Raw genomic sequence first — 288,358 nt, 5'->3', positions numbered from 1 at the left:
TGCCTTTAGATCTCTGCCACTTTAATCACTGGTTCCTATTAAAGAAAAAAAAAAAAAAGAAACACTCGCCAGTCGAGCAGTCAGCTCCTGTCATCCGTGCCCCCACAACGAACCCTCTTTTCAAAGTCACTTTGATCTTTTCGTGTTGCCATCTTGACACAAAATCTGAATAAAACTTTGCCTGCCAAGCATTTTTATATATGGCATGGCGCATGATTGGATCTTAATTGCTTAGTTGTACCATGTACAACTAAGTATATACCATTATGTTTCGGTAAGGCCTCTACAGGACGCAATTGACCTGTAATTAACCCTGTTAAAATCACTCATTTCAGCCATTGTTTAAATTCTCCATTTATGTAAAGATGGGTCGAAAAATAATACTTTTCTTTTTGTGCTAACATTTTATAGTATGGCTTATGTGCATACATTTGATTTTCAGATTAGATTTTATCACCACCTCTAAAATTCCCTATATGCATTTAGTGAGAAAGATGTCATGTCACCAGCTGCACACACTTGAACGCCGCATCAAATCACACTGAAAAGGCACAAGTGACCCTTCCACAATGAGCTCCCGCTCCTCCGTGCTGGTGGTATATACAGCTGCTTTCATGCTACAGCAGCTAGTTTATCCTTAAGTGAATATCCGCACAGTTTCAGGCCCAGTACTTTGGTGCATTCCAGCATGATGGGCATCAGCTACAATGGCTGAGCACACACGCCCATTCAGGGCTGATGAGCACTGGCTCTCTGGAGACAGCTTGGTGTGAACAGCGAGGTGGAATATTCATGCCACTGAGCAAGGGGCTTGGAATCACTTGAAAAGCAGTGAGTGGTGTTGTCAAGTCATAATGGTAACAATTACCAAACGGAGGAGGCACCGCTTCTGAAATAAGGTCTGCCTCGCCATCCAATTAACGCTAGGATGCTCTCACCAAATTCCCAGTGTTAGCACGGCTGAAAGGTTATCCGTGCAGTTAGGCCAGATGCCCATGCAATATCTAATGCTACTGCCACTTTCGGGAGCCTGCTCATTCGCCGACGCCGAGGCGGATCTCGATGCAAGCCAGATGAAATGCGCGTTATGCAGAGGGAGCCGTTTCTGAATGGAGATTGGATTACCCAGGAGCCCTTATATGAGGGTTCATTACAGCCGGGCTATCCAAGATTTCCTGATTCATGGCTCTCTCGCTCTCTTTTGCCTGAGTGTTAGTGCATGTGTGTGCGCGCCGGTGATGCTACCATTAGCAGGCTGATGCAGTAAACAATGCTGATGGGCAGCAATGGGTGCAATCAGGGGCAGACACCCTCGTGAGTCATGTTAGGTCTGATTAGATTATTGGACACATACAGGTAAGATATCCACCAGATATCCACATATTGCATGCAATAGCACATTTCTTTAAAGGGATATTGCCCCTGTTACACATGTATCTGTTTTTCTTTGTGTGCTTTTAAGCAGATATAGGGTATTGGCTATTTCTATGTAACACATCAACATATCAGAAAACACAACAACATATCACAAAACACATCGTCATTACCTCGGTTGCTGTGTGTATGCAGTGATAAACGCTTACACTCTAACATTATTTCAGTGATGAGCACTTGCAAAGTACCAATATTAAATCACTCAGTCCTCCCTTGCAGACCAAATCGATTACATCACATGGCAAACGTGGGTAAGACACTGATGTATGGGAGGCCATCGCAGGTCCGGACTCTCGATGTTGTGGAGTGCTGACTCCAGAGCCATCAGGGCACCCCTTGACTGAACGCCACAACATGCTAGCGTGGTCCTCCTCCAAACCAACCCATGCCATTAACCTCTCGCTCTATCAGTGCTATTTATAGTGGCCTAACCTTTTGCCCGTGTCCAAGCGCTCCCTCTCTCCGGCTCTGTCACCGAGTGGCCTCAGGATCTCCGCGTCCCTTCTAGTCTGGAATTGGGCGCGATAATTATGCCGACTCTTCACTTCAGAATCCCCATCGTTAACCCTCTGGGGGCGATGTTCTCATTTTCAGGTGGCCAATGAAGATGACTGCCAAAATCCCAGCTTCAGGAGTGAATTACATTTCATCACACTGTGTTTCATGCTTAGCTAGGCCTAAAAGGACCTTTTATGACAGCACCTGCAGTCATGCAGTGGGAAATGGTGCATCGTTCTACGGTGCATGAGCACCTTTCCTGGAGTTTGTCTAAAAATGTCAAGCTATATGCTACAATATTAATTTGATAATTACCCTTTTTTCTGAATTGATGGACTTTTTGAATATTTTGCCTTTACAGAGCAACATGTTACACAACCAGGATTTTTGACAAACACTCAATCACTCTGCAGTGATTAATGATGTTCCCAGAAAACGTAAGTTACTGAGCTTGGGGCATTACAGAGATCTTTAGAGTCTAACATGGAGATTAGCCAGAAACCATTTGTGATGCACTGAGCGAAACACAGTCAGGTGGATCCTCCCGCTGCAAAGTCCTGGTGATGCAGCAATTTTTCCCTGGCTCGCTCCGAGTCCAGATGCCTTTTGCCTCATGACAGCTGCACTAGTGGATGATCCATTTAACTAATAGAGCAGTATTTAAATGCATCTGCTCAGAGGAGACAGTCGTGTTCCAAACAGGCACATTGTGAGCTGCTGACATTTTCTCTGGGAAGAGAAAGCGATGTAAAAAGGAAAAAAAAGAAAAAGAAAATAGATGCTTGACGTTCATTGAACCACCTGCAGATGCACACAGAGGACGGCTGACATTTTAAAAACTATGTTTCGTACAGATGTTATTTTATTTTTTGTCATTGGGAAATCTAATAACTGTACTTTATCGTACCACGGATGCAGAGGGCCACAGTTGTTGTTGCCTGTGTTTGATTTAAGGTCAGTCAGGGTGCACTGGAGTGTGCTTGCCCATCCCTGAACCCCCACTGTGCACACATTGTATGTGAAGACTCCATTAGAAGAACAAAGTTATTGTGACTAGTTAGGGCCAGCTAATTGACACATACATATTTCAAAGCCTCGCTACACAGAGGAGAGTAGTAAAACCTATGGAGAATGTCAGATGGTCCTGCTGCTACTCATAGAACTGGATTTTGATGCATAACCTCCAGTTAGCATAAAAAGTACAATGTGTAACCAATTGCAGAGGTGGAATATAATGTTCATAGTTATGTCTTTACGGGTATATAATCACCTGTAACTAGGAATCACTGTGGATTAGAACAAGCATTTTATATCTGCAGAGGGAGCAGGTCCTTGTCCATGGAGTATTTTTCTATAGTAGTCAAGAACAGACAAACCAAACACTGGCTTCAGAACGCTTTTCTTGTTTTTAGTGGCCACCGTGGCACAGGATGAGGGGTATTTAGTTGGTTGCAATCTGGAACATCAGTTTTTTACACTGCTCTGGTCATTGAATCTGTTGGTTATGACACACAACAGTTATGTAGACACTAAAAACAGGTCCTACTGAGCAACAAACAAGCAATCAGACAATGAGAAGTGTCGCAAACAGGTCAGCCAGATCTATTTGGAAGGAAAAAAGAAAGTGAATGATGGGTTTAGCGGAACCGAGAGAAGGAACCCTGGGACGTGCATAAAGTCGCGTCCTTCAGAATGTCGCAAAAAGGTCTAATACCAGTCCTTTGCAAGGAAGTCGACAGTCCGGCAGCATTTAACGACTTGTACGGGGAACCAAGAGAGATGGGGAAGATGTCATTTTTCACGTCACGTTACGATTGGAGACAGTTTTCTAACTCTAAGTGGTTTTTGTGTATCTGCAACATACAATTAAAATGTCGAGGTTGATGAGTACAATGTTATCATAAGTGATGGCCAGTGAAATGAAAATATATCCCAGGTTCTCCTTAAACTGTAGTTATTTTTCAGCCACACACTTTAGAATTAGCATATGCAATTACAGCCGTAACACAAGAATGTACAGGAGAACAACATGTACACAAGGACCGAATGTGTCTCAGCATGCGCTGTCGGCTCACACAAATGCACACACAAACACACACACCTATCTGCTGTCCAGACTGATGCCACATTGGCTCGATTGCATTCAGCATCAGCAGATTTCCTTTTTTTTTTGTTGCTCGAGTGCTACTTCTGTGTTATGATTACGGTATTTTTGGTATTTGCTACCCATCATCCACTTCATCACCTCTCCGCCATTTCTAAGTGCTGTGTTCTACCACACTTATTACCATTTTTTGGAGGGGGTAAGGGAGGGGAAAAAGAACAGCAGCAGAGTGAGAGGGAGCGTAGCCAATACAACAAATCAGCATTACTTGGTATGCATGGGTCGGCCAAGGCTATCGGGTTATAAATTGGCATGTGGCAGCAGGCCAACTGTGCATTGCATTAGTCAGATGCCCTCAATATAATAAAATGCAGTAGAAGGGAAAAAAAAAAGAGCCAAGGCATTTTTCTGTAGATTGAGATCTTATAAAGGGGAGCTGCTGAACAATAAATCGGAGAAAGAAGCTCAGACCAGCTGAGAAGATCATATCGGCTCGCAGGATTATTCTGGACTAAATGAGATGACATTCACTTTGACAAATAATTTCCTTATTTCAGACCTGCATTTGTCGAGCTGCACGAGAAAACTTAAAGCCACAATCAGTCCCTTTTGTGCAACCTTCTACAGCTGTGTAGAGAGCAATATCTAGGTCTCCCCAGGATGTAAAAGCTTATTTCCCGCAATGCAGAAAATGACTGATATAAAGTGAACAGAATGTATTTCATTTTATAATTTTATGTGAGGGTACAGCTAAGGACTGCACAGGTTGAGTCATATAAAAACACATATATACACAGAGAGATAGATAGATAGATAGATAGACTCTATCATAGTAATGATATGTATTAAAATACTCTTAGCATATATTTTGCATGTTTTCTTAGGATATATATATTTTGAAATTTAGTGCTTGTATTTTTTACAATTTATGAAAAACAGCAATAATTAGTATATTTGACAATAAATGGAAAACATCTTCACATGTATTGAAATATGTACTTCATGTACGTCTATTTGATACATTAAATTATATATGACACTCATTTCAAACATAAGCCTGTGTCAACCATTCATATCAGTGTTAAACTGAGTATACGGATATGTAGGTACAAGGTAAAAATATTGTCGTAACACTGTTTAATTCAGAAATAATGAAAAAGAACATTGAGAATGTTGATGTGTTGGATCTACCATATCGACAACGGTTTGCCATTTTCCTCTGACGTCCCCCTCAGTCCTGTGATAATGTTGTGACGCAGCATTTCAGGTTAAAAGTCATGCAAACGTAGGGAATCCAATTTTCTTTTCTTTTCAACATTTCACCAGTTTCTGATTTACCAGCAACTGAGAGGTGATGGATACAAAAAATCTCAAGATAAAGCTGCATATCTGACTCCCAGGTTTAACGTGTTAAAATTTTAGAATAAATTGACATAATGCCTATTGTGTTGCGTTGCGTAAACATTCATGTAACGGAATGTAATGGATGTGGTCGAAGGGTAACATGAGCTGTCTATCGGAAGCTTGTCAAACACCTTGTTGGACCTTGAAAAATGGCCCTCTGGATTTTCACTGTCCACTGTCTTTCATGTCACTGATCAATCAGGTATCCATGTAATTATACAACCTGGAACACAACGGTAAGCTACCACTTTTGAGCTTCCCACCTCCTTTGGGCCGGAAAGGAACATGTCATTAAACCAAGCACTAACAATGCTAGTTAATTGGCATTGCTGGCACAAACTAGCATGCTGAGGAACATCAAAACCATAGTTCATAGATAGCGATGACATCAAACACTGCTTTTTTCCTTTAAAATGATGCCATCTTTGCATTAGCAAGACACATGGTTTCTATCTGTTGTATCCACAAATACAAATGATGTGTTGAACCCTCTGCTGATGCTGCGCCATTATGTAGATTACACTGGTAGGAGATGGAAAAAAGGCGTGATGGTGCACAGGATGATTTTTATGGAGATAAGAGCATATGAATTATGATAATATAAGGAACCCAGTTGGAAGTGTAAAGTTCAAAATAATATTGTATGTGTTCAATCTCCAGGTAATAATCATCAGTGGAGCAGCTCCGGGCTGTATGTCAGCGAGAAAATCACTGATTAGACATGTGGTTCCTGCTCTTCGGCTTTAGGAAGAAGGATGTTCATAAATAACTGACTATAGGACTGAATTAGTCCATTAAAATTATCATATTCTGATTTAGTACGAGAAGGAATTTCCCTGAGTAGACGGTAGGACGTGCGGATGGCGATGTGTATAGCAAGCAGTTCTCGTCCACTCGCTCGTTTAGAGTCCTCGGTTGAGCCATGAAAAGCCGAGCTAAGAGGCCAGCGAGGTAGCGTTAAATACTATATTGCCTTTGACTTTTTGAGCCCTTGTAAAGTTAGGGAGCATTTAATTCATATTGCGTAAAATACGTTACTTCATGAGTGGCTACCCTCACAATAAATTATTACACTTTACCTATTTGAAGGTCTCCAGTCGGGAGTTGCGTCTCTTACATTCGCAAGGTATTGTTTCATGAATAGACCGTTCAATTAAGATCTTATTTTAAAAAAGACATGCGGTTCCTCGTCTCGTTCCTTCTTTTGTGTAAGCGCCACAAGTGTATTATGCAGCAGACTGCGGGTGTCTCATTTAAAAAAAAAAAAAAAAAGAGTTCATTTAAATACATTATGCACACGATTGTTGAAATAATACACTGCTAGTGTAAGAAACTCCCAACTTTGGTAGCTGAATAATTTTTCAATCTGCGTAGTAAGTGTCTCGGAAAGGTAAGTATATTCCTGCAGCATTTCATTAGCAAATCATTTTGTGGCCACAAATGATTGCTTTTCTTTATATTTAGTGCCTCCACTGGCGCCGCTCAATGTATGCTGAAGGATGATTGGAAACATCTGAGAGAAAAAGAGCTGCATTATACCTAAAGGCAGTTATTTTTTTCCTCTGGCTGGATGTTCAATGGGATATCAAAACAAAATACACTTAATGATGTGTCTGATTATTTTGAAAGTCGTTCAAAATGTTTGTTTTGTTCTGTTTTTTTAACACTTTTTTAATTATTCTTTCAAACGAGTTTACTTTTTTCCCTTTTAAAGAACATTGTACACAAGCTAAGTGCTTGTTTTTATTGCATCTGGAAATTAAAACAGATTTCTCGACCGGTGGCAAATAAAAAAAGTAATCAACTTCAGCGCTGGCAATGAGCATAACTCAGCCGTGGGAAGCATTGCAATCAATAAGTCCCAGCGTTCTCAGGATTTCTTTATATCAATATAAAATTAAGTGCACAATGTTTTTCTATGTGTTATCTGGCTTATCAACAGATAAGGCCTCTGCTGCTGTTAAACCAGTCTGTAGGATTTTGTGGACACAAGTTTGGAGATTGCAACCAACTGATCATCCCTCACTCATTCATCCCATTATACCAATGATTTCTCAGAAAGCTTCAACCTTTTAACGCCAATTAAAACCTTGCATTTAAAGGGTTGCTACACCAATTTTAGACATCAAAGTTTGTTTACAGGCCCTGGGGAGCCCTTCTGCATATGTGAACAAGGTAGTCTGAAGTCTTTTGTGGCTCCAGAGAAAGCTGATGGGTGCATGGAACGGATGGGTATTGTGGGTAATGTGGACGCCAAGTTTTGATAAGAAAGAAGAATATGTGGACTAAAACAGGCTGTTTCTCTGGTTCTGCTTTATTAACTTGGATCAATTGTTTTTAAAAGTGTCCATAATGAGTCCAACGTTGTTAATTGAGTGCCTTCATTACCCACAATGCAACATAGCCTGGAGGCAGTTCGTCAAATTGCATGCAGCTTCCTTCGTTGCCAACAAATACTTTTTATTACCTTAAAAAAAGACCTAGAAACACACTTTGATGTGTAAATTTGATGGCCTTTAAGTTTTTGGTGTCTGGTAATGTACAAGAGAAATGTCATTTTTACCTATTTCATACGTAATTTCCAGGTGCTTGTATTTTTTTTCCAACACACATACAACCCCTTATTTCTCCTCCCGCCCTGTAGCTATAACAATATTTTCCTTTTATCTTTCATACGGTCACTTTTCAACTTGTGCCATGATTCATCCCAGAAAAATGGGTTAATGTACTTTATTCACTTTGTTGGTGGTTTCCATACTGATCCTGATCATACTAATAGAAGTCAGTTTTGTCTGTATTAACTGGTTCTCAAATTCATCTTTAACTCTCCACTTCATGTACTGTATGAAATGAAGCCGGTATATTAGTAGAAGTCCAGGTACTCTGGTGAGTAATTATGCATTTCAGGACACATTAACAAGTGTGTTCAGCCATTTGTTTTGGTGATATATTCTGAATTTTACAATGAGGGCATAACATGTAGCACTGCTTACATTTTGCTATTAAAAATACTTGAATTTACTCCTAATTAGAATTTCAAATATACAGTTAATGTTGGTAAAAAAGATGAGATTTTGAGATGAGGTCAAACAAAGTTTAATGCAAACAGAAGCTTCATCATTAATGACTTGAAAAACCTTAAATATAGCTCTCTAATAAAATGTAATCTAATCAGACTTGACTTGTACTGTGGGCTATATTTTGTCCAGCTCAGTGCTGATGATTTAGTTTTGTACCACTTAATCTCGCCAAGTTGATTAGAAATAGGAAAAGCCATGTGTGAATGTGCAATGTGTGTGACATAATAAATGAAAGTTATTACTAATTGGCTTCATTTAGTTTGGAGATTTCTTTCTTTTCTTTTTTTTTACTGGCAGTTTAATGCACAGCCCTCACGGGTCCACATTCGTTCTCAAAAATTGCTGCTGGATCAGCAACTCTAAAAAGCTTTCACTTTGGTCCAGCCTCACTGCTGTGATTGCACGGCTCCTGATGTACCTGGATATTGTGCAAGCTAAGCAGGCTCCGCAAACTTCTGACTCTCCTGAGGAATCCGGGTGAATGCAGCCTAATTCTGATACCTGTCACTTTGTATTTTGTGTTTCCAGCCCATCAACTGGAATGTCTCTATTTAATGAATGAGGAAATACAGTTCCACGCAACAAACCTTCAGCTCTTGCCCTGGTGGGACTGCTGGCCTTGCTCCCTGTCAGCATTGATTTGTAAAACCAAAGGTTCTGGTGTCAGATTGGTAACTGTCAAGATCTTAAACTATTTGGAAAATGTAATCTAACCTGAAAAATGCAGTGCATAATTGTGATGTGATGTGATTGCAAATAGAAAAGTAAAGTTGTCTCCCGATGATTTTTTTTTTCTTTCGACAAAGCAATCGGAAATGTGATGAGAAATAACTTGAGTTGTCACAGCCTGAGCTCACGCAGACACCTTAGATGAACTCGATAAACACATTTCTTTGTGATGACAATTGCAAAAAGCATCAGGGTCAGTATGAATAAGTCTTTGTGCTCAGTATATGTGTTAACATAGGAAAATAGAGTCTACAGACTGCTAGTGGCTCTTTGAGGTGATGGGCATGACAGTGATTGGAGTGGAACGCTCATCTCCGCATGCTAACACAATGACTGTTGATATTTAGCAGGTATAATGTTGTTAACTTTATCCCTGCTAAATTGTTTTGAAAAGCGTGTGTTTACCATTAGCTAATGATGATTAACACTACCCACAAGGTACAGCAGAGACTGATGGGAATGTCATTTGTTTTGTTGGTATATGGTCATAAATTAAAACCCTGGGCGAAAAAAAATAAGATGAAAAGCAGGCAATTACGAAAGTCAGCACAATTAATCACGGAAGTCCATCCAACAGTTGTCAGTAACTTCATAAGAGATGAGCTTCGATGAACCGCTGATGTTTTGACAAACTTTTGGAATGTATTTCTGCACAGAATGGTGGATTTTGTCCACCAACACATACAAATGGGAAGAATGATTAAAACTGTTTCTGGGACCAGACTATTGTTTCTGTCTTATTGAAAGACAAACCTTGGCAAACACAATGGACCATATTAGCAGTTATTATTATTATTGTTAAGAAAAAAACTCACATGCTTCAAGCATACAAACTGGAGCTAGTAGCTACTGTGAAAGACACACTGGCACTACGCTGCCTCCTGTTTGTTCGGAGTGACCTTCAACAGGTGGCGTATTCTTATGTGTTGCACCTTTAAATCAGACTCGGATTACTGTGACAGTCTCAGAAAGCTTCAGAGACAAACAAACACACACACACACACATGCCTTCACGCTTGCTGAAAAACACGCACTTGTTTACCCGATGACCATTATTGCAGAGGCATTAGATTGGCCGTGCTGTCTGCTCCACAGTTATGGATTTATGCTTCATCACCGTGGCATCTCTTTTAGCGTTGATTATAATTCCCAGAAGCCCTTAATTAAACCCTGCACAGCAAAGGCTTTTTGTTTTTTTGCTTTTTTTTCTCCACATAATTATTCATCTCGGAATGAGAGCGAAGCCCCATCAGATTTACTGACCAAGTCCCCTCTGTGCAGCGGAGAGCCCCAACAGGCCAAGCACCCCATAAATTGCTCAACCTCCGCCAAACAATTTGCTCTAACTGAAGTCTGCTTATGAGGCGCATTTTCTCCTCGCTTGGTGTTTTGACTTAATCGCCTCGCCTGCTTAATCACGGCGCGAGGGGGCCGTATATTCACAAGAGCGTGTTGACTTTGATGACTTTCTTTGGTATTTCGGTAGGGCCGCTGCTATGCTTAGCCTTTTCAGAAGGAAGTTTGAGCCCCCCCACACCACCCCCAGAGTGCAACAGCCCGGTTGACATTCAGCTGATGTAATCTGGCTCTGAAAATATCGAGGAAGCGTGTTGTTTTAATTACACTACATTCATTAGTGAATTGTCAACTTGGGTGTTTAAATGGCCATAAAATAACAAGGTACACTGGTATTCGGGACAAACAACTTAGTGTACAGTAAAAATGCCATTACAACTTCAACTTTGCTTTTTCGGTTGTTTGTTTAATGTTGGAAACATACCTTTGTTAGCTTTGGGTAAATTTGTGAGAAGAAGAAAAAAAAATGAAATCAACTGTGGAGATGAGCCATGCTGAGCTTTTGGATTTTCAGTCACACAGTATCATTTTGAAGCTTGATATTTCACCTAATCTGGTAGCTATTGATTCAGCAAATAATGTGAGCAGTGCTGCGTCTCACTCTGCTGACTGCTGCGACCACACTCCCTGACTTGCTGGAACAGTGTGCACTCTTTGCTTTCCAGTATGTGTTCAAAATCAACCCCCGCGAGGGCGCGATTGCGGCCGCTAATTTGGTGCCACGGGTCCATGATTGTAAACGTGCACTCCGTCTGCTAGTTTTCCAGAGTCGATGCGGAAGATGAGCTAAGATACATTCATCCTCCTTACAAATATATTTATATATGTAAAACCCCAAAACTGTAAAACTTTTTTGCACACCAAGGACTTCACCACAAGCAGAGATGTACACAGAGATTGGCGATCACAGTTTAATATGATAAAGCAGAAGCCTCAGCCGGTGCAGGAGACAGTAAAACCAAATACGGGTTTTTTCATTCAGCTTAATTCAACTGAGTTTGCATTTATAGCTCTACCTTAATTGTTTTACCAGTCAGCTAACAGCACTGCATCAGCACCCCCCTGGCCTTTTAGTATTTTACTGATAATGCTTTCAACATTTGACGCATAATGCTGCAGAGGGCTGCGAGTGGAGAGTGTGCCGGAAAAAAAAAAAAAAAATAGAGCCTAACCTTTCCATTAAATTACTTAGGAAGTTTGGAGTGATTGAGCCCCATTAACTGCAGACATGCTGCAATAGATCGAACCTGAGCCACTGATATCAGCACACTATGATCCTCAGTGACGACTGTGTGTACTCCCATCTATAGTGTATTGATCGGATTTCTCGTACAGGGCTGTGTTTCCTCTTTGACAGTTTTCCTTTATATTTCCCAAATGGATATAATGGATAAGGTGAAGGTCACTTACACATCTTCAAAGCCCTTTTATCATACTCTAATGTATATTTTAATATCAATTTTGATGGCATGGTGTTGAGGTGATAGAAAAATAGTTCTGCTACCCATGTAATTGTTTACATTTCGATGTAAATGTGAAGAATCTGCAGTGTGGGACTAAGATGGAGCTTCAATCTTCTTTCATGCCGAGCGTGACATTGCACCAGTGGCCCTTGTTTTCGGCGCAGCTGATCCACAGTAGCATTCGCTAACCCGATTTTCCACGTTTTGCAGCCAAAGATGCTACCTGATTCGAACCGTTAACCCCAAATGCTCTGACCTGCATGTCCATTAGCATTTCAAGTTCAACGTGTTAGTTGTGACAGCGTCAGTTTCACTGCAGGGAAACACGAAGGAGAAGTTAATTTTCTGCATTATGAATTCCTGGAGTTATGTGCTCGCCGAGCCTACAGGGACTTGGCTAACAAATCACCAGCACAGCAGAAAATATCAAAGTGGATAGGGATAGCAGGTCATAACACTGTGCTTGTTTACATTCTGGTGCAGTCTGGTTAGCACACTAGCTGCTTTGCAGACTTTGTCATACACTGTGCCATTTTTGGACGACTAGGGACAGCATGTTTTTCCGATGTATAAGCTGATCAATAGAGTTGGTGAACTTTAATGTCAACAAATACTGTTTTAAAAAAGTCAAGTCAATGCTGCATAATCTGATGCTTACATGGCTCAACATCCAACTTGAATGCCAACAGCTTAGCCCGAGATTTGGGTGTGTTATGCTAGTAGAGGCTAATGTAGACTCGGTCAGCGAGATAAGTGTGACCTAAAGGTGTGACTGGTAACAGTCAGCCATTCAATGATACATTACTATTTCCCCTTCCATGTAAGAAGCATCTGCCCCCTACTGGATGTGAGTTTGTTGTGCTAGCTAAATATTGCTAACACTAGCTAGCAAACGCTGTTAATGGTTGCTAGCAAACATTGACATTGGTAATGCTAACTAGCCAACTTTCTGTTGCGAACACTAACCAAAGACTGGGCCTTTACTGTAGAACTCTGCCACTTTAACATATTTTTTTTCCACAAACTGGCAATGTCATTGATGCTTGGTTCTCAAACACAGTCAGGCTGATGATGGCTGGTGTTCACCTGATGACAAACTTCTTATATGAAAGTGCCGATCACATTATCACCATCTTGTTGCTGTTTACATTCACCCTGACGTGCATTCAAACAATGCGCTACATGTCTATGTTGATGTGAATGTCATTAACTGTGGATGTGTTCTATGATCGTGTAGCACTGCCCCTTTAAAGGGCCACCTTTATTGAGGCGCAAAACGTTGATTAATTTCATGCCTAATATCTCTATCAACAAGAATCCAGCTAAGTTTCCGCTGCTTGGGTTTATTGCTTGCCATTTTTCAAAAAGCTACACATGTCAGAAAGAAGCGCCAATAAACAGTAACTGCAGGTACACTTCATTCCTTGTATTGAGTGTAGCTAAACTGAGCTAACAACTTAAATTACTTGCCAGCGACTCAACTCAAGATTTATAGCTACTGCGGATCAAATTGTTGTCTTAATGATGCTGAACTCTGTGCTCTCTCATAACTAGAATAATATACCAAAAACAAACCATGTACTCTATACTGCTAAACCTATTCTAAAGTCACCCCCTTAAATAGAACATCCAGCCATATGACAATCTCCTCTCAGCTGCTGCGTTTACAGGTAGGTTGATATCGTCACTATATTTCACTTATCAGTGTGTACATCTTGGCATCATTGTGGTGATATCATTCATGAGACACAAGCACAAAACCCAGTAATTATAATATTTGCAACTTGTGCTTCATGCTTGTTATTGTCTCATCACAGAGGCAAACATCAGACGCCGATATGATGGATCAATTTATTTGCGGTATTGTGCAGTCAACAGAACACAAGCGGACGCAGGTGCAGCGACAAATGGAGAGCTGTTATTATGTATACATCAACAGAAATTATAACAAGAATCCAGGACCGATTTAAGCCCTGATCTAACAGCTTGAATTGAGACTAGCAACGTGAATGTTTAGGCAACGCCAATGTAAACACAGAAACTGATTATGGGCATCATCCCCAGAAGCAAACAAACAAGACAGGCATGTTTATGTTAAATCGTACAAACAGGCTCCGAATGCTATAAATCTCGATGGTTAATTAGCATAAATCAAAAAAGGGAGTGCACCCTTTCTTCCCGTGATATCTCTGTTATGTCCTCCTGATATCACAGGACATCACGAGGAGGGGAACCTTTACATTACATGCTGCTTACAAATGGTAACACCATGCAGTACATGATAACACTGGGCCAGGTGTCAGATTACATCCATGTAAAGCAGATTGTGCCGGCGAAGCTGTTCCGTTGTCGCACAGATCTCTCAAACAACACATCCAAGCCACTGTGATGACAATCAGCCAGAAAGAACAAGAACCCAAAATGAATTCATGCCGGAGCCAATGTTTTGAAAATGATTTCATTTTACAATTTACGAGCATGGGAACTCTGGTATGGCTTGGTCATGGTAATTTTGTGGTCATGACGAATTAAGCATGTTAAGGTCAACTATTCTCATTCTCATCTCGTCAACAATGGGAGCTTTTGTCATTTGCCCTTACAAGTATGACCCTGTAAGTGCCCCTCTAGCATTATTTTTGCCAGGAAGGGCTCCTCACTGGAGTTTCAATGGGGTTTAATGTTCTTATTCGGATAACCTTAAAATGTGTTTGGGAGGAAGGTTTACTGGGGACAGACTTAAACTAAACTTTGCAACCGAGGGTGATATTCTTTATCTTTTTTTTTTTTTGTTAGAATATGGATGAACTTACCTAACCCTAACATGCAAGCCACTGGAATAATCAGAAGCTGTTGTAAAACACCTCTATCTTTTTAAAGAAGATTTTGAAATTGTAAATGACAGCTGTCCAAGACAATCCAGATGACATAGCATTCGATGGAATGGTGACCTTAAAATTGGAAGTCACATTGAATAGTTGATTTGGAGAATCTTGACACCCCTAATTAATATTCATGGTACAGTTAGACTTTTAAAGAAAAAGTATCTGACAACATTTTAACATTTAATCCCACATTTAAAGTTTGGACCGTCAACTTTGACAAACAGCAGCTGATCGGTTAGGTTTAGGCAGCTAAACTACTTTAGACAGCAAAACTGGTTTGGTTTAAAGTTAGTATGTAAATTATATTATATAAGTTAAGAACAAGTTAACTTTGACGTTTTGTTGGACACAGGACTCAAACTCAGGTCTCCTGGGAGTAAGTCCTCTAGTTGACTCTATTGACCACCCCAACATCCTTCTGATACCGACTTACTCCTGTATTCCTAGTTTCAAATGTCGGGCCACTGACTAAGCCTCTATATTTAAAGCAAACAGGCTGTTAAATTATGGATGAAGCAAGGCAAAAATTGGTAAAGGAGAGGTGTGGTTAGACTGAGAGGAAAAAGTTACTAAAAGGCAGATTTGGAGGATGACAAAAAAAATCACTCAGATGTGCTACATGCTAGCTCTTGCATTAGCACTGTATATGTGTTGCAGAGTTGTCCAATATGACTCTGTGCTGCCTTAGTGGGCAACCATTGGATCAGTTAACTGAAGTCCAATGGCTGCTGAAGATGTCCTAAATTTCCTGATAGATTGTTCAAGTCAACAGAACAATATACCCTTGAGGTTCATTAAATTCCCACCAGTATTTGAAGAGTAGACCAATGTCCAGTTGGATTAGGCTGGTGAAGTTAAATAAAAAATAGTGCAGTTTTCCCATTTGTCCATATTGCAAATGGCCTGTCACTTACAATCAGAGGGACTTGTTAAACATCCAGGGCTTGTACATTGGAGGAATCCTCTGATACTTTTGAGTGACTGTGCGAGTGATTGGAGTCCCACTGATGGTGAGGAAGAAATGTAATGTGAGATGGGAATCTTCCCCAACTGGGGCAATCTAGAAGGTAATCTGATTGAGAGTGAATGCAGTGGAGCTATGTAAGATCGAGAAGAGCAAAGGCTGCATGCAGGGATGTGTTTACATTAGAGTCAGCATGGAGGGTAGACAATTCATATTTGCTAAAAATATAATCATGTAGGCTTTCCCTGTTGATGTAAGGAGAACTTTCTGGCTATTTTAGCGACTTGAGTCTATGAATCGTTAAGTATGTTGGTTTGTTTGTCACTCCACCACTGTGTTTTGTTACCATCTAAAAAACCTTTGGATGGACCGCCAGGAAAGTCTTTATGAACATTCACGGTGCCAAAAGATGAATCCTAATGACCTTGATCCTCTGCATCTAGCGCCAACATGAGGTTTTGGAGTGAAATATCTCTACAACTACTGATTCGAGTTCCATGACATTTGGTACAGTCATCAATTTCCCCCTTAAGAAAAAATGTTCATACATTTTGTGATGCCTTCACTTTCCATTTAATGCCTTCATTCAGTGGTACTATTTAATACTTTAATTTATGACTAAATAGTTACAAAACATATACTTTGTGTTTAGTGCTAATTAGCAAATGTTAGCATGACAGGCTAACCTGAGTGGTGTTACGACCAGGGCCTAGGGGAAACCCTGGTGCAACAAGAGAATGAGACTCCCCTCTTCCCATCCTCCAAACACCACCAGCAGCAAGCATTTTTAACATAGTTTATTCAAAACAAACACATTTTTCACAATCATGCATTGCTGGCAGTCTGGGACAGCAGAGGAGAGTTCCACAGGAACTGGGAGGAGCCGGCCTTTAAACTCTTGTCGTCAGGCAGGAACCAATCAGCTCCCAGGGACAACCTACAATCACAGACACACCTGCAACCAATCACACAAACATACTCTCACTCACACAGGTAAAACAGGGATATTTAAAACAGACAAACATTTATGACCACTAGGGTCGTAACAGTGGTTGAACATGGTCAATACTAAACTTGCTTACCATCAGAATGTTAGCATAGTCAGTTAACGCATGTTAGCATCCTATCTGGCCATTAGTGGAACAAACAGGTTGGCCTGCTAAAAAGTTTGATTTGGCCTGCCAGATGTTTCTAGCAAAAACACTTTTTACCTTTTCTTGAGTCATAAGAATGTGTTTTTCTCATTTGCCTATCAGGGCTTCCATCCAATACCATTTTGTAATTTGAGAATGCAATAGGTGCTTGCTCATTGCCCATGGTCCACCATATCAGTTTTGTTGTGTTTCTTTTAATTGACTTACTTTAATTTATTAATGCAGGCTTGTTGAATTGGGTCACAACCTGGCATCCCAAAAGTGCCCTTTATAATGGCATTTAGAACAGATTTGTAATGATCCTGCAATGATAAATAATGTATTAAGACTACCCACCCGTAAACAAAGCCTTGTCATTCTGCTTTTCTTGAATGACTCCCTAACTTGAAAAAAAAAATGCCCCCAAGCTCATTTCCTATCATCCCACCACAAATGTATAATCCAAAAGTGGCAAACGGCTCAACAAACTTTACCGACAATACTTTACCTTTTAGCACACGTAAGCAATACATCTGAAAAATGAGTCCGGAAATGGACTTGTCGAAGCTGTCACAGAAAACACCCTTTTGTCAAAATAAATAGGATTCAGGGGAATGGGCCTGTGCAATTTTGTGTCGTTATGTGTGTGTGAACCTTTGTCTGAATTCATGTATACGTGTGTGTGTGTGTGTGTGTGTGTGTTTGTGTGACCTCCAAAGTGAGTTCATACCGGGCAGTCTTCAAACTAAATTTACCATTGCCCTGGTGGAGGTTAATGTTGGTCCTCCCATCTGCTGTTTTCTAATCATCCCCTGTTATCTATGAAAAAGGAGAGTGGAGGAATATGGTCGTAGCGTGCAACAGCCATCTTTTTCCATTTACCCCTTCACTCTCCTGGCCATTTCACCATCATTTGTGAAATCAGCTGTAGCAGCGGGAGGAGAGTTTGTACAAAATGTACTTCCTGGAGTGTCTATTTCATGCCGAGAGGAGAGGAGACGGCGGCAGCAGCTGAGGAGAATAAGCGAGAGAGGGAAGGGTAATGAATAGAACAGTTGGAGCTAGCTGGAGATGGCCCCTGAACATTTGTCACTCCAATAGGAATTGTCTATGTTGTGAGATTGGATTTTAGTTCATCATTGTTGTTTTGCAAAAAAAAGAAAAAAAAAAGGGGGGGTGTTACGTCATGCCTGGACGCCAGCAGAGCTTCACATGTAAGTGTCGAGGTGCAGTTATTCTTGACGGGAAAAAAGAAGCTGCGTCCTCACCTCACACTGTATCCAGTGGGATTACCAACAATAATATGCTTTTCCTGCCCTTTGCCTCCCCTCATGCATGAGCACAGAACAAAAGCAATCTAATCCGCGAGCCCATTCCGTGGTGGTGGTGAGGGTGGGGCACGGTGCAGTCACGCTACCTTATTGTTCCTCTGGGGACAGAAATAGGCAAGTGGTGGTTGTCGGCACATCAAGTCACAGCACTTCAATGCATTGTGACTGGCCTCGCTAATACAGAAAACCAACACAAACAGCATCCAACGATCACACTGAAAAAACACCACACCAGCTCTCCTAGGAAATTACGTTTGCATAATACTGAATTGTTTTCATAATTCTATTGTGGTTTTGCTGACTACATTATTGTAACACCCGAATAAGACTTGTGCTTAGGTTTAGGTTTCGCAAAAGTACTTTGGTTAGGGTCAGGGCTAGGGTTAGGAAAGATCATGCATAAAGAGTTAGCATTGACTGAAGACATAATATAGTGTGTTAGCACTTAAAATAGCACAATCCTTTCCTGACTTGAACTAAATGCTGGCAGTTCCTAGACATTACCCTAAAAAGATTTCCTTAACTAGCGGAATGCAAAACAAATATGTTGTCATGGAACACCTGTCGACATTTTGGGACTTGCAAGGTAAGTTAATTGAAATCGCTGTATGTATTTGATGATATCTTGGGGTAGCATTGGATGATGGGAACTATTTTCTTATGATGCAAAATCTATCTGTCGTGATTCAAGGCAGAAGTTTTCACAGACGAGGCGATGTATCGACATCAGTGTTGCGACTTATCATCTTCCGTTTTTCTTGCAAGTTACAGCAACAAGTGAACAAATGAAATGCACTGTTACTGAGTGAAATAAAGTCTGAACATCATTGGAAATATTACATAACTCAGTGTAGTTGATTTTGGATGTTATATTGTGGAAATGTTGCGTGTCATTATCACTTCCTCATTGTGAACCCAGTCGCAATACGTTTCCCTCTAAATGTATTTGCTGTTGCACATCAGCCCTAAATAAATATGATTTCTAGGGGATAGAGTTGGCCAACAGGAGTCCAGTTCTATGTCAAGTTTCTGTTCTGTAGCAGTCCCACTGTTTAAGATCTTGCTATCTTTCTTTGTTTTGGGCTTATTTTCCAAATCCCTCTGGACTAATTGCAGGGAATTCAGATCACCTGTGCACAGGGTGGTGGAGCCTTCTGATTGAGGAGTGGAAGCAACTGGGCGGCATTCCCCTCCAAGCCAATCATGGTGTGACAACGCCTTTTTTGTGAAGGCTTTAAAGAGGTGGGGGATGGTACCTGGGTGGCCCTTGCGATGAATCTGTCCCTGACTCACTGAGAACTTTATCCCCCTAGAAACTCTGGTCTGTTTAGGCCCTATAGTGTTTTCTCGGCTGCCCCACGTCGTTCTATTGAGGAAACTGTGTTTATCTTTGAACCCCTTGAAACCCATGCCCCTAGACACCTTAAAGCTGTAGTCTGTAACTATTTTTTGTTATATTTGGAAAATTGTCAATATGATCTGACAGTAGAATATGATACAGGTCAGCTGTGTAAAAATCCACAGTCTGTGGCTCCACCCAGTGGCTGTAATTTGATTTGCAAGAATCCACCGCCCCAGGCTCAATACAATCAATCAGAGCCAAGGTGAGTGCCTGAGAGGCGTCAATAGCTCCATTCGCACTGCCGTTTGCATGCGGGGATCCTGCGCCAATTCTCCGCACCCTCCTCTGTGTGAAAGTTTCAGATGCAGAGAGGGGGGAAATTTCGCTCCGGCGCCTATCCGCCTCTGGAGGTAGCGTCAGGGCGGCATTATTGGTGAGCCGTCCCAGTGTGAACGGATAATCCAGAGGCGCGGAGCAGGGGGGTGTCAGTTTGACTAGTCTGATAACTACACAGGTCCTTCACTCAACTAAATGCAGAGAAATGTACCACAAAGCAACGTTACAGGACCAAACAACAGTAACATTGTAACTGTAACTGTCTTTGGCAACTTATGAGGAAAAAAAACACAGCTGTACGTGGAGAAATGTCATCCTCCCGCCTGTCCTACCGACTCTTCCTCACATTTCTGCCCGAAAAACAGCATTTGTCACCGGCAAAAACTTTAACTCAGCAAGTGTTTGTGATGAAAATAAATCACCGCGACCGCCAGTCCTCCAGACCGAGACTTCAGTGAACTGACCTCCAGAAAACAGCCTCCCCGCGAGTGAGGGAGTCAGACAGTGTCCTGTTTACTGATGATGATTATGTAATTATGTAATTTTGCGCGAAAGTGTAACTCAGTCACTTTCCAGGATGTTTGGTGGGTTAGTATCTCAATCACAACACATTATAACAACATCCACATGGTTATAAACTGTCCGGACAGGGGGAACACCTGGGAAACACCGACGTCATCAACGTGACGTGTACCGCCACGCCCCTTTAGGAGTCGCAGTGCCGGCTTTCTGTGTGAATTACAGGCGGTAAGGCGGAGATGCTTCGCTCTGTGTGAATCACCATCGGCGGAGAATTGGCGAACGACCGCTCCGGAGAAAATGTGGAGACGCTGTGTAAAAAGGGCTAATCACTCTCCTGCCTACACTGCTGGTACTCCCCCTCCCTCACGCAGCGCGTACTGGGCAGTGCCCCTCCCCCGCACAGGCACAGTGCCTGCTCCTACCTTGTCAGGTACGTTCAAGCTCAAGTCCAAACTGTAAACAATGGCGGAGAACAGACAACAACAACAGAGCCACCAATGCCCATGTCAAAGAGAAGACTAATGAAGAAAAGCAGTGTAAAAAGAAAGAACTGGACCGAGCCAGAGGGAAAACAAGGATAAATATTGGAGCGTCATTTCAGAGGTGGAGAGAGCTGCGGGATTTGTAAGAACTCAAGAACTACACAGAGTTGGCTGCTTTTCTGCTGGACAAGTAAGGACCCCTGCTTGATATATGTTTAATCCTATGTTTTAATCATAAGGCTATGATGGCGGTGGTTACATAATACTCGCAATAGCACATATTGCCATATGATGTTGCAGTCAAGGTATGTAGCTTGTTGGTGAATCAAGCTTGTTAGCCTGTATGCTAACTCCGGTGTTTAGCTTTGTCTTTATGGCTACTGGTTAGCAAAAGTGTCTTTCAAGTGACCGGGCAGTTATAATGTCAGTTTGTGTTCAGTACGCTTTGAAGTGGTCGAATTGGTTTAGAGAGATAACGTTACTCACGCCTCAGAAAGGTAGCATGGTGATGATGATTACCCGAATGATTACCTGATAACTCTGTCTACCGCCATGTGGGGAATATTGTTTGTTACTCGGGATATCTACAGTGATATAGGCAGCTTTAAATTTGACTTTTTTTAAAAATTATTATTTCACTGGGGCTTATAGGAACACATTTGATTATTGGTTTGTTGTCCCAGTAGTGGACATTGAGCATCCCCTCTAGATTTACATGTTTTTTTGGTTATATTGTTATGTAGGTTGGGCTTGCCTGTAAGAATTTTACTGCCAGTACTGCCACAGTTTATGTAGTTTGATACATTTCTTCTTTTTTTTTTTTTTTTTTTTTGATGTGCTCCTGAACTGTTTTGCCAACCTCAACACCATCCTTTTTAGGTTACATCACTTTTAATGAAAATGTCCTCACACTTACTCAGGAAGAAATCTGGCCTCATTTTATTTTAAGAGAAATTAGTTCCTCTACTTAATTCAGATAATTATCTAATAAGTCTACCACTTCTGCATATATCCCTCCGATGCATCTTCCTCCCCGCAGCGCACTTTTTTAATCACTCCCTCTATTTTGCCTTCTGTCTTTTTCTCCCTCCGCCCTCGCTCTCTGACTTCCCCTGTTTCCTCCTGTCCTCCCCTCTCGCTCTCTCTCACTCTCTGGAGGAGCCCTTGGCTTGAAGCACTCTTGAGAAAATGAAGGGGGCAAATATACATGTGTGATGTTCAGAACTGGATAATGGTGCACTTGTTCAATGTAATTGGCCTGGAAAAGCACTGTAATTTGTGACTGGAGAACCCTGACTTGACTTGAGAAAAATGTAAATGTGCAGCAGAGGAGCCCCTTGGTTAATCAGTTCTCACAAAGAGAATACTTTAAGTTCATTAGTGTTCCATTTGCATATTCGCCCTCATAAAGGAAGAGTTAATCCCAAATGAAATTGCAAGTTTCTATCATGAAAATGGGCTTGCTTCATATTTCTCCCTATTGCCCCAACCCGAATGTTTGTGTGTGTGATCATAGTAAAATGTGGTGCCTGTACATTAATAGTCAATCAGCCTTTCATTTAATGCTCTAGTTTTATGCAGCTGTAGTATGATTTAATTTAACGTCATTATACCACACATACAGTGATAGGCCTGCTCGATGGTAGTCGCAGAGTATTTAGGCCTTCTTTTGAACATTTGAAAACATGGACATTTTTTGTGCAAGGCCACATCCACAACTCCCACAGTAGCACAGTAGAGAGAATTATGTCAAGGCAGCAGCTCTTGGCAAAAATAATGCAAGAGTAAACTGCACAAAATGACCCGAGTCTAAATTTGAGGGGAACAAAAGCAAGCGTATCTGCGAGGATTAACGCCGAACAAAAAAAGGGCTAATTTGCCAACCAATGATGGCCATCGACTTGCTGGAATAAAGGGAGTTGAAGGCGATGGGCAGGAAAGCTTTGGATAAAAGGGGTTTGGAAATAATAGAGAAATAAAAAAAACAGTGAATAGGCGAGGTTGCGTTCTGTAACTCCAGTTCTATGAGCCCAAGCTCTGTGGGCTTACCATCTTACTACTTCAGAGCAGTACACTTGAATGGGCGTATTCCAGCTAATCAAGATAGACAGTCCCGCCCCTTCCAGTTTACCCTAAAGGGCATCCATTCAGTCAGGAAACTCAACAACCAGCTGGTGACCACCAAGTATTTCTTAACTTTTTAGTACGATGACGATGCCATTTTGGTTTTATGTGAGCCTGTGACATTTATGTAGAAATAACATTATTTTTACACACAGTTAAACTTAAAAAAAAGTACAAAAAACACATCCATCTGTGTGATCGGGGATTTTTGCACTGCAGTATCACTTGCATGGGTATCCAATGACTAAAGTTGGTTAACTTTGGCTGTGTTAAGGGACATTACTGATTCAACTTGCAGCGTGAAGGAAAAGAACGGCAAAAAATAAACACAGCCAAGTTGCCTAATGATTCATTAAAGCTCCTGACTAAAGAGAATAGAAAATTCAATGTGCAATTAGTCCATAATTACCACCTACGGACACACTGAATAAAAAATCCTCCTTTGGGCAACTTTCTAAAGAAATTAAGATATAACTGATTTCAGAGTGATTTTATTCAAAAAGTTTAATTTCACAAATCTCTCAACATGGATCGAATCATGGAGAGAGCGAGGCAAGATAGAGACTCAACAGGGCTGGTGCTCGGAAGTTTTATGGAGACACGTTAGCGTTATGAGGCTGTAAAATGATGGAGACCTTAAATAACTGATGCATTTATTCAATCTATAAACATACTTTAACAGATTTTTATGACCACTTGGGGCAACAACAGCAAACACAACATTGACAGTTTACAACTTTGTAGAGCTGATATAGTGAACATGATAGCAAAAGGTTGTCTTTTAATGAATCAAGCCAATACAGAGCAACATTATCATTCAATTGGACTTCTTTTTTTTTGTGCGTATGATTGACCAATGTCCCGTATAACTATCCTTTTGTTATTGATCTCATCATTACCCAAGGAAAACATCTGACTCTGTAGCTGCAACATTTCCATTAGCCATTTGCTAACTTGGCCTGTTTCCTATTTGGAGCTTTGTGGCTAGCATAAGTTGTGTTTTGTTTTGTTTTTTTTACTAAAAACAACTGTTTGCTGCATCGGAGGTCTTAACAACAGTGACCCATAACACTCTTAAATAGTCAAGTTATCCGGTGTTACTTTACAGATATTAGTTACAACCAGTTTAAAGGTGCAGTCCATAGGATTCAGGGGAATAAGAAGTCTATATTGGTAGAAATGCAAAATAATACTCAGAACTATGTTTTCATTATTGTTTAATCACTGGAAAATAAGAATCATGGGTTTGTTGTTGCCTCAGAAGTAGCCTTTTATTTCTGCAGAGAGAGATAGTCCTCTTCCATGGCAGACTCAGCCATTTGGCACTGCCATGTTTGTACAGTAGCCTAGAGTGGACAAACCAAATGCAGGCCTTTTTGAGGAGGATGAGGGGATTGGTTTGCTGTTGGTTACAATCTGCAGCCTCATTAAATCCTACACACTGGACCTTTTTTAGTATCCTAATATCCTACCTAATACTCAGTAAAAGAAATATTTCGGATGCATCATTTAAATCAGAATCCTTGAACTTCATCTAAAACTCAAAACTCAAAACTTGCAGCTTCATCCATCCACTCACCATCCACTCATAGTATTCTTTTTTTTTCAACTGATCAGGGCCAGTGTGAGGTTGGTCATTTTGGCTTGACAGCGCTGGCTCCCACCCAAAACATCTCTTTGGGCTTGTGAGCCCTGGATTCCTGGATGTTACCCACACTGCAGGAGGAAGTGATGTGATGGTGGGGGTGGGGGGCTAGAAAAAAAAGCGGGTTGAGAGAGTTGAAAACAAAGCCATCAATGTGATTGGTTGTCTGGACGGAGGCCAAAGCGAGGACAGAAGGAAGGAGGAGAGGAAGAACAGAAAGAGAGGAAGGGGGGCGGGGATGGGGGATTGCCTTCGCGCCTTTTAAGCGCCCTCTGGAGGGGGTCATGAGGATGCCAGATCTGCGGGGCGTCTCGGTGCTGACTCGCAGCATGTGTGTGTGAGTATCCTTCTGTATACCTGTCCGTGCCGATGTGTGTTCATTTGTCCACTACGCTGTACATGTGTGTTTTGGGGGAAGTGCATAATTGCCCCCATGGGTATGAATGCGTGTTGCCCTTCCATGTGTCACGTGTGGTGTTTTCAAAATGTGATGGCTCTTGATCTTGTCTGCCGGCGTGAGCAGCCAGTGAGAGGTTGATTTTGGATAACACTTTTTAGCCGGAAATTCAATTATGTCATTGAGAGTATGAAGAGCTCCATTACTATTTTCGCTCTCCACTTTATTTACCGTCTCTCCGGCCAAATGGATATGGAGAGGGCTAGACGGGCAGCCAGTGTGACCTTCGGTGCCCCGATTTGTTTAGCTTTTTTTTTTTTTTTTAAAGTCTGTCCAACAAGGGAAACCTGAATAGACTAATATCACCACCGAGGTAGTGAAACACAAGAGTGAACTCCCGCTCATGTGTAGGGTCAGTTCTCCTTTAACTTCAATCAAACTGAAGCATGAAATGAAAGCCATTCATTTAGTTTTCATTACTGACATTATTCATCGTGCACATTTTCATTTAAGATGAGTCGTAACGACCTTTTCAGGAGAGCATTTTTTTATTAAAAAATCCTCGAAATGAATTGTTTAATCCGGTGTCAATTGACACCAAGCATGCTTCACCTTACAGCACTTATCCTAGCGGAGATCACATTTCATCCGGCGGAGTTGGCTCTGCACACGGATCCCTTCAATCAAATTCACCGATATTAAATCAAATAGAAAGATTGCAAATTCATTCATAAAGCTTTGGCAGTCTCACACCACTCTATTAAAGACATTTGTAAAATGTGTGAATTTTTGAAAACAGAATATCTTGAGGATATTTTTTGCATCGGTACATGCTGGCTCATGCTGCGCTCTTGCATCTGACACCAAGAGATTAGCTTAACATCTGGGGTGTGAAAGGCGCTAAAAGAAGAGTCTAAAGCCAGGCTAGTGGATCTGCATGGCTATGCTATTGGCCCAGCCACGCATTAATGACACATGCTGAGCTTAAACAGCTGAAACGTTTATCACATTCTCCATTCGACAATGCATGTTAGCATGCTGATGGGCGCAACATTAACAAATGAATAAAAAGGCGCCTCGAACTAATGGGATTCTGTCGTAAATCAGTGTTGGACAAATTAAAACATTTAAACTGCTGATGATTGAAAGTTATTTTTCGTTCTGAAGGAGACATAGATGTCTGAACCCAATTGCAATCCATCCAAAGGGCTAGCTGTTGAGGCCATAAATGTCAATCTTACAGTCAGGGAACCACTAAAAGTCTGCAGGCTTCATCATCTGGCGAACTTTAATATCTGTACCCACGGTCATACCAATCCATCTAAAAGTTGTTGATATATTTCAGGCTGAAACAAAGTACTGGACTGACCAAGAGGTAGACGTTGATACCTCGAAAAAAGCCCCGCTGCTAAAATTGTAGCACACACACAGCGCATATCCAGTGGCATTGTTGAGATTGTTGAGTATGACCACACTGAGCCACTATTGACTACTACAACTAATATATATCAACATATATTTTCCTTAAAGCAGCCACATGGAACTTCCCTTTTGTTGATTCTGGTGGCCCCTGTGGACAAAAGCGGGCATGAGCTCCACTGCCTTTTTCTGAATATCTTGATCAGGCTCTCAATCTTGCTCAAATACAGTTTATTTTGTGAAAACAGGTATTTGAAGGATGCACAGCAATGAGAAGATGTATCCTTGGCTCTCTGTATGAATAAATTATGTAATGTATTTGTGCCTTACCGTACCACCAGATTACTGACCAGTGTCTTTCTTTACACCTCAGTTCATCCTCAGCACTCCGCTGACAAAATTATTTAAATCCTATATCTTATCCAACCTATGTGAATCGGAATCTGACCCAGTGAAAGTTGCAATGAATAACTATAACATAATCTATATAATCTTCTTACCAATGGTCTCGTTTGATTATGCAGATCATCTTAGATGGCATTAAATTGAGACCATTTCAAAACCATTTTTAAAAGGTCCTTGTAGTAAGCTTAAGAAATGTACAAATTAACTATGGCACTCACTAGAAGGCATACTTCTGCGAAGGCCTAACAGTTCCCCTTTCATTCAATCAAAACTGAATCCAATGTCGGATTCAAAAGCCTTGTAACACTCTACATGTTAAACCTCTCACAACTGCTGCACCGTGATTTCGAATCCACATCAAATTGTACTCAATCATATACTTCCATTTTTTTTTTCTTACTTTCATACATAGTTCCCTGAGAAATGAGTGAGAAAAAGACATCTCGCAGTGTTAAAGAATGGATCTATTCTGGGCCGACCCATCCTCCCAGCCAAGTTTTTTGGAAATCCATTTGGTAGTTGTGGTTGTTGTTGGCTTTTTTGTAAGCCTGCTAAAAAGAGACAAACAGGCATTGGTGAAAACATAAACATGTGAGAAACAACAAAAAACTATTTCAATCTAGAAAATGGGCATGGAAAGTAACCGAGATTACAAACATTTTTACTTTTGTATGATGTAATGACGCGTTTAATTCACTGCAAAACGCATTTTCAGAAGAAATCTACTTTCAGAACTAAACTGAAACTAGAGTAACTATCCTAAATTATCCTCCAATGATTAGACGACACATTCAGTAAGTCACAGTATACGCACTATCCAGTTTGGCTTTGCCTATCCGCACTAACTTTCTCTTTAATTATTTTTCTTTCCGTGCAGTCACATCATGATACTTGGCACGCCGCAGCAGCCAGTCCATATGTGCCGTTTCGCCACCGAGCTCTGATATCTCCTGTCATAAGGTTTGTCACCACAAAACCCCATCATGCTACTGTCCCCGCCTGATGCCATGCCAAACAGAAAGCGGGCCATTCACAGCCAAAATGGATTTTGTGCTCACACTATGGCATGTCCTTTCTGCCATTTTCACCTCCTCTAGTGTTTTTTCCGCTCTCACTCCTTCTGTCTGGCCCTTCTGCCGGTCGCTTTTTCTTCCTTCCTCGTCGGACTTCCTTTTCTTGCTTTTTCGAAACTTCTTCAATTTATTTTTTTTTTCTTATGCATCCTGGATACTCCCCAGGATAATGCGATTGACCACGGTGAACGTTTTTGAAACACTGCTACGGGTGATGGGAGTCAATGCAATCCATTCTACTCCAATCAGAATTCATTACATCGCATTAGGCAAGAGGCACTGTTCAGCTATCCATTTGTCATTTTCTGAGAAATTACCACAATAGGCAAAAAAAAAGAGGGGGAAAAAAAAAAATCAGTATTCACACCAAATTAGTTTAGCTACAGTGAATAATGGCTGTTTCCATCAAGAGTATTGTAATGAAGAAATGGTTATGAGGTGGCAATGATTCAGAGGTGTTTCTCAGCAAGACGGGCCGGAAGACGAGGAAGGAGCAAAAAGAATGGACGCGCACACTCCGTACACGCAAACATGAGCGAGACAGATGTGGGCTGCCACGCGCGGCCTCCAACTGTTCATAATGAAGGGCATTCACCGTTCTGTTCCGGCTCTCCCACTGTCAACACGATTCTTTCACACGGGGCCTCCTTCCCTCCCCCCTTGCGCCCTCCCTTTCTATCTATCCCTCTCTTCCACTTTTCTTCCTCAATCCAGTTTGGGGCAAAGGAGGATGAGAAGAGAGAGAGCGAGAGAGAGATAAAAAGTGAATCGAGAGAGCGGCAGAGGGAGCAGATCTGCGCAGCTTGCGGACCAGCGTGGGGCCGTGCTTGTCACTTCTCCTTCCACCCAACCCGTCGACTGGCAGGGGCTTGTGTGCACAAGAGCGCTTACTGTACCTGGGCATCTGCGGAGCTCCACTGGGTGGGTGGGTGTAGGGGAGGGGGTGGGGGGGCTGCGCCACAGGCCTCAGCACCTCTTTAGCAGCCAGGCAATCTGCTCCGCGAGCCCCGGCCCTGCCTGTTGTACTGTGGAGGACACACAGTAAAACGCGCCCGGCCACCCGCCGTGGAGCACGGTCAGAGCCGAGGCAAGATGGTCGATGAGGCACAACAAACACATGCGCACATGGCGCCCAATACTCACTGATGTACTCATATACCAGTGTGTAAGGGGGGATTACTTCTGCAGTTGCAAGGGGGTCTTTTGGAGTAGCTCAACTGAAATTGTATTATATCATATTTGTTACTTAGAAGTAAAAAAATAAACCGTCAGAAAAAAATGGGAGTGATGCTGATCCTTTGCACTTAATTTGACACAGCAACCGGTGAGCTAACAGCTACAATTCTGAAGGTAGACTCCGCAGCTATGCTCCTGACACCAACATGAGACGGTTGAAGGCCATTTTGTTTTTAACCAACAAGACTGCATGCCAAATGTCATGATTAAACACTTTAAATGATTAGTCTCCTTTAAAAGACAAGTTAGATAGTTAGCTAAATGGCTTAACAGCTTTTATTAATAATAGGTGAACAGTAAAACATTTATAAATAATCATATCAAAGTAAACTAAGTTTTTACTTCAAGGTTATGGGCCTTTAACTTAAAGTTAAAGGGTTAGCTAAAAGTCATAAATAAAAAAAAACTAGTTGAAACAGTTAACATTGAAATGGAAGGCTTAAAGTAATGGATAAACTGTTAATAGTTAGCTTAGACTAAAACATTAAAGGTTTAGCTATTAGTAGCTTATGTATGGATGTAGGATTACATAGCCTTGTTAGCTCAAAGTAATGGTTTAATAGTTGAAAAGGAAAGCTGAAGGTAAAATAACTAGGTACAGCATTGGTAAGAGTAATGAATTAGCTTGCTAGCTAACAGTAGGTATAAGCAGTTAGCCTATGAATGTAACAAGCCTATGAAACATTCAAAATAGAAAGGTAAAAGTAATAGTTAAACAGTTAAAAGACATTAGCATTACAAACAATGATTGAAAGGTCTAGCTCATAGCCGAGGCTACCCCTCGACAGGGTAGTAAGACTCTAAACTCACCCTAACCAACCTTAATATTAGCAATTCAAATACATGGGGATGAAAATATCAGCAACATCTTCTCTTTAAGTACTTGAAGCCTGCTTAAATAGAAAAGAACATATGTGGATGATGGGTGGCATTGATAATGGGTGGTACATCACTGTAGGAGTACATAATGTTCTGGCAGCAAAACACATTAAACACATCTTGCATAAATAAACATCCTGCAAATTAACAATTCAGTGCGGGAGCAACATGGATAGTTTTTTTGTTGTTGTTTTTTTCCCTTCGTGCTCTAAAAGACAGTAGCAACAGCTGTTCTGGCCAGAGCAATTTGTATGAGAGTCAGAAACAAAACAGCCCAAAATGTGTAGCTAACTAGCAGTTGACATCCTCGTATCCCTTGAGGTCACTTCCTCCCGTGCCTCCAGAATGCATTCTCCAGATAGACACAACCCCCCCCCCCCCCCCCCCCCCCCCCCCAACCCAACCCCACCTACCCCCCACTTCCCATTCCTCAGTGGAAGTGCTCAGGGCGTCTGGAGTAAGGAGTGAACAGCTGTTTGAATTAAATCTGCAAGAGTGAGTCTAGACGGGGCCAGGTTTATTGAAGCGATGTCGACTGTCAGATTGATGGAAGACAAGGGGGAGATGGCTCGGCTTGTTACAGGCAAAGCCAAACTGGATTCTCTGCCTGTAAGCTGCTGTAAATCTTGTCTGTTTGATGGGGAGATTAGTTGTAATTCTGAGGACATAAATACAGCATTAGCTTGGAAGTGAAGCTGGCCGGAAAACATGAACATAAGGATATAGAGTTAGCCCAAGTACATACTCGGTTTGCTTGAACACAAAGTCCCTGTTTTAAAAGGTTTTTTTTTTTTCTTTTAAAAACAACCCTGATGTCCAGTTGCCTCAAACTCAAAAACACAGCCTATAGCTTTTCATAAGTGCAGATAACTTATTTTCATTCCAGCTAGAAACCAAATCTGTTAATAGATGTCGAATATCCAAACCAGTCTATTAAAAAAGGTGATGTTTATGCCAAGGGAATATTTCATGCAGTTAACCCTGTCAAAGGCCATTTGTAGCATTTAATCCCAATTCACTGGAAGCTTTTCAGTCATCACTGAAAAGGAGGCGAGATATTAAAGTAAGTATCCAGTTGACTATCAATACATGAGTTGGATCAATTAAGCCATTGATTGAAGCCAGGAGTAAATCAGTGCATTCCTTCTCTTCCAAGGTTTAAAATATTTAGAAATGCATTTGTATGTTTAGGCTCTTTTATGCTCCCTTTACATACAAAAAAATCAAGTCAAAATCAGGCTCGCACAGACCTCGACTTTTCCTTCACCACCTTCCACATTTAATTCCCGTCCATCTCTGCAAAAGCAGCAATTCCTCAAAAAGTTTATAATTTCAATTTCTAAAACTTCTGCCTCTTGTCCTGTTGGTCATGTCTCGCTTAAACCATTGGCTACTCCACTACACTGCCACCGGACTACCAGCGGAGAGGGCGCCAGCTGTTCCCGTATCTAACATTGAGCTTAAATGAGAATTTAGAGTCTTTCTTTGAATCAAGCTATTGTTTTCAATATGTAAGAGTTCATCTGACCCCCTTCGCCAATGACGATGGGAGACAGTTTTATCAGCTGGGTCAGATTGTTGGAGGTTGCCCTCAGAGCAGCGGGGGGAAGCATTGGTGACCACAGCCATGAGATAATGAGCAACTCGACTGCCTTTAGGCAACTCAGTGGACGCACCCTTCCTCAAATTTAGAAACTTATGGTTAAGTCATCATCCATCACGATGATTCACATCGTCATATGTGGTATATTTCGATATATTCTGCACAGCCCTAATGTATCATACCACAAACATTATTTAAATTCCTATATTAATGTAGAGAAATAGATGCAATTTTGTCCAGGTCAAAAATGAACAAGAAAAAAACATGGTCCTGAAAGTATTATGGAAAAGTACAACAAAACTGGCTCAGTTGAGGACTTTACAACGGTGTAAGACAATGTAAACTCATACAACCTAAGGGCAGCCAATTTCATGCAGTTTACAAGAACTACTGAACAATTAAGCCTTTTGGAAAACACTCGCACATTTATAACGATGTTGAACAATGTCAGTTCGACTTGTTGACTCTCCGTCATAGCTTTGACATGTGTCATAAGTGGCGTTAAATATTTAAACATGGAAAAAAGATTGTTTAGCCCACAAACCATAGTTTGCACATTTCCCTGCAAACAACACGATGACGTTGTCTGCCGAAAGACAATGTCGGCTTGTCCGTGTGCATCTTAATTGGGTTCCACCAGCTTCCCCCCCGCGTTTGGGTGCTTGCATCTGCAGCAGTGTGTACAGTGTATGTGTGTGTGTGGGTGCGTGCGAGTGTGTACGTGTAAGAGGTGTGGACGTCGTGTCTCACCAACTCTTTTGAAAGTGACTCTGACAGTTTGGATAACAGTGCTACCCTGCTTTCCTCACTGCCCACACACATAAAGAGACAGAGACACACCGCCGCAGTCACATTGCCTTCAGATGGCGGGCTCCTCCGACGCCAAGTGTTAGGGGCCAGCTTATAATTAACTTGCCTGCCAAGTGGCATTATATATCATCAAGGCCTCGACATTGGCCTCGAGGAAGTCCAAAAAAGTGGAAGTGCCTTTGTTCACCGCCTAATAAGGTCAACGCAGTGGCATGGTAAATTACAGTTATTCCTACCATCGAGACAACAAATGTGGTCAGGCGTCAGCTCCTGCTTCTCACATGGACGTTTCTGCGCCCCTGGAGGAGGAAGCGACCGGGTCCTATTTGCCGAGCAGAAGTCAGCAAGGGTTGAGTGTGTGTCACGGCAAAATACGGTTCAATTATGAGTTTCTCAAGGGAGAGACAGAAATACATGAAGATAAGAGAGGGGAGATGGAGTGCTGGTGACTTTCAAGCCAAATGATGGCAATTAATGTTGTTGTTTATCAGCTGGAGGCGGATTTTTCTTCTTCTTCAATTAGCTCAGTGTGAGCACACTCATGTGGTTTGATGAGTGCCTTATCCATCTAAGTGGACACACTTGCACTGCACCGTCCCCGTCTCCCCCTGCTTATGTCTATCCCTCCCTGCAGTGTCTATGTATCAAGTCCATGTCATATACTATCACTATGAGGTACTGTATGTAATACAAGATAGTGATCCAAGTTAGTTGCCTAGTTTAAAATTTGGGATAATCAACTAGAGATTTTAATCTAAAAATTGTGTACAACGTAACAAGAAACTATGCTGCAACAGAAACTGTACACAATGTTGACCGTTTTCAAATGTGCCAAGTTGCAAAAAGGCGAGAAACATCAGATACAGACAAAAAAAAGGCTTATTTAGAAGTATTTTATGATAAAATCAAGCCTCAGGTCCCTGCTCATGTGTGTCCTGTTTTTGTTTTCTGACCTGGTGGTTCCACACCTGTCCACCAGAGGCCCTCACTGAGCCAGCTCTTTACATCACCTGAGTGTTTGTGTCACCTGGTCCCAACAACCCAAATTGTTGAGAGTCAAAGATCAACACTTTGGACAAATGTGCTTGTTTGATTACTTGACAAGAGTTAGATGGGAAGAATCGACGTTAGAACATGTTCTAGTCTCTGCTCAACTATTTAACAAAGGTCTAAGCTCCCTTTTCAATCAAGCCTTCCATTTCCTCACTAAATCCCAGCTGCCAGCTTCTTACCTCAGGCCATGTCCACTCGTACATGGGCATTTCTGAAACACACCTGCAAACGCATAACCTGGACTCTGTGGTCAGTTGCTTTAACGTTACCTACTTACTTGCTTTAAGATTCAATGCAGGTAACCAGGGACGATATTTTTCCTGAAAACAGGACACAAATGATAAGGCTCAGAACTGTAATTGCACTTCACAGCATCCTCCAACTGTTAACAGCCCTTTTGTCTTTCTCTTCAATGCATTTGTGTCTCTCTATTATAGATAGTACATACATCTACAAGTGCAAACACTACAAAATATACTACTCTCAATAATACAATTCTGCTATAATTCTGACCACAAAGTCTCACACTGTCTTTGCCCAGGGTGGAGTTTTCTGTGACCTAAAATGTCTTTAACATTTGTTCGAAAGACTAAAATGCACGATAATGTCTGGACAGGGCCTGCAGTTCGCTTTTAGGTTTGGGTTCTACCCAGACACCCCAAAGCCGTCTCCACAATCTACGCAAAAACAATCATGCCGAAGCTTGTTTGGCCTCTCTTCGTGCATCCCCCGAAACAGGTGAATGCACAACCAACAGCGCCGTCCATTCAGTTTCAGACACGGCAAAAGGGGCCATGCTTTATATCATCACACCAGCATTTATAGTAGCATTTGGCTGTAGATTCAGAGATGGCAAACTTGTGTCTGCATTGTTTCAAAAGATATATAAAGGTTGGTGTGATTTGCGGGAGTTGCTGTATCGGACTTCATTTTTGAGATCAGCGGTGTCACTTCCTCGCCAACCGATGGCAAGGATGCCGCAATAAGTTGAATGACGATGAATGCGAGATATTCTAAGAGGCACTAAGCTGTGTAAAGTCGTTCAGAAGGAGGCTACAGTTGTCCTCCCTGCCTCCCTTCTGTCTCTCTCTTCATTTGTGGTGTAATAGGGTTGCGGCGATTGATTGATTCCCAGGGACAGATGGCATGCACCCAAGACGGGCATTTCTGCCTCGATCCAATAACGTGGCGAGTTTTCCTTCCCTATTGCATTATATTACAATTTTGAATGTGTTGTCCCTGTTATAGCCAAGGTTTTTTTGTGTGTGTGTTTTATTAAAGGAATAGGCAAAGTCGCGTGTGTGTGTGTGTGTGTGTGTGTGTGTGTGTGTGTGTGTGTGTGTGTGTGTGTGTGTGTGTAGCTGTATGCATGCATGTACAACCAGCCTTTTCCATCCAGGTGGTACGTGTATTCCATCTGGAGTCCTTACCTTTTTTTTTTTCTAATCTTGGAAATTAGGACATTAAGGGTAATAGAGATCTAAATTACATTCATCTGATATTACCACTGCCTGTCATAATTGCACGCTATGGATTAAACGAATCATTTCAGTTGCGAGTTGAATGTCACCTCAGCAGGTGCCACTCCCGTAAAGTCCAGCATTGATTGAAAAGGTTTATTATCTCCACTAGGCATATGGGCCCACTACGCCTATTGATACACACCTTCTGTGAGACGGATGACTCAAGGCACACTTAAGTTGTAATGATCTTTATACGTTCAAGAGGTCGACACTTGGCCAATTGGAGGGAAATGAGCAGAGGGGGTATTGAAGATTCTAACCTTGGCTCCCCCTCAATTAGGCCCGTGCACACAAAATTCTCCGTCTCAGTCGCGGTTTTGTCCTCCTATAACTATCCCCCCGCATTACTCTGTTCTACAATTACAATAAACTAATTCCTGCCTGCTTCGCACAGACTGTGAATAATGGGAGTGACAAAAAGGGTCGCTCGGCAGCAATAGTTGTACAGGCTCTAAGCACTGTTTTGTTAGGCTTGACTAGATTTTGTAATTATGTTTTTTTTTTCCCCCTGCAACCTCCCCTGACCATGTATCGCCCCGAACTGCAGAATTCAACTCACTGAAGTATAAAACGCATTCCGCTTTGCAATATAATCACAAGCGAGTCTATTTAAACGGTGGGAGACTTTGTTTCATTTCATGCACAGACTGTTTAAGTAAGTGAAAACTGGTTGTTTTCATCAACTACTGTCAGCGCATCGCTCGCATTGCACCAATGAGAACCTTTTAATCTGACCGGCTTGCCGACGTGACGCCGTGTCGAAGGAAATGGCGACTTACGCTGGGGGACTTATCGCACTCCTAAGTGCGCTTTTGTTAAACGTGCTGTATTAGTTTCCAGTCATGCTATATTCTCATCCTTAGGTTCAAGCGTATTAATTTGCTTTGGATACTTTCGAAAAAAAAAACTGTAATTACAAATTCTCTCATTGTCCAACAAAATAGGCCGCTCCTTTCATGCTATTGAAGCAGAGATACCACTTGGCTTAGAAGTCTCTAGGCTAGCTGTTGAACATCTTCTTAGCATAGGGCTTTGTGTTTTGCACCGTGGCTCAATTATCGTTAATGCTTATTTCACAACGGTGGCGTCTCCAGAAAAAAAAAAAGTCACCGAATCGCGATAAAGTTATCTCCCAGGCCCTAATTACCTCGGCTTAATGAGTTACTATCAACACATCTTGCCAGCGATCTCCCAGTAGCATCCAAGAACCCGTTTGGTTCAGGGGTTGGAGGTGGGGGAGCGCTGTTCCTTAATGAAACCCAGCATGGAGCCCACCAAAAAGCAGAGCACAGTGATTAGAGGCTTACACAAACACAGAAAAGGCTCCAAACAGTGATTAGTATGTAATTGTAATCCTGTAAAGGAAAAGGGGATCTCTGTCATTGAATCAGTAGAAGAAGGGGTGAATTAAGAAGGGGGGGGGGGGTTGCAACCATCGTAGAAAAGAACAAGAAATATTTAATATTCATTCTACTCATTTTGGGTTGCTGGGAAATAATTGCCACGTTCTAACTTTGCAGATTAGGCTTTGAAATTGACTGAGCCACAATAATGGAATAACTTTCTGTTTACAATGGCTCAGCTAACTACTCGCAACTGACTGTTTATAGGCACTTTCCCCCGCCTGAATATCAATAAAAGGAAGAACAAAAAGCCAGTGAAAAAGGATCGCCTTGAACAAATAATGTCATTCAGATTGTCTTCCAAGCTCCCTGCTCTCGCTTGCTCTCTCTCTCCCCATCTTCATCATCCAAGGCCATCACGGGGTCAACAGATTCTCTCTGCATGTGGTCAATTAGGGTCCGGCGCCGCTGACAGGGTTAGCGCTGGAGCTCTTGACCTCTAATAGGCAGAGCCTGCCCGCTCTCGAGCCTCATTGGCCGGCCCGCCTCATCCCCCCCGTCCGTCAAACGTAAGGGCGGGGTCGAGGAGGAAGCGGTCCGAGCAGTTTTCCCACAGGGTCTTCTAATGATGACAGGGGCTTCCTCTGAGGCTCATTAAGAATATCATCCGGAGGAGACTCCCTTAAAAGCACATAAAAGACACTGTCTGGACGTACAAGCATGTGAAGCGTGTTCTCACCGGGATTACCGGCCAATTTAGCGAGTGTGAACTAGAGCAGCTCATGCGCAGGCCCTTGGATCCTGAACCCCGGCGCATCACACAGTTGTTTCAAGAACTGAAGGCTTTAGATAGACTCTACCCACTGATACAAGAACAAAATGTTGGAGTTTCATGCAAATGGGGCGCTCGGAGTGTCGTGACTTTGGCGATCCTGTCAGCATAACAAGACTGTCGCCCCTGACCCTCAACACGCCCGCTAGCTTCCTCTGTCTTCCTCTCTCACTCCCCCTCTCCTTCTGCTCTTGTCGGCTGAGAGTCAAAGTTCTCCCTTAATCAGCACAATGCTCTCGGTGGCAGGTGTTAGTGAGCTTTTTTTTCCTGGCATCTTGATCACCCCTGAGGGAGCGCGCTGGCCTCCGATGCTGGGCGCACAGCAGGAGATGTCACCGGGCGGAGAGCCACCCACGGCGGCGACAGAATCAGGCAAATTGCTCTCTCCACAGCGAGAGGGAAAGGTTAGGGCCACGGGACTAATCCAAGCTGCAAATCAGCGCACAGAATTACAGTGGGAGGTTAGCATGACGCGCGTAGCTCGCCGGTGGCAGCTTGCATAAATATGACTGTGCGATAATAATCTGGCCACAAAGATCAGTCTCTCAGGGTGACCACAAATTTTGAACCTAGCTGATTGGAATCCATCCTCATTGGTGGGAAGTACATTTAGATTTAGGAAATCTTCTTAACATCAATTTTGTATTTCCACTTTATGCTGCTTCATAAAAGAAAACATTTGCTTAAAACTTCGACTTTAAGTATTTCAATGAAATGTACATTTTCCATCCAATTATTAAAAAAAATTAAAATCGGGCAGACTTCTATATAAAGTGTTTACCAGTGTTCACTGTATATAAAAGTACAACTGGATAGAAAATGTACTTGTAACTAAAACATTAAAAGTCTAAATAAGACAGTTACCTATGTTTGTTTATTAATTCCCCCTTGTCCCCCCCCCCAAAAAATGTTTTGTCTATGCCCGACCCCTAGTTTGGGAACCTGTGGCCTATACTACAGTACTGTTAGACAGGCTAACATTTTTGCTTCAGTATTTACAATGTAATAATCAGTCACAGGGCTAAAATTGCTTTACTTTCAATACTCAATACTTCTAAGGTGCACTATGTAAGAATGTTAGTATATTTTTTTCTAAAAAATACTCATTGTCAACAGAATGCAAATAATTAACAGTGTGAATTGTGTTGCAGAGATATCTACTGAGATTAGCACGCTAACCAGCTAGCACCGGGTCTGAAAAACGGTTTCTCCCAGCGGTGCAAGGCTCCTGTGGTAGTAGTGTAATCACCAACAATCCTCTGGACTGGCTAGCTTCACGGCTAATTGAGCTAACAAGCTAAGAGAAGCTACAATAATGGCTATATAAACAGAATGCAGTTAGCAGCAGTTACTCTAGTGATATGCTGCCTCTATTTGTTGGGAGTGTCCAGTTCTTACATAGTGCATCTTTAAGTATTTTCACATTAATTTATTGGTTCTTTTACTGAAGGAAAGGAATTCAATACTTGAAGGATCTTCCGCCGCTGACAGGAAACAAAAAAGTGTCTTCAAACAAATTTGAGAAATTGATGAGCACAAATGCAGATGACTTTTTTAGGAAAATAATCCAGTCTCAGTTTCAAACCCTCCAAATAATGGTATTGCGCTTAGGATTGATTGTAGGTAACATTGATCTGACAACACAGGCCGGTGTCTCCAGGGAAATCAGCTAAACAATGTTTCAGTACCACATGTATAGATTGAATGTCTATTCAAGTGAAGAATGACTATTAAAGCAATCTTCCGTGTTGTAACAATGCGTCTTGAGCGGGATGAGCTGGGACGGGGTGTCACGCCAGTCATTTTCGACTCGCGCAGACACACCTCACTTCACACATCCACGTCTGTTTCACTTCGATCGCAACTTTCCACCACGTCAGCGTACACGTTTGCACTTCTGAATTCGGCTCCAATTTTCTTGACTGAACCCAGGTGTGGGCGCCTCTGCTAATTGGATGACTGCTTCATACATATTGTATGTAAGAAAAAGCTTTAAGACTGTTTTTCACCTGAGTAGCTCCCCTAATGACTATTTCAACAAATTAAAGTTGGAAAATTACATTACAGAGGTGGTCTTAATTCCCTCAAATATATTCTTAACTTTTTTGCAGTTAATTTCACAATGCTGACCACCGGTGATTGGCTCGAGGAAATTGGCTGTCGCAGCAGATCCTAGGAGTAGGTACTTGGCGTTGGTCATATTTTTGACTATATTGCGGCGACATTCACTGGTCTTTCAAATCGCTGACACAGCCGTAGACATTTTTATGTTATGTGTACCTTCACTTTCCCTCTTCACTAGCTGAGGATTTTGAGGCGATACACCCCCCCCTCTTGGGATCAGCTCAGATTTGTCACATTACTTGCTGCCATGCCGCCCAGAGGGGGGTTAGTTTCAAGTTAATGGAATATTAGATTTTGGAGCCAACTCCTCGAAAGTGAAGAGAAAGCACGTCACACCAAATTTACTTTTGCACCAACAGTCACACGGGGAGATTTTTGTCACTGACATGAGAGGATGATATTCAGACTGCATGGTGGCTCCGCACCAACATGACTCAGCTGTGTGCCCGGGGGCCAGTCCCCCGGTACAGGGGAGCACAGTTTGAGGCAAATGGCTCAGTTTTACCGATCGCTGACAAGAGGTCAGCCTAAAATATGATGGACCCAGGATCTCTCTGATTTTATGACGCTGCGGTGCAGGCCCTGCAGGACGCACATGCGCAGTGCCGTTCTGCTTACAAGGTAAATTGTCGAGCTTTCACAAGTGATACAGGGGGAGAGGAGCTGATTTGGTGAGCTGCTCAACAGTGCACTCTCTTTCCTGCAGCTTCTGCCGGCGAGCGCTCTGTCACATTCAACTATCAAAGTGTATGCGTCAGCAATCTCTGCTCGTCACGAGGGCTTTGGGGAGAGATTGGCTTCTAACATCCTCTCCCTGAAATATTTCCAACAAGGCGGAAAAATGCGCTGCGATGCACGGCCCGTGGTTTTGTCAAAGGCCCTTTTTTTAAAGGGGCCGTTGGGCAGATCTCGCTCAGGTTGTTGTCAATTAAGACGGCGTCGTGCAAGCTTTCTGTCCACTTGAGCCGCAGCGTTACCGCGAGAGACCTTAGACGTGCCACGCTTGCAACTGGCCTGCCATCTGGACAACATCTCAGCTTGAGGAATTCAATCCTCATCCCACGGGGGAGAAAGCAAAGAGATCCATCTTGTCTTCTGTGTGTTGACATGCTTTGACATGTTATTGTGAGGCTCATAGCTGCAGTACACAAAGCAGTTTGATGTCTGCTATGTGGAGCCCTATAGGCTCAGCCACTCCTGAGTGATGGCATGCGACAGTCTTATGTGTGCAGGGAGGTCACCAGCCTTTGTTGCTAATGCTGAGTACAAGCAAGCAAAGTGTATATGAAGTATTAAGGAGATTTGTGTAGAGGTGTCATGGTTGGAAACCCCGACCATTCAACAGGTTTTTCTCTCCTCCACAGCAAGGATGTATTGTGAGTGACGACTGATGACTCATTGTAAACCAGTTATGCTGTTCTCGTGTCGTCTCTGAGTTCATTACTAGTTCTTAGAAAGGTCTGTGAGCAAGACAAAGGAGAGAATGGACTGACTGCATACCCCATCTCTCATCTCACACACACACTTCGACTGACGTGATGATTTTCTCATTGTCGTACCTGTAAAGTCACATACTTGAGTCTGTATCTCTCTCTCCCTGTCAACTGCTTGACCCTGAGGTGCGAGGCGCTGATCATACAGTACACAGTGCCAGTGTGCACTCCCAATCTACATTTGTTGGCTCTTCCTGCTTATCGGGGAGGACAGATGGGAATCACAGATGCTTCTGGCAGGCTTGTTTACAATGATGTGATCACAGGAGCTGCGTTTTTTAAGGTTTTGCCCCGTAAACCTACAGAGTTTGCTTCGAGCTTCTGTTAAATGAAACAACGGTTATGTGTTGTGTGACTCTGGCTTTGTGATCAAAAGTGGGGGTTTTCACTTGTTCCTGAAGACTTAAAGGTTAGGAAACGGTTATTTATGAGATTTTAATACACCTGGGTTGTGCTACATAAAGAAAAACAACTTAACAAGCTATTTCATAGAGTGGATTGCTGAAGATGAATCACAGAGTCTTACAGCCTAAGGATATGAGCTGCTCTGTAGTTTGGTGGTACGGCAGAGGATACTTCTGTATCTTTTGCCAGATGGCAGCAAGGTGATCAGAACCGTAGCCGGGGTGAGTGTCGTATTTCAGTATCCTGCAGCTGTTGCAATCTTGGCAGTGCCTGACTCCTTATTAATCCTTAAACTAATCCAAAAATCCAGAGACATGGCGTGGTGGAGTTGAGACAGGCTAAATTAAGCTGGGGAAAAATCTGGCGGCTAGCTCTTACTTAAAGCAGCCATGCATGCCTAGCATAACTTCAAGTGTTAATTTCATTCAAACGAGAGAGTTGTATAAAAGGTATCCCCCTAACAGTTATCACAAACAGGAAAATTGGCTCAAGAAACCAAAACAGTTTTTTGTACCACGCTGTAAAATGTTTATTAGCCTACTGCTGTAAAGTTTGGCATTTCGGGGATCAATACGGTTTAACTCGGTCTTGGAGCCAGCTTCAAGTGACTATTTATCGAGCTTGGTTTTATCGATAGGTTTGAACAGAAAGCTTTTGGTTAGTTAGCACTGCCATGCTAGCAGCCCTGTGAGGATATTCTTTGACATAGAAGTGCTTTGAGATAAATATTGATATGTGATATGTGAAAAATACTTATCACGACAAATGATACAGTGCTTATTATTAACGGGTAGAATACTCATCATTGATCACAATCTTAGCTTAGTGTGTTAGCGTGCAAATATTTGCAGTTTAGCACTTACGATGAAGTAGAGTTGAGACAGATGTCAGAAACTAAAAGTTTTGGACCAACAAAAAATGCTGATGATTGGCACCAGGTCGAATGCCACAAAGGTGAATGTGTGTCCAAACAATCCAAATGGTGAAACCCATGGTGATGGCAACAGGAAGTCAGGGGACCACCAGCGATAGTCCAGGCACCATGACTTTACGATGAGACTCTGTGATGAGCAAGGGCGTGCCTCGAAATTGTGGGGCACAGATGTAAAACGCAGATGTAACTGTGAGATTGTGAACATGGATATTTAGGGTATACTGTGATAGGATTGGTAATGTCAGAGGGGCCTTAGTTGTTTTCCAGACGTTTTGGTTTGACTGCACTTCAGAGCTGAGGAGGGGCATGACACAGCTTTGGTAGGACAACATCAAAAATGGCAAAAAGAGTTGAAATCCTTTCCGATAGTCAATGACTGAACCATTTACCAAACATCAAAGCACGAGACAGGGGCAGACCTATACTCTTTACCCACTCCTCTCTCTCTCTCTCTCTCATCTGCTGCCTTGTAGCCTCGTGCGAAGCCTCTGAGATATTTTCGAGTGGATTTAAAGAAAAAAAAAATGTGGGTCGTTTATTATCGGCCAAAAAAGAAATCTGGAGCTCTATCTTGGGTCTTCCTCTCTCTGCCCTCGCTCCTTTCCCCTCATCTGCTCCCTCTTTCTAATTAGCTTCTACAGCGAGCGCAGACTGGACAGGGGCCTATAATGGAGCCAGATGTTCGAGGAGATTTCACCCCACAGGGGAATGTTTTGTTTACTACAAGATGAAAACAACTCTCTCTTGCCCTTACTTTCCTTTTGGGGTTGTTTATGTGCAAAAAAACACATTTTCCCTCCTGCCTAAGTCGAGATTCAGCTGCTAAGAACCAGTTAAAATGCACATTTTACTTTTTTCACAATACCAGGTTGTTATTCAGTTGATTGAAAGTGTTTTTCACTTTAAAACCTAAAAAAAAAATTAAATGAAATTGCTTGCCATATTCTACAGGGGACAATCCATACCATTTAGATCCATATTGGTTGCATCAGCAAGAAAAGTCGTTCCTTTACCCTCACTGTTTTCCTCCCTCATCCAACATAGCGTGACAACCATTATCCAGTTCAACACTTATCACAACAAAATTGACATGTAACCCATTTCTGGGATGATTAATTTAGCTGTGGTGTGGCCCGCTGGAGGATCAGTCTTAATCAGCAGAGAGAGAGAGAGAGAGAGAGAGAGAGAGAGAGAGAGAGAGAGAGAGAGAGAGAGACTCAGTCTATACATCACCCACTGCGGGGAAAAAAAAAAATCAAATGAAGACGCTCGGAATCAACTCCATCTGCATCTCCGACGGATTCTTGGAGCGGGATTAGGATGGCGAGCGGGTCGATGAGTTTCCGAAGTGGAGTGGTGGTGGTGTGTGATCAGACAGTGATGCCGTCACACTCGTCAGCATCTTAAGATCCACTGGGGTTGTAATTGGGTAGTGCTCGGGACTCGAACAACTGATAAGGTTGATTAGTCCAATAGCATCGCAGGGCAGTGGTGGGATTTATAAGAAATCAGGCAGAGACGAGATTTACTCCGCAAAGGGGATCAGGAGGAAAAAAAACACTGACTGTGAATGTTTGCAAACAGTCACAAAAAAATACGCATTCTGTACAACCCCAACCCTGCCTAAGAATAAACTAGATGATAATCATAAATAGGCACGGCTGAGGGTTATATGGGATTAATTTGCCGTCTTTTTGCGTCTAAGAATAAGATGGATGAAGGCAACGGCACATAAAATAGGATTATCATTACTTGAACAACGTCTTTCTACGCATTAAACTAGAAGTAGAGCGAGTGAGTAGGTTGGTCTGTGGTTCAGTCTATGTGCGACTCAGGCAAGCTTCTTTTGAAATGGTTTGAAGAGACACTCGTGATGACAAACGCACACACACACACAAGGAAAAAAAAAGCCCAAACCAAAAGACTGGCAAGTGTTTTGAAAAGTAAGCACATCTGTCTTCAAGAGAAAAAAAAGGAAAACCCTCCTTTTTAACTCTTGTCGGCACAAACCGCACGCTTTGCCTCCTTTCGAAATCTGCACCCACCTCATTCTGGTCTCTGAGCATAGAGAGATGGAGGGAGAAAAAAGGCACAATCACATTAGCATGAAGTCAAATCTGCCTTTTGTGAAATGCCAATCCAATTAGCACGTTCTCGTTTAGCTCCCTTTTCCTAAATGGAGGTTTTTGCATCTTTTACAAGGATGATGTGCAGTAAAAGGCACATTTAGTAAACAGCGCGGCCCTCGGGCCTTCCTCTGGGACTATTCGAGCTAGGTGGCTAATGAAACTGATCCATAAAAGCAGCAGGGGGGCCGTGAGGGTGGCCATGTGGAACACAGTAGCATGGGGTCTCCTGGGAAGGGGAACAGAGAGAAAAGAGAGGATGATCCTTGTCAGCGGGGATAGGTGGTGCTTTAAAGGTCCAATAGTATTGATTGTTGATAATTGCCCTCATGATTGGTACTGAAATGGAGACACCCCAAGATGAAAAAAACTACTCTTATTAACAAGAAAACTGACTCGCGTTCCTTTTTGGCTGTATGTGTGCAGCTAAAGAGTGGATTTGTTTGATATTAAATGGGATTAAGGCATCTAAATCATAAAGCCTGAGGTCCCAGGATGATTTAGAGATTATAAAATTAACATGGGAAGGTGATTTGTTGGTGTCATCAGACAAATCCAGATGCTTAAGTTACATTTCCTTCCATAAAAACTGCGATGTTATAGATCTGGCATCATTTCTTTTGGTTTCGATGACATTACATTTACAGTTCGGATCAGGCAACACAGAGACCACAAAGTCTGTCAAGGTTGGAAACAGGAAGTAGGATTGGTCTGTAACAAGCTAATGGGTTAGCCGAAAGTTAATTCGAAGGAAAAATCAAAAGTCAGCTCAAATGAACTTCAGTGCATCACTCTGATGATTGGTTTATGACAGACAGTTTGAGGATGAGTTTGCCGTTAGCCTTTTACTTTCTCTTCCAACATTTTTCTTTTTGGCCAGCCTCAGAGTTGACTGAAAACCGTTCAAGTTTCTTGCTGTTTTACTCTCAACATAACCCCAATTCTAATGTTAGCAATTAAAGGGCTACTTTTTTTGAAATTACTTGTATTAAAGGACAGTCATTATTTCTCCCTTGTGCCAAATGGAAACTTAGGTTTCATCATCCACATAAGATTTACGGAACTTCACAGCAAAACAGCATTGCAGCATTCTCCGAAACAACTGAATAAGATTGAGTAAGATAACTGAAATAAAACATGAAATGGCTTCATATAGAAGCCCTGGGATGCCAGATTGATTTGAAAAAGACATTATTTATACCCTGATTACACGGTTGAGCTTGTGTACCCACTTCAGACAGGGGCGTACACTAACGCTTTAGCTGAGCAGCCAGTGAAGCGAATATTCTGGCTCTAGAAAAGGTGCAAATAGCATCTTTTTAAACACATTTTGGGGATTTGAATCAAGCCAGACAAGCTGTATGGAGCCATTTTATGTGCACTTTAATTTGTTTCTTTACATTTTGAAACAAGTCCCCATCTACTTCAGCTGTTCAGGAGAATGCTGCAATGCTTTTTTTTTTCCTGTAAATCTTTGTAAATGTTTTGTTGAATACAAAAAAAAACTTTCCATCAGCATGACTGTGAGTAGATAATGACTGATATTTCATTTTTGAGTAAACTTATCCTTTAAATTGGACTTTTAAGAGCCAGATCATTCAAAGGAAAGTCCAAATCAAAGGAGTAGTAGCCAATATCTCCCAACTATGAGTCCCTTGTATGGCTAAAGCTCCAAAAACACTGGATCCTACATTTCCCAACATGCAACCTGATAGAATCGTTCATTAGCCCCTTCCTACCTGGTAAACTGATGTCTTCTAAACTCCACAAACCCCTCAAGTGAGTGGAACTCCATGTGTAAGATTTGGTGGAGAACTCTTTTTAACATTGTTCTTACTGATAGAAGCGGTGACCAAACCAGAAAGCGGTCATTAATTTAACCAAAAGAAATTCGACTTATCTTGGAATCAGTGGGAGCGCCGTGTAGAAACTGCAGGTATTTAATATTCCACACATTTTTAATCGTATTAAATGTGTATGTGGTATGTGTTTGGCATGAAAAACCTTTCCGCTAATGAGAAGCTTTACCGTGCCCGGCTCTTGCTAAAGGCTCCTGGTCATTCGTGTTGAACTTTGAGTTTTTTTTTTTTTTTTTTAACCACAACGTTTCTGGAGTGTATATGGCTGGGAGGAAACCCAGCAGACCTCAAATTATCCTCCTCCTTTTTCCAGGGTCTTTTCATCATTTCAGCTCTCTTGCACACCATTCCTTTACTCTTGGACATTTTACCCACAGTTATATCTGTTCTCGCTTGCACATTATTTTCTTGCTTTCTTCTTCTTCTCCTTGCTCCGGTCCCTGCTTCTGCCAATTTCATGCCAGGCCAGTCCTTGGAGAATCACCAAGGGCATTGGAAACAATCAGACGACTCCCGCCCCCCCCCCCCCCCCCCCCCCCCCCAAAAAAAAACAGACCTCAGCTTGTAATAATCAACCACCATTTAGTTTCCTCTCTGTCGCAATTAAAAAAAAACCAAAAAAAAACAAGATGGAAATTATTTTTAGACATGGCTCTCGTTTCCTATTTCGCATTTCACAGTTCAAGATTATTTATCTAAACACAGCACTGTGCAAGTGTGCATTCTGTGGCCCGCAGCTATTTTCCACATGGGCAACCGTGAAGTCATATTGACACTAAACATATGGTTGGCCCTGTTTTTGAGATACACTTGCAGACTCCCAACGTTTCACTTGTCTTAATGAATAATACCATGGTGGATTCCGGCGTCTGGAATCAGTGGAATTTTTCAACAGCACCAACAGTGCTTTCATGCATGAATTAACGCCGTGCATTTCCATTTTTCCATGGTGCTGGGGAACACAACGGTTTGTAATTTCATTTGCAATATTAAGAGGGAGGGTCTGAAGAAGAGAGACCCATCCTTTGCTTGTGATAAGTGGCCCATTTTTATGTTGATTCCCATTCCAGTTCAGCCGAGTACATCCCCGCACGGTAAAAAAGATTGAAGCATTTGAGCAAAATCAATGATATTTTACGGTACTAAACCACCAATCCTCAGTGATATATCCCTTTGTTATTGAAATGCATTTTCTTTCAGAAGGACCCTGGCTTCATATCAAGACTGGAGCTATTCCTGTGTGCACTGAACGGAAGAAACCTAATACTAAGTGACAGGATAGGAAATGAAAATAATGAGATCTCATAAATATAGTTTGGAAGACAAACCGTCCACTGCTGCTCAGACAAAAGGAGATATTTCTGTCCACGGGCCTAATTTCGGTGACCTCTGAGGTGTAGAAGGAGCTACAGAGAGACGGGCCGACAGGATCTGTGCGTTTGTGCATGAGAGGGAAGGAGGAAAAAAAGTGTATATCCTTTTATGTTTATCTTTTTGAAGGTCATATTGAGAAGCAGAATTGCGTGGTTGCTCCCATCCCAAGCTGTGGCTCTAAAAAAAAACCCCTCCCAACAGCCAAACAGGAAATATCACTAAAAAAGATGAGATGAGCTCACAGTGTAGTGCTTTCTAATGAGGGGAACATCAACAACATTGGACTGAGCAGAAAAACAAGACTAATGGTGCCAGTGTACACTGTCAGTACTGCTTGTCACATGTGTATAACCAAGAGAAACACTATAAATACCTTTTCAGTAGAGGCTGCCTGAAAATGTGCTCCGTTATCCCAATATTTATATGGTATCATGTCTTCCTCCTTCTGTATGAAGGCCAGCTTTTCACTCTGTCTTTCAGTGAAGATAAACACTTTTGCCTTCTGATGTGGTCGGACAGCACATTGGACTATATAGTGCTTTTCTGACCGTGTGCAGCAATATAGGGACTGGCCGCGATGTCGATGTTTATGCGTTGGGCAGATAATGCAAACTATGAATGTACAAATAAAGTATGTGGGAAATTAATATATTGTCCTGATGACGGCTTCAGTTGGAAATAAAGTGGTATGACCAAAGTTGTTAGAATTGTGTGCACGAAATGTCCAGTTTTACCAAGTAGTCAGGTTGAAGCTAGAAACCAACTGAATACCCCTCACCTTCCCTTCGAAGGCAATGAATGTTTAACACAAACACACTCATGCACATGCAAACGATATTGGAGAGGCTGCACTAGTGTCAGTATTTGTTTTGTCCGTCCTGGGCCACTGTGGAAACACGGCAGGCGACGTGGAAGAAGACTCACTTCCTCTGTAGATATCAAAGGCTAATTTTAATGTAACCTAAACATGATTTCTATTTTCATGTGAAAACAAAAACACCATTTTGAATATTACATTCCATTTCTGCCAGTAGATCCCCTGAAATCGTGCACTGCGTACCTTTAGAACCACAAATTGATTGTCAAAGTTACTCCTCATAATGGCTCTCTGTCAGTCAGAACACATCAGAAGGGAGAAACAATGGTATCAAATTTGGTGAGACTGTATTCCTGGAGGACAGGATGATTGTCATTGTCATGGTGGCATTAGATGAAAAGTCAGGGGGTCATTGAAACTTGAGTATATTGGTTGGCAAAAAAAAAACTGGTTCAGTAAACATTTTCGACCCACTGGTGGCATTCAATAAAACGACAGGATCACCAAAGTCATGAGGATTTAACCCACCACACCAAATGTCATGGCAATTGTGAAACGGTTCTTGATGATTCATGAGAAACCTTAAACGGGCCAGAGCAGGGCTGACCACCGAAGTTGACCTGCCATAAAGCTTACATTGACCCTCTAGATGTTTCTTATGAAAAAAGATTCAAAAGTTATTAAAATAATTATGTTGCTGTTTTGCTTTTTGTGAGGTGAAAATTAAATATGCAGGATCCTTTGAAACTTTGCACAGGAATTCAGCCAATTATTGGATTCTTTGGATCCTTGTACCGGTTTGCATCTAAACAATATAAGCAACATTTGCTTTTTGCCCCTGGCCCACCATTAAGTTTTAGTTTTGGTCATCAAAGGGAAAAGATTTGTGCTGGCAGGGTGACCATGTATGTCCTGATGACCATGAGTGTACACAATGCAACAGTGGTTAGTGTAATAGTTGTAGGGATTTTTTTCTCTGGACCATAGTGACTGACTGACCAACTGACTGATGGATCAATACTGCAATCTATAAAGCCATGACACTAGCATGGCTGGGAGGATAAACCTGTTTTGTTTCGACATACTGTTGAGCAAATAATTCTCTGTTTATATTAAATTAAAGACCTGCTGTAAATACAAAATAATAGCAACAGCCTTTTTTTTTATGTGCCAGAGTGAATGTTTGATATCTGGTGGGAGGTAAATTATACATTCATGCAAATGTTTTTGTTTTCACTCAACAATGCCTTGCTGAATGTTCAGACACTCCACAAACATGTTGACAGGCTTCATCAAATGTAGTGAAATTAGCACCTAATTTAGTGTTGGCAGTTTCAGCCAAGCTTGTAGGTGACATTTGTCTAAACAATAGAGGTTGTCATCGTTTTTTCTTTTCCCCTTCCAAATTTCAATACATTTAACAAACACCTGCCTCCTTGATGACTTTTCGGTGTTCAATGACTGTTCCCAAAGTTTTCTCCAAGCCTGCCCACCCGAAGAAATTTGATGATGTCAGTGGATTGTGTTTTTTTTCCCCGCAATCGTGACGACTCATAACTCCGAAACCTTATTAAGGTTGATTAGCAGTTTGTTGAGCTCGTACTTTTGTGTGCGTTTCTGTCACGCATAAATCTTGACAAATGGCCTCTGGGCTCGCCCACAGTGTGCATGATGTACTAGACACACATTTCACAGCTCAGAGCTGGCTGATTAACATTGCCATGTCTGACTTTGGTAAACTTGAATGTTTCCTGAGCGGCTCATAAGACAGAGCAGAAAAGCAAGAGCCAGAGATATTAATCAATGAAATGAAGAACTACAGTGCAACGAGCGAGAAAAATGATATTATTTATGTCATGTCTGAGGAAAAATGCTTGTATTCATTCCCCGAATTGCCTCCGTGTTTGCAGAATCCAATCACCGACACCAATTGGTTATAAATACCGCACTATCCTTATTCCCAATTCATAACAAGCACAACAACAGTGCAAAAGTCAGGGCATGCGGCTGACATTTTCATTTAGATTTCACACCAGTATTTAATTGTCCAACGGGAGAGATGTGGTTTGCAGGTTTTGGAAATTAAAACTAGATTTAACAGATACACGGAACATAAACCAAAGTAATGAGCATCAACTGATGCAGGCACGAAATAGTACATCTTCTGATATTAGTCCAGGAACTTACCTATCTGACTCCAGACTCCAACTCAGAATGCAGAAGGCATCGGCTCAAGTTGCCCTCCATAAGTAAACAAACCCAAAGACTTTAGAATGGCATCAGCCTTGTTTCGCCATATGCTTCTCGAAAGTTTCCCGCCAGTCGTACCTGGCCCCATAACTCCGAAACGCCAACCACAACTCCATCCTGAAATCTTCTCTGCTAATTAAGAGTGGGACGACAGTGTCGGAACAGTAAAGGTTTGCGGGACAAGGAGCAAACATAAAGGTGCAGGTTAAGTGACAGGCCAGATGGTCCGAGTTTGGAACCAAAGTCACTTTAGATAGTGGCACTCTTTTCACCCTCCCCAGCCTATACTGTACTGCAGCTGCTGAATAGGCAAAGAAAGCATCATCTGATCAGAGAAGAAAATTATGGGTTGTGCACTTTTTGAGGTCAGTTTTAGTTGGGATGGGTGTGAAAATGATATTGTTGAGGGTTCTGAAAATTTTTTTCCTGTATGTTAAAGCTAAATTTAACAGCTTTAGAGCAGCGCGTCTTCACCAAGATGAGCTACATTTGCATTGATGGAAGAAGTACTCAAGTTCTAAAGTACCACTGAGGCAATGTAAAAAATACTCCAGCACAATTTAAGGTCCTTCGTTAAAAATTCAACTTGAAGTGAAAGTACAGAAGTATTATTAGTTGAAGTACTTGTTCTGCAGAGAAAGGGCCGCTGTGAGTATAAAACATTATTATATCGTTAAACTAATGCATCAGTGTTAGTTACAATATTTCTAACTACTTACAACTTGAGGGTGCCTCGAAAGGGTCTCATTAGAAGTCTGTGGGTTATGAAAAGATGTGGCTGGAGAGAAGAAAATACAAATGTTCTGCTCCTTAATTTTGTATTTATAGACTTTTAAATTGGATAATCTGACCTTTTGACACATACTCTAGTAAGACCTTTTCAGATAATTTTATATCAAATCAAGCCCATCCTCATCAGTAAAGACAGCTGTATTTTTTGACTGAGTATTGAGCTCATTATAAAACATACTTACGATCACAGTCAGGTGACGTTGTAGGATTACAAGTGACGACATCTGCATATGGAGGAGGTGGGGTGGATGAGTGGGTCAAACACAGACAGGCCATCACCAAGGAGACAGCCGTTCACGCCCCTTGTGAAACGTAAAACATACTTTAGTTAGTTAATTACGTAAAATAATGTATATATTAACCCGAACCATAAACCAAACCAGGTAGGTTAACTTAAACTTTTACCTAAACTTAACCAAAATGCAAGCTTTTCACAACCTTAACCACAATTTATTCTCACTACCAACTTGTCAACCACAGCAGCTTCAATCAGTGGCCTTAAGCTTCAAACTATGACGCTCTAGTAACCCTCTTGGCTAGGTTTAGGCACAATTACAACATGGTTAGGTTTATGCACAATAACTACCTGGCTAGGTTTAGGTACTTAAACCGCTTGGTTAGGTTTAGTCAGAGAAAGCACTTGGTTAGGTTTAGGTACAAACATTACTTGGTTAGTTTTAGGAACCAAAGGGTTTTACTTAAAAATAACATTCATGACATGTCACTTACTTAACTTACTTTACGCAATTTACGTACGTTAACTTATACGCGCAACACACACATATAAAAGCTAACTAGTTACAGTGACACTTGCTCACACAAAGGACATGAACCCCAGTTTCCTGGGACTACCTGGCCACCCCCTAACATCTCTGTTTGTTTATATTGTGTATATTGTGTGTATATATAATAGTCACTGATTGTTTATTAATAATAATGAATTGGATTTGTATGGCCCTTGTCTAGGTACTCAAAGCACCTCACAGGGTTCCAGGTTCCATTTATTCACACACAGTCATACTGGTAGTGGTAATCTACAAAGTAGCCACAGCCTGGGGCAGACTGATGGAGGCGTGCCTGCCATTCAGCGCCAACAGCCCCTCCGACCACCACATCAAACATACAGCAGTCATACACATTCACACGAGGCAAGCTGGGTTAAGTGTCTTGCCCAAGGACACAACGACCATGGCACAGTTGGCAGGGGCAGGGAATGAACCGCCGACCCACCAAACATAGGCCGACCCGCTCTACCTCCTTAGTCACGGTCGCCCCAATTGTCACAATGCATGCACCTTGTTCACCAAGACAAATTCCTCGCTGGTGTAAAAACCCTTCTTGGCAAAATATCTGTTTCTGATTCTGATTTCGATAAATCTCACTTCCCTTGCTTCTTATACAACCACACTACAGGTGTACTACTGCATGAAGTTTAGAAGCGTAGGGCAACTCTGCAGTGTTTGATGTGCTGGTAGTGAGAATCGCATGACAATGAAGGTCCAATATCCCTAACTTGGTACATTCCACCAGTCACACACAGTATGGTAGGCTATGTCATTATGGGAACGGTCATCTATAGTGTTTTGGGGGTCATTGAAAACATGTTGGTTAAAAATTACTGTACACAATTACAGCGGGGCCTTTTATTACAAGCCTAAATGTTTCAAAATGAAGCTATTTCCCAGCATAACTGTTCAATTTGTTAACATTTATCAAATCTCCCAAGTTTAAGACACAAACATTAAGATAATAACTGGAGCCTAAACCCCCCGCAGGTTTCATCAGCAGTGAAGCCACTGATTATGAATCAGGGCTGCTTAGAACATCATAACACCATCCTGTCCTCCAGGAATACTGTCTCACCGAATTTGATACCATTGTTTCTCCCTTCTGATGTGTTCTGACTGATGGCTGGGAGAGCCATTATGAGGAGCAACTTTGACAAAAAATAATGAAAGGCTTTTGCGCCTGGCGTGATGAATTACCCGAACTTAACTTGATTAAGTTTTCTGGAAGTTTAGCGCTAGTACAGTGTGTTTTTTCGTTACTGTTGAGAGACTTCTTGGCTGGGAAAACACAGCGCAAGGGAAAATGTACAGACACCCACTGGCGATAGCGCAGAGTAGGACGGTCTAGACAAGTTGCGAAAACCCATAATCATGTCGGCAAGGTGCTTAGGACGCAGTAATTGGGAGGGCAGGGTCTTTAAAGCGAGCGGTCACACTGAAAACGCACTGTGCATATCAGTATCGAACAGTCTCGCCCTCGCCCAAACAAGCTGAGTGCATTTTACTAGCAGTTTGCTTTAAAGATGAAACCATTCCACTGTGTTCCTGTGCACTGCAAGCACTTCACGATCTGCCTCCCAAGTGATGCATCTGACAAAATCCACGCACACACATACACACCGTCCTGCATGTAGGCCACAGCACAGATGGATATTGATGACAGTGCAATACCAATTGGTGTAATTAATGCCCAGGTTATATTGGAAGGACATGGGCAGCGATGTGGGCCATTTATCACCGGTGGGCTTGCTTATTCTCGCCCCATTGAGCCATTGGAGTAGGCTGGCTGAGCAGAATCTTAATTGCAGGCTCAACCCTAAACCCCCACCCCACCCCCCCACCCATGCCTGAAGACAGGGGGGACAAGACGGGAAAGTCAAATAGTCAGCCAACCCTCTCTCCGCCTCCCTTTCGCTCTCCGTCGTCATCGCTTCACCTCTGCACAGCGTGCAACGAGGGAGAGGAGGAGAAATGCATGTGTGACGGCAAGAGAGGGGCACGCACACACACACACACACACACACACACATATTGGCTGCTGGATAAGCGAGTGAAAACGGAGGGAGGGTGGAGGGTGGGAGGTGGGGGGAGTCCGTCACGCACACGGCGGGACACGGAGTAGATTACAGAACTCCTGAGGAAATATTTCTTAGCCCTCAAACTGTCAGTGGAAGAGGATTGACCACTGCAGAGCCCCCAGAACAAACATTTACACTTCTCCCGCAATACACAACGTTGCGTAAAGAGACAGAAAGCGCAGAGCAGATCAAGCCTGCACCATGAAAAAACAGAAATGCCAAATAGGAAATCGACAGGGAGCTCGCGCTCTGTATTTACCCCAATTGGTGCGACTGTCAGAGTCATTTTGTGGAAGATGTGCCATTTAATATGTTTTTCGGCAGGATAGATCCACACCGCTCCAAATGCACAGCATCTGCTGCCAACATCACCTGGCTGTTTCTCACAGCATTCTGGGAAAAAAAAAAAAAAAAAAAAATCCCACAGGGTTTTTTCATTAATGTATGTAGTTTTTTCTTCTTTTTTTTAATGCCGGGGTTAAGGTGGAGGGGGCTCAGGGCTCGTCAGAGGGGTGCCTAATTGAAAACATAAATGTCAGAGAGGAAGCAAGGCAGAGTGTGGTAGCATGGTGGAGGAGCAGGCGCCCTGGGAATACCAACGAGCGCTCATTATCATCACTGTGCTTTACTGTGTCGAGGCTCGGGAGAAGGGTAGAGGAGACGAGGGAGGAAGGAGAGGTAAGAGAAGGGAGATGAGGAAGGGAGCCAGACCGTAGACGTTGGTGATGTGCATTTCTGCAAACCACAGGTACTGAATGCTGCAACTTTACCTTTCTTGGTTGTGACGATGCTGTGCTTATGCTCTGGTGGAGTTTAGGCACACGAGGTTCATTAGATTCTGTAGGGCGATCTTGAAAAGTGGCCAGCATTCCACCAGCATGAAACTAAGCTCCATCATGCAATCTGACTGTGATATAGCACAAATATTAGAAATAACCTGAAATACAGTATGTGTGACACGTGCACACTTCAACATATCAGTGGTGTGCAGAAACCAAAAATGCCAGCATTTTTACTCGACTGGCAAATGGAAAGAAGCAAAACATAGTTGACAGGTGGGTGCAGAGAGACGCGTAGAGACAGATGTTCACTCAGGATAAAATGTTGGCAGTTAATGTGTCTGAAAACCACTGATACATTCACATCTGTACGTGTCACAGTCTATGTACCATACTGACATTTCTGCAAAGCCTGTCACGTCACAGTGTTTACAATAGATTTCACAAACTGACTTTCAGGTGAGGAGTTGCAGGGGTTAGGGTTCAACTGGCAAGCCATTGACTGCAGTTCAAGCCTGTGTTTTAACATTTGCGAGGGTGAAACCACTTGATCTTGTTGAGGCGAGTTCAGGACATTTTCCAGCCGTATTTGTGGCAAGGAAAAACTGATATTTTTGACGGGTAGCTGAGACATCTCCAGTTGTCTTTGTGACGACCAAAACAGGGATTTTAAGCCAAAATACTCCAATCAAGAGATTTATGTGCTAACGAGAGCCTAAAATAGAAAATCAAACCTCTAGAAATGCCAAGTTGCAACGTAAAGAAACAGAAAGTTCCAACATATCCATTGTTTGCAGAAGCTTACATTGCCAACATTTAGCCTGGCGCTTGAGTTAGTTCACAAATGGTTGTGGAATTCTTCCAGGGAGCCGTTCCTCTGTGCATCAGCGTGTATCTCTGCAAACACAGAAGCACGAGGATTTTAGCCAAATGCATTTTAAAGCCAGGGAGACAAACAAGAACAGACTTAGCGCGCCTCTCCGCACCCTTGGTCCCCTCCTCCTCGCCATTGTTTTCGCACATCATCGAATCTCTCTGTGTTGTTTTACCATTAGTCCATATCTCCAGCGACTAACTGTCCGCTTCGCCGGTGCCGAGTTGAAAAATGCAAATACTTCGACTGCACTCCATTATGAGATGCATTGCAAACAAGACACGACCCCCCCCCCCTTCCCTTTTCCAAACCACTTGTGTCAATACAGGGGAGGGGAGAAATATAATGTAATATGATAGAGTGCCGACCTTTCTCAATGATCAGAGGTGTCAATGGGATGACAAATAAACTCTTAAGTCAGGCGAGAACGCTGACGGAGAGCAATACAGAAGCCCCGGAGTTTGCTGTCTTGCCTCAATCACTCATGCTGGAAGAAGTTCATTTCAAATACATACTTGTGTGGTCATACAGTACATGAACACACAGAGAGAGAGGTCATTGATGCATGTTTAACGTTCTTTACTTCATAAATGTCCAGTCGGTAGTTTGGTGTTTGCTGCAGACCTGTGGCCATCAGTAGAAAAGAGAGAATGTTAATTTACAACTTTGCGTTTGCTCTAATCCCACATTTATATTAATATGAAGCTCAAGCCAGCAGTCAAGTAGCTTAGCTTAGCATACGGACTGGTAGCAGGGGTAAACAGCTAGCTTGGTGCTGTCCAAAGATGTTTTATACGTACACAAATATATATTCAGCAAGTTATTGAAGTGACTAGTCCGGCTATGCAATATTATTTGATGAAACACATTAATGCTTCCAGTCTTTATGCCACGCTAAGCAATTAGTACATCTGTTCCACCTAATTGCCTGCTGGCTCTAGCTTCATAAGTAAGGGGCCGACATGAGTGTGGTATCAATCTTCTCATCAAAATGTTGGTAAGAAAGTGAATGGGCACACTTCTTAAAATGTTAAATTGTCCCTTCAAGCAAAGAATGTGCCAGGAATGGCCAAACAATGGGCTTTTACCTCAGGAAGAACACATGGAAGAACATTTGGTGTAAAGTTAACCTAATCAAACCTGTTTCTGAATTGTTTGTCATGACTCAGACCTCATCTCAGTTCTAGTTATAACTGATTATGAATTAAGAAATGAGTTCTGTTCATTTTTTGAAAAGAATTCAAAACTGCTCTTCTAAGACTACGTGGACATTTTGATGTGAGTGGATTCATGTTGCTATGTTAAACTGTCACCTCTCCCATGAACTTTTTCTTCAAGCTCATATTGATACATTTTTTAAAAAATATAATACAACTAGAGAGCCTGTGTAAATGTGCAGAATAAAAAATAAAATCTCCTTTCTCTAAAAATCATTATTTCGACTGTGAATAAACATTTTTTGAAAATTATGTTGGGTACACGTGGATTGTTTTGTTCCACGTAAGTATTCTGACAATTGTTTTTCTGCTTCTAACAAGGATTGTGCACCAATAGTATAACACCGTTGGTATCTGTGTTTCATTAGCGATCAACAGTCTTGGTAGTTGCCAGTTTGTGGGGGGGAAAAAATCATAAAAAATGGCTTATTTTTAAAGTATGCCCAGTATACTGTGCTGCCCAAACTAGCTATTGTCAGCGACATAAAGATTTGCTAGAATTACCAATGTAAATATTAGCTAGTGTTAGCAATGTAAACATTAGCTAGTATCAGCTATGTAAATATTAGCGAGTGTCAGCAACATAAATATTAGCTAGTGTTAGCAGCATAATGTTAACTAGTGTTATAAAACGTTAATGTTAGCTGGTTAGAATTAGCTACCTTACTTTTTGCTAGATAGCGTTAGCAATGCTGGCGAGTGAAACAACATAGGGCAATCTGCATAAGCCGCAGACCTCTTCTTGAAAATGTATTTCAAATTCAAGTTAATTTCCTGTCCATAGATATAAAAACACTATAAAAGCAGAGCTCTTTTATCATAATTAATTTTACATATAAAATAGATAAAATGTGGATCAACTGCAACTTTTTGTTATTCTGAATGCACATACTGGTGCTCTGAATCCGTCATCTTCATGTTTTCCGCACACATCCTGACTGACGGTGTGTAAAAGAAAGGGAAAAAGTTCTCTTACAGCGCAGCAGATGGGTGGATGAGACATCTGCAGTGTGCACTGTGTGTACAATACATCTCTCTCACGTTCTCACTGCCTCCCCCCCCGCGTCTATCCCCTCAACCCTCGGGCTAAACACACTCCATTGTATTCCTCGTGTTGACTCCCGAGAAAAACTGTCACCGGCACTACGGTCCCGTGCCATCATCTGGCTCCCTCAGAGGGGAGTGGTGGCTATATGCATGTCTGCGTGGTGTTTGCACGTGTGTCCGTGGGTGGGCTGCCATCCCCTTCCGTCTCCGTTGAACTGATTGGCATGGCAGCGGCGCTAGCAGACACTAATCTCATGTGCCAGGTTGGAGGCATCACACAGGCTGCTATCACTTCCACGGATAAACAAGTTACCCCTCGCAGAAGTAAATGCTGCTGCAGTAAGTCAGTCGACTCAATAAATGACACAGAGGGGACTGAGGTTTTTATGCAGGGGCCGTGCACGGAGGTGACAGCGGTCTGACAGACGACGAGGATGTCCGGGGGGGTCACAAGTTCAGCGGCGAGTGAAGGGAAGAGTTTCGTTCTGAAGCAAAAGTAGCACAGTACCACTGTGAATAACATCCATTTTGGACGTCTCTGCGGTATGAACATTAGCCAACTGGTCTCCTAAAAAATGATGGCCATATACTACCAGAGGACTTTACCAAATATGTTTTGGAAGAAAAATAACTGCTGCCGGAAATATGTTCAGTGGCAATGGTTTTCCCGGTCCAGATAGGATTAAATCAGCAGAAATCCCAGAGAAGAGGCAGGAGTGGATGGTACAGAACAATAAACTTGAATCCTGAGTCCTGCGCTCGGTTAGGGTTAGACAACTTACGTTGAGAAAGACTATAGTTTTGGTCAAATATTGAGAAAAGAAGCACATGTTTATCACCTGACCGTGTGGGGAGGTGGAAGGGATGGTAGTGGTGTCACAATTGAGAGCGCTACCAAGCCAGTGACCACTGTTCAAGATTGCGTTTCAAGATCCGTAAACCTCGAACCAAAGGATATTTTTAAAGAGACTTGGGAACAATTTCCAGCCGTGTCTGGCCCTGACCTGTGTTCTTGCAGTTGGGTTAGCCTTTGAATGTTTAACCACGACTACAATCCGTCCCTGATCTTGAGGGCTTTAAATCAGCCATTATAAATAATATTATGAAAACAATTAATCATATTAAAATATTACAAATCGTATATAAAATAATACGCCAAATCCGCAGCTCCCCTCAATTACAGTGAGCTCAGCTCATTGTATAGCTTTCCCACCCACAACTTTAGTGTTTTAGTTCTCTCTGACCACTCTCATCGTGTCGATTTTGGCCGCAGCAGGCAGCTGTTTTAAGTGTGAATAGCTCTAAAATCCCCCTGGACTTTCAGTACTTTATTGCCATCTCAACACGGCTGACAGGAGTTTGCCTCAGTGCAGCTCTTAAAAGGCAGACAGTCGAGAACATACATGGAAGCAGATGAAAAAGATAAACAGTTATACATTCATACATATGTTATGGGTTTAGTCAAAAAGGGCATAGTGCTGCTATTCTGTATTATGATATATATTTATACAGCCAATGCCTCCTCTGCTGCTACAAGTGCAGACAGCCTCAGGATATGAGCTGTTCCCTGAGGCGCGACTTCCGGCTGGACACTGCTCAGCACCAAACGCGAGACAGACAGAATTAGAGACTATGTGGTGAACATACTGGGAGTGTGAGCAGCTAAAATGCCACACATTTTGCTTGGTTGTCAGTGGAGACCAAAAACAGAGTGAAAAAGAGAGTGAATATTGGACTCAAAGGACAATTTCAAATCAAAATTCACGTTTACTTCCCATGGGATGTCAGGTGGGGGGGTTTTATTCAAAACATAAAAATGAACAAAATAAAGAAAACCATAAGATCTTCCAACATTAATTTGAAAAGACTTGTAGCTGCTAAGACAAATGCGTGAGCAAATCCCGTGAGAGGGGGCTGCGCAATCTTGACCAGGCATCAAGGATGAAAGCTAATGTTGCTCCGTGACTGCCGGACATTTGGATTAGCAACTGTTTTCCGACTCTTCTCAGTGGATCAGAAATCAGTAATTGCAGGTTTCCGGAAGAATTGTCAAAGTGAGTGTTTTAACTTTTCTAGACAAAAACACCTCATGATGGATGTGGCGTATATGAAGGGGAAAAAGTCACTAGAGACGGCCTTCGCAGATACGTTTTAGTATGAACATCTCGTCGTCTGTTGCAAATTAGTTTTAAATATCTTCTGAGGGTTGGCATAGGAGTTCGTCTCCGGCTGAGCAACCCGACCACTTGCACATATTAATGGTACCAAAGTATACACACATTAATATGCCTTCCCGATACTTTTTTGAAAAAGTTTTTGTTTGCTCTCTACTTGGCACAAATGATGAATAATGCATGGGGTAATTCTGAAGTGTTTGTGATACTCAGAAAAATGCACAGGCTCTTCTGTTGTAATTATTGTGAAACAGTCTTTTTTTCGGGGCCCCGACTGTCGAGACGGGGCTGGATTAAACGGATGGATTAGACCAAACGGACTGTAAGCGTCGGGAACACGCCTTACCATTACAATTGTATGATGTTTGGTAAACAAACAAAACTGGCTTAACTGTGGCATGATTACCATTATGCTCATTATTTTCTTCGTATATATTTTAGCTTAATTAAATGTATTTACAGAGGAGGTATAACCCTGTCTTCTAAATTTAATTTGTGTCTTTACTTATTCCGATGTAGATGTTTTCCCCATCTTTTAATGAGCTGAAACTACTGAAATAGTTTTTACACGCACATTAATCCTAATGTCGTGTCTGTTTAAAATGAATGAGTAAAGACATTAAAATTGATATGTTTTAGATTAGGGATAATTATTCATGTATATGTTTTTAAATATTTTGAATATACGTTAAATGTGTTCTTCTCCCCTCTGACTGGGCCCCCTAGTGGCGAAGAGGCCCTAAAATACCTGTGCCAGCCCAGACTGTGCTCACAAGGGTAGATTGTGCCCTACCTACACCTGACGGGGGGTTGGAGGTTGGAGGTTTGCATCTCATCCCATCACATTTAACATTTTACTTTTATAGACTGTTATCCAGTCTTTCCCGTACCCCTGAACTGCAGGGTTGCCATTCAGATCACTTTCCAGGACATTTTCAGCTCTTTCAGTCACTACCATAACCTAATATTTTCCTTATTAATTTATGACCCCAATCCCTTTTTCCTGTGTGAATCATATTATCCATTGATGCCTGAACATCAATAACTGAATAGCTTTAGGGGTTTCAGCCATTTAAGTTGTAATGTTACGCTAATGTCGTCCAGCCTGCAGGTGCTGCTGTGTGAGGTGACTTTGGGGGATGTGTTTGCAGCAGGCAGCCTGTTCAAAATACTCTTGTGCATGAACATAGATTACCATTTGCTACCATAAATGTACCATCTAAATGTTAGCATCATCCTTGACATGACTTAGCCCTTTCAGGTGACAATGCCATCCATTTTGGGGAGCAAGATTTCCCGGGATGTTATGCTTTTACCTTAATTTTTCATGTTTTCCCTGACTGGAATATTGGTAAACTGTCCATGATTTCCAGATTATGTAGGGACCCGACTTTATCCTTAAAACATCAACAATACATTTGAAACCGGGGGGGGGGGTTTCTTCATCGTCCAGTTTCACCGCATTTCTAGCTGGTAATAGTCTGCGTCAACACGCTGCTGCCGTTGGTTTTCCCCCTTGCGGAAAACACAGCGTGCACTCGTATCGCCTGGTAATATGGCAGTCACACTCCACATCCTAGAAGGGGCCCGGTGATTTTCTGAGTTGCAAAAAAAAAATCGAGACATGAATTAAACATCTCCCCCTCCGCTATTTTCAGTGCTACCACAGCACTTTGGTATTAACAGCCACCAGTTCTTAAAGTCAATGCAGTCTCAGTCAACCAAATCATGCATACGGCGCGCGCTCCATCCTCCCTCGGAATCATTTAGAAAAGCACTCTATAAGACACTTGTTTTTTATACATGAGCGCCTTGTGGAGTTATATATTCTTTTTTTGTTTTTCAGCGCTGCCATGCTTCAAATTCAGTTACACTCGCTCCAACTCTAGCGCACTTTTATAGTCCTGGCAATCAGGCACCAGAGGTGGGTGGGGGAGGGTTAAAGGTCTTGCTGAAGGGCACGCTGGCAGCAGCTGTCGGAGAAGTCGTAGATCCCCTTGCTACATGGATGGGCAATGAGACGATGAAGCCCGATGGCATAAATCCTGGACATCCCAGCGGTGACACAGGTGGTTTTATCACACATTTTATCACACATGCCTCAATAACACGGATAGAAAACGTTAAATCAAAACAGGAACTGTAGCCAGGAGAACGAGGTGATTAATAAAGAGGATGGGGAGCGTGGGTGCTGACATTAAGGTGACATTGTGCACACAAACATCTGTTTTGTTTTGTCAAGACAGGCTGCTCCCAGGGGGTTCCCGCTCCTTAGCGTCATCAAATCCGTGCGGATTCATCGCACGTGCGCGCACGCTCGTACGTGTGTGTGCTGCATTATCATACATGCAAGAATGAATTTGTGTGCTTGTCGAGGACTCGTGTGTGTGTGTGTGTGTGTGTGTGTGTATCTGCGTGCGGTTGTGCAATCGGCTAATTAACTGTAGCTAATGCACACCACACACACACACACACACACACACCCACACACACACACATACAGGCACAGTTTCTCCTTGAGGGACGTGTTTTAAGCAAAGGGTCCAGAAACACACCACAGCCTCTCCTGGGACACACACTGTAGCTCCCAACCCCCCTGCCCCCACTTTTGCTCTCCCATCGGGTGCAGCACGAGAGGGAGAGGCAGGAAGTAAACAAGGTGGCCATAGGGACCACAAGGTTCACACTCGGCTCGTGTCTGTGTATGAGAAAGAGAGAGGGAGACAGAGACAGGATGCAAAGTCAGATCTAGGGGGAGGAAGATGCTTGTTATTCAAATCAAACCTAAAATTAGCAACGACGTCATGAGGCCTCATTCAGAACGAATCGGGCGAAAACAGCAGTCCTTCTATTCATTTTGGACGAGGGTGATGTGGGAGGGCTGCAGCGGTGTGAGGACTGCAGGGGTTGCCGATATGAAAATGCAGTGGCCGCCGCGGCAAAGTGTTAGAACAGGATCAACTTTTGGTTGACTCAAAAGTGTTCTGCAATCCTGTCCTGCATGTTTTACATGTTCGCCTGCCCAGACGCACCTGATTCATATGATCAGCTCGTCATCGAGCTCTGCTGAAGTCAGATAAGGATCTGCCCATTGGAGTGTGTTTTTTATCAGTGTAACGTTACTTTTGACATGGATGTCTAGGAAATCTGGAAGGATACATGTAGCTCTAAGCTAAGCAAACAGCAGTGGCAAAAGACAAGAAAACCCAAATACATTATATAGGTTCTCTGGGCATGCAGAGGACCAAGATGTGAGTGGATTCAGAATGGAATAACTGTAACTGGTCTGTAAAGATTCAATGCAGCGATTGCTCGACTATGCTAGCTAGCATATTAACATTAGCATTTTACGCAGCGACTTGAAATGTGGCGGATGACCAAGTTTTTCTTTTGCTATACCTAAATCATCCATACCGGCTATTGTCTTAAACAATGCGTTATTTGTAAAAATCTGAATAACGTCAACTGTCAAGATCACCATCCATATAAGGAACCTTCATCCGTGGCTGGAGACCACTGTCTAATGCCGTCAGTCTGGCATGCAGAAGCAAACACTTGGTCGCTAGTCCTTGCCACTGCAGAAATGTCAAGTGCACGAGTGTCGGTACGTTGCTCGGCGCCTCAAACACCACCGCCATGCCAGTGATTGCACGTTCACAGGAGAAGATTTGCTCTTCAGACTTGTTGCAGATGGGAAAAACCTCTTTGAACGAGTTTTTGCTCCCAAGTCCAGGGCAGGAAATGGTGATACTTTGGCAGTTGCATCCTCCCACGCGGCTTCACGACAACAAGATAGATCCGTCTTGATACAGCCTAGGAGTGAGCTTGAGTTCACAATGCAGAAAATAAGCATGTGCGGCGTCACATTTCCAATGCATAGTCCTGCAACCCCAATGCATCAATCAAGAACAGCTAGGCGAGCAGCGATCGTCACATACTGAGGTCCTTTGATGTCGCGCATGCAAATACTGATACTGATACTGATGCTTTCCTTCTCAAGCGCAGCGCCTAACCTAAATACTTCCAACAAGAAAAAAAAAAAAGCCACCCCCTCCATAGAGCCATCACATTTATGCTAATAAGTAAATAAAACGTGTATGCGTACATGCTTGACTGATTGTGGGTTTTTTTTTTTTTTTTTTCCTTTCTCAACTTTGCAGTGTCTTAGCAGAATCAGATATGTGGGATAATTATGCAAAGGCATGCATGCAAAATGTGCATACAAGAAAACCTTGTGTACCATAAAACATCAAAGACAAAGCGGCGTCCTTGTCAGAGTAATGCATGCATAAACAGATATTTTATATACATCACAAAGGGGGATGCACTAAGCGGAGTAAGCAGCGAGCAAGAGGTCGCACTCCTCTGAGAATTAGCCGGCAGATCTTGGCTTCTTCTCCCGACCCCCTTTCGGCGAATTGTATTGGCCCACATGTATAGCCGAATACATTGATCCAGGCAGGGGCTGAAATTAGTTAATTAATTAGTGTAGGGTGGCAGACTGATGCAAAAGTCATCCACAAAACAAAGTCCACTCCTGAAGTCGCTCCCCTGCTCTTGGAGGCTCCAGGTTGAGGCTGTGCCTTATGTAAATACACCTCCGATGAATTATTCATGGGCGAGTGTCATGGGCAGTGTTACTTTGGTATGCTAATGAGGTATGTAAATAGACGTGCAGAGTGTTGGACCAGCGGCTGGTTTAAGAGATCACTGAGAGATCAATAGTCGAAAAAGGGTTTGAATGCATTTGCGCTTGTCCACATGTCCACGTCAGATAGTGTGCCCGTGAGCACGCAGGGAGTGGCGTGGACCTGGGCGGAAGCAGAAACTAGTGTCTGGACTGTTGACGGGAAGGCACACAGACAGAATGAAAATAATGTTTTGACTAAACGTGTTATTAAGAATAATTTGGTTCCCAGCTGAGGCCATTATGAATCATTTCTCCTCAATTGCAGGTGCTTCTTAGAAGAAAAAAAAAACGTGTCCTTTCATTGTTGAATGAATTGTTGTTAAACCAGTCGCCGTTTCATTTCTGGTTCCTGGAGATGAATGATGTGCCGGGGCTGAGGCGGCTCTTCACACCCACACAGAGGTTTTCACTTGTTGCCTAATTAGTTCTCCTCTCAGGACAGGGTGGGCGTGCACAAACTGGGCTTGATTGACGTCTCTGAGACTTGCCTGTTGGCACCTGTTTGGCTGGAAATAGCTTTACACTGTTACCAGTCATATGTGTCCACGGATTACTGGACTAATCGGACGGATATGGAAACACCTGGTCGTGAAGTCATCCTGAAAAAGAATTGCACATATTTTATCTTTTACCTCTAATGGACAGAAACAGACATAATGTTGGGGCTATTTGCCAAGGTTTGGACATTTTCTCCTCTGAAACGTCTGCCTCCATTTGGAAACAATTGAGTTGAATGGAATGGTACCCAGCCAGGAGCGAACTGGGAGAGAACACAGGCCAATGCAACTACTTCACAGGGAAGAAATACTCCCTAAAAACTGCTGACCGTGTGTTTTCATGAATAACATCTGGAAAGGGATGTTGCCGTGTCATTATTACTGCGAACCGTCATGAAACTAATCCCGTTTGCCTTTAAAACGGGTGGTGGCGGACACCTAAAGGACAAGAAATCTCAAAACCTGTGGCAAGTAACCCGTAGCACTTTATTTAATTCAAATCTGTCGCTTTATACTAAATCACCTGACTTCCTCCTTTTGCTCCCATAAGAACTATGGCCACTAGAGGTCGCCACCTAACAAGCTGCATAAATATGGGTGGTAATAAGTTGATTTCAGCTGCCTTTTGACTTTTTTTTTCTGTTGAGGACAGGCTGTTTGGTTCTTCCCTGAGTTCATGTATAGGAAAAAAGAAGTTAGGTAGGCCAGACATAGTTTGTCCATTGGTCTTGGAATGGTGGATTTTTGTAGCACTTTCAGGGTCGAACTCCAAACACTTACCTTTTGACTTTGTGTTACTAAAAGCACATCTTAGTGTGTTTTAAAATGCCTGATGCACAACTAACCTGTCACATACTGTATGGGCTTTTTCGGGGACTTTCGGAACCAGTGAATCCAGGACATACAGTCTCGTTTCCACAATCCTTAGCGCCTACTTGGTGATTTCCTTTGCTCCAACGGTAATGAGAAGTGCAGCAGAGTGGCAGAGCTCGCGGGGCACAGTGGGATGGAAATGGCTCGGTGTCTATCAAAGTGTCAAAATGGAATATAGCTGTGCTGCACTCTGGCCTTGAGCCACAGGGTGAGTCAGGGACTCAACACACACACACGCACCCGTGACACACACCTACGCTGTAAGGTCAGTACAATCACTGCTGGGTCAAACCCTTCTATTCATGATTGAGTGTTTTTTTACAAAGGAGTTTCGTGGGAGATACAAACAGTCAGACGTCAACGTGAGAGAAAAGGGTTAATTATTGGGCTGGAGGGGCTCTTAAGACACACAAGAGTGCATCCGCCATGTGTGAGTGTGTGTGTGTGTGTGTGTGTGTTCATTCTGGCCCTAACACGCAGCTGCTCTGTGCATTATACATCCATCCACATGGGAAATAATGAGATCACTGAGATCGTTCTCTCAGAGAGAGAAAAAAAAAAGGAATCCGTTGCATTTTCATGGCCGGTGTCCTGTGCATGTTAACAGCGTGAGCCGAGGAGCTAAACCAACTCTCTCTACACGCGCCTCCCTCTTTTCTGTCCTCTCCCTCTCACTCCATCTCTCCCGTGTTTCGCTTAATGCAAACAAGAAAAAAAAAAAATTGAGCATGTGTAGAAAATGCATGAGAAGCCCACAGACGGGGAACAGGGGAAGGAAAACAGCGCGGTTGTGAGCGACGGCGGGGTCAGTCCGGGGGATGAGGCGGATTTGCAGTAGTCAAGTTCAGCTAATGTCTCCACAGGCCCGAAAAAGGAGCTACTGTACACAATGGCAATGCACGAATCCTTAACTCGAACGCAGCGCCGTGGATGTGTGTGGGAAAAGGGCAGAGATGAGATATGACTCCCGCTGCCAGAGTGTAAGGAGCGAAACATTACCACCCAGCCCACTTTTGCACGATATCACACCCGTGATTCATATGTCAGCGATGATCCTCCTCCTCACCGTGTCTGGCACAAATGAGAAATCCTATGCGGTGGCCTTTTTCCCCAGACTAATGAGCTGGACCAGTTTGTGATCGATTTTCAAAGTGTGACAATCGTGTAAGCATGTTTTATGAATGCCGTTTTGACAAAAGGTCCTTTTTTTTTGCGTTTCGACGGGGAGCAAAGGGGGGTTCTTCCACACGACTGAGCAGGAGAACACAAAGCTGATCGTATCTGGATGGACACACTTCGACAGAGAAGGTACATTAAAGGGGCACTATGGTGTTCTGGAGTAACAATACGAACTCAGAAATATTTATTTTTGCCACAACTGAATAAACGAGCTGTTCGCAGAGGAAAATAAGGTCCCCAGAACCAGCGGTGTAGTCTAGTTTATTGTAGTGGCTATACTGTGATGATTCCTCCCAGCCTTGTACACACCCGTACCGGACCGGCACCCTCTAAGCACCACCACACTCACCAACGCATACATACAATATGTATTAATGTAAAATCAAAGAGATGCTGCTGGGTGCCAAAGAACTTACACAAGTAAATAATAAATTCTTCGATCCTGTTTGTGGGTGCTACTCGTGCACTAACATTGTTTTTTTTTATTTCTTATATCTGCTGATAAATGCTGATGTTAAGCTTGCTAAAACTTTACTTGTTTTTCATTCATAAGTTGTTGTTTTATTTTTTTTTACAAAGTTTAGTTTTTTGATGACCTGTGGACGTTTATTTAGTTGATACATTTTTTTATTTAAAATAAGTGCACTGCGGATGGAGTGAGATCTACGCAAACATCTAAGCAAACAGAGACAATGCAGACAATAACATTAGTGTTCGTGTTAAATTTAGCAATTTTGGGTCTTGGGGTGTGTTATCAGATGCAAAAAAAAACCAACATGATATCGGCATCGACATGGGCCATTGAAAAACCCATATCAGCCGACCACTACCCTTTAAGATGACTGTGAATTAACTACTGTCATTTGCATATAGTAATTGACTTAATGTGCTCTTTCTTACTGTTTACCTCAAATCTGTTGTCAGTTACGGAGGAGTGTTTTTATTTTTTGTTGCTGCAAAACATTAAACCAGGTTTCCATTGCTCCTTCCGAGAAATCTCATCATAAACAAGGCCAAAGAAATTATGCGGGACCCCTCCGGACTGGACTTTGCTCTGCCTAATTAAAAACACTGGGACCAACGAAAGCGTTTTCTAGAATGAATTCAATCTGAATGTAATTATGTCAGCAGAGTGCTGTGTGTGTGTGTGTGTATGCGCGTGTTTTTGTGTGTGAGGTTTTTTCTCGTTATATTTGTGTGTACGTACAATGTGATTCCTGCTCTTTTTGTGTTTCGCAAAGGTTGTGACAAATGACATAAGTGGCTGAACCGCTAGAACATCAATTAAAAAGGTGGGGGGACTCGAATGAAATAAATAAATAAAGCGGAATTGCAGGAAAACAGAACAGACGTTAGTCAGCAGCACTTAATATTTAGTAAACTCTGTGTACACAAACGATGTTCTCAATGCTTGTGTTCATGTGTAGAGACCCTGGTGATACTATGAGCAAAGTTTCATGTTGTGATGAGCCTTCTTAATGTTTCAAAAATAGTGATTTTGATGCTATCGTAAAGTGCTTATAGTACTCCCATTGAAAATGGTTATTAGTTTGACCCAAAAACAAAAATATGGTAAATCCTAAAAGTGCCTCTTTCGTCGTAATTATGCTTTTACACGAAGGTTTGACTTGGGTACATTCACAAAAAAAAGCCTAGGTTGCATTTTGGCGAGAGTTTCGCTTTAATGTTCACACATCAGTGTCCTCATACTGTTCAGCGCTGCAGCTCTGTATTCCCCCTCTGTCTGAACCGCTCTGGTTTCGCTCCCGTCCTCCCCCCTCCCCGAATATCCAGTCTCGTCTGACTGGTCGGCTCACACGCGCCTGAGCCGGCACCACTCAACATGTCTCAATGCCCACTCCCTCTTGTTTTGGTGTTTGATGCACGGGCCTCGCTAGGAGTGCAAAACATCCAGGGCTCCCCACAGACCGTGTCGCCTCAGCTACCTTATAAAAGTAATCTGATTACTGATTACTCCTTCAAAAAGTACAGCCAGCACAAAGTGTATAATGAATCTTAATATTCTCGTCTTTAGCTGACACAAACTCAAAATCATGACTTTATTTCCAGCTAAGAAAACGTGCATCTCTCTCCTTACTCCGTTGTTGTTTGTGTTTGTGTCGCTGCATGTGAGTTGTCCTCGTGCTGAAAACGTGACTTGTCGCATACGTGACATCACTCCCTGAAACGCAAGAAGAAAGCAAAAATATATATTTTTTAACTGAGGAAAATGACAAAAATAATAGTAACGCACAGTGACTTAAATAAGTAACTTTAATCTGATTACTGGTTTGGAAATATTAACGCGGTAGATCACTCGTTACTGAAAAAAGTGGTGAGAACGCATTACCGGCATCACTGCCCGCAGATAGTCTTTTTTTAACGGGGGTCTGGGAAATTTTTTTAATTGGGCTGTTAAAGATGCAAATTCAACGTTGTTTGAGAAGGAAAGGAAGCCCAATCGTTGGGGTTCTCATTGTCATATTTTAATCAAAAATGAAACTAATTTTCCCTCTCTATAGGCCTACTAAGTAATTTTTTACGTTTAAGATATTATAGCCTGTAATAAGACCTGTGCTGTGTGCATAGGCTATTAGAGCAGGTAGAACATTCCCTATTATAATTACTTCACTTCATTGTCTATCTGCATTAGGCCTACAGGAGGCTTTGTAGGGTATTAAGAGAAAAAATTGTCATTTAACAGAGACGACACACCCAGGCTACACCCGCGACCACAATTAAATTTTTCACGAACCTGAGCTGAATGAAGTATTATCAGGGGTTGGGGGAGATGATGTCTCACTCTCCACATCTTCTTGCTCTGGCTGCGACTTTAATACTACTATAATACTACTGGTCATATCAGTGACGCACAGAGGGGGAAAGAATAACGCTGATGTTGAATTTGCAAGTCATTATTTTGACTCTGCCCATGTATGGGCATAAGCCAGGTCAGCTTCTGCGCAATTTACGCTGGTGACAATATTGCATTCGTGGCTGCTGGCCATTCGATATGCAAGCACATAAAAACCTCTGGGGCTATTTTCATCAGTAGGTAATTATATAATATGTGTGTGTATATATATATATGTATATATATATATATGTATATATATGTATGTATGTATGTATGTATGTATGTATATATACATATATATATATATATGTGTATATGTATATATATATATATATATATATATATATATGTATATGTGTATATGTATATATATATATATATATATATATATATATATATATATATATATATATATATATATATATATATATATAATTCATATGTATTTTTTATTTTTTTTAGGGCACAGAGATCCGGCGCTATTCCCAAAACATCCATGGCAATAGCCAGGAATGTCCAGGTCTAGCGACGAGCCTGGTGTGATGTCATGAAGTAATCAATGGCTAGACTACTGACGATGTGTTTCAGGAGCAGTATTGTCTGTGGGAAAGATGAGTTCCCGCAGGCTTTTTTTTTTTTTTTTACTTACAAGACCTTTTACATGCACAAAACACTGAAGGCAAGGGAAAAATCAAAAACTAAAAAGCATAGTAGGTCCCCTTGAAAATGATCTTTTCAACTTTTTTAATTTTTTTTATGAAGGAAATGCATTCAGCATGTTTGCTAGGCCTCAAGGATATGCACATAGTGTATGTTTTAGTGGGTAAAACACTGAATTTGAACCCTTTGTTTAGAGGAACACTCTGCAGGATACCTTTTGATGTTTTGTTATTACGGTATTTAATGTATTAAATGTTAATGGCCGTATATATTACCGTGGCTTTAAATCAGATTGCATGGCACACAGGGAAGTCCTTGGGTTGAATGAGAGGAGGTCTTCATCTGCAGCAACCTACTGTAACTACACATAAGAGCAAAATAAACTTGTGAAATTATTAAATATGCAAAATGAAATGAACAAGTACATTCATTAAATAATATCGGAACAGCGCTTCAATGGCACCTGCGTAATTATCCACGTTGTCCCGTCAATGTTTCAGTGTAGTAGTCAGATTTCACCACAGCTCTATTCAGGTTTCGCTCTCAAGTTCAGGTTATTAAAGATAAGACCAGCAGTCTCAAAGGGTTTGTCCTCATGTGTCACAATTTTACTGAATATCTTTTTTCGGCTGGTTGTCATATTGACTGTATTCATTATCACATAAATGCTCAGGATTTTTCAATAAAGAGCCTCAATCTGTGAATGTAATCCTATCAGTTCCCTGTCAAAGGTGAAGGTATGCTACTTGGTTTTTTTTTTTGTTTTTTTTGTCAGACTCTGCACCTTTTGCGTCGTAGAACTGTGTTTAAACTCACAGGTTATTTCTTTGGATGTAAATTTGGGGGAATCTTGGCTTTTTCTTTTCCACAACCATCTGGGGGGGGGGGAAGCAAAGATTTTCAAGTGGGAGTTGGATAAATAAATGTATGAGTCATTTGTCGTGGCTCAACTTTTTTTAGAACACAGAGTGCGGATGTGGGGTGTTGGGGGGGGGGGGACAGTCAATCAAGTACTCCCCTTTTTCTCAATCTCTTTCCGCCCCACAGTCTGCCGCCATCTATTTGTCATTTCTCCGCCCTCCTCAAGCTCCGTCTCCCCCCTTTTTTCTTTCTCACCCCGCTCACTTTCTCTTACGTAAGTAGTCCTCATTAATCACGGACCCCGGCTTCGACTACTAAGGCTTGTATGGATTTTTGTCAAATTGCTTCTGCCACATAAATCTAGCACATATAAATTTGCGCGTGCTCAACTCACAACTGATGTGTGATTAATGGGTGTCAGCGCATTTGCCTGCTCCGGTGCAGATTCTGGCCTCACAACAAGTAGCTAAGCGTCCTTACCCCGTGTTCGCGTCGGGAGATCGCGTGATCGGCTGAAGGTTGTCGCGGGAAATCTATCATGTGACGGCAGGGGTCGCGCAGAGTCTTGCGGGTAATAACTAGTGACCCGCACACACGGGAAAGATATCACTCACATCTCCTCTCTGCCAGTCTCGGCCTGCCTGCTCTGTGTCCTAGTTTTTCAGGTGAGAACTGTTTGTCACGTTCAAAACCGGAGGGACGGGAGGCGAAAACATTGAAGGATGGAGCTTGAAAACTGCTGAGACAGCCCGTCCTCACCAGAAAAACGGCCATGTAGCTTGTCAGTGCTTGTCAAGGAGTTTATCATATGACCCACATTTGGGTTTATAGTACAGTCATGACCTCTGACAGGAGCAAAGGAGGAAGTTTTGTGACGTAGTGTAAAGAGCGACGAATTCGGCACGGGGAGGAGGTCAGGATGGATGGACGGGTCAAACACACCCAGATGGTGTTCATGTCCCATGTGAAACCAAAAGTCAACCGTGGACTAATGAAGTAGACAAAGTGACTTCAAGTATGAGTATTAAAATGAATAGAACCTTTAACGAAGTGATGACAAAGGTCGTTGGTACTCTCCAACAGCCATACTGTAGGCTATGTTGGGAAGTGTCAGGAAATTGTCATTTTTGAGGGTTTTATTCACACTTTGCAAAAGCAAAACAATTGAACTGGTTCTAAAAATGAGTCATAACCTGTATCTGACTCTCTGACATGCTTTTTTGTGCCATAGAAATGTCTCATTTCAGCTAAAATAACATGTTTTAGTATCCATAAATGGAGTTATTATAACTAAGGTTCAGGAACAGGACCACGTCAATCCACTCGCTGACCTGCCACCCAGGTTCAGCCAATCAAACCACCCGCATCATCAACCTAACCACCTGCGTCTCATCAATCTAACCACCTGCGCCCAATCAACTCAACCACCTCCACCACCCGATCTCATCACCCGTGAAGCCTACATAAGGTAAGCCACACCATCTCCCTCCCTTTTGTCGCAAGTTCTGATAGCCCTCCCCCCCAGACACCATCCCTTCTCACAGGACCACTGGCGGCCCAGCCTTCGACATCACCACTCCACAGCAAGAAGATACCAGAGCGGGGACCCGGGCCATCCAGCACACGAGCCAAACTTGCCGTGGTCTTGTTAGTCAAAATGGGCCTAAAAACCATGCCAACACTGAAGTAAGAGGGTTATATCAAGAGACAGCTAGCTAGATAGCCCCTCAGTAGCTTTAGCTAGTGCTAAGACTAAGTTTAGTTTAGTTTTCCCCTAGCACTTACCTTTAAATGAAAACAATCATTTGTATTTGGTTCAGTGATTTATTCAAGTTACCTAAATAAAGCAACAACTGTTTTTCCTTTTCCACAATAAAATGACAAAAATTGTAGAGCTGGCTTGCATGACTTTTAGCTGCTAGAAAGTCTTTTTAATCGAGTGTATTTAATGTCATTTGGTGGTTATGCGTCCTTCCTGCCTCACAAACTTGAATAAAGTAATGTTTTACATATATTGCTTTTACAAATATTAGTAGTTGCTTGGCTACTCGGACGGACAGTGATGATTTTTAATTTTTTAATACGAAAAAAATGATTTCGTATATGCTGATGTTTCTGTGATCTTTTAATTGTATTTTAAGGGTTATAGATGATTGCGGTATAGGCTAATGGAGCAACGGGGTATATAAAAAGACACAAACTGAAAGCATAACAGCTTTTGTATCTGTTTCAAAGGTTCAGAGTTGTCCAGTCTATAAACTTTAATCCTATTTTTCTCAACTTTACTGCTTCTGTAGGCAATAAAAAGATAAGTCTCTCCCATAATTGAAATTAAAACAATACAAAGCAACTGCACCAAATTCCCTCAAATGGGAATATTTGATCAGAAAACATTGACTTGAGTGGATTAAGTGTGATCATAGGGCGAGGCAGCAACTGCAGTCCCTGTGTATGTCCGTCTCCGCTGTGAGAGCAATGAAATTAACTGTAATGACATCATCCTCGGGGGTGTGATGGCCGGCAAAATAAAAGCTGATAGAATTTATGTGATCACAATTAAATCTAAGTTATTGCAGGAGTTTCCTTATGAACTTGTTGAGCTGTTCCATCCACAACACATAAAAAAGAACTTCGCCCCCCAGTCCCTCGGCGCGTTCGTAAAATAAATATGAAATAGAAATCAATTCAACAAAGCCCTAACTGCTATTCCTCGGATGCCATTTCCCGCGGTTGCGCTCGAAAAATAAAATTCAAAGACAATAAAAAAGTCATAAATTGTGGATATCAAATAGCTTCCTCCGAGGTTTATGGTCGAATTCCCCTCGCTGATGTGATTTTGAGTCGTTATTTCGCACCAGTGAGCATAAACGGGAATGGAATTTATATTGAAATGGCATACCTCATGTTCGATGTGGGAGAAGTGATCAATGATTTCATTAATTGGCCTTACATATTTGAGCTCGGGGAATAGTACCTTTAATATGCTCCCTATCTCTCTTGCCCCACAGCACACAGGGGCCGTTAGCTTTCCTCTCCTCCAGGTGCGTCGCAGTTTTATCAGCCTGTCTGTCCCACACTATCTTCCCCCATAGGCTGGTTGAACACGACACCTCGGCAGAACGGACCTTTTGACTCAGGTGAATGCTCGATTATTATCGAGGCCTTCACCTGCATCTCCTTCGGGGCTCGTACTCCCACGGTGAGACCTGTGTGGGAGGTCAGTGCGAGGCCAGAACTTTGTGGAGCCTGTTTGCAACTTAGCGTGGAGACGGTTGATAGCGGGGCAGTGTCGGCTCTGATCGCAGGCCATAGCTGCCAGAGGGCGTTTGTTGCTGCCAATGTAAAAGTATCAGGTGCCGGTGAACCTGCTGCGCAGCGCTTTGTTGTGATACAATCAGGAGAAACACTTGCGCCTACGCAACATGACCATTTTAACCGACCTGATGAGACCTCACAATTAGCACCAGCAAATGCATATTTCTAAGAATAAGCTGTGCATAACCTATATTGTTATTGACGCCTTCCATCCAGTCTACCTACTCCTTTTTGCGCAGAGGCTCTGGTTCTTATTTATGGTATTCACAGTATTCCCTCAATGTTTTATTCATTATAAAAATTGATGTGCCTTGCCTAAACATTAATTACATTCAAATTCATCCTAATTTGTCTTAATTTCCCCCTCGCTAAAATAGCGCTACCTGCTGATTATTCCATGCCAGGCTATTCAGAGAGGACAAGAAAATGAGTGAGGCCATTTGCATATCAACACGATTCAAACCTAGTATTTCTTAGAAGTGGCATCTTTTAAAGACAAACATGCAGGGGAGAAAAAGAAATGGTGACAATTTTGATTTTCCTATTGAAATTGTGGGTAAACAAAACTTGCCAGCCTCGTGGAGAAACAATGTTTTTGCTGATAATGATTTGTAGCAGCGCTGCTGTTGTGCCGTGTTCTTACCGTAGCTCCCTCCAACATCCGCCCGGTTGAGGGGAATAATTTCTCCAAATTATTGAACTTTGGAGATGTAATTTTATAGTGCATTGTAGTTTTCTATTAAGACTCCATTAGCGGTTTGAGGGTGTTAGAGAGGCTGCGGTGCCCTGTTAATCAGAGCGCAGGGAAAGGAGTGGAATGGATCTCTAATCACCTAGACTGTAATCACCTCATACATCACCCAGGCGTACTGGCAAAATAGGACACCCACACACACACACACACAACCACGCACACACACATGTGTGAACATGCACATATGTTAGCAAATGCACATAAACACTTGTGTACATATTGTATAAATGCTCACAGCTGCCATGGACACGCTTAATTCCATTTGTGGCATAACATTTATATTCCTCTTCTCTGAAGGGTATAATCACCATAATTTAAGTTTTACACATATTGTACATCATTCAACTGGCAACATAAAGCTGCACTTATCAATATTTTTTTTACAATGCCATTCGATTAAATTACCATAAGTTGTGTGAAAGTGTTGCTCGTAGTGACAAACCCACACTTATTTGTACTTCTCCTCCGCTCTGCAGAGCTTTTTAGTCTTTTTCAGTCCATAGACCATATTCACACGGCAGCCATTTTCCTGTGATGTGCAAACTCAAAATGGGAAGGACAAAGTTATGCTGGTCATATAAACATAAGGAAGTTGACAGATTATCTTTTCATTGCTTCTCCAATGATCAGCCACTGAGAAAATGGACATGATGGTGTCAAATTTCCATGTAAAACAACATATTCCATAACCCGTTAGCTAACCTTAGCATGCAGAAACTTTCTAGTTTGATTTGTAGTGGGTTTCACTTCCAGATTTGGGTTTGATGTTTCAAAGATGTGTTTAATGTTTTAGAATTAATTCATGCCTTTTCTTTACCATTGTGGAACATGTATCAAACTGCTGAGTTAGCCAGGAAATGGTTGAATGCTAACATTAACTTTTGTTTAACATTAGCTACTGTAAAAGTTATCAAATATGTTGTTGTAGCTTATAATATGACCCTTTGTCCTTCTGGCTTTTCACTGTTCGTTGTGTTTTCAGTTGCAGATCAATCAGTAAATGGTGAAATGATAACTATTCTTCGGATTTCCTACATTTCTAGGATGTGGAACCTAGATAACAACAGTCCCATATGTCACATGAAAATGGCTGCCTTAAGAATATGGTCAATTGTTTTTATTCTCCTGCCCACAAAGTCCTCTCCTATCATACAACCACAGCAGGCACGGAGCGCAAAAGCTATGATAACACCCACTGTATGCCTCTCCAAGAATAGCAATGTGTGCAGCTAGCTTGTGAACACAGTGAACATTTAGAAGCTAAAATGTCCGACATCTTTCACAGGAATTGGTAGAGACCAACACACTGCTGAAAAGGGAGCAAATACTGGACTTACATTCACCAGTGCGGCAGAAACATGACATTAATGATTAGTAATGTTGCTGATCAATGTCTGCTATGTGTACTGTACACAGGGAGCTAACACGTTAGCCAAAACAACCTCTTAAAACCCATGATTCGTCAGGTTTTTAGCTTGCCCCCTCGGCCAAAAAACAATTAATATAACTTTGTCATATTTTATTGGAGAATATTTTTATTTATCTGTTGTCTGTTTCTTTATTTTACAGGGATAGCACAGTTAGCTATAATCTAATCTACTGTGGTCCGAAGGTAGGAGAGAGAGATAACACAACTGTTAAAACACGATGCAAGTGTTTTTGAAAAAATTAATACCACATTATGAGACAGTTTGAAGAAAAACACTGAAATTACTGTGCAACAATATAAACAACAATGCTGAGTTAAGAAAGACGAGAGGTGAATTCCCATCAATTACTTTAATAAATAAAATAATGAGTAATTTACATCACTCATCACACATCAAGGGGGCGTTATCGTGAGATGATGTTGCTCTTTTAGCAATCAAAATTAATTCACATTTTGATTTGAAAAGACAAACACACGCATATAAACAATGAAACCAGAGACGACACTTTGTTTTACCATGTTATATTTTAATTTCTGCAGAGACAAAAATGACAAGCAATTTATTTACACAAACCTGTACAAAAGCAAATTAAATTATGTAAAATATCTCATAAATAGAAGTGGACTTGCGTTCAATACACTTTGCCATGTTCAGCTAAGCTGCGTGCATAGTGACTCATATTAAACGATGATAAGTTTGTTCCTCAATTTCTATATCAACATCCAAGTCGCAGGACAAATAGTAATGGTTAATATTACAAATCTCATTACACACTGTGAAGGCTATATGAATAGAGGAGAGCGCGAGCGGGACACACACCTCGGACAGCGGGGTGCAGACATTTTAATCGGCAGGTGCTGACGTAACTCCGCCTGCCGTGGTCCAGACAACTCGGTGAATATCAGATAAAAAAACGTAAGTGAGTCTATCGGAAATGTGCGCCGTAGTCAGGTGTATCCTTTTCGTCTGAGGTTCACACTACAGCGCCTTTCATCTGATCTCGGAAAAAATTCAAAGCATCACCTCGCAATATCATCGCAAACAATCACACCGCCGCTTATTCGCCGTGCAGGGTTTTCATCACCCCCTGATATGCATATACTGTAAATCCATGTGTGAGTGTTGTGTTGCTCGGCACGTCCCGAGGTGTGTGTTCTGTCGGCTGCTCTCCCTTGCAGCTTTTTTCTTTTTTTTTTTTCCCCAACCCCCTCCCCCTTGCTTCCACTCCTCCTAGTAAACCGTCGCATTAGCATTTTTATCTCCGGGCTCCCTCAACTCTTAGCAGTCAAATGTCTCCAAGCAAGTTTTTTTTTTTTTCTTTCTTTCTTTTTTTTTCTATCCCCACGCTTTACCTTTCTCTGCTTCTATATTCAGTCCTAGGGCTTGTTTCATGCACAAAGTAGGTTACTTGACCTCTGATGTCATACATGTACATGAGTGGAACACGACAAAAAAATCCATTATATCATTATTATTACTACCAACAAGCAACTTTTTGAATGTACCTGTACTCATTCGGGTAATGCACTATGCTAGGAATGGATATTTCGACAAGATAATTGAACCCAGTGAACAATAGCCACTTGCGAGTCGTACGAAGGCTCGCTGACATTTGACCGGCCCAGTCTTCCGAGAAGCCTTTGACATCATGGGGATTTCATCTAAGATATGCAAATGTAGTTCAGTCCGCTCTTAAATGCCACCCCAATCTACTTTTTGTAAGCAACGTAATTGTTTATGCACCATTCCGAACCAACATTGAATCATACCAATTGGTATAAAAAGGCACAATTGCATATTTGCATTCACTCTAGTATTTTTTTTTTCTTTTTTTAAAGTTTTTTTTGTTTGTTTTTTGTCTTTTTTTCAGAAGCACTCTAAATATACAAAGTGGCACCAGATAAAGAAAAAAAGAAAAAAAAAAAAGGAAAACACGCAGTACATTGTCATGATCGTTTTCGACCGTTGTGGTGTAAGAAAATCGATGCACGGGATTACAAAGTAAAATACAAGATGGAGATAAAAAAGTTGAAAATGTCGCCGATACAAAGTCGGTGTAAAACGAAACGTGAAGGTTTCGGTTTTGTGTGGCGATAAGAGGAGACACTTGATGAAAAGTATGAAAACGTTAAAAAGGAAATACATGGTCCTTACTGATGTACTAAGTTGTACTACATGTTTCTTCAGGTATAACAAAAGCAAGCAACAAGGTGGATTTCCATGTTTACAGGGAAAACACTTTTTTTTTTGTACATTTTGTTTTACAGTTTTTTTTCTTCTTCCTTCTCAGTAAGTGAAGTAAGTTCCCATTTAAACGTGCAGTAAAAAGTAAATATTCATGTATACAGTTTGATAAGTATAGGAGCACTTTCCTTTTCGAACAACGAGTAGTACTTACAGACTATTAGATGGCCCCGGAGTGCAGAGAAAAAAAAAAAAAAGCAGCTCCGGTCCAAACCAAAGGGGTTCTGCTAACATACAAAAAAAGTTCCATTGCATCTGATATTCTTTTGCTTTATTACAGTCATGAGATTTTGCGCCTCTGCAGCTGCGAAAAAAAAAGAAAAGAAAAGTAACATCACTGTAGACAGGGAGGCACAACATCTCAACATTGTCATGTGTCTGTGTGTGAGTGGCCATTAAGCGTCAGCACTGAGAATGGAATGGATGCTTGTATTTTTTGTTGTTGTTGGCCGAGACATCACATTCTTATCGCTCAGTCTCAATCCTTCATGTAATGCGTACGTAAAGCATTGTTCTCCCGGGAAAGCTATTTTGTGTGTGTGATGGAGGGGGAGGTTGGTGGGTGGGATGCTTCATCCAGTTTGCGAAGCTTTGGTTTCACTTTGACACCGTAATCCAAAAAAAATCGCTCCCTGCTCTCCGCGACGTCACTTTCTGATTGTTCTCCATTGAGCTGATTCTTACATTCGTGCTCAAAGATGCCCGTCGCCACATACTTGTATGGAAAGCGACATCTGCTAGTGCTAAGAGGACACGCTCTCGCTCGCTCTCTTGCTCGGAAAGCCACGTGTGGCCGGTTGACGTCACCTTGAAGGCTTGAGAAGAAGTGAAAAAGAAGTGGATGCTTGTTGGTCACGTGTACATTATGGTATTTATTGCTCAGTCTATCACACAAAATCAAAGAAATAACAGTAGAAAGCTGTCCTCCGCAGCTGTTATCAGGAGCAGCTCGGCCATGTTTGCGCCCTCCTATGCCTATTATCGGTGTACATCGACAGTATACACTAAATATAGCCAAAAAAACACACATTATATACTGCATATCTGGCCTGTACACTCATACACTTTCAATTGCACCTCCATAATTTGACTCGGCATGCCGCACACCGTGCTTGCCCAGGCCTCATTTACATGGATCTGTTTTTTTCTGCTCCTGCATATACGTGTGATTGAGAAAGAAAACGGGGCACGTATTACAAAGAGATCTGAATATGCACAACCTTGTACACACATGCTTTTCCAGCCGACGCGGTGATATGTCATGGCTCTACTGTAATTTTGCATTTCGTAAAAAAGGATTGGGGGGGGGGGGGGGTTTGGTCTCGACCTCGGCAATCAAAGACAAAGAACGAAGAGACTGAGGAAGGGTCGCAAGACGAAGAGGGGAATGAGAGCGGTTAGCGTTGTCGCTGTGGTTCCGATGCATATGTACAATGAGTGACACCTGTGAAGAGCGCACACACACTGGTTGGGTATCGATCAGTCATCATGTGTTCATCGCCAGTGTTGTCGTAGTCTGAAGCAAAGGTGGCATTGCAGCAAAAATTCCGTCGAGTCCTATTTCGGTCCACAACTCACACAAGTGTCCCTCTGGGCTGAGTATTTAAAGCTTAGTCTTTCCCGTCCGTTATAGGATTGCAGTATGATCAAGTTTTGGTCTGCTGTTTAGCAGCTTTTATTAGAAACAGTCAAGGTGAAGGAATCCACGGACAGCTCAATAAGCTAAAGACCATAATGTCTGTATATGAGACATCGCGGCCCGAGTGTTGCACTCCTCCGAAAAAAAAAAAGGCATAACCAGACTCACTCTGAAGTCAAAAAAAGTTCACATGTACAAGTTTTCTAGAAAAAAACAGAAAAAGAAAGGGTCTGTCTTTGTACAGTGTCATCTTCAGGGAATGGGGCCTCCATGGGGGAGCAGTGGGGGGGGTAATGCATGCATGTACTGTATATGTAAAATGAGCTGAATATTGTACAGATTGACTGTCAGGCAGCAGATCATGTCCCAAGAGCCCGACTCGCCAGTAGAACAGCCTCGTCCCAAGTCCCATCACTGCCCTCAACAGTTTTTCCTCCTCCTCCTTTTCTTCCAGGTCATGGCCGGAGTTAGCACTTTAAAAAATGGTACTATGTTTATATATCCACTTAGAGTTTTCATTAAGGAGCTGTCGTAAAAGTCTTTGGAGAGAGTTTAGTCCTACCTTGCGCAGAACAAGGGCGGCTAAGAAGCTTCTAGAGCTCTAACGGTGGCGGGTAAGCAGCTATGCTTAGTTTTGAATGCGTCAAACCCTCCCAGCTCACAGGTACACCTCCCTTCGCGTCAGAGTGCCACAGGACGTGGGCTTGTACTCCCCGGTAGGTGCCAGTGGGATCTCCTCAGTGGGGTGGCCCAGCGTCTCCTCCCCACTTCCTGGCGAGCCGTAGGAAGGCGAGCCGAAGGCCTCGTAGGATGAGGAGGAGGAGGCCATCTTCTTGTTGAGAAGGTTGCGATTGCGGTCGCCCATCATGTGAGCGGAAGTGGGGTCTCCGTTGGCCATGGCGGCCATGGCGAGGGTCTCTTGGCTGCCGGGCTGCTCCGCGCTGCTGCTGCCGCTTCCGCTGCCGCTCATGAAAGTGGAAAGCTTTGGTTGTTGTGGGGTGGTGGTTGACTTGGATGGCCGTCGCTCAGGCGACGTGCGCACAGGCATCCAGCAGGAGTCCGAGTGGCCGTACTCGTCGCATTCCCGGGTGCACTTGCCAGTCATGGCTACGTCAGGCAAAGGCCGGGCGTCTAGAGGAAGAAGAAGGAGAGAAAAAGTAAGCAATGCTGTTCGTTTCACTAAAGTGGGATATTTAATGAGAAACTACCTTTTTTTTTTGGCTAACTTGCACTAAGTGTTTGGTGTGATATGTCGGTTGGCTTTTTTTATGAGTTTTCTTAAATTAGATGCGTGAATCTGCATTTTCTCCCTAATGAGGTCATCAGCGCATCTGAATGTTAATGGAGAAGGTGGGAAAACAATCAAAACTGGTCACGATTGGTCACCAGGAGCCCTGCTGCTGACAGCTGATGTGACGTTCTGAATTGTATCACTCTGTTGAACACAAGTCAGCTCGTACGGATAAGGTTTGCATGTTTTTCATGCAGGAGCCCCCATACCACATGACAGAAACAGCAACAGAAAACAACAATGAAACGAGGAGAAAAAAAAAGAGTCCACTGGCTACGACAACAGCCTCAAACTAAAAAACAGTGGCGTGAATCAGAGTTGAAATAATGTCATGCTTCAAAACGTGTTTGTGCTGAGAGGGGGAGGGAAGGGGAGGGGAGGGGAGGCAGAGATGGAGGGAGGAGGGAGGAGGTCAGTTTGTGTTTTTTCAGCTCGCCTTGGTCTAGAAATTAAGATGCAAAAATTAGGCCCGCTCTGTGTCTGCGGTGTGTGTGTGTGTGGGTGAGGATGTGTGTGCGCCAACAACACCCTATTTTTCTTATCTGGTGATTGACAGACGGCAATCACATTCTGATCTAAGTAGCTTAATAGCTTTGTGTGGCTAAAGCGCCCTGATATCCTCTTAAATCCACTAAATAGGGGTCTTAACCAATTACCTAGCTAGGAGCCGGCCTCAGATTAACTGCGTCTAATGTATTATTGTGGAAAGCAAATTATGTGCTTACGATGCTACGCCAGGACAACAGGTTTGACAGAAACCCCACTGCCAGTGACTACTGTCAGACAGTGCAATAGTTTATTCCAGTATGCAGTGTGTGAGAGATAATTATCCCAAATGCAGCAAACCAAAGCTGAGTAGCTGGCTCAATATGAGACGGAAAAACTGTGAGGCGGGGAAGGAAGGAGGAAGGAGTCTACTCCAAGAAGCCCTGACCGAATGCTCAGACATATAACACAGTGCCAGAGTTAATAAGAGTGCCAATGTTATAGAGATGCTATGTTAGATGTAATTTATTCATGACCTGATGCGAAAGTATGGAGAAAAACCAAAAATCAAGCAGAAGCGAGGGTGAGTGCAAACCAAGCCAAGCATGCCTTTTGCACATAGTAGAAAGTAAAAAAGCAAGAGTTTGGACCATGGCTTACTTTTAATGCTCTTTTTCTCCTGTAAAAGAAACAAAATAGAACAGAAATCACTCTTTATGTTTTTGCACTTGTGCGATAGTATATATATTGAATGTATAAGAAACCCCTTTGAGCAGCATTGAAACTGGAACTAAAAAAAAAACCAAAACAGTGTTATGCAGAGCAGACACATGACTGACGACACAATGCAGCCGAGACAAGGACAGCAAAGAAAGAGGAGGAAAAACAGACAATGAGAGTCCTCGGCAGTCCTACTGATCAACACATGAATTCACTACGGATATGCCTTTCAGCCAAACGTTACTCCAAGAGTGCCATTCCTGCCCTGCCAGAAATCTTATTTCTACTAAATACCTATTAGAAATCCATTTTCGTGTCACAAATTACCTTTGTCAAGCATCAACTGATGATTGCCAGTCAATATACTGTATAGCCAATGCCTCAGGGGAGCAACTGCCGCTTGATGGAAAAATCAAATAACTTTTTGTCATTAGCGAGCCCCGACAGCTGAGCAGTTGTGTTTAATGAAATGTAAATTGCAAAATAAATGAGGAGAAATGCAAGAAAATAAAGCAAAACAGAGCGATGCAATGGCAATCAAAAACAGTTAAAGGAGACTTATGATACTTTTTTGTTTTTATAGGTTGAAAGTTAAAAACTGCACAGACAGAAGCTCCTCTCTCCCACTGAAAACACGGCTTCTTAAACGCCTCGTCAGTAGTCCCTGCCTTTTTGTGACTTTATGATATCACACTTCGCATAATGTATGCCTCAGAATGGATTTAGCAGAGCTGCTCTGTTGGGTACCGGCGCAGGCGTGTGTGAGCTGACCAATCAGAGCGGAGCGTTCAGGAGGGGGGGGCCTTAAAGAGACAGGACGCTAAAACAGAGCGTTTCAGACAGGGTGACAAAACTGACGTGTTTTCTGAGCATTAAAACACGGAAACCTGTTCTGTTAGTAACCTGAAACAAGACTGTGAACCTGAAAATGAGCAGAATCTGTCTCCTTTAACATTCCAGCTGCATGTGAAAGTGATAACAGCGGCTGTGGAACACGGCAAGAAAGAAAGAAGAGACGTCTCCATCTCCCTCGCTCTCCTTCGCTGCTGGAAAAACACAGCTGTCAAAGAGACAAGCGGACACCAGGTACCGATCGTCTCGCTCATTTACAGCAACGATTGAGCCATCAGGCTACCCACAATGCACGGCGTTTCTCACGAGAGCCCCCTCCGGCGCCCTGCCCCAGTATGCTCATCCAACCCTCTGCATCATCGTACCAGCCGCCCCGCACGGTGAGCTGCTGAGGTAGTTAGCCGGAGCTCTTGTGTGCTGCGCGCGCTGAAAGGAGGCTGATTATTTCCTAGCCACGGTCCATTGACTCTGCAGGGCTGCTAAAAATGAAGACGTTTCCCACTGAGCTAATGAATTGGGCTGCTATATCAAAGCAAAGAAATGCTTTCCTCCTTCAAACACGTGTCACCCCATTTAAACTTTGAAACCACTTAAATCTATCCGTCCTGTGGCTCTGGACAAATAAATACGCAAGAGTCGAGTTCAGCCTCAGCTAGTATTTGAACCTGTTGGCTTAAGAATAGCTGTAGGGTGCGCTAAAGTCATTTTTAAACCCTCCCGCCAAAGACTTGTATTTATTCATTTATTAATTGATTTAAAGAATCTTCTCTCGCAGAATGAAAGCAAACGCATCGAAACGTTGCTGGGAAATAATCAATTGTAATAGTTTCGAGTGTTTTCTGCAGAGAAGACACGCAACGTCGCTCCCAAACATATCCATAGGCCCTTTCGAGACCCAATTCAGAAATCAGGACGTAGAAAATATCTTCAAAGAAAAAAGCCCTCAGAGCGCACACAGCACTGTAGCAGGCTTTTGTTATATATTCACAAACATCCCGCAAGCCCACACTATCAACCGCGGAATAACACAATACAAGTGGGTCACTCTGCTGTGTTAAAAAGCCTCCCTGCAACGCTGAGAGCTGCTCGAGGAGGCCCCCTCCGTCCCAGGTTGCGGTCCCGAGGGTTGAGGCCTTGTTGTTGCCAGAAAACAGAGGCTCGGTCAGGGTCCTGCAGGCAAGGCTATCTCCATTGCTGCGAGAGAGGAGAGCTTTTTAGCCAAGCAGAGCGGGGAGGGGAGCGGACGGGAGCTCATAATACCCCACAAGCCATTAGCCCTCTTTTACATTTTACTCAAAGGAGGCTTCCGGAGGGGAGAGGTGAGTGAAGGGAGTGATTGGCAGATGAGTTAGAGGGGCACGACGGAAGAGAGAGGATGTAATTCCACGCGCTCAGGCCGAAGTGATGATTACCCAGCGGTGCTCGGGGATATTTGCGCCTCACACTGTGTCTGTAGTGGAGACTTTCTTCATTTGTGCGAGGCTGAAAGTGGGCCACTGGCTGCACTGGTTGAGCAGCGGCTTTTCTTAGCTGGGCTTTAGTCAGCCACCCTATCAGCTGACTGGCTTACACTGTGGGATATTTCAAAAGAGCCTCCGATGCCGGGGTACAGTAGCAATTCGATGCGCCGTCTTTAGATGTTGCAGTGGTAGGAAGGAGAGAGAGAAAGGCGGAGGGGTTAGACTGTCATCGCTTCTGGGCATATGCGCACTAATGTCTGTTGCGTGGGCCTTTCTGGGCAATTACAGTTCAGCATGTTTGTTTGTGTCGTAGTACAGTACACTGTGTTTGCACAGTGGCATGTCAGCAAAGTCACTTGCCAGTCCAGATCCGTCCACGTCACAGGCGCTCTCGCGTTTGAGCCTCGCCATCCCCCGCACCATCCTCTCCACATTACCGCTATGAAACACTTCTGCACAGACTGAAGCTCCCTGACCTTCTGCCCTCTTTTTTTCCGGCCGGCAGACTCAACCCAAACAGCTGAGGCGCTGGGAGGAAGGGCGGGAGGGAGGGAGAGAGGGAGAGGGAGGAGGACAAAACAGAGGTGACGTGCCCGCGTGCATTTCTTTTTTCTTTTTTGTTGCGTCCACGCTGTGTCTTTGACAGACATTACGGTCGCCCCGGACAGCAGATAGGGGTCAGGAGCGGCGGGGGAGGGATGGATGGCGAGAGAATGAAGGAGAGAGTCAAGGAGGGAGAGAGTGTGTGCTGAGTATAGCAGGGTCAGGGCCTGGGAGAAGGGAAACGGCAGATTGAGTGGAGAAGACAGCATGGCTGCCTCTGGGCCGTCACAGGCCAAACACACTGCCAAAGAGAGCAGCGGAGAGGAGAGGAGAGTCGGGGAGACAAGAAGAGGGAGGAGGAAGAATTGAGGACATTAGCAAAGACAGGAGGAGGACAGAAGGGGAACGCGGGAGGAGAAAGAGTGATGGCGAAGGGAAGTTTGAAAAACAGAGGCTGCACTGTCCTGTAAATAAGTCCATGTGCTCCCAGGTGCTCTCGCGCATTAGCTTAACAAGCCAAAGAGCTTGATTTAGCCTCAAATCATCTCCCCGACAATGAAGCCCTGTGTGCAAGGCGATGCTTATCTCGCCATTTAACTTAATCCAATGTACTTCCATCACAGGGAAGCTTAAAAAAGAAACCTCCAAATGCCATCGACAACTCGTCCGCATGGTTCCAATTTCAAGCCAAAATGGGACATCTTCTCGATCAAGACGGGGAAAGAAGAAGAGTCTTATTTTTTTTTGGATGGGTGGGAAAAGGCGCGAGAGGGCGCCTGTGTGAGAACGGCGAGTCTGGCTTTTTGGAAATGGGCTCGTGATTGCCTCGTGCCCCTCATCAAAGGCCTCCCTGTACGGACAGATCTATTCGGCGCGGAGGCAGAGCAATCAGCGCCGAGATGACAGTGTACATTGCCGGGTGTCACACAGATTACTGCGTGGCGGTCGAGGGAGTGGGGGGAAAAATGAAATATTTATCCGGGGAAAACCAGCTGTTGGGAGCACTCGTGACAAAACGGGAGTAGCGAAAAAAGAACGATGACGAGATGCAATACGAGGAGACGGAGGGGGGAACAAAAAGGAGCGTAAAAACGCGCTTGCGTTCCCTTCCGCAGTCTTTCTGCCTTTCCTCTCGTTCTCGCCTCTAATAGGGTCCCGCTTAATTAGGTGAAACTCGCCGACTAATTGTGGTGTAAGAGCGAGTCTCCGCCGCATTTGGCTGTCTCGCTTTGCAGGGCCCCTGTGGCACTGCATCGCAGCCGAGAGGTCCTGAGCATCAAAGACAAGACAGGCAAGACAGCACACACACAACTGGGGGTGGCTGTTGGGGGGGAATGCAAGGAAGGAAGCGGCAGAGAAAGATAGAAGAAGAAGAAGAAGAAGAAGAAGAAGAAGGGGCCTGAGAGGAGAAATGAGGTGAGGAAGTGCAGGAGCGGCGAGAGAAAGAACAGGTTGCTGAATTATTAACGCCTTGACGGCGAGTTCAGACAGAACAATATCCACAGGAAAAAGCGATATTTGTCTTACTCTTGCTGAGATGTTTGCCAGAAAATTAAGGAGGGATGGGAGAGAGAGAGAGAGAGGGACGCGCGGTGGTGGTGCATGGGAGAACGAGAACAAAAAAAGCGCCGTCCTGGGGAGCGATGACCTTTGAGGGAGCGCGAGTCATGCCGTGCACGGCGAGCGACGACATTAATTGATGGCATTAACGTCGGCGGTGGAGATTCTCTCAGCGGCGCGGTTAAGTTAAATCCGAACCTCAAATATGTAACCCCGAGATCTCGCAAGTGGGAGGCCAATTTGATCGAAGGAGCGGAAAATAACTCTTAATTACTGTTGTGTGCACAGGAAGTGATGGTATTTCATCAGTCGCCTTCGCCCTCCTTCGTCGCCGGCTCGTCCTCGGCTTTTCGAGCTTTAGCCGTCGCTGCTTACAGGCCCAGCTGGAATGCGGGAACGCCGTTCAAAGTGGCAGCAGGTGATCTATTCTCCGCCTTCTGAACCCCTTGAAGTATTTACTGCCTGGCAAGGGCGACTGAGGGAATAATCTGGGGCCCCCCGCCACTCCTCGAGAGGTGCGGGACGGGGTGTGAAAAAGAAGAAAAAGGGGGAGTGAGCGAGTGAGAGAAAAGATACAGGGCCCCGATCGAGTTTTGTAATGAGCTATCACCTCCTTTTGCCTTGCCTTTTTCCAGATGCCCGACCTCTGTGTGGAGCAAAAGTACACATGAAGGCCGTCCGGGAGACGTTTTCTCGGGCTACATACAGGCGGATCACTCCCTCTTTTCATTCCTCCGGGTGCTCGCACGCTAACTAGGCGTCACAAAAAACACCGCAGGTCGGCATCACGGGTATGATATGGCCGCTTTTTTTTTTTTTGTCCCCGCTTCCAGCAGGGTCAGTGGTGCTCTTTCTGGAATAATGAATATACTGCGGCCCGCTCCTGAGGTAATTAATCGAAGGGGAGATTAACTAGCATAATTTCATTCTGGTGTCGATCTCTCAGCCAATTATCAAAAATGCGGCGTGCACTCTCCCTCCCCTCGGCTCACCTCCCCTCTCCACCGGGTCTCAGCACTCGAGAAGCCCGTAAATAAAGCGTCCCCACGTGTCACGCTCCCTCATCCATCTTGCACGCGCGCTCGCATGCAGGCAGCGGCCGTGTTTACTGGAAGCATACTTTCTCCATCTAGAACGCAAACAGCGGCCAGACCAGTGTCCTCAGAGCGCCTCCGACCCCTGACCTCATCTATAAGTGGAACAGCAGCAGGATGATGTGCAGGCAAGGAAGAAGCCGAGTGACTCATCCACTCTGCTAATAAGAATGATGGTGCTGGCTTCCTGCCACACACACAAACACGCACACTGACGACTAAAAGCTTGAAACGAGTCAAAAACAATATCCCCTCAAATATGTGCTGAAAATCTGAAAAACAAAGGAGATTTTCTCATCAGGCTTTCACGTTATCCTCGAGGCATCACACTTTTAATCACCTTTGCTTACTAACCTCACATCTCTGTACATGTAATTCGTTCACGGCTGAAAAAACACCCAATTACAGTATGAAATAAAGGCACCACAGCTCCTTTTTTTTTTTTAAATACTTTTTTTTTTTTTTAAGCGTCTTGTTTTCTTCCTCTGCATGGCACTCCGAGCTTATACAGAATACTCCGAAAGGGAAGAGCCGCAAGGATTAGCATTAGCCGCTCTTCCATGGTGCACGCATGCAACACTGCTAGCAGCCGATAAAAACAATATGGCAACCGCACACGCATACGGACGCCGTGCCGCTCGGAGGGAACCAACACATTATATACATGCAGCTTGTGTGTGCGCGGCATTCCCAGCCACAGACAAGAAGACAAGCAGCAGCAGCAGCAGCAGCACACAGTATTATTTGATAAGACAAACACAGGATGAAGGAGTGGTGGTGGTGATGGTGGTGGCGATGGTGGCGGTGAGTGTGTAGAAAATGGTAGGGCTTACTGAGCTACTGTGAGCAGTGGTGTGAGCAACGAGGGGTTAAATCAGTTTTCTTTTATTGTTTATTATTCCTCTAAATTCTCTCTCTCTCTCTCTCTCTCTCTCTCTCTCTCTCTCTCTCTCTCTCTCGCAATGCCATCTCCCCTCCTCTCCCTTGCTCTCCCTCTCTCTTTAGAAAAAAAAGAAAAAGAAGTGTCATTGCTTCTCCTCCACTGTTACTCTTATCGCACACTCCCAGGCACGCTCACACAATAGCCTGTTTTACACCATTAAATGGTTATTTGTCAAAATACAATTTCGATTAAATCCTCCCCCCAAAAAGAAAAATAATAAAAAAAAGAGAAAGGTCAGTGATTTGTGCTTTTTTTTTTTTTTTTAACTGATCGTACTTATAAGAGAAAACATCTTAATCATTGCGAGGCACACTGTAGAGGTAGAGGTTTAAAATATATGTGGCTCCAGTGGATTTCTTCATCTAACACACTTTACAATAAACGGCGACTGCACCGAAGACGGTTCAAGTTCAGCACATGTTCCCCCCTAAGCAGCATATGAAATATGAAGCTTTAACAAGAAGTATTATACCACTTGGGCGAAGAGTCTCATAACAGTAGCAGCACATTTGCATCAGAATTTCATTATGTCTTAAATTTAGTATGACCTACATTTTAAGAAATGCTTTTGTATTCATGCATTTTCATTTCAACATGGGAAAAAAAAAGAAAAAAAAAAAGGCACCAGACCGACGCACCTCATGTCTAAAAGAAAGGCTCCACTTGTGATGTGTGGTTAGCGGTGGCCAGCTAGCTGGTTAGCTGGTGAGTCAGCCAAACAACACCCACTACCTACCACGCCTGTCATCCTGAGTGTAGCAATTAGCCCTCAGCTGCTAGCACATTCTAGGCCAGAGTGAGCTAGGCACGGGTGAGTCACGACCTTAATGGAAAGCTAGTGGTGGGAATGGGGTGGGGGTAATTATGCTGACCTCGAGGGGACAGGCTCGCTCGCAGCGATTTTCAGCATGTGGGCTCATAAACAGGCACGCCGAGCTCCACTCCAGGGCAGAAAGAAGAAGGCAAATTATCCAGGGCCTGTGTTTTTCCAGGGGGGATTAGTTTGTCTGTGTTTGAGCAGGTTCACAGAACATGATGGGCTCTTGTGTTCCGCCTTAAAACTCTGAGGGCCTTGTTGATTTAGGTGGACAAGTGTATACTGTTTACTGGTGGTTTACTTGTGGGAGTTGTGAACATTATTCCCATCTTAATTTAAAATCCCCTGTCAAATATGGGACCAGACTGTTATGATAGTCTAGTTGGACCGTGGATTTAAGATGGCGCACTCTCACTCATTACAAAAACCAAAACCAAAACCAAAAAGCTCACTCTTTTAGCCAAGCTTACACCCACTACCTGGAACTTTTGGTCCCAGGAACTACTTTTCAAGGAACTACAGGAGTTCCTTAAACCCGTAGTTGTCTGTGTTTCCACTATGGTCTAAAGATAAACAGAGAATAAAAAATTAGTCAAATATGGCAGCATGGTCAGTGGCCTTAAGATTCAAATAATGACACTTTACCTACCCCCATAGTGCCAGTTTCCCACGTGAAGGGCTCTATGGTCAAATTAGCCCTAACACATGATATGCAATATCCGGCTACGCTTTTAAAATAAAGCTTGCGAGCAAGCAAGTCACATTTTATGACATATTATGCTTATTAAGGTTGTCTAATGTCACAGCTTGGCTAGGGTTAGGCTCCAAAACTACTTGGTAAGGTGTATGCACAAAAACTACATGGTAAGGTTTAGGTACAAAAGTACTTTGCAAGGTTTAGGTACAAAAACTACTTGGCAAGGTTAAGGCACAAAAAGTACATGGTAAGGTTTAGGTACAACAACCACATGGTAAGGCGTATGCAAAAAAGATTACATGGCAAGGTTTAGGCACAAAAGTACTTGGCAAGGTTTAAGTACAAAAACTACTTGATAAGGTTTAGGTACAAAAACTACTTTGTTACGATTAAGTACAGAAACTACTTTGTTAGGTTTAGGTACAACATCTACATGGTAAGGTTTAGGCCCAAAAGTACTTGGCTGGGTTTAGGTACAAAAACTACTTTGACAGATGTAGGTGCAAAAACTACTTGGTTAGGTTTAGGAAAAGATCATACGTTGTGTTAAAAGAACTACGCTTATGTAAATTATGCAAGTAAAGTTAATAAGATAACCTTAAATCAAATCGCTCTTGACCCTTGGTCTCAAACAGGATGGGAACCCCAGACTTTTGTTGAGTCATCTTTCCTATTATGCCATGACTATTTTTAACTCGCATGCCTCATTATTAAGATACTGGGATGTGACAACACTCCTCGACACAGCATCACAGTGTAAAGCCCAGGGTAACCAAACAAAAGATCAGACACGTTTTAGAGACATTTCCCTCTCGAACAGACAGGACTCCTACTGGGAGGGTTAAAAACAAACTGCATCAAATGGCTCTGCACAGTGCAGCCCCCTTGATGAAAGTACTGAAAGGAAGTGCCAGTCAGCAAATGGCTTCTCCAGCACCTCTTTAATGTATCCTTGAGTCTGGCCAGGGTGTCTCTGCTGTGTAAAACCTCCTGCAGTGTTCGAGTGTTCAAACATTGAAGGTGACAGCTTGAAGACCACGTCCTACGTGAAAGACATCTGGCGAAGGATTCAGCCCAATTTGAATACTAGTCACAGGTTCAAAAACACATCCAGATGTACTGCGCAATGATATAAATGTCATCGTGTGTTGGGCCTGATCCTGCCAGGAGAAGCTCGAGCGCTCAGTCAGAATTGTCATCTTTGATTTCTTGAGTCCCTTAAACACTCTCCAGCCACTCTTGCTTGGGCAGAAGCTCAGAGCGATACAGCCTGATAACGCCAAGGTGTCCTGGATTATAGACTATCTCAGAGATAGGCCACAGTTTGCTCCCTCCCGAGGCACTATATTGGATTTGCAGAAAGGCACTGTTGCTTCACCTTCCTTATTCACTCTCTATCTTTCACTCAACTATCGGTCACGCCACCTCCAGATTTTCTCTGATGATTCCTCCATTATGGTTTGCATCCATAAGAGAGAGGGGGAGGCGTATTGTATGAGTCTGGTAAGGAGATCTCGCTGTTTGGTGCCAAGGAGGACCATCTGAAACCGAACATTTGCAAAATGGAATAAGGCTTATGCAGAGGATTTCTGATGACTGACAATATAATGACATCTGTCATCCTAGAGTTTTAACTTTGAAATGTGCTTTAAATACATCAAATGACTCCTTATTAAGGCAAAGTAATATAAGATAAGTTAAGATAAGATAAGATGGGGAAAATGGTGGCAGAAATGGTAGCACTTTATAACAACCATAAATGTTAAATTTATAGTTAATTAATCATTAGTTATTAGTTATTTCACTGTTAACAAACAATTCAGTGTTTTGTAAACCATGTACTAAGCAACTGTTTATTATCATAACTATAAACTGTAACTGTAACGTTGCAGAAACATCTACTGATGTTAGCATGCTATCCAACTAGCCCTGGTCTGTCCTGATCCAAAGCACCTGTGCTAGTCCTTGAGTGCCCAGCTGGCTGCACAGCTAACTGCACAAGCTAGCTAACAGCAGCTACAGTTACCAGCAGTTATCATTATAATATGCTGCCCCCTATGTGTTTTGATTATGAATTCGACAGGTGGCCAATTTTTACATACTGCGCCTTTGAATTACAGGCAATTGCAGCACACATGAAGCACCCACGACTTGTGTTATACTTATAGAATAGGATTGGATATAGATAAGTATAATGTATGGTGAACAGTAGTGTACAGCAACATAGCACAAAATAATAAGTAGAGTATGAGAATAGTATAGTACAATAGTACTGTATTATTATCACTTGGTTTATTTATCAGTATGAGTACTATCCATTTTCATCATGCACTTTTGTGTTGAAAGCGTTAATAAGTACAAATAATAATTAATGCACATATTTTTCCATGTTACCCTTATATATTTAATTATATGCAAGTGTCACCGCAAGGGCACACAAGCTGTGTGCACACCACCCTCGTCCTCTCCCCATCCCTAAGAGGTTTTGCATGTTGGGTCAAATTATGCACCGTGAAGAAGCAAAAAGCCCATCCGAACATTTCCACTATCTTTTGCTCCGTGCCCCTGCTGCACCAGCTGAGGGAGTGTCGGCGACACTGACACACCACATCTTAAACATTCATCAGTGCACGATTCTGTTTCCAGCAACAAACGCCACAGGGAGACAACAAGGCTCCTTTTCAGTCATCACTCAAAAGTCGCTTCCTATCCTTGAAGCTCCGAATCTAGATGCGAACGCAATTGAAGACTGGAGAGCGAGGCTCACATTAACATTTGCATGTATCACATGGATGAACAAGAAAGGGAGATGATTGGAAGTGAAACAGGCCCTGGATTTGGAGTCGCTAACCGTACCCCTCTTTCAACCCCACAACACACACACCCTTCTTAACAGGCCAGTTTAGCAATATAGAACTACATCACCATGGCTGGAGCCCTACACAGTGTATTATTTAAAGCACCAGGGGCCCAATTTGTCACTCTGGCGGGCTCATCACAGGCGAACATCCTTTATGAAATGCACTTTTCACGCTGCCTGTCGGAGGATCAAAGCAGCAGCAGCCTTGCCCGTTTCTCCCTCTTCAGTTTCCCTGCTCCGATTCCCACAGACAAAATGAGTCAATTTAAAGCAAATGGATCCCCTATCAAAATAACGAGAGCGAGTGGGGGAGATAGACAGGGAGAAAGAGATTCATATCGTGGGTGGATGAGGTTTGGACAGGTGGGCAGTAACTAGGGAATATGGACACTCAGCCGCTCTTGTATTGACTGAAAATGGTCAGATGTAGAACATAAATGCCATCACAGCGTTTTCAGCTTGGAGTCAGTTTTCAGCTAAAGTGTCACAGATTGTCAGACAAAGAGTGTAAAAACTCAGCTTGTGGTTAAAATAGCCTATTCCTCTTCTATTTCTATGAGGGTCATATTACAATTGCGCAGTATGTGGATTTATTTCTAGTAAAATCATAATAATATCATAATACACTTCATATTTCATCATTTTGTTCATTTTGATAGCACTTGTTTGCTCCTAAAACAGTAACTTAAAGGTGAATTCCAGTTAAAAAACAACAAAAACCCTCATTAGTGACATACAGTGGAAGCTGTTGGAAACTACAACGACATTGGCCAACATATAATGTGCTCTTCAGGAATTTAAAATATTATTTTTTGTATCTACTTGATGTGAAGCACAACCTATGATGAGATGGCATTTGAGCTAGAGCACGAGCTAAAGTTGGCCTCACAGAAATGCATCAACAGCTAGCAATAAAAGGTATGTTTGCTAAGTGTTAGCAAGTATGATGTTGCTAGCAACTAGATGCAATACTAAAAGTCTATGTTATAACTAAAGCTAACAGGGTGATAGCTTGCTGGGGTCAAGCTTAGGCGAATCCTGTGTCAGGTTCTTTGAAGTCAAAGTTAACAGTGTATTAGCTCGTAGAGTCTAAGCTAGCAGCTAACGCTGCATTCACGCTATGTTTTCGAAAGGGGAAAAATGGCAGAACCTCCAATTATTCTGACTTAATTGTGTGTCAGGCTCTTTGAAGTCAAAGCTAACAGTGGATTAGCTCACATTGTCAAAGCTAACGGACTAGGGCTGCGTTCACGCTATGTTTTAGAATGGGAAAAATGGAAAAAAGATCTAATTATTCCAAATAAGAAATAGCAGCACATTATTTAAAGATGTTTGCCCCTATTTCTAACTTTGTGCCAGCCTAGCTTTCATGCTCATGTCATTTGCATGCTCGGCTACTTGCTAACACCTGCTAACAGGCAGATTGATTTGATTATATGTAGGATTGTACTCGTGTTCAGATTTGCTGATTTTGGCCGGTTCTATAGGGAGTTTTTACAAAGTTAAGGTAGAGGCCCAACTTTGCTATGTACTGGCTGTTTCCGTATGTGGCTAGCATGAGCTACATCATAGTCTTTTTAACGTTGAAACTGCCCATTTGGGAAGGCTTCATTCTCAGCAGCGAGAAAAGTTGTAAGGCAGCTCTAACCTGCCACTGATCAGCAGTTCCCTGAGAGCCCCTGCTGATATATGGCACAGATATTACTCATTGCAACTTATTGAGAGCCTTGAAGGTGCTAAATTAATACTTGAAGAGTTCAAAGTGTTCGAAAAACCATCGTGTTCGCCTCAGCTTTCTTTGCATTATTTCTGGCTCGTGTGATACTCAAATTAATTTGACATGAGATGACACCGAGTACATAACATGACTTCACCGTGCCTTTCCTCCTTTGCCTTTGAAGCACGGAAAACATGCTTCATTATTCATCCAGCTTGACAGGCCTATTTTTCCCCCCCTTGTACCCCCTCTACCACCGCCGCTGCCGCCGCCCTCCCTCCACCCTTTTTAGCAAAGCTTTCGACCAATTGATTTTTCCTCTTTCCTCTCCCTTTTTTCCCCCGCGCTCCCCGCCCTTGATCCTAATGCTTCTGGGTTGTGGGAAATATTTATTCACATTGATCGACGACAGGGCTGATGGGTCTTTCATGAGCGTCAGAACTCAAACTGTTTTTGTCCCACCGATGTCTCCAAATATCAATCACCGGTGGGAGAAGTGCGGACCGGACTGCAGATTAGGCCAATAAAGCCCCAAAGGCCAGACTCATTTTCCTACTCGAGGAATAGAGCGGAGGAAAATATACACCAGACACCGATAGTCTGACCCGTGATGGAGTGTTTATGTATTCTGCGACGCGTCCTGCGAGCTGTCGTTGCTCAGACGGAGTGTTTATAAGAGACAAATGGAACTTTTTTCGACGGATGATTGAAATACCTGAAGCGGATCTAGACGGCGACTGTGAGTTCGACCCGGAGGTGCAAAAGTCGTCCGGGGAGGGGGGGCTTTTGAACAACTGCTCGCCGAGGGGCTAGGTGAGGGAAGCGCCGCGACGGTAATTCTTGCGTCCGCGTGGTCTCTCGGTTTAAAATGCAGCGCTGACAGGATATCTCCCGCATGAAATTTTCATAGTGTCAATCCGCCTCAGCATCCTCGTCTGACACTCATGCACGGGGAGATTTCTCGAAGCCCTGCGCATCGTCTCTCTCCCGCTCTCTCTCTCCTTTTTTTCCATCTCTGAATGAATGCAGAACGGCTTCATGTACAAGGGATGCAGACGGGGGTATTGTGCCATGGTGCATAGCGGTATTCCTCAAGGGCCTTCGACTACTCTGTGTGTGCTATCCCTCAGATGAACACCTTCAACAGTGACTCACATGCGTGGGCGCACACACACACACAGACACACGCACACACACCAACATCTCTGTTTACCAGCTCTCCTGTATGCACATACAGAAGCATGATGCGAATTATTACTTTCACCCGAAAAAAAAAAAAAATCGGGAAGCTCCCCCGGTATCTGGTGACAGGTTGTCACTTATGCCCGGAGAACAGCATGTGCGCTCTATGTAAGATAAACGGCACGCACGCACGTTTAAATAGTCTGGCAGCCCACACACGCAGTACTGTACAGGCCACCGACATAATATACAGTACAGTCGGCTGCCAAACTAGTAAACACATTATGTCTAATCCTCATGAATACCACGACCCCATCTGACTCAGCCGCTCTTTTCGCGTTTTCATATTCATATTCCGCTGTCACATCCAAGATAAAAGCGCATCGTTCCAGCAAAATAAAATAAAAATCTGCGAAAGCCCCATCCCCCCACCCCCCGCCAATCGCTGCACACAAGGTCATATGTAAATAGGCTTCCCTCGCGGCGAGAGGAAGACAGAGGCATCACCGTCCGTGTCGGCATTGTGAACAAAAAAAAAAAAAAAAAGCGTTGCTTTTGTTAAATACGCCTGGTGCGCATTCACACGCCGGTTCCCCTCGGCCTGAGCAAACAGTCGCCGGGGAAACGGAGGCAAACGCTCGTCGTGTTTTGGCCGCCTCGCCCTCATTAAAACCCGCGTACGGCACGCACTCGGGTGTTCTCCCGTCGCGTGAGGGAACGAGGGAACCAGAAACGAGTCTGTTAAAAAGTGTTATCGCGGAGATAAGAAGGAAGTTGTAAAACTAATGGCGTTTGGATTTATCACTTTCCATGCATTGGAAGAAATAAAAAATAAATCTTTTTTGATGACTCCCAACTTAATCCCGGCAAAGCCGACAGAGTATTTGCTTTCTATCTAGTTTCACTGGTTGAAAGATTAGCATTATCTCTGTGCCTCTGATGAGAAGAATTCGCCGAGAATAGGACGGTCTAAACCACGGTGTCACGTACACACAGAGTGATATGAGGGCTCTGGCTCTGTGGAAGGGTTGATCGTGCTGTGTTGATACCTGATGAGTGCCACTTGAAGGGAGAGAGAGAGAGAAAGAAAAAGCAATAATATGTATTTACTTCCTTTGTTTCCTCTGGAGAGACGCATAGGAAGAGCTGGGGGTAGAAGTGTGAGGGGGTGTGGTGGGGGTGTGCAACCAAATTAAGAGAGAGAGAGCGAGTAAGAGACGTAATCAGAGAGAGTGAGAGATGCAAGTGTGTGTGTGTGTGTGAGAGAGAGAGAGAGAGAGACTGGTAATATGCTTGGGAATTTAATAAGGCTCAGCGCTCCTCAATAATATCACCCGCTTCACAGAGTCCTCTGGGAAACATGAAATGTGCCGATAAAGGATGATGCCTCCCTCTGACAAACGGGGTGTGCTAAAAGTGCTGTAGAGAGAAAAAAAAAAAAAAAAACAGCTATGCACCGCCGCCATAGCTAGCGCACATGCTAATGCGCCCCGGGCTACACTTTAAAGAATTATTCACTTTCTTCTTCTTATGCAGCGATTCTCCAAACCTCCCCCTCTTTAAGGTCACACACGCACTCTTAACTCGAGAAGCTGCAGCCGAATCATGTCAGGGCGAGCGATCGCACGGCTTTTAGTGGACACGGGGCGGTGCGTTTCCAGGAAGGGTTAGGGGTTTTTTTTTTTTTTTTGCGGGGGGGGGGGAGCTCATGTTGAGTGTGCAGAGAGAGGGATTCGTCATGGCGACACAGCTTTGGATGATCAACTTGTCGAGGGGTGAGAAGAGGCAGTGATTACTCAGATCAGATGTACTGTGGGTGGATTAACTATATGACCAAAGGATACGGACACCTAAATATGAAATTCATAGGTGATTATTGGATATCTTATACCGAAGCTAATCCAAACAAACGCCGATCACCGGATCACCTGCTAACTGCTGCTTACTGTATGCTTTTTATACATACACGACTATAACTGTTGTTTGCTTGTTAGCTCAATTAGCTGTGCAGATAGCACAGGCGTTTACACTGTCAGTACAGGAGGACGACTGGGAGAAAGAGGTTTTCAGGCCTGGGGCTAGCTGGTTAGCATGCTAACCTCAGGAGACATCTCTTTGGCGCAGTACCTCGATGTCCCTGCATGGCGTCCAAACTGTTGTAGTTTCTTGTTTTATGTACATATTGCACCTTTAAGTGCATTTAGCCAACTGTTGACTAGCTGCCGTTGGATTGCGTTAGACCCTTCTTTTGCTGACTACCTCGATATTGTTTCCTTTGGATCATAACTCGAATGAGGTGAGGACATCTTCGTCGGACATTGTTCGGGCTGGTTTCGCGTGGGGCCTTGAACAGCTCACTCAAAAAATGTGAGCAGGTGGGTGTCCCCCGTACTCTTTTGCACCTTCTGCCATATTTGTTAAATTTCTCACGTATGAGTTGCATTCAAGTGCAGCCCCGCTAACGCATGTCAAACCCCGATGCGTTCATGTTGACACGGACGCGACCGAGGAGAGGGCCCCCCCCCCCGAACTGTCATGTCCCGTCTAACAAACAGAGAGAGACAGCCACTCACTCTGTAGAGTCCTATGACATTTACATACCACACCGCCCGGTTAGTGTAGGAATCGCCCTCAGGCTGTACCGGGCCTTGAATTTAGGACAGGCTGCTTTTTTCCGTTCCAAGCCTCCTCCTCTGTTCTCCTTCCTCTCTTGTCACTACCTCACCAGGACCTGCTCACGCTTGACAAAAAGAACCCCAAACATGTACCTTGCTCCAGTGCCGCCAAAAAAAAAACGGGCTGCTGGCTTTCAGACGGGGGACACAAAGCGTGAAAGGGGAAAAAAACATGGTCCATTTCTCTCCCTCCATCCCTCCATCCATCCTCCCTTCTCTCCTCTCTCGGCCCCACCTGAGCAGAGGTTCACATTCTCCCTCTCCACGCAACTCTGTCTATCAAGGCTCACCTGCTCCCTTTGTCTTCGCTAATCCGCCCTCTCGCGCTCGCTCAATCATTCTCCCATCTTTGTCAACGCCTTGGAATATTTCCTCCTTGTTGTCCCCGTAGTCGTTCCTCCCCCCGCCTCCTCTCACATCCCTCTCATTATCTGCCTCTGTCTCTGCTGATCGGCCAACGACTCCCTATCGGCAAATTCATGAGATTGATCATTTTTACACGGGTGGGTGGATTTACTAAAAAGGGCCCCTCTCCCCTCCTCTCTTCCCCCCCCCCCACCCGACCAACACGGCGGCTTCTACGCGGCGTGCTATGTGGCACCCACACCCCTGCCGGTAAGAATCTGAAGCCCTATCACTTAACATGCACTGGGCTCAGCTCCCAGGAGGAGGATGAGGAGGAGGAGGAGGAGGAGAGAGAGTGGAGGCTGTGGGAGTGCAGGGGAGAAGGAGAAGAAAGCGGAGTAACAGTCTGAGCAGCATACTAATAAAGCGCAGCGCTCGAGAAAAAAGAGGGGAGTAGAGGGAGAAGGCGGCGGCGGTGGCGGCGTTCTGGTGCGACAAAAATTAACCACTTAATTTGATTCACTGCGGTAGCATCGCCCGCTCCTCCGCCCGTCTCGTGTTTTTTTTTTTTTTTTTTGCGCGCGCGAACGTGTGCGTCGAATTATGCGAATGTGTGTACGGCTGTGTGTAAAGTGAGCCCACAGGCGTGCAAAGATACAGAGTTATAGAATTCTCCACTTAAGATATTCATGTGCCTTAGGGGAGTTTGGGCACTCCGCTCTTTTTCTTCTTTTTTTCTTTCATGCGTGTGTGCGTGTACGAGCGTGTGTTAGTGTGTGTGTGTGTGTGTGTGGGCGTGTGTGTGTGAGTGTGGTCGGCCTCTGCCAGCGGAGAGAGCGAGGGTGAGGCTGCATTAGCATGATTAAAAGGACAGTAACAAATGACTGCTGTCTCATAGAAGCCATGTGACTATCACAACAGGATATAGGCCAAGTATATCAAGACGAAAACACACACACACACACACTCACTTGCTCCCAACTTGCTTCTTAAAGACAGATGGATTTGCGGGAAACGAGCGGCGAGGGATGCTAAGAGGACGCGCATGTGACAACTTTGAGAATTTGTTTGATTGTATATGTTGTGCGTGGTATTTTTTAAGAGCCTGTGTGAGAGCGCGTGTGTTCGGCTGTGTGTGTGTGTGTGTGTGTTCGTATGCATCAAATATTAATGGGCGCATGGTCGCTGGCGAAGCCTCATTATCACAATTTCTTTTGGGGGAAGAATACAGAAGAGAGTTTTCTTTCATTGCTACAACTGCCGAGGTGCAGGCAAAGGCGGGCGCTAAAAATAGCCTCAAGGTTTCATGTGCCGTAAACCCAATTCTACGCTCTCCTACTGGGTGGAATTGGTGGGAAAGTCTTCTTTTTTTTTTTTACACCGGTTTTCCTCATTATGAATCAACAACTGCGCGGCGCATTTCCCTCTCAATAATTAAGACGAGAGTGACCAGCCTGGTTGCTGGCTCAGCGTTCAATAACGACCACCCTGAACGCATGAACTCATCCATTCCTGCCCATCACCTGGCTAATGGCTACCCGTGGCTCTGCATTAAGACTCAGCCAGGCCGAGTGCACTCCTCCACAGTCCCGGTTCAGAATAAGGAAGCAGCCCTAACCGCCTTCATGTTAGCATAGTGGAAAGAACACGTTTCTATCTTTGCCCGTGGCAGCGTTCAGCCGGGCGTTCATTAATATTAGAGGCAGGGGAAGAGAGAGCGTGTGCGAGGGAGGGAGCTTGAGAAAAAAAAAGATTGTGCGGTACATTAGCGGCCAGATTTATTGACGTCTTTGCGCCGTGAATGTGGCAGGTGCTCTTAGGCTACTTGTGAACAGCGGAGTCCCCCCCCCCCCTCCCAACCTCGACTCCCTGCCTCTGGAGATAAGTTTGGTGGGGGAAAAGAGACACACACACACACGGGCGGCTCATTCAGTCAAGGTTGCTGAGACGTTGCAGGAACTTTTATGAATGTTCTCTGTCTTGTCAGGGCACAGTGTGCAGCCTCTCACTGACAGCGGGCACAAAATGATGGACGGCTCGTGCGCAGCGCTGCCAGCGGCTGAAAATCACCTGGCGGACCTGCGGCCAGACCTTGAAAACAGACTTAGACCACGTTCGCGGCCTGTGAGTCATATATTTTTTTTAAATCTTTCAAACGACTGCAAGCGTTCGTCTACGAGTTGCTGCCTTGGCAACGGAGCTTTGAGCGCAAGGCCACATCGTTCCACCTCGGGGCGAGGGAAGCATGAACCACCTGCACAGCCTTAAAACCTTAAAAACAGCATTAATGGAACGCTCCTGTTCTATCTCCGCTGATGAGCGCGGCTCGTTTTATCAGCTATGAATCAGTGCTGCGACGAATCTCGCTTTACTCATGTTGACAGTTATTTTCTATTGTCTTGACAACACAGTAGGCAGCGTGACAAATCATCACTAAATCGGCCATAATTCCTCCAATACGTCACGTTGCAGCTTTTCATCATTAAAGAGCCATTCCTTGGCACTCATTGCACACTGCTTCTGCCTGTAGCTCTGTACTTCACTATGTACGTATAATACTTGATTAAAGTCTAAAGGCCCACGCACATGCTAAGGGAGAAGGCTGTCAAATGTATTAGATCTCGCTCCCTGTAGGGCACTGTAAACAAAATGGAAGTACTATATTGTCAGAACTGGGGTCAGAGGTCACTTACTGAGTCATGTTCAGGAGAAGGATAACACTTCACACTGAGGTGAGAGGACTTCAAGTGTTTTTCATTTGAATGAAAATGGCCAACTATTCTGTGTTTCTTTTCTAACCTTTAAAAAATCATTACAATTGAGGAGCATGATGGCAAAGCCTTAGTTTGAGGTTTTTTTCTTAGCTAGGCTACAGCATGTGGCTGTTAGCTTAGTCGCTAACAAAATATAGGAATAATTTTTCCTGTTTATGTTCTCCCGATGCAGGAAATGCATTTCAATGAAATGCAGTGTTTTAAATATCTCTTTAAGGTAGCCTTCACGCAATTATTATTGTATATCATATATACAATTATTTTTGTCCTCGCTAAGCTGTTAGCTTAGTCGCTAGCTAAAATAGGAATGATTTTTCTTGTTTATGCGATGCAGGAGATTTGTGCTAGGTTTTTGTATTCATTCTTAAAATTTCCTGAAAAGTTTGGTGCAAGAGCTGAACTCTTTAGCTAGGCTACAAACGAGTGCCTGTTAGCTTAGGTGCTAGCAAAATATCCCAGTTGGGGATGCCTGTCACATTCTCTTTGGGGGTTAGGTGTCTAAACTTCCACTACAATATCAACATTGTGTCCATACAATATTTAAAAAAAAGCATAAAGGTAGAGCTAAAGTTTAAGTTAGGTATTAGATTGGCAACAGGATAAAAATGCACTTATTTGCAATGATTTTCCCGTTTGTTTTCTTCCTATGACACAATGCATCTTAAGTGAACTCATTCTTAAGATCACTTCAATGTCATTTTTCCCCATTTAAATAACATTGTGACTGTGTGACTGCCAACCCCATGCTGTGGATGGTTGTCACAAGTGCATAGGACGTATTTGACAGTCCATATCTCTTGAACAGTAAAAGGTTAAGAAGAGAAAGGTCACTCTATTCCTACCCGACACTCTAAGCTTCAATGACACATTGAAAGGGAAGCTTTAAAGGATAGCAGTCAAAGTAAAACGTGTGACTAGCAACCCAATTCTCCTCTATCTTTTCCCTTTAACCCAGCTACACAATGCTGCCAAGCCATATGTAGCTCATTTATTCTTTGCTTTATGAGACACTTTGAGTTTAATATGGTTTCACGAGATGCATCTGCTGCATCGGAACAGAAAGACATGAACAGAAAGACATGAATAAATAAGACTGTTACCAGCAAATTAATGTTTTATATATATATATATATATATATATATATATATATATATATATATATATATATATATATATATTACACACACACACAGACATGCCCTATAATGGTCTTGAGTTTCTTATACTGGAGAGCCGCAAGATTCATTTCTTGGCGCTACCCCAAGCCACAATCATAACCTTTTCACCCCGACTCATATGTCTCTCCCAGGCCCGAGGCACAACAGCGAGCGGCATCACTCACTGGATGGGAACTGATGTATGGAACCACGCATCGGTTCAATACCATTTAATTGTATTAGGCCTAAAGTATGAGATTAGTCTTCAAATCTGTCCAGAAGAAACAGGGATGCTGTGTGAGCGCCGGCGGTGGCGTACCAAATTGATGTGAATCCGACACAGTCCGACGAGGGGGGAAGAAAAAAAAGCCGACTCTGGTCTCGGGAGATAATGACTGCTTGGTTTGTTTTCTGTGGGTCAGCTTGGCCATTTCAGGGGCTAGAGAGGTGTAGTCATTGATGTGTCAAAACTATTTACCCCCCCTTCCCTCCCCCCATCACTAAATATTCCAAGCAACTTGATTCCCCCCCCCCCCCGTACCTTGCTTAAAGCTCTGAGACAAGTTGTCTGGTGCGACGCTTGTGAAATAAATTAGAGAGGGGAAGGGGAGAATAAATCACATTTTCATTGGATTTCGTAGCGAGGGAGCCTCACCGAAAATCAAAGGAATGAGCTTAGGCTATGAAACGCCATCTATTCCTGGATTGTGTTCGTCCTATATTTTTGGGAGTTACAGTGCCGCAGCATAGCATAAATAATACGCTGCTATAGTGTGCTTTTAAAAATGATTTTGTGGCATATGAAAGGCCTCGCTGTCCAAAAGAAAAGAAAAGGAGGACGAGCATTTCTTCCCACTGAGGACACTCGAGGATGCAAGGTACTGTACATACAGTACAAGCTCATTTATCTGTCTCTTTATTTCCTTCTGTGCAGCACATAGAGCATATTGTGTCATCCTTAACATTGCATGAAACAAAGCTTTTTTTTTTTGGCCGTTTGTGTGTTTGCATGTGTGGGTGTCGCGATGACATGCGAACGCGCCAAGACCAATCCTCAACACTATGCACAGATTTTGTAATTCAAACAGCGGAGCATTCTGGGCGCTAAATCTCCGCCAATCGATTGGAGCTGTGGATATCATAGCAAGGCAGGGGAGGGAAAAAAAAAAACAAAAAAAAACACCAAATATTTAATACACAACAAACATATCAGCCGCTAACAGCTGAGTATGGATTAGGCCATCTTCCTGAAAGTGAGCGCATATTTACTGACACAAACAAAGCTAGGGGAGCATATTACCGAGACACACATTGCTCAGCGCCAGCATATGAATGCTAAATTAGACTGTATGGAGGTTCGGAACGGCTGCAGCTGTGACATTTGCTGCAAAAGGGAAAGAAAATAAACAACAACGTTGCATGGAAAAGCTGCTCAGTTAAAGAGCATCAGAATCAGAGGGGTTATTCTTTTGGTCAACACTGAGACGTGATGGCAAAAATTTCATGCACTTATATTTAGATAGTGACTGGTAATACATTTCTTGAGTTTGGTTGAATACATTGGAGTTTTAATCCCAACAGACATTACAGCTTCGCCATCTGTGCACGGAACCCTTCCCGACAGATGGCACTTCTTTCCATTTCGTATTTGTTTATGATTTCGACCCATTCACCCCTCATACTTTTTCTCTCCGCTGTTTCGAGGCATTTTTCGAAAAAAGACAAGCACTCGCCACTGCCAAACGGGTACAACAAATGGGCCCCGAGCTCATGGATGTAGATGGGTATTGTTTTTTATTGATTTCCAGTGGCTGAGGAGCTGGTGACAGGGAGCCTCCACTCATCAGGGCAGGTTATCGATTAGCTGAGAAGGGGCAGCAAGGAGGTGCGTGAAGGGGTCAAGCATGCGAGGCGGAAAAAGGGTTGGCATGTGGCCCGTTGCAAAGGCAAGACACAGCCGCGAACCCTGACACCGGTAATTAACGCCTGGAATGCGGTCAATTTCTCTTCGGGGTGGAGACGGGCTGTTGCAAAGTCAACATTTTGCTCGCATAAGGGAACGGTCTCAAGTCTGTGAGCACTTAAAGAATCAAAGTATCCTGAGGAAGGTGTAAGTCTAGTGCAACATGCTGAGCTGCAGTGCAAAATCCAGCCCATTGCACACTCAACCGTTAAACAAAGCAGTCTGGAGAGTGGCTCATTGCTTCTAATTTTGATACTGTGGTTAGCCCTGTATCGTCATTTCTTAGTGTTCCCCTCTAGTGAAGTGCTATAAAGATATAAGGAGCAAGAAAAGTCAAAGTCGGGGAGTGGTTAGGGGTGATTGGTGGGCCATATGCAGACTTTTGCCCTCGAAGAGTGGGGTTTGTCCTCCTCGTGTGTCTAGATTGATTTGTCTTTAAGTTGTTGAGTTACATAACCTAAGTCGATTAAATGATGTGACTGAGACTTTAATTTAACACAAAGCAAGATGTTTTTCTGAACCTAACCAGGAAGTTTTGGTGACTAATCAGAACAAAAAATGTTGGTGTTTTAACCTAACCAAGTAGTTTTTGAACGCGCCTAAAAACAGGAAACAGCAAAAAGTAGCACGGTAGCCATTGCCAGTTCTTTAGTGGTTACTTTTTTATATCTTCAACTCCAATCTCGGCTGAGAATTCACTTATCCACCGAGGCGGGATGTCTAATTTACTGCTAATCGGACCTGAAGCCAACAAATACTCGCAACAACTGCAGAGACCCAGGAATGAATGCCAATTGTTCCCTTTCCAGCTGAAGACAAAGGCCAGATGTTCGTGGGTTTGCGTCCAGTATGAAAGGGGTTGTACTGTTGTAGAGGTATAGCTTGTTATGTACGTACTGCACTACCCTGCTAACTCATTAACAGTGCTAATGATAGCATTAGCTTTAAATACCTCCCTAAGAAATAATAAATGCCTATACCCTTTAAATAATCATCCCTATGTCGCAGGAGTCTGTTGTTAGAGGACAACAGTACACTCAGAGGTAGGTGAGACAGATGACATTTTGAACCCCCGCAAGGACTGAATCATTACAAGCACCTCCCCACTGGAAGTGTGGTGGGATCAGCAATATTTCACACTGACAGAAGGACCCAACAGCAGGCGTCCACACACACAAGCCCGACTCCTCTCCTCCCTTTTATTTATATATTTCTCTGTCTCTTTCTTTACCCCCCATAAATTTGGGAGTTGCCAGATTGGATCAAAAGCGCATCGACTTCAAATGTACTCTTTTACTCTATCACAAACTTCTCCACTTGAAGAGGTATGCTCACAGAAGGCGGGGGGTGGGGGGGAGAATAAAAAAAAAAAAAGCCGGAGTGTGTGATTAGAAATCTCAAACTCGACAGACTTTCCCGACATTCTTCTTTATGTTTCTAATCAGCATCTGAATGCAAATGTGTCTCCGGCTCGAGCTAGAGTGATAGGACCAGAATCAGTATGTGTCTGCTTAACAGCAAAGTGTTTAAAATGCCCGCTGAGTGCCCCTCTATCTTCCTCCCTCCCTGCTCCTCTTTCTTCCCTCTGACTTTGTTGCTGATGTATATGCAGAAGACACAACATTAGGACTCTGGTTCTGCTGATTGAACCCATTTGCTGCAGACTCTTGCCTCGATCCTGGTACCCATTAGATAATACCTTATCGTGCAACAGTTCACTTGTACCTCTCGAACATCTTACAAAGAAGATGAGCTCATTTGATCTGAATGCGCCCGCTCTTAATGCATTTCATTCCTTGTGCTATTTATTTCCATTTGGGCCAGAGTCTTTCTCCCCCTTTAGGACCCATGAATAGTGCATCAGTCTTCGCTATGAGCGCTTCGACGAAAAACACAAAGAGCCTTGGAAGTCTAAGTTTGACTCCGGGGCAAGTCTCTTTCCTTGCCCCTCCTCTCCCATCCTCTACCCATGTACCCCTTACACTAGCCTGAAATGAAACAAGTTGGAAATAACAGCTCCATCTTTGGCAGCACTTCTGAACATTGTAAGTCTCCAAACAATCGAGGCGTATTAGCTTTGGAAGCTACTGACATGGAATGATGTTTGCTGACAGAGACCGCACTAAATCACTTAGGAGGAGGCCTTCTTTTGTCTCCTGTCTTGCCACCTCTGCCTGGGTGGCCCACGTCGCCCTTGGGGAATTACCCATCGCCAACTGTCTTTCAAGAGCAGCATCTCCATTTGCTCATTAGATATCTCTATGTGTTACAAAGCTGAAGTTCATCCAATGTTTCACAGATTAATTTGAGGATTTGATTCTCTGCGAGCTGCTCGTTGCATAAAACCTGGCAGGGAGCTGCTCCCTTGGGAGCAGGTTGCCAGAAGAAATAAGTAAATAAATTCTTTCTTTGATTTCTGTTGGTGTTAAAACATAATTCTAAAATTTGCCAACACTCAAACATTCCTCCAAGTGACTAAGCATTAAACCTAAACTCGCCCGCAAAACTCTCCAAAAAATGATCCCACTATCAGCAACCATGAGCGGTGGCTTGTACCATTTGCTGGGATCAATTAGGCTGATTGGCTTAGGCTCGGTCTTGGCCGGCCCAGGGGGTTGGCAGTTGCAGACAAGTTGTCCAATTAAGTGAGCACAAGTACTTGCCAATAATGGCTGAATAATGGGCCTTAAGGGGAGTGTGATTCATCTCCAATGTTAGGCACCAGGGAGGCAGCCATTGAGTGTGTAAAAACCAAAGATTTCTCTTTTCAGATTACAATCGATATCGCCCCCGTGGCTTTGACACAAGCCTCGATGAAGGATTAGACTGTAAAGATTCCGGTATCCTGGGTCGAGGCCAATAGTTATTTTGGGACCAATTCTACCAGTGTACAGTTCACAAATGTCAACATCTGCTCTTCTGAAAAAGGTGGCTACAATCAAGAGTCCGGTCAGTGTTTGCGATTCATTTTCCCTGACTTGTGCGGAGATGCTTGGGATTTAATGCACTGCGGCATCAAGTGCTACATCTGACAGGTGTGCTTAGCTGTAAATGCGGTGCGCAGGTATTCCTTTTGGTCCTAAATGCACGTGTAGAACAAGCACTTTCACTTGTCACTCAAGTGGGATAAATGAGACCAGATTGTTCCCATGACATCAAGCCGGATCGGTAAACGTTAGCCCAGCAGCCATGTGTCTGCGTTCCAAACTTTAAGATTAAGTCACTTTCTTTGAGGAGGTCGGAAGCAGTCACCATTTGTAGCCTTTTTTCTCTATTGCTCCCTCCTTCCCTCGTCTGGAGTCTAGAATAATAGTCAATAAGTAGTTGAAAGGCTTTCATTTCCTCTGACATCACATCCAGCGCCAATCTCCCTCCCCTCCCTTTCACTCTCCGCATCTCCTTTGTCGACGTGTCTAATACTGGCAGGTTTCTTAATGTCACATGTAAGCAGCTGTAATTTAATGCGTCGGGTGTGGCGTCTGACAGTCGCGTGTTTAATCTCTCGCTTGTCGAATGCTTGTTAGTGCCACCACCTGATCATAGGCCCGGAGTGGGAGATGCCACGGCGCGCACAAAAGGACCATTTGAAACGAGAGCGAAAAAGACAAGAGACGAGCCGGAGAATGGCTGCCATATTTGATGCATCCTTTCATCCCCCCCCTTGTTTCCTTTCCCTGTGTTCGTATACATTATGTGATTATTCAAGATGTAACCGTGTCATAATGAGGAGACGGGCGAGAGGAAGGAGAGACGAATGGAATTGGCACTTTGCTGAAGTAATATCACACCTCCACAGTGTTACTTGCGCACTCATTTCAAATGCTCCTCTCTCGCGCACCCCTCACTCTGCTCTATTGATCTCAAACACTGCTCATACGAGTCGCTACCACCACTGCACTTGGTTACCTCTCTGACTTATTTTTCCACTCTGTCATGGCAGCCTCTCTGTGTGCATTGGCTGAAGACGGGAACATGTAACAAACCTCCCGTGTTTGCCCTTCTAACATTTCCTTTTTCTTTCTTCCTTCCCCGGCTCCCAGGCGGCTGTCTCTGGCCAACCGTGCACATCGGGGTCAGCGGCAAAACGGACGACATTAGCAAGGGAATGCACTCTTTGGCATGTGTGCGAGCAACACACCGTTCCCCCATGCACACGCTCCCAGGCTGATAGCAAAGCTGTCAATCATGATGGCCTGGGAAATGTGTGCTTCAGCACAGCAACAACCTGGAAATAATACAAATCCTCTGTGCAGCTGTGAGCGCCCCTTCTTCCCTCTATCTCCTCTCCCCTCCCTCCCAACGCTATCCAGCCACTCCACCTTCACCTCTACCAGACACTCCATCCTCTCTCCTTGTTCATCCTCCTTTTGGAACACCATGTAATCCCTCTTTCACGAGAGGGTACTTGTTTTCTTTATGTACCCACTATATAGGTTGCCAGCAGATAATTGTTTAGAAGACACATTGCCGTTTTGGTTAAGATTTAAAACTTAGACACGAGGGAGGGGGGGGTGAGGCAAGCCAGTGACATGCGTAGCCTGAATCTCATTAGATATATTTGAGCATCAGGGCTGCATGAGATTTTCGCTGACCACAATGCCATCTAGTTACCAGCAGGGCATTATGGGAGAAAAAGCAATTCGCTGCGGCAAGGCTCAATGGCCTCATGAATCAAGCCAATATGGACACAGCGAGAGCAGTTAAGAGACCAGTGCACGCCGCCTGGAGATTTCACTTAATGCTGTTCTTCGGTGAAAAAAAAAAAAAAAAAAAGGTGGGGGGGTGGGGGGGGGGGCACACTTCTTAGTACCTCAACCTACAGGTTAATATCCTTTTGCGTTGCCTCATTGTCATCTGACACTTGTTACAAAACGGTTAAAAAAGGTTTTCGTAGTTTGCTATGAAACTCAAATGAAGTGCCTGCACAGGTCAAGGAGGTTTGTAAATAGTAAGACTGTAAATTATGACAGTTCTTATTCTTTTAGTGGAAACGATACAGGTGACAGCGTTAGTTTTCAATTTTGAGTTTTTTCCTTCAAGGACATGTCTTCTGCCCAAAATACTTCAATATTTATTTTAGCTCAGTTTTTGTATCTCGATGCTTATACAAATGAGCACATACTAATCAGATATCCTAATTTGCATAATGCAACATATAACATTTAAGCAAATGGGTAATACAGAAGTACTGTGCTTGATGTAAGTAATGTACTACCTAAGTTTCATATTGCTATCTATGAGTTACATCGTTTTGCCTGACAGATATATTTAAATATGTAAGCATGGTAGCTTTCAGGCTAGCTGGTAAGCATGCTAACTTTAGTTAATGTCCCTTCAATAAAATACATAGACGTCATAACATCAAACTGGTTATTCTTTCACATTTTGTGGATTATTTGAGTTCATTTTTGAAGACTTTCAACTAAAATTCTCTCAACTTTCTTTTTCTTAATCAAAATGTGTTTGTTTTCTCCGCTTCAGCAGCACTTCCATACACCACACATTCCAATTTTTTTTCTCTTTATATTCTGAAGCTTTCTTTCACAGGGTTTGTTTATACATCATCCAAAGCCTGATTTACCTAAAATTTTTAGCCTAAAAACATGTCTAAAATTATTTTATGGCTGTAGACATCTGTTTCGTGATTTATAAAGTGGTACAAAGACATATCCACAATTCCCTCTGTGAAAAACCTTTTACATCCATTTACTTTTATATGTCAGCAAAATGAAGCTTCATCCAATATTCAGATATCTGTTCTGCAAATGTATATAATAACCCTCACCCTAATCCTAATTACATGATGCCAAATTTGCACATCTAAACAAAAAATAATTGTCTTACTGTAAGTAATACACTCGAAGTTTCATATTGACATCTGTCACTTATAGTTTATACCCTATTCACGATTTTCTGTATAGGCTGTTTTCTCAAACTGAATTTCTTCTCACACTCTCAGCCAGAAATCTCCATTTCAATCACACTTACATACATCAGGCTCCCCGCCTTTATTCCTATCTACATTCTAAAGGTTTTTTTTCAGTGGGGTTTGTTCATCTGTCATTCATAGCCTGACTTATGTAACGCTTTTATTCCTGAAAACATGGCGAAAATTGATTTTCTGACAGTATCTTTCGGATTTTTGGCATGGTAGAAAGAGATCTTCTATTCCCTTTGTCAAAAAACATTGACTCTAAGATGGCAACAAAATATATGCAATATACCGTAACCTTAACCCTAAGAAGGTAATGGCTAATTTGCACATTTAAACATACAATCTGGGAAAACAAACTGTCTTGATGAATGTAATTTACTGGGAAATTTTCATGGTGATATCTGTTCAAATTTTGATCCCATTCCCCTGTAGTATCTCCCTAGACAGAGAAAAATGTGATATACAAAGTTTGCCCAGGCTTTTTTTTTTTGCTTCCAGACAACAACCTGTTGGCGCTGGGCTGTCAACAAGGGCTGAGTTAAAACACCTGTCATACCCTACTGCCAACCCTCTTCCTGGTAGGTAGCTGCGCCGCTCAAGCTGCTAATGATAATGACGGCAATCAAAACATTGGCACTAATGCTGTTAATAGCGATGATAGCACTAATGAGGACACTACCTGGGAGGCTGTTTGCCTAAGCTGTTTTCCTGGCTTGCCCTCTGGGACCAGAGAAAGAGGGCCTGATATCCTGTCGCATTGGTCCCCTGGTGGTCTCCTGGATGTCCTGATAGGCACCCGTCGGCACCGGCTAACTGCTAATACGCAACGCTAATTACAAACAGGGGAAATGAGGTAACAGCGAGGGAGCCTCATGGGGCTCGGAGATGCACCCTGACTCTTCCTCGCAGCCCCTCGCCCCCTTCCCCCCTGGAGGGTAGCTTGGTTTGCAACAAGTTTCTAAACAGCTTTTTTTTTTTTTTTTTTTTCAGCCCTCTGGCTGTTGTGAGTTTTTTGCTGAAAACACACAAGGGTGAGCGAGTAGGAAGAAAATGGGCAAGTTGTTACTCTCTCTAGCACTCAGCCTCTCCGCGCGGCAATTAAAACCTGAAATATTAGTCTGCAGAATGGCTGCATTAATGATCAGTGTGGTGGAGGAGAGGCGAAAGAAAGGGAAAAAAAAGAGATGTGAAAGAGCTCTTAAGCTTTTCAATGTTGATAAAAGCTATTTATATACTGTATTTTCTGTCTCCGAACAAAAGTGCGAGGGAGGAAAGGGGGTGGGGGATTACAATGTTGTGGGACCACCTTTGTAATGCTAAATCCCATTCCTAATCTGCCAGTATTGATTGGCCATCACAAGCGTCCATTTACCAAAAAGAGGATTGTGGGGGAATTAGGGATTGTGGAGGACGAGGCAACACAAGGTTCTCCCAAATGGCCGACACTGGATAAAAACCAAAGCCTAGCGTCACTGAGCCTGCGCGGGAAGAAAAACAGAAAAAAAATCGAGGATAATGCTCTCCCTCTCATCTACTGTTGCCACTCGCCACAAGCACAAGGGAGAACATAATCGCCAGAGCAAGACAGAGCAGAAAAAGAAGAAAAAAAAAGGGAGAAAGGGTAGAAATGAGCCCTCCTGCCTCCATTTTGGCTCTGATATCTGGCAGTTGCCCTTTAAGAGTGAGAGTCTGCTGGGTCCAATTGGAGACGGGAGCCCAGTCCCCTGTTCGGTCATTAAAAGCGGTTTCTAGAATGGCATCCATCTGCTGCTCCCTCATTACTGCTGTGAGTGATGGTGGTAATGTTCCTAAATACGGTACTGGCGAATTGTCATTGTGACCCTTGACTCAGGAAGTGGACACAAGCCGGCTAATGATGCCAGCGTGTGGACAGAAGTGAGCTCTGGGCTTCCAACTTGGACTCCGTGCAGGTGGCGGTGGCATCATTAAGCTTAAATGACTCGTCCTTCCGGGTGACGCCGCTCGCCTCGCCTTGCCTCGTCGGCGTGCTCGGGGGTCGATTGCACCTGCATTAACTAGAAGGGGGTTGCGAGCGTTCAGCCGGCGATTGCTCATCGCTTGCCTGGCCTCAATCAATGTCGTCTGCTTCTATAACCCCCCCCCCCCCCCCAGACCTGATTCCTTTCTTCGCTGCCTTTGACAGATGGAAAACTCCAATGTGTGAAATGAGTAATAAAGCGTTGCTAAAGAGCTAAGCTGTGACTCAGCAAACAGCACATTCACTGAGGATAAAAGCCCTTTTTGCACGGCAGCCATTTTGATTTCACATCCGCGTCGTCAAGTTGAGGCCGCCGCTTATTTCTTCTCCTCAACAGACACAGAAAATCTCTCCACGGCTCAGACTCCTTGCTCCGCTAAAGTCGCCCCTCCCGCCTCTGCTCTCCATCCATAGCTGCTGCAGTGTTCACTCCCATTAATTACCTGCTTACAGAGGCTCTGCATTAGGGCCTGCCAAGACTGCAACAGAAATAGCGCGCGGGTAAAAGTGAGAGCGAGAGCGAGACTGAGCGTCACGAGCGTGTTTTCTCCGGGCTCGTGAAGGCGCCACAGTCACGCGTTCGCAAACCCGCTCCTCGTTGTTTGCGCCGCACACAAGCGGCGCCGCTACCAAACAACTTCATATGCATGGGCCGACGGATCTGAATATGCAAATAGATACAGTAAAATGGAAAACAACACGCGGGCTTGTACGTGCGCACATACAAATATCACTCCTCACTCATCAGGTGTGAGCCACCGTTGAGTCTATTTACCTGGAAGAGAGATGAACTGTACGGCACACTAAGGACTAATGAGTTCATTCTCTCTGCAGCCAAATCCCCCAGGCATCTCACACACAAATATGCACACACACACACACACACACACACACACACTACCAGCCTTCCTCCGTCGCTACCCCTTCTACCCCTTTCGTCATTTTTTTTTTTGTTGTTGTTGCAATTCCTCATCGCGCGTCGCACTTCTCCTCCCTCTCTCCTTGTTCCTGTTTTCTTCTCTCCTCCCCACTTCCCCCCTCTTTCTCTGCCTCCCCGAGGCGTATCCCAGGGAGCCTGAGTGATCCAGCAGCTGTTTGTTTGGAGAGTGGTTGATAGGGCACGCGGGTACCTTGGGGCGCAAAAGGCGGGAGACGGAGAGAGAGGCGATACGAGGTGACGGGAAAGGAGGAAAGAATGGTTGCGATGCTTGGAGGGAGGAAGTTGTGGATGTCACCAGATGAATCGGCGCGCGTTTACTCAAGGTGGTGACTTTTTATTCAAAGTTTAGGTGGATGCGACTGCTGCCTAGATCTTTAGAAATTTGTCACATTCTACCTTGGAGCTGTACAAGAAAAATTTGATAAAGACAGTCAAGGTGACCCTCCGTATTCCTCGGCAAGAAAAACACAATTTTTTATCAATGTGCTGGCAGACAGATTGCAGGAAGTGATTTAAGCAATGTAGCAAGTAATGCAGTTCAACTCTTCTATCAAGATATATCTAATCTCATATTTTGATGTTGATATAAACTGTCATGTAGGGCATTTTCAGGGAAAATCAATTCAGAAACTATTTACTGGAAAAAAAAATAAGGGAACGGGATTGTCTGTTTTTCAGCTAATCCGGCCATTGAAACCCCTGACAAATGGAGGTAAATCATCACATTGATGCAAATCTATAAAAATCCAATATTGCTATAAAAAAAAACATTCCGCACATTGATTTGCACCACCGCCCACAACGACCTAATAAAACCAAGAACTCTAATGGTTGACAAATTCATTGCATATCAGTCATAATGCCAAATTCTGATGTGGTGTATATCATGAGGTCATCTGGGAGAACGGTTTGTAAGTTTAAGGTGAATGGTATTCATGTTTTACACTTGGAAAATGAGAGTGAGGGGCCGGGTAACGCAGAGAAACGGGTGATACAACGATCAGCCACAACAAGAAAACAGCCTGCCTGTTATTGTGCAGGTTCCCCCAGGTTCAAGGCATGGTCATGAGACTTCTGGGGGTGTCCTGTTGAGTTAGGAACTGCGGGTGTTTGTAGTGGATCCTTTAGGTTCTAAGGGCTAGGCGTCGGGGCCTCCACAGATCAGACTTGCTCCGGTACCTCCTATGGATGCCTGATCGGGTTGGAATCTTGGGAATTTGCAAGCCAGGTTGACCATCGGAGAGTGCCCTTGCCATAAGAGGGTTCACTTGGTCCGTAATGGTGTTTGAATGGGTGTCTGTCTGTCGAGATACATCATCGTAGCTGCATCATCAAGGTTCCCCAGCAGAACATTGCATTGTAAGGTGATGATCAATGTTATTCACATCGACTGTCAAGCGGTTTCAATGCTGTGGTGGATTGGTGTTTACACACAAACTGTACCGAACTGGCAAGCACCGGCTGAAAGGCTCCATTTAAAAGCACTTATTTGTTCCCAAAGTAGCACAACAACACCAGAGCATTGATTGACAAACAGCAAAACTCTCTTGGACACTGTCATTTGTCACAGTTGCTGAGGAAACCCATGCACACACACACACACACACACACACACGGGCGCACACTCGTTCCACGTGACAGGTGCACAATGAAAGGGACAATCTAATCCCATAAAAGGTGTCTTTGTGCTATATGAAGCTTCTGCGCTGCAGCCTACTTCACTTCGCTGGTAATTATCACCGTCTGCCTGGAAGACAGAGACAGTAATGCTTCATTACAAAGTGCAGGAGAGACTGGAGGACTGTGAGGGGAAGAGAACAGACCAGGAGGAATGTAGGGGATGAAGGGGTATCATTACTGGCCCATTTGTCTGGAAACACAGAGATGGGCAGGAGAGGAGTTTGAGGAAGAGGAATTGGACAGATCTATGAGAAGGAGACCCATCAGAAACTGATCCAGTTGGATCTCAGGGGACTGCTGCCTGTCAGCGAAGGACCAACTGGCAACTGCGAAAATGAACCAAACCCAGTGTAAATGTAGTCGACTCTCCAATTCAGTTTCATTATTCCAACTTTAATTACTTGACCAATTTGGGGCTATAGAACGCCGTGATTAAAATGGACACTATTTAATAACCCCGGCCCCCTCAAAAAAAAGGAACGCACCTTGAAGATGGAATAATTAAAGCAGCGGGCGAGATAAGATTCATATCGTCCCTCTCGAACACCGTGCAAATTGGATGTGCTCTAACGAGAGAGCCGAGAGAGCCGGGAGAGGAGAGAGAGCAGCGACGGGAGGTGGGGGGCTGGCGAAGCAAGAGAGTGTGGCGGAAGGATTTGACGGACATGTAGCAAGGCCAGAGGAGGATGGGTAAAGGAGAGACATGTGGTAAAATAAAGTGGCTGGTGGAAAACGGAGAGCAGGCGCTGATTCAGTCTTGATTTGACCCGATGCGAGGCATCAAACCTGTGCTGTTGAACACCGAAGGGTAAATGGGCTGGAGAATGTGGGTGGGTTAGCAGGGTTGACTTTGCATGTGTCCAACAGCGCCCCCGGGGGAAGGGCTATTTAAAGAAGGGGACGGACAGCAGAGCCTCCCTCCCTACTCTCACCAAGAAACGAGGAGAGAGAAGTGGGGCAGGACATTTACAGTGTCCTCCACGCACGACTTCAGACTGGATGCGCACGAGCAGCATCTGCGGCTCTCATTTGGTTTCACCGGACATGTTTTTAGTTTAATCATACCCAGTGGGCTTGTGAGCCACAACACTAACAAATGTGGGAGTTTTGCTCTTCCTGTCCTCGCATTTTTCGGCAAAAGGGCTTTCAACGAGAGTTTCGGACAGAATCGACTTGGCTCTCCTGATGTCAAAGCAGCATGGGGTGTGAGTGTGTTTGTGCGAGTGCACGAGCAGGGGAAAGGTTGCTTCCGCGTGCACACGTGTGTGTGTGTGTGTGTGTGTGCTTGTGCGCCACTGTAACAGCCACTAACCTGTGCGCCCTCGTGGCCTCACCTAGTGAGAGTGCCATGGCTCGTTAAGCTGGCAAGGATGATAGGGCCTGACATCTATTTACCGTAGCCACGCAAACACACACAGGCACACACAAATGGCCCACTTTGGCCAACAGCATCCCCTCCGGCCATTTTACGACTCTCACTCTTTGACTCTTTTCCTTCCATTACACCGCCTCCTCCCCCCTTCTCCCCGACCCCGCTCATGTCTCTTTTTCATCCCTTGGTGCCTCCGTCCTGGTCTGAAACGATTAGTGTCATACCTGGCTGTGAGGTTAAAACATGGGGGAAGTGTACTTTTCAATGTGCTACAGCAGCTTTCCATAGAAATACACTGTGATCTCACCTCGCGAGTGAGATGTGGGGCGTCCAAAAAATATGAAAGGATTTGCAACAGTGTGTTAAACGAACATGCGTTCGTTCATCTTGTTCCACAGGCCCAGACCGACTTCACAGCACTTCAGCACCAGTTGATTCATGAGGCTCATCTTCTCAGATCCGTCAGTGTGTCAAGGGCTCGCATTCAACAATTTACTCTAACAAGCACAAATCTAACTGATGCAGTGGCCTTGCAAATATGGCCACTTTAATGCACAATTGGAAAAAGACTCATTCTTCTATAGAATGCCCTACTTTCAGCAAAAGCAGAGTCCTCGAAACTGCAACTTCCTTCTGTAATCATGGCTTCTGTGATTTCAGGTTTTAACGATATGTGCACATACCTAAATGCAGAACTTTTTGGTGAACAGACTCATTTTAGAAACAGAAACCAAATAATCGTCCATAGGACACACATTGAATGTTCCAGCCATGTTTGAGGCAACAAAACCGGTTATTTTTGGTGAGTTTTTTCCTAACCCTGACCCATTGTTCTGTACCCAAACCTAACCAGACATACCCTGCCCATGCTAACAAGAAGCTCTCCTGTGCACAATGGCGGCCTGTTTTTTCACTCTTACCCAAACCCGGATAAGATTATGTTCTTTTCCAAACCCTAACCAAGTGTTTTTTTGTAGCTAAGCCTAACCAGGCACACCCTGAGCCTAATGCAAAAAAAAAACTGGATCAATAGGCCTGTGCACCTAAACGCAACGGTGGCCTGTTTTTTTCTCATCCTAACCCTAAAAAAAGCATCCTTTCCTAACTCTAACTCTAGTGTTTTTAGTGCCTAAACCTAACTAGACACATCCTGCACACGCTAACATAAATCTCTCCAGTACACCAAAGCACAATGGTAGCCTTTTTTTTTTCACCCTAAAACTGAAAAAGTAGCTTTTCATAGCCAGGCATTTTGTGCCTAAACCAATATGCACAGGAAATTTGACTTAAAGAAACCTACAGATGTGACATAAAGAAATGTTAAGTTTCAACACATCCCAGATTTGCAGAAAATGTCTGCTGCCAACAGTTACTCTGGTGACTGGGTTGCCCATTCTGCACATTTACAGCTGATGTTTGTATTCAGTATCCAACAATTTTTTAAAAAGCACCACCGCCTCTTAACTAAAGGCATTTCTGATTTCACCCATGCAAATTAGCCTGCTTAAGCTGCTTTTAAAAGGGCCTTCAGAAAGTGATCTAAATGAATGAAGGTGGGAGAGAGTCTAATGTAGAGCGATGGCGAGAGAGAGCGAGGGGAAATCACAGCGTGCTACCCCGGGCTCAAGCTGATCAGCACTGTCTGGGTCAGCACATTTGAAGTTAAAACCAGTCTTAAATGGGTCTTCAGACACCCTCAAATGAAGCCGACAGACAGCGCTGACCTTTACAAACTACTGTCTGCAGTGGAGGGAGAAGGCAGAGGGGGGTTGGGGTAGCGATGGAGAAAAGCGCCATGGCTCAAATTCTCTCTAATTGAAACTTTTCGATTCTTTTTGGGAGTTGAGCTAAACTCCAGGGAGGGAAAATTAAAAAGGCGGAGCAGGTTCTGTTTTGACTTGCTCGTCTCCAGCAGACCCCCGCAACACACTTCCCCAATTTTTTTTGCAATGTGTTTATGTTCAAATCTAGGTTGCTGCAACTGCGTGAGCGGGAGAGAGGGTGTTATTTGGAGCTCACGTTCTTTTTTTTTTTTTTTTTAGTTCCTTCCTTCTCCCCTGCACTGCGCAATTAAATTTAATGACACAAGCGTTTGTCTAAATCGTTTGAAGTGACTTGGCTTGGCGCTGGCGAAATAGAGTGGGAGAGGGCCAAGGTCGAAGGCCCGAGATGTCATATTTCTCCTCGTGTTGCATAATTTAATGACCCCGAGCGTTGGCTTGTTAATTCATTCATCCACCGAGTCTGTAATTCCACTGAGACATGGAGCAGGAGGAGAGAGGAGAGGCGCGACGGCGGATGATAGCGGAAAAAGAAAGTTACGTCGTTGCTTATTGATCTGCGCTTGACTGCGAGTGTCCATCAGTGCTCATTTGTGCGGATCCAGACGCTTTTAATTGGGCAGCAAAGGGATGTTTTTTGGGCTGATTTGACCTAAAGTATGGATCGCAATACGCAAGAAACTATACTTGCAAAGTCAGGGCTGCTTTGTTTTAACTCTAGCTTATCTTTAAAGGACCCAGAAGAACTATTCAGAACGCGTGCCTTTAAAGGGACACTGTGGATTCGGAGAAGAAATTAAAACTCAGAATTTAAATATTGACAATATCAATGAGGTAATAATAGAAACTCAGAAATGTTTGAAGCTAGAAAGGTGGCAGGGTCCACCACATTATAAACGACAACAAACAAACAGGGTGAAATTGTGTTGTCCTTTAAGGTCAGTTTGTTTATTCAATCGTAAAAACAAAGAAAGTGTGTTTATTTAGTTTGTTTAGGCATTAAAAACAGTAAATAAAGATCTTACTTTTCTGGTTAGAATTGCACCCTTAAACGGGCCATCAGCACTTCAGTAACATTGTGATGTCACAACTATACAGTCCCGCCCTCAGCCACGCTCTCTGACACATGACTGTGGCTGCTAAAACTATGGCAGAGCCGGTGCTGGAATACGGTGAGTGATGCCTGCTCAGGCGTGTGAGAAATGACCAATCAGAGCAGACTGAGCCTTAAAGAAACAGTGTCCAGACAGAGGGTGAATAGAGGTGCTGCAGGAATGGACAGAGAGAGAGAAATAATAAGCATTTTCTAGTAGAAATCCAAAATAAAAGTGTGAACCTTTCAAACTTTGTGTTTTCTAGTGTTTTCTGTGAGAGAGTGAGTTCCGGCTGGTCCCCATAAATCTCGCCGGTAGCGCATGAGTTATTTGTTTATGCGTGACATGTCTTGGCCGGGAAATGTGTGTCAAGCGAGCAGGTGGGGCGGTCATCAATGAAGACAATTAAACACCTCGGAGGCACCCAGCCAAATCTTCCCTCTGTCCCTTGTTGCTACGTACCCTTCCTCCCTCCCTCGCTCTTCCTCTTCCCGGCGTCTGACGGATGATAATTCGGTGGGAGTAAGGGGTCACGGCCTGACAGAGAAGGGCATCATCAGCTGTGATAACCATCGCCGGACACAGACCGTCAACAACAACTTGGCAGCTGAAAACAACAACAGACGTAGGGAGAACTTTTCAAAGGCACACTCGAACACACAGGCCGGGCTTTTTTCGCCGATATAACCCTCACACTCTCCGAATGAGCGTGCATTAATGCTGAATCGGTGGTTAACGGCGACGCCTTGCCGCGGGAACACTTTGTGCTGCCGGCGGAGGCACACTGCTTACTCATCCTAACCTGACTCCCCTGTGTACACCGAGACCCGGAGACGCACAAACAGGCAGCGAGACACAAGACGTATCGCCGATCAGCCCCTGTTGAGGTCAAAGGGGCTCTCGGTTTCCCTCGCATCGTATCAAATGCTCGCTAATTACAAGGAGTTGATGGGTATTATTGTACCCTCTCTAATTGCCGGAATATTCTAGAAGGACAAAAAAAAAAAAAAAAATTCTTCAGTCACTCGCACGTCCTCAAAGGAGGGATTATAGTCCCAAACTAGAGTGGGAGAAAAAAAAAAAAGTCAGTGTCACAAATAGGGATCGACTGTCAGCCCAGCTAATTATCCCCGTTGAAAAGAGCAAGCTTCATTTCCTGGACTTGCGTCGAGGGGAATCATTTGTGGCGACCTCATCCCCGACTTTATGAAAAGAAACATTACATTCATAATATTACCAACCCCCCCCCCCTTTTCTTTTCCAGCTCCCTTCATTTTGACGGCTAATTCCGGTGTTTTCATTTCAGAGGCATGAGCTTAATTCTAATGCATATTAGCGCATTACAAGGGGGGTATCCGCGGCGGCAGCCCACACGCATCACTCTGACACGGGGGATAAAACATGTAAGCTCTCGGTCACAATCACAGTCGAATGCGCGAACAGTCTGCTGAGTGATAGCTCCTACACAGTTTCACACATATTAGCGCTCCTTTAATGCACTGACACTGTTAGCCTCGTGCCTTTAACTGCTCCGTAAGAGGTGCAGCTTGGCTAATACGCCACTGTACCTCGATCTGAGTTCAGAGCGAATGCGAGGCTGCGAGGTCAACGCCGGGGCACTCACATGATCGATGCTAACGCGATTAGTGACGCGCTAGCGTTCTGCCAGAGGCTACGCCCGGCACACGTGCAGGTGCTAGCGTTGCTTTCCCATCACTAGGTGCGTGCAAACCTGCGAGCGGGCATGTGTGCAGGCTAACATGGAGCTGCCCATGGACTATAATCCATTTATGACTGTAAACATGAAGGAGGGGGGAAGACATTTACTGTCAGACAGCACTTGCCACAGCCGGTATATCATCTTCCTGTCAGCAAAGCACACACTGCTGGCCTCCATTAAATCACTACCGCTGCAGAGGTGATATTAGTAACATTACCTGCAGGCCTCTGCCTTCTAATCAACTGCAGTGCTCTTATAAAGAAGCCCATCATTTTCCGTGTTTGCATGCTTTCACTGGCAATGCCCGCGTTTCTAAAAATACAGATGTTTCACCTGGATTTTCGTGTCCCGATGCAGAAAAAAAGCTGTGCGTCCTGCAGCGTCCTTATTCATGTTTCAGATTGATGATCACGGAAATTTGATTCATTTTTAATTACATTGAAGATGTAAGACAACTGCTTTGAGTAACCGCTCTCGCTGCACTGCAAGAACAAAGTCGTCCATGTGGCCTTTGACTAAAGGAAAACAAAAAACAAAAACAAAAAAAACAGCCGGATACAAAAACTTGCATAAAGGATTTAGCATCCCACACATCACACGTATTTTAGAATTCACTCCGTACACATGTAGTTTGTGCCAGTGCTGTTTTTGTGAGGGGTCACTTGATCCGACTAACTGTAGTGTTTTGAGAGAATAAAGAATATGTGTGGAACTCAAATCCTCGTGGCTGGGTATGTTGTTTTTAAGACAATGCATGCTATGTCACTTCTATTTAGTTACCTCAGTTAGTCAAAGTAATCTGACCTGAGCCTCATGGTCACGACTGTTGTGTCATGTCCAAAAGCCCTGACTGTACGGCGTTAATCCACCGTCCTTATGCCGGGTGAAGAAGGCCACGGTTTTGTCTGCCAAGGTTGCAGACATGTTTAAGAGAGGCTGACATTTACACACTGAGGTCCCTCAGCCTTTTGGACTCGCAGCAGTCGCTCGGCGGCTTTCGTCCTGCTGCTCATGTCAAGGAATGGCAAAAAGTGTTGCTTGTAGGATAATAAAAAAAAAAAATAAATAAGAAGGAGAAAAAAAAAAAAGATTTGTCAGAGGACCAAGTAAAAACGTGTGAAAATGGTCCAGAAACAAGTCCCTGCATCTCCCCGAAGTGTTACTCTCTCTGTGTGATTTTGTCTCGTATAAGCCATTTGGAGTTTTTTGCGTTGCGTATAGCTGACGGTAAAGCCAATGTCCTATCCAGTATCTGTGCTGAGTCGTGATACAGAGAGAAAAATAAAGACAGAGACAAAGAATGTGTTTCCTCCCTCACTTTGTGATGTGTGCACACAGACAGACAGGGACACACACACACACACAACCACACACACTCCCATTATGCAAACACCTCTTCTCACACTCTACCTCGCTCCCAGACCATAACTTCTATTATTAGAGAAGGGCTCTCCAGCTACCGCTACTCCTTTTGAATTTCGTTGGCGCCGGCTTCCGCTAGGCAGGTGCAGCGGCCTTGCCTGCACCGGCACTGCCTGCCCGCCTGCCCGCCTCTCACAGGGAAACGCTGAAATTAAACTGGCCTCGCAAAAAACATTTAGACGTGAACAAGCATGTCTGTTTGCTGCGGCAGGGAGAAAAAAAAAAAATAAATTACATCATTAATGACTTTTGCCGTGGCGGGTTTATTTTTTGTCTATTCAGCCAGACGGAGGCAACTTTAGGTCAAGCAGGAGGAGCAGCACGAATACCTGCCCTCCGACAGCCAAGGTTGTCTGCAATGTCTCGATCGATATTTTCCCCTGGTACTAGCCGCTACACGGCTGCAATCGGCCACTGAGCAATACGGTGAAACACCCCGGCCCTTCGGCGTTCTACATATGTTTCGCAGCAATGAAAAGGGGGTGCATGGAGGTGAGAAGAGATTCCAAACCCTCGGCTGCAGTTTGTTCTTTACTGTTGGATTCATCCGCCAGAGCAGTGTGATGCCGGATGGGATTTCATCACCAGTAAGCGCTTGATAAACAGAATAATAATGAGTGTTGGCTCTCCAGTTAGCGGTTGCAGCAGAGGGACTTAACCATGGCAGGCGTCTGTGAGAAAATAACACCATTGTGCTGGTCGGTAAATGCATATGCTTGCCATATATATATATATATATATATATATATATATATATATATATATATATATATATACAAACATATACACACACACACATCTCAAGTGAAAGCACTTGAAATAATTCCCGGAAAACTTTCCCACATTGCTCAACATCTCATGGCAACGCTCCTCGCAGACATCGCCGGAGTTATTAGTCTATTATTAGCTGCAGCAGCGGCTGCCTGCCCTCCCTCCCTCCCTGCCGACGCAGCGCTGTCATCATAGATGACTGGCCCCTAATTGGATGCAGAGGAGGCCGCATGCATGTTTCACACGCTGCGAGCGGCCATCGAGTGGCTAGAATCATATTTTCAATTAAATAAGCTCCAAAATGCCAGAAATAACAGTTCTTTGGGAAGGCGGCAAGCTGATTACTCTGTGAATCATATTGAGGCTTTTTGCATAAACAGATGATTGCAACGAGACGTCTGAGGAGAAGTGGAGGGGTGGGGGGTGGAGGGGTGGTGGTGGTGGTGGTGGTGTTGGGGGGGTTTGTGGAACAAGGAAGGACCTCCTCGTCTCCGTCTCTCTGCGCCTCAGACAGTTGGCACCGACTTTTTGTTTCTCATTTTCGGGGTGTAAAGAGGGAGCTAGTATGCAAACACGCACACAAATACAGTGTACACACACACACACACACACACACACAAACGCTCAGTAGGAAGCTGCAGAAAAGTGAAGCAGCTGTGAAAACACTCCTTCTCAGTATCAGAAGAGATTTGAGAGGAAATATGGTGCAATTTTTTTACAGTTCTCTGCCTGTCAGGGTGAGTAAAGAGAACCCTGTCCAGTGGACCTCTACAGTCTACACACACGTACACACACACACACACACACAGAGACACAAAATCAGAAACCCTGGCGTCGCTGAGCGCCAAGCAGGTTGCGAACATTCTCCTTCTTTTGCCTTTTCTGCCCATTCGTGCGTTCCTGCCGCCTTTTCTTGTTTGACGTTCTCTTGAAAACGTGGACTCTGTTTTTTTTTTTGGCCTATTTCGGCCCATTTCCCCACTTCCTGTTTTCGACGCGCGAGAACCCGGCCCGTTAATTCTAAATGTTAAAAAACACAGTGTTTTTCTGCTCCCCGGCTCTCGGAATTAGTTTCCCAAACACAATTTAGTGAGAGAATGCGATTGATTTCTCTAGTATGTTATCTGCGGCGGCCACAGAGTGAGGCTTCATTTAGAGTGTGTGTGTGTGTGTGTGTGTGTGTGTGTGTGTGTGCACGAAAATGTGTCAGACTGGCATTTTCATTAGGGGAAGTGCTCTCTGGATCTTAACTGTGCATTCTTTTGTTTCTCATTATTATGATTATTATTATTATATTTATTATTATTTTTTCTTGCCGTGCCCCCTGTTCACATCATCAGCACTTCAGATTAAACCGACACAATCTCCTGCTCGAGTGGATGCACACACGCGCACGGACACACACACACACACACGCACACGGGCGTGCACACAATTAATCAGAAGAAAAAGGGGAAGAGTCTGCACGGGCGTTGCGTAACACCTTGAACAGAACACAGCCGCTCCTGTCATCACCTTAGCCGGGGGAAGGGGGGGGGGATAAACTCTCCGGCTCGCAGGCTTTCCATCAAAAAGCCCTGAAAACTGCGAGAAAAAGGAGCTTGCTCTCTTTATTCCTCCCCCCCCCCAAAAAAACTGTTTATACACTGTTCCCCACTCCCCTTTGCTCCTCCTCTGACGCTTTAGAAACAAATTGCTTTGTCCTCACGCAGAGTTCAGCCAAAGAACATGAGCGTTGACAGCTATGGTCTTTTTAAGACGGGAGCGGGGAGGGGAGGGGAGGGGTGGCGGGGGTGAGGATTACCGCATGTATGTATTGAGGTGGATTAAGACTTTTCAAAGGTCCTGACCGGAGCTTTTTTTTTGGGGGGGGGGTGAATTGGTCAGCGGGTCTTAAGCCCAGATAATGCGTTTAAGACCAATCTGAAATCGCCGAAAGCAGGGGGTAGTAATAATCATAATAACACGGAGAAAAAGAGCAAACAATCGAGACGCATCGGGAAAATGCAATTTTCGCCCCGAAAAAAAAAAAAAAAAAACATCTGCTCTCGCTGCTTATAATCTGTGGCTGCTTTTGATTAAGATTAAACCTCACCCGGAGCCCCGTGAGCTATTAGAGAGTGCAGCCTCTTTCTTTCTTTTCTTTTTTTTTTTTTTTTTTTTTAATAAAGATGAGTGATTTGGAGGGTGATTTGGGTTGCTCTGGAACAAGGTGAGGTGTGTGTGTGTGTGTGTGTGTGTGTGTGTGTGTGTGTGTTTATGCATACACTTGTGTGCGTCCTTGCTCCGTCTGCAATCGCTCAGGGATTAAGATGATTTATGCCGCGCTGGCGTGACTTCAGATTCACAACATGTGGGGTGATGGGACCATCATTCATCTCTCTCTCTCTCTCTCTCTCTCTCTCTGTCTCTCTCTCTCTCTTCCTCTCTCTTTTCTTTCTTCCTCTCTGTCAGTAAAAATCAACCTCCTCGACTCGATTCCCCCCGGAGCTAAAACTGTCGGAAAAGTTTCGATTCTGATTAAAATTCTCGGCGTGTTTAGCTAAACAGCGCTCAGCATGAACAAAAAGGTTTCTCGGTGCGTTGAAAGAGCACTCCAGCGGTTTAGCGTCTCCCTTATAAGGCGACGCGGAAACCAAGGATAATGCAGAGTGTTTCAAAATGAGATACAAAAAATTGATCCGACAGAATCGTGCACCCTCGCGCCTACATCAACCACGATGCAAGTCAACCACCAACAGAAGCAGCGGCTCACGCTACAAGCCGCTACCCTCGGGCAGAGACGAGGAAGCGGCCTACAAAGGTCCACTAAAGTCACTTCCCCACACCCCCGCAGTGTGTGTGTGTGTGTGTGTGTGTGTGTGGCAATCCTGATACGAGACAGCTACCCAAAGAGCAGTTTGGGAGCGAGTTCATCATAACAGCTATAACTGGATAATGACTGTAACTTGTTTCCCCGTGCGGTGTGTGAACCCAATCTGTCACTTCCAGAAGATTTTCAAATCCAAGTGTGTGGGAGGCGGGCTGAACAGCGCTCCTCTGCATCTGTGCACACGCGGCGAGGAATACAGTAGCCGTGTGCGACCAAAAGAAAAAAAAAAAAGAAAACACTCTGGAACTAGTGCTAATTTGAAAACCGTCCAAACAGCATGCTTTTTTTCTCTCCCCCCCCCCCCCCCCCCCGCCTCCTTTGCTTTCACTCGCAGCACGGAGGGATTCCCTCTTGCCTGCATGTGTGCAACCTCTTGATTCGCCTCTTTCCCAGCAGCATCCCCGCAACCAGTGCACAAGCTCGCGCTCGCAGGGGCTGCCGAAAGCTGATCCCAGGGCGTTCACAGAAAGAGACAAGAAAGGGAATTTTTAAACGTGTTTCAGTGTGGTATGGAGCGCGCCTTGCATGTGTGTGGTGGGTTGCGCCTTTTTTTCTCGGGCGCTGCGGGTGCGAGGCGCGTCATCAGGATTAGGACGCTCTGTTTTGTCAGCCCATCGGTGGCGGGGGGGAGGGGCAGAGGGCGCGTGCAGGGCCGTCTTTTGTCATCGCGTCAGTCTCTCCCCTGTCTGCTTTTTTTTTCTACTCCCCTCGCTCCCGTTTCACGCCAGATGAAAGTCGAAGGGCTGCTTGACGCTCAGACAAAAAAAAAAAGGGGGGGGAAAAAATCAGATAAAGTTGAACGAAAGAAAACGAGAATGGGAACAAGACGGGAGGTACGGGCCTTTTTCCCTTCAGCTCTCCGTTGACCATTACTCATTAGTTTCTCTCCACTTAAATCTAATCCAGGATGCCCTGTGGAGGTGCTTCTGTGACTAGTTGCACAACCTGAGCCAAAGTGACTGCCTGAGGGCTAGCTTGGACTACAGACAAGATAAATGTTATTGTTTTAGCCTTCAAGGTAGCCATTAGTCTGCGGGCGGGACCCGCAAACAAAAGAACAGGAAACAGACAAGGCACAGAAACAGGCGTGCCCCTATTGGGCTTGTTCAAAGGGTTAATCTTTTCTGTGAACCCCCACGGAAAGAAAAACAACTCACCTGGCTTTCCCCGCAACATTTACCTCCATTGTTTGGCTTCAGTGTCACGTTACTTTGCTCCGGTTGTGTCCACTGATGTGTTTTGGCTCTCGGGCTCTTTTTCTCTATTGTGGTTTCAAATGGAGGCTTTTGACTGCCACTTTGGCTTTCCCCCATCCCCTCACAGGAAGTCGCGCTTAAGGCCCCAAGTCATGTGCATAGCGGAGCCGGAGGGCTTTGTGAGGCGATTGCCGCAGTTTCGCAGGCATGAAAGGACGGCCGCCACGGCGAGCGGCACACAAAGCAGAAAGGAATTCATTTCTTAAGTCCTTGTTTTTGAGACCTTGAGGTGAGAATCCACACCTGGGAGAAGGGCGGGATCTGTGTGCGTTTCGATGCACGCTTCCTCGGCTTCGGGACCAGGTGCAACCGAAAAATGACAAACAACACGGAGGAAGGAGGGAGGAGGGAGGAGGAGGAGGCGGGGGGGGGGGGGGGGGGGGAGTGTGCCGTGCGATGATGGAAGAAGACTTGGGTGAAATTTGTCAAGTCATGGGCTCGAGTTGACGCGGCACTTCAATTACTTGGTGCCAATGCATATTCATCCCAGCGTGAGGGGGAGGAAATGGCGAATGGTGCCCCGAAATAATTCCCCGAGCTGTCAGCGGGTTGTTTTATTCCATGACGGACCCCCTGCCAATGCATTTCCTGCTCTTGGAAAGGTTGATGGAGAGGAAGAGAAAAAAAAAAAAAGAATGAGAGGAGATAAAGCATTTATTAAAAAAGAGAGAGCAGCTGACAAAAGGCTATTTTCTTGCTAGAAAAAAGCATCTACAGCATTCAAGTTTTTACCCTAACTCTAAATGCACCTAGGTTTGTAACCCAAATCTAACTCCTATGCACCCTGGTTTCACCCTAACCGTGATGCACCCGAATTTTGTGTCCAACCCAAACCTACCCAAGTTCAAACTCTAATCCTGACCCGAATGCAACCTAAATTAAACCCCAATGCACCCTGGATTTAACCCTAACCCTAACCTCACCCGAATGCAATCTAAATTAAACCCCAATGCACCCTGGTTTTGACCCTAACCCTAACCTCACCCGAATGCAATCTAAATTAAACCCCAATGCACCCTGGTTTTAGCCCTAACTCCTAACTAAGGTTCAACCCCAACGCTAAACCAAATAAACCCAAACTTGAATCCCAACCCCAATGCACCAAAGTTTTAACTCTAACAATAACGCACCCAGGTTTTCACCCTAACCCTTACCTGATTGCACCCAAGTGACAACCCCAACCCTAACCTTAACTCATCCAAGTGTTAACCCAGACCCTAACTCTTTATGTTGGGTTTCTGCAGGTGCTGCCTGTACAGGAACAAACTGTTCACATCTTGAGCTGCCAGAGCACAATAGCCAAAAAACACTAAGGCTCTTACAGTAAATGGGTCAACAATGCATAAGCAAGCAGCTTCACACTCACAAGGGGGAAGCAGGGAGAGTGCAAATATTAGCACACACACTTATACACAATCCCCCCCCCCCTCCCCCAACACACACACCAATTTCACGGCTGCGCGGATGGTGCTGGCGAGCATTTGTCTTAAGTAGGGTGAGCTCTCGGCCTTCATAAAACATGCATGGCGCTAATGCTGACCGTTATGCGAGTTTCTTGCCTCGCCCACGCCGGGGGAAAGGGTTCATTGGTCTAAGTGGACGAGCCTTTGTAAAAAGAAAAAAGGGATCTCGTAAAACGCATTAAGTCACTCGCGACGCTCTGGGACGGCTCGGACGGAACCCTCCCTCTGTTCTCTGCGGGCTTCTGAGGGAAATAATGAAATGGAAAGCATATATAGCCCAGCTAAGGTTCGCTAACGCACACATGACCCTTCGTAATTGTGTCCATGAGCGCGGCTATGGAAGAGAAAGAAAGGAGGAAATAATGAAATTCCTCAGCTGGGAGGAACTTTATAGAGGATATTGTCCCTGCAGGTGAACCGAGTGTGCACATGTGTGCCGTAACGGGAGGAGTTGACGCGTGTCAGAGCCTCCTGTATGTGTCTTCCTGTTTGGACGCCGCGCGTTATGAAACCCTCCAGCGTCTCCCGCCGGTGTAAAAGGTCGCCGTGCGAGCCACGCGGAGACCTCTAATACGGGGCTCTGCCACGGGGGCGCGGGGGGAAGAGCCTCCTTCTATTAACTGTGTTAGCTTTTCATTTCAACCCCCCCCCCCCTTCATCTCCTCCCTCCCCTTCCTCCATGCGAGACACATTAACTGTGTCCTCAAAGGGAGACGGCGAGGGAGTGAGAGAGAGAGAGAGAGAGAGAGGGAGAAGGAGCAGGGAGGATAAACCCCTTCTTCCATTGTTACAGGCTTTCATCTATTTTTATAAGGCGATGGAGCGGAGGGGTGAGGGAGAGAGAGAGGGTGGAGAGGGGGAGGAAGGAGGGAAGTAAAAATAAGTTCTGGTGGGCCGCGGTATAGTGTTGCTGCTGCACCGCTGAGAGTATGATGCATCTCCAGCTGGATTCACTTGCATGTGCGCGCGCACACACACATACACACACACACACACACACACACACAGGTATGCTGAACATGGATGCCTTATTTAGTATCGATCCACACCGCTTTCGGTAAAGCACTCTGCAGAGACAACATTTTACTTTATCGCCCTTATTTCACATTTATAAGCACTTTATATACAGACTTCATAGACAGCACAGTCGTACTTATTAATAAACAATTAAAGGATAAGTTCACTCAAAATTAAGATTCCGTTTTTTTCTAGATTGATAAGAATGACTAGATAGATTTGCTAGATTGTACTGTACAAGCAGTGTGGAGCCATTCCATGTTTTTTTCTTTATTCAAATACTTTTTTGCTGTGAAGCTCCAGAAATGACTGGTGAACTACAAAACTACACCCGACCTCACGCTGGCATGGGGGTTTGAGCTTGTGGCTAAATCCTCATTTTGGGCGGACTGATCCTTTAAGACGACCTCATTTCAAATGTTTTAAATCATATAGTAGCGCAAAATCAATTCTGAATGTGAGATTATTGTCGCTGACAGCTGTCTCCTCCTCTCCCTATTGTTGTTAATACAGGGTCCACAAGGGTCCTTGAAATCCTTGAAAGTTTTTGAAAATACACTTAAATGGACATGGAAGTATTATTTGTGCTTCAGTATCATTTCTTTTTCATTAATTCATATTTTTTGAGACGTGTCTCAAACAATGCTGTGTTGGGTCCTCGACTAGGAGGGGAGAGAGCCTGGAAAGTCCTTGAACAACCTTGAATTCAGTGTTAAAGAAGTTATGAGATCACTGATTAATAAAACAAAGTTGTGACACTATGTGAAACCTAAATCAAATCACATCGCAGTGGTTTGTGAATCCTTTTAAACCTATATTCAACTGAAAATACAGACTAGATATTTAAAGGTGCATTATGTAGCTTTGGGGAAGAATTTTTTTCACATGAAACTTACATATTCATCCCATGGGCTAATAACTTTGACTTGAATCGAGATTGTTTTATGCCTAAACAAACTTAATAAACAAACTATCTTCGTTTCAACGACTGAATAATCAAACTGATCACACTGTTTTACTTTGTTTATATGTGGCGGACCCTGCCACCTTACTAGCTTAAAACAGTGTTCTGGGGACCTTCATTTCCTCTGAGAACAGCTTGTTATGTTTAAGTTTGTATCATTGCCTCATTAATTTTGTAAATATTACAGTTCTGAGTGTTAATTCCCCCTCAAAACTACATAGTGCCCCTTTAATATACATACTTTACTGCTGACGTATATACTTCATGATATGAATGTGAATTTAATGCCTGCAACAAGTAGTAGTATTTGATTGAAATGAGAATAGTGGTGTTCACATTGTAGTATAGTAATGTGTCACACTGTATCTTAAGCTGTAACCCTCACATAACCCACACACCGCACCGAGACCGTCTCCTGACACTGAAACACACACACACACACACACACACACAGATTATCATTAGCTTTTTCACACGATGCCTCCAGCAGGCAAGCATTTGTTTGCCCCGTGCTTTGACAGTTTTACAGCATTTAGCTACGTCTGTGACTCATCAAACCACCCCGATTAAAGACGAACACGATGTCAAATTCCTAAATAATGCGACCTAATTGGTATCAATTAGCGGTAGCAGCCTCTGCTGCTGGCACAGTGTGGAGTTTTGCTGACAAAAATCCCTTCCCAGAAGGAATGCCAGTTTACAGCCATGCCTGCTGGAGACGCGGCACAGCAAGCTGTTCTGTAAATAGGCTCACGTGGGTGAACCCAGACAGAAAGTTTGTGGATTATTTCGCTCTGCGTTCTTAAATCATTGTTGGGGACAAAGTTGTGGGCGGCTGGGAAGCGCAGCGTGACGTCTCCGAGTTGTCAAAGGTCAGGCTGCTGGCGGGGGCCAGACGCCGCACACACACACACACACGCACAAGGTGGAGGATAAACAGTGCGAGCGCTAAAACATGCACACGTCAACACAGACCGGAAAAAAAATGTACACAATTTGCAATTCCCTACCTGAAAGGTCAGAAACGGTGTCGCTGCTTTTATTCAGCGCAGGAACACAAGCATATCTTTTACCAATGTTGGCCAGAAAAAAAAAAAAAAAAAAAAAACCTCACTGGAATGAACACATTTATGTATATTGGCTGCAAGGAGTGCATTACATCTGGTTCCAGTTGGTTCAGTTCAGTTCAGGAAAAACACGTTTACCTTTTTGGGCCTTTCTCGGAAAAGTCCTGTAATCGCATCGGCGCGACGTGTTTTGTAACCGCCGCGGCATTCCTGGCGCACACAATTAAAATCGGCTGCAATTTTTTTTTGAAGAATGTGTCGAGCAGGAGATCCAGCAGAGTTGTTATGCATGGATTTGTGTGTGTGAGATACGAGGACGGGGATGCGGAGGACGAGGACGAGGAGGGGGAGGGATAGTGAGAGACGGTGTTTGCACATAAAGTATAGTATGTTTTTTTGCGAAACACATGAATGAATGCATGAGCGGCATCCGGCTTGGTGCCGGCCCCGCCGAATGTGTGAACACCTGAGCGTGTTTTTCTCGATCCTTGTTTGTTTGTGCTGTTTCAACAAATTCCCGGAGGTGTGAAAAATATGAAAAAAAGAAAGAAAGAAAGAAAGAAAGAAAGCCTCCATTCTTTGGCTTTTCTCAGTGTTCGCTCTCAGATATGCTCCTGGTGTGAAAGTCCTCACGCTGAAACATATGCACATACATATCCATACGTACACACACACAAACACACGCTCACGTCCCTTGCAGTGGTCTCCTTGTGGGAAAAACACACAAGTAAATCAACACGCACTTGCAGCTGGAGAGAGAGAGAGAGACTATTGGCATCCCCTTTGCCGCTCCCCTGCTCCAGACCTCACACTGGGAGAGACATGGCACCCACTGTGTCCCAGCGCTGCGCACCTGATGCTCCGGCACGCACCGGCAAATGTGCTCCCCCCTCGCTCCGCCGCAACCTGTTCGCCTCGAATCTCAACCGATGACGAAAGTTATGAAGGGGAGGAAGATCCGAGGAAGCAGACGGAGGTGGGGAAACAAGCAGCAGACAGAGTGCCTGGGAGGGAGCTGGGGGGGAGCAGGGGAGGCTTTGGCTCGGTGCCTTGGAGGTGTTTAATTGTCTTCATTGAAGACCGCCCCACCTGTCTTCCCCCTTACACCTGACACGCATACCCCAGCCAAGGAGTGATGATATCCTGAGAGCGGTGGGAAAAAAAATGAAAGAAGAAGAAGAAGAAGAAGAGGAGGAAGAAGCGAGGTGCATTCCAAATTAACAGCTGTCGGAGGAAGCGATTTTTATTCCTAACATAACAAATGCCCGTGCCATTTGGAGGGGGGCCAAATTGCCGGTCGCCGCTTCGCTGCACCCAAAAAGGCACAAAATGCACATGGCGGCGTGCGCGACTGTAAACCCTCATTGAAAGTACAGTCATGTCTCTGCAGCGCCATGAAAAACCATTCTGCTCTCCCTCTCCCTTCTCCCACAAGTGGGAGGCTGGCTGGCTGGCTGGCTGGCTGGCTGGCTCTCACTTTATCGATGGTGCAGAAGCGCGACAGACGTCAATGGTCTAAGGCAAAATCGGCACGACACAAAAATTATGCTTTTACTGCGAACGCTTGACAATTAGCCCCTTTCAAATAAGCATCACCTGCCTTATTTGTGGGTGACAACGGCGCATATCGTGTACGTACGCAGCCTTGAGTGCAACAATAAAGCCGACGTACTTTTTCTATAACTCCAATCCAAGCCATCGTGGCTGTGTGACGCTTCTGTTTATCAGTAAACCAGCTGAATGGCCTTTTTTCTAATCTCTGTCGGGAGTGGGTGTCAGTCGGCCTCGAGCCACACAAAACACAGCGGCAACAATTCCATTACCCACACTCGGACCGCCGCAGCACACGCGCGCGCACTTGTGTGTGTTTGTGCGTGCGCCACATACATCCGTCACTGCTTATTGTATTGGCTGTGTCTGTCGCTGTTGCTGCACAGCCCTGATGCACATGTACCATGTCGACATCCCTCACGTTCACATCAGATGTTTATGACCCGACTTTCACACCACAAGGTGGAGGGGTCAATGGTTGGCAAGCCAGTGACCACGGTTCAGGACTGCGTTTAGACATTCATAACGGGGCACCACTTCATATTTTTGAGGAGGCTATGGGAGATTTTACAGCCGCGTTTACGATGATAAAACCGGGTGTTTTAGCCATATTTGTGGCGAAAAACGGGTGTTTTTTAGAAGTGTCATCTTTGGCTGTGTTTAACCCTTTGTTACCCTAACCCAACCCAGAGCAAAATAAAATAAAATGGATGGAAGTAAGACATGCACAGCCACTCGTTTTGGACAGTCTCCACCGCCTGGCCCCACCATCTGGTGGCCACCCCAAGATTTTTCAGTGCCCCCCCCCCCCCCCCCAATATGAAAGCTTTCGGGATGCTCCCCTGGTTGCAACAACAAGTGTTAAGAACTCAAACAGCAACATTTACTTGGTAACTTGTGTCTTTAACTTATCCTCCCCCCTCTTCCCACTTGATTTTCTTAAGTTGATTCACAGGGTGCAAAAATATTTCATGCAAACAAACCCACAACAATTTCTGCCTTCAGCCGAATACAGTAGAGGTGGATACAAATGTGATATTGTGATGCAAACATTTTTTTTTAAAAAGCGCTTTAACAATTCTCTTTCCCTAGTTGGATGACTTCAATGTGATCGCTTCAAAGGTTTGGCTATGAGCTACTCGGTCGGTTTTATCTTTAGGGGCCTGAATAGGTTATATTAGTCGTCCATGAGAGAGAAACAATGTTTGTGCGGAAGTTTGACTTTTTCTCTGCTGTTAGACATCTTTACGACTTCTTATATTTGTCTTGAGAGAGCTCTGTTCTCTGTAATTCTGCAGAACAAACCGTTTTCTCAGGGTAGGAGCGAGAATGCAAAACCCTCCACAGTGAGGACCGTGGATTGTCCGGATGCTTTTTCCAGCGCTCTTTCATCGTATTCCTGCAGGAATCTCGGCCAGAACAGACCAACAGAACTCTGTGTGCAAGGCTAGACGCGAATAGATTTGTTGTTTTAGGTGGACTGATGCTTTTCAAGGCGATGCTTTCTCCGCAGACTCATGTTAGGAGCATGTTTTTCTCCTGACACACAGCTTGTTGCTGTCAGTGCGGTGCGTTACTGACTCAAGGCTGCACTGGGTGGGCTCTGCAGTCCATGTGTGCCCATGTGGAGAGACAGAGAGGGAGACAGGACTGTGGATGTGACACTGGGGTATGATTTGAATACCTGCCTGCTCCGGAGCAGTGATCAATCATCTCTCCGTCAAGCGCCACTCCCTGCTGGCAGCTTCTCCATGCATGTAACCCCCATCCCTCACTCGTTTTTCCCTTCTGTTTCTCATTCCCTCTCGCTCCCTCTCTTTTTTTTTTTTTTTTTTCTCTTTACTATTAATTCTCTCTCCATCTCCTGGTCGCTCTTCAACCTCCCATCCCTTCGATCCGTTTCTAGGGGCCTCCTGCGCCGCGTGTTGCTCATTTACTCTGCCTCGCCGTGCTTCTCCTGTTCTTTACCCTCCCCTCTGCGCTTACTCTCACGTCGACTCACCGGGCCCTCTCGTTTCTTCCTGTCTCCCTCACTGTCGCCGTCGGGGGTGCGTGGGGTAAAAAAGGGACCGATGGAAATGAATGAATGAGAGACGCAAAATGTGCCGGGCATCCAGACGTTTTACGCTCTTTTTAAGATGTATGATAATTATTTCCCCTTTTCCACATTTTTTTTTTTTTACTGGTGCACACACGGACTGTGACCTTGGGGAGGGCGAAAAGCGTGTGTAACATGCTGATTGATAGCGTGAGTGTCTGCCGCTGGGTGATTTTTCACTACACCGCTCCCCATCGGGTGGTTCTAAGCACACACACACACACACACACACACACACACACACACACACACAAGCATTCCCACAGACATGTTCCCATCCCTCTACCAAGTTGAGGGAAATCAGACCTAAGACCAGTGCCGCTGCTGCTCCGCTCTTGAAATATGAATGGTTTTAATTAAACAAACTCGCTTTGCCATCTGGCTCTACAATTGGGCTTGCCTAATGAACAGAGTTGCACACAAACACGCACACACAGGCAGACACACACACGCACATTATTAACCAGGCTAAGCAGCATTCCAACAGGCAAAGCTTCGTAAATAGGGAGAAACAACAACAATGAAGTGATCTAGTGAGGTGCTTCACAGAGCTGGAAAATGATGCAGTGCCTCGTTGTGCTGAATGAGTGAGTGAGTGTGTGTGCGTGTGTGTGAGAGAGCGTATTTGTTTGTATGTGACTGAGCACGTGTGCACTTGCTTAACATGTGCATCTCTCTGTGTAAAATTGGCCATTTTCCGTCTGTCTCTCTGGTTTTATTTTTTCGCACTTTGAGCTTGTGTGTTCGTGTATGTGTGTGTGTGTGTGTGTGTGTGTGTTTGCTCAGACAGCGCCTGTACTCGCCGACTACCTGACTGATAACTGCTGCGATGTGCCACTTTCCTGTCCTCTCTATTGGGCCGGCTAGCCAACACTAAATGATGATGTTTGTAATCCAACGGTGGTACCCCAAGATTTCTCAGCAGGAGAGACAGGAGAGAGATAGAGTCTGGTGTGTGTCTGTGTGTGTGTTTGAGCTGGGGGGGGGGTGGTTGTCTGGCAGCCAAAGCGCAGAAACGTGGGAGGCATGCTAACGTTAGCAGCCGGTGGGACGTGCTATTACTCTCTTAGAGGCTACAATAAATTTGCACTATTCATCTGTCTTAGCAGCCAGCATAAACAAAATCGGGCATCAGCCTCTGCGAGATGCACTCAGTGATGTAGTGGTGGATAAAAAGTTGAGTAAACTGATGTATCGCCTCCGGTCTGCTGCTGATCATCATACGGCACATATAATACCCCTGCAATACAGAAAAAAATTGTCCTTTTTCGAGGAGCTTTTCCTCCCTAACAAGTCTAAATTCTATATGGATTCTTGTTACATTCTTGTTGATACATTAGACTTGTAAGCAATAGCCACTCGCACCACAGCTGATAGAATAGGCACTCGTTAGAGCACATATCTCTGCCAAGGCCCAACAGAGACTATCCTTGACAAACACACATGTTTAAATCGTGTAGATCAAGATGTTCCTAATCATGCCCATCATATTGTACATATCGTACTCACTCATATATATCAACCACCTAAATAGGGTTTTCAGGACGCATGCATTATCTTGGATCCACATCGACATTTAATGGGGTCCACTGTGGGGTGAGACTGATCCTCCACCCAAGTTTCGTGGAAATTCACTCTGTAGTTTTTGCGTAATCGTGACCACAAACCAACACTGAACACAGCTGAAAACCTAACCACCATGGTGGAGGTAATTAAGCCTTAGTTAATAGTTATCCACTGTTAACAACCAATAAAATGTTTTACAACCATTTATGAAGCAATGTTTACAAATCTTTGCAAATTGTCTATAAACATTCTGCAGTTAATCTATAAACATTTGGCACAAACACTTTTTGTAGACCTTTACAAAACCTTAATAAATGGTTTATAATGCACTCAATAGTAAATAACATAACATAAATAACATTTAATTTAACTATAAATCCACCACTCATAAGTGTTACCTAAAATCCTCATTGATCAGCTTACTGATGTTTATTAATTCTGGTTTATACAACAAAAAAAAAAACAACTTTTGTCTGAAGCTCAATTGAGGATTAAATCAACACATCTGGCTACCCACTTCCTGGTTAAGCCCCGCCTATCCATCGATTTAACGGATACAATGCAGTAAATCTAGTTGCTTGAACAGATCCAGATACAGCTAATAGTGCACTCACTCGTCCCAAGTGTTAACTCATGGTTGTATACAGGGAAGGGAAGATATAATAAGAGTGATGGTAGGAGTCACACATTATCATTCTCTCTATAAAAAATCCACTATATAATGATTCACGCTATGGATGTAAAAGGATAGATCATCGGCAGCGTGACCTACAGCAACAAGCGCGGCACACCACACAGACGCACCCGTGCACTGAACAATATTACATCTCCACTGCCGGGAGCTGTTGAGATCCGCATGGAGGTTACGCATGAAAAACACTTTGCACACCTCAGACACCTCAGTCATGATGAAAGGCCAAATCTGGAAGCGTGTGATTCGGAGGTGTACTTGAACTAACATGGTAAGAATTGAAAAATTCCTCCCCCCCCGGCGACGTGGAGATCAATAATGGAGCGCAAAGTCTTTGACCCGCTGATAACAGCGTACATCTGGAAGGGCTCTTTGACATCCATAACGGCCTAATCGGGTGTTTGACTCCAAACACTCAGCGTTTATGAATATCTGATGAGCACCAGGGTAAGCTTATGAATAAGTGAGGGGCCCAGCTGTGCATCAAAAAGATCAAGACTTCATGGAACGTACCAAAATGCCAAACGCCGAGCAAAATACACGGATCTGTGTGATGCTAAAATTGATGCATTTCTCGTCCTAATAAAGACTCCAAATTGAATTCTTTGAGCTTGGTTCAACCGAACAACAACCCACACATCTGCGGATGAAGCAGAATTCTCCGGACATGCACCTTTTGACTGTCTCTCACTCTGCTGAAGCAAAAAGTCTATCAAGATGAGACAACAGAGGCGGCTTGTCTGCCGTGGAAAGGGTCAAGAATGTGTTCGTATTCCCGCGGTGACCCCAGCACTCCCTGTTTTGAGTCGGTTCTGGAGGAATCTTGGATGGAGAGGTTGTTTTTCCTTTTTTTTTTTTGTTTTCTCTCCGACGCTCCCCGCGGAAAGGAGTCAACCAATAGAAAATAATAAAGTTCGAAACCTGACCTTGATGAAGGAGATGAGGGAGAGAAAACAAGGTCCCTGGGCACATCTGTGCGAGGGAGGAAAGGGAAGGAAAGGACGGATGAAGAATGGAAAACAGACTTTATGTGCGTTGTCTGGGTAAGTCTGCGTAAGTGTGTGAGGCGTGCATTTGTGTGTGTGTGTGTGTGTGTGTGTGTGTGTGTGTGTGAGGCAGACGGGCAGCTGCAGCGGAGGATGATTGTTACTGTGAACATCAATAGGCAGCGAGCGAGTCAGAGCCCGAGAAAAAAGGCACCGAATCAAAAAAGGGACGTTAGCTTTTGTCCACATTTCGCCGTTTCACAAAGCGACGGCAATCTGCCGCAACGGAATCAAATCTTCGGAATCAAAAAGTTTCCAAACTGACAACTCGCTCGTCCCCATCCGCGCCTCAACATAATCGACGCATGCTCACTTCCCCTGGCCCCGCTTCATTCTGGTGTGGTCAGAAAACACACTCTTGCCGCCGCAATCGTGCAGCAATTACCTGTCGCTAATGACGCCCATGCCAGCACTGAGCACCACAGCAAAGCCATCTGCTTACTTTTGTTCCCCCTCTTTCCTCATAACTCCCTAATTCTACAAAAGAGCTTTATATATAATGAGTATGTGTGTGTGTGTGTGAGAGAGAGCTCTGGGTACAACACGAGGGGAAACGCTAATGACCACGGTTAGCATCCCTCAAGAGGCCGGAGCAGTTTGCCGATATTTGCCCTAACCTCAGATGATTGCATTTACTTTACACTTAGGTATTTAGCCGATGCCCTCATCCACAGTGACCTAGCGTAAAGTGAGCAAGCAGCACTTGCAGAGCACTCTGAAGGACACTCAGAAGAAGGAGACACTGCTGCGATTGAATGACAGGATCTGGACCAATTACAGTCTGGCAGACCACAAGGCCGCGGCGCTGCCTGCTCAAACCCCCCCCCCCCCCCCACCCACCCCCACCCGCCCCCGATCGTATCTCGCCCTGCAAGGACTCAGAATCGCATAAATGTGCGGCGAAGATGCAAGATTCAGAGGGCTGATTCGATACTGAAAAACGAAACAGGCGAATATTCCCAGGCAATCACGTCCAATCTCACTTGTGCAGCTGGCCGTCGGTCCGCGCGCACGCTCAAGAACACACACCAGTCGGGGCTGATTTCACCGCAGATAGCGAGCAGCGGCGGAGCATGTTGTTTCTCTTGGATGGAGACTTTGCGAATTGACCTTGACTCTTGTTCCTCCGACAAATCTCCTCCAAAGCTCCGGTTTACTTTCGCAACAGCGCTCTCTCTCAGACCGCGGGAAAAAAAAGGGGAGAATTAACAACATGTGTGCGCTTGAGCAGAAACCAAAAATCGATGGCGGTGTGTGTGTGTGTGTGTGTGTGTGTGTGTGTGTGTGGGGGGGGGGGGGTTGTGTTTTCCATACTTCTAGATGTCACATATTTTAAACGTGGTGCCTAATAGTCCGTCTCAGCGTTAATTTGCTGAGCTGTTTTTTTTTTCTCAAGCTGGATTTTTATTGATAGGCTTTTTCTGATCTAGCTGGGTTGCTTGCTATCGCCTGTCCCTGTCCGATTAATTTGAAAAAAAAAAAAAAGAAACCAAATTGAAATGGGCCTTTTAATTGGCTCTAATTTGGCCAGTAACTGAGCGCCTGTTGATCTGAAAAACAGGGCGATTTTTACATATCCGTGAGGTAGCCCCATCGGCCCACATTAAAAAGCGTTTCAAATCCCTTTTAATCTCCATTAAGGCCAGAATTTGAGGGAGGCTCGCCGCGGACACCTGTGCATTTAACCCCTCCAGGTCAATCTCGCCGCCCCGGGCCTCGCCTTGTGGATACAGTGGAACGCTAGACAGGCCGCATCGATCCGAAATAAGTTAAGACATCATCTACATAACGGCTCCATCCATAAAAAGAAAGGATGTGTATCTTTAAGCCATTTGAATATCCTTATCCTAAGCTGCGGCGGGGAAGCCTCTGCACTTAGGCTTAGCACTCTCAAGACAGCTAGTCCTTGTTAAGCATCGCCTCAGACTCCTAGACTATGAATGGGACCATTACCCCCATCTCTCTCTGCTGCACACCCAGACACACACACACACACACACACTCACACTCACACATATTTTTGGCCTTGGTAGGGAAAACTAGCTCTTGCTAGCTGTGAGAAGGGGAAGATACAGCGCTGCACCCAGGGACTGCCTTTTGCATTAGGCTCCTTTGCCCTCCACCATCTCCCACTCACTTTCTCTAGGCTGCAGTCTTTTCCCATTACAACCTACACAACATCGGCGCCGTCTCCCAATTGCAGAGAAATGAACTCCTTCATCGGGGGGGGTGGGGGGTCCTCGAGCCAAACACACTCCGCAAAATCAGCAAAGCACCTCACTGTCTTTTTTTTTTTTTTGGCTTCCAAACAATTCAAGTTGGGTATTAACCCCCCACCGTTACTCTTCCTTTACTTTATCCCAGAAAGATGTAGAGATTTTGTTGGAGAAAAGAAATCTATATTCTGACAAGTCGAAACCTAGATGACAAAAGCAACTCGACAGGAATTGTAAATGGAGTCCGTCAGAGCTGGAAACTAAAAGGAGAAAGACGATCGGAAAGGTGTTGATTTAAAAGAATATATCTGTTACATATATTCCCTGGTGTGGCCCCTTTGATCGAATAAGCCTGAGACAGAACTATAGCTTTAACAATAAATCCATCACCTCCGTCTTCGCGTGGTGTACATTTATTGAAGGGCTTTAGCTTTAATAAAAGTTGCAACAGCTACTGCATCGCCACATCACACCTGATGCGCTACAGATCTGACTAACCATCGCCGTGAGCCGAAAGCACCTGAAGGATAAACAAAAATTGAAAAGGACAGAACCTGACATGTTTCTGTATGTTTTGTAAGACTAGTCTACCATCGGGCCTTTCTACGTGAATGCTCTAGGCCAAGTATGTGAGTGTTGTAATGGTTTTCTTGTATCTTAGCGTTTTACTTAATCTCCTTTCAGTGTTTGCCCCTACCATTTTCCATGTGCTCTGCCTCACCGACACTGCCATCCGGCGTTGTCCTCTCGTAGCTGTCCTCGGGAAGGGGGAGGGCGCCCAGCCGGGGGCCCGACGAACTCTTGCTGCTGGGCGTCTCCGACTCATCCAGGCCGCTGTCGTAGCAGCTCTGCAGCGATCCCTGCTGGTGAGGGTCCTGGGGCTGGCTCACCACCGAGAAGGTCACTCGGCGAAACGGCTACAAGAGAAACCAAACGGCCGGGGGTCACTATAAAAGGGACTGTTTTTTTTACTTTTTCTTTTGTATTCTTATTGTTTCAGGGTAGCGAGGGAGTTGGATCCTCTGGGATTTCGGGTCAGGAAGGTAGAGAAGACAGGTCAGGAAAAAAAGGGGGCAAGGGTGAGGAGCTATGGAGGAGTCGTAGCTCATTTTTTTTAAGGACACAACCATCAGGGCTAACAAATCTCCAAGCAAGCTGTGATTTCACTTTCCTGGCCCCCGAAAAAATAAGACACAAAACCTACTCCTCTCTTTGACAAAAGCCAATAAAAAACCTTTTATTACCATAAACAAGGTCCTGCCTTTATCCTGCACTGAAAACGTTCAATAGGAAAACCTTGTAATGGGGATATGGAGGAGGCTGTATAAAGGGAGTCTTTCACAGGCTCGCTTGAAGCTCAGGGGACCAAGCAGACGTGGCAGCTGGCTAAACCTGCGTGTGAAACACAACTAAGGAGGGAAGAATGCACCAGCCTCATCCCCTTGTTTATTTTCCCATTAAAGGAGGACAAGGGGAACAAGCATCGGGCTCCGCGGGAGGTCTGATTTGACGCACGTTGAGCGGGAGCACAAAGACGTGGGCGCACAAAACCAGCACGCCTCCTCGACACTGCGTGACCACGTGGACGGCGACGCGGGCTCGATATGTGCAGCCTGCTCGAAACACATCATTGAGCAAAGTCCTGAGTTAAGCAGTAACAGAGCATGTCATTAAAGCCGAGGCCTCTTCCTCACTGTCTCAGTCCGTTTCCCTTTCTTCCGCCTGCATCTCTCAATCCCTGTCTGAGCGCTGTGCAAAGGTAACGGTGGGGAAGGGGGGGGGGATGAAAGAGGGAGAATGAGCATGAGGCGAGGAATGAAAGATCAGGCTTGGTCATTACCAGAATAAATGGCAGAACAAATGGCTAATGCCATTCATTAATTAGACACAAACACAGTCAGAGCTCGCCGCTGTGGCTGCGCATCTTCTCCTCCAGCCCCTCGCTGGACCTCATCACTTGCTCATGTTCTCCTCTCGTCCCCCTCCCTCTGGCCTCCTTGCTTCCTTGTTCCATCATGAGAATATCAAACAGGACAGGGGGCCCATTACTCAAACATTTTCCCTTTCTCCCTCCCTCTCCTTCCATTTGCTCCCCAATTGTCTAACCTGATGAAGTAAAATCTGTGACCAGCCTGTGCGATCGATTACTGCCTCTTTGATTTTTACGTCTATTCATGAACCATCCGAGCATCAGGCCTTGCGCATTAGAAATGGCTGGGCCCCTAATAAATCTGCTTTACTCATATCAATACTCATATCAATACATGTGTTTGTGTTTTCAGCTAAGCTAACTGAAAAAAAAACACATGATTTGGGTCTAAAGCTCTTGCTTGCTAGCTCTCTCTTTTTCTTCTCCTTTCTTTTCTGGCATCTAGATTAGATAGTATTCTGGGTCAAAATAAAAAACAGTTTTCCAAATTAGGATGTACACGATCATTACCCCCCCCTTCCATGTCCAACCCCAGTTGCCGGGCCCCTGAAAGCTGTCGAAGTGTTGCCCCTCTTATGGGCGGCCCTGCATCCTAGAATGTCATTTGATCCGAGACGCAGTTGCCAAAACATCATGTCAAGCTCTTATCGTGCCGAGCGTGTATTTAGTATGCATGAAAGTGTGTCTACATCTTGAGAAAAAGAGTGACCAATGAAGCGTAAATACACATGAACACACACACACACACACACATAAAGGGAGGATTCTCAAGTGTTCTCGCAAGTGTTGACAGGTCACCTTATAAAGGTGAGCATCTTTGTTATTTCAGCTCTCCGAGACACTCGCAGTAAGCGCCCTGAGTCTCTGCCAGACACATACCGCGGAGGATTTTTCTTTTTTGATAATGAAATTTCCCACAAGCCACTTGGAAAAATGGGCTCCTTTTTGCTGTGTGTGGAAATAAAAAAAAAAAAAAAAAGAAAAGAAAAAACAAATTTGCATTTATTTATATATTTCTGCCCGGCTCGCTCTTCTCTGGCTGGCTGGCTAACACAGCAATCTTGGCAATAAATCATGTTTCCATGTAATTACAATCAACACTCAACAAATGAATTGGTATAAATATTCATGCAAATTTCACTTGGATAGTCAAACATTTGTTGCATAATTAAACCAGGGCCCAGAAGGAGAACCGCTCTCTATAAGTGTAATAACACTTGAGATGTTAAGATTATTAAACCATGTTTTGTTGTGGGTTTTTTTTTGCCATTGCTGTTGTTGTTGTTGTTGTTGTTGTTGTCTTGTTTGTTTGTTTTAACTATATTTCTCCGGGCCACTTGTTTGGTGTGAGGTGCGCGATAACAAGTCCCACAGCTTGCGTGTGGTCGGAAAAGAGAGCACTCTGTCTGGATCAGTTTTAGCCGAGTGCCATACTCCTTGGGAAACACGGTTTTCTAATGATACAAATTAAACGACTGTTGCCTAATGAATTGCCGGCGAGTAAGCGTCGCGAGGAAAAAAAGAAACACTCCAGCAGGCGCGCAGCGAAGGGAAAATTGAGTTTGGGAGAGAGAGAAAAGAAGCCGTCGGGAAGGAAGGGGGAAGAAAAAGGTAAACGAACAAATAGATTTTGTTCACCTGAATTTCCCTTTTCTTTGCACTGGAGGGAGAGCGAGATGGAAAGAGAAGGGAGGGAGTGGGGGAAAAAAAGAAAAGAAAAAAAAGCTAATTTGTTTGCAGACCAGAAATGGAGTTCATGCAGAGATCGCCGGAGGCTTTGGATTAGAATCTGCAGCAGCCACCGTCTGCACAGCGACCTTCGCTCCCTTCATTCTGTGTCTTTTAAATAAATGAATAAAATAAAAAAGCGATTCTTTCTTAGTCATTTTTTATTCCCCCTTATATTTGCATTCGTATGCCTAGGTGTGTGTGTCTCGGTTGTCGAAGGGGGAAGAGAAACGAGCGGTCCAGTGAAAACGCATATGGCTTTCTGGCTTTCTTTCGCTTTCAAGTAGTGAAAGGGAAGATCATCTCGGGTGTTTGTCACATGGCCAAACCACAGGGAAAAATTAACAAAATTATCTGCCATGCACACACAACCGGGGTTGACGGCTGGAGTTTTGCTGCCCCGAGGACACTTTAACGCATGAGCGACGGCGAGGGAGGTTTTTACATCGTGGGAAATAAAAAGCAGGCTGTGGGTGTTGCAGTCAAAGTGTTCCCCTCGCTGTCTCCCCATGCTGTCATATGGCACACAGTTGACCCTTTCTCACCAGATACTGGCCACTTTCAGAGCTAGGGGCGTTTTGTTAAGCCTGACTGAGTACATGCCCTTTCCCTCTACCTCCTACCCTGACCTCCCACCCTCGTTGTCCACTCAGCCGCCAATCAATCTACCGGGAACACGAGCACGCACACACACACGTACGCAAGCCTGCTGAAATGTCACGACCTCGTAGTCCCATTTAATTTTAAAAGGGAGCCACTGTATTTTGAACAACACCAATTTAGTTTATTGACTGTCTATTATGTGCTGGTTGATGTTGAAGCTTTGGATTCGGAAATCATAAAACAAAATAAAACTAAGTTAACACTTAAACACTATTGCTAACCCCCTGCTGTGTCCTGCCAAAGTATGACCAAACTTTAAATGTATAGCTTTCATTACAAGTTAGCACTATTTTCCTTTATCTTTACCAGATGCTGGGACCCCGTTTTAGGGTCCCGACGGCGGAGGGCCTCTTAGGGGTGTGCCTGTGATTGAAAGCCAGCTGTGACAGCCACGGGTGACTGAGCAAATCTGTCGTGCTGAAAAATGAACAACGCAAACAAGCCACAGGTTTATTGGGAGCCCTGGCCCAAGCCTGGCCCTGGCCTGTTTCCTGGACGCTAAAGGGAAAACACATGGGGCTGCCCGACTCAAGCCGGAGCCCGGGCCAATAAAAACAGGCCCGTGCCACTCGTGTCAACAGCGTGTGACCTCCCGGATTTGATTTTCATTTCCTCCTCGTGCCAAGCTAAGCGCGGAGCCGCTGTCGGCGGCACTTTGTTTGAGCCGTACCTCTTCTTTTATCTCCCCGGCAAACCTTGAATGAGTAAAACGTTGTTTCGACGTAGAGCGCTCTGCCTTTGTACGAAACCTTGGAGTTTGTCAGATCAGTTGAGAACACAGTCGAAGCAGATCACTCAAGGCTATACAGAGGCTTCGTTGTCAAGTATTTCCTTTAACATTCTCATCATCACATTTCTATCTAATCTCACCCATTGTGTGATAAAGTGTATGTACAAAACGGACAGTGGAGTTTATTCTGCTTGCTAATCCTAACCCTTTTTGCTGTGGCTGTCTGCATTTGTAATGAACCCCGCCCTCACCAGGGCCTCTGGACAGTGTAGAGGATAATGGAACCGATGGAGGTAGGTCTGGTCGGAAAACACAGTGTGTGTAATTTCAGCTGTAAATACCTCTGGCGGATGGCAGTGACCCACTACCGTGAACCACAGGAAGTAATTGTGGCTGGGCTGGACTGGGGGCAAGGGGAGCAAACATAAACTGCTGGGCCAGTGTCTTATTGCAGTCAACCGAGAGAGATGGAGGGATACAGAGAGGAGAGTATGAGTAAGTGAGATGGCAAGAAAGATAAAGAGGCCAGTCGAACATGCGTGTGTCCGGGGGGGGGGGGGGGGGGTTACAAAGAAAGATGTGGGAGTGATACGCAGGTATGGTCGTGATTGCCAAAAGTGCCAGTCGGTAATTAAGATGCCATGTTTCATTTTTAATGGGCAACCAGACAGTGACCTGCGATACGCCACCTGAGACACCCAGAAAGTGCCAAAAAGCCACGGTACACCAAACAACATACTTGCCGGGGATCTTAAATTGGCTCTAACCCAATGGCGGCTGCTTGCTTTGCAGAGCTTGAATGCAGGCGGTAGCGGCTTGGTGTAATTCCAATGCTCTGAATTAAAAAAGGATCACGAGATACACTGATGCCGATGCGATAAATGAGACAAATGCCCTCAAGGTGAATGTCTTGCTCGGGAATCAATCGGAATCTGATCTGGGTGGATTCAGGTTCTGTTTGGGTGCTGCTCAGTTGCACTTAATTATGCTAAAAGCTAAGCTAAGCACAGAAAGCCCCGGACCTCGCCGGTCCGAAACAAGAGACAGAGTGAGGATGGTTCCTCAGGTGCGTTTAGCCCCCCTGTGAGCACCCGGGGGATTTCAAAAAGAGTTTTTTGTTTGTTTGTTTAGGGCTGAGTAAGTTGTGGGAATTCTGTCAGAGCGGTGGGCTGCAGCTTTGTTAGTGCAACCCCTCCTGCAGAGTCTCAGGTATCACATTCTAGCCTGACTGATAGCTTTGGCCCTGTCAAGCTCCAGCGCTCCTATTCCCTTCCTCGCCTTCCCTCGCCTTCTTCAAACTTCTACTCCTCCGCACACATTCCTCCCCAGGTCACTCAGGATGTAGAGGAGAAACCGGGGCAACGCTTCCAAAGAAACACCCGAGACTCCCGGAAAAAAGAAAGAAAAACAGATAAGTTATCTTCTGAGTCAACAAAGATGCAAAGGCAATTTTTTTTCGCTCCCTTTTTGTTCTATTCTGCTGAGTTTGAAAAAGAGTTGTTTTTTCTTTACATCCTTTAAGTCAGCCCGGCTCGCAAGGGCATCCAGCTGTCAGCTCCTCGCCTCGACAGCGAGCACAACGATGCAAGTGAAAATGATGTGATGGGTTACACTGCCAGATCTGAATGCCAGTCATTCATTAGAAATGACGGCAGAGAGAGCTGTGAGGTCCTCCGATCCACATGGGCGCAAAGCTTGATAATAACATCTTAAACACCTTTAAAAACACCTTTATTGCAGGAGGTGCAGACGATACGGGCAACACACCGCACAACCTCGTTAAAGAGTTGATGATGCCATTAGCGCTCTCCTGTTGATCCTTGCGATCATGAGAGTATTTTCGACCCTTCCATTTTTACCATGGGATCGTTTTATGATCTGACGGCGCACCGATCAACTGAACGTCCTACAGTGCTTGTCCACTGGCCTTCCCTTAAGTCTTTACTGACCCTTTACTGCAGTCTTTGGCAGAGTGTGTGCTCCAGTAAGAAAAGGCTATTTCATAAATCCCAGAAGACAGCAGGAAACCGAAAACATGAAGTCCCCTACGCTTCCAGAAAATTGTATGGTTGGGGTTGTGCCACGAAAAAGTTGTTGCTAGGCACAAAAACTACTCGGAAGGAACTCCAGGGGGATGAATTCTTCGTCTCAGAGCTCGGGCCTTGGGAACCACTTCGGATTGCGAAAAAAAAGGAAGTGGGATCTGAAGTGAAAGTTGGAGAGGGCATGAAAAAGGAGGGTGGGGAACAAAGAAGTGGGAAAGGAAGGGAAATGGTTTCATAAGGAAACAAGAAAGTGGGTGATCCTTCAATCCCAAGCTCCATTTTTCTTCCTTCATCCACATCTCCTTTAGTCTTTTCTTTTCCCCAGTGCGTTTGGAATGTCTTTGGAAGAGTGCCACAGCTAATGCTTTCACATTAGCATGCACCACATGCACGCAGCCGGAGAGACAGACCCGCAAGGAAAGACAAAAAAAAAAAAAAAAAAAAAAATGGAAAAAAAAAAAAAAAAGATCACACATGGTTACTTTCTTAAAGTCTGGGCTAAACTTTTAATTGCTCTTCAAGTGGCGGATTAGGCCACTGGTGTAACAGAGATACTATTCTGGGGGGATGCGTTTGAACATCTTCAGAAGCTTAGCCCAACCCCTGACCTGTTCTGAATGGCAAAGGAGAAGTGTTGTGTTTTTTTTTTTTTCCAGTTGATGTGTTGGGGGGGTGGGTCGAGGGGGGGGCGTTGGGTGTTGAGTGGCGGTGGATTAGCTTCAAGCTGACAAATAACGCCCTTTGTGGGGATTCCGCTACTTCTGTGCCGGGCCCGCAGGAACATGGCAAGGCTGGTGTCGTGCAGCTGATAGCTCCGCGGCTAAACTAGGACACGAGAAGGAGAAATGAAAGTGTCGTCGCTCATAAAGGCGAGGCTTGTCGTCCACCAAATGACTAATGTATTCCTGTGTGTGCTGTGGTGCACTTTTTGCGGATTTCCAGAGCCATATCCACAGCTGTCGGACGCGAGTTTGTGTTACACCCTCTCATTATGAATGGATGCGGCCTTCTCCTGTGTCGCCATGTTAGAGCCGTTCCGCTGACACAAGCGCTGGCAGACATTGGGAATGAGTGTCAACCAAACCTTGACCCTGGTGTTGCTTACAGAGTGTCTGCTTGCGAAATCTTGAGATCGCATTTCCTACTTTTTCAGCCCTTGTTTTGTACGCTGACACCTGAATGGCATGCCACTCATGGCGCCCGTGCATGTATCAAGTGAAATCGCTCCATGTGCACTGAGGCATACAAGTGTCTCTTGTCTATCTGCGAGTGTAAATCTATGTGTGCGTGTGTGTGTCATGTCTTTGGCATTGTCATGTCATTTCACATGTCACCCAGCCATCAGCTTAGGTTCCCAGATCTGGCACCGGAGAGGGCGGCGGCGGTGGGGGCTAGGTGTCGTGTGTGTGGGGATCCATCACAGCACTGGCAGCACTGCATCTGACCAACGGCCTACTACTGTCAGCCCGTGACGGGCCCGAGGCCGCCGCTAACGCTAGCTTGTTGTGACACGGGTCTGGGTGTCAGCAGAAAAGCCATGACACGGCATCAACGAGGCCCCCGGAGCTGGCGCGGTGAGCAGCCAAATGCCGGGGGTTGAGTGTCGGATACGAGATGCAGCGGCGCGCTTGTTTTGCGACCTGTCCCGGCTGAGCGAGATTTAGAAGCCGTCACGCGCTGTATGTAAAGAAATAAATGTCACCGCGGAGAGTTAAAAAAAAAAAAAAAAAAAAAAACAGAGATAGGATCTACAGGGACAGGCGGATCGTGAAGGGGAGGATAAAGAACGAAAAAAAGGGTAGATAAGGGAAGGAGAAAGAGAATGAGACAGGCTGATAAATGATTCTTTATTTACCATCCTGAGTCACTGATGACAGATAACCTGCATTTAGGGGGATCAGGGCTGCCATCCAAACAGGCAAAAGAGAGAGGAGGGAGATGGATCGGGGGAGGGTTGGAGAGCATATCCAGCGTATCCGCTAATGAGGCGTTCTATTTGAGTATGATCATGCAGGCATGTATCATTCAAGTAGGGTAAGTAGTGTGCGTCTCCTGTCCGTGCTGCAAGAGTGTGTGTGTGTGAGTGTGAGTGTGTGTGTGTGTGTGTGTATGTGTGTCCTCCTGTCCTCTTTAGAAACACCCACGCTCTCCTCGTTCATCGGTAAATTACCACCAGGTGGCGTGTCTTTGCCTCGACGCAATCAACTGTATATACCGATCATATCGCTCACACACACACACACACACACACACACACACACACACACACACACTCATTTCCCTTACAGGTCCCATCCGCCACCTGTTCCTGACAACACAAGCATAGGACAATTACGATCCAGACAATTACGAAAACAATTATTACAAATAAGTAATTAAACCCCAACGTCAGGATAAATAAACTGATGGTGAGAAGGGAGAGGATGAAGGAGGATGGGATAATAGAAAAAAAAAAAAAAAAGCCCAAGGCAAGTGAGGGGAAGGAATGAATAAAGAGCAGCGGGATAGGAAAAGGAATTGAAAGAGATGTGTGTAGTCGCCAACATGCTACACTCTGCCGATGCAACACGAGGATTATGAGGAATGGAATGGCTTCACACGCGCACATTTAACAGACCCCGAAAACTTGGCAGGGAAGATACGTCTCCCCCCCCCCCCCGACATTTCCTTCCCTTCGCGCTCCCCGTCCCGCCGTCCTCGTTCATCATCTCAACTTAGCCCCCTCTTATCTCCCAACTCTCTCCCCCCTCTCTCCCCTATCTCCGTCTCTGTCACTCCCGCCCGCCCCGCTCCCTCCCAACCTCGCTATCTTGGTTCGAGATCACGCAAGGTCAAACCTCCCCGACATTTGATGGATGAAAATGGAATTAAGATGAAAGCACACTTTCGGATAATGAAGATGTGCGGCGGGAGATTAGGAAGCTGGGGAGGCTGCCGAGGTGCCGACCAAATTAATATTGAAATTTATGTGTGTTTGGCTCGGGCCCAGACAATCCCCATGTGTTATTTTCACCAGGGGGGCCAAAGTGGAAAACATAACAAAAATTTTAATAGTGTTTGAGGAGGGAAAGTGGAAAGGCGGTGCCTTTTTTGTTTTTCCAGCCGACAGTGCTCGTTTTGTCTGACGTGGGAATGCAAAGTGAGGCGGCGCACAATGCAGCCAAGGAGCGACGCGCACACCTGTGGGACTTTGTGCGTGTCGCGTTTGAAGGACTAAACGGCCCCGAACTCACGCCCGACGTTTCAAGGGTGGCTAAAGCGCGCGCGAATGCGCGTTTGCACGCGCCCGTTCTGATGTTTGCGTCGACTTTTGAAAAAGGCACATTTAGCAAAAAGTGACACACGTAGGCAGACACATCTTACGAGCCAATCTTCCCCATCTCTGCAGCTCTAAAGGGCTGCCTGGATCAGTGTACGTGTGTTTGAGGAGCGTGTTACGGAAGATAGGCGAAAGGGATAAGGCCCCGCGCCTCAGAAGGCATCAAAGACAAGATGGTCTATCAAGGCCCCGTATCGCTGTCTGATGACGGCGATATGCACACTAATCCGCATGTAAAATAGTCCTCTCCTCCAAGGCACTTCTTGGAGTGCACTTAGCGAACTATCTCTCCCCCTTCTCGCTTTGTGTTTGACACTATTCCCAGTGAAGGAGGGGAAAAAAAGAGAAGAGAAAAAAGAAGGGGAAGATCCAACATGCGCTCTTAAGGTCTCATTTTCGGCTCCGGCCCTATTAGATCTCATTACTCAGTTGTTGACCGGGCAGCCATTTTGGGGGGCAGCTAATGGGAAATTTGATAATGGCGTCAGGTTGTTTTGGTCCCCGCTGTCACGGCGCTCCTCGCTCGCAGTGGCACTTTGTTAAGTGCCAGGAGTGTCAAAAAAAAAAAAAATCCCAATTAACAGTGCAGCTTGTTTGTTCCCTCCGGTATTTCAACCCAGTGAGTCAAAATAATGCAGAAAAAAAACATCGTCGGAGGAGGAGGAGGAGTACAAAAGAAATCCAAGTTCAATTTGGCCCTGTTTCTGTCCTCTGTAAGCTGCAAGCTGTTCCCCCTTATTGAATAAGGAGGAGGGGAGGGACTGGTCAGGTTACATAGGACAGTGCCAACAATGGAGCTCTTTGTTAAGACATTAAGTAAACAAGGCGAATGCAGAAAATATTGTCGTCTTCTCCCGCCTTAATCAAAGGTTACAGAGAGGTCAAAGAGGCATGATTACCGGACACCTGCGCCTGCTCTCCGCTGAGCTGCACACCCGTGACCCCCCGCGCCATCACTCCCCAACCTACGAGTAAGCGTGCATTTGTGTGTGTGTGTGTGTGTGTGTGCGCGCCTGTGTGCGCGCGCGTGTGTGTTTCACCTATCACCTTACCGGCAGCTGGTATCCTAGGAAGAAGGGAATCGTCAGTGAAGCGGCCAGCGAAGGCAGAGGATGATGGGAGATGGTGGGTGGCAGCAGCAGCGCGCAGGGCGGGCAGATGGGACGGATCCAGTGTCTCGTTCAAATGCCGCTCCCCCCCCCCCCCCTCCTCACCCCCATCTCACCTCACCCCACCCCCTCCTCCCTCACGGCGCAGGTGAAAGCACCTTACTGTATGCATACCATCCCCCGCCCCCCCCTTTCGCCCTCTCTGTACTTTTAATCAAGAAACGAGAGGACAGGGCGCTTCCAGGGAACAATGGCCGCTATTGATGTAACCTAAGCTAGCGGAGAAAGGTAGTGGACAAATCACACACACACACACACACACACACACACAGAAACAGTCCGCGCATTGACAGCACCCGTTCTGCCCACCGACTCCATGAGCAAGGTGGCGTGTTTGTGTGTGTGTGCGTGTGTGTGTGGTAATGGGGGGGGGTCATTGACTCCGAGATGGTCATTGATTTAAAGTGACGCCCGCGTGACAGATAATAGTGACGCTTGGTAGGGAACGGGCGCAGTGCATCACGTGCGGCATCAGGAAGGATCCATGACGCCGGATCAATGAGGAGGCATGAAGCCGGGAGGGGGGTAGCGTTATGTGTGTTTGCGCTCGGGCTTTTTTCCTGCGTCCTTGTGGATTTTTTCTTTTTTTTTTTTCCCTTTACAGGGAGCGCGGATGAGGGATGCGCTCCTCTAGTCTCCCACCTCTCCTTTTCATTCCCCCCCTGCCTCTATCTTCCCTCCTCTGTCAGCCAGCCACAACAGTACTGCTTGAAAAAACAAGCCGAGACATCAAAAAAACTCAAGGCCAGAATCGAGGCTGTCACATAAAAAGACAAAACATCCATTTAATTTGAGCTCGTATTACATTGCCATTTTTTTTTTTCTCTCCCCGCTTTGATAGAAGAACAATGGCCAGGATTCGCCTCAGACTGGGCCGCTTCCAAACCCCGCCGCTCTGCAACACATAGTTTCTGCCGAACTGGTTTTCTCCCCATTCACTTCCTCGCAACAAAGCCGACTGCTAGCAGGAAAGCACAGCGTCCCGCCGCACTAATGATGGCCCACTCATCAGACTGGCTAATTTAACCCCCCTGTGTAAATTGAGAGGTAGAGGTCATGGTGAGTAAGGGAGCGGGCGGACTGGGATGGAATTCATCTGAAGCAAGCAGCTTTTCCGCTTAAAACAATAATCAGATCTGAAAAAAAAAGGAGAAGGAAGAAAAAAAAAAACAGCCGCCTGGCCCACATTTCTATGCTAACAAGGAAATTGGGTGTGTTTTATTTATTCTGCAGTGCAGACCGCATTATTATGAATTTGGGGCATTGGAAGAGCAGTTATTTAGAAGGCTACAGTTTCAGTCATCCCCCATGTATTTACTCTCTACCCTCCCTTTCGCTGCGCCTCTGGTCCTCTTCTTCGGCCAGAATCAAAAGCAGGTCAGGCGTAGATGACAACTCAATAAGCGTAATACACACTAAGCGTAATACACCGAAAAGTGAGCGGGGGGGACGGTTGTTAGCATGCAACACAACACCGCGACGAGGCGAAATGCGTCACCGAGTGTTCTTGCAGGTGCTTTCTGCCTTCGTTCGCTGCTTAAACATCCGAAGACAGCTGTGGCGGCCTCTATCTTAAGTACACAGTCACAACGCCGATGGTGTTTTCAATCTGTTTTCAAGGCGCCATTGTTATTTTCTTTCCCCCACAAAAAAAAAAAAAAAAACACAAAACAACGCACTGGAAGGTATCCTGGAAGGTATCGGCCCATCCAGATGTGATCATCAACCATTAGCGAGTTTTTTTTTGTGTTTTTTTTCCCAGCACCGACATCTTTTCATTTCTCATCCATCTGTCAAGAATATTACCCAGCGAGTCATCCATCACACTCGATCCGACCTCCCCCCCCCCCCAATTCTCACGCCTCCTGCTCCACTTATCGCAATACTTTTCGGAGGCGAGGCGTAATACTAACAAGGCGCGCGGGACAAAAGACGAATGGCGCGTCGGGTTAGTAAATCTGCAGATAAGGTGAGCGGCGTGACTCACATTAGTCCGTGTTAGACCTTGGGAGAACTTCCTGGTGTCTTCACGCTCACACACTCATGAGTAAAAGGTCCCTGTCACTCTTCGCTCCCTCTCCACTAATGAGTTCCATTTCTTTCCCCGCATTCCTTTACACGACCCTATCAACCTCAGCCGTGTAGAGTTGCGGTGCCACCATCTCCCGGTCCCTCTCTCTCTCTCTCTCTCTCTCTCTCTCTCTCTCTCTCTCTCTCTCTCTCTCTCTCTCTCTCTCTCTCTCTGCCTGCCTCTCCATACTCTCCAGTGCAGCCCGATCTCCGTCGAGCCCTACAATCTAGTTAATATTTCATCAAGTGGGGAATTTCACATCTGTAGGTCACATTCTGGGCCTCGGCAATTAGAAACTCAAACAGCGACCTGGCTTGCTTCTCTAATTCTCCTTCTTCTTCTTCGCCTCACCCTTCCCGCGCGCCGTTTTTCTTTTTTTTTCTTCTTTTTTTTTTTTTTTTTCAAAGGGAATTAACAAGTTGAAATTAATTTGAGGCCCTCGCCGAAGTCCTGGCGGCGCAATCAGCGAGTGACCGCGAGTGTGGCGGAGGATGGAGGGGGGGGAGGGGGGAGCGCGAGGGAGGGCCTGTTGATGCGAGCGATAGAGTCAGACGGAGAGGCAGAGATAGCGGAGAGACCACCCCGAGTCCACATGAATTAAAAAAAAAAAAAGATTCAGGGGTTTGAAGTGTTGCGCTGCTAGATCGGAAGTGACCGCACAGATTTCTAGGGCGAAATCCCTCGTTTGGGAAGCCGAGGACGTGTTCAGCACCGAGGCGGATGGAGACACAATGAGCCGGAAACGGCGGCTAATTAAAGGCGCGTCCGCACAAGTTTGTGGGTTTTAGCCAAATAAATATTTCATTGTGCAGAGATAAGTGTGCGTTCGTTCCTCTGAATGACGAATTTTGGAAGTTTGTGCGCCTCTTTTCTTGTTTTCGTGTTTGTGCTGTAATTACATGCACCGAGGGACATCTGCGCGGGCGCATTAAGTGTGTGTGTTGCGTGGGTCGAGAGTGCACGCTGGATTCCGTGGGTTTACCCTAGATACAGTATCCGAACTGGATTAACAATGCCTCGCTTGCTGCAAGATCTTTGATTAACCCGCCGCCTATACCTCGCCGCATTAGGAGGCTTAACAATAGGATGGCCGGTCTTAGCATGTTCACATCTAATGATAAATCCCCCCTCCCGGAACAAGATGGCGCCAGCAGCGAGGGAAACCTAAAGGGGGATCCTCAGCCGCTCAACGCTGTCCAAATGTAGGACGACGTGATCACTGAGATGTTCAGCGGCGCTTCCGCTAGGATGTCAACGCAGCCGCTCTGGAATGGATTTAAAAGGATCACTGGGCCTTTATCTGCTTAAGATACTGAGAAGAGTTTACATAAACACAGACATGTCTCATCATGCTTTTACAGACAACAAAACAATGTTGTCATTAGGGCCCGTCTAATGCTTTTCGACAGGCGCAGCGGGGGTCAGGAGTCCCTCCGAGTTCCAGTGATTATTAGCAATGACCACTCAGAGCCCTGACCCGCACTGCACTGCAATACACGACCCTGTGACCTTCCTGTTTGCTAGCCCTGCCGAGAGCTAATACGTATTGATCGCGAGTGTGTGGAGGAGATGTGGGTAGAATTAATGTTAAAATCTGACAAAAAAAAATAAAAAATAAAATAAAAAAATCACTCTGGCAACTACAGGTCCCTGCTGGGCTAATTTGAGCAGGCAAACAAGAGAGGCAGCCCAGCAATCTGGCAAAATAAAAACCAATGCTCCCCGCCGCAGCCAGCCATCCAAGGCCATCGCACAGAGAAATGGCGAAAATCCACTGAATCTTTCTCGGAGTTACAGTCTCAGCACAAAGCTCAGAATGCGAGCCAGCGAGCGCGGCGTTAAAAAGGGAAAAAAAAGCAATACCAAGCGGAGCGCGCACCTTTTTTTTTTTTTTACCGAGGTGAAAACTTTCGCACTTTCGTCCGATTCCAGACACGCCCACCCCACACGTAGCCCAGATCTGTCCATCAGCCGTGTGTTTAGCCAACCTGAAAAAAACAAACAACGAAACCCCAAAAAAAAAAAAAAGAAAAGAAAACTGCCCCAATCAACACAGAAGCTGAGGCTTGTCAGTCACACATTAGCAGCCAAGTCACCACAAGGCAGAGGAGGAGATGAGGCTGAATGCTTATTAGTGGCTGTGAAATCTTAGCCCCAAAGCTTCTCTTGCATTCACAGGCTTCAGTCAGAAAGCACCATTGCTTTTTCTTTAAGAGGATTTTTTTTTTTTTTGCTTTTTTTTTTTTTTTGGCAGCGTTTCTGTTTTTGCACAAATTTATACAGGAGTGAAGGAAGGCAGGGAAGTGAAGGGGAAGGACGAGGGAGAGGAAGCACCATTATGTCCAAAACGCTGATGTTGTAAGCACGCGGATGCCTCCCACTTACTCAGACTGTTACTGTAAGCGTAAGAAAAAGAGAAGTTGTTTGATATAGTGTGTTCCCAGAGATTAGGAGGCTTCTCTTTATCCCACGCAAATTGACTCTGCAGAGGAGCGCCGATTGGCTGTGTAGACTTTGGCCATCGACTGAGAACATTTGCTGTACATTTATATTCACAATTAGAGTCAGTGAATGGAAACTGTACAAGTTCAACTCCCACAAGGTGGTTAAGCCGTGGTAATGCTGTGTCTTCCTTTTCTTTTTTTTCTTTCTTTTAATACTGAGGCCTGTTCCCAAGCTATTTGATCCTTCATTATCCTAACCAAAATAAAAAAAAAGAATTTACACAGACGGCTCGGAAACAAGCCAACTCTCACACGTACATCTTTAGAAAGATCCCACGTGTGCGCACACGTGGACGGAACTTTCATACATTAATGAAAGCGTACATCCATGCACAAAGACCACACACCCACGGACACACACACACACACGGAAAAGAACCAATTCACGTCTGCGCGCTCGCATCCGATGGACGTGGCATTTAAATGGATGTGACATTAAAACAGGCACGGTTCAGATTCACACTCCCTCTCTCTCCCTCTCTCCCCCTCTCTCTCCACATCAATGTTGAAAGAACGACGTCTTAACATATTTGTCAAACAGATGCAGCGACTTTACACGTTTGCGAAGGAAGATGTGCAATATGCAGAGAGCTTTAAGTGTTTTCTGTTTGTCGGTGGCGAGGATGCACAGCATGCTGTCAGTCAAGAGCTTGACCGAATTTCAAAACGCACTCCCACTCGCGGGTCCGCTCGATAGTTGAGTCACCGGTAGAAGGAATGACAGCGATAAGAGAAGGAAAAACAAAAAAAAAAGGAAACTAGAATGGTACTCAGTAGAGCGCACACCTCCGCCATGGCCCAACAGTACCCCTTTAAAGGTGCAGTACGTAAGATTTGGCCATCTGTTGAATTCATGTTCCAAACATCACCAGTAACTGCTACCTGGAGAGGCCATGGGCTTGTTAGCTTTCAGGCCCAGAGCTAGCTGTTTAGCATGCTGACTTCTACACAGTGCATGAATGCCCTTGACTTGATGTCAACACTGTTATTTCTTAACATTCCGTTGATGATATAGTTTACTTTTTTAATGTTTTAAACCAAAGTTCCTACATATTGCCCCCATAAATAACCCCATTCAATGAAGCCTAATCCAAAAAAAAAAAAAAAAACATATTTAAACCCACCAGATCTAGATTTGTGCTCAGTACGTGCTCACTCATCAGCCAGCCACCTAAATGTGCCACCTAAATATGCCAGACTCCTTTTCATCAAGATGTCAAAATCCATTTTGCAGTTTTAACAAAAGTTTAAAAAAGTTCCTCGGAATTGCCCTTTATCTGGATCCAAAAGTTAGCCGGGTCTATACTGGGCCAAGACACATCCTCTATCCAAGTTTTGTGGAAATCCGTTCACTCGTTTTGGTGTTATCCTGCTCACAAACCAACCATGCGCGCCCAGAGATCAGGTTCTCGCAGCAAACCGTGCGCCACAATTACGATGGCAGGCTAATGGGAACGCAAAACAAAACAAAACAAAACATATTTTTAGTTTTGCTTCGCAGTCCAAGCATATGCGCTTTGGACTGCATTCCACGAGAAGAAGAAGGCAGGCGCGTACCCCCGCTAGCATGTGTCTCTCCACATTATCCCGCCTCTCGGTGTGTATCAACCCGAGGATTGACCATCAATCGCGCACCGTCCCTGTTCAATCTGCTCGCTGTTTGATCTCGGCAAAGGCAGAGCCAAAGAATAAACAACTCTATCACAGAAGGATTTTGCATACAAGAGAAAAGCAAAGAGATACAAAGCAAACAAATAAATGTGCCAGCCCGTATGAAGAATTTCTGGGCTGCGTAATTAGGCAACATTCATAATACATGACCGGAGGGAGAGAGGGAGGAAGTGAGGGGAGGAGAGAGAGAGCGAGAGAGAGAGAGGGAGGTAGGGGAGAGGCAGCTGAGTGTGGAAGGCAAGGGGGTTGGTAATGCCTGATCCGCTGTCATTGATCAGTGTGCGCAAGTGTGTTTATTTCTGGTCGCCTCCATCATGCGGCCATTCGCGCGTCCCCCTGCTCCTCCGCGCCGGTCTCGGTGTGTGTGTTTGTTTGTGTGTGCGCGGCATGATGGAGGCAGAGGGCCCGTGGCAGGTAGAAAATGGCCCGGGCCTTTTCATTTGACACCGCTGCGCCTTCAAACAAACTACCTAGGGCCCCCGCGCACACCCATAATCCATTCAAGGTAGCAAGCAATTTTCATTATTGACTGGTGAGAAACACAAGGCAGGAGAAGGAGAGAGAGAGAGAGAGGGCGAGACGGAGAGGAGAGGAAGGGAGCGAGCGAGACGAGATGGAAAACAAAAAAGAGAATGGCGCGGCTGAGCGCGTGGTGGTGGTGGGGGGGGGGATTGAAAGTAGTAAAGAAGGGGGAGAAGAGGAAAAAAAGAGGTTGGGTAAAGGAGAGAAAATAGATTACAAATAAAGAAAGGAGGGGTAGATGGGAGGAGAGATAGACGTGATTGAGAGTGATGCGTTTGGAGCGAGGCGGGGAGGGCGGGGGGGGGGGGGGGGATGCAATCATGGGAGGTGCTAATGTATGGGCGCAGATATGGGAAGTTCATGTTTATATCATCTCGTATATGAACGTGGTGATCAACAGGGGTGGAGCCCGCTATGCTAAATCCGGACCTTGTGAAGAGGGCCGGGGTTGGGGGGGGGGGGGGGGCGGACGTGGTCGTGACCGTGAGCTGATGGATGGCGGAAAGCAAAAAATCGTCCACACACACGCACTCCTCTCTTTCGTCTCTGTCGCATTCGTGTTTTTCCCTCCCACCAAAAGCGAGAGCTCGTAATACAGATTTAAACCGCAGGTGAAACTCGACCGCCGCTTGTCATTTCTCTGCAGTTTTTACAGTATCTGGCTTTTTTTTTTTTTTTAAAGATCTGTCAAGAATATTGACAGGGCCTTTTGGGATAGACTCATTGAAATGCAGCTCGGCAAGCCGCCGATAGACGAAGCGCGGGGAGAGGGCGCGGGCAGCTCGAGGGAAAGGAAGGGGTGACGAGGCGGGTGTGGAGAGTTGTTAATGCTTATGAGAAATCCCTCAGATTTGTATGGTTTAACACCCCCCCTCCCCTCAACACCAAAAATGCCTTTTAAAGTCAGGCTACCTATCCAGAAACACTTGAAAGTATGTTTTATGATAAGGACTCGAGCTGTACATTATTCACCGCGGGGCCTCCTGAGGCTGTCGACAGGGGGCTTCCTCTGCTTGTACCCATAGAGGGAAGTTATGACCAAAAAGAAAGCGATGAGGAGGGGTTTAGAAAATAAGGGGAAATGATTGATATTCCGTCCTCGTCTTGTTCCAGTCAAGTGACAGAAATTCCTCTCACTGTGTCTTTCTATCTCCCTCCATCGCTCTAACAACCTGAGCCAGCAGCCAGGAAATGAGCTGGGTTTGTTTTGTTGGAAGTTTTTTTTATTTTTTTTATCTTATATATATTCTGAATAAAAAATGACACTTGATTTGTCAGCCACTGATTTGGCATTGGGGGGGGGGGGGGGGGAGGTTTGGATGGGGGGATTGGGCTGCACGTGCCAATGCTGGCAGCCGCTCTTGCGCCGCTGCGGCATCCATCAAGCCCCAACAAATAAGCAATAACCGCGCCGATTGCGGCCAAATTTCTCCCCTGTTTCGCATTCATCGCCGCACTTCCTGCCTCCAAATCCCTTATGCTAACATCCCGGTTCCCTTTCCCCTTATCTCCTCCTCCTCATCCTTTCAGCCTGCCCGCCTTTCTCCACAGTCACATCATCTCTCTCTCTTTCTGTCTCTCTAACACACACACACACACACACGTTACACTTACGGGGAGTGTGTCTAAGATTATGAGTCTCTCCTCTTTTCTTTTTCTTTTTTTTTTTTTCCTCTTTTACGACAGGGGCCAGGGCCTGAAGTTGCTTCTGTCAGCACAATAAGGCCCTATAATGGATGGTAATCATTCAGCGAGCGTGGCAGCTACGGCTAGCCTGAAAAAAAAAAAAAAAAAGAAAAAGAAATAAAGTGAGTGAGTGAGGGAAGGAGAAAGAGAGGGGGAGAGAGAGAGAGAGGCCTGGCTCCGCCACTGCTAATCTCAGCTAATGGCTTCTGCAGAGCCAGGAGAGAGCAATACGCACTAATAATGCAGCGGGGGAAGAAATGGGGGGATTGGGCGTGCAGGTTGGAGAGGTTGGTGATGGGTGATGGGCGACGGGGGGGGGGGGGGGGGGGGGGGGGGGGGGGGGGGGGTCAACTGAGTGTTCTGAAAATGTGGAAGGGGGGGTGGTTTGAGGAAGAGAGAGAGGAAGAGAGTGAGTGAAAAGGAGGTAAGGGGAAGGTTGGATAAAGGAGGAGGGGGAAAGGAAAGCAAAGTCAGCTTAAGCGCAGGGTTTAATAGCATCATTATTACGGGGAGGCACCCACTATGGGATTTAAAGCCAAACACACTCACACTCTCTCTCACACACACACACATACACTCACTAATATGCACAAGTCAATTTAAAGACTTGTTCACACTGATGCTATAAATCACCGAGCCATTCATCGGTTATGGCTCGCAATGTTCAGGTATTTTCCCACTAACATGAACATTTCAAACAAAATGTTATTTTGTCTCAAATATACAGCATTTGGGGGTAAAATACCTTTGTCGGCTCTGTCTTCTGGAGAAAATGGAAAGATTGGTGCCGCCCTTGTATCGGTCCGGTAAATACAAGGCTATAGCCAGCAGCTAGTTAGCTTAGCCTACCATAAAGAAAGGGGAGAATGAGGTAGCCTAGCAAAACAGCAAGCCTGGCTCTGGACAACACCAGAAAAAACCTTGTCCCTGGACCGCTAAAGCTAAGTTAGCGCATTAACATTTTGAATCTGATTAGCTAGCTTTGGCAAACTCACAGACATGACAAAGTATAAGAAGTTATTGCTAATGGCCACAATAATAAAGTGATCCTTTGTTTTTTAGATTAAACATGTTAATTAGTTAGTTTTAAGTTATGGTAGCCGATTTTATTTCACTTGACTTCACTTGACCAAACTGCACTATTTCAAGACATTTTGATCAAGATAGGCTAGTGTGGCTGCTTGCTTTAGCCTAATAAGCTAAACAGTCAAGATATAACGTGCTAAGCAGTTAGCTTAAGTATCTCATAGATGGATTTTGTTATTTTCAGACAGAGCTGGGCTAGTTTACCCTCGTTTCCTTTCACCCTCTTTCCAGTCTTTTGGCTATGCTAAGCTAACCGGGCTAAACTAAGCTAATCTTGTCATCTAATGCTGCATTTTACAAAAATGTTGAAATATTGCTTCAAAAAAAAGATACATTACGGGGGATCTGGCTGCATGCGTCTGATGTGCAGAGCCCCAGGAGAGAATGTGGTGGGTGCAAGGAAGAGCTCAATGATAACGGAAGGCAGGAGGAATAGCCCCACTACACCGGGACATGTTGAAGCTGTTTCCTATATGAGGAGAATGGCTGAAAGTTGCTTGTGGATTTTTGGATCAGAGCTAATAGCTGAGCAAACAACCCTTGCCCCATGCTCATTAGTCGTGAAGATAGAATTATCTGTACCATTGAGAAGATTTTAGGATTCCCCCCGTGGATTGGATGTAGCTCAATAAATGCTTTCCACCTGTGCAGGTTGTGACCTTTTGTACCAGTCAAACATATCATCTGACATTTTTTCTTTGTCAAAAAGAAAAAAGCAGAGAGCCGAAAGCCAATAATCCTGTGGCAGGAAAATAAGCAAAGAAGGGAGAAACAGATTCATCTGGAGACAGAAAATCCAATCTTTAAATACAGGACTGTAAACAATCATGATTTGACAATGCAGTACATTGGCTGGTGTTGCAATGAGCACCATGCTTTGAGGGATTGGACATTTGTCTAAAGGGATTAGCTCAGGGGATAAGCAGAATGTTTCCCATATCTCTTCAGCCTAACTGAGCAGAGGGACAGCAAAATAGTACTTGTTTGTGCCTGGCTCATTTTACATTTCCAAATATATATTTATCCCTTCATCCGGTTTTCACCATCCGCAAGGTTATGCAATCATGAGCGGAGACAGGGCTATGAGGTCGGACGTATGAGAGGCTGATATCAAATTACTGCCGTCCAGAGCTCATGCACATGCACCAGGACTGAGGCCGTGGATTGGAGGAGAGACCAGCGGGCGTTTTTCTCTCATTACGACGCCAAAAGACACAGATGGCCGTGGCCAGAGCAGGGGATCAAATCCGCTGGAAAGCACCCAATGGGTGAGCCATAAGCCTTCTCATGGTCACAGGCAGCATTAATTGGGAGAAAGAAGCTCGAGAAAAAAAGTAGCCGGAGCAAAGTGTAGGGAGTTCAGTATCTGTTGCAAATGATGAAGTAGAATTAAGTGGTGATACTTTTGAGAAAATATCCGTCCGTGCTGTCGATGTCGCCTCAAATCTCAGACCAGCAGCGGGTCGCACTTAATAATGATGGCAACATTTATCCATATGAACTCGGTCAGACATCTTGAGTAATTCTCATAGAGGGATTCACAATAGATGATGTGGTGAGGATCTTATGCAATTTCCTTTGCTAGACTGGCCTCGGGAAAAAGAAATGGGAAAAAAAGAAAAAGCCGCTTCCTTTCAGCAGAAATGGGTCAGATTTTAGCATCCCAGCCAGGGGACAAAAACAGACGTCTTCTGTACCGTGTAAACATAAAGCCGCATGAAGGACAGAGGAGAAAGGGGGGGGGTGGGTGAAACAAAAAGTGAAGGAGAGGAGAAGGAATGAGGTGAAAAGGAGGAAGGAGATGGGGGAGATGGAAGGGAGATGAAGAGAGGATGTGGAGAAAGAGGAGCGCAAAGGAGCTTACGGAGCTTATAGGCTGATGTGCGTCTTGTGTGTGTGTGTGTTTGTATTCAGAATGGTCCATCAGTAGGTCCACCACTGCTGCTCAAAGTGAATTAAATATCTCTTTTTTTAACATGCGACCGGCTATTTTCACACGTTTTACCATGTTTAAATAAAATGTCACATGTGAAAGGGGCTACTTTTTTTTTTTTTAAATGTTATTACATATAAATGAAAATTTCCACAAAAACGTATATGTTTACGCACATTTGTCTTTACTTCGCGTGGATTGGAATTTCAACATGTACGACAACAACTGTGAAATTCTTTGCCGTGAAATTTTTAGGCCTGAGCTCAAGAGAATGAAGGCTGGGGATTTTTTCCTTCAGTGCCACCATCCTGATGACTTGACTGGATAGTTTGCCACGAAGTTTGCTATGTTTGCATTACAATTCGAACGTTGTTTGGCCCCATCAGGACCAAGCTTCCCATTTTGCTCAATACAGCGGTTTATGGACACAAACCTGCAAAACAAATCAACGCGTGAATAGTGACTGTTCGCACTGATTGGAATCGGTCACGGCGAAATTTGCTATTTTTGAATCCCGGTTCTAAATGTCGTCGACATCCCGAGATCGAGGGCCCCCACCGGGGCATAAATTCCCGTTTTACTCCATGCTGTTATTTTTGAATGAACAAATGATTAGCAACTAGCATGCTAATACGCTGAACATATATGGCGAGACTGAAAAACATCCGCATGCTCACTCGTGTTTTCCTGTGTTGCAGTGCTGATCAACTTGCATTCCAGTCTGACTCGAACACATCCTTGCAGAAAGCATCAGGAGGGAGACCCCCGACAGAAACACAACCGGAGGAGCATTCCAGCACATTTGCCCAAGAGGTATCTCCCTTCCCTTCTTTCTTTCTCTCCTCATAAGCCGTTTTCTGCGTCTCTTCACCTCCACCACTTTCCTCGCCGTCATCCTCCCCCTTCTTCATTTCATCCTCACTTTCTACCTCTCTCTCCCTCCTCCTTGCCTGCCTCTCGTCCTTTTCTTCTTCCTCCCACTCGGTTTCCGCGACTCTGTGAAGACTGATGTACGCCTGTTTAAGAGACGGAGGGAAAGGCGCATTCATCAACAGACGGTTGCCTCGTCACATCGCTTGAAGTGCGTGCGACTGCGCGCATAAACAGAGCTAATACCATCAGACGCATTAGACCCATCTGTGTCTGGGTGTGCGTGCGCGAGTGCGCGCCGGCGTGTCGGGGGTATAAACACACCTCCTTGAACCTGCCTCCACCTGCCGCGACTGACTGGAGGCAGCGTGTTGAATGCTCCCTGCTTCTTTCTTGTTGTTGACATTCAAACGGTGTAGTAGGTTTTGTTGCTAGTGAAGTGCCAGAGGTGGAATCCATCTGGCATTATAAAGAAATGTGTTGACAAAAGAGTGCATTTCTGAAATACGAGAGTACAGTCAAGAGCGTGCGAACGTTCACGTGTGTGTGTGTGTGGAGGACTAAAACCTGCAAAAGAGCAATGAATCATGTTTACACCCTTGGCGCAAGACCTTTCATCCATCATCGCGGTGTGTTTGTGTCTGCGCAGGTTGCTGCACCCCTAATTTGACCAGAGAATGAGCGAATGTTATCATTTTCCTGCCCTTGACCTGTTCCCGCACCAGTAGACAGAAACACCAGATTGAGAAAAGATTGAATGAGGGGGACCGTAGAGAAAACTAAATAAACAGGAGAGAGCGAAAAAGAAAAAGATAGAGGGGAGGCAAGAAAAAAGGTGCTGCCGCAGGCATCAAAAGTGCAAGACAGCTACAGGGGAAGAATATTATAAATAGTTTTGAATAGGCTTTATTGTCTTCTGAGGCTTTTTTTTTTTCTAGCCACGATGGAAAATCTCATTTTCAATAACAGCGTGTTGCAAATATCAGATCTTCTCAAAACCCGGGATGTCGCCGTACTCATCACAAAGTGTCATCAAGACGGAGTTATCCTCAGCGGATGGATTAGCTTCAGTCTTCCCCATGCAGACTTTGACCTTTAGGTTGTAAATTGCAGATGGTTATCGGGGAGATGAGCAGGAATGGAATGACAACCGGGGGGAAATTTGATCCCTCAGCTAAAACTTTGCGGCCTGTCAGAGAAGTTTGAACCCTGTAAAAGTTTGTTAAAATATGTCCACGTCGAGAGGGTTTTTTTTTTTTTTTTTTTTATCTCTTTCCCTGTCAGTTTTTGACATTATCAGGTTTTCTAATAGGATTCCGGCTGATACACACAGATGTGCGTGGGGCGCGAGCACGCACTTCACACAACGTTTGATCTGGCTCGCGCTGAGGTGACATCCCGCTGCCAGTAACGAGGCCCCGCTCTCGAGGAAGGAGAACCTGAGGTCAAAGAGGCAACTACAATTCCACAGGCTTTCATTTAGCGCTCAGCTCAAACCACCCCACCTGTCTTTGAGCCGAGATTAAAGACCTTCAAAAACAGACAGAGAGAAAGAAAAAGAGGGGTGGAAAGAGAACGACGGGGTTGGGGGGAGAAAAAGAAAAGTTCAATGACAACAAAAAAAAAAAAAAAACCCTCAGCTGTCAAAACTCAATGTCATTGTATCTCAAAAGGGAATTGGTAATTGGCCGGGAGAATAGGCGAGAGGGGGGGGGGGACCGGAGACGAGAACGGACGGGGCGAAGGTTCTTCAGCGGCGTAGCGCTGTTGAGGTATGCTGCACGCATCCTCTCTAGCCCCAGGCAGGGAGAGGGCCAGCTCGGCTTGCAGAGGAGCTGCGACTCAACAGCATAGTTCTAAAACAGTACTGATGTCAAAAGGGGAATAAAGCTCAACGGCACTTCCTATTGTTGTCGGGTGTAAAAAAGACAAAGTGGTGCCCCCCCGCCGACACTGTGGCGAGGAAGAAAGATGTTGGTGTGAGTCATAAAAAAAAAAAAAAAAAAAAAGCACCACTAGCTGCTCAACGGTTAGCCAAATCGCTTGCTGGGAAACAGGGGAGGGTGTCTTCTGAAAAGCGGCAGAAATATCCCAACTTAATTCCGTGGCCAGGAGAAAAAGGCACTCACTCATTGGGAACACAATGCTTTTTCTATTTGCAAGGGCACCTGTTTGGGGGTGGAAATCCACCCAAACCTCAGCAGGAGGTTCTTGCGCAAGACAAAAACTAAAATAGCCCACAAAAGGCGCTCGACCGCTCTTGTGAATTCTTAAAACCTCACAAGTGCTTCGTCGTCCCCCTCAGAGGAGCAATAATAGGGCGATGGCCTCTATTTATCCCCATCCGTTCAGCCTGTCCTTTAATTTCCCCGCTATGTGTAGCGTGCGGTGTTTGTGCATTGAGTCAAGGGGTTGAAGGGAGGCCAAGTTGAGCGGGTCAAAGGGCAGACTGAGGGTAAGCGTCACATCAAAGGTTGGGGGGCGGAGACACTCACCCTGGCTCGCGGCGTACCCTCAGCTGCCTATTGATAACTGCACTTTTACACCAAACTCATAAAATGCCTTACACTTGGTTTTGAAAAAAAAAAAAAAAAAAACACTTTGAAATGTGCGGCTCAATTTAAGACCACGGGTCCAACCAGTCCCTGGGTTGTGCAGCGACGCGAGCTGAAAGAGCGTCTTGATTCGCTCGAAAACACCTTTCCCCACCGAGGTGAACCCAGGAGCTCTCGTCGTCAGTGATCCTCAACAACGCCTTGGCATTCCGGTCCAAACAAAGCACCCCCACCCCCCCTATCACTGACAAGGCCGCTGATTAACTATTAAAACCGACGTGTAAAAGCAGTGTCGACATACCCGTTTGTCGTCTTGCCAAGGCCTTAGCTCTCACTCAGCCGCCACAAAGCAGCTCGTCACATAAAACACTTCATGATTAATATTTCAGCATCAAACGCAGACGGGTTGAAAGCCACGTTTCCGCAGGGTCTGCGCGCCGAGAGCGCCAGATTGTTTGGGTTGAGCCAGTCACTCGTCCGACCTCCCACCTAATACCTCATCGGTGGATTTACTTTCTTTGGCCATTTGGATACATTAACTAAATCCTGCGAGGTTTTTCCCAGACGGTCGCGATCCTGCATGTGACAGTCCAAATGCAATAAGAGGATCCGCTCGGATATCTTTGCAGCACTCTGCCTTTTAATATTTCAAGGTTGTGAGCATAATACTTGCATGCTCTGGGACGGAGAAATTCACTTCAAAGAAGGGGTGTGTTTAACCTAGAAAATATAGCAATTCAGTAAAATGGATGGTTTTTCCGAGTGTGTGCATCTGATTCTGAGCGCACAGCCTAAGGTTCAGCCGTGAACCCGAATTCGACTCCTAACAATACGAAGAGGCGAGATGGGCACGCGCGGCTGTCAGGGAATCAGCGAGGGTCGGCCTGATTCTTATATAGGGTACAGCGGCGTCTTTTTTTCTTTTTGCATATGTGAATGCGCACATGGACAGTGTGAGTGTGTGTCGATGTAAAGAAGGCACATAAGCCCCACTGCTGCTTTTCAGCGAAGATGTCGAAATGATGCGGTCTGTGTGTGTTCCCTTTCTCTCAGGCCCTGCATCCAGCGCCTCATCTTTTGTGCCTTTGACACGCTCGTACGTCCTGGGTTCCTTTTTTTTCCACGGTGCTGTGTCATGATCAATTTACCGCTCGGCACATGACGGCCCCTAGCGCCTCAGAGGATTTGAAGGACTTTGTGTGCAATCCCAGCCTGCCTCGCTTTCTCTCCCACATACAAAACGGGCATTTGTATTTTTATCCCGCCTTGGCCGCCGAGCGAGATTGTGTCCCAGCTTCTTTTTTTCGCCTCTCTGATTCCAGGTTATTGTTTGGGATGGGAAATCGCACCGAATCTCGCCCGGCAGACACCAACCGGCAGCTCCTGTTTCGAGGCTCTTTTTAGTCTCCGTTTCCAACTGCGTGAGGTCGGGGTCAGTCGGGTAATCTCGCAAGAGCAGTGTGTGCAGAGAGGGGCAGGAGAACGCGCGGCAGCGTTTTGAAAAACATCAGGGCCAATCAGTGCTCATTTGTTCAGGGACCCCCGAGAAACTGCACTCGTCGCCTCGCACAGTGACAGAGTGGGAAGGAGCCATTGACAAGTGTTGTTCTATGCGGCAACAGTTTGTTTGCGCACCTGCCCGCTTTCTAATGCTCCGCTGCCGGCACCGAACACAAATAAGGCTTGGCACACGCCGAGAGGTACAGCTACCACCTCCTCCTATGTTCCATATTTCTGTTTTCACCCCTCGTTCGAGCAGATCTCGAGCCGCACATAACACATTCAGAATCGTGCTCAGTTTCAACATTTTTTTACTTTTTACACCCCCCCCCCCCCCCCCCCCCCCCATTGAAAATAGAGTAAAATGCAAATTTACCGGGCTAATAATCCGCCAAAAGCAAAAAAAAAAACACGCAGTGGAGGACATTTGCAATGCAACGACTGTCGTCGACGGTAATGCACGCCACGCCGATCCAGCCAAAAATACTGTATTATCATTCCGCTTTCGCACGCGGGTTGGTGTCGCTGCCAGTGGCAAGGCTATGGCTGCCTGCCTGTGTGTGTGTGTGTGTTTGTGTGTGTGTGTAGGTGGGCGCACATTATTAAGCTGGCCGGGACTGAATGTACAAACGCAACCTGTACCGTGCGTTGCGGCGGCTCCCTCATTTCATCTCCTCCTCCATCCACTCCTTTCTTCCCTCTCGGATCCTGCAGCCCACCTGGCGAGCATCCCACAACGGGGACTTTTTACTGCAGACCTTTTCTTTACTCCTCCTTCTAATTGAATTATGCACTCTAGTATAAAATCCCCCCCCCCCCCTCATTAAAAGGGCTTTCTATGGATTAGAATGCTGAGGCAAACACATTTTCTGCATGCGGAGGTAACTTAATGTATTCGGTTACCTCCAGCAATGAAGCGAAAATGAAAGTGCGTTCTGCGAGAGGCCGGGCGGGGACTGGCGGTACGCTCTGATGTCACGGTGCATCGGCGGGTTACAGGACAGGCAAACTGTAGCGTGTATGCATCTTCAAAAAAAATTAAAAATAAAAATGCAGCATGCACAGCCGATCATTCTTTGGCCTTTGTGACACACAAACACACACACACACACCTCTGAGCAGAATCCATATCACTGTTTTAAAGGAATAATAAAACGATCGATAAATGCTGTTATGTTTGTCAGTGCCCTTGCCGTCCACAAGGCAAACAATCCACGGCATCCCAAGGTGATGTATGGTGGCCTCACGGGCGTCGATACTCGCCGCTTTTATATCACTACAGGACGGCGTTAACAGTAGTAGTAGTACAGTTACAGCACAGTAAGTTCTGGTAGTACTTTGTAGCAAAAACTGCTCCATAAATTATTGAGGGGCGGCGAGATGTAGCTGTAACTTCTAAGCATAACATATTTTAGTTCTCTAATTGAATCGGATCAGGCCCCAGAAAACACGCCCGGGCTGGAACCAATGCACAATTCGGTTTATTTATCTCGAGTGTTAACTCGCTTGATCCACAGTTATGAATAAGTGTGAAATTCCCAAAAATATCCCGTACACCGAGATGCACTTCAGGTCACCCCGAGACGGCGCCTACTTGTGCAGCTCCAGCGTGAAAACGAGGCGTAAAGAATCATCGCTTCCTGTCAGGGGCGGGCTGATAGATCCCCGTAGTATAGATACTGACGATATGAAGCTTCGTTGTACAGAAATAACGCTTTGTGCTACCTGCGTTTAGATCGATGGCCCCAATACTGTCCGACCTGGGACCGGCCACAAAGCAGGGGCAGCTGCTCCCTCCACCCGAGACCCACCTCGCGACAAAGGCGGAGGCTCCATCCTGCTGCACTCCGGCCTGTTTTTAGCGGCAACGCATCCTGACTGGGCCCACACGGCCAACAGCTCCCTCTCCCCCAACAAGCTTTAATATAATTTATTTACCAAACCTGCAGACAGGGAGCAAAAAGCCATGAGAAAGGGAGTCAAGCACACGGACTCGCAATGAGACCTTTTTCTCTCCCTCCTTTTGGGAAAAAAAAAGCACAGAGCGACTGTAAAAACCCAGCGGTACACAGTCAAATTAACCAACCTCATCCGAGTATGGATATGAGATTTCTTCGGCTAATATTGATATGCAGAATTTTCTCATTATCCCCGACGAACGGAACTGCTACAAACAACACCCGGGCAAGCGTGTCTCATGCGAGGCACGGAGAGAGAGAGAGAGAGCGCGCGAGAGAAACAAAAGCAAGAAAGAAAAGTTAATGTTTAATTTGTGAAAACAACGCCCTGACTAATGAATTTCCAAAGTTTGTTTCCCCCCCTGCTCACAGCTCCTTGTTTGGCTTTGTTTTAATAGAGCATGCAGATTTAGAAAAAAAAAAAAAAGAAAAAAAAGAGGGGCAGGAGTGGAAAGAGGAGGAGAGAGGGAGACGGAGAGAGAGACAGCAGGGGGAAAAAAAACTGAGGGTTGTTTGTGCAGAAAACACCTTATTTGGACTTTTTTATTTTTTTTTATTTTTTGAGAGGTGATCCGACCGCGCTCTGCCAAAATGAGATGTCGGGAGCGCGGTGTAAGACAAGAAACAGCTAAGACGAGGAGTTGCCTCGCCTGAGGCATTTTAATGATCCGGGGGTCCAGAAACGTGAGCAGCAGACGGGCGCTCCTCTTAAGTCCCAGACACGAACTGAATCATCTCTGTATACAGAAGCCAAAGTCTCCTCGCAGAGACGCATAAATCTGCTGGGAGAGAAAAAGAAACAAAACAAAAAAAAAAAAAACAGGGGAGGTAGCCGCTTGTCACGGTGGCCCCAGAGATGTGAGGGTAGGAGGCCGAAAAAGACGAGTGCGGAGGGGTTCAGCGCGAGTTCAACGCGAACAAACCCCAGAACCAAACGCAAGGCCAGCAAATGTAGCAATTTGAAATAAAAAAAAAAAAGCCTTTCATTAAAAGCTCAAAAAATGGCTTTAAATCCGAAATAAAGTGTGTTTTCATGATTTCGTCGGATCATTTCCCGCTGCTGTTGGAAGCTTAATCTCTTTATTTCACGCTCTTATTTCCACTTCACCCAAAGTATGCGGCGCCACAGCTTTATAGGTGACTCATACCTCTCCTATGACTGTACTTTTTTTTTTTTTGAAAAGCAACCTTTGCAAATTCGGAGGAGAGAAAAAGAAAAAACAAAAAAACACACCTGTGATATGAGCAGCCCGCTTTGCTCCTTCCCTTCGTGCTCTCGACTCTTTGTTGATTCTACTTACTCTAAAACACTGCGGCTGTGAAGTGGAATAACTTGCGCCGAGTGCCGTGACTTCGCCGCGCTCAGGTATGTCTGCTGCGTGCCAAAATGTGAAGGTGAAACTTCTCCCTTTCAACGGCAAACGCGTGCATAAGATTGCGAGCGAGCGGTTGAAAGAGATAAGGATCTGGATAACTAACCACGCCGCATACCTTTTCAGACCACATGACAGGAGCCGAAGCTGACGAATACAATCGTGAGCCCTGGAACATGACCGGCACGCCCCCTTCTTCAACAACAGGAACAGTAACAACCGTGACTGCTGTCTTTTCATCTCCTGGAAAAAAAAACACCACGTCACAAGCCGTGCCTTTCACTCGGAGAATCCGGCTGGCCATTATGTTATTAAGACAAATTACACCGACAGAAGTTGCTGTAATAACCCGCCTCGAGCCTCTAAGGGATAACAGACAAAGATTTGAGTCCTTTCTCTTCCTTTTCTTTCCGGTTGAGCTAGTCAAAGGCTTGACGTTTCTGGGAGTGGAGGTTTAGCTCCAGGAGGTTGCTGGGAGTGGAGCCCAGTTGAGAGCCACGCTCCGATCTGACAGGCCCTTTGTCGGAAGCCTCGCGTCAGCACGGGAGCGACCTGCCACGCTTGATCCAAAATGGCACGCTAGCACGGCGGAATCGCTGCAAAATCTGGCAACGCCCCTAAAATTGACGCGTCATCACTTCAAAGACCTATCTCATTATACTCGGGCGTTACTCAGTTTTGTAAAAGTAAGATTAATTTCCATCCACACACACACGCACACACGCACACACACGCACATTGGTCCCTGGAGGCCGAGAGGAGTGCATTTGTTCTTATCACAATAAATGTAATTACACTGGGTATTTAATGAGTTTTTTTTCATGTGTTTTTTTTTTTTCCCCCTTTCCTTTTGTATTTTTTCAACAAGAGCCTCGTCAGTCTATAATTAGCGATCACTGAGAGGAATCAAAAAAAGCGAGAAAGATGTGTTTGTGTTGAGCTCCTTGCTTTCCTTTTCTCACCCCCCTGGAGGGGAGGATGCCTCGCACACAATTTGATTCAGAGCCGAGCGCCGGATCCAAAACCTTGCTCCACTTCAATACGATGTTAGCTCCCGGAGACTGACGCCTGTATATATCCACAACCTGCGAGATTCGGCTATTAATAAGAGCAGACGTGTCCGCGGAAAAAAGGATGAGACGCTGAATCCCGCGGGTGTTGTTGATGTCTTTGCGCTTCTTTTCTATTCTCTCTTTTTTTTTTTTTTTTTTGGCGTTCCCCCACCCTGAGCGGAGCAAAGACTCGGGCTGCTTCCACAAGTGTTCAAAGGCCTTTGTGTCGGCGCTTTGATTCACATCACTCTCCACAGAGGTGATGCCTGCAAGAGGGCCGGACTCTTGAACACGCGTAGAGAAATGAGCTTCAAGGCAAACGGCTGTGTTTTTTTTTTCATTTGACTGTGAATATTTGCATGACTCATTTATCATCATCTATTTAAAGTTTAAACAAAAAAAGAAACTTATATATACATTTTTATATAAATGGAAACATTTCTGCACCGTCCCATGTTTGATAGAGGCGCCCCACTGCTCTCGCTCTCTTCCCCCCGGTGTGTCCAGCCCGTCTTTCCCCACTTTTTGCCTTCTAAGTCTTGAACCAAACATCCTAACAGCCTCGACCCCATTTACTGTTTATTAAATCCAGATCTTCGCATGAACGTAAAGAAAACACCGCCACAGAGAAGCGTTTCTGAAAAGGTCAGGAATGTTTTACCGCAAACAAAATCCTCCGAGATACGCGAAGGAGGCCTCGTCGCGGCCGTTAACATCCTCCGGACGCGAAACAGCGAGGGGTCGCAGAGCTCGCGCTTTGTGAGGCCTGACACGCGCGGTGGACTGACAGGCGAATGTGAGAAAAAAGTACTCGAGGTTAACTTAAGGTTACATCGATCTCAGACTCTGACTGAGCGCTGAGGAATACATTTACAAGAGAAAAGAGATGCATATTTGAAGCCCTGCTCTGTCCTCATCAGACCCCGCTGCCAAAGGTTTCTCGCGAGCTGACAGGGACGGCCGTCTAGACGGGGGTGGAGGCAGCGGCGGGAGGGGGGGGGGACGCACACAACCGGGTGCTCTTTCTAAACACTCCCATTAGAGATTGGAACTGACGCTTGTTTGAACAACTTTCAAATGCGATAGGCCTGGTGTTTGTCCACCATTGATCCCCCACCCCCCGTCCCTGTCCATTACACCTCAATGGGAGGACCGTCCGTCGTCGGTAACCACCATTACAGGAAATCCATACCAAATAACCTCCTTATTACAAATGCTCATTTTAAAACTTCAATAACGGAGGAGCAGCAGTGTCAGTAGCTATCATTATTCCTTCAGGGGTATGTGAGGATAAGTGATTTTATAGAGGTTGTTTGACTCGCTTGTTTATATCATTTCCATCCTCCATCTTTAAAAAAGAAAAAAAAACACCCCTGGAGTCACAGAATCTTAGGACGCAAACAATATCTCAGCGCTGTAATATGCGCACCACATAGACTATAGGCATAGCATGTAGCTCTGTAACTTTTTAAATCCCGGCCTCATTGATATGCCAGAGCAAAGGAACCAACACATCTCCACAAGTAGCTGCAGGGGGTCCAGGGTTGCAGCTAACACAGCGCGAAATACAACATCGCCGAGAGAGAGAGAGGGAACGGAGCTTTAAATTGAAATGTGCATTATAGATGTATAGATAGCCGAGCTTATAGTGACAGCAAGCCCCGAAGCTGTTCTGGGCTGTGATGAAACAATGACCCAGGAGCTGCCAAATTTAGAGACGAGCTGGGTCTCCCAGGAAGCTTCTCCATTTGGGCTGGAATGGCAAGTGTGACCCTCATCTCTCTGCTCCTCACCTCCTACTAATTGAATCAGGCTGCTGCCCAGGATAATTCTCTGCGTGTGTGAGTGTGTGTATGTGGGGGTTTCGTCTGTTTAAACCAGGTTTAAAATCGTTAAAATGTGTCTTTCTGACCCTCGCCTCAGATAACCATCCAATATATCTCACATGCGAAGCGATTGGGAATACCGTGCGCGCACACTCGCAGCCCGGCAGGCCTCATGCCTGCTCCAACCAAACCCCAGGGGGCAAATATATAACTCTACTAAAAAGTCATGAGATATCTATTAAAATCCCTCATGGACATTGCCTGGGAAAGTTATGCATTATGAATTTGTCTACTCCACACGTCCCGAAACCCACTTCTTGATACGAGGCCTTTTTACTATATTCAGATGCATGGATTTAATTAAGAAACAGTGGAATAAACATTAAAAATGTATGATTGGAAATTGCCTCAAGTTCTAGATTCATTTTTTTTTTCTCCCCCTCTCTTTTTCAACTGCCTTCTGTTGAATATACCAAAACAAGGTTAGAGCACTGCTCCTAGCCCTTCCAGGCAGTAACTGAAGGACTTTTGGGGCGTGAAAGGCCAATCCGTTTGGGTGGGGTTTGGTTTAGCGTTAGGGTCGAGGTTGGCATAAGGGTTTAGGGTTGGGAATCGGGGGTTGAGGTTGAGGTTAGGGTTTGTTTTCTACTAGGGTTTGAGGTCAGAGTTAGGATTATGGTTAGGGGCTTCTGGAGACTTGGCACATCACACTCACGACACACGACTCTGGTTGGGTTTCCTGTCTCATCCCTAATGCCGGCTCATCATCTCTGAAACCAGCGCTCTCATCAGTGCGCAAGATGAGGTAAACAGGGTTTAATTAGAAAGGATAGAGCAATCTGGGACAGATGTTGTGAAGGAGAGATCACACTGTGACTGTTTTTGGTTTGTGTCGCGACGAGAGAGAGGGAGAGAGGGAAAAAAAAAAACAGCGTCTCGCTATTCCGGAACTACAAAAACAACCAATTGTTTCAAACAACCACACGCGCACGCGCTCGCAAGTGTGGGGCTGCAAGTGCGGTCTTGTCGAGGAGCTTCTGTGGAAAGTGACACACGACTGCGCCCGTGCAAACAGAACGGGCCGAAGACAAAAGCAAAAGGATTCCAGTGGTTGCTGAGTTGTTTCTTGTTCTATTACTGTCAATCTTTATGGCAACAGTTAAGAGTTTATGTCCTCAGCCCTGCAGGGTGGATCCCTGACCGTTTCCCCTCAGGGGGAGGGAAAGGCCAGGGCAGGTATCTCGAGAATGTCTTCTTGACTTCCCTGCTAAGTGGCAGCTGCACTACTTAAAAACCTGCTGATGGGATCGCAGTCCTCCACCGCGGCTTAAGTCGCCACTAAACCACACGGAACCTCTCCTCTGACGGGCAGTGGCTGAACGAGGATCAACAGCTAACAATGTGGCAGTCAATGCGCCGTTTTGAGAAAGTAACAAAAGCAAACACACCTAAGGCGGGTTTTTGTGGATCCTAAGCCTTAAATAACCACGTCCGCTTAGCTGGATGAACAGAGGAGGGGGAGGATAGGAGTGTGAGAATGAGAGCGATGGAGGAGCTGGTGAGAGAATGGAGTGTTAAAACAGAGATGATTAGAAGCGGGAGAGGGAGAGGGAGAGAAAAGCGAGCTCTGAGGGGCAGATGATGAGGATGACAGCGAGCGGTGGGAGGGAGGGAGCGGGCGAGGGAAAGAAAGACGAGAAAAAAAAAAAAATCACGCATTCTTGACAGAAGCAACATGGCAGGATCACACGGCTATTTTTCATTCACACTCCTCTGCATTCACACATGATTCCAAAGGTACCCGAGCCCCAAGGAAGCCTTCCAGCAAACACTGTTTGCCAATTTTTCAAACCTGTCACTCCCTTTCCGTGTATCAGCTTGTGCTGCACAAAGGGGCCTCCTCCTAACGCTGTCGCTACTGTTGTTGTCATTGTGCCCGATGCGAGGTAAACACGTGAGTCGGTGTCGTCCGTCCCCTAACCACCCCCCGCCCTTCACATCCACACCCACAATGCATCACTCTCGGATCACACCGCAAGGCGACAAACATTACAGTAGGAGGGACAGTGTGTGTGCGTGCGTGTGTTTTTTTTTCCTCCCTGTTGCGCCCGCTTTTTGACAGCACACAATATCCGCACAGCATATTTCAGTGGGTGTTGAAAAATCACATGAATGCCTGAAAATATGACTTGTGTAAATAGCCGGCGATGGCTTGAGTAATGCGCGAGGAGAGGTTGCGGGGATGGCTTCACGCCGCCTTGTCAGTCCGACAGCAGCAGTTGGAAGTGGTTGCTCGGTAATCCACATCGTTTTTTACCTCTGTCTTCCTCTGTCTCAATCTTTCTATACCTCCCGTGGCTGGGCCTGAGACACTCTCGTCTCGCCCTCCGGCGAGAAAAACACACCGCACCACTGCAGGCAGGCAGGTGAAATTCAGTCCGATTGTTAAGGGGCTGCTGGCGCCTGAGAACACATGCAAAATACACACATGCCAACGCGCACAGGCGCCTCTTTTTCCTCCCTCCCGGAGGTTCACAGCACTCGCTGCCCACAGTGTTCATTATGAGCTTTGACACAAAGTCTGCAGAGATGCTGTGGCTGGTAATCAAACAGGAGCCGCAGCGTGTCACCTAAAGGCAGACCAAGATGGGGAGCATTGGATTTTAAAGAAAGCTCTCCAGGCTGCTACTGATGCCTGGCAACGCCTTGAGAAGTGTAACATTTCCTGTTTAATCAAGTTTATGCATTTGTTGAAATACCCCCGAGCTAATCCAGGAGACGCAAGGGGTTAAGAAAGGTGAGCGTTTATCGTTACAGTGAGCGCCTGAACAGAACAAACTTGTTGAACAACGCCGCAGGCAGCCTCTGGGGCGGCTTACAATCAGACGCAATGCTGTCGTCACGCAGACGGGAGTCCCACTTCATTAGGGCCACATGCGTGCCACGAGTCATTACAGGGAAGAGGCACACAAAGTCACACAAACACTTCATTCCTGTCATTCAAGCTTCTAGGTTTGTAAGCCTCTGAATATGACATTACATGCGCTGCCTTCCAATCCACACACACTCACTCGGTCATTTCATTTACTCCTCATGCATAGGAATTCTTACAGTATTTATTCAGCATTCCTCCTGTTTGATCCTTGACACCAGCTCCTTTAATCTGTCTGAATGAATTCATTGCTATTCAGCCGTCACGCTCCTCAGATACGGGATGAAATATAGAGGACTTGTTTCATCCGTCTTTAAGATTCATGGCTATTTGATACTCTGGAATGTTTTATAAAACACTAGATTCCTGCGTGGCGCGCCGCATCAATAAGAGGCTTGACCTTGCGAGGCGCGTCTTCCCTCAAAAGGGGGGTACGATGGGGTGACTCAGATCTTATTAAATGCCTTTGTTTAGCCACATCAAGCTCATTTCTTTCTCTCCCGGCTCGAGAAATATGGCTGCACATATTGTATTTTAAATCTCTCAAGCCCCGGAATAGATGCAGGGAAGAGTTAACCGAGGCGCGCCGCAGCCTCGAGTGAAAGAGTAAAGTATTGTGGAGGCACTGATGTTCCCTCACTGTCTAATTTGATCCCGTGAATCAAGAACTCAAAGTGGGAAGGGCAGTAAATTACGGGGCCCCTAAGGAGGGGTGACACAGGGAAGAGATGAGCCCATTGTAGTGAAGCAACTCCTGCCAATTTAGTGCTCAGGGACCTTCATCTTTGAAATGCTCCCCGCTAGCCCAGGTGGCTTTATCAAAAGAGTTTAGTGGAACATGACGTTCCCACGCCTCATCCAACTCCGGGCCAACGCTGTTAGGATACCACCAATTTTTTTTTGTTGTTGTTGGGAGAAGGTTGCCCCTGAGCTCCGCCGTTGGCAGTGATGAGTCTGAATTACTGGGTACCAGCAAGATGAGAGAGGCAGTGAAATCCTTTTTAAAAAAACTCTCCAGGCGAAGTTGCCGTGGACGGGGGCGAGTGGCGGCGACGGAGGTATATTGCCATAGTAACAATGGATAGCCCACCAAGGATTCCTGAGCAAACACAGGCATACGGTTTAAACAGCGCGATGAGGACCCTCGCCCAGTGCGCCTCCTTGTTCAAACTAAATCCCGCTGGCACAGATAACGCTGGCGTTTTTAAACATAAATTACAAGGTCTCCGACTGTCGTGTCATGTCCCCCGATTCACTGGGAGAAGAGGCTGCCTCGGCGAAGAAAAGCTCATTCAAACGGAATCAAAGGGGGTAGACAAACACATGCACGCACCCTGACGTCAATCTTTCAAATGCTGAAGAAGAAGAAGAAGAAGAAGAAGAAGGGGAAGGGGGGCGAGGGGCGGTGTGCGCGTTAAGCACATTTGCGCTGACATCAAACGATCGCCCCGCAATTGGCTCCATCGGGGTGGGGTGGGGGGTACAGTAATCTGCGCTGCTCAAACACTCGCCGCAGCACCCGCAGAATCCTGATGGTGATTAAACAGACAGTAACAGTGTCCTCCTCCAAGTCCGGCTGGGGATCTCCACAACGCACTTGCAAATGTCACCCATGTAGGCACTTAGCCGCTTGTCAAAGTCGCTATGAGCTCCCCCCCCCCTCACGTCACCAGTTCATGAGAGCTCTTCACTGTGTGATATCCCCCTTTATGCACTTACGCTCCCAGCAGTGCGCCTCCTTTCCACCGAAGTCTGTTATTAATATATCATTATGGGCAGATTAAACATGACGAAGCTGACGTTAAGTGAAGCTTTATGAAGTGAAGCCGGGTTTGGAAAAATAAAAAAAAGTTGAGCTAAGATATGAGAAGCCCGTCCGTGTTTAACCGGCTTTGTTTACCATTATTCTAATCATTTTACCGCCCCCAGACATGTCAATTTGATTGATACCGTTGCCTTTCCCCGCAATCCCAGACCTCATCAGCCTAGGAAAAAAAAACAAAAAAAAAAACACAACAAATGTAACAGCATTGCCTATTTTCCCCCCCGCCTCTGTGGGCTAGCTCCCCCTCAAGGCACTTCTCGCCACTGAATCCACTCTGTAATTTACAATTGGCTGTTGTGTCCCAAGTGTTGCTTTGGACCAACTCAGAGTAAATGAACCGTGTCAAAGACCAGTCTCTCACTTGTGATTACACCCCCCCCCCTGCTTCCAATACCCTTCATAATTGCAGCAAACCGAGCACAAAAAAAAAGCTCGGAACACGCACCTGAAGTTCACCCACTCATTCACCGACCCAAGCGGGTGTTTCTTTCTTTGCCAGTGGCCAGTTTGATTGAATATTTGTAGCGCTTACTGAGAACATTGTTGCCGAGGAGGGAGAGAAAAGAGGCAGGGAGGAGGACTCCATCTCCTCGGATACAGCGAAAGAAAAGGAGTAAAGAGGAAAAAAAAAGGTGAAGCCAAAGCGAGATAATAAACAGGCTATAGGGCATGGTGCCGCAAATCAATACCTGAAACCATATTAAATGTCTGGAGCTCCTCAATCCGCAGAAGAATTTGTCTGACTAAAGCCAGCATCACAGTCATCTGGACTTTATTCTGCAGTTTGTAACGGGTCAGGCCTGTGGGAATGTACAGTATATGAGGACCAGTGTCAGACCGCATTCAGTTAATTCAGGCTGAGTGATGTAGAGCTCTGCTGCGGAACAAAATCTCATCGTAACGAGATTCTTTGAGGGATTAAAATCTGCCACCGCTGTATCATCAGGGAAGATACGATCACTACCCAGACGGATCCCTCCGATATCAATAGGGGTGACTGTTTTTCTCAATTAACAGAATAATTGTTTGGTCTGCAAACCGTAAATACAATTTAAAAAATGCTCAAAATGCCCAGAGTGGCGTCATTGCGTATTTCATCAAACCGGCAGTCCAAAACCCCACGGGCTTCGTTTATTTTCACAAATGACAAAAAAAGACAGTAAAGCTTGACATTTGAGAAGCCTGCATCAGCATACGTCTGATATTTTTTGCTTCTAAAATGATTGAAACAATTAGTAGATTGTCAAAACCGTAGCAACTTATTTGTATTTTGATCAAATGAAGGCTCTAATGACAGATTGTTGCAGTTAATTGATTTATCCTGTGAAAAGAAGTGGATAATTTACCAGAGCCGAAAGTTTGTGTCCAATATGAGTCCAACATATTATATGTATGTAACAAAATATCTATATTTAAGGAGCTGTAACCAGCTAATCTTCTGCGTTTCTGCTTTCATCTGCAGTATATCCAAAATAGTTCGACGGACGTGTGGATAATTTTGCTAACTGTTGCAGCTCTTATTGATTCATCTCACCAAATGTAGTGAAACTGCCCATTATAATTCCACCAGAGAGAGCCTAAAAAAATGCATATTCAGTCTGCTATCATATACGACAGAAAAAAAACACAAAATCTTTACATTTGAGCGGCTGGAACAAGCAAATCTCTGGCCAAAACTTGATAAATGACTGAAACCATTACTTTCTCATCAATGAACTAACGGAAATATTGAGGGGATCATTAAGATTCTCGCAGCTTTGAAAAAAAGACGTGGCCGCGTCTCAACTTACAGGCCGCTTCCTTTCACAACGTCTCTGTTCTCTGTGTGACAGGGAGTCATTAGCTTAAGTCGTAGATGTAAGACGCACAAAAGAAACTCAACATCTGATACGCTGCTAAGCAGAAAGTCGGCGTACGGCCGATGCACATCTGTCATCATCTGCCTCATCTGTAACCTTTCCCCTCATTCCAATTTAATCCTACATCACTGTATGCAGCCTGACGAAAGAGCGGGCCAAAGAAAGTGCGCACCGAGAAAGAGGCAAATTGAAAAATTAGCATTTAGAAAAAAGAAAAAAAAGCTCTGGCCGGACTTCATATTTCAGCTGATTTGATGGCTGCTACCTGGCGAGGCTGCTCGTAAACTCCAGCTGCCCCGTGACCTTCATTCTCCGGCATGCAGGCAGGCTCCTCCAGCCCCTGACAAGAGTTATCGGGCCCGGCTAATAGGCTGCTCTCTGCCAGGTGAGGCCTCATCGATACGTGGGGGCCTCTCTTTGCTAATGAATCTGGCTTCTTTTGCACACATTCAGAGCTGCATGTAGGGTTGAAAACACGCGTTATTAGTCACGGCGGCGTCCAGTAAAATAGCTCCGCTGGGGGCAGAGGGGCTCCCAACGCCTTGCTCGAGGGCACTCCCTGGCTACTGAGAGCCATCATCTGCCCAGACTGCTCCAGCTCGCTGTGGGTTTTCTTTTTTTTGAAACAGTTGAAGATGAAGCACCCGCTCCAGCCTTTTCAGGCTCCGTCTGCCTCCGTGCGCATGTGTGTAGAGAGTGTATGTAATAACCAGACACACATACAAATATAATGAACTGCATTCCTTTGGTAAACACAGCAGCGGCAGCGGCACACAAACACACACACGCAGAGGATATTGAAACCCTCTCAGGCATGTCGCCGCGCGTGTGCCTGGCGTGCGGGATGATGGAGAGGCTGAACTGTGGAGGCCCCCGTTTGCTCTCGTCTCCAGCCCTCAAAGGATAACACACACACACACACACACAGACACACAGACATACATTCCTACTGTATACCCATGCCCTTACACGTACACATCCACCACACTGTGTGTACCCGCTGAGTACACATGCACAAACTTTCGCACAGGTCCCCCCAGGCTTTGATGGATGGTCGATGAGCGCTCTACCTCCTGTTTCATACACATATAATCTCATTTGGGGGGCCACATGGTGGGAGCCGCACCAGAGCAGGGCTAATAGAAGCAGTCAAGCTGTCCTATCCCTCCACTTCCCAAGTCAAGTCAAGTTGCATCCATTACATTCCTCTGCTTAGCAAAATATGCATGAACACAAGCCCGTTAATAAACAAGCAATCGGACAAAGAAAAAGCAAAGCTTTTCGGCTGCATTATTTATCCCTCACAATTCTTAATGTGTCTCCGAGATCTCTCCGCAGGTTAATATTCTAGGAGTCTCTTAATACAAAAGAAGGCAGGTCAAAGGCACAAAAGGGGGAAGGAAGGATATGGAGAGAGGGAGAGGGAGAAAGATTTTAAAAAATCAACGTGGAGCTGACCCCGGGCTAGAGGTCATACCTCTTAAATATGCGTCAATTACCCTCTTGAACTTGATAACACACAAACACCCAACCGAGCATTTCGCCTCGCATATTTCCTCCGTCAGTCTGGGACAGAACGTGCCACTTAACGTGCCTTTCCCTCCACCCGTCATCTCCGCTTAACAAACAAGTTCTCGTCGCACTGAGGAGCCTTATAGTCGGCTGCCGGCGCAAAAGGTGGCACTTAGAGGTGAATTATGGATCAACATGTCCGCCTTTCACGGCTCTTATTCTCATTTTCGCGAAGGCCACGCGTGAAAACGCAGCTGACGCCGGACGGGGTTTAAATCGTGGAGGGGGGGGGGTTGGGGGAACGGACCCTGCTGGCAGTTCCCTTGACACTTTGGACCTGTGTGAGCAAGCTGACAGCCGGCGATTCGTCTGATTCATCGCAATGTTGCGTTGGGCTGCGAGGGGGAGAGGGAGGCACTGAAACCTACACTCACGAAAACTTTGCTCATGAGGGAGTGAGGCGAGGGGGGGGGGGGTAAGAAGCACAAAGCGCCTTCTTGCCACCTGTTCGAACGAGCATCGACAGAACAAGCGGCCCGTGACCTTTCCCGCAAAACAACTACAAAAAAAAGAACATCATTACGCGACTAACTCTGGCAGACATTTTTTTTTTTTAGCAATTTTGATGAGGTACAGTGTCAGAGTAAACAAAACACCATTGTTTTGCCTATTAGTCTCACAAACAGCAAGCCTTTACGTCTGATCCGTGTTGTGATCCTGCTCGTCGACAGAGAACTATTCCCCGGGGTTGTTCAGCAGCAGAGCTAAGTGATGTTCTCATTTAGTTGGTTCGAGCTCCTACAAGAGGACAGCTAGAGAGGGAAAAAAACAACAAGGCTAGCATAGCATATCATAGACCTTGGGAGCCTTGTAAAAGTCAATTTACTGTACAAACTCCTCCTAACAATTGCCGTGTAAAAAACAAGTGTGCGGCGCTGCAAGCGCGCGGTGATTGATAGTGCCACAGGAAAGGCAAATCTGCAGAAATGAATCGGCTTTATCCTGGCGAGCCTCGTCTAATGCGATCGCTGCCGAGTATGAAATGAAATTCCATTTTCGATGACATCAAATTGAAAGGAGCGGCGAGAAGAAGGTGGCATCTCCGACACTGCCACTTACAATCAGCGGCGTGGAGAGCAATCAAGGTTGCATGTGGCTCGCGTTGCTTGTCTGTTTGATCCCTCGCTCCTCCCCACGTCAGCCCTCTTGTCTCTGTGTTTTGGCGGCCAGTGCTGATACATGTGATCATGAGTATTTCACGATCAGGAGGGAGAGGAGGCAGCACGGGTCGATTAGAGAGGAGAGGGGGAGGGAGAAGACGGAGAAAGAGAAAAATGACATATACTATCCATGCTTTTCCCCTGTAGGAAAAGAAAGCAATAAATGCCTCGGTATTAACATACTATAGCAGCAGCCAGCTGTGGCAATCCCTCCCTGACTTCCTCTCTCAGTCCGCACCGCTCCTGCCTGCGTATCAGGTAAGTCTAATCCTAAAATTAGTAATTGCCTTAGAGCGAGCGCATTCAAATCACCAAACCAAATTATAGCAGAAAACGCTGCCCGCTGCAATTTCACGAGCATTACTGTGCACTCTTACTCCTTCCATTTTCCCTTTTTTTTTTTCGGAGGCACAAACAACAAAAAAGCCCGAGCAGCCCATAGATTGAATTAAGCCGTAATAGATCCAAAACAATTTCTGATAAAATTAGCCACAGTCTGTGCTACGCAGCACCACACAAAGGACACTAATAATGCGGCAATAAACAAACCAGCTCATTGCACATAATCTCATTTCGTACTAAACACAAGATTTCCACATTGGGGATTTTTTCTCCCTCACCTTTTTTCCTCACCTCTAACACCCCGTACTGAATTACCGTGAGGTTGCTATAAATCCTGTTTTTCGTATTTTGATCTTGCGATTATCACCTGATTGCTTACATGACTCTGCAGGGAAGTTCTAACCTGGATACAGATTTGATGATAGCGAAGGAAAGTTTGACTGTTTTCTTTAACAGCTACTTTCACTAACTTTTCTAAACCCTTAATCATGACCCCTCAACCCCAACCTAACCTGAAAACCCTAGCTCTGACTCCTGACTGCAAACATAACCCCAAAACCCAAACCCCAGGCCAAACCCTACACCTAAACACTTACCATTTTCTAAACCCTTAACCCCTGACCGTAACCCAAAAAAACCTGAACCCTGCTCCCTTAACCCCAACCCTTACCAAAAACATACCCCTAAATCCTGAACTCCTAATCCTGACCTGTAGCTGCTTTCTCTGGCTTTCCCAAAACCCTACGCTGGCCTCTATCAGCCTCCACAGAGGGTGGAGGAACGGCCAAACATGTTAAAGCTCCTTGTGCAACCTCTTATCAGGTAATTACCTTATTGAGCTCAATGAGGGACTTACTGCCACGGCGAGATAAAAATCACGCGAGAAGCCATCGGGGGAGTTTGGTTCCTGCAAAACACTAATGGCGATGACTGCCGGAGGGGGGAAAAAAAAAAAAAAAACACAAAAGGTTCGGACAATTGTAGCGTGATGGCTCAAATCTATGATTAGCCCCTGACATGGGTCACTAGGGGTTTTATGTTTCAAACAGGTCACTTGTGGCTTCTCGTTGGTGTTTAGGCAGCTACATTTTGTAGGTTAAAACAAATTAGGCCCGAGGCAAAGTACCACATTTCCATATTGGTTTCCTGTTCTGCCTGGAGCCTGAAGGGCGGCCTACGTTTTGGCTACAAACACCACTCAGGTGACCCCTATTTGAATGGTGATATTGTTTGTCCTGGCTGAGGATTCGCCCTATGCAAATCAGACGCTGCACACCTGCATCCAGCTCGTCCCAGAGAGGCCGCAGCCACGGGGAGGCAGAGGAGGAACAGCTGGCTGGAGATCAGGAGGTGAACACCGGGGTTCTGGGTTAAGGGCAGTGTCCAGTTATGCTCGCTGCATCAGCCCTGAGGCAGGATAACCTGGTATAAGTGTGCGGACCGGGGCTTTTTTCTTTTTTTTTTTTCCTGCCCTGAGGGGCTACACTGGGAGAGCACAGAATACAAGCTGCTGTGGCTCAGCGCTGATTAAAAGTGATCCACCTGGGCACGAGCGAGCGCTTTGAAGTGCAATGATAAAACAAAAGCTGATGGCTTGTGCTAATTCGACGGCTAAGTGATTTCATTCCTCACTACATTACGGTTGGACAGCATTATTTTCTGGCACTGGAGAGGACAGTGAGCCACTGCCAAAAGTAATAAAGTTAAGTGTTCTGTTAAGTGCACGCGCTGCTCATCAGCCTTCGGACGTAAGGACTGGACGCAGGTGTGCGAGGAGCGGATAGAAGAAAGGATAATGTAAGAAGCAAAATAAGAGGAAATATGAATAAGCTGCAGTCGAAAGGTGTTTCGGGAGAGGAAATGTCAGGTCTGTCGCCCCTCCTGTTCAAGCCCTCGACAGCTGCCGGGTGACACGCTGGCTTCTCTCTCACACTTAGCTCGGCTTAATGACTGTTTAAATGTCTGATGGGCTAAACAGAAAAAAAGGTTCGCCTCGCCGATAAACCCCCGCAGTTGCCTGGTTACCTGCCCAAGCAGGTTGCCTGTGCAGTTATTGTAAGACTAGATAGGTGATGACAGAGAAAGACGGAACCCGATACCTCAGAGATTACAGTCAATGGTCAGCTCTATTCTCTCCGTCCCTCCCTCCCTCCCTCCCTCCCTCCCAAAGTCCCTTGTGAAACAGTAGGGGCCATTCTCTGTGCCGCTAACAGGGCCGTCTTTCTTGTGCCCGTCTCTATCTCCTCCCACAGACGGACAAAAAAAGAGAGGGAGTGGTGAGAGAGATGGGTTTGTGGGCGAGGGTGTGTGTGTTCATGTTGTGTGTGGGAAAGAAACTCATAATTAAAGACACCGCCTCGTCATCACTTATCATAAATCACCATCTGGGGCTAAATGTGACACATATTCAAACGTGAATCGTCACATGAATAAATCTCGGGGACGTAAAATATGTTCCCAGACGAATATAGAATGTAATAAAAAAACATAGTGTCAGTGGCTGCTCTGTGATGTAACTGCCACTAATCCAGATCACGCATAAATTTCTTCCCTGAACCGAGGCGCACAAGTGTCCTTGAGTGCTTTATTATGTCTTTATCTGTAGTGGCACTTACGTGAAAATCGAATATTTTTAGAAGCAGCATCCCTTAAAAATCAAGAGCATGACCGCTTCACTACTTAATCTAATATAGAGGCGGCTGTTTTAATGCCATAATTGGAGCACATGAACACACACACCTTCTCTTCAATTAGCTCTCTTGTGCAGCCATTAAATTACACCCTATTCACCCCAACAGAATTTATCAACAGTATTTACTGAGCCCCTGGGATATAAAAAGGCGATTTTAATACCTGCTTGCTATTGTATATTAAGCACCAAGCTGGTCTCACCACACAATAAACACGGATGATATTGCCCAGTAGACCACTGAACACTTTCTTCACTGTTCTATTACAGCTGAGCGTCACAAGAAAATGCTCATCGCGAGTGCATTACTGTTTGGTCTCAGACGCTGTATTGTAACAAACGCACACTTCATAAAAGTTCCCGCGGCATTAATGCAGAGAGTAAATAAATAATTATATAAGTGGAGCGTAGTGACACACAATACATGCTGCTGCCGCAGCAGCAAATAGAGTGCCCTTTTAATTATGCAGGAGACATCCAAAAGCAACAGCACTCCTCACACTCTGGGAAGCCGCTCAGTGAATACACCATATTAGAAGCTGTTAGAGACAGAGTAGGGGAAGAGAAGGGATAGAAGTAAAAGGGGAGTGAAATGATTTGAGAGGAGAAGCGGCAAGAGAGAGGGGGTTGAGGGATGTAGAGAGATGAGAGTGGAGATTTAAAAAGAAACCACTGCAAGGGATAAAAAAAAAAAAAGGCAAGGCGAGGGGAGCACCATTGTAAAGGGTATGATGTGGCAGCGGCTGAGAGAGAATAAGGAATAAAGAGGGAGAGGAGGCAGCACGGGTGGGTGCAGAGGACGCAAGGATACACTACACTGGGCCAAAGGAGAGTTGGGGGGAGGACGGGACAGTGTGTATGGAATATAAAGGAAAAGAAAGAGGAAAACAAAAAAAGAAACAATCCAGCTGTGTTCTGAGAGAAAGCAGCACTTCTGAATTCTAAAAAAGAGTTGTGCTGACACCAAGTAAAAGAAAGATCAATAATTCATTAGACTGCCACAGAAAACACATAAAACAGGAGCATTCTTTTTTTTTCCTTGCAAGAACGCAAATCAGCCGACTTCATTATGTATTAACCGCGTGTCTTGCCGCTGATGCACGTTAAGAGTGCGACGACAGCCAAAAAAAACTATAAAGCCCGAGCTGATAAAAGCACATATTTCCTGGAATTTGAATATCACATCATGCCACCTCCACTCGTCTTCTAGCACTGCGAATGGAAGAAAGGAGTTACTCAGAGCGGGAGAACAAAAAAAAAAGGAAGGAAAAAAGGAAGAAATGCACAAACAGAAGGGAGGTGAGACTAGCTGGAGGGTGGATGAGAAGTGAAGGGGAAGGAAAATAAAAAGGCAGGTAGAAAATGGCAGACATTTATATACGAGGTGAAAAGATAAGGGAGTAAAAGAAACACAGGCACAATATGGGAGGTGGTATATAAATGTCCAATTTCATTGCTGGGTCAATGAAGCGATGCAGACCCTTAAGTCCAGAAGAATGTTAATACGACCTCCTGGCCAGATGTTCCTACTTAAAAACCAGACTGTAAAACTGACTCACAAAACCAAACAAAGCCATGTTTGTGCTGCATTCACCCTTCAATCTACCTTTCTCTCTTATCCTCTTTTGTTTTTTTGTTTTTTTTTTTCCCTCCCTTTCACAAGAAGACAAGGGGGCCTTGTCACAGCCAGAGGGCAGGGCAGGGCTCGACATGGCTAAGGGGAATTTGACCGGCCCCTGCCTTCGCTCCCCTCTGGGATAAAATAACTGCAAAACCAAACCCTTATGTGAGCTGTCTGCAGCACTCCCGACACATATTTGCCGAGGTTAGTAGTCGTGACACCCCTGGCAGGAAAGGCAGACTCAACACGCGGCATGATGAAAGCCAAAAAAGTTGGCCCCGTTTGGTCGAGTGGTAACAAAACCTCTTCGTGCGCTCATCTAAATCTTTCTCTTCCCTTTCAATATTACATGCGAATGGCACTCCAAACCAAAAACAGATCAATACCGCTAACTTGACACACATTAGCACCATAAAGGCAACAAGACTACTGAGACTAGCCCTGTCAGAAAGCATTATGGTGGAGAGAACACTAACAGGAAGAAACAGAGGACATTTAAGAGTGGTGGAAGGGGGAAAAAAAAAAAAAAGCACATGGAGATGTGTCTTCTTACCTGTTTGTTGTACTTGTTGATAGTTTGACTGCTGTATTCAGAGCAGTGGTCAGATCCAAGGGAAATGTTATCTCCGGTGCCAACAAAGGTGTTGGCAGGGGGCAGGTCCTGAACTGCCTGGTGCTTTTTACCAGCTGTTGGCGACTGCGGGTGAAGCTGGACAGTGGGGAGTGGTGAACTGGACTTGTAGTGCCGGGCCAGATCTGGGCTCCCCGGCCCTCCGTTGACTGAGCGGTAGCGGCCCATGCCAGGACTGTCTGACAGCTTCTCGTTGACGCCGTCGTAGCGCTGCCCATTGGGTTTGGAGGCCTCTACAGTGACAATGCTGCTATAGAGTGGCTGTTTGGACTTCTGTTTCTTCTTATCCTTCTTGGGCTTCTTGGACTTATCATGCTGCTGCGGTGTGAAGAAGTCCTCGTGGTCCTTCTTGCCGGCCTCATAGCCATTCTTGTTCTTGGGGCGGCAGTAACGGGCCATGACGACAACTAGGATGATAAGGATGACGGTCATGATGCCCGAAACGACCCCAATTACGATGCTTAGCCGCTGTTTGCTTAGATCATAGTTTGGGTCACCGGCAATGTTGGTGTTGAGAGACGTGCTCAGGCTCTTAGCCACCTGGGCGTCCACAACCGTGGAGTTGGAAAGAGTCTCGTTAACGTACACATGGACCAGTGTGGTGGTGCTCTGTGAAGGCTGCCCACTGTCGTTCACCTGGACCACAAGTCTGTGGAGGCCGTAGTGCTTCTGCTCCAACTTCCCCACCAGAGAAATGACCCCCGTGCCCCCATCAATCTCAAACAGCTTGAAGGGGTTCCCCCCAATGATGCTGTAGTTCAGGTCTGCGTTGATCCCAGTGTCGGTGTCAGTGGCGATGACTGTTCTCACCACTGTTCTGACGTTACTGGAGGGAGGGAGAAGGGTGTAGGAGCTGTTTATTGGGAAAGTGACCGTTGGCGCGTTGTCATTTTCATCCATGACGAAGAGTGAAACTGTGGCCGTGGCGGATCTGGGAGGGTCACCCCCGTCCACGGCCTTGACGCGGAACGTGTATGTAGTTTTCTGCTCTCGGTCGAAGGAGAGGGTGGAGAAAATAGTCCCAGTGTCATTCTCGATTGAAAAGATCTCCTCCTCTTCCTCAATAAAAAGACTCATCTCTGCGTTTTGGCCTTTATCTGCATCAATGACTGTAACCATGCCGACTGGGCTGTTTGGCTCAAGGTTCTCCTTGACATAGAAGGTAAACACGTCCTGCATGAACTTTGGCTCGTTGTCATTCTTATCGGCCACGAGGACGACCACTGTTGCAGAGCCCTGAAGGGTGTTTATGCCCTTATCTTTGGCTATCACTTTGAATTCATAGCGCTCAGTTTGCTCTCTATCCAGAATGGTGTTTACTCTGATGTCTCCACTGTCTGCATCGATAGAGAAAATCCCATTTACCGATGAGTCCAGGGAATAGGCTATTTCGGCATTCTTCCCACTATCTGCGTCAATGGCTGCCACTGTTGTCACCCTCTCGCCAGGGGCATTGTTTTCTGGAAACGACACCTCTACAACATTCTGGCTGAAGACAGGAGGGTTGTCGTTAGTGTCGCCCACTTTGACGATAAGAGAGTTATTGCTCGCCAGACTGGGGCTTCCAGAGTCCACAGCCACTATGACCACATTGTATTCCTGTGTGGCCTCATAGTCCAGCGGTGCAGACGTGTGGAGGAAGTATTTCTTTTTATTCTGCTCACCCTCCATCTCACTGGCTGGTTTCAGCTGAAAGGGCACGTCGCCTACCACTGTGCACGTCACGATGCCGTTTTCCCCCTGGTCGCGGTCTGACACCTGAACCAGGGCGATGGGTGTGTCCACCACCACGTCCTCAGCCACGTTCGCTATCCCATCTTTTAAGAAAATGCGTCCAATTTTCCTGATCTCAATAGCAGGAACGTTGTCATTCTCATCCTTGATGTTCAACACAACCGTGGCCTTGTCCATTTTTGGCGGCTGGCCTCGGTCACGGGCCATTACCGTGAACCTCAGTTGGCTCACTTCTTCACGGTCAATGCGGTGCAACACACTCAGCCACCCTGTGCTCTCATCCAACCTCAGCAGCCTCCTTACTGACTCTGTGGCTGCCCCGAACACATACTCTATTTGACCATTAACCCCCACGTCTGCGTCCGTCGCTTTGAGCTGCAGTATGGGGGAACCGGGGGAGCTGTTTTCAGGTAGGTCAGCCTCATACACGCTCTTCTCGAACCGGGGGTTGTTGTCATTCACGTCAGTGATCATCACCCTCAGAATGGCCTGGGAGGAGCGAGGGGGATCTCCTCCATCCCTCACGCGCAGTGTGAGCTCATAGGAGTCTCTCTGTTCCCTATCAAGGGCCCCTTTAATGATGAGCTGAGGCTGCTTCTCTCCATCAGTGGTGTCAGCAACTTGCAGTTCAAAGACGCTGCTCCTGCTCGCGCCTTCATCAAACCTCCTCTTCCCCGAGTACGAATCCCCAGAAGAGCCCAGGCGCCTTGAGTTCTCCCCATTGTCCTGGATAAGCTCGTATCGCTCTATTCCATTCCTGCCAAAATCTCTGTCTGTGGCTGTGGGCAGCAGATAAAGGGTTCCAATGGGTCTGTTCTCCTCCACAGACAGTGTCAGGACGGGGGACGGGAAGGACGGGGTGTTATCGTTTATGTCTAGTATGATGACTTTTCCCTCAAAGAGGTCGACCCAGCTCTGAGCCGGTCCTATCACTGACACCTCAAAATCTATAAAACACTCATTTTCATCAAATATCATTTGGCACTGCTGTAGTTTTTCCCGGTCTATGCGCCTCTCGTTGGTGGTGAGCTCACCTGTTATGTTGTCTATTTTGAAAAAATCGGAGCCCGACTCTAGCGTGAATGTCACCTCGCCGGACCCGGCAACGATGCCCAGGTCGCCGGCCACGTTCCCTACCCTGACATCGGCGGGTCCCTCCTCGGCCAAACGGTACCGGAGCACTTGCTTGGCAGCGGGCTGATGCACAAGCTGCAGGATGAGCACGCAATAGTACAAATAGTCCACTGCACCAGTAGTCCTCATTGTTCCCACCTGGAAGGAAAAAAAATGTCCACTTAAGACTTGAAGAAAGATGTTCCCAAAAAAAAATGAAGGAGAAAAAAAAAAGGATTTAATCACTGCGGGAGAGTCCGAGCGCGGAGAGGAAATCTCGTTTTCATTAAGAGCGAAGCCCTCTGTTGCGGGATGCGTGAGACTTCATCCTCCGGACGACTTCCTACATCGCTCCTGCTGCAGTGAAAAAAGCAGCAAGTGCACGGGGCTCTTTCTCTGTTTTTTTTTTTTTCCCCCGCGTCCTGTGAGCTCTGGATGTTAGTTGCTCTTTCCTCGATTAAGCATAAAAGACCGAAAAAACAACACACACCAGACAGGGGTGCTTCCGTGCGCTCCGGGCGGTGCCACAAAAAAATACTCGGATTTACATGCGCGTAAAAAGCCAAATGAAATGTCCGGGCATCACAGCAGTCAGAAAGTCAATTCGGTCCATATCCCGCCGTTATTATTATTATTATTATTTTTTTTTTCTTTTTTTACTCACAGAATCTCCTTCTTGGGTGAGGCTGCAATATCTCCCTTTCTGTCCGGACGACGTTATGTCCACATATGTCAAGAGGGAGCGTTTAAATGCCCGCGCAGTTTCCAAAACTCAGTGTCGGCTGCGCGGAGCCAGCCCCCACCACCCCTCCACAAACCCGGCGATCTCGAGGATGTGGAGACGAAGCAGATTACCTGTCCGGCCGCCTTACTCCGCTCTCTTCCCTCCAAGTCACTTGCAAGCCTTGCGCACAAGACCGTGTGTAGTTCTCTCCTCTCTCTTTCTCGCTCTTCTCCCCCTTGTTTTCCCGGCGAGCCAACTCCAGGGTGCACAAACCTGCTGTCTTGTTAGAGCGAGAAAAAAGAAAGAGGAAAAAAAAAAAAGATCAAGCATGGAAGGAATGACAAAAAAAAAATAAGACGTATATCCGACGCTGTTGTTGTTGTTTTTTTTTTCTTTTTCTTTAAGGTTGGTTGAGTTCCCCCCCTCAGTGTGTCCGGCACGGTTCAGCCTTGTTCCCTCACCTGCAGACGCGCCGCATGTGTTGGCAGCCCCTATCTGCAGCACTGTGAGAGGGATTCACAAATGATATTGCAGTCTCTCTCTCTCTCTCCTCCTCCTCCTCCTCTCCCCTCCTTCTCTCGCTCTCTCCCTCTCCCTCACTACTACCACCACCACCACCACCACCTCCCTTATGGTTTCCTCTTCTTCCCCAAGCAGCGCACGTAAACAGGGTCGGACTTGGTCTTGATCGCCGGGGTCCAGGCGCCGGCAGACAATATTTGACACACAAAAAAAAAACAAAAAAAAAAACAAAAAACAGAGCGGGACAGAGGAGGGCTGTAATATTGTAGGGGTTTATTAATTTGTAATTTTTTTGTATCGGTGTTTTCTCGAGACGAGTGTCGGCACTTTGTCAGCACAGTTCGGGTGTTATGTTCCTGTGAGCGATGAGGCGAGATATCCGAGTTATATATATATATATATATATATATATATATATATATATATATATATATATATATATATATATATATATATATATATATATATATATATATATATATATATATATACACACACACACAAAAAAGCATCACTCATTAATCATCCTGTACGTTGTACTGTGATTCATACATGAACGTTGTGACGATGTTGTCCCCTGTGGTGCGCGGACGTTTGCGCAAAAGACGCCAAGAAGAACGCAAATCCAGAGCTTAACTTTTTACGCACTGTCGGGAGCTTGTGTGGGGGGTACACAAGTTGTCCGTCTTTTTTGACGTGATTGTGAAACAAGCTCCGGATCTGGCTCCGCACATACCGCCTGCATGCAGGACGAGGCGAGGCGGTATGTGCGGGACGGGACCAGGGCTGGCTGTGTGCGCAGTGCTGTGGTTTTCTCCCTGTGGTTAATAATATGAATGCGTGTGGTCGCTCTCCGGCGCAGCGGGGCTCGGTGTCTTTTTCGCCTCACTCGTGTGTGTGTGTGTGTGTGTGTGTGTGTGTGTGTGTGTGCGTGCGCGCGCGCGCGCCGCTCGAGTCCACTCAGCATCCAGGAATCTGAGCCCGACGGTATGAAATCATTTGCGTAAAGAGGAATATAAAAGACAGATATTCCTCTCCTCCCCCGCGCCCCCCCTTCTCTCTCAGACGGGTTTCTCGGCTCGGCCACTGCGCAAACACTACTCCCCCAGTGCGCGGGATTAGTGTGTGTGTGTGTGCGTGTGTGTGTGTGCGCGCGTTTGTCTGTGCTCTGCCCGCAGATGACATCCACTTGTACGAGGATCTGTAGATTCTTGTGATGCTGACGGTCAGAATCATGCGTAAATCCCCCCCTCCCCCAAAAAATCCGCACTTTGCACGGTGTGTAAAAAGTGCACGTTTTCAGTGCCGCACGAATGCGCATTTTGAAAAAAATAAAAAAATAAAAAAAGAAAGAAAGTCTGGATTTTGTGAGGGTGCCCTCCTCTTTTTTTTTTTAATACAGGGACAGTGCGCCGCTGTGTCTGAAATTATACAGTGAACGAGTGTAATGACTGAGTGAAGGAGTGAGGGGCAGAGCGGGATAGCAGGAGAGGAGGGAGGGAGGAGAAGGAGGTAGAGAGGGAGGGAGGGTGGGGGAAAGAGGCAGCCAGTCTCAGCAGCTGCTTCTCTCTCAGACGGCTGTCTGAATTCCAGCAGTGGGCTCTATCCTTGCTTACTAACGCCCTCTATCGTCGATTTAAAACCAAGCCCTGCTCATGGAGGAGCAGAAGCAGATGAAGAGGAGGATGCATGTTTATGTGCACGAGAGACGGGCAGTGGACGTGTCAGTTTCGCCCTTCCGTTAATTGAAAAAGAAGCTGATTATCGGTCGAATACGTTCTTTTGAATATGACCCAGAAGTTTAGTTTGCCCAAGGAATGACTGTGCACATTGGTAACACATGGTAATACATGGCCGTACTGAAAGACTGTTTTTCATCTGTGGTCCCACGGCCAAGGGGTTAAAGAGGCTTCGTAAAATACAACGAAGCAACACGTGAGACGAACATAGCAACACAGCAAGTTTTAAGGGGCGGTATGTAGTTGTGGGGAAAACATTTTAATCAGAAGAGAACGATCAAACTGATTTTTTTTGATGCCCGAACAAACTAAACAAACAAACTGACCTTTAAAAGGGCTACACAGTTTCATGCTGTTTTGCTTGGTTCATATGTGGCGGACCCTGCCACCTTTGTAGCTGCAAACCGCGTTCTGTGGACCTTATTTTCCTCTGAGAACCGCTCGTTTATTTGCTTAAGGAAAAAATGATATTCCTGAGTTTGTGTTATTACCTCCCATTATTGTAAATATTCAAATTCTGTATGTTAATCGGTGTTTGTGAATGTGATGTGGCAGACAAACAAGTCAATTTGAATTGTTCCAGCAATAGGAAAACAGACTTTAATTGAACAGACTTGCTGGGTTTGATTAAAATGTTATGTGATGAAAACAACATCATTAGTCTGACTCACCAGGATCAAGGTTTAAATATATCTAACAGACGCTGGGTTACTTTGCATTCATGTTAGTTGAGCACAAGTGTAAGTTTTATGGGTTCAACCCACATTAAAACCTGTAACTTTTTTTTGTATTAGGAGATTTGGTACGTAGCTATGAGTAATTCAAGTGACAAGTCGTGTGAGAGGTAATAAAAGCATCTCACTGTTTTGCAATTCTTGGTGGTATATTGCTGTTGTGAGTAGTCAGGGCTGGGAGGGTTACTTTAAAAACGTATTCTCATAGAATTACTTATCACCTGTAAAGTAATGTAACGTGTCTACTTGTGCAAATAAGGACAAAGGCTGTATTCATTCATTCATATAAATTGGAAAACAATGTGAGGAAGCAGGTTTAAGAAACTGTAGTTAGAGCTAGTGTCTTGTTGTCGGAAGGTCGCTGGATCGATTCCCCTGGTCGGAATGTCCTTGGGCAAGCTATGAACCACCAATCTACATTAAATTACTGAATAAATTAATGTGTTCTGCCATGAGATTGTGTCACGCAATGAGTCGGTAACAGGGGTGTTGGACCTAAACCAGAGGAAAGGTGAGGCAGCAGGATAGCTGTAGCCTGTAACACTTTTTTGTTATATTTGCTAAAGTATCTTATAAATGAGATACAGGTCAGCTGTGTAAAAATCCACTGTCTGTGGGTCCACCCAGCTGCTGTAATTTGATTTGCAAGAATCCGCTGCTCCCGGATCAGCACAAACTGTCAGAGCCAAGGGGAGTGTCTGAGAAGTGTCAATCATACGCCGCTGGCGGTCCCCCTCCCCCGCACAGGCGCAGTGTCTGCTTTTACCTTGTCAGATAGTTCAAGCTCAAACTCAAATTGTAAACAATGGCGGAGAACAGACACCCACAATAGAGACGAAAAAAAGCCCAACCATTGCCCACGACAAAGAGAAGGAATAAGAAGACTGGCAAAGAAAAGCAGTGTTTAAAGAAAGAACTGGACCGAGCCAGAGAGAAAACTAGGATACATTTCAGAGGTGGATGGAGCTGCGGGATTTGTAAGGACTTTTCTGCCGGTCAAGTAAAGACCCCTGCTTGATATATGTTTCGTTCTATTTTTTAACCGCAAGGCTATGGTGGCGGCGGTTCCAGTAATACTCACAATAGCGCATACCATGTTGCAGCGCAGCGGAGTGGAAGGAGGAGGGACCTGGGAGCTGAGATGTTTTCATGACAGATTAGATGACGGGCAGGTTCACAAGAAAATAAACTGAGTGGCTGGTTACAAATAAAAACCAGGATTACAGAAACACGTAGGGGAACAAGGAATGAATGGTGTGCACTATACTGGGTTAACAGGTGATCAGGAGCAGCTGCGAGACCAGGTGAGTGGAGCTGGCTTGATCTGGTGGGAGTGGCTGGTCGATGGGGCAGACGGAGGTGAGCGTGTGACTTGAAATGCAGGTGAGCTTTGTTTAAGAAGCACCTGCTTCCTTTACAGTTTAAAGCCCTTGGGGAAGACTTTCATCACTAGTAAGCTTTTAATTTTAATTAATGTTAATTAATTATGTTTACCCTGACCCAGTGTTGGAATTAACAAGCTCAGGTTTTTATCTTAAGTCTGTCGAGCTGAAACGATGGGCTGATAAATCGTTCAGTCGCCAACTGGTAAACTAATTGCCAGCTATTTTTAATTGTCACATTAATTGTGTTTAAGTCATTTCTCAGGAAAAAGATGTCTAAAACTTTATGACTTTTGACATTTTTCCAAGCACTCTAACGTGGATTGTGGGCCTTTGTATGGCTTTATTGTTAGGACAGGTTCAGTGATGACAGGAAACAGGATGAGGGAGAGGGCCCCAGGCCAGGACTCGAACCCAGGGCTGCTGCAGCGAAGACAAAGCCTCCATACATGGGATGACCCCTCTATCAACTGAGCTAATGGATGTTCCAACCATACCATATTTTAAGGTAAGTGAATTATTATACAAATATCACTAACATTGGGTCAAAACAGCCCCTTTTTGGTTTTCCACCAAAAAGGAGAGGTAAACCAATGAATACATTGCTGCTTTAATGACTCAATTATGGCTGAGGGATTTTCAGTGAGTGAAATATAAAATACTACTATTCCACTACTACTCTCACTAGAAAATCTCTGTTTAATCAGCCCTCAAGGCAATTAAATAAACAATACATCCAAAGATTCACATTCAGCCTTGTACGCCGCGGCCACTTTGAATCCACCGGATCAAACAACAATAACTCGGCGTCCCGAGGCCTTTGGAATACACGGATACAATGCAGAAGTGAACTCGTGGGCGATTCGGAGGCCGTGTTTACTATCACAACCGGCAAGATCAAGGCTCGAAATTATCACTGAACATCATTATCGTGGTTGTGTGTGGCATCGATCTTGCTTTCTAGTGGATGAGTGGCCTTAAACGATGCCAGGGAAAGCACTCAACGGCGTCACAAAGACCCCCATCGTGATGTTCAAATTGAAAAAAAAAAGTGACTCATGTGGGGACTGATAGCACAGAATCAAAAAACAGTTTTGATAAGAGATGATTCACCCTCCTTTTTTCCTTTTTGCCCAAAAAAGTAATTTTCTGACTGAATCGTTTGCATATTAAATATAGAGTGGAACGTTGGGTAAGGAAATGTAGGAAGTGAAGAGGAAGCATCTGCCTATCTCTAATGCCTAATGCTGTGACACCGTACATTACAGTTGCATTACGTCGACTGTCAACACAAAGCACGGCCTGTGTTGTCCGGTGATGTGACGACGGAGCTTTAACTGACACAACAATCGAAACGCTTGTCAAAATGTAAACGCATTGTTTTAAAGTGTTTTACATACAGCTGGTGACCTTTTTTTTCTGTATTTCTTCTGCCCCTGCCACTCAAACATCCTGAGCTCGGCGAGGTTTTCCAGCATATTCTTTTGCAGGTTTCCAGCACCGACTGTCAGTCAAAAGAACATCTTGAAACTGGCTCTGGTTTCCGTAACACTTTGTACTAACGATCATTAGTAAATGGGTAAATTTGCGTTAATTAAACTTTACTGTAAGTTATTTCGCTGTTATCAAACAATGAAAGGCTTTAGAAACCATTAATAAAGTGATTGTAATTGTTTATAAACATCAGTTTCAACTTTATATCTGTCGACCAAATAATGTTTATGGATAAACTACACAGTATTTATTAACAATTTACAAAAGATGTGAAGTGTTACCGTGGTTTCAAATATAAGTCCGATTGTATGTAAGTTTATGAGAAAATGACCTTACTTCTAACTCGATTTATTACCTCAGTGGACAGCTTTCTAATGAGTTGATGGTCTACACCAATTGTTTCAAGCCTTCTTCAGTACAGCATGATGATCGTTTTGTAAATTATGGTCCCATGTAAAGTAAAAACAGATGATGAAGCAGAGTATGATTTAGGGGTTGTCTAACTCGAGTTTCACAGTGTGGCACCGATTCTCAGTCAGATCCCCCTCCGCTTCCCTTCTGGTTGCAAGAAACTGACATAGCGACAGCGGTAATGTTTTGAGGCTTTAGAAACCACTAGAAAACAAACCATTCATTAAAACATAATGGTAAGAACAAGCTTCCAGATCCTCCTCACATCATGCCACTGAGACATTACGAGAACTTTGTCGGAATAGCTCAAATGCTTCGAGGTAACCACCATCTCAAACTCTGCTCCGGTGGAATACCTGCTGTAACATTGCTGATGAGTCCCTATGTACAGAGATGAACTCGGAGATGAACAATCTACACACTCTCAGTCGGCAATCATCATTACGACTCTGCGTGGAACCGCGACGCCGGTGATGATGGAGGAGCCGATGGTTGGATGCTGGCATCAGCATCAGGTGCTGGAAGCTGCACTCTGCAGGTGCAGCTAAGTGGATTAATAAAGGGGGTGGGGTGGTGATATTAGTAATTTGTGAGAGGAATATTATGTATATGCTAATCTGATTGGATTGTTTCAACCAGGACGCAGGTAAATGAAGAATACTGTTACTTGGTAAAGGACAAGAGTTGTGGAGCAGAGGAGAAAAGTCCAAATCTGCAGCTTGTGTGACTGGTGCTGCTCAGGAAATTTGAATGCAGCTGATTTGGCCACAATTGAGCTCTTTTACAAGTCTCATGTTGCTTTTGAAACTCACTTTTCAAACCGTGTGATTGCAAGTCCTCCTTTCGCGACAGAAAAATCCTGCTAATTGGCATTCAGCTGTGTTGTCGCTACCACAATGTTAGCAATTTTTTTCCAGCCGAGGCACCAGGTATTTTTGTCTGTATTCTGAAGAAATGTCAGGCGACGCGACCAAAATAAAGTTTCTTGCAGGAGAAAATACTGGGTGCTCAAGTATTCACATTCAAAATGGAGATCTGGATATTGTACGGCAACAGGAATTATAGAGTCAATTGAATAAAAGTAGGCTGCTTTTTCGAGAAAACCTTATGATAAACATACTTTATTGGCGGGTAGAGAGTCCCATAGAGAGCTCATCTGAGAAGAGGATTGTTTACAGCTTTGTATGTGTGAAAGTTAGTTTTGAGAAATGTGAGAAAAATGTGAGTGGAACTGTTATTTCGAGTCATGGAATCCGCAGGAAGCCATGACTCTGAAAGAGGTTCTCTTCCAACTAGTTGTTATTTTCAGCCCAAAAAACAAACTTTGGAAAAAAAAAACAATGAAACAGTGGATCTGGGATGTATACAACATTTTCCTACTTCTTCAGCACGTACCAATCATCAGATAGGCGTTAATATCAAGTCATGACAGTTGAGCTGGGCGTCCAGGTGTTTGGGACTTGTGGCCTAAGATTGACCAGTGGTGGATTGTAACTAGGTACTTGTATTTTACCTGAATGTTTCCATTTTATGCAGCTTTATAACTCAACTCCACCACATCTCAGAGGGAAATATTGCATTTTCTTCTCCAATGCATTTGTCTGACAGCTTTAGTCACTATACTTTTCAGATGGCATTTTCATATCCTCCTTATGCAGTAAAAAACCGTACAACTCCAAATTTGCTGCTTTTGATTTTTCTGATAAATTAAAGGATGTTGTTCCTTTTCATGTGTTGAAAAGCACTACTTGTTAGGCTAGATTAACTATTAAAATGCATCGTCACGATGTTATGATCCCAGTCTCTTATGTTCTCTCATTTCCTCTTTTATTTTGAAATAATTTCCCCACTTCACTCCACCTGTGCCTGATCCTCTCGTAAGTGTGGGTGTTCATGGTCTTTGTTCTCCCTCTTGTCCTTAACAATTCGTTCTGTCTTTGCCTGTGATGACACCATGTGTTCCCCAACAGTGTCTCCTCCTGTCCCTCCCCTTTGGTATGTTTCCGATTTTTGTTCCTTGAGTTTTCATTGATTTGTAGTTTGCTTTTGTTTGCACATTGTTTGAGCTCTTGTTTTGTTGATACACTGTCTTTTGTCCTTTTTTGGTTTGCCTGGACTCAGACTTGTATATCAGCTTTTGTTGAATGAAGCTCGCCCTTAGATTGCATTTTCATTCAGGGCATTTAGCAGATGCTTTTTTCCAGAGCGATGTACAGAAATTCATACATAGACTGATGGCAGTGGCAACCATGCAAATTGCCGACCAGCGCAGAATAGGGTTCAGTGTATTCCCCAAGGACACTTTGACATGCAGACCACGGGAATCAAACCTTCCAGTAACAAGATGCTGGCTCTACCCCTGAGCCACAGTTTCTTAATCCTGCCTCCAGTTGTCTGCATTTGGGTCTTCACCTTGTTTGCTAATTTATAACACACAAAGCTGGAAACAAGTCTGTTTTTCTGACTTTATAAAGATACATGGGTCTCACAGGACTGGTGATTAAACAACCGAACAGTATATCTGACTATAAAGCAAGGAATCCTGTCTGTCTGTAACTCGCATATCTCAAAAGCTGTTCATCCGATTTACATCACACTTGACAGGTTTGTTGCTGGGGACCTAAGGAATTGCAGCGTTGAATTTGGTGCAATTCCGACAGGCAACACCTTCAATATTAATATGTTTAGGATAAACAAAGAACAAACAAATAAAAAAGTGCATGAAGAAGGTTAAACAATTGTGAATCAATTGAGGACATGGCCAACACAAGGTCTTCAGCAAGAACGGATTCATGTCAACAGCAGCATGCTAGCTAACATTAGCCTCATGGGCTAGAAAACCAAATGGAGATTAGCATGGTGCAACAACTTGCCGTTGCAGTGAGAACAAACAAAAGCAGAACATTCAATGAGTCTTGATGATATGCAGTAAACTAGAAGTGACATTTTAAATTTCTGTCAACAGCAGTGCGCTAGCTAACGTTAGCCTCAAGGGCTTGAATGTTTACTGCTGCTTGTCACCACTGTCGGAAAGTACTGATGTAATCATCCATATTTTAAATTGTAAATATTAAACACCGTTTTTATCGGGTGGTCCCTATGAGTCAGTGAGCAGTTCAGGGGGCTTAAACTGGATGTGTAAACCCTTCACAATAGCAGGTAATCTGTGCCGAACAACAGGTTCTGAACGGGCTTTGCTAGCAAAGTGTAAATAAGCTCAACCTTAAATCTATCTACATCAGTTATTAAATACACTAAACATTAGTTCAGCAGTTTAATAAAGCAAAAACTCTTCCTCAAAAGGTTAAGACATTTTTCTTTGTCTCAGGAGCAAGGATATTTTTTAAGAAATTCAGAAATAGTCGTGTGTGTCATTGGTGTCTAACAGGTATTTTTAATTACCATCAACACCACACAAGGTGTTTTGCTCCGTTCCACTTATTTTCTAATTCGATTGAAATTAGTGCTTCACTCTTGCAGCTATATGCAAAGTGTTGATAATGTATCTATTCCAGTCTTTAGTGTGTATCTGTTAGCATGAGATAGATGCATAAAGATCAGGTTGAAAGCTCTTGGTGAACGGTCGCCCCATAGATTGGAGCTATCTCGGCTCAAAAACGGCACCTCCTCTTATCAAAGTTCTGCCAACACCCCCTGATGTCAGGTGAACAAGCCTAACCCTTAACACCGCATCTATGTATGTATGTATGTACTCTTATCTTCCTTCCTGTGCATCTGTATGCTTCCTTGCATGTGTGGGTGCAAGCATTGATTCACACTTCTGATGCATGTGTGTGGGTTTTCCCTTGTATGAATGCTGCTGTGTGGACGTGTCAGTCACTGTCCCCCGCCAAGCCCGCGTGCAGCCCATCGCTTTGCACTCTCTGACCGCACTGCCTCAGGAGGGACATGCAACCGATCTGTCAGGAATGTGTAAAAAAAAAAAAGTCAGGCGATGGCGGGCAGCCAGCCAGGCCACTCTTTGTAGGGCTGACCGAGAGGTAATATGTCACGACATCCTCCACTTTGAACGGCAGGGAGAAACATCAACCGGGAGTGACTCAACAGCACATAGAGGAAGCGTCCAGCGCTGTGATGGTGTAGCTTGGTGAGCCTGTTTCCCTCCAACTCCCTCTGGCGAGTTGCTATTTTGAGACTCCCGACGCCTTGTTCTGCCTTGTCCCCCCCTCCCTCTCCCTCGAACTGTTGGGGAAATCACAACACACAATGGAGGCACCTCAGGAAAAGTTTTTAGTACCGCCCATATCATTCAGGTAGTCACAGGGGGTAAAATGGAAGGTGCCACACTTTGAATATGAAAAAGGAAATTGTGTGTCATGCTCTCGTTCGCTTACAGTCAAATCCGGTGAGATCATTGCTGGATATTTCTGACTCGTATCTGCCATTGATCCGACGGCTTTTTGGTTTGCATTATTAATCCGTATATTTGTGAGTTTACTCATGATGTGTCAGACAGGGTTCGTACACATTTTTCAAGGTCAAATTCAAGCACTTTTCAAGCACTTTTAAGGGTCATTTTTAAGATTTTCCAGCACCTTATTGCTGGGGTAAAATACATATCTAAAGGAATATATATACTTATGATTTTTTTCTTCACTTTTTATCACAGTTATGTACATTGTATTATGCTGTAAACATCTAAATTTATATTTTATAAAAGCAAAAACTTCAGAAATTAATTATCCAGTCTGATCCCAATTTTGTGAAAGACACATAGTCATAATGTCGAGCACTTTCAAGCACTTAAACTAAAATCCAAGCGCTTTTCAGACCTTGAAAACACAACATTGAAATTCAAGCACTTTCAAGGATTTCAAGCACCTGTACGAACCCTGGTCAGAAAATTGCGCGTATACGATGATTTTAGCCAGTGGCCATACAAAGTTCATCCAGCTACAATCCAGCTACAGTATTGGCATTTAGCTAACCTTTGACAGAGATGGGGGTTTACTGTCTTACTCGAGGATGTGTCGACAAAAGAAACAGAGATTGAACCACCAAGCCTTGAATTGGATGATAAAACAACAGCCCAGTATCGCACCAGATCATGTAATCGACCCACCGGTCCACAGCAGTCTACAGTGTAAGAGGCACATTTTGCCCCTTCTAGGCGGGAGAACTACACATCCTGATTCCAGGGTCTGTTTAGCAGCCATAAATATGCGACGTCCAGGTGGACTCAAAATAAAGCAAGCTAGGAAGCGTTTTGACTTAATGTTGCAGTTCCGTTCCCCAACAAGCTTGGAGCATGGTTACCTTTACGTGACATTAAATAAAGTATTTTGAGTACATGTTTCATTTTTGTTGTTTTTTTTGTAGCTGTTTTTAGTGTTTCCCTGATGAATTACCCTTAGCAACATGGCTACTGTCCAAGGTAAAAAAAAAAAACAACCGTTAGAATCCACATTTCACCTTAAGGGCCTGATCCCAGTGCTCTTAAAAAGGCAGAGTAAAACGCTTGGCTGTATGAATAAGTAGGCAGGTTTTTGTCTCTTTCTGATGTGGAAGGTAGAACACACATCAGCGGGGGAACAGAGTTCGTACTGTGTTATCTGGAGATAGTGACCAGGGAAAATGATGCCTCTCCCTGTTTTGGTTGCCCGATGGCGGCATTCATCCTTAGTGGCGTAATTCAACTTTCCAAAGTTTGTTGTATTTCTTACTTCTTACTTTCATAGTTGAACTTATTAAGTGTTTATTTCATTATTTTTTTGAATGACTTGTGTCATGTATTTGAGACGTTAAAAACAAAAGGCACTTACAAGCACTGGCCCCGTGTCACCCCTGTCAGTACAAGGGGCATATACATTGTAGGCATTAGTCACCCCCCCACCCAGTGAGTCAGTCACCCAGTCACAACTTAATCACTGACACCAGCGACACAAGAGACACTCTGCTCTTCAAAAAGCCCCTCAAACTTCAAAAGGGGACCTCTCAAAGCAGCCATTCAGAGGCCTCTTTTCAGCGGGGGTGAGGGTCGCCGTAGCGGACATGAATGGATTGATTCGCAGCGAACGCTGACAACATGTATTGTGATAATTCCAGTGTCAACACTCCGCACTCCCCCCCACCCCGCACAGCTCATCCTCAATGGGCTCGGCTCCCATCACACAGACAGATCCTTGAAAATCTGACACTTACGAAGGAAGTTTGGCACAATAACGCCGCTAATTCCACCCCCACCCCACCCCACCACCACAGAAGAGGGGGAAAAGAGTCAGCCGGAGCATGCAACACTAGCCACATTATTAGGATCTGTTGAGGGAATAATAAGGATGAATTACCCTCCCCTTCCTGTGGCCTAAAAATCGCAGAGCGTACTAAATCTTGCCCCTGTGTCAGTGGCTGCCTGTTATTTACATGCATTAAAGGGGAAATAGCGGCTGCTTTGTGACACTTATTTTGTGTCCCCCTCCCCCCATCACGCCCTCCCTCAACTCCAGCAGACGTGTGGAAAACATTGCATGTGAAGGGTAGTCATTTCCAATGCATAGTTACTCCTCAAGTGCCAGTGCTATGTTTGTATGCATGTGTGAGAGTGTTGGTTGGTTGGTTGGTTGGTTGGTGTGTGTGTGTGTGTGTTTGCGTGTTTGCCTGTCTGTCTGGTCTGCGGGTGTGTTTATCTGTTTATGAACAGCGCCGGAGTGTTTGTGTGCACTGTCCCACTGTTTCGGCAGAAAAAATAAGAAGACACCTGCTCGGCGATTCGGAGCTGGCTGTCAAAAAACAGGAAAGAAAAAGTGTGGTGGTAGAGAGGAAAAAAAAAAAAAGCCCAGGCAGCCCCGAGATATATCTATTCTGGCTCCCCGCTTCCCTCAAGCTGCCGGTGGGAGACTTCAAAATGGCTCCACTCCCCGCCACAGAGTGGGCTCTGCCCTGTCAAAATGTCTTTGAATGAGAAAATACAGACTGAAAAGTTTCCTCCCTTTTCCCCCCTTCTCTTCCTCATTGTTTTTCTCTCCCACTCCCCTCATTCTCCCCTTCCTCCGCCACCTCCTCCCCCTGCTTCCCCCCTTCTGTCCATCCTTCATCGCACACAGAAAGGGCATCTCATCCTCTCCAGTGAAGCTCTCATTGAATGCTGCCTTTTGCTCAGAGAAAAACACTCTCTTCCTCTATCTCGCTCTCGCTCCCTCGCTGGAGCCCCGCCAGAGCTCTCTGTCTCGGTGAGGTATCTGCCAGTCACTCAGAAGTCCATTCTTCACTAAAACATGATGTCTATCTCCTGGGTCCTGTCTGTAGAACAGTGCAGGTCTTGGTACCTTTTTGTCAGGAGCGATTATGATCGGTGCAGCTGACGGACTTCGCAAACAACACTTTAAGTGGGTGAAATTAATCTGCCGGGTGGGGGACGATTAATGTGGGGGGGGCGGCATTTGCTTGATTTTAGAGCTACAGTTGGTGGCCAAAAGTATGTGGACACCCACACATTTGACAGATTCTGCTCAGGTGTGGGATATTTGGCTCAATCAAACTGTCTTGATGATTTCTCTTGCATTGCAATGGCAATAATGGTTTAAATTAACAAATGTAGCCCTATTCTATGGAGCACTGGATGTCCTATGCCCAAGCTATGAACCACCAATTCGAAAAAATAGTATTGTATGCTGTAGCGTTAAAGGATAAGTCCACCCCAAAATGCATATCTGTTATTATTTACTCAGCCCCATGGCGATGGGAAAATCTGTCAAAGTTTCTAAGTCTACAAAACTTTCCCTGACCTTCACAGCAAAACAGCCAGCCGCTTTCTCCTAAACAGCTGGGGTCGTTGGGGACTTGTTTTAAAACATTAAAAACAACTTGTATAAGGACACAAAAATGGTTTGTCCAGCATAATCAAAGTCTGTCAAAGTCTGAAATCACTAATAGATTTGAAAACGTCCCCTACAAAGCTTGAATCTTCCCTGTAGCTGCTAAGCTAAATTTGTTAGCTTACAACCCTTTGAAGTTTGGTGAACCAGCTTGATCAATCCTGTCAAATGTACAAGTAAATACGGTCTTTGGAGATCAGTTCGAGCCACTAAGCTTGGATTATGGAGATATTTTATGTTTTGTTTTGTTTTGTTTTCAGTTTTTTTTTTTTTACATTTTAAAGGTAGTCCCCATCTACTTCAATTGTTTGGCAGAATGCTGCTAGGGTGAGTAGACATTGGTCGAACTTGAAGATTTGCTTTTACTTTTGAAGTAAAAAAATAAGCATGAAAAACATCCCTCGACAGCTTGTCCACATACATTTTGGCACTTTCATCTAACAAAGGTCTGGAGGATGTGGGTGGTCGGTGTAATGTAATGACAAATATAAACAGAATAATGTTTAACTACAATGGAGCCATTAAGAATGTCATTTCACATGCAGCACATCCATCACTTAAGAAGCCAATGATCATTAATTTCATGGTATGGACACTTGAGAAATCTATCTGCAGAAATTTGGCCCCCAAGGCATCTTACATTTATGGTTAATCTAATACCTCTCCCATGACCATGTCTGAAGACCCATTCTGCCTGCGCTTTTTCCCCATTATTTCAGGTGGCTTCATCACCTGTGGCTAGAAGGAACTACCTAATGGCCATTTTCATTTGATAATTGGTTATCTTGACATTTCAAACCGGCTCCATAATTTGTTCGTCTCTATTGTGAGTGGCTCGTTAATTAGACTGTGTCTGTGCTTAGCTCATCATTTCCGAATAGGATTTGAGGTCATTGTCGAATTACACGGTTGGCATTCTTTGGACACGTTCATTAAAAATGGCACTTTTGCCTAACCAGCCTAACATGAGAACTTTTAGAGGATCTGATAACCCGAATCCAGGGGAGCAGCCATAGAGGGAGAGTTAATATCCAAAAGACCTGAGGAATTCAAGCAGTTTATCTATTCAAATATCTGAAATAATGCATCTTGTCCTGCTGCTGTGAGATCTTCAGGACAGAGGGTGGTATGTGCCTTGAGATCCATGTTCGCTGAGTTAACCTCACGCTAAAAGGAGTAAATGTCCTTGTGAAAGTCTTCACATGAGTGATGCCTCAGACTAAGCCTTCAATCTCTCCACAATGCTCATCTCAGTAATAATTCATTCTGCATCCTCAGAAATGGAAAATATTGATTTTCAATGAATAACACCCTAAACCAGCATACAGCCGGCTGCCTAAGATTGCCGGTAAAGTAAAAAAATGGTGTGCCCTCTCTCCCAAAGAGGCACGTCTCATGCATTCGCTCCAGGCGTGATGAAAGGGATAAATACAAGTCAACGTCCAGACTAGTTATTGTTATTGCAACAAATTAGGAGAGGAGTCCTTTTTTTCTGTTCAAGAGGCTCCAACTGATAGACAGTAATTTCTGTTTCTGTGTTTAAATTTACTTATTATGTTAGACACAGCTGTCAAACGTGAAGTAGCAAGTTCCAAAGTAAATTCTGGAAAAGGTGGAATATTCAGGCGTTATTTGGGCATATGCAAAGAACCTGGGTTATCAAACACCTATTTATGTCTTTACAACCCCTTCATATGGTATGAACGACAAAGAAAGGCAAAAACATGGTTTAACCGCAGTTGATTCTTGTGTTGTGATTTATAGGTATGGGTAAAGTGCGGCTGCAAGGAGCTTTTTATGACCCATGTTTACGTTTATTGTTATTTACCATGGCCTCTAGTGGCTGTTGTTATTATGACAGGAGCAAAGGAGGAAGGCACGATGTCCATACATGTAGGAGGAGTTGTTTCCCTGAAGAGACTGTTACTTAAAGTGTCCCCTGTGGTGTTATTGTTGATGAGCAACATGGCTACTGCTAGCAGCCTGGCTATTGTCCAAAGGAAACAAAAAACTTGAAGCAATTTGACTTGAAACCCCAATGTCATTGCTATGAAGAAGGAAAATTAAACAACCAGTTGTATTACGAAGGAGGAAGGTTTTGGTACTTTCTGATCTGGTAGAAAGAATGTCCCAGTGGTAAAGGGAAATGTATATACATGAGGGAACAGACTTTGACGCAACACCAGCACTCTCCATTGTGTGAAAGCCTGTCCAATCACTCTTCTTTTACCTTGGTTTCTGTCATTCCCCCTCTTTACCTTCTTTGCCTCATCTATCAGTGGGGTTCTCCCTTTTTCAGTGGAGAGTTTCCAGTTATTCATGTTGTTTCAGTGTTACCTAGGAATAACGACTGGAGGAAGAAATTCCTCTCCCTGTTTTGGTTGCAATGGTGGACTCGCTTCCTTTGTGCCGTACTACAACCTTCATTTTTCCGAGTGAAATTGAGCTTTATAGGGAACCAATGAATAGGCAGATGGTGTCATTGCTCTACAGCCATTATGTAGTTTTTACTTCAGAATGAATTTGTCTTGTGCCAGTTAAAGTTATGTCAAACTAACCCTAACCTAACCAAGTATTTTTGATGCCTAAACCTGACCAAATTTTGCGTTTACCACATGACAACAAAGCTCTGGTGCTACGGAGTTCCATGCCCCTTGCAGCTTTGTTGTTTTTGGAACCATTATATATATATATAGAAGTCATTGGCAATTTACAAATCGAATGTGCTTTTAAATAGAAGCAATTATCTATATACTTTGATTCTTATACATCACAGTTGTTGTTAAGCTCCAGTGCCTTCCTTCAAAACCCCTGTCTGGTACAGTAGAACTCACAGTGGCATGTATTCAGCTCAGTAATCCATCACGCAGCCGTATCAATGACACTGATTTGTCAGGATTAATGTGATCATCTGGACTGATCAATAGATTATCTTAGATTAACGTTTCAGTTCAGAGCCGCCTCTTGAATAACTCACTTCCATTCACTCCGACACCCCTTTTGGAAAGATTGCAGAGATTATCAACTGTACTTTTCCTGACTCGTATTCATCTCAAACCTTCAAACCTACCTGCTGTTTATATGTGGCGCGGCACACAGCGATTGGTCAGCAACAGGAAAAAAAGGGGTTCAGTCTGTGCGCTGTGAGGTTGCCTTCTTTGAAAGTAGCAACAGGAATGTTTTTAGGGATAAAAGGGATCCGGCTTTACTGATGTGATTAGAATTAAAAGTATAATGCTTTAAATCCCCTCCATGCTCTCTTTTGTTTCAGAGCACGCAGAGATGACAGAAGGATTAAAGTACATTGTTAATTTTTGTAGATCTGTGTGCATTGGTTACAGTCTGTACTATTACCCTGTTTAGCATTCATACATTCAGGAGAGAAAGTATTCAGCAGATAATGAGATGGGCAAATCTGCACCCTTCAGTGTTTGGATGACAGAATAAAAAATCTGATCCTGATGCACTTTTAGAAGCTGAGGAATGCAGTTAGATTCAGTGATCTGAGTCTCAGTCAAATAGTGCATTGCATCAAAAACAATGAAAGTAGTAATTAAAAGAGCGTGTTATGTTGTCCAATTGTTAAAACTTGTAACTGTTAAGCCATCACTTGAATACCTCTAGAGCTGTTCTCCAATGTAAATGTTTTAATGATTTACTCAGAGTCTGGGGAGAGTAAGGCTGAGGGATGGAAAAAGTGCTACTTTCAATACATTTTACCCAAGATGGCTAAAAGTACTTCAGTGAAAATTTAATTAGATTGGACTTTAGTGTCTGGGATTCAGCCAGACTCAGCATGCACCTGTTAGTGGCCCGACATCTTGGGTGTGTTTGATTTGGTTTACTGGGTGCATTAAAAACAGTGAATAGGTAGATGCACACTGTTTTAAATTATTTTTCCAGTGAGAGTCTAAATGCAAAATGCTAAGATAGAATAAAATAAAATAAAAAATAGATGCTGTTCATTCTTATGGATTTAATTTGATCATTGTATTTTATATTTTGATACTTGATTAGCTTTTTTGAGAAAAAAGAAAAACAACAATTTGAAGAATTTTCACTGATTCCAGCTTATCAAAAGTTACTAATTACTGGTTTTGTCTGTCTTCTTTGTTTAGTAAAAACAAACATCATTATTTCTTCTTTTCTTTTTACAAAAATGAAAAAAAAATCAAATGAAGGCAAACAAAGGGATAAACAAAGGGAAAAAAAAAAACACTGGCGACCATATTAATGCAACCATAAACAAAACCAACCAGTTCTTTGTTGAGCTTAGTGTTTTAATATAACTTCTTGAAAGCCTAAAACAACCATTTTTTGCAGCCCTTCTACATTATACCATACATTTGTGCAATAATCTGACAAGCAATTAAATTACATAAAGGATGGCGGGGTACATCTGGCTTTGGTTCAGCTATCTATGACTATAGCTGGCCCTACTCTGGCCATGAGCCCAGACCCACGTCCTCACCCTGATCTGGACCCCCTCTGAACCGTAATTCATCGCTGTATATGGACTGGGTGTATGTGACTGTGTGGTCTGTTAATGGACCAGACCAACCTCGCCATGTGGGATCTGTGACTGGTTTATCCACAACAAATGTCCTTTAAAACCAATATTTTCACAGAAACCTTCAGTTTGAGTTGTGAATATTAAGCTAGAATGGCAGAAACACGTGCTTTAACATTTGCAGCTAAGACTTTCATCAAGCCTTTTGCAGATTCAGAATGTACTGCTGGAGAAACAACTGACACTTCCCTTTTCACTGACTTCACAGTGTGTGTTTTTGTTTGTGTGTGTGTGTGTGTGTGTGTGTGTGTGCATGATCTGTCTCCCTCCTTGGGCCAGGCAGTGTCTTATTTTATACCCTCTCAAATCACTCAACTTGTCCCTGTTTGGCGCATTACCCTCCCGCCCTCACACTGTCTCTTATCTGTCCCCTCTCCCCTGGCCTTTGAAACACCCCTCTAGCCTCCACCAGTTCCCCAGGAGTGCAATCTGTTGTCTACTGGTATTGATCAGGTGCACAAGGTTTTGATTAGCACACTTGGCTGGATAACGGGGGCTTCACTGCATGATTGTTCTCAACCATTCCACTGTCTTGTTCCTCTATTGGCCAGGGAGTACTTCACTTCATTGGAGTCAGTGATTGGATGCACCCTGGACACCCCCCTTCCACCATGTGTGGTAAAAGATCCGAGAGTCTGATTCTTTCTTCACTTGACTGAGTGTTTTTGTGTTGGTTTTGTCACATCAAGGCAGGCGGCAATGTGCAACCGAGAAGGCGCTTGCTGCTGAATAGATCTCAACTCTTAACTGCGGGGAGAGATACATAGATGAAAGAACTGATAGTGGCCACATTTGGCGAAAAAAATGAAGCCGAACCCCACACGTTCAATAAAGAATTTCACAGGCGATTCAGTGAAGAAAAGCCCCCAAACAAAAGAACGGGCAAGAGAGGAGATGGGAGGTCGATACGGATGTTTAATCAAGAGGGACGTCCAAGCCTTTTCTCATTTGCGGGAGAAAGAAGGAGACAAGGGCAAGCTGTTGGCCGGTCAGGCATTTTGACATTGCAGCTTAAGAGTCAGCCACCCATTGGCCTATTCACTGGTCAGCCAATTAGGTCTTGGCTGTTAAGGTTTAATACCTACAGTTAAGGCTACTATTGTGTGCCAACTAATGCTATTTCAGGCTTTCACTCACTTTGGAAGCTTTCATTAAATCCAGAAGAATGCCACGGCTATTCACACAGAGGCTCGAGTTAAATGCTTTCGCATTTTCATATTTCTTTAACTTTCAGACCCCTTTCTCACTTATCCCCATCTCCATACTCCATGCAAGGACACAATCCTTCAAATAAAGTCGCCTCTAAGAGCAAAGAAAGTTGATTTTCCCTTTTGACTCTGCTGGCTGTTATTCATTTGGGTTCTCAGATTTCTGCAGGTGTTTCACAGGGTCAGGATGCTCCCACCGTTTTTTAAAGTTTGATGAACTTGTGCTTCTTTGAGAAGTTGCTCACTTGATCTCATGTGATGCATTGACTTTCTTCCTCAAAGTCAAGAGGGAGTTCGGAGCGTGACTTCTGTTTCTGTTGAGAGGTTTCCACAAGCATTTCACGGTCATCTGACTTGATATTTCCGCTCCGTCTTCCGGACTGGATCATTGTAAACAGTGCCCCTATTGAGAGTGAAACTTATCAAACAAAAAGGCAGGGGACGGGCACTGGCACATTCCTTCAGTCGTGTTCATTAGTTGCATGCTCGCTGTGATGCATGCTGGGGGATGTTGGCTGGGCTTGGCCAACCACTCGAGCACTGAACGCGCCAACAGATGTAGCGTAGCCTCTCCAAACAGAGGGGATCTGACTTGCTCAAACTTGGCCAGGAGTCTGGGGAGTTGTTGATGGAGCCGGAGGAGGAGAGGAGGATGGGGAAAGAGAGGAGGGTATGCAGAGGAAAAAAAAAGGCTTTAGGGAGAGAGGAAGAGAAAGGCTGGAAGATAAAGAGAGACAAACAGAGAGGGGTGGGGGCGGGAGGTGGGAGATGAGTCGTTCCCCTGAGGGATCACTCTTGGTGTCTCACTCCACTGGTCCTTCTAATGTGTGACGCTCAGGAGATTGACAGACTGTGTAAAACTCAGCCCACAGGAGGAAACAACAACAACACAAGTCAGACACATGAAAACGGCAACTCGACTGGGCTGTGCCAAGAAGAGACGGCGGTGGGGGATTGGGATGGACAGCAGCAGTGGTTGACGTAACCTTTAGACATTCTGGGAAGGTTAGCTGAGCATGTGAGCTCCTTTTTTTTTCCCTCAGTCGCTTGTTCTGCTTTACTCTCGCACAGTAACATGAATCTGAACCTGGGAATGGTCCTGTATCGCCTCAATTAAGTAGATGGAGTGAAGTGCTCTTATTTTTCATGAGATCACAACCTGTTTTTTAAATGTTCCAAAGAGGATATGCTGTTGGCAAAGGGGGCGAAAAACATATTATGGTGGACATAAAAAAAATAAAAAACAGTGTTTTAGCTATTACCTACCCATTCTCTATGTGCAGTGTCTTTGTTAAAGGAACCACTCACAGACATAAGAATGTAAAGTAATGCTGATGGGTTTTGTTCCACTTTCCCACATTTGAGATCTTTTTCTCGTTTTTTATTTGTTAATTGTTAGTATTTTTTCATCAGACATGAAACGACTGGGACTGAGGAAATAGAGCGATGGATAGTAACAGGCATAACAGTTTCCCAACCAGAGTCAAATCATAGACATTGCACTATATTGTTCATGCCTTAACCCCCAAGCAACTGTCACGTCCTCTGCTTGGGCGATCACCACAGTGGTTCCCATTGAAAGTCTCAGGGAAAACATCTGCACTTCCTCAAGATGAGGCACTCAACCAGATCTGCATTTGCTAAACCAACCAGTTTATTCTTACACTTAAAGTGTTATCTATTGCCTCACCAAAAATACTGCTTATATGCACTTCCGATAGAGCAATCGATGACGGTCAGTGCTTGATGGTACCTTTGACAATGGCTCTTCTGATTCCCGAACTTGTTCCCAAACCCTACAGTAGTATGGAGAAAGACTCATAGTTATTTTTAGTGGTGGTGCATGTTGTTATTGAGTTGGTGCATAGCTATAAATACTTGGGTACTGTTCTCGATGGCAGTCTTTGACTGGCAATGTTTTTTTCTGAAGAAAGTACCTTTATTGTTGTATGGAACTTGATTATGGCTGACAAAAACTGGTTTGTTAGCCACATTGAAGTGGCTAGTAATATTTCAGGAAAGAGTCAAGGTCAGCTTAAATACCTTTCTAGCTAACAGGTGTTAAGCAAAATGATTTCACTTTTGGAATGCCAAGATCACCCCTTTGGATTTTAAGGTGCCTTCTATGGGAATCAAGAAATACAAGGCTTCCTTTGTCCCAGCTGATATTTCTGTGAAACATAGCAGAACTCTGAACTCTGAAAGTCTATGGAATTCTCATTTGCAGAAATTGCTTAGATTTCTCATTTCACTGCTCCACTGAGTCCAGTTGTTTGCTGTGTATGATCCATTCTGCAAAACAATTTCCTGTAAGAGACAACAGAGATACCTTGAACCCTAACCTTGAATAGATAAAAAGCAGTGCGCAGCTGCTTCCCTTGGCTTTTAGATGTGAGGCATCCAGGACTGTCTACTATTCACTGGATGAGAGTTACTTGAGGCAATACTGGAATATAATGGAGTCCGCGTTTTTTGTTTTGCCGTGATTATCTTTCTAAGTGATCAACAGTCAAGCCTCCCAGTAAACGGCCTTCACATTAATTTCTTTCTAGTCCTTATGTACATTTATTTTCTGTGCATCGTCAAACAAACTAGAACCATGTGTCATTTTGGCTAAAGTGCATTTTTTAAATGGCTTGGTCAGTACAAATACCATTCCATCCAATCGAGGTACTATTAAAGGACATTTAAACATTCAATACATATATTCATAGGCATTTTTCAATTAACATTTGATATTATTTATTATCCTTCATGACTGAGTTTACTTATCTACATAGGACCATTACAACTTGAGAAGCAAAAAAATGTTTATTATTATCTTGATCATTACTCCTGGAAAGAAGAAAGCAGGACAAGCCCATTTTATGGGCCTATACATTTGCCTATAGCCCCACTTGCTCACCTCACATGATATAGCCCCATTGCAGGTAACGTGATGCTCCCACCCTAAAAATGAAGAATGCCACAGGCCTCCGGAATCCAACATTCTCACATCCTCTCCATCATGTCCTTGACACATGAACATATAATTGACTGCAAAAAGGGGAGCGTTTCATTCACATGTATCTCTCTCAGCTTGACCTTCAGCGATGATGGAGTGAAAGCGGCCGAATGAAGATGAATGGCAGGCGCAGTCGACGCTATGACCCACTGCTCCTGTGCCTGACTAGCAGGTTTAATATGGCAATGGGCTAATCCTTATTTAGGAACCTTCATCATTGCAATCATCGCACGCAATCTCAGAGCTATTAATCACGATCGTGTGGGGAGCATTTATCACACACATGGCGTTGTGTGCTAATCATTAGCATACATAACATGCATTTTCACATGCACAACCGAATATGCAAACAGCATAACAATTGGTTAAAAAAAAAATTCATGCATTCTTATGAACTCAATCTTTTCGTGGAATTGTTTTTAATACTGAGCAATTTGCTGACTAACACAAATGTTGTTCTTAAAGAGTCTGCGTAAGTGACTGTTTATTTTGCAAACACAGATATTTTCCCTCACATCTGAAATTCAAAGAACCTTTTGTTATTTTATTAGACCGTTCTATAATTCATAGAGTAAATGTGTAATATATATACAGATGAAAATGCTTCATATTCTTCCATTTCATATTCAGATGCATGCTGGATCTTGTGCCAAATAATCTGTTAGCTGTAAATTTGCAGATGACAGCCTTTCCTGTGTTTTATTTTCTTTTCCTGCTTCTGTACAAGACCCTGCACTTCCTGATATTTTGTGGTCTGAATGTTTGAGTATTATTTACCCAAATTTAGAAAAGTGGATTTGTTTCCTTGTTTTTGTTAAATGCGTGCATTGGGTGAAAGTATTAGTTGTAGCCTAGTCTATAATGTTATTCATTCATTAATATTTCCATTCACGTTGAACACATTCTTTGAAATATATGTTAATCTTTTGTCACAGTTCTCTGCATCTCGGGCTGAGGGTGGGTCATATAAAGAATCTTGCACTCAGGCCTGTCAAAACCAGCAGATGCCACTGTATGTGTGTGTCTGTGTGTGTGTGTGCATCCATGTGTTCAACGCCCTTTGTGTGATTGTGCGTGCGTATATCTGCTGGCCGACACCATGATGGCTGCCATATGGGAGCCGTAACTCCATTAACACGTAAACAGCCTGCTAGGCTTACTTGGGTTGGATGCAGATCTAGACACACACACACACACACACACACACACACACACTTACACACAGAAATGGCTGCCACTGCATTATTAAAGTGGAATCCCATTTACAATATGAGTTAAAGGTTTAGTTCAGGTGGAAGTTTGATCTGAGATTACATTTGTTAAATAAGTAAACAACCAGAGGCTATTATAACAAGACACAATAGCAGACAATTTTGAAGCGGCAGTTCACCCAAATTCTTAAATAACATATTTTGCATCTAGTGGTGTCTGACCATGCAGCTGGAACTCTTCTCAGTACTTTGACAGTGGTCTGAATTCAATTCAATTTTTTGTGTATCAAAAGCAAAGTGAAAGTACAAAAATTGCAAAAAAAAAAAAAAAGACCAGTAAATATGTACCAGCATTAAAGCATTTACAATATTTGAGTGGACTGTCAAAGATACAGCATGACACAGAGCTTTAGACTTTATGACTAGCATTAACGAATAATCAATATATGGATGCAGATTAGATTTTGTAAAACATTTTGATTTTACTAGGTTAGCCTTCTCAAAGTAAAAAAGTAAAAAAAAACAAGGTGACTTCAGGTTAGTTAGGACAAATCCACTAATCTTACATCAACAGGTTTCTTTGTGAAGAAAAGCTGAGACTGCTGAGTATTTTTAACTCTCTCCATTCACCTCCATTGTGTGATTGTTGCAGCAGTTGCTTTATTGTCAGAGCTCTGAAAATATTGGCACATATGCCCAAACCTGTTGTCATGAACAGATACGACTCTTGTTTAGCAAAGAAATTGTTTGTGATTTGAGTGAAACAGCCCTTTAGTGCTTGTAATGTACTGCAGCTGTCAAGGCGGTTCATGCATAACTGTGTGAGAGCATTAGACTCTTGTCTTATATCTGAATTATTAATTTGAGCAGTGGAACAGTGTAAGCTACATATACATGCTGCTTGGCTTTATGGACCGTAAAGAGATGTCTGTCAACATGTGTTTTCTCTCTGCAGCTCTCTCACACACGTTTCCATCACTTCAGAGGACATTACGCAAATGTCTTATAGAGTATTTTAAACCTAACTTTAATCTAAGCTTAACATTAATCTAAGTTTTTACCCTAAAATGTTTTGATGATTTACGTTACGGGGACCTGCAACAGTAAAGTCCCCACAGTGTGACTGGTGAAACAGACTTGTCACCACAACATGACTATTACGCACACACATAGGCTATGTTGAATTTTAATGCCCTATTAACACTTTGCCTGAGTGACAGTCATCTCACATGTGACACCCACACTTGTGTGTACATGTGACACATATTTCATCAGGAGTTGCCAACTTGTTCCAATGTGACAACACGTGAAGTGTGTTTGTGTGATACTTGGTTTACTCACGTTGTGGGGACATACATCTGTTTAGTCAGTCACATTGTAGAGACCTGGCTGCAAAATAATTTTTTTAATAATTTTTTTTTGCTTTTTGTTTAATTCTCAGGAAAAGGTTATACAGAGGTCATTAAAAGGCTTCACATAGAATTAGGTGACGTACAACAACAGATACAAGAGATGAAGAAGATCATACATCCATTCGTGTCTTGGAAAAAATAAGAAAACACATTGGAAAAAGAAAAGGTAACCACAAAAAAACACAATGGTTAACTTTAAGGTTATGGTGGGGTTTAGGGTAAAACTACAGGAATTAATGTTAAATTCTTGATGTTCCCAAAAGTGACAGAAACACAAATGTGCGTGTGCGTATTTAATGTTGACGTCATGACCACTCGTGACACCCACACACAGAAAAAGTGACACATGAGCGCAATTCCCCCGCCTGTCACAAATAACTTGACTTTTTCGGTGCCCTATGACACAAACTGACCGTGGCTTGTTGTCGAGCTGGACGGCAAACAAAGCGTTTGTTTCATCATCACTTATGTTGCAAAGAGAGAAAGCCAGAGAAGTCGGCTGAAATTGAGTGTATTTCTAGCTGTACTGGCTTGTTGCATTAGTAGATACATAATGGTACTGCATCACTGCTAAATGCATGCCTGTCTGAGGAGTTAAGCCTGCCTGAACAGTGGAGAGCAGGCCAATTACATAGCCTGGATTAAACGGCAAATCCCAGCTATAATGAGAACCAATCACAATGGCCGCGGGGTATCATAGCAACCAGCAGCACCTCGGATGGCTGTTTGGGCACAGTGAAAAATATTGTTGATGCTGTTGTGATTGTGATGAGCACAGATGAAAAACATACATGAATAGGGGAAAACAAGGAGGGTTTGGAGAGTATACATATGTGCCGGGAGACAAAGAGAAGGCCGGAGAGAAAGATGAATAGAGGGTAGGCAAAACATGTAAGAACAATACAGTGAAGTGGGTGAACTGACGAGCATTTGAAAGGGGGTTAGAGAGAAGACAGACATTAAGGAAAGATACACCGAGCGAGTAAGAGAGAGCAAAACAGCGAGACAGACAGAAAAAGGAGAGACAGTGGAGAAAACATTGAGGGCTCTAGAAGGAATTAGGCAGCTTAGGGGGCATTATGTCAGTGTACATAGGATTTAGAGTATAAGTCTGGATTATGGCCTTTTGCTTTGATAGAAAATGCCACCTTATAGGAAATGGAGCTGTGTTTTGTTCTCCGGGCAGATATCAAAGAGGGCGCCCCGTTGCTTTTTGGAATGCACGGTCAGAAGGTGGGCACTCAATCCCTTCCACCGAGGAATTCAGACGGGATTTGTAACGCCGACCACTCTGTTCCTTACTGTGTGGGGCCAAATGGACCATGGTGCACAATGACAGGCAAGCCAAAGGCATGGACAGGTACACGGGCCATGCAGACAAATAAAAAACGGACACACACATACACGCACACGGAGGCAGCGAGGTAGCTCGCTTTGAAATGCATTCCATCGTCCTATTCAATTTCACTCCCATTTTAGATTACTTTGGCAAATTCGAGGCGTAAAGGAAGAGTTCAGATAAGAAAAAAATGAACAATTACAAAGTTGAGGGAATGTATTTTGGGGTTTGCATTCAAATTTTTCTTGCGGTGCTGATCATAAAAATCCCTCTCCGGTTTTAAACGGACTCCTGGTTCTCTCGCTTTCTACTATTACTATTACTACCACTACAAAGTAAAACATCCTTCCATACTAATTATTTTAAGATTTCAATACAACTCTTTTGTTATGTAACAATGCAGGAGTTGTGCAGATGTTATGCTGCACAGGAAAATGCAGCATCTGTCACTCACATACAGTATATCCTCACACAATGTTTGATCGATATTGAAAGAAAACAGATTCTCTCTCATCTGTACACACCTACACACACGCACACCCTAGAATTGCCACTATCCACTTCCCCATTCTGCACGTTTTTTTTTTTATTGTCAGCTGCATGAAGGATACCGTGTGATTGGCCTGAAAATCCTACACAGTCCTCCTACACAGTAATGTGCTGTTTTGCACCGTGGAGCTCTCTTTCAGGTGCCTCAGTAAATAGGGCCATTGTGTGGAGTGCATTACCCAAAGGTTTTACTCCCATATCTCCCTAGTGGTTTGTGGCTAGTCTCATATTGGCCTCGCTTTTCACCGTTGCAGTCAAAAGCATTATAGGGTTAGGGGTAGGGGAAAAAAAGGCTTTTCTGTTTTAAAAGTGGGTGTTTCGGAACACCGTAGGAGGAGAGTCATGTTTTATTCTTCGCCCCTTTCATTGTAAAGTGGCTCGACAAGTTTTCGCAAAATGATTCAAACGGAAACAAATTATGATTTAAGGAATCATAATGAGGCTTCTGCATGTTTTTACATACTAGAGAATTTTCCCAACAAAAGACACATTTATATCCACCAGGTAAGTGCTGGTTTCTGTCTTTTCCAGCAAAGTGGGAAAATCCCCCTGCAGAGAATTTCGTTAGACGGAGGTGAAGTGACTTGCAATCACAGCGCCTTCCCGTTGCATTCAATTGCACGTAACCGTCTGCTGCAAAAGCATCACAGTGATCAAGAAAATCAAAGGAAAATACAGTTGCTGGGAAAAAGATACTGAACACACATTTTTTTCTTGTGGTAAAACAGTATTGTTCGATCACTTTCACCACATTTAAAAGGGAAAAAGTTAAGGTTCGCTGTGGAATCTTTGAACACTAATAGCGCTATGGAGGAAGATTTTTGTGAAGGGGATCCCTTTACTGTCTATCCAACTTATCAACAGTTAGAAAGTAACAAGGCAAGGAATGTACCAGTGTGCCAATAAAAGGCAAAAAAGACGAAGACATAGCAGGCAAACATGGATGTCAACAATACCAGATGAATTGATTTATATCATTTAACATATTTGTGAGGTCTCAAGGGTGTACACAACGTGTTCTGAACATAAAAATGACATTTCAACATGAATAAGAGTGCTAGTTGAGTACTTTTGATAAAGCAATATGTTCATTTCATCGGTCAATTAAACCTGAAATAAGTGATTTTTGCACAATTGGGGGCAAACACAACACTGATTTATGATTACATTTAAGTGATAAAGTGAAGAATACAGTTGGATGTTCCCGAAGATACAGAGCGAGAAGAACATTTATTTGGCACCATGTTTCTGGCAAATCATGATTTTAAGTCCAATATTCACCGTCCTCCTGAGGGTCATATCTGGATCTTTATCTGAAAAATTCATCCACTATGTTCACTAGGTAGACAGTTGTTTTTGTTTGGCTGCTGTTCCATTGTGTACCTGTGTACCATTGGTTTGTAAGATAATTTTCCCTCTAAACAGCTTGCCTGCTGCAGCCAAAAGGAATGTCAATACAGTACTGAGAGTGAACCAAAACTGTCAAGCTGCAGGTTGGGAAAACCAAAAAAACTGGCTACACATAGAACCGAGGGGACCTAATTAGTCAGATGTAAATATGGCGACCATGGACACATTAAATAGTTTAATTAAGTTTGGTTTTGAATTATAATTTCAAAATATATAATTTTCTAAATAATAAATAATTTGTGCTTTGTGCTTACTGGTTAAGCCACTGAAAGAGGCTGTTGTTCTTTGGCTCAGGGGCAGTGTGCTTTGTGCTACTGATTTAACTAGTTGCTGAGCAGCGGCCTCAGTGGCTGTGCCTCGTGAGAGCAGCACATTAGGGTTATCGCTAACCCATACCACACATCACATCTCATCCACTTGTAAGAAATAAACAAACCTTATCACGAGCAACATGTTAATACTCAACGCTGTCATGCTAGCATGTTACATTAGTGTTTGGAATCTGTGGCTGCAATTTTTCTTACATTTTTGTGTGACTAGCACTAATAGCTTTAGCACATATCCACCTAGCGTAGCGGGGGGACAAACACAAGACAGGTAGACTATCCAATATTTTCATACAGCCCGAATGATGCCTGCAAAAGCCACAGATACCGGATTTGTTTTTTTTTTTCTTTTATTTGTCCAAGCATTTTGATTTATCGACTGCTGTCAGGATGTCGAGATTTTCTCAAAAATGAAACAAAACATGCCTCTGGAATAACTTTTAATGATCAAATTGATTTATTGCTCAAAAGTGTTGTCAGTTAATTCCCTGTCAACATCTAATAGATTAATTGACCATTTCAGCTCTACTGCTATGGTCGGGGATTACAGCACATAATAGGTGCTGTTTGCGGCACTATTTTCTGTGCTATACCATTTCTCTCTCAACTCACTTCACTTGGCTGTTTTTCCCAGTCATATGAACTTTGTGGCCAGACACAGCGACGCATCACCTTGTACCCCTTTTTTAATACATCATCGCAGTTTGCCACTTTCGTATTTTTTATCTAAGTCCTTTCGCCACTCAGAAAAGAGTGGGAGCAAGGGAAGTTCGAACGCTGTCTGAACTCCCCCGAACGAAATGAAAGTTATGAGGGCGATGCTACCCTGAACAAGTCGCCCCATCATGGCATGACTTACATTTACACAACCCCTGAAGGCATAAGAGCTCTGATGTCTCCCTCTCTGTGTTTCTGTCTCTGCCTCACGCTGTCTTTCCCAGCACTGCAACTTGATGTCAAATAGAGTCAGTGCCCACACCACAGGCCTGAGGGAACGGAGAGACAAGTCTGCCTTTCTGCAGTCTCTTCTCTTCATCTTTCCCCTTGAATTTTTTTTTTTTCGTTGCTTTTTTTTCGAATACAACGGCACCAAAAAATCCACAGTTTCGATGGTAATTTTAAGAATTTTGTTGCTGTCTCACAATAAAGCAAACGTGTTGATCAGATCTTCACTTTTTTAGTTGAATTTGTTGTCTCCCATGTGTTGACACATAGAACTTAATGCTATAAATTTCTACAGCGCGGTCCACGTTCGCTGTCGTTGGCACTTGTCGCTCGTTTAATTGTAACCGCACCGTGCGTATACTGTGATGTGCGTTTCAATCTATGTCGACGAGGCTATTTTTGGATGTTTAATGAGCGGATATTGTTCAATCAATATGATTGGGTTTCACCAGCTGTCCTTAGCTTCTTCTCCTCCTTTTTTTTTTTTTTTTTTTTTCCTCGAGGAATCTGACAATGAAAGACAGCACATCGAAGGGATTTGTGTGCGCGCTCGTGTGGAGGGATTTGTTAAGAGACAATAAAGAATGGGAGTGGGAGGGGAAGGAGTAAAAAATAGACGAGGGGACAATTAGGAACAGCGAGTGGAAGAAGTCGAGACGCAGATTGAGAGTAGCAAAGAAGTGAGGAAGGAAGGGTGGAAGAGTCTCTTGTGATTTATACTGTTATTATCTCTTGCACTTGTGGGTGTGAATGGAGGCTGTCATGCATGCACCCTGGCAGGTCTCCTCTCCTTGTGTTTGGGGAACGGGGCCAGTCCCCGGGGCCTGAAGTTTGGCATTAGCATTCTGCGTGGTAATGGGCCCCCATTTGCCGCTTGTCACCATAAGATAGGTGGCTTCGTCCTCGCCAGAGTCCCTCCAGCTGAGCGGGGCCCCGTGTTCCCGTTGTGCTCAATGACCCCACTCATTCTGACTGTCGAATCCCTCTCCCTCCCGTCCTCAGTCGCTTCCCCTTCCTCTTATTTCATCAGGGAAAAAAAAAAAGAAACCCAAACTGACTACGGCCACATCTGAAGGGGTTTACTCGCTGATTCTTTGCCGTCAAACAGGCATTTCTCTTGCAAATGAACAAGAGCTGAATGGTGCCACGCAGTCGGTGAACCCCCGGTCATCGCCGATCTAATCCCGCGCGGCCCGGTGAGAGTAGTTATTTTCCAGTTTCGTGCGGTCATATTAGGGTTCATGATGGAACAGATGCCGGTGTGTATGCAGGCTAATGAGGTAGCAGAGTACGGTTCAGAGTTCAGTCCTACTCTCCACCGTGGAGACCTGAGTTTGTTTGGAGCCGTGCCCTCAGCTCCGCATCGCCCTGCGCAGAGGAGACAGAAGATCACTAAGGTCTTGACCATTCTACAGCAAGGAATATTAATTGGAAATTGGTGTGGCAAAAACATTTTTTTATTTTTTTCTGGAGCTGTGAAGGCTTTGAGAAGTGAGGCGCGGTAGCTAATGGTCCGGGAATGCCCAGTCAGAAATCACAGACAGACATTTACATACATCACATACTGTATATCTCACATTAAAGGGGCAACATGTAGGTAATTTTAGTTGAAAATGCTCTAAAATGAACAAAAAATATCAACAGGACGTGAATAAATGTTGATAATATGATGCGTAAGTGTTATGTTGTAGCGATAGCTGCAGAATTTAGCATGCTAACCAGCTGGGGAACACCAGCACTCCCCTGGTCCTTGAGCTCCCAGTTCTGAACAGCTGACTGCAGGGCTAATGAGCTAATTAGCTAAGGGGCAGCTGCAGTTAGCAGCAGTTAGAGGCTATTCCCATGATATGCTGCCCCCTATTTGTTCGGAGCACAATTCTTACATATTGCACCTTTGTATAATCACCTGAATATTTTCTCTCTCTCCAACCAAATGAGGTAACGTGTCCTCATCCTTCTGTGCATTAAGAGCACATTTCATAACTTAAAAAATCCACTGTATGTCAGAGATCAATGACTCATCAATGTTGCATGGGCGATCATTAGTGTACGCTCCATAATGGCCCGCCAGCTGTTCCGTGAAAGCCAGATCCCTCACAGACAGAATCAGAGAAATTTTGCTGACACGTCGCCCTCATTTTGTTCAAATTAGAGCCTCTCTGTTCAAATATGTACAATGCTGACATGCGCCATATGTCCCCAAACATGTTTCCTGTAATCTGTTTGCATACATGCTCGTTCACACCTCACACGCGAACTGAAGGAAAGGGAGACTGGGGAAAATCAAAGTTTATGTCGCCCCGTGATGGCCTATATTACACAGTTTAAAGATTAGCGGCTGATTGATGCACCGGCTGCTCTGTGAAGGTGAGGCGAGCTACTTGTTGCCCCCGCTGCTCAGGATCCGCCAGCGCATAATACCGGGCGACAGCCAGCCTGGTGTTTGTAGCGCAAGCCAAGAGGGATTATGGGTAGTGGGCTTTAATATCTGATTTTAATTAGCAGTTTAACACAGTGATCACGCCTCATTAGGGAGCTGGGGATGTGCGTGAGTATGCTGGAGAAGTACCGTGAAAGAGAAGAGGGGAGGAAGGAATATAGATGCTTGAAGGGGGAGAGGAGTCTATGTGATGTTCTCCATGTAATGATAGCAGCAAATTAAAGGTGCAGTATGTAGTTTTGGGGAAGATATTCTAAAATCAGACTAGAAATATCTTAATTGACTGACGGATTTTTTTTTTCTTTTTTATGCCTAAACAAACTCTCTTTGTTTTCATGACTGAATAAACTGAATCAACACACTGACCTTAAATTTCACCCCTGTTTTTTTTATATGTGGCAGACCCTGCCACCTTTCCAGCTTCGAACAGTGTTCTGGAGACCTTATTTTCCTCTGACAGCAGAGGAACTCTTGAGTTTTGATTATCACCTCTTTAATACCTTTAATATTCAAATTATCAGTTTGAATTTCTTCTCTCAAACTGCACAGGGCCCCTCTAATTCATTACCAAAGATGACACCATTTCAATACCGACACACAGACTACATGGCGTAAGGATTATGCCATAATGTACTTTAAGAACCGAACACCATATATGCGATGTTTTATAACTCCGACGTCCTCGGCCCGCTGCCAGGAGTCATCTGTTTGTGTGTGGAATTCCCCTCAGCCTTGCCCTCGCATGCCACTTAAGGATTTAGAGTGAGTGTATCAAATCTGTGAATAGTCCTCGCTAGCACAGGATAAAAAGATTAAGGCATTTTAACCCCTGGGAACCCAGTGCCCTCTTGCTCTTGTCATCCAGGAATTAGTCCGGCTCCTCCAATTGTGTCCATTTCCTGGTGTCGATGGCGTGGCGAGGTGGCGGGGATGCTCGGCAGGGGCAGCCAGTGGGCTTGGCGCTCTACCAGAAGCTGTACGGCTGGGTGAGAAAAACAGGAACCCTCGGTCCCAGTAATGGTATAATGGGAGAGGAGGGGGGTTTGAAAGGCTCCAGTGGCCAGCTGGTAACACACCACTGCTCTTATTGCTGCCTCCCCGGCGCTCCTTTTCTTCATCCCTCGTCCCACTCGTTGACTCACTCCAACTCTCTCCCTATCGCTGTCCCCGCGGTGCCAGCGGCTGTCTATATATGGTGAGATGCATTCAATCCACTTCCAATCCCCTGGGTTTAGTTCAGGGGGCCGCGCTCATTTTGTTGAAGGCAGCTTCAACCAACCTCTCTAACCCCCCTCGTATTGCTCTCTGCCTCTCTCCCTCACATTCCACCAGTTTTTTGAAAGGGAGCAAAATAATACACTTTATCAATCCCCCCGAGACACCCTGCGGCATAACAAAACACCCCAAACAAGTCCTCAGTAGGAGCACGTTTGCTATTTGCATTCAAGGAAAACTCTCAAAGTGCAACACCGTTAAAAAATCTCACTTAATTCCTTTGTTTTCTTGTTTTTGATCGTTTGGAATTAATACCTAAATTCAAACAAGATGTTTCCTTCGTAATGCTACATAAACAAAGCAAACAATCAGGGAAAAAGCTTGTGCTCCGCGCTAAATAGGCATTAACACAAATTGTACAGGCACGGCAACTATGTAAAAGGAGGAACCACCAACATAAAAGAGTACTAGAAACAAGTAGGGAGAGTAAAAAAAAATGTTAATACTCCAAAGAGCCCATTAAGCCAGGGGATACATGGGAATTAGGGCCAAGATTAGTATCGCAAGTAGAGCAGTGGGTCTGCATCAGAACTCAAAGTAATGACTGGCGATTTGAGGATAAGATCCATTGCACCAGATGTTGCTCATCTCTCATAACATGTTTGTGTCACTCAAACTCCCTAATGCCTTCATTTGATACATGCATATCCGTTGTTCTCCATTTTTAAAGGCCCTCTGGTGCGTTTCCAGATATAGACCAGCTCCATCACAATGATCATCTGGATGTCCTGATGGATATCTGTCTACTTTGGTCTCACCACAGACATCTGAGAACTAGGAAAACGAAGAGAGCCGCGACGTTCCGCGCCATCACTCCTCTTTATCTTTTTGTGAATGAAAATCATTTGGAATCGATTATATGCGGAAATCATAGCCATTGTGTGAAAAAAAGCCCAATCCAGTACGAACACATGTGATTCATATGTGAAAATGAACATTACGTAAGTGAAAATATTTTAATCATATGTTAAAAAGGCAAAACTCCTGTGATAATGTACAGTTCACATATTTCGCAAAGATTTGCGAAAAGTCAATGTCATGTGCCATTTTTATTCTACATTTGGAAATTCTAATCCACATGTAACAATATTTAATTTTCACATGGTAAATTTGTTGTTTAAATGTGAAACTAGCCAACTGAATGTTCAAAACAAAATGTGACAAAATGTGGCAATCATGTGTAAGGAAGCAAATTTCCAGTTCACATGTGACGTTGTTTTCTTTTTTAACATGTTTAAATCTGTGGAAATCTGGAGTTCACATGTGAAAAAGCAAATTTCACATGATTTCATGAACCTTTTTTTTGTTTCCACAGGTGGAATTTTTAATCCACATAGGAAAATGTATGAAAAAGTCCAGTTCACGTATGACATTAATTCCTTTTCACATGATCAATATAAGTTTACATGTGAGAATTCAAATAGATATGTGACAAAACATAGTTGCACATGAATCTATTCACATGTGCAACATTTGAAGTTGATTTAGAAAATGTTCATTCATATGTGAAAAAAGCCAATCACTTGTGAAACGAAAGTAATGTTAAATGTGCTCGGCTGTGCTGTTGAAATATTTGTTCACATGTGAAAATGTGTGAAATCACATACAAATGTGAAATTCACACGTGAAGAAGCAAAACTCCTGTACCATGTTTTATTTCCACATGTGAAAATTCCAGTCTGGATATGGAAAGAAGCTACTCTCATATGAGCGTATTACAATTCACATGTGGGAATTTCGTTCGCATGTGCCATTTTCATATGGGAGTGAGCGCACATATGAGCGTTCTCCCACCTGATGCTACACCTCGGCATTTGAAATAAGGCCTATCCTCGCTCCACATTCCCATCATTCATGTCAGGGGAAAGTTCCTCAACCCAAAGCATAAACAGGATTGTTTAGTCCCACCAACTCCCACTGTCGGCCTGCAGAGCTTAAGTCAAGAGGTGCTGAGAATCTGACTGTCTTCTCTGTGCCTCATTGAGCTTGCCTTTTAACACCGCCATAATTAGTTTTTACCCAGCCTCCGGCCCTGGGTGTCTGGTTTTGTGGGCCGTGTCTCTCAAAGAATCGAACCTGTCTGGCAAACAGAAACAAACTGCCCCTGCACGACTCCACTCGTTTGCGCGCCTCCCCAGCCAGATTGCTTATTGAACAGCGGGCGTGACAGCTTAAGGGCTGGAGGGGCCAGAGAGGAGGCACGGCAGATGCACGCCAAACACAATGTCTCAGGACACCTCTAATATTTTCATCATTTAAGTCGTCCTATAATTAATCTGCCTGTACATTTAATTAAAAAGAAAAGCTGAGGGTGTAATTGAAAGCAATGCCTGCCGTGTGAGTCGACCCGGAGAACAATGTGAGCGGTAATGCATCGTGGCAGCGGGGATACATCACGTTAGTTAATCTGAAGTTGACCTCAGAGCAACTTGGTGAAAAACAGGGTAGACAACAGACTCTTGACTGAGCCGAACCTCCTCCAAACACAGACAGACATTTGTTTAATTCTAGGAATTAATCTCAACTCAGAGACATTTATCCAAACTATTTCAAGGGCATAGAATTAATGTGACAGTTTAGATTGGGTACTGAGATCCATGCGGTCGCCTATCAGCTGCTCTACGGGATTGCATTTCCCACATTTCTGCGAGAATCACACAAAAAATACAAATAGATGCAACCCGCCAAATTGGTACAGACCTTAAAGGGCTCTGTACATCAAATCCAGCAACACTTGCTGAAAATGACTCATCACTAAAGCAGATCATGCTGTCTTCATAACGGGAGCGAATGCAGCCCGCTGCAACAAAACACTCACTTCTCCGTCTGCATTGCTCTGCAGCCTTTTCCGACAAAAAAATGAATAATGGAAGAAAGAGCGAATGGCGCGCAGTCAGCTCGATTGCTAATGGCACGTCACGCTCGATTCTGGCATGCAGCCCGCTCTCAGCCACAACAACATCTGTGACATGTGTGCGCGGGGAAGGGGGAAACAAAGCAATTTCAGAAGTCATTTGAGCCGAGTCAGTGATGGTCCAGTGACAATGTTTCGTGCTCGTTGTTAGGGGGGGAGAAACAGCGAGGCGAGTAAATGAGAGCGAAAGGACGACAAGTGGCAGGCAACACAAATAACACTGAGTTGACTTTACTGCCGTGGTGAGCCAAGACTTGGTAGAGTGTTATGTCATGCACCGCGGCGTACACTCTGGCGCCCGTCACAGTGGGGATTTCATTTCTTGTTCTATTTTTTTTTTTTTTTTTTTGCATGCGATTGAACGGTACGCTCAAAAGTTCAAACACCATCTGGAAATTCTCTGATCATTTATACAAGATGATTGCAGATTTATTGCTCTCATATTTCTTTTCAAAACCACATAAAGGAAGGTGCTCCTTTGATCTCAGTGATTACAAAGCTACATTTAAACAGGCATATGTTGGTGCAACATCTGATTTCATCTCATTTTTCATCTCATTTAATATCAGTAACAATCAGTGCTTCAAAAGTCTTTTACATATAAAATGTGTCTGCCTTATGAAGCTGACTGCTTGACAGGAGCACTATTTATTTGTCTTACTATAGCATAGAATATATTTTCCACTAAATAACCTTAAAGGTAGCATATGTAAGAGTTGATCATCTGTGAAATACAAAATAAATAGAGGGCAGCCTATCAGCAGAGTGACTGCTAACTACATCTGACTGTAAGCTGCTGTTAACCAGTTAGCTCTGTTAGCCATGCAGCTAGCAGTCCGGACCAGCTGGGAGTTTTAAAATGGAAAGGGTCACGGCTAGCTGGTTAGCATGCAAACTTCAGTATTTTTCTTTGCAACACTATACATACATGTCATGAAGTCAGAAATGTTATTCACATTCTGCTGATCATTTCATCTACTCATTGCTTTACTTTTACAATCTGTTGTATGATTAAACAGGTCGATATTAACACATTTTCTTCATTTGGTCTGCTGTAATAAACTGATTTGTGTGAAGATGTCCCAGTAACACAACTTATAAATCAAAATGACATAAACTAACCAAATCTCCAAACCCAACTCATTAGCCATTGGCAGTTTAAGCTAGCCTAGTTCCAGACCTCTAAATCACCACTCTCCATTCAAAAGTCAACTGCACTATTAAATGTTTATAGATAGAATCAGAAATATCAACTTTATAGCTAGCTACTAAGCCTGTTAGCTACCTAGCTACATCCATGAATATCAGCTAAGTCAACGAGTAAGGACTACATTGATGCAGCTGTTTACTGAAAATTTGCTAAATTTGCTATTCAGTCTGGTAATCTGCTTTAGTGGCTTTCAGCTCAGTGGATGAATAGCTGGTCTGGTTTGGTTAAACAATTGTTAGCTATCAAACCCCATTGATGACGTTGTTTTGGAGGCTTTTTTGCCCCCTAGTGGACAAATCTAACTTAACGCAGCTTTAATTGACCGCTGGGCCCCTAAAAACCCAGAGCGGGTGATGAGCTTGTTCAAGGCCGCATTTGGAAGTGAGAGCGCAAAGAAAAATCAAATCGAACAAGCATAAGCATTCTAATGGCCTGGCAATTACTGCAACTCCCACATTCACACAAACGGCCCCAGCACAAGCCATGAGTCATTAGGATCAATTTCAAAAGGCTAAGCACTGAGCACTAAGAGCTGATGGGTGAGGGACGAGGGGGTGAGGAGAGCATTTGTGTACCTGCACGCCACTCACTCAAAAGCGGTAAACAGGATTAGGATCATTTTAAAAGGTGCTGTTTTACGATTTCATGCGAAGGAAATAAAGTCCAGTTAGGCAAACAAATATTTCATTTTATTGTCATCTGCTTACGCATGACTTGGCTGGGAGCTGAGTATTGAATACGCGGCTCAAAGGGCATGCAGTGAGCAATCTAATTGCTAAACTAATGACTTTGCTTAGAGTTTGTCATCCTTAGTCTCCCTGCCTTGCGTGCACGTCTCTATCATCTGTTTGCACAGTCGGCAGCGAGGATGATACGTGAGATTGCCCGTGTGTCGCAGCTCCCGACTTCGACGTTATTTCGCGTGCCCTCCACCCTGACACCAGTTTCCACTGCAGAGAAATATTGTGTCTTTATTTACCATTGTTTAATCAAGATGGTGAATGGGTTGGGTTTAATTAACCCAAGTCGGCGATAAATGTAAATGCCAAACGTCGGCCTGTGCTGCGGCATAAAGCTTTTACGAGGTAGGGCCCTTTTTATCCGAGGGGTATAAAGCAGCTCAGTGATGACCCGCTGGTTCTGGAATGGCCCAAGGTTGGTAATGAATCCTGTTTCGAGACGGAGAGAGCAATGGGGAATTTTACATGCAAGTGATATGATTGTTGGTTACATGTCGCAGATGACGCCTTACAACACAGCTCTAATGTTATCAGACATCAAATTATTGTCCAAATGTGGCCTGTGGTTCAACCTACAGTGCAGCGGAAATTTGACAAGAAGAGGATGGGTGCTTACCACAGCATTAAACTGTCGCTATGAATGAAGCTACCTTATGCTAATGATAGTCTTGACAATGTGAAAGCTAGTTTGACGTTTTGGGGAATGTGCTTTTCTGGTTTTCTGTCGTAAAGTTTCAAGTGGAGATCAACCCCATCCGGATGTCTCGTTGGTAAATATGTGTTAAAAAACCAGCAGCCAGTTAGCTTAGCTTAGCACAAAGACTGAAAACAGGAAAAGCTAGTCTGGCTCCGTCCAAAGCTAATCAAATTGGGCTACTAGCACCTGTAAAGCACGATGTAACACAATACATCTCAGACCAAAGTGTGAGAATAACACAGAGAATATTGTTGTTTTATAGGGGTTATGTGACACATTTGACTTCCTGGACCCTGGGCGTCGCATCAGAGTGGGTTAGGGTTAGGGTGCGATCACCAATCTGGCAGTCTTCACCTCCCGATATGAAAGTCAGGCATTGTATTAAACATATTAAGTGAATGTGATACGACATATTTTGTTAACTACCATCTTATCCTGGTGACTGGACCGTCAACAGATCGCCACATGAAATGAAGGCAGAAAAACTATAAAGTAAAGATCATAAAAAAGCTCAATCCTCATCAGACGACAGCCACTTGAACTCTTTACCTGCAATGCACCCAAACGCCCGCTCGAACACGACTGGTCAATACCACTCGGACTACAAACAGACTGGACCAGAAGACGGATAGTGGCGATGGAGAGAGCGCTTTGGATTTTCCAAAGTTTTGACCCTCGCCGACAAATTCTGCATTCATATGCAGATATCTGTTTCATTAGTAATTCAGAGTCTTGTTTCACTAAATTACATGAGATCTTTTTTAATGAGAATTAGCCTCCCGCTCAATGTTCCACCCCCATGAACAGATTTGAATTATAGATCAAGCTCATACCAAATGCGGTAGGACTGAGGATCAAAAGCATCATGTTCCCAGACAGAAAGTTACATGTTTTTTTTTTTTTTTTAAAGTGCACGACTGGACTGTCTACTTACTGTATAAGTAGTCTGCTATAAAGGAAATGTGCCATGACACTGCCAGGGTTCGGAGTTCATTTTGCATGGACTCACGTTATACCAAATGTTATGCCAGTTATGCCCCTGGTGCTTTACGAAGGATGTCCTACTGTTTTTTTTTTTTCTTCGTTTTTTTAAATTACAATCTATTTTCCTACAGTCAATCTTACAGTCACATTCTGGTACACAGTAGCATTAGTTCTGGAGTAAGAGGGGATTTAGCCGAGGCTGTTCGTGTATTTTCTCCACCTAATTGCATTTAAGTTCCCCAATAATTTTTGGACTAATTATTCTCATCCTGCGTCCCCTGGCTCCAATAAAGGGGTTGGGAGGGGGGCAGCAATAAACGGAGAGGAATACAGTCCAGACTCGAATATTAACGTCCTCGTGTCTCTCTCTCTCTTTGTGTGGCGACATCGGCACGAGAATTGACAAGAATTATTCTCATTTCTAATCATGGGAAATGGGATATGGGCTCAATCCTGTCTGATGAGCATTTTGCAGCTCGTTCCATGGCTTTTGGCCGTGTCATCCGGGACACGCGGCTGCTGGAATTTCCTGGTTTGTGGTCGACTCTGTAACATTTCAGCACAGCAGACGCAGCCATCAAACGCCCTTTCACGCATTCATCGACTCGCTCCGTCACCGACCTCTGCCTACACTGGGTGGGAAAGTGTGAAAGGATTATGATGGGTTCGGGGGGAGGAAAAAATTGCGTGGTTCCCGCTGCTCTCATCATGCAGGCCCTCGCACACAGAAGACCCCCCGCGACGAGCTCAGGCCTGGCGGTGCCCCCGTGCTTCCAGCCAGACAACACTGAGCGAGGCTGACCACTCCCCGGGTGGGCAGAGGTTTCCAGATAACAGCACGAACACAGCGGAGTTTGCAGAAGAGCGAACCCGTCTACAGAAAAATAACAAATTAGAAAGTACAAGATCACATGTATACGAGGGGTAAAAATACACAATTTTCACACGAGCACTTGGACACACACCGACAATCTAATGTTTTTTGTTTTTTTTTCCGTTCAAGAGGATAATCCATTAGCATCGGACCCGCTCGTCGCTATAATTGAATATGATTTCTACTTCAGTTTTTTGAAAAATCATGGAGTGCTTTGGAAAACAAATACTTGAAACATGATGCAAGGGGTTCAAGATGGTCAGCATAACAGGACAAATTAATTAGTAGAAAGGTGTCATCCGTTCCATCCCGCCCTCGAGGGGCACGTTTCCCTCATTAGGATAATGGAAACTTCCAAAGCCTGTTTGGGGTCTGAATGTTTGCGGAACAAAGTGAAAAACGGTAAAACTCTATATTCTCCCTTTTTTTTTGTTCACTTGTTGATCTATAATTCATGTAATCATAGCGATTTTTAAGTGCCATTTGTTTTCATTTGCCGTTCAAGTATCCAGCTTAAGAGTCCATTACAGCTACTTTGTAATCTTGTTGGATGTCACAATAAAAGCACACAAAAATTCCTGTGTTAATAGGTGAGAATGTTGAGTTTAGCTATCATGTTGTGCGTTATATATATATCGTTTTTTTTTTTTTTTTCTCCTCACCCCGCTTCCCTCTCAGCTGCCTCTCTCAAAGCGGCTTAACGACTCTGGGGGCCATTTTCACACCCACGCTCGCTGCTGTACCTAAAATCAGTTTGGGGAGTTTCAGGCAGTTTACTTACCTGAGGCTATTACAGCTATTTTTACTTGCCGAGCGCTTTGCCACTGCGAGACAGTCTCATCTCCAGTTTTCCCTTCACTCCCCGACGCCCTCCCCGGTGCTGCTATTTGATCAAGGCTTTTGTCCGTCAAGATTTTATTGGTTTTATACTGATGCGATGGGAATGAGTGAGAAACAGGGCCCCCGCGAAAAGGTCAGGAGTCAAATGAAAAATATGAATATATCTCTCCCCTCCTCTGTTTGCTAGAATGATATTGCGTGATATTTGGAGTGTTTTTTTGAATAATTCATGGGACGACCGGTGACAGTCAAGTGGACGGCGCACGTAGCGGCTCGCTGTCAAAATGTTAAATTTCCGCCAAACAAAACAAGCCGTTTGGAAAAACAGGGAGTTTACGTTTCTTTCGCTTATGGAACCGTTGAGTCAAACAGCTTAGAATAAAACCATCTCACGACCTTTTTCTTTTTTATCATGTCATGTCAGGGCAAGCTTGGGGTGAGGCAACCTTTTTTTTTTTTTTCTTTCTCCACACCAATAACAAAATTGATCCGTCTGCATCCTGCAGCACTTCAAGAGTAGATGCACGCTTTATTCTTTCTTTCCACTCAGGAAAATTAAACCAAGGAGGCTATGCTAGATACTCGCTCCCACACATCTTAATATAAAACACACAAACAAACCGCCCAAAAAAAAGAAATGAACCTCTGATCCGAGGCAACCTGCTGGCTACATAAGCAGCTCATGAATCCCGATTGAGACGTCGACGGCATGTGTTGCAAAGACAACAGCGCAGCCGGGGTAAACGTGTGTTGGTTTGCGGAATCGAGAGATTTGTCACTGTTGTTGTTTGCGATTCCTTCTTTCTCTCTTTCTTCCTGTTTATTTCCTCTCCTTACTCTCAGATAAGATAACTATCTCAGCACCCCACCCACCCCCACCCCTTCAAGACCTCCCGGACTTCTCTTTCCGAACGCATAACTGGATCTGCGCCTCTATTTTCCAAATGAGACAAGACCGATTCTTCGACTGACTCAAGGGGGTCAATCTCAGGGGGATCTGATTGGGCAGTAATTGAATTTGAGGGGTCAGATCAAACGCGCAGCTCTTCCACTTGACGGCTACGATAACCCCCCTCCCCCCCTACCGAGAAAGGAAAGGAGCGGGAGGGATGCGAAGGCGAACTCCCGACGGGAGCAGGAAAGATTAGATCTAGCGGGTTTGGAGTGGGGGGCCGTTTACTGTACGTGTTTGGGTCGTGTTTTGCTCTTGCGGGGGAGAAGATTAGAAGATTACGTTAGATGCAATTGATAGTGTGCATAATGGAGCGAAAATGTCGGGATCTTAACTTCGTGTAGCTCCTGACTAGATGGTGGAGGAGCGGGATCCTTAATGGCGTTGCAGGGGCGAAGCATGTTAAATCAATTCATCTCCCTTCATTAAAGCAGACGCCGCCTGAGCCTATTACCAGACGTGCCTATGTACTCATCCCTTTAAAGAATGTGACCTCACTGTTCACTCGGCGACCAGCATCACCAACGGGTTCGGGGGGGCACCGGGATATATATTATTGCAGATCATGCTGGCCACACTGCCGGGCAGAGGTCTAGTAACCATGTGCTCGAATTGGATTTTGGTGTGTGTTCTGCAGCGCCCATTACCAATTCAAGTCAGTGCTGTACCTCTGGTGTCCTTGTTCCAGGATGCATCAGTGAGTAACTCGATGTTTATCAAATGGAGTTTGTTTCTAGGTGTGCGAGCAATCAGGCTCTCTAATTAAACATCCCTCCATTAGAAAATAAAATGTTTGCATTACTGATTGCTATCTGCAGGCCTTTGAGAATCAGATTGCGGAGTTAATTCGGTCGGAGCTGGCATATATTCATCGGGGCTGTGGTTGGAATAAAAAAGGAAGGGAAAAAAAAAAGAAACTCACATTTTAACCGGGAACTGCTCCCTACTCTCATATTGAATGGCTTACGTATGGTACCATTGTCTTGTGCCTCTCAAAAGCCTCCCCTCCTGCATTAATGGACACGTGCGCGTTTAAAAGCATTTCAATCAATGAGACCGAGTCGTCTAATGGGGCCTCCTTTCAGGGAAGGGGTGCTGGAATATACGTTTTCATTACAAGGAGCAGATTGCGGCGTTCACTCAGCGCACTCAGCCTTGTATTGAAATGAGAGGTGTGCAGCGTGATTACCGGAGAGAGTAAAAAGCTTCTGAGAGATAGAAAATAGTTAAGATGGATACATGGGATTTTTTATTTTTTTTTTCCCCTCCCTTCATGATCCCTTCTTTGATTCACCTTTTAATAGTGAAGGGAGGAAAGTGATAGAGGGGGGCTGATGATAGCGGTGGCTTCCATACCTGGTAATGCGCTGATGTTGATCTGGACGATGATTTGAATAAATTAATGATGAATACTTAACCTCAGTTGTAAATTCCGACCTGGTAAAATAACATACCACAAACAAAACACACAATAAACAGCTTATTTTGCGATGCATTTTTACCTTGACTTATGAGTGTTTTCACACAAGACGGTGGCAGCCGAAGCCAACCATGCAACCGTGCCTGTGCGCACGCTCTATTGGCCCCACAGCGCCGGAGATCCAGGTGAAAAAACGCCAGAAAGTCAAACTTTTTTTGCTTAATGCACCATTTTAGCAGCCTCCATAGGAATGAACAGGGCTCCACCTTTAATGTTGTTTCCAGATTTTAATGTAGACCAATGTCCTTGGTTCCAGTACAACAGTTAGAAATGCCATTTTTTTTTTTTTTGCCAGCATTTGTAGCAATACCAGTTGCTGACAATTAGTATTACATGGTAAGTTGAACATGTGACAGTGCTGATAAACCGTATACTGCTTTTATAGATGCTGATAAGCAGAGTGGCCATCTTGGATTTCAGGTTGGGGATAGTGAGGTGTGTCACACCTATGGAGTTTGAGGAGGCATTTTGGTAAAACTCAATAATTCTGACATTCCTGTCCAAATTGTACCCATCAATAATACAGTGACCAGTGACTCTAGATTTTATCATCATTTCATTCAATAAAGAGTTTCATTGAAGAGGTGAACAGCTCCAAAAAACAGCCGAGCAAACACCCTCACTGCTCGCTAATTGTCAGTTAGCAAGACAGTTAGCCTAGTCAACGGGAGCGTGTGCTGGGGATTTGCTGTCTGTCGATTAGCATGTTATTTTGGAACAATGAGTTCACGTAGTTCATTTTAAAAACATGGGTGCTGTCAACTCTTGTAACTGTCTTATTATGTATTTTCTTTGTGCAGTATAGCAATGTTTGCAAGTGATTTGGCTGTGAAATTTGCGACGAGGCCTTCAGTCCTGAGTTTGTCAACAGAAAAATACATAGAAAGTGAAACCAACCATTCATCAACTTTTTTCACAACAGTTTTAACTACCACCTGTAGAGTTTTGTAAAAGTGGCAACACAAGGGGAAATGAAGCATTTCGCCATAGGGGATCACGAGCAGTCATTAGATCCCCTGATGAGAATAGGAAGGTGTTTGTTTAATTTCTGCAGTTTAAGGTGGTGTGAGAGCCGAGTGTGAACATAGTATAAATAATTCTTGACAAACAGCAAAATTTCAGAGTGACAGAAGAATCCCTGTTTTTCCTCTCGTCTCACGCTGAGAGTGTTCGGATGTGTTGTGGCAAAGTTCTTGCGCGTGTGGAGTAACTTCCTTTCGTTATCGTCCGCAAACTTTTCTTTCTGTCACTTTTAGTCCCAGCTTGGACAGGAAAAAAAAAAAGTGGCTTGCAAAGCGATTCGCTACGTGTTAATGACCAACACTTTTTTAATCTTCGTAAAAATGGAAAATATCTCCATTAGGTATAATTATAAGTGGATGAAGTTTCAATTTCCCCAACTTCCAGCAAATATAATTAATCAAACTAATTTGTGACACATTTAATACACTTGATATTGCCTTTGGTAATGAATTGCACTTGAGCAAAAAATTAATTACTCTTCCCTATTGTGGTGTGCAAATACGGAAATAATTTAATTAGGTCTTGGGACCTGTTGCCAAGCCTTTTGTCGCACAAGACCGCAGGTTTGGGTCGTGTTCTTTAAGTAATGCAAATTTATCCAACAAAGGATATATTTTGTTCATATGCTGGGAGAGTGGTGCATTTTCTGAGCAATGTCAAATAAATTAAAATAAATAGGCTGTATATATAACTTCGGGAACATGCCGATTTTTCCTCCAGTGAATGATAACATTATCCTTGATGTTTCCTCCACACATGTATTTAGTTTATTAAAGCAGCTATTGTCGAAGTTTAGTGGTAAAGCAATTATCACACAGGACCATATATTCTAAGGGCTGCAAGCAACTGGTTAGCAACCCGCATTTGTTAGTCATGACCTCTAGAGATTAACCGTTTTGTCTTCCCCACAGTCCTCATATCTCCTACCAGCCAATTTCACTGCTTTAAGCAGCTATTTCAAACGGTGCCTTGATAATAGCAGAGGTGAGGAGGATGAGAATTTGTGTATTTTGCATTTGACCTAGCGGAGATATAGCACCGTGTTCAAATTGCTCCTGTGCATACCATCCGTCTTATTATCATCTGAGATTCTGCACTTCTCATAGTTCACCTTCATCGCACAGCGGTTCGAATGCTGCTCTGTGATGTTTGACTACGTTAACGATGGTGTCGGTGATAAAAAGCCAACGCACAAACAAGAAACTGTGAGAACCTTATCACACATACTTTTTTACAGTTGTTAGGTGCTTTTTTGCACTATACTATCAGACAGCATGTGTGTTCCCTGGAATATGATGATGCAATTGACATTTTACCAATCACATATATTCTTAATAGCAAAGCTCCGATAATTATCATAAATGATCATGCAGTCTGTGTATATGAAAAAAGGACGGTACTGTATGTGAACACTACATACCTCTAACACACTGATATTAAACCTGAGTGAAAAAAAAAACCCATCTGTCTCTGCTTTATCATCACAGCCCTGTCAGATGAACTCAACCATACCCTTTAATTAGACTGATTTTAGCACTATTTGTTTTTTTTATAATGATGTGAATGAATGTTACAACATTATTCAATACTTAATGCAATTCAGCTGTCAGTGTTCAACGGATAGAAGCAGAACATTCCAGCTCTTTATCCATCACATTTAACCATCTAATTCAACCATTTACCTAAACTGTGTTTGGCTTACTAATTTATCCTATTTTTAAGGAAATGTATTATTATTATTATTATTATTATTATTATTATTATTATTATTATTATTATTATTAGTAGTAGTAGTAGTAGTAGTGTTGTTGTTGTTGTTATTGTTATTATTATTATTGTGCAACATTGCTATTCCAACCATTTATCCAACTTTAACAAACATATGACTTTAAGCTAACTCTTTTCACTCACTTATCCGCTAGGCTAGTTTAAGCTTATTTTTTCAACCATTTATCTATTTGTGTAGTTTAAGCTAACAACTACAACCATTTATCTTACACATTGAGCCACTTCAAACATATTGCATATCTTTGTCTTCCAACATTTATCCTTGAGTTATTTCAACCAAATAGGCCACTACTGTGAGCATCTTCACCATCTATCCTATAGGCTTCTTTAGCAAACTTATCAGTCTAATTTTAGCTCCCTCCTTCAACCATTTTACAACACGTTTGGCTATTTCAACCTTAGATTCAATACTTTTGTCCATGTGTCAACTTTTATCCATTAGTTTAAGCTATTTCTAACATACACTGCCTTTTACATTTTATATCTATCCAGCACTATTAGCTAACTTAACTTTTTATCCATTGCGTTTAGATGATTGTTGAAACACGCATCGATTTCAGTGAATTTATCCATAATATTTAATTACCAGGCTGCTTTACCTACCATTCACAAGATTTTGTTTGGTTCCTGTTCTAAGGGCATTAGAACAGAAACGGCATCTCCTTTAAAGCCTCTCAACCAGTTCGTAACTATACTTTTGGTTCTATGTTATTTCTGTCGCTATCCTATTCTATTCCGTATGTCCAAGAATCGCCGGGTCCTCAACAGCGTTAAAGTCCATATTCAAAGCTTTCCAGGGCACAGTGACTGTGTAACCATAATGAATTTAATCTCCACAATGTGATATTCACATGCACGATTTAGCATATTTTACCTTAATGTGCAAAGCGTAGATATGCCAACTGGGAGGTCTATCATTAGTCATCTAGTAGAAAGGGTATTTGATATGTAGACCACTGCCTCGCTGAATGGCTCTGCGGGCCAGTGTGACCTGGCTGAAGCTGATTTTTATTCAGCCGCTATTGATAGAAAAAAAAGTGCTTGACAGTTTATAAAGATGACTGTAATGGCTTTTGGATGCATTTTTGATGTATTCTATTTTTATGTATTTAATGCAGTAATAGGCCCGCCTTAGCGAAGGGACGACAAAACATGTTTTTACTCTACTTCCATAATTCCACCACTCATGCTTTGCATAGCCATTTACAATTATATGGCTTTTTACTCTGACATGATTTCTTTTAATGCACCCATTTTTAGAAATGTCCTTCCCTTTTGAAAAACCCCGGTCAGCATGGTTCAGTGTTCTTTATTTACTTCCACATAAAATTGCCTCCAAAAATGGGTTTGCTGATGAGATTAAAGCGAGCGAGAGTTTTATAAAGACATTCTGTTTCGAGAGAAAAGCGAAGTCAAGATGACACACATGCAGTGTGTCTTCAATTGATGCCATATTTTGTCAAATAAGAGCGCAGAACAATCGACTCCGGCAGGAAACCAGATTGTCGTGGCTGCATGCTTTGACTTTAAGTTTACCCGTGTGGAATTCGCCGCTATTCATTATTAAGTGTGCGCATGGAAGGAAAGAGGATGCTACTTTCCTCTTTTTTTTTTCATGTAAAAAAATAAAAAATAAAAATGTGAAGAAGAGGAAACTCACAGTAGAATAGATCGCAGCTTCAGAGAAAAACAGATGTCTGCCGGTGGATTTGTGGATTTTTAAAGTGAGTGAGATCCCTGTGAGCGTTGCAGGGCGACGCGACTGAACAGTTTTCATGAAAATGACTCACCATACACAGTCATCACTGGGTGTGTGTCGGGGGCGGGCAGTTGAAGTCATGCCCCTCTGATCCGTCATATACGTACAATACAGTTTACTGGTACATTCTGTACATATGTTTAATGCGCGCGACAGCAGGGAATTAATCTCACAGAAATCTTACACTTGGGAGATTAGCAAAAGCGAGTCATTTGTGTGTGTGTTTATCTGCTGCGATGTGAGGGGAGGGAGGATGTCTGAAGGTCCATGTGTGAGAGTGTGTTATGTGTGTGTGCTGCAGTCAAACCTCCCACAGCCTCAAACAGAGCCCAGTAGGGGTTGTATTATGCCTCACCGGCTCACTAACACCCCCTACTGGTAAACCACTGCAGCCTAGTGACAGTCCAATTTCACAGCTCTTCAGGCCTACGTGGATGTATGTTTAATGTGTGTACATGCGGCGCATGTGGATAGACGGGAGCCCGGGACCCCGCGGTGATGCCGACATTGCCGCTGAGCTTGTTGCGCCATTCAAACAGTTTTCAATCCGAGCCTTCGAGCACCGCCTCTCCCCCACCCCAACTCATTTTGAATCCCATCATCTTTCTTCTTCCTCCGAATCAGTGACTCCATGTTAAAACATTGAGTGGCGCAGTTGTGCGCACTGTGGTTGCTGACAAATACACTATTGCACATCATTTGGTGCATTTTAGCACATTGATCGAGTCGTTGCAGTCAATATCGTCCTGAGCTGTAAGTCACGTGAGTGCCTGTGTGTGTCTGTGTGAGTGTGTGTGTGTGTGTGTGATGGTTATGGCTAATGAGGGAGGGCCAGTGCACTGCCCAGGGGGCCCTTCCTGGAGCGCTACTCCAACTCAGACAGCGGGATGATTAATGGAATGTAAATGTTGATGGATTATTGAACAGGGAAATGATAAAGTTAGCCCGGGCTCCCATAAAAAAAAAAAAAAAACAGGCAGAGCACTCGTAGTCGACCAGCATGTGTGTGTGTTCCCGAGTGCGAGAGTGCACGAGGGTGTTTACAGGGGCAAACCTAATAGCCTGAGGTTTAAAAGCCATGACCCTTTAACCCGCGTTTAAATAGCTAAGCAGGCAAACAAAGCAAACGCTGGTAAAAAAAAAAAAAAAAAAAAGTCTGATATAGAGGGAAATCAATGGGATTCTTAAGTGGGTCATCAATACTCCGAGAAATTAAAATTACACTGATATGATGTAATTAAATCCTTCAATTGGATAATCAAGTAAAATTACGATGTTTTTCTGTTTCTTTCTCTCCTCCCTCTTTTCTGTTGTAATTCACTTACAGACTCATATCAAGTGTCGAAAACAGAGTGAGCGGAAAACCTCTGCTCTTTGTCTCGTTCAATAGCTCCACATTAAGTCAGCTCAAGTAATTAATTTTCCCGCGAAAGGGAGGCACTCATGGACTCAATGCTAAATGAGGAGAAATGATATGCCGCGTAATGCGCGGCCTTGTGAATATTTAGATGTCCCGGCTAATAAGGTGTGGGGTTTTTTTCGGGGGGGAGAAAATGGAACTCGGTCCAGATGGAAAACGTATCTCTCTCGTATCAAAGAATTCGTGTTGCGGTTAATTAGTTCCTCCTTTTGATGGCATGCATGTCAGGTAAGGTCATTTGCATATATCTGTGGCAGCAAACTAACATGTACAGCAGTCTGGTGGATTTATTGACTGTAATCAACGAGCAGGAGAAAGGCATATATAGGCAGTTTGTATTTAAATATGATTAGATCATAAATCCCGCTCAACATCAAGATTTCAAAGCAAAACAAAGTGCCTTTTACACCAAAGCAGAAAAGTTGAAATGAAAACACGAAATAAAGAAATAAACAGAGCAAGATCCTATAACTTGTTTCCTTGACTTTGAGTCTCACACCGCCGTATCGCAACATCTTATCTCCTCTCGGATGCTTAAAGTTCAGCTCAGCGGATTTGAATCAACAGACAAACTTCAGGGGGAAGAAAGAGGATTAGTCGATTGTTGCCCTCACCACACTTGAGCTGAATACAAGAAGCCCTGCTTACACCGGGCAGCCCATGTGCTGTTTTTACAAGACCTCCCCTATAGGAACACACACCCCCATACCAAATGAAGCTCCTCTCTAAAGGCCACTTGCATAACTCTTCAGTGAAGAATGACCTTTTCTTTTTTTTCTTTTTTACTGGTCCGACACCGAGTCACAGCCAAAGACTGAATAGTGTAATTAGTTTCAAGGCTCACAGAGCTCATCCAATATTGCAAGTTATTTATAGTAAAGTGTAATATTTTGGGGGGAAATCTTCAAAATCTGATGTACATACATTATGATAGATTCTGTCCCTGCTTTATAGCAGTCAAAAGGGAGTTTATCATTTGTGATTATTTAGCAAGATCAATGTTAAACTATTTTGGTGTCTGTTTTTTCAACGCATCTTCACAACACAACGTATCTTTGCTAGGACAATACACTGGTGGAAGACATGTTCAATCTGACCCCTATATGAACATGTTCCGGTGTGTAAATGATTCATGTTTACCAAAAGTTTTGTAATCAGCCCAGTAGATCACCATCAAATCCCTCAGGGCACGATATGATACGATATGTCCATGAAAAGTGCTTGTTTGTGCCACTGAGGTTGTTATTCTAAGCGCCTGACAACATTATAGAAATGATTCCAAAGGGGAGATGGAGCTTTTTCTCAAATACGGTTTCTATACCAGAAACACAAGTCTCGCTCAAGGTTATGTCTGGCTCGGAAATCTAGCGAGGCGAGTCGTTGCAGCTGCTAGGGTTATCCTCATCTATAAAACACTATTCAGCTTGAAACAAAACAAGTTCTAATGTAGTTTATACCGTTCAATGCAACCAGGACTGTGCGTCACAGACAACCTCTCCATAAAACGAATGGCACAACACAGGACAGCCAACTCCTCAGGTCAACGCTCTGCTGTCCACTTACATCTGGAGGAGAAAATTAATTCCCTTGAGGACAACAATGTAAACATCTCAGCCAGAGAAGACAGATGGTTTGAAAGAGAAGTACGAGAATCCATCTATGTCCAACTGGAACGACCATCTCTGAACAGAGGAGTTTGCCTTACATGTTACTCATCACCCACCTACAATGCAGTACTGAGTTCCCTCTCCAGACAGCTTTAACAACCATTCACACCTTGTCTCACCAAGCCCTAGCAACTCACACGAAGGCCTGTTGGGTCAATGACCCGAAAATGGCCCTTATGACTCTGAAACTCAGCTCTCACGCATGTTCTTAACGACTCTGTAAGGACACTCCCACACAGAGTTTAAAGGCCTGCAACTCCCCTCCCCCAGTTAGTTAGAACTGAAGAAGCCTCTTGGATGAGAGGTGAAAAGTCTTCAACAGACTGAAACAAGTCCAGCTGCCCACAATACAGCACTTGGAATACTAATATATAAAACAGCAAGTGCTTATTATTACTGATGCATTCATGGGGAAGTAGCAATATTGTAGTTGGTCAAGGTACAGCTAAGGCTAACTACTTGACACACTGTTGGGTAGTTTAATTAAACACATTTTATTTTATAAGCCAGTCATTATGCTCCATGTTTATGTAATATCTTACAAAGTGTGGTAGCTAGTAACTATAGCGGCTGTGGCTCAGGGGTAGAGCCAGTGTCTTGTTATCGGAAGGTCGCCGGTTTGATTCCCCTGGTCTGCATGTTGAAGCGTCCTTGGGCAAGATTCCGAACTGCTCCTGGTGTGCTCGTTGGCACCTTGCTTGGCAGCAGTCAGTGTATGAATGTATGAATAACTGTGAGTTGCTTTGGACAAAAGCGTCTGCTTAATGTAAAAATTTAAACTATAGCAAGTAAAGATGTCCTATGAATTGTAGTGGATAAGGAGGGTACAGATTTAAAGTACTTCAAATCAAAAGTAAATGTGGAAATTTACATTCCACCAGTTGACGCAAGGGAATGTAATAATGGCACAATGAGAAAAGAGGAAAAGCTAAATAAAAAGATCCAAATACATATGATGACTGCAGCCCGCCTAGACAACAGCGGTGAATGTACGGAATGTCCAAGGAACTGATATCCAACTGCAAATGAAGACACACACACACAAAAGGAAACCCACATTGTTCCACTGATAAAATATGTTGCTCAGCATGCAGTGCCACCCTCCAAACATCCCCATGCCAGCCCGTGGCAGATGCTGCAGTCTCATCCTGCCTGCCTGCCTGCATGTTGACAGGCTCGGGCTCTCCGGCTAACAAGCCAGTTGTGGAAAAGTGCAGCGATGGCGTGAAGGCCTCCCCAGTGCTGTGCCATTACCCAGCTCCCGGCAGGGTTGAGGGAGATCATCATTTTCACATAACAAACCGTAGATTATTATTTTGCAGACAGTTTCCTCAAGTGGAAAATTAGCTTCCGCCAACCGGGCGTCTTTCCGCCCCCATTCACCGGCAACAATTTACCACGCAAAGAAAAACGGCGTAAATGAAACTAATCGCAGGAAAAGCGATCCCTACCTTCTGTTGGCAGAAGCCATCAACCAGCCCCGGAGATGGGCTGCTTATAGCTGTGCCTCTGAGAGGTGGGGGAGCCTACAAAGAGAGGCGACAAATTGCTGTTTATGGTACAATTTACCAGTATTTTTGTCCAATTCGTTTGGATACACAAATGATTGCATTCATTACAGGGACGTCTTTTGTTATGCTCGGATTTAGCAGCTGGTGTTGCATATAATTATTTGCACAATCTGGGAGTATTTCGGTCGAAATGTTGCGCATCAAATGCTCATGCAACACCGCATACAGTACCAACACAGAGGCACAGGCTCGAGCATCGTCGTCACATGTTTTCCTCTGCGAGTATCCCCATAAGGGTAATACGCAGCTTTTTAATGTAGTAAATGTGGCCGTGTCAAAGTGCTCAATCATTTTCTTAAAATGTTAATGGACGTGAAGAATTAACCTTGAGCTCCCATTGAGATGAATATGAGTGATCGATTGATTAGCCCGGTCGTTCATTAGTCAAATCATTTCTTTTCACTAAATGATGGATGGCGGGAGGGATGTGTCAGAGGTGCGTGGGACGCAAGAACCAAACATGACAGGTCAGGCAGTTAGCTGATTCTTTAATGTCATGAGGCCGTGGCTCGTGGCGCCGTGAATGGCATGTGACTTAAAAATGGGACAATCTGATCAATGGTCGCTCCTAAGAGAGTGATAACACCGAGAGAGAAAAAATAAAGTAATTCTAATCATGTGCTGCTGGGAATATTATCGGGTTTACTAAGTGGCCTTTGACTTTGCAAAATTACAACCCTGCTCTCATTTTCATATTTTCCCACCGAGCAAGATTTAAAAGACTCTGGAAACTGCATTTCTCAAAAAAAAAAAAAAACACAAAAAAAAATGGGATTTGCAGTGAACACAAAATGTTCTGCCAAACTGAGAAAAGTTTTGTTTTCAGATAAGACATTTTGTGCATCGTGTTCTTCAGCACACCAATCAGAAAGTTTGCAACATTTGAAATCAAAATGTGACGACCGCTGTGGGATTCGTTGCCTGTCAGTCAAATCTGATCAACCACAGACCACAAACAGTCTTGATCAACAGATTAGTCAAAACAATTGATAAAACATCGCTCCAAACTTTGACTGTAGCTTTTGTGGTGAAAACCAAAAGTTTGGGTTCCGCTGCAGAGGAGAGCAAATGCACTCACATTCGTTTTGATGCAAAAAACTGAAAAATCAAGTCATGGTACCACAAGCCTTACACAACAGTATGCTCTATTGTTTACGCCATACAGTATGTCTAGATAAGAAGGCTCATTTACTTAAATCCCCAAAACATCCACTTTATGTATTTCAATTAAATCTAAAACATCTACATAAACCAATCACATAAATTGTCAGTAAAATATTTAACTTAATGTAAAGTATCATCATGTTGTGTTTAATGCATTAAAAAGTAATCCACATTTAATGCACTACTTCTACATCCATAAACATGCCAATGTTTTGTGGGAATTACTTTTCTGAGTGGAAAATTCTTGAACAAACACCATTTCCCATAATCCATGGAAAGTCAAAGGTCATCAGCACAGATGATAAGTCTTATACAGCTAAAATAGCAAGTTTAGAAAAGGTATGCTACGGGTGAAACGTGTCACAAAAGTGTAAGCACCCGTGCTGCCACACTGGCCAAAGGGAGCTGTTGTTCTCCAGAGGCTGTGCTAACATTATAACATTTGTTGGATGAGCTAGTTTACCCAAGAAAAGTAAACCTCATGAACACATTTCATTTCCTCAGCTAGGAAGCTATAAGAAATCTAAAATAAATAATCAGTGACGGCGCGTTGAGTTAGAGAAGCTAGCGCAGCAGCAGCCAGGCGCATCATGGTGCCAAAAGTTCGGCTCTCTTGCTAATTCATTTATTGAAATTTAATGGTATACATAAACATGTTGTCCAGTGCTTTAAGCAGGAATGTATTTAGTGAATTTAAGTGTACATTTTTTTATACTTGCAGTTGTATTCTTTGTGCTGTCGCTTGCTTATGACGAGCGCTAGCTAGCTACTGGCTGCCAGCAATGCAGCCATGCACACCACCGCCCATGCTAGCTACTGAGCTGGTTACTGTCTCCTAAGGTGAGTAGTCGTGACTATGCCGTCGTCCTCTCCCGCACAGCTCCCCATTTCATCACACGTTGTAAACCACACAACGGCAGCGCATCACACTTTTTAAAAAAAAACGTTGAAGTGAGAAGAAAGCAAAAGACTCCGCGTCGATGTCTCTGTTCACAGTCGGAGCAGATTTTTAACGACATGATAAAATGTATAGTGTTTGACCCCCTGGTTTACAGTACCTCTCCATTCCGGCTATGATTTCTCTTTTCATTACTCACAGTGAGTATATTATTACCTGACCACTGTATAATCCATAGATCCGCTTTTTCATCCTTTGTGCGGTTCCCAATTCAATTGTACATGGTGATTGCTTTCATTGATTCTCACATTCTGCCCCCTGTCCCACAAGTCCAACGCGTATTCCACACCACCTTATTCCCCTTCACACACCCTGGTGCTCTCTAATAATGTGACCCTTTTTTGCGAGGAACAAGAGGCTGCCGGCGCGCTCCCATCGGGATTTAGACCAATTTAAGACACTCACGGCGGCGAGGTAACATATCATTATGCGTTAACTCTCCGGACGAGCCACATACTAATTAATTGAATCATAGCAATACATAGCTGGAGCCAGAGGCTACAGATGGAGCGAATTAGGGCCTCGCGGAGAAGAATGGGGAATCGCGCGAACATGGATGGAGGAGGAGATGAGAGGTGGGGGAACAGCCTCGTGGGGATTGTGGGCTTAAGGCAACCTCTTTTTCCGGGCAACAGATCTTCAGTGCATGTAATTAGACGGGGTGGGGTTGGGGGTCTTGGCAGCATTTTTTCATTTAATGTATTGCTGATATGTCTCACTGATGTATGTTGGGGAGGGGGAGGCTAGCATCGCCAAATTAAGATTTATTTAAGCGTGCAGATGGAATGAAATTCAAAGGATGGACTGATCAGGCACCATGGGACCTGAGAAATGTGGAATGTATTAATGCCTTGGTATGTGAGCGTAGCTTCATCTTTTATGATGATAGACATCGGCCGTTAGCTCCGCCGGCTGCAGGAAGTGTCGCCCCCATACGTTTTTACCTTGGCGTGGACGACAACAGGAGGCTCGGGGAGGGCGGAGGATTGGTCTGGGGTTCAGTTTTGATAAATGACTGGTTTGTCTTGGTGGGATTATTTCATTCTTCTTGCAAATTGGACGGCATGCAGATATTAGGATGAATGCCGTCGAGCCTCGAGCATAACAATGATGCCCGATGATGTATGTTTGCAAGGTGCATCCGGATAGAGCAGGAGAGGAAGGGTGGGGGGGAGGAGAGCTAGGACGAGATGGAGATACTGTACCTCCCTGTTGATGGGAAGCAGGGAGAGGGGGGGAAGAACATATATAGGATTCTAGACCGCGGCGGAGAAAGAAAGATGTGGAACATTCACAGGCTCTGATAAGAGCGCGAGCGACGCACACACTCGAGCGCTTTTTCCAGTTGGTATTCAGTTCATGAGGTAGAACAGGAGGGGGAAAGGAAGCCTCGCTCCTCGCTCCTCTCGCTTCTTGCTCCCCTTTTTTCTCCCTCTCCGGCTCTCCGTCATTGTGCCGATGATAGATGGAAATCTCAGACCGCTGTAAATTGAACATTGCGTCCGGCAGACCATTCATAACGCTGTCCCTTCCCCGCTGCTATCATCGACATCATACGGTGTAGTCCTCCGCTGACAGGCAGGGCTTTTAATGGAATAGTTTGAAACGCTCAAGTGTTGACAATAGCGCGCCGGATGGGAGGTTAAACCACTGACGAACATGATGTTGCAGGAGTTCTGAACGGGCGAACGGCATGAATAAAACGCCGAAATTTGCACGGATTTTGGCGTTTACAGTAGATTCCGGCATGTTTAAAGCATAAGGGTCAGAATAAATGAATGAATCAAGCCGACGCGTACAGTGACCTTGATGGCTCGTGTGGTTATTCTAGCTGCGCTTTCTCACGCCGAACCAAAAGCCGAATATCCCCCACAGAGGATAAAGCAAAAAAAAAAAAAAACTCTCCCATCTCAGCAGTCGCCATGCCTTCTCTCCCTGCCTCTCTCTTCCCCTTTTTTCCGCCCCTCTCTCCCTCCTCTTCTTTATCTTTCTCCGGGTGATGTCTCCAGTTCAAAGCGCACACTGCACGCGGACGGGGGACTTAATCTGCCGAGCATGCTACAAAGGCGACCTTGAGGGGGAGGTTTGATTGAGGTGTTCAAAACCCGGGTGAAAAAGAGGATTGATAGAATCAAGCGAGTGAGATTACTTCACATTCCGTACCACACCCAGCCCTGCTGACCTGGGGATAGTGTTGCAAATGAAGCGCTGGCACAAGTTTTCGAGAGAGGGAAGAGAGTGAATGAGAATGACAGGGAGAGGGAGAGGACGGGGAACGAAGAGGACAGGAGAGTGGGAGATAACATCGTAGATAAAAGAAGGAAAGTTGCTTTTTATACTTTGTAACTTCCGTCAGAGCCCAGTGATCAAACCCAAGAATCGCGCAGACAGTGAATACTGACGCCACTCTCTCTTTTTTTTTTTTTTTTTTTTTCCGTGGCTTTGTACTGTACAAGCTTTTGATTAGTCCCGCTAATCCTCGAGCTTCGGCTGTACGTGCATGCGAGGGGGGCAAAAAAAGGAAATAAATAATCGCTCTGTCTGCAGTGATCGGGGCGAATATTTTAGACAATGTTTGAATTCGCCGTGACACGCGACTTGAGAAACCTTGCGTGTTTGTTTTGCCTCCGCTCCTCAAGAGGGCAAAAAAAAAATGTGCCGGCGCCTACTGATTCCTCGCGTCTGGCTTTTTGGAGCTATGCTAAGTGGAACACAGCGCATTTGATACATGCTCCTTGTGTTGTTACATAAATGCTCCTTTGTGTGCATTTCCTCTTTTCATCTCCTCGCGCTCTTTTAAATAAAAAAATAAAAGAGAGAGGGAGGGAGAGAGAGAGAGAGAGAGAGAGAGAGAGAGAGAGTCGGGACGCACTACAGCTGCATTCATCTGTTACGAGAGCCTCGCAATTATTCGCCCTCTTCAGTCAGAAAAAGTCAACCTGCTGGTGCCGGCACACAGATGAATGACTGTTGTCTCCTCTGCCGGATTATTAGCCAGGAGATGTGTGTACACCGACGTCTCTGACGCCTTTGCTCCCCCCCCCCCTCCCCCTTATTCAATATGTTCCCCTTTGTGTTTCTTGTCAGGGAAACAAAATGCTGTCGGGAGGGAAGGGAAGGGAAGGGAAAAGGCAGCAGACTAGAGTGCAAAGCTTGATGAGAGGCTTGATGATGACAAGCGTGAAGGATCTGATATAGGTGCCCCCTAGAAAGCTTTATTGCTAGCTGCTGATAAGACGGGAGGGAAAAGTAGTTCACCGCTTTTCACCCCGGAAAAAGGTTGAGGCGGTGGGAGAGCCGCCGAAAAGTAGGAAGCGAGATCATCTCGCGCCGGCTTTGTCGTTTATAACTATCAGGCAAATGTGGGGTTTCATTAAAGGAATCCAACTGACACAGACGCACGTTTGAAACGACTAAAGCGGCAATGCATCATCCGGCGGCGCTGCGAGGAAATATCTTCCCGCGATCTACCCGCAATGATCTGTCAATACCATTGTACTGTCCATAATTGAATGGTTAGGTGTGTGCTTTAGCTCGTCCAATTCCCATTAGCAGTCCCTTACTCTTTTGTCCATGCTCTCTGGACCGTTAAGCGGTCAGCCAGGAGAAAGTCCGGGCTGGGGGCCCCATTAATTTTGGTTACCGTCTTGTCTTATGGCCTCACAATGTCCGTGACCGGCAATAAAGGCCGGGGACCTGTTATTTAAGAAGGAGAGGTGAAAAGGGAAGCAGAGCAAATGGGACAGGGGCTTAGCTCAGCTATATGGACACAGTCTCACATCACCGAGCCGCTGTCACCAGGGGGAAAAGATATGTTTCAGTTCTCCAAGGGTGTATTAAGAGAGCAGGGCAAACCAGGAGGAGGGAAAAGTAGATGATGGTATCTGTTCAATGAATGAAAGGGGGGGGGATTGTATCTGTTGAGGATGTCAGAAGGGGGGATTGTATGTGTTCAACGAATCAAAGGGAGGGGATGAAAACAGCAAATATGCAAAGAGGCGGGGAAAACTAAATGGAAACCCTTATTTGTCTCCTCTTCCATGGCCCTCCACCGCATGGAAGTAAGAAGCTGAAGTGTGACACTTTGCCGTCGCGAGGAATTCACACGGCTGCACGTGGCCGCGCTCAAACCCACGAGCGAGCTCCATCTGGGGGCGGCGCGTGCGGCCTCGAAGACGAGATGTTGCGCCCGATGTGCCCCGCGCCATCCGTCACGCTTCGCCATCTCCCCTCTCCGAGCCGGTTTGCGCGGCGCCGCATCTCTTCGCTTCCTTTTATCCGCTACTCAGGAGATGAATCGCGGCGACGATCATTCCACATGTGCTCAAATGACACCCAAACACAAAACTGACACTCTGACATAGATTCCCCCCCCCCCCCCCCCCCCTCCATTTCTTTTCTTCTTCTTCTTCTTCTTCTGCTGCACAGCCCGCCTCCCCCATCTCTGGACATGTGCAGCAATACCAAATCCGATTGTCACATCAGTTTCTGCCGGTCAAGGGAAGAAAAAACAAAAGAGAAAATAGAGTGAAGAAAAGCAATGAAAATGATGATTTCTCTCTCCTCAAGTCGGGGCCTGTCGTATGCAATCTGCTTCGACATTCCACCTCATCAGCTTCTCTATTTAACAATTTTATGCACAGGACATAAAAAAAGAAAAGTTGCGGGCAGACTGGTGAGGATGTGGTGGCAGGTGCCTATTCAAACACTGATTATTAATGGCGGATGGAGTGAGGCCCGGACACGCACGCAATCGTTATCCCCTGCACTTAAAAAGCACATAGCCATTAATTGTCATCCAATTTTCATATTTTGCCAATCTGTTTGTGCCGCCCGGCTCATTCCTCACACTAAACACTTGTGACACAACCGCGAGGGGGGGGGCAGCAAACGTAAAGATATGCAGAGATATGCATGCGAGGACCTTGTCTACAAGGATCACAAAGGCAGCGGCTGAGTGAACGGAAATGAACAAAGGGGAAAGGCGTGAGTCATCTGACGGCTGCCACGGAACGTCTCACTTTTCCAACCTGAGGATCATATTTGATCGCGTCTCCGGCGTCTAGAGGGGCTTTAAGGGGAGACATGTTCGGCAGCGGGTCAGCGATCAGGGAGCGGGGCTGGCTATGAGATCTGGCGTTGTGACTACTAGCTTGTCAAAGAGAAAACGGGTCAGGCTCGGGCGATGGAGGGGATGCAGAAGAACCACGTAGCCTCTTTGTCAGAGATATCACAGGAGCTGGAGACATCGCAGACGCGAGCGGCTGAACCGGTCGGACAGAAGGCCGATTCGAGGCAAATTTGACGCGCTGTCACCGTCCAAATGTCTTCGAATGCCACGAACCCTTTGCGTGCTCCTTCAGCTTGCAGCATCATGGACTCCACTGCTTTTTAAACCCTCCCTTGCTACTACCTGTGCTGTTTTTCTCCTCCGTCCTGTCCGGCGGACGACCCGAAAAATCAATTGTTCAATATCAGTGATACAGTACGGAAAATGAAATGGGAAATGCGTTGCGTTCCACCGCGCCAGCAGTGAGACACATTTTTGGAACAAACGTATGTGATTACATCCATAAATAAGAATAGATTTGGCCCCCTGCTCCCAGTCTCCGTCCACAAAAAGCATCTGTAAAAATGAAAATGGTGCCTGTGTGTTTACCGATCAGAGTCTGGCTAATGCAGGTGGGGGGGGGTGGGGGCGAAGGATGGATTTTAAGCGAGAGTGTGTTCGTATCCTGTCGGTTCATTAGGATGAATGAGCAATGTGCAGTTGCGCCGCAGGTGAAAGGCCTCTCGTTAGTGATTGAGATCGAGGCGCTGCTGAGGCGGTGGGCGTCAACCCGGAGCACGGATGATACAGCGCTGTGTTCTCGGCATCCGAGACAAAGCCCGGCAGATGAGATATGAGCCAAATAAAACGGAATAATCGCAGGAAAATGGCCTCGGTTTGTATTGTTTGTTGATGTCGCGGCGATCGCTTTCAGTTTCCAAATCACAGTCGCGCCAGTGCTTTTATTTTATCCCCGGCACAATGAGTGGTAAGAAGACTGGTTATATACATTGCAAAAAAAAAACAAACAAATGCACAGCCACTTTGTTCACACCTGTGAAGTGTCAAATTACACAGAGCGGATCTCCGCCGTGTCACAGTCCAATATATTCGCCTCGTTCCTAATGAGCACTTGTAGACATTGTTGCTGTCATTTTTTCGAATGCAAATTACCTGCTTTCAGACTCGGAGGTGCGCAATTCAGCTCCGACTGTCATCTTGAAAGGCAGGACGGGACGTACTTTCTCGAGCTGAGGTTCAGTCATTCGGAGTTTGCTGCAATTTATTTTCGTGTTTGACAGCGGGGACTTTTTTTTTTTCTGCTGGGAGCAAATATGTTTGCAGCCTCCGCCAGCTGAACACAAGACCATGTAATGCATTGGAACTTTATGTCAGCCGGGTCATTAGGTTTAAATAATCAAGGCATTTTGACACCAAAATTAGCATGTGCGCAGGGTTGTAGAATGTTCTCGAGTGACTAATGCGCAGCAAAAGCGGGGAACAGTATGAAGCGGGAGATTGTGTTTCATCAGACGACATTAGGAAGACATTAAACTTGTTTCAAAGAAAGTCTTGACAACATTCTGAATCAGACACATTGTTGTTTTCTGTAGGTGATGATAGAAGTTGCTAAGGAGTGAGGCATCTTGCTTCGTCCTGATCTCTGTTGGGAAATGCAGATGCGCACCACAAACATACATACATACGCTATGGTTACTCGATAAAAAAATGTGTATCTTTCACGTCAAGTATTTCTTTCAAACTCGGTACTGACTGAGCGACGTTGCTTGAACAGAGATGGACGGAAAAGTATTAACAAGACGGGAAACATGGAAACAAGCGTATCCGCCAGGATGCCGTGTTTTCATCACAGCAGATCGAGTCCGGAGACGATAAACACCCGTGACTGTTGAATAGTCATTCAACAGTGGGGTATTTTTTTTGTCTAAGGCTTCAAGTAGAAATAGGATTGTATGTGTGTGTATATACACATGATTTAAAAGTTTGAAAGTTTGCTTTTGGTGAAGATCACAATCGGGCACTGTGTGGTTTTAGAGAAGAAACTTCCAAAACTCAGAATTTTCATATTTACGATATTAATGGGGTATTAACACAAACTCAGAAATATTTTTTTGTTTTCATAACTGAATAAACAAGCTATTCTCAGAGGACAACAAGGTCAGAGAACACTGTTTGGAGCTGGAGAGGTGGCAGGGGCCGCCACATATAAACAAAGTAAAACAGTATAAAACTGTGGTGTCCTTTAAGGTCACAGTTTGTTTATTCAGTCACGAAAACAAAGAGTTTGTTTATTTAGACTGATTGTTTTTTATGCATTAACAATGAATATTTTAAAATTTCTCCCCAAAAAACTACATAGTGCACCTTAGGGCAAGGTTTTGTAGTCTGCAAGTACAATACAGAGCCAAAGTAGCATGTTTTTAAATCAATTAATCAATCAGCAATGATTTAAATCAGAATAACGGACCTCAAAAATAACTCGAAAATATTCTACAACAGGGTGTAATTAACCAATAAACATTGTTTCCTCAACCGGATATTTCTTACTTTTCCAGATTTTGTGAGAGTTACATAATGCTGAATATTTCAACTCTGCTGTAGAAAATAATAATGATTTTTGTTGTTATGTATGCCACTGTATTTTTATTGAAAAAGTAAAGGTAAATACAATTGTTTTCCATTATTCTCTGTCTCGTAATTGGTGTTCGGTAAGTTTTTTTTTGGCCTTCTCTTATTAAAGCTTTGTTCACAAGAGGTCTAATTGAAAGTCAGACCTCTCTGGCTTCCAATTGACCCCAAATATAAGTAATGTCACAATTTATTTATATGCGAATTTGCGTTTTTGGCAAACAAAAGGAATATATATTTGTTCATGCACAGACCATTTAACATATAAATGGAAAATATACCCTTGTTTGTATTGGCGATAACAGCGCTTGATGCTAAATGTTTAATTTTGTCACCTTCATCAAATATGCACACTCTGTTTGCGGCATTGGGAAGAGTTCCCATTCAATAACTTTGTACATATTGGGTTTTTAATAAGGTCAAAGAAGAGAAAAATTTGTATTTTTATATGCAAAAGTGCGATTTGAAAATGCTATTATTCTGCTATTGTTCCGTCTTGGCACACACACGAGATTCAAAACAGCTGAATTTACTCAATCTATAGCCTCCTTGCTGCACATATGTTGAATTTCTCCGTAGTGTGTGACACCTCCACCACGCACGGGTACCTAAGTGAATTAATATCATCTGTCATGACTACCTACATCGTGCTCCCCTCGGTCCCACCCACCCACCCACCCAAGGAAGTGTAGCGTCTCCCCAGGCAAACACGTCCCCTTCTTTCCACTCTTCAGCTTCATCTGTCACATATACTGTAAGCTTCACCCGCCTCCCCTCTGCTGCGTGCCACCACCTGATGCACACACACATGTCATATGTGCCCACACACACACACACAGACACACAATGGTTGTCTAAATGGCAAACTCGTGCTTATTTGAGCTGTCACAGTTCTGAGCACACACACACACCTTTCTGACTATCTGATTGACAAGCATGGCAATATCAAACCGTATTCCTCACGGCTGCCATCAAGGAGGAGGAAAAATAACTTTCCTAAACTAGCCCAGCACGGGTACAAAGGGGGAGATTAATCAGCTAAAGAATGGGGGTTAGTAAGAGAAATGAATATCACGAACCCTTGACAAGTTCATAAATCTGAAGTACAGATGGGGAGAATGTAGAAACCATGATGCCATTCAGATTTTTTTTTTTTTTCTTGGTTGACAGATGGCTTACACTTTTTGGACTACATACACTCTTTATTTTCAAGAACCCTGCAGATTGCGGTCAAGAAGTCATGAGGGATATGTTATAATAGCCGATTATAGGTGGGTGTGTTGGAGGGTGTCAGGAATACTTGCATGGCTGGTTGGTGAGCTAAAACCAATGCAGCCGTGGAGCTAACCGCAAAAAGCCAGCCAGCAATATGCTGTTCACAATATTTAGCAAAGTTGTCGATGGTCAGTCAGCAGGATGGTTAGCTTCGTTGCTAACAGGAAGACAGAGAAGAGTTTAGTAGCTTATCTGTTCATTTACATCAACAATAACATTTTGAATTGTAGTAGGTATTTGGTTGGTTGGTAGAAGTTAGCTTGTAGCTGGCTAGCTTAAACACGTAACAGTACATCCTTTATCAAAGGTGTTATTGATAACGTTCAAGCACTAAATGTGACGTTCAATCTCTGCTCTCCTGTTGCATTCACGCCACAACAACCCTGTTCTTCGAATCACGTGCCCCCTGTGTGGTAGCCAAGTTGTTTATGTATACACACATTGCTAATGCTAGCTAGCAAATGCGAACAATGCTCATGCTGGCTAGCTTACTTTAAGCCAGTATGCCTTGTTTTTTTCTTTAAAAAAGTGACTCTAAATCACTTGGACCCAATACAATTTTCTAATTCATAAGTTCACAAACCTAATTCTATAATTTCTATAGGTGTGTGTGTGTGTGTGTGAAAAAATGTTACTGTGGGGAAGTACAGTTGGAAGTAAAAATTTTAATCCATGCTCAAAACAAACTGCTAAGTGTAGCTGCCGTCAGCTAATTAGCTTGGTTAGCCGTGTACCTAGTGGGCTGGGAGCTCGGAGCACCACAGGTGTGTTGGTGTTTCCACCACTAGCACAGGTGCTGTGGACCAGCCCCTTAGCTGATTAGCATACTAACTACAGTAGGTATCTCAGCAACACAGTAAATGGATGTCATAATGTCAAAACTCTTATAATAATGATAATTTTAGTTGAACCTTAAACGTTTTCAACTAAAATACTGACATATTGCAACTTTAAGTCAACAAACTTTCTTACCTTACACCCTCGGGATAGTGTGCGCCATGTGCCAAGTGTGCAGAGGTACATGGGGGACGACAAACAGGTGGTTTGCACTGTGGAGTGTGTATCAGGATAATGTAATGCCTGAGTTTTTTCAGAGCCCTGCTATGTTTCACAGCCCGGCTCTCTGGGGTGTCCCTTACACTCATTATTGTTTGTACATACCTCCCCAATTTTCTGTGTGAATACAATATCTCTTGTCACAGCTGGAAAGCAGTGGCATGCATAGGCTACAGCTAATGGGCTGCGGGAATTACAGAGCAGCATGCTGGCAACATAAGTGGGGGAAAATGTCAAGCTGTATTTTCTTAAAACTTGCTTTTTGGAAGAAAAGTGATGTGGAAGTGCATGTGATTGAAACACTAACTTCTTGTATTCATTACACAGCAGGTGTGAAATCCAGGGTATTTTTGCATTAGTTTACTATTCTTAGTAATTCCTCCTGCTTTACAGTCAGTATTTGCCCGCTCACTAAGACGACACAGGTTGGATTTTGAAAAATCACTTTGATGTGATTATTCTGTTTGAAGCCTCGCTGCCGTTGTGTTTGCAGCCGGCCGCTTTTCAACAGTCACGTCTTTAAATAGAGCCATTATTGAACAGATTCAAGTCTGCGAAAAGTTAATGGACTGAGATGAATAACAGTGTAGCAGGTTAATTAATTAGTGAGGCAGCTGACTTTTGTTTTGGTTTTGTTTTTCAAAGAGCCGTACCGGGGCAAAGTCCAACAGCAAACAGTTGGGTTAAAGTCACCGCCTGCATCTGGGCTGACGATAAAAGGCTCATTCATCTGCCGTGTGATCACACAGTCAATATGGAATCAATCAGTGGCAAAAGAGAAAAACAACACTCAAATTGTTTAATAACTTGCATGTCATGTCTCACTATTGATTAAAAACTCTGACTTGTCCACCTTCTAAAACACTTATCTGGTTCAGGGTCACATGAGGTTGGACCCTGTTCCAGGCCCAGATGAAAGGATGTAAAATGTAGTTCAGAAAAAAAGAAAGGTAGAAATAAATCTGTCTGTTGGTCCCCTATTAAACAACGTTTGGACAAAAATTTTGGGTCGGGTTCGGTCATGTCAGACTACACATGACAATATTATATTGAACTGTAGACCAGAGCAGGGATACCCGACCGGGCGTGGCTTCGACAAAGATTGAGAAATGATGCCCCATTTTGGGTTGGGTTTCCATCACATTAGGAGTAGGTCAGTGCATGAATGTAAACTACACACCTATTTTCATCAGATAAGTATGTGTACATTATATTTTTATGTGAGTTCACCTTTGTTGGAAATAAGGTGAAATTTGTTGCAAAATTGTGCCTATTGAATGTGATATAAGTGTCAGAGGAGACTGAAAGTATGTTAAAAAAGGTGCGTGTTTGCATATATGCACAAAAGCCAACGTAAATCCTGGTAACATTATTACATCTGCTCTTGATTTTCCCCCTCTCTCTCATCGGCGCCAAGTCTTTCTCACATTTCATTTACAGTAAACTTGCAGTTTTGGGCTTTCTGTTCATCGGATTCCATTTAGTTTTCAGCTCCATCAACTATAGCGTTGCCAGACGTTGTTGTCATTTTCAACCTGTGGCTATGTGATCCATCAATGAGGAGAGGCGTGGTGTCAGTGCTGTCTGAAGATGTGATTTCTTTGTTCCTCTGAGGCAACACCTTTGACAGGTGGCAACAAGTTTGGAGATAAAACTTGAAACAATGTGCTCAGCAGGAACATTTGGTGCCCGTTTTGGGGATTGACACCTGTGCTTCAGATGAACCGTCGGGTATCGTTTAGACCAGCCCACACATCTTTATATCAACAGCTTGTGACCTTTCTGAATGCCAAAGCGAGGGGTGTTTGTTCAAATCAGAGCGACAACAGAAATGGCCTCGCGTTACATAAAGTGCAGAGTGATGAAGGGCAGGCAGCCTTCATCCCTTTCGGCTGACACGTGGGCCTGCACTTCAGGCTACAAGTTCAACCTCCCGGCGTTAAGTCGATGGATTCTGAAGTGGCCAATGAAAATACTGTATATCTTGTTAACCCATTACACGCAGTGAGTGAGCCATGTGGAGACTCTAATAGCTTCTGTCTGGTCCACGTGTGAAATAAATGGCATAATTGAAATGAGAAGTATTGTTAAGCCGAATACTCTGTCATAATCTCTCTGCCATTTTTCTCTCTATATCTTTCCCATTCAACTTTCACACTTTCAGATCAAAATGTGCACATTTGTGTGGTTTTACCAGTGGGTGAGTGTTCCTTACCATTTTTCCCTTTCTGTATTTTTGTGTCACGTTCTGAACCGCAGAACGAAGCATGTAGCCAGTGACAGTGTTGCGGTTGTCTCTCTTGTAAGTCTTTAACTTCAGTCTCTCTTGCGAACTCGCTGCCACCTAAATGATGCTAATGCATTGGTTGAACAGAGATGAACGGAAAACTTTTTGTTCACCAATATCCTGAAACTTTTTTGGAAAGCGGTGAACATTAGCGTGTCCACCCAAGCCCCCAAGAAGAGTGCCAAGCTGTGAAGCACACTTTTGTAGCAGCCAAAACCTGTTATGACATAGTCGTGTGATGCACTGGGACCCAAAAAGACTTCTTCCAATGGGACTATATTGTGGAGGAAGAGGTGGTAAAACAAATCAAATCGTCACAACTCCGACAGAATGACTTGTTTCACCATCTTAATTTAAGTTATTTGTCCGATAACTGTTGAAACATCTAGAGGAGATTTTAATTCCAATTGAAATTAGCCAGGTGCTAAACTTAAAGTTGTTTGGCTCTGTTGGCTGAAGTCTCTAGTGCGCCTGTCTATCGGGATCGAGAATGCGGATGATCTTGGTAATCGTATACCAGGAAGTCAGGCTTTTCATGTGCCACTGTTTAGCTTTGAGAGGAATAAACGGGGCTCCGCCGCTGTATCAAAATCTCAATTGTTGTATCAGTGTGTCCACCGGGTCATGTTTCCATCACTGCCGATCCGGAGATGAATTCCGATTGTACCTTTACCCACTGAAGACGATATCCTGTGTGTTTAGCGAGTTTTTTTTTTTTTTTTGTCTAGTGTTAAAGGTGTGTCGCTGTTGAACACATCATTTTGTTGCTTTGGGGTTTTTTCTCCCTCTTTCATTCCCCAACCAACCTTCACTCCTTCACCTCAGACCACCTCCGTCTGCCTCTCTCTCCCAATGTTCCCTCCTGTCTGCCATCGACTCGCGGCTTCTCACAACTATTCCGTCCCACATTCCCCAGCTCTCTCTGCGTCTCTGCCCGCCCCGCCTCCCTTCTCTCGTTCTATATCCATCACACCTCTCTCCTCTCTTTTCTTTTCATGGACTCGTCTCTGTCATCCTGTGTGTGTGTGTGTGTGTGTTATGTGTGGAGGCTCATTGCCATGCCTCGGAGCAGGTGCGAGGGGTCCAGGGAGAGGGGTTTGGATAGACGAAGCGCTCCCTGACAGAACAGGAACAGGATCGGTTTGAGGAGAATTAACCCAGCAGGCCTCTCCTCTCCTCTCCTTCTCTTTTTCTGTCTGTCTCACTGTTTCACTCTCGCTCCCTCCATCTGTTCGGACAAAGCTTCCAGACTGTGACATACTCACAGGGCGGGAGTGAGGAGACAGTGGTGGTGGTTCAACAATGACGATTGGTTTCGAACTCTTGGTTTGCTCTTTTCTCAGTTTTTTCCTCCAATAACATCTAAATCACATAACATGCGTGGGAGAAAGAGTCATTAAAAGAGGGTAAACACTGGATTCAAATCTAATAAACACGATTTGAATCAATTTTCCAGAGGTAACATCATATTTTGTCGTAGAGGCTTAATACAGTATGTGTGCCGTGAGGTAATATAATCATATGGAGCAGGCCTGATGGGGAAATATACAAATCTGACTTTCATATACTCCGTAAAGTTTCACTCATCCGATGCAGGGGAGGGTTAACCCGAGGAGTCTCTATCATGTGTTATTAATTTGTCTGGCTGTCAGTCGAAACACACACATGTCTGTATTCATTTCGGTGGCCTCTCAGGCTCCATTAGAGTGTCGGGTTATTGCGTTTTGATTGTATTTATTCCCGCCTGCCTTTCATTTCCGCTACCTTCTCCAAGAAATATTACCTGGAAATACACTTCCCCTCTGCAGTCGAATTTTTGACTGATTGATCGTAAAATAAATATACAAGAGTTAGTTTATTGCTTTGTTGTGATGAAATACTGTTACTGTAAAGGGGGAAGGAAAGATCAATTCTGTCTATCCTCATACTGTATATTACGTTCAGTGCGATGGGTATCATTGACGTGCATGCGATACTGAGCAGCGGGGTTTCGTGTGCCATTGTAGTTGGTTGGCTGAATGTGAAGATGAAATTAGAGTATCATTAAAGTGAAGTAAAGCAAATATTTAACTTGTACTGTAAATAGATGCTGTAAATGCTCGCTGACACACTTAGCATTTGTAATGCCACAGCCGTTATTTGGTCCTGTATGACCAGTAAGCTTTGTGGTAAGCTAATGTTAGCAAACTTTACATCAATATTTCTGTGTTAGTGACATTACAAAGTACATTTCCTGGCTTTAAGATATATATATATATATATATATATATATATATATATATATATATATATATATATATATATATATATATATATATATTGTTATGTATGTATGTATGTAGTATGTATGTCTGTCTGTTATCTTCTCTCTATTCTCTATCTCTCTCTATTATCTCTCTTATTCTGTCTGTCTGTGTTTATCTCTCTCTCTCTCTCTTGTCTGTGTGTTCTCTCTATCTCTTCTATCTCTGTCTGTATCGTGTCTCTTTCTCTCCCTGCTCACACTATATACCACCCACCCCCACCCACCCACCCACACCCCCACACCACACACACACATACATATCCTGAGCTGCAAACACTGCTCAGGAACAGCTCAAGGAACACAATAAAGGGCCCGAGGTGTTGACTGAGCCTCCAGATCCCAATCTGATAGAGAATCTGTAAGACGTGCTGGAGCAAGTCTGATCCATGGAGGCCCCACTCCCCAACATATAGGACCCAGAGGATCCACTATAAAATGCCCAGGTGCCAGACACCACACGACACTCTCAGAGGTCTTAAGTCCATGTCTTGACAGGTCAGAGCTGTTTTGGCTGCACAGCGGGGAACCTTCACAATGTTATGCTGGTAGTCATAATGTTATGCCTGATTGGTGTATATTACTGTTGTATGTGTATTTGTGTGGGCTTCTGTATTTGTTTGTGTTTGAGCTCAGATACTGCACTGTTTGGGGGATTTTCTTTTCACCGTCAGTGCCAGTAAACCAAATTTATAAAATGAAAATGACCTGCTTACAGTTTTTTACATTCCTTTCCTCTCTTGGACCCCTCCTGAAAGTATTTCCTTCCTACGTCAATGTTATTGACTTACCAATGGAAAATATAATCGATTGCATTTTCTTTAATGGCCTAAAGCAATGACGCAGGCCTTATTCGATGTAAGATTGAATCACATTCAGGCACTGCGAAAGCACAAATTTCTGATCTTTTGTATTGAGATGATTACTGGAGCCTTATTTCTCTCACACTCGCTGTTGCTTCTCATAAGCCTCCTGGATCTCACAAGACAGGCGCCCAGCCGACAGTGCGAGAGGCACAGTGGAGGTGGAAGAGGAGGAAGTAGGAGATGCAATTAATAACAACTCTCAATATAATCCTGTCCCCAACCGATGCCTTCGGATAGAAGCCAGATAAGAAGGGACAGGAGCGAAATCAGCAGGGGGTGGGAGGGGAGGGACTTTGGATGTGTCAGGCTGTGTGGGGATAAATGTGGAAGTCTGTAAATAACAGCGCAGTGCACAAGTTAAACAGGCACCGATAAGACGGGAAAAATGTGTTTGCGTTTTATGGTCGTGCAGGACCCCCCCCCCCGCAAATGTTTTTTTTTGCGGGGGTAGTGACACGGAGCAAAGGCGGGGAATCGCTGCGAACGTCATTGTTTCTAATGACCGAGCGCGAAGAAGTTCTCGGTTCGGTGTTTGTTTTTCTCTGTGCATGCTAATGTCCAGGTTGCAAAGCTTTCCTGACCTAAAGAGGTGGCGAGCAGACGAAAGAGGGAAGCTCGTGTGACAGTAATGCCTCCTGTCTGTTTGAACAGACTTTGATTGACATTGCGGGGCTTTACTGGCAGCATAAATCCAAAGCCACGGGGACGAATACATACAGTAAACAGCGGTAAATAAACAGTCAAAGACTCATCCCTGCACCCATAGCCTCGTCTTTTCTACATCACTCCCTGGCAAGTGAGATTATCCCTCTGCACTTTTGTTCAACACAAACCGCAGCGACAAGCAAGAAGAGTGAATCCCAGGCTTGTTTTACCGTTCTGGCTTTTTGGCGTACAGACAAGATTGGGAAATTGTTGACTTGATTGCACTCTCCGCAGTGGTATGCCAGGGAAGAGAGCACGCAATCATTTGTAATTTACTTAATTTACAGATGCCAGTTAAGAGCATGCAATTGAGAATAGCGCCATTTCGCTGAAAGGATGGGGTCATTAAATGTGGAGTGCGCTTGTGTGCTCGCGTGTGTCTGTGCACGCCGGTGGAAGTGGTATTGTCAAGTTGCATGTGGCTTGGCTGCAGAGCCAGTAGTCGTACCTGCTCGCCCGCTCTTGTTCTGTGTGATGTGAACGAGCATCCCCCCCATGACTGCGTTTAGAGAACCTCACTCTTCAACCACTGCAGCGATGATCTGTCCGTGTACGCGCCTCTAATTTTAATTGTAATGTCACTGATGTACAATTGATGACTTCATTCTTGGGCTGCGGAGACATAAACAGCCATAAACCACCGAGGAAAGCATTACAGTAAATCACAAATAAACATGTTTCTGCACACCGGAGACTCGTAGAACAGACCGCTGTGTGTCTCCACGTTCATTTCTGTCATTGTTTGTTCGTGTGTTTGTTTCCCACAAGCCTCTGCGGTCGTCTGCATTATTGACTTACATGTGAGTTCATCAATAATTAACAGCTTTAGCAGCCTTGCCACAGGCTCACATCAGTGCCAGTAACACACTCAAAATGTGAGGAGTGTTTTGAACCTGTGTGCATGGGGACAAAGGTTGCGTCCAATGTTAACCAAGGGTCTCGTTTTGATTTGGCCTTCTCTGGTAAGTTACTGTACCTATTGCGCAGTTCGGACTGGCAGAGAGGTGTTAGTGTTTACACCACTAGCACAGGAGCTTTGGCCTAGAATGAGCTAGCTGGTTAGCATGCTAACTTCCGTAACATCATAATATCATAACTGCTGTTTATTGCTTTAGTTAATTTCAATTTAAATTCTCACCAGTGCCCCTTTAAAGGAAAATCCTCATTGGGTTACTGATTTGAGTTTATTCATTCAAGTTGAGAAAAAATACATAAATAGTTGGCTTACTCTTGCAGTGAAGATGTTCTGTAAATAATTCTAAAATAAATAATGAAAAGAGCAACTTCTCATCAACCAACATCAATTTCAAAATTAATTTCATTACTTAATACTAGTCCCGCCAACCACCCGTTTAAGCACCACCCACCTCTCTTAAAAGCCAAGCCTCTTCAGAGCACAGATGCTCAAGGTAACACCTATCACTATGATTCCTGGTGAAAATGTATGACCAAATACTTTACATAAACTAATTCTTGAGTTGAGGCCTTCAATAAAATAAGCCACCCCTCTGAGTTTGGCAAAAACCTTTGCAAGTTAGGTCGGATACGTCTCACAATAAAGTTCTTAATACAAGTGTTAATGGAGTTTGAACTGCTTAATTTTGAATTGGTCCCGACCACCTCCAGTTGAAGCACCACCACCTTTGATTTGGTCACCTGTCACTATAACTTCCGAGGAAATATGGATAATGAAGTCAGAAAATGTGTTTAACTTAAAGGTAAATGCAACTTTAAAGGTTTTAAAGGCAATTTGGATGATAGTTGATTATTGTTGATTATTGTCTCATTCCACATACCCCTCACATACTGACACTTTGGGTAGGTGGGGCTGTACACCAGCGCTTTGGGTCGGTGGACTTTTAATATATTACTTCATTCATGAACAACTTTTCTGCATGTCCAGAGCACATACGTTATTGTACAATTTACAAGCGCCTACCACCCCATATCAGTCAGAGACCTCTATCAATTGTTGCTATCACATGAATAGTTCATGAATTTTCCCTGGTTCCTAAGATTTAGTCAATAAATCAGCAGCAGACTTACATAACATTTACTGCTGACAGATTTTTTTTTTTTCAACCTTTCATGGATGTTCAGTCACAGAGGGTTATAAGAGATAACGGATACAGAGGACGAACGCAGCCAACAGAGACAAAAGAGAAAAGAAACCCAAACAGATCTGACGGACGCTGCATGAGGAAGGGGGGAATTTTTCTGCAGTTATCTCTAATTTTCCAGAGCTGGGAGAGGTATCAGAGAGATTTAATTTAATTAAACAATTGTCCAGCCATGTTCAAGGTCAGATGTACAGGCTCAGACTTCACTGCAGAGGCAGTACATTCAGGGTGAGGACCTGGAACACACAAAAGCCTTTAACAATCTCTGTGAATGATAGAAAATAAGATTTTAACGCCACATGAGGCTACTGAACCACTGGCACTAATTATAGTCATTATGCAGGTTCAAATCAAAAGAAGTCATGCTCGGACAATTACATTCCATCAAATCACAGCCCTGCAGGTTGCCAGCTGTCACAGCTTAATGACAGAAATTCAGACTTTGAATGAAATGTCATGGTGTTAAGGGACACATTTTGACCAAATTGGAATTGCATCTGAAATTTCTTTCAGATTTCAAACAGGAGTTACAGTAAATGAGTCTGCAAAAAAAACAAATAAACGGAGGCCGTGATGACAAGCTGATGATACATATATCTAGTGCATCCAGTGGCGATCCTAGCTTGCATGACGCCCTGGGCTAACCTCACCTTCAGGGTTAGGGTTTGACATATTTAAAAGTGCAATATGTCATCAGTTTAGTTAAAAACATTCAGGGATTAACACAATTATCAACAGAATGTGAAGAAATAACGCTTTTGATGTTATTGTGTTGCTCAGATATCTACTTAGCATGCTAACCAGCTAGCCATCTCCTGTTCCTGTCCAAAGGTCTACTAGATGCAGGGCTAACCAAACTTACTAGTTGCAGGCTGCTCTAGTTAGCAGCAGTTAAGAGTTATTCTAGTGATATGCTGCCCCCTTTTTGTCTTAAATTTGAATTGACAGCTTGCAAATTCTTAGATATTAAACCTTTAAAGTGTTATCTATATTTCTTACCTCGGAAAAATGATAATCCTAAAATTATCAGCACAATGTGAAGAAATGACAGTGTTGACAATATGTCTGTGTGTCTTAACTATAATCAGGTATTACATGGTTGTTACATCGAACCAGAAGTACCAACCTCCTTTTTCTTGTACTTCTTGCAACGGTATACCAATGCTAAGTCACTTTTGTCTTTGCTGCTGGGATATGTCATTATTTGTGCTTAGAGAACTCGTCATGGAAATATTATCACGTAGGTTACTTTATGCACTTGAACGAAATACCAACGTTTTCAGCTTTCCAGTGAAGGCAATGTTCTTTGTAGCTAGTTTCTCTCTCCTATATATCTTTTCTGCGCTGCTTTAACAATGAACACTGCTGATAATTGTGATGGAAGGGTTGCGACTAAATGGCAGCCAAACCCACTCCATACATCTATATTGTTTGAATAACTGACAAAATGCAGCCTACTTACAGCACTTTTTGGGTAGTGTCATTATTTTTCCCACTACTGTTTTCAACCTGATACAGCTTTCTCGGTGAGTTCAGTGCTGCTGACCTCATCAGTATACTGCAAACTCAAACTCAGTCTGGCAGTTGTATTGAATGCCGGACATCCTTTTTTCACCTTGCTAAATGCAAATGATCAGTAAGTTTTTTTTCAAACACGTTGCCAGAGACAGATGAACTCAATGCTCACCTCGCAGCCAACAGATGCTGCGCCTGCAGGGTCTGGGAGGGCCAAGAATCAGCTATTAATCAGGTTTTCTTTGTTTTGCGTGTTGGTTTAAATACATATATTATTCTCCAGGCTGTTCTGTTTCTCCCATGCTATAAAGTACACAAGTGTGGGCGAATGTTTTCTTAATTGGCTGGAAAATAACACACACATGGAATGGCGGCAATTAAAAATGTAAAAAACTGAAACTGATGCTTGTCTTACTGTGTAATTACACTGATAATCTTGGAAATCTCATCGGCGGAATTCGAGACATACATGGTAGCCGCTTTTGTTTATGAAACATCATGCAAGAGCACCGTTCACTATAAAACACGTGGTATCAATTACCATGCCAGGGGTCTGATAAGTGTTTTATTGCAGAGGATCATCCAAAGATAGTCCACTGCTACATGCCTGTTAAAGGCTAATGAGCCGGTTCAGCAGCTATAAGCTACTCGCCACATCTGACATGCCTCATCAGGAGGCTGCGAACATGCAAGACTGATTGGCCCCCTTTAGGAAGATCTTATAAATATATCTCTGAAAATAAGAATAACAGATGTTAATAGCAAGTAGCTCGTGGTTCAAATAACTAACAGTTGCTTGTAGAGTTGGAGTCCATTTGCAGAAAGACAAGACAGGGGGAGATGGGGAGACACAGTACAATGGATTGTTGGGGTACTCCATTCTGGCTGACCCCTTGAACAAAATTAAAAAAATTTCTCTTACTAGTGCTTTTTTATCAATCTAGATAGTTTGAGTGTGAGGTGCCGTGTTTTGAAGATACTGGTCATAGAAATGACTGAAACTAAATTGCGTCTTTAACGCAATTCTAGGGAGTGTTTTAAAATATAAAGGATGGCTGAGGAGCCCAGGAGGTAGAGCAGGTCGTCTAGTAATTGGAAGGTTGCTGGTTCGAATCCCCGCTCCCCCGCCCCCCAGCTGCATGTGTCCTTGAGCAAGATACTGAACCCCAAATTGCTCCTGATGCACAGCTGGGACCTTGCATGGCAGCCTCCGCCATCCGTGTATGAATGTGTGAATCTACCATAAATGAGATATATAAATAATTGTTTAACTAACAATGAATATACACCTATCAGGCATAATATTATGACCACCTGCCTAATATTGTGAGGGAGAGGCACCTGGGCATTTTATAGTGGATCATCTGGGTCCTGTATGTTGGGGGGTGGGGCCTCCGTGGATCAGACTTGCTCCTGAAAGTCTTTCAGATGCTCTATCAGATTGGGGGAATCTGGAGGCTCAGTCAACACCTTGGGCCCTTTATTGTGTTCCTCAAGCTGTTCCTGAGCAGTGTTTGCGGTGTGTCAGGGCACATTGTCCTGCTGGGGGGCCACTGCCATCGGGTAGTGTTGTTGTGATGAGGGGGTGTACCTGGTCCACAACTGTATTTGGATGGGTGGTTCGTGTCAAGTGGCACTCACATGAACGCCAGCACCCAAGGTTTTCCCAGCAGAACATGGCTTTGTGATGAGATGATCAATGTTATTCATGTCACCTGGTAGTGATTTTAATGTTGTGGCTGATCGGTGTATAATTGAACAATAATATTTTATTTACAGGAAAACAGGAGGCAAGACGGAACACTGTGACAAAACCAGAAAACGCATATAAAACACCCACATAATAAGACCAAAATGACAGAACCGCAGGACGGTGACACTTTTGTATATTTAATAATATAATCTACAGAATTTTGTGTAAGCAGTTTCAGGTAAGAATAGGAAATGTTCTGTGATGCTTCTATGATGAGAGAATGATGCTAAACACGCCTCTACACTCACAGGAAACATTCGAGAGAGTGTGAACCTTCAGCATGCTCTGCATTTGTTAGCCAATCAATTCCCTCACCTCACCGTATCGGAAGTGGAGTCGTCTATGATCTGTCTCTGTGAAACCGATCCTCTCTCTTTAATGGCGCGGTGACCACAAAGCCGAGCGAGCGAGCCACCCCTCAACATAGCGCCTCAACCTCTCTCCCACTCTCTCCGTCAATTTTGCCCCCTTAACTTTGAACCCCCCGATCAATGCCTGTAAGTGTAACATGATCAATAGTTTGGGTATGGCCTTGGTTCCTGCAGCGCCAAAAATATACTAAGTGGCAGCGAGGGTTCTTCCTGGAATGGAAGAAGGTGACGAATCCTGAAAACAGACTAACTGTACGGCTTACAGGCCTTATTGATTAATTTGCGTCCTGCACTCTCAGTTCCGATGCTTCATTTTCCCTTTTGTTGCTCGGCTTCCTTCATTTTTCTCCCTTCCTCCTCTTCATCCCCCTCCCTTTTCTCTTCCCCTCAGTCACTCCTGGTACATTTGATTGGTGTGAGGGATCATCTGGGCTTCAGCATGGATGGATGCGTGGGTCAATACCTAAAGAGGATTGGAGCTCAAATGAGGGCCCCGCACTACCTGAGAAAGGCAGCCAAGGGAGAAGATGCTGAAAGCTAAGTGAAGCAAAGAGCTCTGGAAACACAGGCAGCAGCAATTTGCAACTTGTGAATTATGCCCTGCAGCCAAATTACAGTCGTGCATTGATTCTTTTCTTTTTCACCTTTTCCTCCGATTTCTATCTTGCCCTCCTGCCACCCCCCTCCTCTTTGATAGATATTTCTTTTTTTCTTTTAAAGCTGCACTTTATGTGGCCAGCCTAAGTGCGTGCACGAGTACTCCACCGAGTTTCAAACGTTACATCCCGCTTCATCTTCCCACTGATCCACACCACGCACACTCTGACGGCGTCAACAACACTAAGACGATGCAAGTTCCTCTTGGAGATTTGGAGGTCTATTTTGAGATTAAAAGGCAATTTAAGACCATCTGTTCCTCCTCACCAAACTGCGTGAGAACAGTAAAACGTGTCATACTAAATGTGATTGGTGACTTGCTTTAATTGATGCGCAATTAGAAAAAGCTGGAGCTACTGCAGCAGGAAGTCACTCGCTCATTGGAATGTTTATCGAAGTCCGCTACTGCATGTTAATTACGTGTGAATAATTAGAACAGGGTACCTCACAGTTTCTAAATAGATTCCTTTTAATTTACCAGCTGCAGCGTTGGCCTTTTATTTTTAATGCTTTCAATTCTTTAAACCAAATTCCGTCCTTGTGTGGAAGTCAAGCGTTCCCACGGCCTTCACATGGATCACGTAATCAGTATTTTTTCATGACATGATGTGTATCAGTGTCTCTTTACCACACGTGTATTGCAGTCACGTTTGATAAATAGAAGAAGAAGAATCTTTATTTGTCAGACATGTAAACACACCCAAAATGTGTCCTCTGCCTTTAACCCATCACTAGCTGCACATTCTAAGTATACACATACATACACACACAAGCTAGGAGCAGTGGGCTGCTATGTCAGCGCCTGGGGAGCACACAAATACACCGTAATGATTTATTGAATAAATATGTCAACACTTAAACAGTCCATAGTGTTGGCTAGTATAATTTAAACTTATTTATTGCAATCAAAATGTAGTACAAAGAGTTAATATCAATGTCCTGTTGCGTTAGCTCAGCACAGGGGGGCACAGGAACACCGTTAGCCACCCCTAAAAGAAGAGAGATGCTTCACCAAGTGACTCAAAAGTTATTTTACTAACAAGTTGGCTTCTTGAGGACAGGATTTCTTTGTTGGAGTGCATTGCGTCAGTCACCAGGGCTAAGCTAACTTTAGCTGTTGATGGTGATAAAATGACTGCTAACCATGATCCGGCAGCCTGTGAACATGCAATCTCTTGTTTTGGATGAGTAACTGTAAGATGTTACCATTATAAATATACTGATTAGGCTGCATTACAGATGCTAATCTCTTGAATGCTGTTACTCTGACAACTGACAACTTATAGTCTTACCAGAAGCGTTGATATCAATGTCTTGTTGAGTTGGCTTGGCCCAGGAGGCACTGGGAGAGACAGTTAGCCAGGGCTAAGCTAACGTTGGCCGTTGATGGTCGGAAATGTATGCTAACCCTATTCTGGCAGCTTGTCTTGACAACGAACACAAGTAACAAGTATGCTTATGAGTAATGCATGATGAATAATGTGTTGTGTAGTTCTAGTCAGCGATTCTTTGGTGGTTAGGGTTAGATGCGCTCAGAAAGCTAAATCAGTTATCTGTGGTTGAAGATGAGGATTGAGAATGTATTTAACCAAGATGTTTCCACAGAACATCTGGGAAATTCCCCTCATATAAATAAATAATGCAAAGGAAAAAATGGAGATACCACATAAATCACGGTAAGTCCTTAATTATATAATTAATCATGCATAGCTCGTCGCAAAACACAGAAATGGAATTGATGACAATGCAGAGTGTCTGTAATTGATTCGTATAAGTGGACACAGATAATTATCACCAGCCCAATTAAAAGTGAGACAAACAAGTGATCTCACGGAGGAGCAGCGCTGTCCGTCTCGAATAATTTATGAGCATTGTTATTACCTTGCTGGCTCTCAAGTTCGCCAGAGGGATGGAGCATAGTAAACCCAGGGCCTGCTTTATGAAAAAGAAAAAAAAAAAAATACAGGCCAGGTCGGTGCTTGTCCAGACATGGCTGACATGGTTTTGATCAAAAGGCCTTATGCTTCTCCTCTATACTTTACTAAGCCCGGGGTGCACTGGGAATATGCAACAGTGGCAGGTGAATCAGCGCGAGCATTTGTTTACTTCACAGAAGCAGGAAAGGAAGGAGAGCTTGACGGACTGCTCAGCATGCAGACCACAGGCTGTGGAGAAACATTTATTTATTCTGTCCGGGAGGAGGCCCAATCCCAGGAGGAGGAGGCAAGTCCCTCCAAGAGTAGTGTTTGTGCCGGCATAGTTAAACAGATATGCATGCGGAATCACTCCGTGGACAGTTAAACTAGTCTTTCTTCCTCTCTCTCTCACCTTGATTATTATTTTTTTTCTCTCTCTCCAGGGTGTCATTAGGAAAGGCATCACATGAAGAGAAATTGGTTCTTTTAGATCTCTCATGCATGCGGCATCATTTGAGAGCTACATCCTGCTTTTACTTTGAATGTATAATGGAACCCTGGTAACTAATTTCAGTCATGAACAGAGGGATTCTTTCCCCTTTCTTCTGAAGTTCAAGGTATCAAAAAAAAAATATGGTCAAAACACTCCTAACGCTTGTGTAGTGAAATGTTACAAATGAGTTAAAATAGAATAAGAAGAGGCACAGGAGGACATCAGGTGTGTAATTTGTTGAAATTAATATTATCATTGCTGGCATCCCGGCGGGCAGCACACTCGGTTCGCAGGCGCGTGAGGAACGTGTTGATTGCTGCTATTTTCAATGAAGGATGTCTAAATTTGCTTAAAAAAAAGAAGTTTGCAACACCTCAAGTTCATCTGTTACCTAGATAACACTGCAATTCCAGATGAAAAGAAAATTCTCTCCCCCTTCAGATGGAGGAGAGGCTACTTAACCATCACTTAACCTCAGGTAACTATCTCCCCATCAAAACCAAAAAGGAAAATTGGAGATGGGTGAAAATCACCAAGGGCAAAAGGGTTCTTCTAAGCAGATAAATAATGTACTCAGGCACCGGTTTGGATTCATGGCACGCAGCCGGTGGATAAAATCGTATCAATTTTATTCTGGTTGCAGGAGGAAGTTCATATCAGGTTCTGCAATCTCAAATATGTGTGATTAGATTCCCTTAGCATGGCTGGGAGGGGTGGAGGTCAGAGGTTGCGTGGAGCCGATGGGGGCAGATGGCAGGGGGGGGGGGGGTGGCTGAGAGTGGAGGTTGGACAAGCCATGCTATCATCACAGGATTCCCCCACCCCCCACCCCCCCCCCAGTAAATGATTTAACCGTTGAGGTTAAATTCTAGGGCATCTGCGGAGTGTCTCCATGACTCTGATAGAGCAGTCACTCAGACTTGGGGCTCCTGATGTACTGTAGCCATCTCGTGATTGGTGCTGAGGTCAAACCTAAATGACCTTCCTCCAGATGGCATTGAAGGGCAACCCAGATAATACTGCTGGCATACAATATTGAAAAACTAACTAGAGGTTATAATAAAGTGTTAATAAAATGTATTAATTTTAGCACTTCATGTGAGTTCAGATAAAGGACTGATTTGTATTTTTACCATTATATATTTTTTTGTCTTTCATGTTTCTGCATCTTCCATTTAATTTTTTAACTTTATGTAAAGCGATAGGTAAGTAGATATACTGTATATATTCCACATAAAATATATTGTATAAGTATCAATAATTGCACCATGACCATACATACTAATATTACTCTTTTTAATGATTTATTTATTTATTTATTTATATTATCTCCAATCAGTAAATTACTTATTTGACAGATAACTAAACTTCAAACTAAATGAATAACTATATTTGATTAACAATCATAAAACGTTATTTGTCTCCTGTACTCTTGATAGGACCTCCCATTTCTACAAACGTTCTCCAAATTCTAATCCAGAGATATGCCTGTGTCTGAGATGATTAACCTGATTGGTGGTTGTTAGAATGAGTTAAATGTAATGAAAACTTATGTTCTGAATTCCTTCAGGTGGTAGAGGTTGCCAAATCTGGTGCAACATTACTTTAAAAAACACCTTCAAGATGTTACAATCTACTTTTTTATACTTGTTTTATTATTTGTTTTACTACATAGCTGAATTGAATTAAGCTTAGTTATTGGACCATAAGCTTAAAAACAAATGTACCTAAATTGGACTTGACCTTCAATAACTTCACAACCGTGATACATTTTAAAAAAGGAGCCATCATAATTGTGTCACTCTTCCTCTCTGTGTCTCCCAGAGAGCAGTTTTATTTTTGTACTCCAGAAGTTGGTCTCAATGCTTCTCTCCGTTAGCTGAGTCATTGTCATCACGCGGCAATGCTGCTGGCACAGTTGTTCATAATATTTTAGCGTATTGGGATTCAGTGAAAGAGATTTGGTGACAAAACACCCCATCCCCATCAATCATTAGATTGCCCAGAGGGGTTAGTTTGTTTTCTATTTTTTTTCAAGAGCAAATATATGAAATAAATGTATTTAAAATAGTACAGAAAAAGTAAAGCATAACCCTTCCTCTAACTCTAATGAATTTGTGTATAAATGTACCATAACACTGGACTAAAATGAACAAAAAACACAGTGTACCCCAATGATCATAAGTGAATGAGTTAAGTTCAACTTAAATCTTCACTTTGCATATCAAAGCACAGTTATACTATACTCATATATATGCTACACATATCCCTGAACGTTAAATGGAATGTCTTTTGCCGTACAGCAAAAGAATAAAATAAAATGTTCCAAAATAGCACATGCCACATAATGAAACTATTATTTCATTTGTGAAATTAATGAATTTGGCAGAAAGGGGATCTTTCTCATTAGTTTTTTGATTGGCAAAGGTCACATTGATAACATTTTTATGTAGACAATTAACTTAAAAATTAATAAAAATGTATGATAAAAAATTAAAATTTCACCTAAAAATGATAATATAGAGAGGTTGTTTTAAGGTGCAGAGTGAATAAATGTTTTGTTTATCTCTGTGCAAAAATCCTGATGGTTGGTTCTAACTTCTAGCGAGGTTTGTCAGCTGATCGCCTAATGCCATTGGTATCAGGTGACATCCATGTTTTGTCAGCGATCGAGAGGCTTGGTAGTTGCCAGTTTGCGGGAAAATCTTAAGAATGGTTGAGTTACCCAGCATGTGCCCAGCTTATTGTACTGCTCTATTGTATGCTAACTAGGGTCAACAAAGTTGACATGAGCTAGCGTCAGCAACGTTGGCTAGCATGAAGCGACGTTAGCTAGTGCACCATCTGGCAACCATTTCAGGCGGCAGATGATTTGAATAATTTGTGGCATTGTGGCATGAATCAAATGGTTGGGGCGAGATATTAACAATACCTTTAAATTGATTTAAATGTACTTAAGTTCAGGTCAAACCATAACATAGGGCAAATGTAGATTACATTTTAAATTCCTTTATGTGTTCCCCTCTGCTTTATTAGTAAAGGTCTTACATCACTGCCTTGCTTTTGAATGAGGAGCGCCAGGACTTGTTGTCCTTTGAGCGTGCCTGACATCTGACTTCACTGTACACATTATCCGTCAGTGGTGCCTGGTGATGAGGGCATACTAAATGTGACATTTGCGATTGCAGATGAGCTTGCAAATCAAGGCTTTACTGCCATCACCAACTGGGGCGGGCACATATTCATTTATTTATACTCCTAGATTGCTGCCATCAATCAGAGCGTTATAAATCTTCCCCCTCATCAATAGGCAATCTGCTAATGCATGCCGCCGATCAATTCCTGACGAGCAGAGCCAACATACAAAGCAACTCATCTCTTTCTACCCCTTCACACACACACACACACACACATTGGCTCACTCTAATATACAAACAAGCACATTCATACCCTTTGTGCAAACACACATCCCATTTAGGGATCAGTAGTTTTGATAAGAACCAATACGGCATCACTTTACGTGCCTACATGGGAAAAAGGGGCTTAAGGAAAGACGCAGGGAAAAAGGACCCTGTTGTGTCATTATGATTTGATTAGTATTTATACCAGACCAGTAAAGATACAGTCAAGATCCCCTGCGGCTAATGAAAGTACTGCTGTAACAGAATAACTGTTGTTCAGGAGAACAGAGAAGCTTAATGTGTCCTGAAGTCGTAGCTGCTGTTGTGTTTTTTCTCTTTATTCAAATCACAGACAAAATATGCAGCTGTAGGAAATATATTTTCGCAGCCAGTGACGCCTGACGCTCTGGGAAACAAGGACATAAAACGAAATCAAAGGCCATCATTCCCTCCGCTTCTACATCTCGCTTTAAGGACTCCCTGACACAGATGCAAATAATTGGACAAAAAAAGGCAAATGTCAGATGTGGCTCGTTTGACTGGGGACCTTCAGCAAGAGATTAACATGACTCAACTTTTTTCTTTTTTTCTTTTTCTATTGGCTGACACAAAAGCTCGATCCTCTGACAGGTTAATACACGACATATTCAGATTCGCCTCTCGTGTTTGGACCTAATAGAACTCCCAAAGCAGAGAAGCTGTCAATCGCCGCCTTGCGTGGTACTGCGGTGCCCTTCCAGGGGAAACGCTCATTGTAATTCAGCTTCATTTAGACAGGTTCAAGCAGGTACAATGGGGGTCAGGGCAGTGGTTTAATCAGTCGATCAACAAACATAAGTGAGGACACAACCTTGTCAGATTGCTAATGGTGTTTCGCCATTTTCTATCAAATCATTTCCCATCACTGTGTATCATTATTCGGCTTAATCTCAACCCTGTTACCATGATTAGTACAGAGGATGTCGATAACATTTGCAAAATATGTTAATATTCTTTATGGTGGTATGAGATCCACCTGTAGCAGCCTGGCTTTCTTACATTAGCCTGTGGAAAAACAAAACAAAAAATGAAATTATAATGTTCAAAAAGTACAATGTGTCCATTCTTGTGTGTGTACGCTAAATATAAACCAATTTCAAGGCCATTTTCTTGAGTCCTGTTGCCAGGCTTGGTCAAAAAATAGTCTGGCACATGATCACCTGTGTGGTTTCACACTTTCAGTTTTTGCACGGATTAAACAAACAAGACATAACGTGTTAATTAGAGAGCCAGAGAGGTGCCAGTAGGCGTATTTGTTGCTCTCTGTTTGAAAATCGTGCTCTAAGTGCTTAGAAAAATTGAAGTCGAAGCAACCTCAATCCATGAATACAAGGAAAACTACATGTCTTGAGGAAAGATCCTGTCACATGATTGAAAGCTCCAGAGTAACTCTGAAACTTTTGGTTTAAAAAGTAGTTTAGACATTTTGGGGAAAGATGCTAATTACACTTATATGCTAAGTGTATACCATTCATATACGCCTGCTAAATAGGAAGCTATAGCCAGCAGCTGATTTATATCGTAGCAACAAAACTGAAAACAGTGACAAACAGTCTGCCGTGGGCAGTGTTGGGTTTGGTTTAGCGCGTTACAAAGTAACGCGTTACACCCAAGGGTTAACACGCAGGGGAGATGGGATAACAATGGCAGCAACAACAACACGAGCAGAACATGCTGCTGCATGCGACTTGCCTGATGACCCCCCGCTGCGTAAAGCCACTTTTGACGGTTGGAGATACAAACATTACTTTGAATTTGTTAAACGTAAGGAAAATAACTTGACTGTAAGGTGCACACTTTGCCCGTGTTGGAAACTTCTCTCCACCTCTGCTAACAGTACCTCAAACTTAACGAAGCACCTACAGAGACAGCACGCACACACAAAGCTTGTTGCTAAGTAACCGTGAAGCAACATGAATGTAACGAGTAATGTAACAAGTAATGTAAGTAATTACTTTCTTCAGGGAGTAATCATGTAATGTAAGGCATTACTATTTTTGAGAGTAATGTGTAATATATTACTTTTTTGAGTAAGGAGCCCCAACACTGGCCATAGGTAACAAAATCTACCTACCATCACCTCTAAAGCTCATAAATGAACATGTGATATTTCAGTATCACATAAAATGGCGTGAGTACAACAGTTTACACGGGGTTATTTGAGTATGTTGAATTTTCAGAGTCAGGCTGTCTGTTCAGATAGCTGTTAGCTGCCTAAATACTATGCTAAGCTAGCCAGCTGCTGGTTGTAGATGAGAAATGAAAATACCTGTTTTGTAAATGTTTAATTCTTACTTTCATGACAGCTGAAACCAGATGGCTGAGGACCACTTTAGATTTAGCATTTATGCAACTTGAAGGTGCAATGTTCAAGAAATTTAGAGGAAAAAACTTGAAAAAATGAACTCAAATTATCAACAGAATGTGAAAAAATAACAGATTTGACTGCTCTCAGACCAAACCACTAGCTGCACAGCTCACTGAGCTATTTAGCTAATGGTAGCTATAGTTAGCAGCAGATATGTTGTCCCCTATTTATTTATAGTATGAATTCATCAAGACGCTGATTCTCACATGTTGCACTTGTAGCATCATGCTGGCATAAGACCAAGATTGCAAACTATCCATTCATGTGGATATATTTGCTATAAATAACTAGCATAGCGGGTACAGTAGCTGCTCCTGTAAATACAAGCCATACCAACGTGCAGCTGAGCGAGAGCAAGAGAGTATATGTACAATGCGTGGCATGCTTTTAGAAAGCACTCCAAACGGGTATCTCAAGTGCTCTCGAGAAATGCCAGAGCTGAATTATACGAGGGGGAAAATGTCCTTGAGGTTTCTGGTGACATGGGTTTTTCCAGGAAATAACAGTGACTGGGACTGGCACAAGTCATTCACTTCGCAGGTATTATACAAAGTGCGCTTTCACATTATGTTTTGAGTTGAATTGCAGCATAAATGCCTACAGTATCAAATGCCCCCGCTGTGCGGAAGAGTCAAAAGCAGAAAAGCACAAAAATGGCACACAATTTCATTCTTTACCTTGTTAATGTGTTTATCCCATACAGAAACACACACAGCCATACATGTTAGTATACAGGGAGGAATAAGAGGCGTAATCTTCAGACGCTATTGCTGATTTCATTTTCAAGCGGTTGAATTTTTTTCAGAAAAATTCAAGCTTAAGAATTCTGACTTTTATTGAAAGTATTATTTTTCATCCTACATTCTAAATAATAGTGTCGATAGATCATACTATAAGCCTCATAGAAACGTGTTTCCACTTGATGTAATAGTTTTGGAACAAAATCAATCAAACATTCGAACTATTTTCTAAACTACTAGGGTTATCAAATGGCACTTATGAAAATCCCTGTCTTACGACGTGTTACGGCCATCAAGACACATTTGATGACAATCTAACAGCCCTGAGTCAACTGATGCACATCTGTAATAAGAAAAGCCGAAATGGTGTTTACAAGAAAAACACATTTAGTTTATCCCGCAGACAAGATAACGCGGCCGAGGCAAATGTAAACACAAACAGGCAAAGCTGCATGAAGACACAGGGAGCGCTTCCACAGACACACACACACACGGACTAAAAACCACATAGTCCATCCCATTAACCACCCGCCTACCAAACAGAGAAGCCAAACACAGTCTGTGTTTGTGGGCGCTACCGCTTTTACCTCGCGAGGTGCGCAAGTGACAGATTTACCATAGTTGGCCGTGGCGGTGCCCTTGACTGCCCCTGCCCTTTCTCCTCCGCCACACCAAGGCAATTATCACCTTGTCTCTCATCAGACGTGACCCCACTCATTCAGCCCGGGACCCGCATTACAACCCAGGGCAGATTAATCGCCATATCAACGGGCACAGGCGGCTCCCAGCACCTCCTGCTGGACGTAAGCTAAGAAGATGACATCATGTCGGGGTTATTAATGCTGACATTAGTGGAGGCAGGAGAGGGATCAACATGACACCGCTGGTGGAGGATAGAGCCCAGACCCTTGCTCCACAGGTAGGGATTGAAAATGTCACTTTAGCACAGAGTATGCTAATTATGTTAATGAATGGTTTTCGTTACTTAACATTTCCTGGACGCCAGCCAACAGGACATGTAACAAGGATCCTCATGCAGGGTTTTGGAATGCTGTCCCCAATGCTTCAATCCATTGCTCAATGCCCCTGGGTATGTCTGTGCACGTGTGTGTGTGTGTGTGTGTGTGTGTGTTGGTGGGCTGTAATATCTGCACAGGTGGGCACCAGTGGTTAACAGCCGACAGACTGGAGCTTTGACACTCACACACACACACACACACACACACACACACACACACACAGCATGATGTTTTAGATGCAAGTACATGGGTCATGTGGAGAGCCGTAGTGCCGTTACTTGCAGATTTATGTACATATAGTCACTGTTCTATACATTTTATGCCAACGTGCATCAGTAAAGGTTTTTATTCAAGTATGGTTATTGTGTTTTTAAAATACGGTGCCAATTGTTTTTGACACCCAGAAAAAGTAAAGTAAGCTACAACCATACTACAAATATTGATTTGCTTTATTACCTCAGCGACTGAGGTTTTCACGTGAGTTTGTTGGTTTGTCACCAGGTTTTCACAAAAAGTACTGAATGGATTTCTACGAAACTCGGCTGGACGGTGGGTCTCAGCCCAGAATAGACCCCAATGACATTTGGGGTGCATCTGGTTAAAGGGACAGATCCAAGATTTATTTTTTCACCTTAACTCTCAGGACAAATTTTTTACATTTCATTAATTTATCAGGGGATAATGCATGGATCTCAATGAAAACATCAGTATTTAGCTGGCTGATATCTATGAGTGAGTATATTTTGATGTGGATCCTAGATCTGGTGAGCTTAAGTGATGGCTGAGCAGTTATGGGTGGTTTCAGATTGAGTGATACAGGGTTATAGAGTTTGATATTGGATTAGGCTTGATTGAATTAAAAGGGACATATGATTTGAAACTAAAATAACAGTCCGAAGCTACATTAGCAGCTCTGTAGGGTTGCACTGTTACTGCTAACGCGAACATGTGAAAATGCTCACATTGACAATACTTGTGCTGTTGTTACCACTGTGTTTACCATTTCCTTTATTTTGCATGTGAGCATGCTAATCTCTGCTGATTACCACTCAAAACGGAGCATGGCCTAGGCAAAATATCCTTATGGTCATAAAAAATACTGCACTGAAGACGAGAAAAAGGAAATGGGTGTAACAAATATAATTAGCGACCCTTAAAATAGTTTTGTTAAAGCAGCTCTATCTAACAACTTGTAGTGAGCCTTGTGGATGATTTGGCAAAGCTGTTTGATGCCGCTGGACTGTGGATGTGACTGTGCGTGTTCACGGGTCTAAGTGCCTCTCTCCGCTCCACTAACCAACGCTGGTTTAGAAATGGATTCCGCTTCCGTAAACTAACAACAGGCTTCCAGCACAACACGGGAGGAGCACAGAGCCCCTTTAAAAAAAAGGAAAAATAGAAAAACGTAAGTGTCAACCTCATGGTGGTTATGAGAAAAATGGAGAGATCATCAAACTCGGTCAGCTCTGTCCTCTGGGCACTATGAAAGCCTCTTCCAAATAGTTGTTGAGATATTTCAGTCAAAGTGATGGACTGACAGACGGAGCATTAGCCCTGCTGCTGGTGGGGCGAAAAAGCACCTCATTGTCGACAAGATACAGAGATATAGCAGCACAGCAACATCGTACCTTAAGGGAGCCTTAGTAATGTAAGATCTTTTGCACACTGACAAACATAGGCGTCAGAAAAATTGCATTCCTCTTTAGTTAAAGCACAATCTGAAGTTTATTTTATAAGTTGCTAATAGATGCACGCCCTCACAGCTTTTTTTCTACCAGGCTGGCTTCTGACACATCAGTGGCAGTCTGAAGCAAGACTCTCATCTGCACAAATCAAAAGTAATGAAATGCAAGTGTCAAGCCTGTAGTCAGCGCCATGAATCACAAATAAAGTATTAATACAAGAGTAATTAACTTGCTAATTAGAGCTTTTCGCTGGCATTGGAGTGTCCTGTGCAACATCCCCTCCCTCTGTTGAGAGTTAGCGTAGCTTCAAAGAAACATGCTCTTCCTTGCCCTGATTGTTCTCACTTTCTGTTTTCGCCGCGACTACCCCGTGCACTTTGTTCTCCTAACTTCTTCGAAAATGTCTGATCTTTGTGAACCACATCAAATGTTGTTTATTTGAACAAGCACTTTGAATGCAAATCAGAGCTCTTCCGGTCAACCGCGAGACATGTGTCAACCTCCGCCAAGATTCCTCAAAAAAGAAATAATATCACAGTACAGTGCCAGCAGAGACCTGCCACTACTGTTTGACATTTTCTGGGAGGGATGCAGTTTTCTGGGCCTCACAGAGTCGTGTTTGACAGAATGTAAACCAGCCAACCGAATCGGGCCACATGGGCTCCATCTGAAAGGTCAGGAACCCCTCACAGCGATCGCCCAATCGGAGCTGAGATACAGCTGTCGCGATTGGAGGGAAATGGAGGCGTCGAACGGTATCGCCATGGGGCAACACTTCCTAGAGTGCCGCAATTACAGCACAGACACAGTGAGACTGTTTAAAGCTAATTCAGCCCTCTGGACAACACAGGGGCCAAACTGCTAACCTTTTGTTGTTGTACACAAAGAAAAATTCTCGTCCGTGACAAATGAACTTTGAGAGTTGGTCTTGATGTGTTTGTTTCAAATATATGGTAGACTTAGATCGCGGTACATTATGGTCTCAGTAAACAATCCCAAAAGCTGAGTTCACATGCATTTCTAATAACAGATTGTTTCTCCCAATCATTCTGTTTTGATTGGTTTTGTGAATAATGTGAGAAGCCCCCCCCCACACACACACACACAACCCTTTCACTCTGTCTGTCTCCGCTGACGGCGTGCCACCTTAACAGAACAACACAATTAAGGGTCACATTTCATTAGTCTGTGTCCAAGAGGGGACATGGAGACACACACAGTTTGGTTATTAGCGTCTGGCCAGAACGAAACCTGTCCCTGTGCTGTCGCTAATAATCCATTGTCATAATCAGGGGTTTTGATTCTTTGTGTCACAATTGCTTTTAGTTTGTATGCCGGTGTCAGAATAACACTTATCTTTGACATCACACCAATCCAGATAGGACTAACATCGATTGTGTTTAATTGCGGCCTTGTGTAACACATTGAATATCTACAAGAAAAGAAACTGCTCCTTAATTTTCATATTCAAAAGTGAGTTTCCCCATCTAAAGTTACTGATACACACGTTAGGAAAGAGATAAAACTGCTTTCCTAACTTAAATGTTAAAAACATTTAACATTCTTATAACTACAATACTGCTATTATAAATACTTAGAAGACACCTTATTAATGTGGAGTGTATCGTTGGGTTTGGCTTAAACTTATGTTTGAGAGCAGCAATGTGAATTATGACACATTAATTTGCTTTACTATGAGATTTTTTGTTTTGTTTTAATTTCAATGGCTTCTTAGCATTCTGAACCTACGCATTCCTACAGATAGGATAAGATGGCTGAAAGTAACATTAGCTAATATTACATCCACATCCATAGGTTGTTGATAATGTTATGGTACCATTAGCTTAATTTTTTATAAAGTCTACATGCTAGCTTGCGTGGTTTTTTTTAGTTCATCCCAGTATGATTGTGGACCCATTCAGCCATAAATTTAGTTATTTTTTGGTATTTTTCTTCAATGAACAGGTAACATTAACTTAGCTAACATTATCGGCTAGCATTAGCCTCCTGCTTGCAACAGTAGATGTGGCTAAATATGCAGTCTTGCTGACCAAGGGACAAGGTTGATCAGCAGCCTACAATTTTTGTTTATTCATTGACTTGAACATGTAATGTATCGGGGAAACTTAAACCTATAGCTGTTACACAATGTGTTTGCTATGTGGATTTAGCTTGGGGCTAGCAGCTAAAACATTAACATAGAAATATTCCTTTGGCAAACAATGAAAACATTTTTGTTTGACAGTTTACATACTGCCCTCATTCCTACAGAGAGGATAGGATAAAATGGGATAAGCCCACTGAAAGCAACGTTAGTTTCATGTTACATACAAATCCAAAGCTGTTGATGATGTTACATTAGCTTTAGCTTGTCTGCTTTTGTCTAAAGAAAGGCTAGGCTTGGGCAAGAAATGTCACATATGGAGTTAAGGTCCTGTCCACTGCTGTCCCTGCTGTAGCTGCTTGTCAAAATTTCTGTGGGATTGAGGATGAATTTCCCCTATTCATCTATTTTGTTCTTCTTTCAACGGGTAACGTTAGCTAACATTTCCAACTAGCTTTAGCCCGCTGCTTCTTAAAGCTAAGTAAACTTTCTTGCACCGCGTGGGGCAGTAAATCAGGAGGGTAGGGCAACATTGCTATTGGTATATTTGTTCATGGCCA

General features: G+C 44.2%; 1 protein-coding gene across 6 annotated transcripts; it reads right to left on the bottom strand.

The window, feature by feature from the left end:
• Positions 1–78,154: 78,154 nt before the first annotated feature.
• Positions 78,155–196,175, bottom strand: pcdh7b (protocadherin 7b). Of its 6 annotated transcripts, none has more exons than XM_030430128.1 (4): positions 191,935–196,174; positions 143,888–144,107; positions 83,970–83,988; positions 82,528–82,663 (listed from the first exon to the last, which is right to left on the bottom strand). In XM_030430128.1, exons 1-3 carry the CDS (start codon positions 195,007–195,009, stop codon positions 83,972–83,974), a joined length of 3,312 nt encoding a protein of 1,103 aa, XP_030285988.1. In that variant the 5' UTR covers positions 195,010–196,174; the 3' UTR covers positions 82,528–82,663; positions 83,970–83,971. The 6 variants fall into 6 exon arrangements, with proteins under 6 accessions (XP_030285986.1, XP_030285985.1, XP_030285987.1 ...); XM_030430129.1 differs by having other exon boundaries at positions 143,912–144,107; XM_030430126.1 differs by lacking the exon at positions 83,970–83,988 and having other exon boundaries at positions 78,155–82,663; positions 143,912–144,107; positions 191,935–196,175.
• Positions 196,176–288,358: the final 92,183 nt, after the last annotated feature.

This window comes from Sparus aurata, chromosome 10, assembly GCF_900880675.1.
Source record: "Sparus aurata chromosome 10, fSpaAur1.1, whole genome shotgun sequence".
NCBI lineage: Eukaryota > Metazoa > Chordata > Actinopteri > Spariformes > Sparidae > Sparus > Sparus aurata.
This window is presented reverse-complemented; position numbering and strand designations above follow the sequence as displayed.

Coding starts and splice junctions, on each gene's coding strand:
- pcdh7b (XM_030430125.1), bottom strand. CDS start 195,009: ATGAGGACTACTGGTGCAGTGGACTATTTGTACTATTGCGTGCTCATC. Junction 144,108..191,934: donor TCAACAAGTACAACAAACAG/GTAAGAAGACAC, acceptor TTTCTCTTGTAG/CCGTTTCGCCGAGTGACCTT. Junction 82,664..143,887: donor GGCAGAGCACATGGAAAATG/GTAGGGGCAAAC, acceptor TTCTTCCTCTAG/ACGCCCGGCCTTTGCCTGAC.